The sequence below is a fragment of the Mercenaria mercenaria genome, chromosome 17, assembly GCF_021730395.1.
Source record: "Mercenaria mercenaria strain notata chromosome 17, MADL_Memer_1, whole genome shotgun sequence".
NCBI lineage: Eukaryota > Metazoa > Mollusca > Bivalvia > Venerida > Veneridae > Mercenaria > Mercenaria mercenaria.
Window position 1 is genome coordinate 62,372,673 of NC_069377.1, and position 288,358 is coordinate 62,661,030.

Sequence of the window (288,358 nt, forward strand, 5' to 3'; positions counted from 1 at the left end):
TGCTAAAGGAAAAGTACGATATATTGGAGGATACATAGTGGCTAAACTATGATATCAAACAAATTCAATAGTACGAAGCAGAAGTATCTAAAATTGAACAGTATGAGTTGGCAAAAAGAACATTGAAATTTTTACATTCATTGATGTGTTCTGAGACTTCTACCTCTGAAGGGGCATCCGTGGCCGAGTGGTTAAGGTCAAATCACTTGCTCCTAACCGATGTGGGTTCGAGCCTCACTCGGTGCGTTGAATTCTTCACGTGAGGAAGCCATCCAGCTGGCTTACGGAAGGTCGGTGGTTCTACCCAAGTTCCCGCTCGTGATGAAATAATGCATGGAGGGGCACCTGGGGTCTTCCTCCACCATCAAAGCTGGAAAGTCGCCATATGACCTATAATTGTGTCGGTGCGACGTTAAACCCAACAAAAACAAAAACAAGCAAATCTACCTCTGAATATCCTGAGAGTTCAAAGGAAACAGCAAGAAAACAAACATTAATAGAGGTCTCACAAATATAACTGACAATGCTTACAAGTTTTTTGAAAGTCTAATCAGTACTTTCTTATCTGATTTGATAGTAGAAAATCTCAACAAGTTTGGTGCAAATCTGCACAAGCATATTACAGATTCTATAAACTCAGATTCTAGTTTGCACATATGTTTTCTTCAGGTTATATCTTAAGCTTCTGTTACAGAAGAGGTTTCCTTTGACAGTCAAAATGTTGAAGACAATATTGGATCTAATGTCAGTTCTTGTTTACATGACATTACTTATAATGCTGATGTAATAAACGAACGTTTTGGAAATTTTCTGTCAATGGCCTGTTCAGTTTTGTTTTAACAGTTTTCTAAAGATGTAGTAAACTCTTTTAAAATAAAAAAAAATACAGGTTTATGTTTCAACTTCAAAAACTATAAAAAGGAAAGAAACAGCATCTAATTTACAGGACCAATTCCCATCAACATCAGGAAGTAGGGACCATGTTCCATAATCTTCAGCAATCAAGAACCCACTTCCAGCAACAGCAAGTGTTATCGATACTACTGAACAGTCCAGCCCTATTTTGTCAGAGGAAACAGCATCTTCTGACGATGATGAAACATTTTGTCTAAAGTGCAACAAGTTGTATGTTGAGGGGGCAGACTGGATATGCTGTGATAGTTGTAATAAGTGGTTTGATAGAAAATGTGCAGGCTTATCAAATGGTTTAAAATGGGAGAAGTTCTCCAAAAAGGGTGTCAGTTATTATTGTATAAACTGTCAGTGATTTAAAATTATCTGGAAGGAAGCAGATACAAAATATCGCAAACAATTTATATTGGAAACAAGCTATTTGTTTTTCCCTTAGTCATATTTATACTAACTCGCTTCCCATTGGGAAGAATCACAATTTTTACTTGTTTTTTTTTCAAAAGGCTTGATGCATTACAACATACATGGGATCATTAAATTGGATATACCAATATAATAAAATATTTTTGAATTTTTGTGGCAGTTAGAAACTATACATTGTAGATTTCTTTCTCTACAAGATAGCTTTCTTACCTCTTTTTAGTGACTTCGCACAGTTTTCTTAATCAGCTTTATAAATTATAATATAACAACAATTTCCAGCCTTAATGTTAGGTTTATATATTAGTTTCCAGATCGCTAAAAAATTCGTTTAAAAAATTCTAGAAACTTCGAAATCTAGAAACTCTAAAGTTGAACAAAAACATTTATTATGACATTCAAAAGAATTTTGAAATGTAGAAATTCTGAAATGTATCTTTGGTAGACAATGGTATATTCTTTTTTTATAATACCATGTTTATTAATATGCACCTGGTCTTCTGAAAGAAACAAAGATGGTAATTCTGCTTCCGAAGAAGACAGCACATTTCTATGTTTAGAATCATAATTTCCTGTTCGGGAAAACGCATAGACAGTTTCCCCTACTTAAATAATGATGAAACAAGGTCCTTATTTCCAAATAATGATGGCAAAATGCCTTTTTGAAAACAAAACTGAGAAATTAGTTATGTAGTGTTGTTTAAAAGAAATAAGTTTAGACATTGTTTAAGAAATATTCTAACATGGCTCGATTTGATTTCCATTTAAACAAAGAAGGAAATCAAGTTCTGTATATTCTGCGATAAACAACGGTTGGCGTGCGGACCGGTAAGAGAGCATTATAACGTCAAATTGCCGCATGACGTCCGATATCTATTACTCCTCGGGTAAATGAAGTCCAGCATAATATTTATTGAAATATGTCAATGAGCATGTCAGAATGAAAACAATCAAGGCTTCTTGTGATTTATCGCCTAATTTACCATGGTTCATCGTTCATATGTTTCAGTATTTAACCACTCAGGCTAACATCCTCGTAGTTCTATACCTACGCATCTGAACTTTGAACCTTGGTAAATTAGACGATAAACCAAGCACTCAAAGGCCTTGATTATTTGTTAATTCTAACACAGCCTAATTTATTTCTATATCAATAAAGATTGAAATTGTTTGTTCATGGGCCTTGTGGTTTTCAAAATAATTAATGTCTTTCTTTTCTCTCACCTTACTTTAACTCATTAACTATTAAAATGTCTTTGGGCAGATATTACCCAAATCAATGTAGTCAATGTATGTGTGAACATTCAACTTAGTGGCTCAAGTACATTTAAAGTTATATTGGATTATAATAAATATAGCTAAATTTGTCATCTGTACACACTAAAAATTGTGACATTTTGCATGAAGGCTTGTTTTCAGCTGTACTTTATTTTTTGAAATGTTTTTGATGTAAGTTAAACTCTTTAGGATTAAAACTGAATACTTTTTCATAAATTACATCTTATAAATGTATATTGAATAGTACTTGAAATGGATTTATGCTCTAAAAATAAAAGAATTTACTAACAGACAGTCTTGTTTATATTTCATTTTACATTAAAAGTTAGCATACTTAGCAGTTTTTGACTAATAACAGACATTAGTTTTACTGACATAATGTCTGTCTTCTCATGCCAGAGCTAATCTTGGATCTCAACCCATTTCCACATAAATGCGGCTTGTGTTCAACTTAAAAATTACAGTAACTGCATAATTAATGACCCATTGTATCTATTACCCAGCTAATGTCAGCTAGTGTTTTAATATCCTTGACAGTACTTGAAGGCTTGAGAAGTCTTTTGTATTGCCATTGATCAGATTGAAAAAAACAAGTAAATTTAATCTTTTATACAAAATTAAAATGTCCATCGCATTGCTGTGTATTGTTATCAATAAATCAGAAGAAAGCTGTTCACTTTCCATTCCTGAAAGCCATAATTTTAGGACAATAGTTTTCTTTGTAATTCATTAATACACTTCATAAACATGTGAAAACTTCCCGAAAAATGTCAAATGATACATCTATAGACAGTGCAGCTCATACAACTGCTGTTACATGATTAGCTCTCGTCCAATGGAGAAGCTGCCAATCATCTAAGGGGTAAATTCAAATCCTGAAGCAGAGAAAACATTTTTTTTTCTGGAATGTACACTTCTAGACAATCATTCATAATATTTTTTCCATAACTTATAAAAATGGTGTTTAAGGAAGTAGGTTACCTTAGTATTTGTGTGTACGTATGTCCAACGGAAGCTAACGTGACGTTTTACGACGACTTTTACGACAAACTAAATGTGTTTGTATATCCATTCTTCTGAAAACAAAAACTCATTAACCTGCCTCCGATCTGATGATTAATGGTTTTAATAATGCAGAAATAATGAATAAATTGCCGCAGAAACGCTTCAATACATTGTTGCTTTAAAATGACGTCATTAACGCCATGACGTAACGTGTCAGTTACCGCGCTAAATAAATAGGTTTTACTTAAAAGTATGTAATTCTGTGCATTTCTTTTATTTGAACTGTCTTTAAACAACCATTATTTGCTGAAATGATTTTTATGAGTCTTTCACTCTGAATAATGATCAATATTTTGCTTCTTTTATGTAGTTATATTGAAATGTTATGCGGAATGTAATAAAATTGGTGATGGTAAACTAATGTTATTGGGATTATAGCTGGGCGAAAGGTTGCTTATTACGGCTATTTTCAAATAAGAATTGAGCAGTTTGATTTGTAATACATATTTTCCAGTTTCCGTTGATAATTTGTAACTTATATACTAAAACTAAAACATTTGGACGGCCGCAATACGACACACTGCCTTTCTTTTTGATTGTATGGAACACAAGTTCAAATTCTCCCCAACAAACCAAACACATGTTTAGTTTGCAAGGAAACAATTGTCATAACTTCATTCGCAAACTGTAGTTGTTATTTTTTCTTCTTTTTTTTAAAGATTAACAAACTGATTTCTACGGAATTGCAACGAAAATGTTAATTAATAGATGTTAATTATTCTTGTTTTATTTTCGTCCGAGTAATACGCTAGGGTAAGAGGTTTTCCTGTTTTCCTTGTGCCAGTAAGCAAATACTGATATGGTATTTTCAGTAAGGTTTTTGTTCCCGTGAACCTACGACCATGGAATAAAACGGAAAAACTGAGGGAAGTGTACATATTTAGCACAGTATGAAAACACTGTTTCTTAGTAAAATATAACATACTTCGGTTTTGAAAGTAGAAACTATCCCTTTTTCTAGTGACAACGTCGTTCACTGCGTAAGCAGCTGATCGTCCGACGTGTGGTTTTGTAAATCCTACCAGGACTGAACTGTTTTCTGTCTTCTGACCTGTTTCGTCGGGCCCTTAAGGATGTTTCTCTTGTTGCTCTGTCTTCTGAAAAGGCATTGAGTACAATCGTTTTTGGTTCTTAAGGTTTGCTTTTTATTTATTTATACACGAGCATTTTTGTGTTTTACATGCCATACCTTTTTGTTTCCATTACGTGTGTTAGAGATTTCACCTGGAGGGGATTACTTTTATTTACACTGCCCCGTGTCTTTGGAACATGGTGGGGGCAAGAGTGAGGTAAGGTGCGCACCATAAACCGGTTTAAGTTCCCCAGTAGTGTTTTTGCCACTGACTGTTCCAAGGCGGTGCCCACTGTGTTCCTCTGTTTGTTCGTTTTGTCCTTATGTGTTGGTTTTGTGTGTGCGTGTGTGTGTGTGTGTGAGTTTGTGGTGTGCACGTCTGTATGCTGTGGGTTTCGTTTTGGGGAGGTTGCGTTTTTGGTACGTGGCATTCCCTGTTTGATATTTGTCTGTTTTTTTTTAATAACATCTGTGTTTCGCGACATTTTTATAAGAAATAGGTTGAGTAAGTTTATCATAACCGAGAGTACAGTACACATCAATAAGATGCATAATCAGGTTATAGTGTGTGTTTTTGTAATGCACTCACTCAGACAGGACATGGATTAATAGTTTTTCCACGGGAAGCCATTCAAAACAAAACTGTACAAGACAACACGAATTGCCTCCCTTATTAAAGTACACTAGCTTGTAAATGCTTTTGTTTAATCATTACATATTTTGCGCAAAGAGTGACATGAAACTATATTTTTATGGACGAGACGACATAAACAAAATTTACATTTCAAGAATTACTGGTTTTCAAGAAAGTCAATTTCTGGCTTTTATTCATTGGGATATTGTCAACGGGTATACATGAGGCAATGCAGTAAAGATATATACAACTTACTCAAATTTCCAAACTTATCTATGTGATATTATTTATTAAATGAGACACTAATATAGGCTAATACAGGTTACCAGTATTTCACATCTCATTTATTTTTTGAAATTTCCGAAAAATTGAAGCCATTTTCTCGAGCAAATCGTACGTACCCTTTACTGATTTCTTTAACTAAACAAATCAACCAAAATGAGTTTTACATTTCTCGTCATCAGAAAGGCGATACGATTATTTACCACTGGTATTAGTCAGGTAGAAAGTTCAAGTTAATGCCCTAAGACTTCGTTAGTGTCTAATGAAGATCAGGTCTCTCAGCCTCTACCGGAAACCCCTTCCCCTCAGATGATACCAGATCAAAGGCCGGATCAGGCAAAAATACTGAATTCGGCAAAAACCACCGGAAGCAACCCTCTCAAACTCAAATAAATCCATGTGATTCTCTCCCTTTATTACAAGGTAACAATGATTAAGTGAACAGTCTGTGCAAAATCAGTAACCAATCTAAATTATAATATTTGACCGAAAGCGCTTCAGTAAAAAGCAAAACGCATAAAGGCACTTTGATGCCCACAAAGACCAACAGAAGCGCAATATTAATTTTCAGGTGATTAATAAAGAACTACCAGTTTCAAAAGAAAGTAAACTTCGTGAAGTCTAATTTCATTATAATCGTGGTAATCAGTATGATGACAATATTAATCAAGATGATGAAAATGATGAGACAGACAAGGGGGATTTTGAACAGTACATGTACGTAGTAAAAAGACCAAATCGTTTTTATATCTGTGGCCTTGTTCCAAAAATTACAGAAACAAAGATAACAAATTATATAAGAAGAAAGTTCTTAAGTTACAGAAGTGGCAATTTTCAGAAAAGCATACTGATGCTACTTTATTTGATTTCTTAAGCATTCATACAGAAATAACACCGTGTCATGTTTGGCGGTTAAGTAAATTATGTCGTGATTACTGCTGTACGTGGTCAGTGATACATCAAGCTGTGTTATTTTGTCCTTTAAATAACATGTATAGACATAAATTGTGGAGCAAAATACATGCTATGCTAGGAGGTGAAAAGGTTATAACTTTCTGTTAACTGAATTACAAAGAGCAACTTATAGAAATGCTGTCAGGATTTCCGTCTCCAAATATAGAAAAGACAAAATGTAGGCTGCGCTTTTTAAAATTTAAATCTTTGCCTAGATCTTGCTGTTGCATGCAGAAAGTCAAATATGTCACTGCAGCTTTACACACTAACATAAGCATCGGTGAAGGGGCATTCAAACACACAGAGTTGTGAAACAGAGCATTCAGTTCTACCATCTCTTCAAGTTTTGTTAGGATGAGACCAAATGCAAAAAGAACACACTTTTCCTAAGGGTAATGAAAATAGTCATTTGCATTGCATTGATCAATGTTTTATGCATTGCGGCAAACCACATATGTAGGGAAATCTCTTAACAAAAAATAAATTTTACATTTTGCACAAGACATTTAAATTGTCAAAACAAAGATTTTCACAACTAATGTTCGCTTCAACTAAAAGTACTCTTCCGTTCAGAAAACCAAAGTTTAAGCGAGTTCAAACAACAAGCAGCACTAAAAAAACCAACCAACAACACAAGTCTTCCTCATTGAAAATATAATTGCAACACACCTTCGCTTAAAGTGACGGTGCATAATGAGGGTGTTTTGAACAATTATGCCACAACTTATGTCTTTGGAACATGGTGGGGGTAAGAGAGAGGTTGGGTGCGCACCATAAACCGGTTTAAGCTCCCCTGTGGTGTTTTTGCCACTGACCGTTCCAAGGCGGTGCCCCACTGTGTTCCTTTGTTTGTTCGTTTTGTCCTAATGTGTTGGCTTTGTGTGTGTGTGTGTGTGTGTGTGTGTGTGTGTGTGTGTGTGTGTGCGTGTATATGTATGTGTGTGTGTGTTTGTGGTGTGCGCGTCTGCGTGCTGTGGGTTTCGTTTGGGGAGGCTGCGTTTTTGGTACGTGGCATTCCCTGTTTGATATTTGTCATTTTTTAACCTGCATTCTAGCGATGGAGTGGAAATATCTAATATCCAAGTTACTGGTAGACATTAATATTCATTACGTATGCACTAGTTGCAAGATGATTCTTGGTAATTGAGTTGCTTTGCATAGTTTCAGTTGACACGTAATTTTGACGCTTATTGGCATGTTTAATAAACTGCGTGAATTAGAACTAAACTTGTGCAGTCAAAGTAAATATTATTAAATATAAAAAAGTTTATATGTAAACATCACAACGTCTGCAGAGAGACTATTCCATTTATTTTGAAATATTTGGTATATGCATTGTGAGGAAATAAAAAGCAATATATCGCTTGCAGATGATAGGTAACAACACATTTTTTCTAGAACATTAAATGTTCGCGTGTTCTTAACTTACGCAAATTCTAATCTGAACAATCGAGGCTTATTGTTAATATAATGCATTTGTATCATACAGTTAAGTATGACTAAATCCACAAAACTATATTTAGTATTTCTTTTACACCATCTACATTTTGGACATTAGAAGACAGAAAGCCTGCATGCCATGATACGCTCCTCAAATATCATGTGAGACCTAAGTACAAATATCTAGATTTTCTACTGTTGGGATAAGAAAATGTTATCTCTCAAACAGCAGTCACTTTCATAAATCTCAGAAGAGGTATGAAAACGATCTTTTATTAACTACTTGCCCTCTTGACCACGTTTTCACACAAACTATTACAAGGTTTCTGCGATCTTTTCTCCCAATGGTATTCTGTTGTATCAATAAGAACAATACATATGAAAGAAAACCAGGTCATGTATTCATTTACATCAAATTTAGCTTTATATTGTTCAAACGAGGGTATTTTAGACGTATTATCGGTATTCTAACATGAAAACAGTCTTGAAGTATCGTTATCAGCCGCCTTATTAAGATTGCTTTTAAATTAATATCTTTTACCGCACACTGTACTAAAATAAAAACAAAAAGAAGAAAAGAAAAATTCGCCTCGACGGCATTTTGGTAGAGCGTCTGCTTCGAGTGCGATTCGATTTCTGGCTGTGTCATACCAAAAGACGTGAAAAATGGTACCAGAAACTGCTTGGTTCTCAGCATTAAAAGGAAAACTGTCTTCGCTTCCCTCGTGGCGATGAATTATGGGGTGTCAAGAATGATTAAAATAAGTTGTAGAACTTGCTTCACAATTTACCTTAAATAAATTAGTAGAAAACAAAATAAGAACATCTAATAGTATTAAAATTTATCATACAAGTTACAAAAGCATAAAATTTACCTGTCTCAATCCTAAACTCAGCTAGCTTAAAAGGTAAAACATCAAAAAAACTGTGGTCAAATACTGATTCTTTTTTAGCTCACCTGTCACATAGTGACAAGTTGAGCTTTTGTAATCACCCTTCGTCCGTCCGTCCGTGCGTCCGTCCGTCAACAATTTCTTGTCTGCACGATATTGGTTTCATTTATGATTCTGTTTCAACCAAACTTGCACACAACTTGAATCACCATAGGATCTCGGTTCCTTTCTTGAACTGGCCAGATCCCATTATGGGTTCCAGAGTTATGGCCCCTGAAAGGGCCAAACTTAGCTATTTTGAGCTTGTCTGCATAATAGCAGCTTTATTTATGATTTGATTTTTACCAAACTTGCACACAACTTGTATCACCATAAGATCATGGTTCCTTTATTGAACTAGCCAGATTCCATTACGGGTTCCAGAGTTATGGCCCCTGAAAGGCCCAAAATTAGCTATTTTGACCTTGTCTGCACAAAGGCAGCTTCATTTATGATTTGATTTTAACCAATATTGCACACAACTTGTATCACCATAAGATCTTGGTTCCTTTCTGGATTTGGCAAGATACCATTATGGGTTCCAGAGTTATGGCCCCTAAAGGGGTCAAAATTAGCTATTTTGACGTTGTCTGCACAATAGCAGCTTCATTTATGATTTGAATTTAATCAAACTTGCACAAAACTTGTATCACCAAAAGATCTTGGTTCTACTCTTGATTCGGCCAGATCCCGTAATGGGTTCCAGAGTTATGGCCCCTAAAAATGCCAAAATTGGCTATTTTGACTTTGTCTGCACAATAGCCGCTTCATTTATGATTTGATTTTAACCAAACTTGCACACAACTTGTATCACCATAAGGTTTCGATTCTTTTTTATACGCCCTCAGGGACGTATTATGTTATCGCCTCGGAGTCCGTCTGTCTGTCTGTGTGTTGGTTAGCAATTTCCCTTCTGCTCTGTAACTCTTGAACCCCTTGATGGATTTAAGAGAAACCTGACACAAATGTCCACTCACTGAAAGGATGTGCAGAGCGCATGTTTCGGATGGCTAAATTCAATGTCAAGGTTAGACTTAGGGGTCAAAGGTCATATGACTTTGTTTTATGTGAATATTGCTCTGCATTTGCGTTGCATTGCAGTGCTCTTGATTTTATTTGGCAGATCCTTGAAGACCTTCTTTTGTTCGCTTAAAGTATTTTTTTTTATTACTTCTCTTTTGTGTTACTATAAATAGCTTATTTAGTAACTTTTTTATTATTGGATGTAGGGAAAAACTGAGACCACTTTTCTGTGGTACAACATGGATGGTACCTCCAATTTTTAGGTGTATTTTGACATAACTGTACATTGTAAGAATTTTTCTTTTTGTTTTTGGTTAAAACAGTGGTACTCAGGTGAGCGATATAGGGCCATCATGGCCCTCTTGTTGAAACATTCTATAACCTATAACCATTAATATTTAACTTGAAGACTCTGACCTCAAGATTTTGGCTGAAGCTAAAATGATCTTCCTTTAAAATTGTATTTGGATATATTATGAACATTAGGATATCTGTTTTGTTTCTAATTTTTTTTAAATTGCAAAATCAAACAGAAAAAGATATCCGCGTTGGGAATCGAACACGGGCCACCATGGACTTTTCCGCTGTCTTTACAAATACCGCCACTGTGTTTAATGTGTTAAATATAAATATTACCTGCTAAATTTCTAAAATGGACTGGTCCATTATTCAATTTGGGCAGTACCACTTATTATTCAAAGGGGTGATCACTGAAAATTTACTGACTGAAAAGCGAACTGTACAGACCATGATCAGACTGGTGACTTCAACCTACCTGATATTGACTGGACATCTGAATCCCCTAAGGCCAACTGCAAATACAGAGACCTTTACGACACCTTCCTTGACAATCTTGTTAACTTTAACCTTCAACAAATTGTCACAATCCCCACTAGGAAAGATAACATCCTAGATCCTTTTCTTACAAATTATCCTGCCCAAGTCAACGCCACTAAAATTCTCCCAAGCCGTGGTACCTCAGACCATGACATAGTTTTTCCTGAACTAAATATTAACATAGGAAGACCTGTTGAACCCAAAAGATTAATTAAATGTTATAAGAAAACTAACAGGTCAAATACTTGAGTTTGGTGTTCAATTTTCCTACTCAAACCAGATCCCAACCAGACCTACAGATCCCAGCTCCGCATGGAATGCATTTAAAGAAGAAATAAATAAGCTGAGTGATAAACACATCCCAACAAAACTAAGTAAGACACGTGCGGACCTCCCCTGGTTATCCCACAAAATCCTCAGACTTATACGTAAACGGGACAAAATGTATTCAAACATGAAAAAGAAAGGTAAACAATCAACCATTACCCAAGCATTTAAGGCCCTAAAATGTAGGATCCAAAAGGAAATAAGAACCTCCTATTGGTATTATTTGAAATCGGTCATTTTTACTGGCGACTCCCAACCGGGTAGGAACAAAAAGTTCTACTCGTTTGTTACACATAACAAAACAGAGAGTTGTGGTGTAGCCCCCTTGAAGTATGAGGGCCTAACTCACACCTCCCGGTCACAAAGACAAATATCCTCAGTAAACAGTTTGAATCTGTCTTTTCAAAGCCCCAACCCCTAAGCCTGAAACAACTCAGCAAAAAAACAACCAAACCCTAAATCAGCACCAGAGATACCAACGATCCTCATAACTGTTGAGAGCGTGGACAAGTTACTAATGGGGCTAAATTCAAATAAAGCCTCTGGTCCTGGTCCTGATGAAATTTCCCCAAGATTACTTAAGGAGCTTCACCAAGAGATAGCCCCAATCATTAAAAAGATATTCCAACTATCCCTTGAAACAGGTCAAGTCCCACAGCACTGGAAAATAGCAATCGTTGCACCAGTTTACAAGAAAGTTCTAAAATCTAAGGCTAGTAATTATAGGTCCATATCCCTAACATGTATTGCCTCTAAATTATTGGAACATATTCTTGCCTCAAATATCATGTCCCAATTTGACAGCAATGATCTCCTTAGCCAGTATCAACATGGCTGCAGGTCAAAGCATAGCTGTGAAACACAACTTATAAACTCAGGGCTGTTATATCAGGGCTGTTATATTTCGATCTTCTCAGATCGTTCAGCACGACTTTTATGTCGTGTTATTGGTACTGTTTAGTTTCTCAACATGACCATTTCGGCCTGGGTGGTTCCTATACTCTCACTTTCATAGCCTTGGGTATTGTATAATCACCCCTTGGATATGGTGCCTGCTTTTTAATTTTGTCTTTTGACAGTTCCTGTGATACGCAGGCTCCATAGCCTCAGATCCCCTTCCCAAATTCCAGTTTGTTTAGTTCTGCCCATTGTTTTCTCGTTTGGGGCAAACCCATTATTTTATCTGGGGACCAAACGCCTCTCTTCATGGAATTACACGCCTCAACACGTGTATCATTGAAGGTTCCATGTTCACCGCCGTTTGAATACATCTGCGGATGTCTATAAATTGCTTTTTGTGCTTTTAGCATGTGTAAATGTTGAGTTCTGCTCAACCCGGGGCTAGAGGGCGTGGACGGTAGCATGCATTTCCACTACCGTCCATGAACAGGCTCAATCAAACCGAGTCTGCAACATTTTCGTTTTTGTCTAGTTGGGCGACCTGTGAAGTATCCACTTTTCTCTAAGAGAAATAAGAGGTATTTGACAATCTTGAGAATGGCCAACAGACTGACGTCATCTTCATGGACCTCAGTAAAGCCTTTGACAAGGTTGACCACCATAAATTGATTCATAAGCTCGATACTCCCCTTGGAGTCAACCCATTAGCATCTCAGTAGATGAAGTCATTTCTCAAGGACCGTTTCCAAAGAGTAGTTGTGGATGGCTTCACCTCAGATGAACTTCCTGTTCTTTACGGGGTTCCACAAGGATCAGTCATTGGCCATGTCCCTTTCTAGCCTACATAAATGACCTCCCAGAGTCCACCAAAAGTAAGTCACGACTTTTTGCAGATGACACTATTGTCTATCTGACGGTTAAATCCTCCATTGTTCTCAATCCCTACAAAATGATCTTCATTCCCTAGAAGCCAGGGAAAAGGACTGCTCAATGGAGTTCAATCCGGATAAGTGTGAGGTGTTGATGATTACTCGAAAGAAAAAACCTATCATCTACAATGATGCACTCCATAATATATCACTAAAAACTACAGAAGCTGCTAAATACCTGGGCGTTACACTAAGTAAAGATCTCAGCTGGTCAAAACACATTGATAACATCACATCGAAAGCAAATAATTCACTTAGATTCATCAAAAGAAATGTCAAAACAAACAACAGACAAGTGAAAGAAACAGCTTACAACACCTATGTCAGCCCACAGCTTGAATACTGTTCCACTATATGGCATCAATGGCAAAAATCCCTCAGATACAAAATTGAACGAGTACAACGATCTGCTCGATATGTATGTAACAACTGTGGTCAAACAAGCAGTGTTACCCAATGATCTCAACTGGCAATACCTTGAACAACGCCGCATTAAATTTTCCCTAACACTTATTTTCCATTTTTATTCCAATAATATTTGATGTTGCAATTTTCATCTTATAACATAAATAAGCAATGTGTTTGAAAAAAAACATATTTGAAGTATCAGCAATAACAAGTTTGCATATTTGTACTTCTATGGTTTTCTCAATTATGATTTTCGAATTCTAGATTATTTCCTGAAAAAATATAGATTTTATGTGCATTTGTCAAATTGTCAAATAGCCTGCCACATATTTCTTATAGTGCTAGAAGTGACCACTAAATAACAAATGCCTAGAGAGGTTCCGATTTCATTAATTGTAAGTGAACGCGTACATTATATTAAGCATCTGTGCTTAAACGTCGTGTTTATTTAAAAGGTATAGTTTGAACATATGCAGCTAAATTGTGTGTAGTGGCTTCGGTCTTTTCCTACATTGTATTTGTTTATATTTGATTTATTCCAGTTCGACGAAGAAATATCCACGTTATAATTCAGAATATCTGGATCAAACTCTTCTACCATAACGTAAATTAAAAAGGAAGTTGCTGTCGAAATGTTTTGTCAGCACAGTTAGCATATCTCACTGTATCAGAGGCGTATCTTACTTTGTGCAAATTCTTAAGATGAGCACGGACTATTCTAGAATTGACCTGCGCGATCCGAACTTGCCGGACACTATTGGAATTCCTAAAGCGCACAGGGCAATTCTAGAATGGTCCGTATTCTCATATTGGACATAACATATATAACTTATGCAATATGGAACATATTGATATGTGCGAAGAAAAACTTCTAAATTATCAGCATTTTATTCACGACACATGGCAGAGGAGCTTCCACGTAACTTTTTTTTACATCGTACCAAAGGAAATAATAGTAGGAGAGATGATGTAGTATCATCGTCAGAAAAGAAAAGCATCTCCTCCATATTTTAAAAACACTGCTGTTCATATTAAATTGATGATTTAATGTAAAATCCGATAGTCAGATATTGACATTCCATCCAAAATTCCAAGCAATGTATGTCCTAAGGGAATCGAGACGATTTATGTTCATAGACTGACTTGCACGTCCCCTATGTATTGTAATACATTATTATTTTTATCAGTGAAAACGTTTTTTTTTTTTTTTTGCAAAACCTTCTATCTATACAGGCAAATATATAATCGCATTCCATCTTCTCAATTTTCTCATCTTAGATGTTAAAAGATTGTAAAAATATGAAATTACTCACGTTTTCCATCGTATGGTAACTATTGATGTCAGTTATTTTACCGCGTTTTCGTCTTGCAGTTCACGATTTTCTCGTAATTTCAATGCACTATTTAAGCGATTGTTAACTGACAATGCTTCACTAGAGGTTAAATATTTGACAGCATAACAAGTATTTTGATTATTTATGCATTCCCTGCCACCCGCCTTTATAGGCATGTCCAGCAGTTATTAAGTGGTGAGTGTTTTTCTGATCGTGGATTGAAGGTGTATAAACCACACCATTAAAAGGTGAATAAAGAGGAATTACATATATTTAGTCGATTGTTTTTCTTTACTTTTTACTTTACTAAAAACGAGTAATGAATTATTTTTTAACAAAATAGTAAATTGTGTTTCACACCGTTCGGTTTAGAAAAGAAAGGAAAATCTATTGTACATCATTGTTTATTTTATTGTCAGTAGGTCAAAACAATTTAAATGATAAAAACGTTTGTATCGCGTTTTTGTAGATTTATAGAAAGCGTTTGACTGTATATACAGGAATGTTTTGCGACTGAATTATATAAATTATGTATATAATTTAAAGTTATACCGGTATCATTAGATATTTACTAAAATGTGAAAATCCTATATCAAATATATTAAACCTTATCAAATACATAAATAATTTGTGTATGAATTGTAGTGTAATGCTCAGGTGTTTTGTATTTTATTTCGGGTATTTCTTTCAGAAGTTTAAGATTTTAAAAATTATAGAAGATGAAAACTGTACATTTCATAAATTGACAAGTCAGACGAGATTTGACAATCTTCAGTAGCTTAAGGCTTGTTGAACTTGTAGGTATCCTTAAGTGATCGGGAAATTAGATAATGTGTCTGCTGTGTTTTCCTGTATAATCCTTTATAAACTCAATACACTCAGGGGGAGGCTGCCCAAGTGCGGGCTACGGGACTTGTTCCCGCTCTCATGAGCTAAGCTCAATAAGCATATTGTTAAAAGCTAGTTTGAAATATATTTATAATTAAGAAATGTTGTTAAATAGATCAGTAAACAGAACTGTTTTAAAGGACTTATTGAACATTGATTATATTCATGAAATTAGACTAAACATTTATAAGTTACTGTGCATTGCTCTTCGTAGAAAATAAATGTTAGAACTGTTGTAATGTGTTGTGTTCAAGACAAGCTTCAGGTACACAGACCACGTGCTACGTTACAAGCACTTTTATGGTGCCGTGACCAGGATGTCGGACTTCTACGATGGGTTGTCGCAAGATCAATGTGCAAGTACTACCACTACAATGACACGCCGAGAATGATGTGATGCCGCTAACAGTAAGGCCTTTATTTTCACACATAGTTCTTACAAAATACAAGCTTTTTATGTTTTAAAAACAAGAAATTTAACTTATTCATCATTTGGAGTTTGAGACGAAATTGAATAAGAATGTACTTGGCTAATTTTTATATTCCTTTGAAATTCATACGAAACCATGATAAAATTTTATTAAGGTATGATTATTTAGCTGAAAAATGCGCAAAAAACGCTAAGAGAAACAAATTACTAGAAGATTAAAAGAAACGCAAGGGAACCTCAAATGTATATATTTGTATGATATAACGATACATTTTTGTTGTTTATGCATATATCATTCTGTAAATAGTCATTTTATTGATACCCAATGGTGCATTCTTATATTGTAATTGTAAAGGAAAAGCTATGGAAGCTTAAATTCCTTGAAACCATTTTAATAGTATTAAATGGTGTATCCTCTATAATGTGTCCATTTTCGATATGGATACTAGTAATTAAAACTATAGAGATGCTGTGCTTTCGCACGGATTGAATGTTTAAGTACACGTTTATTTAAGACACTTTTGGGAGCAATTTTATTGACTATTTATTTCTTGTATATAGATTCATCGGAGTACAGTTATAATGATTTAAGTGTTTAAAATTAATTAAGCTGAATTGATATATTTGTTTCGTAGCCTCAAGGCAGGCTTGTCAACCGCGTCTAGAGAAGACGATGTGTTGTGATATAATATAAAAATCCCTTTAGGTGTAGAGCTGATTTAATACAAATAGACTCAGGGGTTTGTTGTTAATGTTAAAATCGCCACTATACTAGGTTCAGTATGTAGACTGTTTTTATTGAAAATAACAGTTTGTGGTCATTCATGGGTATAAATATTCAGCTGTTCGTGAAGTAAAAGAGATGTTGTACTCCACCATTGTTATGCATGTAGAAGCATAACTGATTATTGTCATTAATGTGTGTAATAATTGATTTCAGTATGTGTTTTGTTTGCTTGCATATTTGTTTATTTCTATGTAAGGTGTCATACGGTATAATATTTGACGTTTTGCTAGCGTTTCTTCTCTTTCCTATTTTAGACTATAGACTTTAAAGAAATTGATACAAGCTTGTACTTAATATTAAGAACTATGAAGATTAAAAAGGCTTGATAGCTTACGATGCTCACATGTTAATTTGAATATTCCGGTAAAGGATTTAGAAATAAAGACAGTTCTAACAACATTCGTTAACAGTGACTTTCTACGAAATAATAAGAACTTGGTAATTCAGATTAAACAGTGATATTTAAAACGAAACATTCACATTAAAAATTGATAGAAAAGAAGAGACATTTCACTGAATTTCTTACTACGAAGTTATTTTATTCAAATTAATAATCAATGAATGGACTTAGCATGCACAATAGCATAATTATTAAATCAAATGCATATTATCGAATGGCAAGCTAAAACAACAGAAAGTTAACATGACATTCAATCGCAGATCTTTAGAAAATTTTATTACACAGAGGAATGAAACCACCACTTTCGAGCTGGATATGGTACGATGAAGTTTTGGCGATTCAACGATCATGATAACATCTTCTTGGTGGATATCGTTTGACAAAACGATTAACGATGGCAGTGGACATTCTTAAGAAGCTGACGGATCGAGAACTACCGACTGCTGATACCATGGTCGTGTAACGTTATACTACGGTCGAATCAATGGTTATGTGCAGTAGATGTCAATCCCACCTGGCAACTTGGAACACCAACGGAAAATTTCTCATTGCATTTGTTTAACTTTATTTCTTTTATCACTTATTTTTTTAAACAAGTTGTTATATCTTATCAACTGATTTATTTTTCATCCTAGTCTAGTACATTGCTGATTAAGAAATCACATATTCTTAATATAATATTCAAGAATGTTTATTTTAATAGTAAAGAAACTAAAATATGTTATCGTGCAGAAAAATGGGTTAACATACAAACTAATGAACATTCGTATATCTGAGTTTCATGCAATGTTAAACAGAATTTTAATTGTGCTTTCTAATTTCAGAATTTGATGTATTTGTACCTACTGATTCAGAATATCCGTGAACACACAGACTTTGAATAGAATCCCTATGCAAAGTGGCACTTTCTAAATATGAAGAATGGAAATGACTTTCATTACGTACAAATGTGTGACTGCGAATAGGACTATATCGAATAATGAATGTTACATACACATATGAAATGATGTTTACTGTGTAACTTTTATGATGAATTCTGTGTTCAAGTTATAACTTATTTGTATGTTTAAGCTATGTTAATCTATCATATGACTTAATTTCTGAAACCTAAACAAGTAGGGATTCCTGTTTATTTGATTTCATTGATGTATGCAAGGGAACGAACAATTAAAGGAACATCTCCTGTCTCCTTGATTGGCGTGCCCTGTTATATTGACACATTATTCAATTCCCCAATATATAACTTAATAGTCCATTTTAGTTGGATTTCTTAGACTTCTATAATTTTACTGTTTATTTTGATCATTCAGACATTTCAACCTTTTTTTTTTAAATTTTTTTAGTGTAATGCTCAGGTGTTTTGTATTTTATTTCGGGTATTTCTTTCAGAAGTTTAAGATTTTAAAAATTATAGAAGATGAAAACTGTACATTTCATAAATTGACAAGTCAGACAAGATTTGACAATCTTCAGTAGCTTAAGGCTTGTTGAACTTGTAGGTATCCTTAAGTGATCGGGAAATTAGATAATGTGTCTGCTGTGTTTTCCTGTATAATCCTTTATAAACTCAATACACTCTGTGATCAGGGGGAGGCTGCCCAAGTGCGGGCTACGGGACTTGTTCCCGCTCTCATGAGCTAAAACTCAATAAGCATATTGTTAAAAGCTAGTTTGAAATATATTTTTAATTAAGAAATGTTGTTAAATAGATCAGTAAACAGAACTGTTTTAAAGGACTTATTGAACATTGATTATATTCATGAAATTAGACTGAACATTTATAAGTTACTGTGCATTGCTCTTCGTAGAAAATAAATGTTAGAACTGTTGTAATGTGTTGTGTTCAAGACAAGCTTCAGGTACACAGACCACGTGCTACGTTACAGAATAAGCAAGGGTAAACTATCAAACATGGGATGCCACGTTCCAAAAACGAATGTAGAGCTGCATTCAAGCTTGAAAGACATCATTGATTAACAGCAGCAGACATTTCTAATACTGTTCAAGCTTGCTGATGTAATTTCATCTGCATTTGGTTAGTTTTCGTTTAATGTATCAATTGCTTTCATATCATCTAATATAAGTTTTGCAGCTGTTACAATGATAACATTTTTCTCACTATCACAAGTTTCGTTTCTGTTGTGTTCATAGAAGGTATGTAGAACTGAGAAGGCCTTGGTTTTAAATGTTACAACATTACGTTTGCCATTAAGTTCTACAATCACTATAGCTTCCCCAAAATGTTCTTGTATCTTCTTTTTCATGTATGTACAACTATATGTTTCATCACAACAAAAATTGATAAAAGACATCGTGTCTGAAATCATTCGTCCTCCACCGCTGATAATTCATGTGGGGAAGTTGGCAGCTACTTGCGGAGAACAGGTTTGTACTGGTACAGAATCCAGGAACACTGGTTAGGTTAACTGCCCTCCGTTACATGACTGTAATACTGTTGAAAAACGGCGTTAAACCCAAAACAAACAAACAACAAAATTCTTTCATTGTATTCACTTGTTACACTTTCTAAGTACCTTATTACTTCAATGAAAGCACCTTCCGCACTGCTATTGGAGGGTAGCCTTGACAATTTCTTACTTCCAGGCGATGAGTGGAACTGCTTTGGAATATCAACGCCTGTTCTACGGTTTCTGCTACATGACTGATTACACATTACAATTTGAATAATTTAAACACAAAAGGAAGTTTATGACATTATCTATTTTTATTTTGCATCGTATTTAACTACAGTGAATTTAAACTGTGACATGTTTACAAAGCATAGTAATGATGTAACTGTACACTACTTATGTGTTTATGTTCACGATTGAAAATATATATTTGAGCCGCACAATAAGAAAACCAACATAGTGCATTTGCGACCAGCATGGATCCAGACCATCCATGCTGTTCGCTTTCAAAGCCTATTGTAATTAGAGAAACCGTTAAGCCCTCTACAGACGGTAGGTTTTTGTTGTACAACACTAATTAAATTCCAGATGTACAGCCACATATTATCGTGTGTATGATGCTATTCCTAGATTTCGTAAATCTTAAGTCTTGACTTACAGATTAGGATATGTTCTATTTCGTAAGTTTTGCCTTACGTACAACCCACGTTGACAAGCAACAAATTGGTAAATAATTAGTTGATAAGAGGCAAGTGAATGAAATTCCAGAAACAATTGCCCAAAAAATAAACACAAATCTGAATATAAAATGGCTTCTAATGCATAATGGGAAAAGGATGACACTGAAAAGTTAAATGATTTGAGCCGCGCCATGAGAAAACCAACATAGTGCGTTTCCGACCAGCATTCTGGTCCATGCTGTTCGCTTACGGTTTCTCAAATTGCAATAGACTTTGAAAGCAAACATCATTGATCCTGACCAGACTGCGCGGATGCACAGACTGGTCTGCATCCATGCTGGTCGCAAAGCCACTATGTTGGTTTTCTCATGGCATGGCTCATTTGTGTCATGCGTAATCAAATTCATGGGACATAAAAAGGTGAATATTATTTTTTATTATTAATGGTTAAATTCTTTTCAGTATCTGATGCACTATGATTACTAGGTAAATCTCTGTGATTTATATGGGAATGGAATATTGTCTGTATGTGAAAAATGTACAATTTCAAAATTGTACATCTTTGAGATAATTAGTGTTGTACAACAAAAACCTACCGTCTGTAGAGGGCTTTAGCGAACATCATGGATCCTGACCAGACTGTGCGGATGCGCAGGCTGGTCTGGATCCATGCTGGTCGCAAATGCACGATGTTGGTTTTCTCATGATGCGGCTCATTTGTAAATTGTACCAATTATAATTATATAATTACTTCAGAGCACAGACACGATACTGAATAATGTTCCAAAAACTGGTTTACCACCCTTTACCAATGCCTTATTATGGCTACCGTCCATGAACAGGCTCAATCAAACCGAGCCTGCAACATTTTCGTTTTTGTCGTGTTTAGCGACCTGTGAAGTTTCCACTTTTCTCTATTATACCATGAAGCTAATACGCGATTTTTGCAATCGTGTATATCCTTATTCGAGTCTTTATGCTATGGCTGATTTTTGGTCTTCTTAACAATTACACATCAAAGAAGTGTAATTACGACAAATGCATGCATTTATTTGCGCAATTGTTCACTTACTGTCAAAAAATTGAGCACGATCATGGGCATTCGGCGCATTTGTTTGGTCAATAATGATGCTATATATTATAAAGAGTTTTGCAGACAGTCCAGGACCCAAAAATAAATCAAGTACCCAATTACTATATATAGATTAATCTTAATTTATAAAGTAATCGGGTGCTGGATTTATTTTTGGGTACTGGGATGTCTATAAGTTTTTGTTATAATATATATAGCATCATTATTTAACAAACAAATGCGCCGAATGCCTATGAGCACGGTGACCTCTAACGTTATGGTAAACTTGTAAAATCAAGTGAAATTCACGTTAGTTTTAGATAAATAAACACTTGTTTATTCTAATTTAATACAATCTTATGGTTAAAACATTTTTCTTCTCGAATGACAGCCCGTAAGTCTTTTGGTGCATGTCTTTCCTGTGCTATGTAACGATCGTTCACATGTGGTTGTTTACGTCTGTAAAGGTGTTTACACCAGAATAAAGAAATCAGAAACAAATATTAACTATTACCTACCATATCAAAGAATGTTCCATGCTAAGTCCTAGAATATAATAAAATTTATTATACAATTATAATGTACAAGATTCTGTAGACTAATTCTTAGATTTCTTTTACCTCAACACCGGTGGTAGTATGGTGAAGGTCACAATATTATAAATAGTATTCCCTAAATATTCTATATAAAACAGACATTTTTAATGAGCTATCAAGCATAGCTAGACCCATTTTAGAGAACAAATCCTTACTTCATTCTAAAGAGTAATGATAAAACTGACATAAAATGAAGAGAAAAGTAGGGGTCATGCATCTTCTAAGAGAGATTTCTCTTGTCACATTTGATTACTGTAAAATCACATCAAAATCACACTGCTGTGACCTGGAATTACTACACGTACTAAAATTGAGTTTCACTTTACCAAATGCAACCTCATATCCCAATTTTTCTACCAAAATGTCAAAAATACACCCACAATGAAATTTAAACAGAAACCAGCTTTAATTTAGACCTCTCTGGCCATGCCAAGTGAACAATTAGTGTTCAAATACCTGGCAGCCATTACGCGATTAGACCAGATGGCTCCCACGCTGGTTCCTTTACTATAGTTAGGCCTGAACAATAGGATACATAATTTATTTTAGAAGTTCGTCAAATTTTTATATTATTTTTTCTAGATGTAGAATGCAAATTTCTTTGAGGACGTTGTATGTTGTACCTATATGCATATACTTATGGTTGGTGTAGACAGAGTTTTTGTTGGATTTAGTTGAACGTTATAACCTATTCCTCATAGCATAATACATTAACAGTTTATTGCTAAAACAATTTCCAGTTTTTAGCATATATTATATTATATTGCATTTATTAAGTATGTATAGCTTTAAACATAATGCATAATACCGATTATACACATAAACTTATTAATTTTGCGTTAACACAAACTATATGTTGTAAATGTTCAAATATGAAATTTGGGTCTAATATGCATGCACCTCTCAATATATGTTGTCTACATATGATTTGATAATGTCTGGCAGAATTCAGATTGTTTTATGGTAAATAATTTTACTTGGAGTTTAAAAAAAGTAAATAATCGTTTGTTTTTTTACAAAACTGGTATGCAGTTATACGAATCAGTTCTGTTTAAATTTGTAAATTAAATACATTCATAAATGAAACACCTATGTTGCTCTGATCTATTGCTCTCTCAGAACAGAGCAATACTCTCAGAACAGAGCAAAATAAAATGAGGTCATCACAAACAATGGGCTTGATAATAATTTCAATCAGATATTTGGACCTACGACAAATATAATAAGAGAAAATTAGTATCGAAAATGGTTTGTTACAGAAATGTGTTACATCTTATGTTCATAGCAAAAATTTGGCACCATATTATACACAAAGACATTATGACCCTTTAATTTATTTTATTATATTCAAGAAGTATTTTCTTATACAACTTCTGTTACTAAACGTTAATTTTGGTTAATCCTCTATGTAATACTGTGTCATCTTAAAATGGCAATTTGATTTGTAGATCTTGTATAATATTTTGATCCATGCTTAGTCAAAACATATATGTCTACATGTTTACTAAATACAAATATCGAATGACTGAAATAAAATGTACTATGTACAAATGTATATCTGTTCTTTACAAACTATTAAGATAATATATATTTATATTTGGCATGGAATATCTGCTTCAGAAAATGATATTATAAAACAATAGCAGCGGTATGTACTAGCAGAATAAATGTGTTCAATACTTGTAGTTGTAATATTGATCGTAACCGGGTAAGAAACTGGGAGAACCTGTTGTTCTAAGTTAATGCCCTTGTCATATATATCATCAACTGTGGTCATGTAAGCGGATATGAGCCAGTACGTGCAAACTGCTTTATGGCAATTGTATCAAGGCTGTTAACCCCAATGTGTCTCCGTGCTCTTTTCAAATAGGCTAATGTTAAGTTAGTGTGTCTGATTCTTAATTACAGCTGTATATTGTATGACTATTTAAATAATTAAAATCTTTCGTTTCTTTCGTGTTTGGTGACTGAATGAATAGTTTGTAGTTATTTCTTCTATGAGTGAATTCTTCTATTGCATTTGACTTCCCTTTATATATTCCTCATCCATAACTGTAGAAAAATGTTTACTTCAGTTTCAACGATTACAATTTGGCATATACATGTATGTACCAAGAATATAACAACAAAGCATTATATATGACGCAGCATATTGCTTACATTTCGGCCCCTCAAAATATTCACCCTTAACGGAAACGCTTTTCTCCACCCAGGCTATCCGTAATAGTCTGCCCTGTGTATACAATGCATACACTGATACACTGCATTACTAAAGGCGCTCGCTCCACACCCAGCTAGCATTTTGTTGTCATCAAAGGATACACTGATACACTGTATTACTAAAGGCGCTCCACGCCCAGCTAGCAGTTTGTCGTCACCAAAGGAAAGAGAAAACAGTCACAGGGACTTAGGTTCGGTGAACATGGAGGGTGCGGTAATTGCTTGACCTGCTGGTTCTGTAAATACTGCTGTACAATATTGCTCTTGTTTACAGATGCATTGTTATGAATAAGGCAGATGCTCCGTAAAGCAGTCTGTGGATGACGTGTAACGAAATGTTTTCTAACTGATTTTAGAACCTTATTCCTATAAAACTTTCCATTAATATATCTGAGGAGTGTTTGCACAACAGGATCCTTTGAATAGAAGAACATTTTGTAAAGAACCCGCTTGGAACTTTGAAATCTTTTTGCGATAACTGGTCGTTCTTGCCTATGACTGTATAGTTAAGATAGCTATTTAGAAGAGTTTTGTTTAATTTAATCTATTTTCTAAACTTGACATGTTATTCATTCTTTTTAAATTAGCTGGACTATAGTAACGGCGTGACTAACATGTATGGTTCAGCAACTTTAGATGAAGTATATATTTCGCGTACTGATATTCATCATAATTATAACATGTAACTGGATAGTTTGCCTTAAATATACCTTATTAGAATATGTTATATACTAACTCCGCAAAATTGACATGAGAAATTGTCAGCAGGTGACACATCATACTGCATGGCTTTGCTATTTAACCATGGTTTCTGCGACAGATAGAGGAGCAGCTTAGCTAGGCAGCTCTTTAACTGCAGAGAGCCTTCGCTTCAGGACAGACATGGGTGTCTCTATGTTGGCATTTACGATTCTAAATTATTACTGAAATTATTTCATTTTTGAAAGACTGTTTCTGAGCTATGAATCAATTAATTTAAGAAAGGTAGATTATTCTTTTATTCTTTTCTTTTAACTAGAGAGAGAGAGAGATTTTATGTATTAATTAATTCTGGATAATTTCGGACTTTGGAATAAAAAGATATTCAAAAACAATGTACCTTATGATTTTATGTACTAAAGAAAACCCACTTTACGATCAGTTAATGAAGTTATAAACGGCTGATAGGGGCACATAAGCCATTCTTTGTTGTTTATCCATCTTTGAGGTTCAAAATAATATGCCCATGTCTCATCACATGTGAGAAGCTCTATCAAATAAGAAGGTGGAAACTCCATAGGTCGCTAAACACGACAAAAAAAAGAACATGTTGCAGGTTCGGTTTGACAGAGCCTGTTAATGGACGCTAATGGAAATGCAACCTCTCTTCACCTGTATTTGTATAGAAATTTAGAAGTTATTTTGCAACACTGCATCATTTGGACTTTTTGCTCTTTGGTTACCCATCTTGCAAACACCTTCGATAACTTTAAATGTGTAGTCGGAATTTCATGAACACTTCCCGATGAAGTGCCCACTGATGCAGCTATTTAGGAAACTGTATATCTCGAGACATTTACTACAATGGCTGCTACATCGGCAATGTTATGAAATGGTGTTGACATTTTAAGGTGCTCTGAGCGAGATAGATCTTGGATTGTAGATTCTCCTTTATTACATATATAAAAAGTGGCTTTAGGGGAGACTCACTGTAAACAGTTCTAAATTTTTGAAAATATGTTTGACTGGTATATTCAGAGAGCAACGTACCTTTATGTAGGACCTAATTTCCTTCCTACCTAGAGCCTCCGTGCTTACGTTAAAATAACACCCAGTGAAAATCAATGTAGTGTGTTAAAACGTTTGTAACTCAGCTATAACAAAACCAATTAAAATTAAATGTTCAATTTACATGGCTATTGAACATGAAAACACGTTCTTGTACCTGTAATAGTTTGTATGAAAGCGCACCAGTCTAATCATTTCCTGAATTCGCCTCGTATTTCTCACTTTTTCCAAAATCAACAGATAATGAAATGGGCTACATGTAATTACATTTTCATTATTTCAATGCAAATCTATATTTTATCTTTTTATTAATACAAATGTTATTTTAATCAATTTGAGGCAAAGCAACAATCTCTGTATGAACTGAATATTTTGGAAAATCCGGTAGTCTTGTAAGCACCTCATGCTCATGTTTTAATGAAAGTAATCTACACAAAATGTTGTGGACAAAAATCAATCAGCATTTTATTCACGACAAAAGGCATACTTAGATGTACAGTTAAACATTTCAATTTTGTCACTGATCTTTATTCCAAAAGTCTGAAATATACTTAATCTATGTTTAAAATGACTATGCTATGCAATCTAAATTGCCGATTTTATGTTACTTTGAAATCCAATAGACAAACATTAGCATTTCATCTCAAATCTTTCGTAAACTATGTTCTTACAAAAATAAAAAACGAATAAGAGTCATAGATAGTTCTGCATGTCTCCTTTGCTTATATTAATATTATTATTGTCGTCGTCAGTATTACAGTATTTCGTGCAAACGTCTATTTGAAAATAACAGTAACTTCATTCTAAGAGTTACTTATCCCGCAGCGTATTAGACTGTTCCCATTCTGGAATGCATGCAAGCCTATTATAATCGCTTTTGCTTCTGATCAATTGCCTCCATCAGAAGAAACTATTTAGACTATGTTTATATTTGGCATGGAATATATACCCAGGGGATTTCTGTTTCAAAAGAAACAATATCAGCAGAAAGTAATTGTGGAATAATTTTGGTTTGGTTTGTGTTAAGCGCCGTTTTTCAACTGTATTTCAGTTTTGTAAAGACTGTCATTAAACGTAACAAGTGTTTCTGGATTCTGCAACGTTACTAACCTGTCATCCAAAAGTAATTACCCACTTTTGTGCTTGAATCAGGCACTGGAAATGCTCTTGAGTGTCTCCCACCTAACTAAGAGGCTTGTACTGGTTCTTCCCAGGAAAAGACGGCTTCGTGAGTAACTGTGCTATACACCGAGCACGTTAAAGAACCAGACTGTTTATTTACAAAGAGCTAGACTAAGTTAGCTAGACAGGCCTGTATCTAAAAAAAGCATTTCTTTCTCTATCTGCTCAGGGGACTCTCGCTCTGTCCCTCTGGTCAGGATGAATTTCGCGCCCTGAATTTCGCTGCGTTTGCTATATGTAAAACGCCTTTGAACGCGATTATCATGAAAAGGGCGCTAAATTAAATCGGGTAAAATAATAAAAATAATAATAATATGGAGGACGAATGCTTACAGAAACAATAACTTTTGTGAATCGTCACGGAAAACACACGTCTAGCCTAGGGATCGAACTCAAAACCCCACCATTTCCTTATGGACAATTGTGGAATAAATGTAATCAATACCAGTGTATCAAATACGTCGAAAGATAAGTGATGACATTCTGTACAATTTATCCTTCTGAACATTTAGTATGAAAAACGCAATACCGGTAAATTTTTGAGAAAAGGGAAATTTTACATGCATACAATAAATGGAGCTATTTCACTTCAACCCCCCCCCCCCCCCCCCCCCCATTTTACCATGATTTTCGTTTGTTGTTAGCAGTTTGTTTTAATGTATTATCGTGTTTTATATTCAAATTATAATTAATAAATATTTTTGCATGCTTTGTCAAGTCCCTAATGTAATACATTGAACAGAATAAAACAAAATAATAAAATGAATCTGGTCACGAGAAGTAATTAAATGTCCAAGTACGGAGCGTCGCAAGATATGCCCTAAGGGTATAAATAAAGTTTATTCATAACTTTCTATGCATATCAGTTATTGTATATCTATTTGAAAATCTCAATCTAAGCGTTATTACTTTCTTATTCCGTTGTGTATTTACTTATTTCCATCTCAAAGTGTAATTCTGGAATGCAAGCCAATTATCTAACAGTTTTATTGATTTTGATCAGTTGCTGAACAAACAGTTTCGACAATGTTTATATTTGACATGGAATGTAAACCCAGGAAATGTCTGTTTCAAAGAAACATAAACGGTGGACCATAATTGCAGAAAATATATGTACGTCAAATCGAGCGATAAAAGCCAAAGCGGCTTATCTGCTTTATTTATTTCATTACTTTCACAACTGTCACGTGGTGGCCAACGTGTGTCCCTCTACTTTCACCCAGTGTTGTTATATAGTTTCATGGAAACGTTTCAAAGTAGTTATATAAATGAGTTAAGTTGCGCTTTAGCCAGTGCTAGTGGGGTGGGAGGGGTAGGGGAGTGGTGAGTTGGTTTGTACATTTTATAATTCCATTCTAGCATAAAACTGCTGTTATTGTCACTTTTCGGGGATGTTTTAACAGGAGAGAAAACGTGTGTTAACAGGGAGATTCTTGCGCTCACGTGCTGTTATAACACCTTTTTATATATGCGCGTCCCGTGGCAAAGCGTAAACGTCATACGGTCCCAAAACGGATAATTCAAAAGGAAATGACGTCAACATGAAAAAAACAGCATAGACTTTACCGCGCATTTCATGGAAATTTAATGACCTTATGAGATAATATATTATTTTACTTGTTTTTTTACGCGTTTTATGCTAGAATAGCGTTAGCGCATGTTCTTTTCGTGTTATAACATCTTCTGAATCCCTCGGGAATCGTTCGCCCTAACGGGCTCGGGTACCAATCAATCCCTCGGGATTCTGCAGATGTTATAACACGAAAAAACGTGTGTTATCCGTACAATCAAATTAGGTCTGATGTAGTTTTGCCTAGTGGCATTCTATGTTTTCTACTTATACGCATTTACACCTCTTTCGCTCTCGGCCAGCATGCAATATATTAAGTGTTGTCACTTTTTGATTTTGAAATTTCCGAACCATTATTTACACACTAGCTAAAACGCTTTGAGATTACAGACGTATTTTAGTTTATAACCCTCCAATGGAAATGCGTATTCCTTTTCAAGACTTATCGATAGCAAAATTATTAAAATTCTCAATGAATTGAGTGTCTGTATTGTACATAATTATAAATACCATGTTTTGTCTTCTAAGTACGAAACTGTTCATCTTGTTGGCTACGTTTTGAGGCAAATCAAATATACCTTCATTTGGCAAATAATTATTATCGTTTGTTTTTTTTTTTAAAGAAATCATTTTAAGAAATATGACACTGGTATCAATACCTTCATGTCCCGGTAGGCTAAACCATCCGGTCATATCTTTTTCAGACTTAACAACTGTTAGATATTGCCAATAGAATTAAACTTTTTCCTTTTTAGATGAAATTGGTTTGAAAGCGTTCTTTGTATATTTATACATACAAGGTCGTTTTATGTAATCCCTTATCAAAATTGTTCTTTTAAATGTTGTTTGATGAAACACTTAAAACGCGTTTACAAACACGTAGACTTATCCAAGGATAACAATAAAAGAGTAAAACTAAAGCTACATTTGCATAACTGGAAATAATAATGACTTTAAACCCTAAAAGTGAAGGACAAAGATCCAGTGTAAAAAACAGCCACGTTGAAAGAAGGCAACCTTAAGCAGAATATATCCTACTAAAAAGATTTGCGCTCCTAGATTGCTATGCATATTGGTATAGTATATTTTGTTATGTTCTATTTGAAAATCATAATATCATACTTATATTCTAGACATGATTACTTTCTTGTTCCCTTGTGTATTTGACTGTTTTCATATCAAACAGTACTTCTGGAATGCAAGCCAATTCAAATGTTTTCGTATCTGATCAAGTACCTTATCTGAACAAACTATTAAGATATTGTTTGTATTTTGCATGGAATGCATACCCGAGAGATGTCTGCTTTAGAAAATAACGTCAGGTCATAGTTACCATAGTTACAGAATAAATATGATTAGTTCTAGTGTACTTCATACGTTCGTCCGCTTTCGTAAATATCTTACTGTTCTTTGCAAACGGATAAAAATCTAAGAGAAGAGGAACCATCATTTCCATTCCAGCTCTTCCAATAGATACAAAACTTAGATAACATGTATGATATTTTTCAGCAAACTTGCTTTCTAGTAAGTACACGAAGGTATCATCATCCGTTTTGAGACAAGGCACTAACTCCCAAATACTCCATATACTGTGGCGAATGCATCTTGTCTTTGTTGATAGTTTTAAAAGTTTTGCAATTCATATTATCACATGTATAAAAGTTTTCAAAGAACATTTAAGAAAATATGCTAGTCTCGTATATACTCATTCGATCATGGTTTAATGTATTACAGCCAGCAAATCATTTTTGTCATTCTACGAAAGCAAAAACAAATATCCAGTATGAAAATAGCCATAATGAACGAATGCAGCTTTCCAAAAGCGAAACCTTACAGCGGTGTATGTATAGATGTTCAGAAAATTTATATGCAAAAAAAGAAAATAAAGTATAACCAACAGGCAAAAAAGGACGAAAGAAACAAAGAAAGGAACACAGGAATCGCCTATGAACGGCCAGTGGTATAACACCAAAGAAAGAAAGGACACGCAGTCAGGAATCGCCTATGAACGGCCAGTGGTATAACACCAATGGGGCTTTAATCAGGTTTTAATGCACAGTCTATCATAAGACTGCTGTTCTTCTCCCTTTTTGGGGGAAGATTGTTTACTCTTCTCACGGACATCAACCAATCCCTCGGGATTCTGCAGATGCTATGACACGAAAAAATCATGTTTCATCCCTGCAAAATGTCACTCTGTTCCAAAGTTACAGATAGTATAAATACAAGAATTACTTATACATTAACTATTTCACTTACATGTAAACAGTAATATGCACATGTAAATTATATAAAATGAAAAAAAGGTAAGGGAAGATTGCCCGGAAGCACATAATACACCAAACATAGACACAGAGCAATGCATTGCAAAGTAGGCCTGCAACAAAAAGAAACTGTAATGTAAAAATACAGCAGGCGGGTTACTTCAAAATCCCACAAAAGGTACGTTTTAAAACAAAATACAAAAATTGGTTTAAGTAGGAAAGTCGCATTCACTAAATATACTTGTACTAAATGCCCGTCCTTTGCAGATGGTACAACATCAAAGGAAATACGGTATCCCGACGATACAAAGGACAAAAGTCATGTTTTGTTGGATTTTGGATTTAGCACCACAGTGAATTCAGGTCATGCGGCGACTTTTCCAGCTTTTGATGGTGGAGGAAGACGCCATCTTCGGACATTACTTACGGACACTCGGGTAGAACTACCGACCGTACGTTGGCCAGCTGGATGTCTTCTTCACATAGAGAATTCTTTGCCCAAAAGATGTGTATCAAACAACTCTGTCACAGTTGTCTTTACATAATGCTTTTCGCTGACTCTACTTCCTGTCAGGCCAAACGCAACCAAGCAGAATATTGTTGTGTAAATGGAAATTTAATTTTGATGTCAATCAATAAAACTCTAATTGAATGGCTTACCGGTCGATACTCAAAACTATTGCTCGAGGTTTGAAAATCTAAAAAACAAGGATAAATATCATGAATAAAAACAGTTAATATGGCACGTATACAAGCAGTGGATTTATTCTAATACCATTATTTCCCTTTGTCCAAGTTATGTCTCAAGCGCGTTACAGTACCAATTATATTTGCATTTAAAACTGGATACAGTCTATTATGTAAATAACGCTTTGGACTGACTTTTTGAGTTGGAACATACTTTCCCATAAAGATTAATTTTGCTGATTCGACTTTCCCGCACGGCGTTCGAATTTTTATTGAATATTTATTTTATAACTTATCTTTATGAGTAATGTAGAATTATAAGGTTATGAAGCGGAATATGTAGATATTAACTGATAAAAGTCACGAGAAAAAGAACATAGAAATTAATCAATTTAGCGTAATTAGCTAATGCTTCGCCAAGTTAAGTGTGAACATACACATGAGGATTGAGACAAATATTAACGCATTTTCATAACTACGGTTTTACTAGCATCACATTTGTCATTTTGAGATCACTGAGGACGTTTTTGACAGAATTCCCTGTGATTCGTAACTAAAGACTTCAAACATTTAGTGTTGTTGGTTTTCCGAATGCATGTACCTTTTTATGACAGGTTTTGGTGATCTATCAATACTTGCATTACTTAAGTCAATAATCGAAATAAGTGTATTCAGCATGATATCCCCCATAGGATAATTGTTTAAGTTTCAAGTAGTGGAATATGGTAAATTTGTAAGCAGTGCTTTCTACCTAAACTGAAACCTTTATTTGTTACACATTTTATCCTATCAGTAATGTAAACCCTACGTGATGTAGTTGAAATGTAAATCAGTTAAAATTTGGCTCAGATAAAATGTTAGCGGCGGTAGAAATTGTTCCACACAGAAGCTTATTAACATCGTAACAGAATTTGATTAAATCCAAGACCAAGGGAGGCGAGTCAATTCTTTTATCCATTGTGAGAGGTTTTGTAGTTTCGTTGTCAGAAAAGCATTAGTTTTAAGCCGTAGGTCAAGTTTTGGTATTCCATTTAAAATATCATACCCGATGTTCCACCAATGATCTCTCAAAAATATCTCATTATAAGTATATTTTACTTTCGTTTACTATGGCGTATTTTGTATCAACTTCTATTTGAAAATAATGCAAGGTAATTACGGATGTGACAGTGTTTGTGTCAGTTTTACACACCTCTTAAAGAATGGTTAAATTTGTCATGGAATGTATACGCAGGAAAGGAAACAGTAATGACATACCATAAATGCTGAAGAAGTATTGTCAGTATAAGTGTATTATACTTTGCAAAGTGCTAATTCCTCGTTGGTTTATCTTGAATTCTCCAGAAAGTTAATATCTTGTACATTTACGCACAAGCGCTAATATGTATGGAAACAAAAAGCCTCATGATAATGGCTGGAATTGAAAACTTATTGTTGGATTTGTTCAGTTTAATATTCTAAATGATTATCACGGGGACAAAGGCTTCTGATATGATTTGTTCTCCTGATAAATTCAGGATTAAGAAATTTTCTTATTGTGGACCATAGTCGACAAGTGGCTATTCTGTAACCCTGTATCACAGTTGTTTTGTTCAAATGGGTGTTTACGAAGTTTTGGTTGGGGGATTGTGTTCCACAATCTGTGGCGTAATTTTGGGACCCAACCTTTGATAATTTTTATGTTTTGGGTGATATAGTATTATATTGCCCTTTAGTAGTCATAGGTATATGCTTTACTAGTTTATGTAGATTTTTGTATAACTGGTTTTGTTGCATTTTGGAAAATGTTGTTTACATGTTTTCGTCATTTAATATTAAATGGCCAAGTCAATTTTCAGAGTGCATTTGTTGTTTCTTCAAATTATCAAACTTAGAAAACTTCATATATACAAGAGCATTTTTGTGTTTTACATTTCATGCCTTCTATTGCCTTGACGTATGTTAGGGTTTCACCTGGCGGGGATAACTTTTATTTACACTGTCTTGTGATTTTGGAACATGGTGGGGGCAAGAGTGAGGTTAGGTGCACTATAAACCGGTTTAAACTTCCCAGTGGTGGTTTTGCCACTGACTGTTCCAAGGCGGTGCCCCACTGTGTTCCTGTATTTGTTTTGTCTTTGTGTGTTTTTTTTGTGTGTGTGTAGTGTGCGTTTTTGGAAAGTGGCTTTCCCTGTTGGATATTCTTTCGTGTTTCTATTATACATTACATTTGAATATAATGGTCAATTTGAAATGTAGACATAAATGTTTTATACATGTGATTGTTTCCTTATCATCCGTTTAGATTTGGTAACTGTCTAGTAAGGCATAACACGACCTCTTTGGTTTTGTAACAAGAGAGTATGATTTACATGATAGACGCACATGTGCTTAGAGCAGATGCATTTTCGCTCCTTCGACACATGCTTTCATTTTAAAATACTTATTTCAAGATTTGATACAAACCAAATACTGACGGCAATAGCACTCTTGTATGTAAAGATGTGCGACGTGGCTGATAAGGTCTGCAACTCAAAATAGCACAAGTCTCAAATGTGTGGACAAACAATCATTGTTTTTACTGTATCAATGATAGAATAAATCGTTGATTTTGCACTTATTTTTTGAGAATGTGTTTAGATTTTAAATTTCGGTAACTCTTTCCGGCGAAGTGGATACATTTATTTATCTTTTTTGACATACAAAACGATTTTATAAACAAAACTGAAGGGGAAATAATTGCAATTGTTTTATGTATCTCAAAGATATTATTTCTGTTTTATTATTATTTAGTAGGTCTGCAGAATTGTACAAAACAAGTGTAACGTGTTTGTATGATGTATGTCATAAAAGAGAAAAAATAAATTATAAAAAAAAAACTCTTTCCGGCGAGGTTAAGTACAGATTTAACAAATCTTCTAACGCAAATCCACATGCACTGCCTATTCTTTCAAACATTTCATGCCGCAACGTATAAATAAATTCATATAAAAATTTATTTCATCAATATCGAATTATGTCATCCTGTGTAAAAGATAAATGTTATATTCATTGACCGGACGGAGTTTTTATGTCGAGTCTTTATTTACGTATCAGAAAATATAATTCTATAAATAGTTACTCCTAGTTAGGGCCGGATATATATGTACTCTATAGTATCATTCTACTTTTGTGATAAATTTCGTGCCTAGTAATGAAATTCGCTTGTATGTAAATGCATACAGTTGTCATGCCCACTTAAAAAAACTATTTGATTTTGATAAAATTTTGAAACATCATCACTTTTTTCATTTCTAGTTTCATCTAGTGTAGTGTGAAAGAAATAAAGTCATGGTTTGTATATGTATGCTTTGGATCAAATTTATTTTTACTAGATACTTTTACCGCATGTGCTGTTTATTTCAGCATGTCCGAATCCGAGAATATTATCATTCATCACCAAGTCTCCTGATGCTAAATTTCATTATATTTTTTGCAGACTATCAGTTTATTTTTGTCCTACACTTTTTTGAATGACCTGCTGAGCAACTCGAGTTAAAGTAATGTTTGAATGTTTTTTTACATTCATTCCAATGTCAGTATCATGTATATTTAAGTATAATTTTCTCTTTCCTGTCTTTTATTTGCTTTCAAATTTACTGAAATGTTAATTATAATGCGTATAAGTCTTATATACATAAAATAACACCATGAAAATATTTTTTAAAGATTTTTTTGACAATTTCTATAAGATATATATTTAAATGTTTTCCTTTTCTGTTACAATAGTAAATACATTTCACAGATTTTAAGGTAAATGTTTAAGGTTTCATTGCCCCAAACTAATCTACTCATGAATTTGGGACATGACACAGAAAACAATTCAAATCTTGAGCAAACTATGCTTTAGAGGATGAAATACGATTAATGGTCATAACATTCTTTTCACACCTTACTGCAGCTATCTGCAATATTTCTAAAACAAAGTCTACTTCAGAAAAAAATAACAGAAAAGCAAATCATCAAAACTTTATTTAAAGCAATATTACTTTTCAATCCCCGTGTGTATTTGTTTGTTTTCATATAAAATAGATATTTTGGAATGTTAGCCAAATATTACCACTTTTGTTTCTGATAAATTGCCTCATCTAAACAAACTATTGAGATAATGTTTATATTTGGCATGGAATGTATACCCAAGTGACTTCTGTTCCAGAAGATAAAGAGGTTATGGAAACAATAACGGCGAAACATATTTGCAGAATAAATATTATCGGTGCTGTTTTACTACAGATGTAGTCTACACAATCTTATGTTGAAATACATGTATATCGGATTTGAAAAATTCTAAATTTATTTTGGTTACCTGTTAAGACTCTGAGAAGATACAGAATGACCCTGAAATGGTTATCAAACATAGAAAAAGAAACCTAACATTACACAGAACAGAAAAATTACATACTAGTAATTACGCAATATGTTATATCTTAGTAATTGTGTTATATCCATTAATTAGTCCGTGTTGGTTTCCTCACCAACTTTGCTAACATTTCAGAAAAAGCAGTATTGTACCGATGTAACACATGTATATCTTGCTATACTGTATAATTACAGGTACTAAAGTTAAAGTTAGAATTTTAAGAAATATGCTAGTTTTGCCTGGAACCCACGTACTGTGACAAGTATGTTTTAATGTGTTACAGGCATGTGGTTATTCTTTCCTGGCTTTGAAACTATTAATTGTAGAATATTATAAAAGATAATATAAGGATTCACGTCATTAAAAGACAAGAACATACAAGGATATTGTTTTGTTAAAAAATACGTAAAAAGTACTGTATCAAAATATACGTCAGCTGATTGACAATTACCTGTGAGAGAAGCTTATCCATCAGAACTTTGGGCCTAAGTTACTCAAAATGTTAATGTATGATGCAATACTGCAATCTCTTTTACATAGTTGTCGTTTCTTGAACTCGCTTTTATCTCTATAAACTTTTACAAAATAGTATGTCCGCGTTGAGTAATGAGCAACGCTTGTCCGACGGTCATGATTCAAACGGCACACGGCATTACGTAAAAACATTGTAATATGCTGTGAAAGTGTGCCGATTCCTTGAAGGATTAGGTACACGACAAAAGTAGCAATACTGTCCCCCTGCTATTTGTTTAAGATGACCAATACAACACCCCTCATGCCCAATAGCACCGGCGTGTTCTCCCTGACCCTAAAAGGACCACAAAAATATAACAACACTGACTATAGCAATGTTTTATTTCCAAGATGAGTATCTCATATTTCCATGTTTTGGTTCAACGAAAGTGAAAGATGTGGGAGATTGACAGTACTGAATAACTAGCGAAACAAGCAAAAAATTGCCATAGAAGCAATGTAATACTTCACATACACAACAGATGGAAACATTCTAATATCAGTATTTCCCTTTGGTCAAAATATTTAGAGCGCTTGACAATACCACTTTCACATTTATATTTCTGGCTATAAAGTTAGTTAACACCCACGTGCGTTTTGCAACAAGGTGTTTCAAATCAGATGGTTGATTACATAACAGATACACAAGCCTTTAGAAAGGCGGTTAGAGCTGCAATGGATTTCGGACAAATAGTTTTGCTATTTCGGCATTCGTTTTTTAGACTAATTCCGGGATTTAATGTTGAAATTATTCGAGGATTTAATGTTGATGCTTAAATAATCCCATACATTTAATGAAATTTTTACATGAAATCATTGGAAGCTTCTAAATCTGAGGATAGCAGATGGGGCGGGGGAGTGGGGTTGGGGGATGAGTGGTAAGAATCTGAGGATGTACACCTAACTCCTATAATGGAAATCAAGCTTAGGTAATTTGTATATCTTTCCACAGGTATTGATAATCAAACAGGAAAGAAACAGCAATGAACAATTTATATTATTACAATTTTATTATGTCTAGTCAAAAATGATATGTTCATCTACTTGGCTATTAATGACCAATGTATTGTGTCACTGAGACTTGCAAAAGTCCTATTGTTTATTTAGTAATTAAAATCAAAGACTTTTGGTAAAGAGACTTGTCTCGTAAACAACTACGTGTCACGACAACCATAATTGTAATGTAAAAGAGGTTCAGGTTATCCTTTTACATGCTATTAAAACTATAATAAAAGCATAGAATGCAACCAAGCAAAACGATAACAGACTCGGTTTGATTAAGTCTGTTCATGAGAGGTCATGAAATATGTAGCGTTTCTCACGCTTATTATCAGCTATAGCCGCATTCTGTAATAGTAGAATTGAATGTACTCTACAATCGCCACACGGCATTTAAAGACTGATTTCATGATAATTAATAAATGTATAAGAAAATCATTCGGGAATATAGGAGTCAACCAAGTAATGGCAGACTTAGTTTGATTGAATTTGTTAATGAGATATACTGAAAAAGCAACATCCTTCCTCCCCATAGTACCGGCTAAAGCTGAATTCTATTAAAGTAAAATGGAATATACTCGATAACCCTCAAATGGCAAGAAAATATAACACAGTTCAAGTACGGGGAGACTTTTTCAGCTCTACAAACAATATAAAAAAGACATAAACACGGGCGTAGTACGCGGCTTTCAATAAACAAAACCATATAACAGTGTGTGTATGGATGGATGTGTATAAAATTGACCTCTTTACAAAAATGAAAAGACAAAGTAAAATAGATAATGACGAAGAAAAAACAAAATGCTCGTGAAAGTATGTGTCAAACAGAACGAGGCCAATTTTACGTTGCGTGGTACAAATTTACTTCCTTCTTTATTTGATACAAAAGATAACATCTACAGACATCATTGTCAGCACTTTATAGCAAAACAACTTTGCCAGATAGTATAACATGTCAACTTACCAAAACTGTAGAAATATTGAGATGTTAATTTTATTTAGGTAAGAGTATGATGTCACGAATCGAAATGCGTTTGCTTATCTAACAATCAATTGAATAGGATCTAGACTTCCTTTATTTCTTATAAATGAAATGCTACACGAAATACATATGAGCCGCGCCATGGGAAAACCAACATAGTGGCTTTGCGACCAGCATGGATCCACATCCGCGCAGTCTGGTCAGGATCCATGCTGTTCGCTAACAGTTTCTCTGATTACAATAGGCTTTGAAAGCGAACAGCATGGATCCTGACCAGACTGCGCGGATGCAAAACCACTATGTTGGTTTTCTCATGGCACGACTCATATGTAAGAACACTTTTGATTAAACTTGTGAAGCACAGAACGCAAAAAAAAGCGTAACAGCAAACTTGGTTTGAGTCTTTTCATGAGAGGTAATAAAATGGTCAACATCCCTCACGCCCCAGCACCGGCTAAGTGGAATTCTGTTGCAGTAAACAATAGGTACAGTTGTATTTTACGTGCTCGTAAAACATACTACAGTACCGATCACGAAAATAATCCAGTACACTTAAATATCAGTTGGTCCTTATTTCTATCAAGCTTCCTTATTGCATAGTTTTATTCAAGTTTGAATACTGACGATTCTTCATTTTGATATAGATTTTAGTGGTTTTAACACTTATTATGCTGTACACAATTGATCCTGCCTTTGCGACCAGACTGTAGATTATGATCAGCCTGCACATCCGTACAGTCTGATCAAAATATGCAATGTTCGCCATTCAGTCAATAATTCATTGGTAAAAAAACCTTTTAACAGTTAATGGTATTGTCCAAATTGAAAGATAGACAAATTCATTACAGAAATTAAGCAGGGTAAGGGTTAAAGAGAAGAGAGAAATCATGCAATTCCAAATCAACATGTTCATCACAATTCTACTTGTTTCCCTTTGTTCAAGTTGTGTTGTATGTTTATATCTGAGTTCTGATACAAAGTCAACGAACAGGATCTTTCAATAAGAGAAGACCAATATAAAAACATTACGAATAAACAACATACAATCAATTATCGTAATATGCAAACACGTTGCAAAGTTAATTGTAATTGTTAGCAATTAGGTTATTGATTGGTAAAGTAATTTCTCTATACACATGAGGATTGATAAAATATGAGCGCTTTCAACATAAGTTCTTTCTACAACCACGATATTGCATGTTAATATCATATCCGTCATTGGAAACATGTAAGTTTTGTGTATGGAGAGTATGATTTATACAAAAGCTGCTTTCTTTTACAGAAAATGCTCATATTTTACATTTCTACCAGAAGTTGGTCCGTGGTTATTGTTTACAAGAACTAAAACACTGCCAAATACTTTTGTCAAGTACCAACTGAAGCAATCATATTTAATACAAGGAAATGCCATATTTTACGTTATTAAATATTCATAGAGCATGCAATATCCTTAATGAATGTCCGACCACTTCGTTGGAATGCGAATGGTATGGGTTTATGAAGATTTCAAAGCGAAATACTAATCGATTTATAACCACAAATTAGGCACTCTATTTTTTGGTTTGATTTGGTAGCCAAGGACATAAAACAAAACGTTGTCCCCTACAATTTTCGGTGATCCCTAATAATTTGAATTTAATTTATAACCGGTATTCATTTAAAATTACACTGTTTTAAATAAAATGATACAAAGAGATAATCTGTTATTTTCAGATATAAAAAAGCAAATCTTAGGTTTTTTCCCCGCAAAATGTTTCAGTAGAATACAATGAAAAATCGTCACTTTTTCTTTATCTTTATACCCGATTTAAGAAATATATCTTTGTGAATAATTTAGTGCAGAAAACCATGTAAGAAAGCATTCGCTATTTTTTCTCGGTAAAATATACTTGCTTACAGAAATAGTATCTGGATTAACCCATTGTCCACACCTTTGTACTGTCATATTTGCATGTTTCATCAATCAGGGGATATAAAAAAAAATATCATAAAATGTTTTCCAGATAGAATGCGGTTCGAACATACTTTTATAACAAGTACACTGATCAGCATATTAGTTTTAATGGTGACATCAATTTAATACTTCAAAAAGTCAGTGTTAATCAATGGAGCAATGTCTATATAAGGTTTGTACTAGTGTAAATGATGTTTTCATTTATTCTCTGTGAACTCCATTGACTGTTTTGTCGACTCTGCTATCATCTGAGCTCAAAGCCGGCATTGTTTCAGGAAATTCAATTTCCTAATGGTCTCCAGAGAGCCGTGGTAAATACAAAGCAATCCTCGCACTACTTTAAGCGCGCAGGAATAAATTATTTACTAGTTGCATGGTGGTGACGTGAACATGCGTAATTGTTTATGACTTTGGACTTGGGAGCTATTCCTACGCGGTTATCATCCTAGATTTGGATATTCCTTGACTATTTTCGTCTACTTGATGAAAGAGTGGAATAAAAGCTGTGAAAGTAAGTTTTCCCGTGGTGCATATTAAAAGCATTAAACATCATTGACATTTGCTGAGTTGTGCAATCAAGATATTTTCTTCGGAATAAATCATTTATTTCACGGCTCCAGGTGGGTTTATATTCTTTACATTTATATTTTCTTCATTCAAACCTTTTCCTTGCATAAATGGGTATGGATTTACAGAAGAAATTAACAAGAGCAATGTATAAAACTAACTTAAATCATGACTGATTGGTCAAAATTAAAAAAAAGCAAGCGTAATTATTAGAATCAAAAGCAACTCCGATGAAACGTCTTCAAACATCTTACTGGAGGTTTTCCTGTTTTGACATGCAGACAACTCGTACAAGTATGTCTTTAAAGTTTGCCCAAACATGGTATAAAACATATAATATAAGAAACGCAGTTGTTAAATTGACAAATTTAAATGTTGCACGACAAACGCAAATGATTTGATTATTTAATCAAGTAAATGATATTGTTTTCAAGTATGATAATATTGTTCACATGTAAAAAATATTGTTCACAAGTAAATATACAAAGTTTTACTCACACATTATTAAAGACGTACAGTTTATTAAGCCTTTGTAAAACTATAGGAAACTATTAATAATAGATATAACATGTAGAATTGATATCGATATGAAAAGAAATATTTATTTGAGAAGTAAACTTATACTTTAAAATAGAAACCAGTTGTTAACAGTTTAAAACTATGAGTTTAAAAATATACCAAGATCAAGTATATTAAAAGCGTTTGAGAGTTTATAAAAGGGACTGACAAAACAATCAATATTTTTTCTAAACGTGTTCTACATAACGATTTAGCACGCAAGTCATCTCTACGAATCAACAGTATAAACTTTGAGCAGAATTGAATGATGTAGCTTAATTAAGACCACAAAGCCTGACTGGCAATGTGAGCGTGCCAAAGTAACATTATAGTTTCATGACTTTAAAAACGATAGCAGTAAAATGGGTTGTGGTTAAATTGAAATTAAATGCCTTCGATATTGCATCAATATTTTAAATGCCTTCAAACATGTTTTAAAAAGCCAACCCTGAATGACATGTATATAACTAAAACTAACTTTTAAATAACGCAATATTCTCCTACCATTTAGCCATAGTCAATTTACATGTTTTAAAATGCCATCAAAAATGTGTTAACATTTACAAATTTGGAGCAAATAATACCACGAATTGTGCGATCATCAGATTCGATTATTTTAATTTCATGTTAGAAGGCATTTAAGAAATAAATCTTTAGAATTGAATTCCAATTTATTTCAGAAAGTATCTTCAAATCATATAGCTTTAATTAAAAATTGTACACCCTTAGATCTCATCCAAAGTCATGTACATCGTTTTCACTTCATATAAACGCAATGAATATTTTAAAAGCTTGTCACTGTTAACATTTTATAAAATCATAGTATAGTTCATGCAAATTCACCTGTCTTTGGATAATAAAATATTCATAAATTAAACTCAGCGGTTAAAATTTTGGTCAGTTAAGACAAAACACATGTTTTAGTTTCAAGTATAAGCATAATTGCCGTAATTAATTATTACCTAATTGCATTTATGTTTCTCAAACTTAACCATTTTAATGAATAATTGTTTGTCCGGGTAAAACACAGGACATCAAGTCATTTAGTGTCTGGTTTGCAAGAGGTCTGTGGTTTTACTCAGTTGCAAGGTAACAGAAAGTGATGTAAACAAAATGTCTGTAGGGCGCTAAGGTCTGCCTAAATATGTACTGTGTTAAACTTTATGTAATGTGAAACTGGTGAAAAAAAAAGAAACAGAGGAAAACTTTTTTGTTTTCTTATTTCTAGTGATGTAACTAAACAATATTGTTCTTGCAGCGTGAAGGACAAAATAACGGATTCATTGCCACGGCATAAATGATGCATAAATGATGAATAAAAGGCTTTCCTTGGTACCCAGTCTGTATATTTATCAATACATGTAACGAGTTCATTCTTAGATTAAAATTATAAATCATTCAGAAGCTTCTAAAGCAGTCTAATGTGATGATATTTGATACTTTGCAACAAGTTTGAAAATTAACTGGAAAACAATGCATTATCTCTTTTCTATGACGGTGAAGTTAACATTATTGAACAAGCCATTAAAGGTCCAATGTATGACGTAAAGGTGACACCTAATTTATAGTCATTACAATTTATTGAAACTAAAACAGGTATAAAGTGATGCGTCATTCCCAACATTTTATTTGTCGTTTTGAACTGGAAGCGTTAGGTAGTTTTAAAACTATGTGCAAGTTATATTAAATATGGTTTGACTGATGTGATCAAATTGTTTAGACATAATTTGGTATTTGTCGATTTTGCGTTATTTTGCAAGGGGCTTTTTACTTAACCGTGCCTCACAGGGCAGTTCAATATAGCACCATGTTGTAAATATCCATTGACTTTATGCATTATATTTGTGAATTGTTTTATAAATATAAAAAACTTAACAATACAAAACCTTTATTTTAACTCAGGCCTCCGTCCGAGCCACCAGCGTTTATATGAATATTTATAAAAAGACATAAAACATTTACAGCCAGCATCTGTTATAGAAATATCAATTTAAATCTTATGTATATATCATTCATTAGTTATAAAGAGTGGTAGACTAGTATTTATCTTTCAATTTTTTATACAATACATGTCTTTCGTTGTATCTTGCCGAAACAAAATAATAGAGACAAAAATACATGTGTAGAGTTTGATACTAACATCCCACGAATGAAATGTGATTTATACATGTATTAAATGCTTACGCTGTTCACGACAGCACATGCAAGACATTTTACAATCATTTACTAAAACAGCGGACACATTGTGGCACCGATTTACAGAAGCACTACTTTGTGGTGCACGACATTGAAACATTTGTCTGTCGTAATACCAGGAAACAAACATCAGTTTGCCACTACATAAATTAGGCGATCCTTGGTGATTTCCCTACTCATGTTACCTGAACCATCATCAAGTACGTTTTTCTTAAAAATGAATACAGCAGAATCGACATACAAGAATAAGAGTTGCCTTTATAAATAGGAGAAAAGAAACGTCGGCCTTGCTCTCACTGGTACAAGCGCAATTTACTGATGTGCAAACCCATGCAGATTTCGAGTGACTGAGGAAAATCGCTATCGGAAATTTTATTTTGAAATAAATAAGGTTTTGGAACATTTAATAACTTAAGAGAAAGAGAAGACAATTCACTTATCATCCATGGATAAAACATTATAATTTTACTTTGTAGTTGCAGTTTTGTTCTTTGTGGTTTAGTCAAAGTTTATAACTTTTGATGCATTCGAACATTTTAGTACATTAACGTTCACTACACAATTCCATTACCGTATTAAGGGCATGCCCTTATTACTTGCGTTTTGTTCTTTGTGCTTTAGCCAAACAACCTTTCTATGCACCAAAACATTTAAGTACGCTAGAGAAAAACTGAAATCTGAAAAAGTCGCACAATAACTGATTGTTACGTAAATGAAAGTTCATTACACAATTCCATTATCGTATTAAATACTTGTCCATCTTGCTTACTCAGAGACGCGGAGAGCAGTTCTACAAAATAATCAACAGATACCGTGTCACGCCAGAATGTTTCCTGCAAATGTCTGTGTTAGCTAAACTACGATGTATTCGCTTCATTTACTTTATTCAGAAAAGCGATTTTAGCATCAAAACTCAATTACCGGTTGTGTCTAGGCTTGGAGCTAATGACGAGTTTTGTTTATTGAATTTCAAGCTATTCGAGAGGTGCTGAGAACAGTCGTTGTAATATATTTATACCATACCATTATCCTCTGGACAAATACGACAGCACAGAGATTCAGTTAAAATTATTAATGCCAAATAGAAAAATAAATATCACCAATATTAAGTTATTATAGCCTGATGTTTTTCGATTGAATTTTGTCTTAGAAAAGCTGGTGACACTACAGTCAAGTTTTATTGAATGGGAGATTTGATCTTGAGTGCCCGGACTAAATGTGCGGGAATTTCACTGCCGCATCCCCTCTGTAATTGTTCAATGAACGAATTTAATTTTAGACCGTGTTGACATTAATGAATATACATCGCCTTCCTCTTACCATATACTGCAAACATTATACGATCCATTAAATGGGTAAACAAAAAACATAAGCATAAGAGCCATATACATGTGTAAGAGAGTTTAGCTCAAGCAGGTTCTAGGGGGCGTGATGGTTGTTGCACTTTGCATTTCCTCTGATGAAACCGGGATTTGCTATAAGTTTGCTTTGTTGTATTCTCTATGCTTCAAAAGGATCTTATTAACTATTACAAAAGCAATTTTTAAGTGCCGTGTGGCAGCTGTAAAAAAGTTTTCTTATATTTTCTTATCCATTGTGATAATTGAGCCCTTGTAATACCTGTGCCATAAAATTCTGCGTAATCTGATGCTAAGGGGTTTGAGGGTTGTTGCACTTTATTTTACCGCTCATGAACAGACTCAGTCAAGTCTGCTTTTATTTTGCATGGTTACATTCTATAGAGAATAACAGGCTACTGTCTTTTGATATCAATGTTCCCTCACCCCTTCCAGCCCATATCAACCTCGACCTGATAACATTGATATCAAAAGACAGTAGCCTGTTATTCTATTTATCATGAAACTCACACAAACTGCTTAGAACAACATATGTCTTCATTTCTTATTTAGTAAAAAATGTCTACTAGAGCAAAAAGTTAAATTTATATTTTACGGTTTTGAAATTCATCCGCCCCTGAAACATCTGAACGAAACAATACGGCAGCCATATTGAATTCAACTCCGACAAAGTTTATTGACTTTCTGATATTCTTTAAAACAAAATAACAATGAAATAAACTCTTACCTGCATAAAAAATAAAAAATCATCCTCTTGAATAAACCAGAACATGCTCTATTTCCATATTATGAAACACTTGACTCAGACAACTACATGTCCAAAGCGCTGAAAATTTCACTTCCATTTCCAGACTCAGGTCAGAGTCTCTGAGATCTACTTTAAAGTTTTTAAAATCACTAAATTTACACTGATCCAAGAATTATAATTAACTGATACAAGAATAATAATTAACACAAATACTTTTGCTAACACTTAATAAAATATGCATACCTTAATTAAGGTATAAATCAAAAATAAGTATATCATACATTGTCAAATGTAAACCTTTCCATGTAAACATTGTGATGTCATGATGAACGTTTCACAAGAACGTCATTCAGTGCTATTGTCTGTGTGATAAAATTAGAGACAACCATATTCGAGGAAATTTGTTGAGATTACAGAATCTATTTAGAAAAAATGTTGTGCAACATCTAATCGAAACTGGGCTCTGTAATAAAATTCAATCTGGAATGATGTAAAAACTAGTCCGTCAATATGGGAGGGGGTTAATTTTGATATCATGTCAATGATCTGATAACAAAATAAAATATCAGGCAAGTGATATCAGGCACTTTGCATAGTAGTTGCATGATAAATGCTTCTAAAGGATCTTCTTACAAATTTTATCATGTTATAGTTGTTTGCTTTGTGATTAAACAAACGAAAAGCTGGAAAACAAATCATTGTGCTTTAAATGGCTTCTCATGAACTAAATAATAAAATGTAACTGATTTTTGCTGCACTGAAATTATCCTTAGGAAGCAGAAAATCATGAATTAATGTTTCTAACCATGTTTCGGAGAAAGGGCTTTGCCTAATGAGAAATTCGTCAATGTCTGGGTCTTTTAACTTACAGCAGTTACTAGCCATAGTTTTCTTGGAACTATCAGAGATGCATTTGATGTAAAATGTTTTAATCGAATTTGGCAGTACAATTTCTGTTTGTTTCTCTGTTAAATTATAATTTTTTTGTCTGTAGCTTATAAAATAAAGACTGTGATACAACTGTTAAGAATTGGGTTTTTTTCATATCTGAAATAAAGCTCTTCTATTAATAAGTAACGTTCCATCACATCAGTTTCAATGCACATAATTTTGCTTTCTTGTTTTGGAAGAGTTATTTGCATTTACTTAAATGTGCACTTGCGGCTGGACTGCAACTTGATCTTAGCTGGCAGCGACATCTTACATCACAAAAAGTCATATAATACAAGTTTAATCTGATCGAGATTTTCTACTTTTGATGTATTGATTATTATAAATAAAATTTAATACACTTTAATAAAGTGAAACATATCTTTCTGTTTACTTGTTTGGTTCGCTTCACTTTTTTTTAAAATAAAAGACGTTTAAGATTCTTTAAGAAATATTATCAAGTTATTAAAGGAAATTTATATAAATTACGTAATTTCAAATAAGTTTGAACAGTGGTATTGGCCGATTAAATAACAAAGCTAAAACAATGTATAACCTTATAATAATACTCGAAACAGTCAATATTGTTTAGAAAAATAGCATAAAACGAAACTTGATTTTTTTTCTTGCATGCTTTTGATTGTCGACAAGTGTTCATTATATTGAAAATGTTCACATTTTTAAACACTTTGATGAAGGCGAGTGTTAAGACGAGGTATCCAGTTTATACAGACTGTAAACAGAAGTGTCCTTGTTTGCTATCACATGAGTTTGAAAACTTACCTTTCATTTTAGATAACATCAGTTTACTTTGAATTAATTACGATACAATAACGTCGCTCGTAGAGTTGTTTGATCTGGACTCTGTATTGTTTTAGTTTTAAGGACTTTGAATCAATGAACGCGGACAATACTCATACTAAATGAAAAAGGCATGAAGGTAGAAGCAAGCTGTTTTAACAAAGCATAAAAACCCACAAATTGAACCTGGAAAAAACACATACCAGTTTTTGATTTCCCCTGTGAGTATTTAGCATACTTTTAAGACAGAATGTAAAGTGTGCCAATGCTTGTTCCCTCCCTTTATCATAAAACAGATAAATCAAATAGTTCTGATGTTCTTCAGCTGTCTAAGAACACATATGGGAATTAGGCTTTCTGAGAAATTATATAACATAATAGACAGTAAGACATTCGTAAATGGTATTACATAATCTTCTTATAAACACAATGTAAGTTTATTCTAAGTTCATTTTTCTCGCACATATACTTAAATCATAACAGTTTATTGTCAGTAATTCACATCGTTTTATGTGTAAAATGCAAATGCTACAACTGAAATTTAGAGAAGAAATCCATTATCGCATTGCATAATATTCTTATAACAGACAATGTTAGTTTTCATTGCATCCATTTCTATTGACCTCAGTCGCTGCGTTGGTTTTGGTTCATGACTCTCTTACGTACACTTACGAACGTATGGTTTGTGTTCAGTCAGAATTTAAATACTTCATTGCATCTTCAAAACGTATTCATCATAATATTGCTTGTAGACTGTACGTCAGACGGTTTTTTCATCCATGGATGAAGAGAAAAAAACTCTAGTCTTAACTCAGGTCGTGGACCTATTCACAGTTATTAGATACTAAAGTATACAAGTATATTGAGGCAAGTGGATGTTTTTCGGTTAAGGTTTTAGATACATAATAGAAATGTTTTTAAAAAGGCATTCGCTTGGTAAATTCTTAAAGTTGACCTTGTTTTGCAATGTGTTGCAATTTTTAAACAACTTTCACCGTGTCGTTTTTTTTTTATATATAAAATTAGTATAATATTTGATATTTTCTCAAGCTAGCTCAAGTAGAGACAATTTTTAAATTGATGGCCATTGTCCAACGTGTTTTCAGAGAGTTCATTATACCAGCTACCAATTTTGATGAAAGAAACATCAAACTATTGGTAAACAATTATAAAACACAAAATAAAACTGTCAGTATCATATTTCTACGGTGCCTCAAGTAAAAGGATTTAATGAGGCAGAATTCTAATTCCAACATTGAAAAAATAAAGGTCGAGTCCTGTGGGACCGTTTACGATTTTGTCACTTCATTCAAAAATAAGTTTGGGACAGAAGTAAAACCTACCTACATTTCTTCCACAATATGTAGTCTAAAGAGTAAAGGCAACATAGAGAACTTTTACCGTATGTAACTCAGTATTTTAAAGACATCTAACTCTGCCCCCTTCTGTTTCAGAGTTAAATGCACTTTGAACACCAATAAATCTTTTATCAAATAAAAAAATCCAATTTTGTACAATAAATCAACAATAAGTCTTGAAAAAGTAAAAACTTACTAGAAAAAAGGAATATAAGGGGGAAAATGGTCCAAGTTGGGCTTGAATTTTTCCCCCTTGAAACAATTAAGTAAAAAAAAAAGTAGGTGTAGAATATTCTTCAAAAGGAAGTACACTGTTAGGTATCTAATACCTTAAAAGGCAAACATGATCAAATATATGGCTTGATTACTTACGGTCTGACTAACGTATACGGTAACATGCCACTGAGACGGAAAGTCAACTGGAATTATTGTATGTATACTTTTATAAATTTTGTGCAATAAAAACCTGTTGTATCTTTCATAAGAAGTTATATATGCAAATTACTTTTCCGAAAACGAATGTTATCTCATACCTACGTCCATAGGCATGGCCCTCAGGTTTAAGCCGAGATACTCGACATGTGTTTTAATTTCAGTGACTTTGCTGTTGGTATTTGGTACATTTTCAGCTGTTGCTTTAGTTGCACTCAAATCAAAATGTTGGTAGTTCGAGAAAACGTCTAAAGTGACGTGTCATCAGCAATATACAATTCTCTCATAACGATGAAAACTACGGAATTGATATTGATATTTCATAGAGATTTATGGCCAAAAACTAAAAAGCAGTAATTAAGAATGAACAAAGCGTCACGTGTTGTTGTTTTTTTGTTTTTTTTTTTTTTTTTTTTTTGCTTGTTTGTTATCGTCTGCTACGGTCACATGCATATGGGATATATTTTACATCTGTTGACTAAAAATCAATATGATATCTATACTCCAATCATGGATCAACTCATAACTTACTAATTACTTTGCATTATTCCCCCGCAAACGGGGAATTATTAATAACAGTGAAACAAATATAGTGGAAAATAAATTCTTGTTGATCCAAAATGTAATTCTGTTGGTTTCATGTCGGATTTATGGGTCTATTCGGTCATCCTCACGCTTTTGTGACGAGAATATGTTTGTTTGCTTGATGAAATAATAGGTCTATTTATGGTAAAGTCGTTGGTTGTTGTTTACGGGTATGAAAAAATCGGGAAATCCGAAAATGAAAAATAATAACCAAAGATAACTTTATATTATAAATATTTCCTCTATCTCATCAACAGCACATAGCTGAAGTTAAAGATCGCATTGAAATCAGAAATGAACGATCAGAAATCATAAGAGCCAAAATGTGATAGATATATTGTAACACCTCTAAGTCTGGGAGAAGAAGTAATACTTGTTTCTAAGAGATACGTAAGTTACTCGATCAGTTAGTTCAAACCATTCTAACGTTCATCAACAGCCCGTTAGGTACGCTGATTTACCTAATAGAAGTTTAAGAGAATAAAGTTATTGTCATTTACGTTGAAACATAATTTGAAGTATGTCGAATATATTTAAGATAAAGAGTGTAAAATGAAATTGAAAATGGGCATGGAACATTTCTAATTTCTAAATAATTACGCTATATTGGCTGCAGTTGGTGAGCTCCAACTATACAGTAATATGTTCCAGGATAATTTTCAAACTGGTATTGTTCAAATCAATACAACTTGCGTGACATACCCCTGTAAAATTGCTCAGGTGCAGGCGAATCATCCATTCAGACGGATAAACATCCAGAACATTGCTCGCGAGTAATAGGGTTTCCGGTTATCAGATTGCAGTTCCATATAAAGATAAGAACTTAAGAATAGTTCTTTTAATATTGATTTACCTTTAGTATCTGCTGTATTCTATTTATTTCAGATTTTGTTTTATATTGTTTTTATAAGGAAAATAGTAAGTTTGATTAACATAACGTATATATTATATTCATACAAAAAGCCGACTTGCAAATCAGCGTATTTTGCTATACAGTCTTTGATTAGATTACTTAAAAAGTCTGCTTAGTTTAAAAGACAACTGAAGCGTAACTGTCATGTTATTGGGTTTTGTTTATTCAAACAGACTAAATTTCACAACAAAAAGAACATCTTCTGGTATACAGATTTTAAACGATTGTCGCAACAAACAAGTCGTTTCTACATGCTGATACATTAATGGTAAGACGCGAATCTGACAGAAACATAACATGCAAATTATTCAGCTGCCTGTCGAGCATTTTGTGAGGCATTATTACTCACATAAGAAGATGGAGTGGTCGTTTAATCCCTGGAAAGGTGTTTCCTTATCTCCATTGTAGAATCTCTCAGGAAATCGTTCGAGGAAGTCTAGTTAGACATAAGCGAAATAGATTACAGTTATATAATGTATCTAAAATACCCAACTGAGTTCCACTAAGATAAAACAATGCAGAATCATCGAAGTAATACACCTAAGTATTGTTCTTCCATAGAATGTACAATAAAATTTAATGCGAAAGAAACTGAAAAACTGAAACTGCTTTATTTGATTAAACGCCTAATTTTACACATAGTATATTCACCGGCGTTGTACATTGAATTATACCAGATTTATATAGCGCCAAAGGCGCTTTACATAGTTCAAATGCAGCCACACAGGGCGCATAATTCATCCTCTACTAGTACAGACACAGAGCGATCTGACCAGAGGGACAGAGTGAGACAAAGCCCCCTAGACAGAGAGATCAGAAATCAGATACAGGCTTATCCGGCTAACTTAGCCTAGCTCGTTTCGAATAGACAGCCTGGTTCTTTAACGTGCCCAGTGTATAGCACTGATACACGCAAGGATTGCCTGGGTGCCTGACCAGTACACCTCTAGTTGGGTGGGAAACACTGAAAAGCGTTTCTGAAAATTCCCGAGTAGCTGCCGGGGATCGAACCCCGACCTCAGGATTGGAAGGCCAGTGTGCAAACCACTGAGCTATCCGTCCACCCAAAGGTGCTTTAATAATAAATCTGTTTTCAAAGGTTATTTTGAAATTACAGTTTCTTCCGACTTGAGGCTTATGTGCAACCGCCACTGCCTCAAAATAAAGTGTGCATGGAAATCACTATAAAACTTCATTTAGTTAGTATGTAGACTTCAGTAAAGACAAATTCGACAAACAGCGGAACAGTAGGTCAATGGAAACTGCATTCAAACATGTAAGTTGTCTACGATGTTTGTACACAGTGTATAGCTTCTGCCTTCAAAAATGCAAAACATACAATTGTTCTTTCTGTTTGAGAATATATCTTGGTATTAGGCTTTCTATTAGGCTTTCTAGAAGGCATATCCATGACTTTTACACGGTATTGTGGTTGCTTAAGAAATCCTTTATAGACAAAACAAATTTAATTGTTTGCCAATTAACCTATTTTTACACACGTTAATTAAATTAAAATACATTTAGAAGGTCGAAATGTCACTAGTACCGTGGTCTTAAGGATATCCCAGATATGTTTTTTTTTTCTTACAATTACAACTAAAATGACAATCTAATCTGTCAAAGTTTTTGACTTTGAACAGAAAAAAAGACATGGACGGAAAGAACATTTTGTGTGTATGCAGTTGAAACTTTTAATTTCGTTTAGGGCATGTGTTACTAAACAGGCAATCAATGTCATTTTATTATTTTCAATATTATAAATTATTCGTGTACACCCACATGATTTTACTGCGATTCCAGAGAAGAAGGCATTGGCTTTGTTGCAAGTCAAATGTTAGTACAAAGTCAATGAACTTGCATTTCAATTCCTGAAAGAGACACCAGGTTAATGGAAGTCCGTGATGAAAATATTTGAAGAAATACTAAGACATTAATTAACTGAATTGAAAATTGCAAATTATGCACGTGTTATCTGTTTGCAATATTTCACAAACTTGGAAAATATTTTGGTAATTTTATCTGATATTTGTTAGGTAAAGCATTCCACATTTAACACTGGCACTGTGTTAAGAATATTACACGGTGTATAAAATAATTAGTATGTTGCGTAGAAGCATGGGTTTCTGAAAGTAACACAGGTAAGGCAAAATAAAGATGCTGGTTATACAGAAAATATTTTGTTACATTAATGATACCCCTTATGCTGAAGTACAGGATTGTTATAAAAGACCCTGTCATCAATCACAATGTCTGCCTGTAAGTTTAATCGTTCTGAAACCAGTAAACATATCTACAATTGCAACATACTTTTATATTTTTTGTTTGTCTTTTCTTGTCATTTTGAAATATTATGTTCCATACTCGATGGTTATAATTATCTGCTTATTTTGTAGTTATTATGCTTGTCTCTGTTAAAACACGCTTACGCTAGAATGACGTCACGTTAACGTACGGTGACGTCAAAGTTTTTGTTACGACCAAGAAAGAGCGCTACTATATTTTATCTACTGTTTTAGATTAAAGGCATATTAGAATTGAAATAAGTTATAGCAAAGCCGTGTTTTAACACTATTTATACACTCGGGCGGTAATACGTCGTACAAATAATTTCACTCGGGCTGCCTTCTTGAAATTATTACGCCCGACGTATAACCACCCATCGTGCATAAATTGTGTTAAAGCCCTATTTTGCTATAAATTATTTCTTAATTAGATTGAATGTTATCATCATATTTTTAAAAAACTTATACGCTAAAAATTCAATAACATGTGCTACTTTGTTTCACTGTCAATATAATACTGTAATAAAACATTTTATAATTCACACCACACGGCTTTTACGTTACACAATGCTTACAATTTCCACAGAAATAGAAAAATGCACACGAACATGTTAGCCATAGTATCACTTCAATATTTCTTTTCTTTGACATCAGCTTAAACACTGAACGCCTTAAGAGAGGTAATCAAGGACAATGGGTTCTATAATAATTTTCATTACTTTAATCAAATATTCAAACCGAGAAATTCTGAGGTATTAATTACCGAAAAAAAGAAAATAACAAAATACAAATATATTTTATGCTCTTTATAAATGAAAAGCAGACATATCATCAACAAAGCCATTATCTTTCTTTAAGCTGTCTAAGCATGTCTGAGAATTAAACTTTTCAAGAAATTGTATAACATAATACATAAACAGTAAGGCAGTCTTAAATGATATGTACTGCATAATCTTCTTATAAAAGACAATGTTAGTTTAATATAAAAATGGGTCAAAGTTCGTCCTTATGAAACATACAGCTAGATACTCGCACTCACATGAAAGGTAGAAATAGAAATATTGACAATCTTTTCAATATAATATTACATAGTGTTATGGCAATTGTGCGGCTCTTCAAAATGAATGTGGAAGTATGGACGAAAGCTGGCATTTTGCTTGCGAAAAGGTTCACTTAAATACATAGGACATAGTCCACATGTAATCTCTAGATACTGGTATGTTATACAGTATTCAGAAATTAGCTGTTCCTACAAAACATCAGTTAAAAATTTTACTACACATGCACAATGTGTCTGACATGCATTGTTTACAATATGATCAATAAATGAAGTGATGTTCATTAAACGCTGAACTTGTTTATACTGTAATTATATTAAAACGGTCTGTATCGTAGGCAATTGTAATGTTCCGCAAGGAATGAAGAATACCAGTTTGTGTGAGTTTTACGCACAGTTACTGATGCTACAGATACACACTTACTGTCTCCTGTAGAATTTAAAGGTGTATGTTTGACTATTTATTGCCCTTAAAAAACCTACGCACTACGTTTATGGTTTGTGTTAAATTTTGTAGAAATTGTAATTAGTTTGGAACATAACAGTGTCGGACTAATATAAAGTTATTGCCATATTGCAATTAAGGTCTTGAGATGATGAATTCGTATATATTACGAGTCATCATCAATTTACAATTCTCTTAGAAAGAGAGAGAAACTACATAACTGATATTCAAATTCCGTAGAGATTTATGGTCGAAAAATAACAAGACAGTAATTATGAAAGAACAAAGCGTCACGTGTAGTCCCCGTAGAGGCATATATCCGTTATCGTCTGCTACGCTCGCATGCACATGGGATATATTTTATGTCTGTGGACTGAAAAAATCAATATAGTATCTATACTCCAATCATGGATCTACTCATAACTGACTAATTACTTCACATTATTTCTTCCCGCATGGGGAATTATTAATAACATTGAAACTAATATGGTGTAAAATAATTTCTTGTTGATCCGCGATGTAATTCAGTCTGTTTCATGCTGGTTTTTATGAGTTTATTTGGTCATCAGCACGCTCCTAGGAAGTTTATACACATACTTTAATTAAACGCGGTAGCGAAATGTCTGTTTGCTTCCTGAAGTAATAACTAATAAATAATTACAATTTTTCGCAACTACATGTACTGATAAACTATATTGCTTTTGCGGACATGTTATAAATCGGGAAATCAAAACACGACCAAAAATTACCTAGCTATTATCATTTCTTCGAATAAGTTTCCACGCTGCCGTACTAGATTATGCCAATCATTTTTACAGGAGCAGATAGTTCAAACTATATACCGTCTGCAAACAAACATTCGGTCATATGATTGCCCAAGACAACAACAATTGGTAGCAAAATGTTAACTTGATCATATATAGATTTAAAACAATAATGTGATTTTATCCCGGTATGTGCTATATTCTTATAAAAACATTGTTGCATGTTTACGATAAAATCATTTTTCCATGTAAAAACATTATTTGTTTGTTTGTTTTGGGTTTAACGCTGTTTATCAACGGTATTTCAGTCGGGCAGTTAACCTAACCAGTGTTCCTGGATTCTGTACCAGTAAAAACCTGTTCTCCGCAAGTAACTGCCAACTTCCCCACATGAATCAGAGGTGGAGGACTAATGATTTCAGACACAATGTCGTTTATCAAATAGTCACGGAGTACATACGCCCAGCCCGAGGATCGAACTCACCCCGCGATCCGTAGACCGACGCTCTACCTACTGAGCTAAACGGGCGGGTATGTAAAAACATGTACATACAATGTACATACAATGCTGAGCTAAGATCACTTTCGCTTGTATAACCTTCATCATTATCATGCTATCGACGGTTTTACTATACCTCGTGGCAAAGGAGATAAATCATGGAAGTAATCACTAAATATATTTGTAATTAAAAGAATAAAATCAGCTGAATGTGAAAAAGAAGAATGTTCCTATGTCGCTGTCTAGGGTCTTGAATTCAAATCGTAGCAAGACCTAGATTGGTAGTGAACTATCACAGAACGAGATGTGAATATATGTGCTAGTGATCGCTCAAATCAATATAATTTGCGTGATATACCCCTATAAAATTGCTCAGGTGTAGGCAAAGCCTCCATTGAGACGGATCAAACGTTTGGCGGAAGCACGTTGCTCGCTTGTAATAATGTTTCCAGTTATCAGATTTCAGTCCTATATAGAGATAAGGAGTAAAAAACGTTCTTGAAATATTGATTTTCGTAACGCTACGTTATGTGTTTAAATATTTCATAAGATTTTCATTGCTTTTTTCTAATCAGTAAACATGTTTGTTCGCATCAAGTAATATAGATTTTCTACAAAAAGAGCATGTCTCGTTAATTGTGTGTGATTGTACAGACTTTTTTCTGTACTACATGGTCTTATACCATTAGTACCTTGTACCCCATTTAAACGATACAATACATTTAAAAGCAGCTAAGAGATAATATCAGCACCACTGACTGTCATGTTATTACTGTTTTTATTTTGTCAAACACGATTGAACACACTGATTTAGAACCATTTACATTGCAAACAATATTTTCTACCTGCATATGCGTTGATGATAGGGCGCATAATGCCGCATATCTTGCCAAACTTGACATCACATTATTCAGCTGCCTGTCTAGCATCTTGCCAGGCAATATTATTCTCATTAGAAGATTGAGCGGTCATTTAATCCCTGGAAAGGTGTTTCATTTTCTCCAGTACGTTGTCCCTTAGGAAATCACTTGCGAAAGTCTAGTTTTGCAAAATGGAAATAGATTACATTTGTATAATGTATACAAGATAACCAACAGAGTTCTCTTTAGGACATGTGATACACATTCTGGAGGGAGAACGAATACACTTTGGACCTAAGTACCGTTTCCTCATGGTCAATATATTTTAGTATGCAAACTGATATTCATTCTTGATGAAATGATTCTTGACGAAATAAGTTTGGTTTAAAATTGGACCGCGAGCTATCGCCATTATATTTATTTTCGGATTTGAGAACTAATATGAAGTATTTACACAAGTGTGTCAAAACAAAATATTTACGTGTCGATGGCCTCGAAGTGCCATGTACACCGAAAAAACTTAAATTTATATTAAAATGTCTGTTAAATACCATTCTATAAATATGTAATTTTACGGTGTTAAACAGCAACATTTCACTGCTCCACCTGTGCCGAGGGAAAATTGCTTAGGATTATGTAATTTTATTTCACTCAAGAAACATTCAAAATTCCTCCACCCCATGTGTCAAAGAAAACTGCCTTCGTATGATGCATGTTGGAGTCTCTTCTGAATAAAGCAGATGGTGGTATTTCTTACAAATATTGTGCCAAGTTAGAATGTGAACTCCCTTTGAAGAAATGTCATTGGTAATATTATTAAAATAGTTTCTCGACCGTTCACCACTATATCGACAAACTAAAATTCAACTAATGGATTTAATTGAATCTGTTAGACAGTCTCTAAGAAGTACATAAGGCAACAAGGTAAATTAATAGCAGAATTGGTTTGTCGCGAGTTTGTTCATGTGAGAAATGAAATGTGTAACCACCACCCACCCCACACACCCGCTTGGACTGGTTTCAAGGGAATTCTTTTATTTTTAACAAAAAAATAAAGAAGAAAAAAACCAGTGATCCTAAAGGACAAGAAATATAACATCACAGATTCTAAATATTGAGAATGTTCATGCATGTAAAGCCACTGACCTGGATTTCCAGTACTGATAGGTGAATATCAGTGCAGTGTCAGTGAACCTGTATTTGTATTCCTAAACAGAGACCCCAGGCTAATAGAGGTTCGTGATGAGAATATTTGCAAAATTGCCATAACAATTAATTGATCTTAGCATTACAAATGTATGTATGTTTCAACTGTTTGTAACATTACACTTCCAATTAATATTTTCGCTGACTTCTTTTAAATGATAATAAAACATTCAACATTTAAATAAACGTCAGCAGCGAAAATATTATGTAACTGTGTGTATCTATGAAAACAAAATGTAGAGATAATTTGAAACTGACCAACATACAAGAGAAAAAAGATTCAATTTTTATATATTTTGCCTATGTTTTATTTTGAAATATGAACAATTACTGAATATAATCCGCTGTAAACATAAAGTAGTCATTTTAACTGTATAAAAAGTACTTATGTTTGGTTTAAAATACTACACATGTATTACAGAAAAAAGAGTATGAATATGCAATGCTATTAAAACACTGCAAGTGTTTTGTAACAAGCAAGAGGACAGATATCAAAAAGCTCGGACCCGGTGGGATTTAAAACCTGCCTTTCACATAACGTCCTTGACATGTTCCGACAGACACAATAAGGAAAGCGTAGCGTCCACCAATGTAAAAGTGATGAATACTAAACATGCCAGACCCGTCTTAACGTCATTAACTTTAACGTAGCCTTTCGGAATATCACAATTTTGATGACATTTTAGCGTGTAGATTTTAATTTACAAAGAAACAAATTTTGTATTAAATAATTAACAAAATGAATAGCTCCGTATACTTAATTTTGAGATTTTTGCCTATAACGAAAGAGATCCGAAAATTTCAAGATCTTAAGACAATGTAATTATTAGAAGCATAAAACGCAAATATATATGTAAATGGCCTGTTTAGGTAAGTATTTGATAATATTTACATCCATGTTGCATATCTAAATTCCACAAATTTAACGGCAGAAAAACATATAAAAATAGATGTTCTGTTTGAGTATTTTTTCGCATGAATGATATGGACCCCTGTTTAGACTATTCGCATAGCGTTGGTCTACGGATCACGGGGTCGCGAGTTCGATCCCCGGGCCGGGCGTATGTTCTCCGTGGCGATTTGATAAAAGACATTGTGTCTGACATCATTCGTCCTCCACTCTGGTAATTCATGTGGGGAAGTTGGCAGTTACTTGCGGAGAATAGGTTTCTACTGGTACAGAATCCAGGAACACTGGTTAGGTTAACTGCCCGCCGTTACATGACTGAAATACTGTTGAAAACAGCGTTAAACCCAAAACAAAAATCGATTGATGAAACGCTTTTTAATACACATAAAAATAAGCAAATATTGTCAAAAATTATAACAAAACTATAAACGCAGCAACAGGGTCAAATTTTGAATTTGGTCTGTGTACATTCCTGACCAATCAGAATATACTAAACATTACTTTATTCTCAGGAATACGATTACTTTACTCTTAGTGTTTTGAATTGATGGTCTCTGTCCTTTAATCCAGTAAGGCGGCGTCTCTCTAACAATTTGTCCTCTGTTGCTGTAGATTGCCTAACTAATACAAACTGGACTGTAACACAAAATATAATATTCAGAATTTGTCTTTCTTTTCTCTGTAAACTCTTAAATACATGCACCATTAGAATTTTTGTGATGACAAATATATTTCTTTTATATTTCAAAAGAATTACACGAACCACTAATAACTTGCAAATAATTGTTCGACTTTTTCTGTTTCCTCTGCATGTATGTAGCACACTTGAGAGACAATGACCCTATGTACAAGAAGGATTCATTAGTCCTCATTTTGTCATTAAATAGAAAAATCAAATTGTTCTGATGTTCTTAAGCTGTCTAAGAACACATATGGGAATTAGGCTTTCTAAGAAATTGTATAACTTAATATACAGTGAGACATTCGTAAAAGGTATTACATAATCTTCTAAGTTTATTAGAAAACATTCCTTCCTCACAAACACTTTTTAACACACTAAAAAGAATAAAGAAGAACATAAAAACTAGTTTACTGCAACCCAGATATTCCTATGGTTTATGTATTACAATGAGCCTTTGAAAATTACCCGTTAGTGTGTTACATGCAATGTGAGATTGTTAAACTTGTAAGTTTCGCTCCCACAAACAGTTATGAAGATGCTACTACACAAAAGTAGTGTTGTTTTTTTTTTCAGATCAGTCACATGGTTTGTTTTCAGAATTCAGATACTCAAATAAAGCTTAAAATTGTTTATTCTTTTTGTCCAAATAGAAAGATAAGCCCTAGAAATTGTATTTTCAAGGTCTTTACACTAGTCATTGGCCTATCTACCATTGCAAAGTTTAAAAACATATATTGAAAATCTTGCGAGTAATTACTTCTATTATTTTCTATTACGTTAAGATATTCCTACATTTACTTTGAGAAATAGTCTTGCTTAATACCAAATTATACCAATACCAAGCCATTATACCATTAAACAGTTTCCTGTTTCGTATCTTAACGTGGGTCATCATCGTATCATATTGGTAAAATTGACGACATCTCTAGCATGATTTCTTGTACAAAGAATATTACATTACGGGTTTACTTATTTATTCTGTATCTTGTAATTGTATCGCAACAATATATATCTGAGAAAGAGTTGTGATGTTCCTCTTATTATAATATATATATATGTATCCATTATACATCAACAAACTTATTTTATCGTTTATTTAGTTTTCAGTTGTATGTGTTTCGTCAGTGTCAATTACTTTTTTGAATTCAAACATACGTCCTTTGTAATAGGCTAAACGTTATACGCACGGCGGTTTGGCTAATGAAGTCGAGTTGCGTTTTACTTTTCTGATGCTCTGCTCGGTAACTAAATTATTTTTGATTTGCTGTTGACAGAGTTGTTTTTTTGTTTGGTAAATAAGTATATGTCGTAAGTCAGTTTCGCGTTATTTATGCTCTAATCAAACTGTTGATAGCTATAGTTGACGAAAATGTCTTTGATACCGTGTTATCGGCATTTTACAATACCCTCAAAAAGATGAAAAACTACATAACTGAATTTATAGTTCATAGCGATTAATGACTAAAAACTAACAAGACAACGATAAAGAAGTAACCAAGCGTTACATGTTTTCCGCACAAAGACATATTTTTCGGCGACTTCGTCTAAATTCGTTTTCGTTACCTACGCCACGTGACTTCAGTTTGCAAATCAAACTACTTGATAACGCATTATAGATAATTTATCAAAATGGAAGATTTATGCAACACTCTGCCTGATTGGACGAGAGTGTCAATTTCTTTCACTCTGTTGATTGTGCTACGCTGAGTGAAATGTAGACAAAGCGTTTATCCTAAACGACGCTGTTCACAGTTTTAAAGCTAACTTTGGCTCAGTATATTTAGCAAGAATATTGATATATCTCAAAATGATAAGTAAGTTTAATAAATATGATAAAAACCTGTTCAAATACCAACATATATCAAATTAAAGAAAGAGCCGAATACGGTCTGCGTATCACATGAATAAGGGTGTGATAGGAGTCTTTTATGTAGAGAAGTGCTTTTTAAAAGATTTTCCTTGTTACAATTGTCGTCTGTATATGAACATGTTTCTTGCCTTTGTGACTTATTCAGATTGCATATTAAAATGAGTACTTGTTTGCTTTGATATATTTGTTATAAATTATTCAACTGATTTATTATATATGAATATTTTTCTTTAGTATGGTATGCAAATATTGAACTCAGTTGAAACCTGTTTTATTATATATATGCTATATAATGACTGAATCTCATTACACTGAAAAGAAGGTACGCTGCATACAGTTTATCTATGTGATATGACTACGGTCAAACTTTGCTTATGAAACAGAAATATTGAAATAATTACAATTGTATGTTTTGCTTGACCTTCACTTTTTTATAGGTGTGACGTCATTGTCCAAAGATTCATGAATAGCGAATATGCATTTGTTAAAGCGGGATCAGTTGGCCTATTTTAGAAATAAATAAAAATGATAAATAAAAACATCCTTTAATTGATTTTTTCACATGTATTCTAATCAAACTTGATTTGTAGCATCTTTATTAGGCCCGCAGCCAACTTTGTTCAGCTGGGACATTTAACCCCTTTTAGGGGCTGCTAGAGCTAAAACTAGAAATGCTTTTATATAGCGTCTCATGAACAGCTTGGTGGATCTTTGTCATACTTGGTCTGGAGCATCATTATAAGGTCCTCTTCCAAATTTATTTATATAGGAACTTGGGCCTTATTAGGGACCACTATAGCTAAAAGTAGATATGCCTTTCTTCGCATTAACCACTAAAATGTAATGGATTTTTATCAAACTCGATGTGTACCAATATCCTAAGGTCTCCTGCTATTTTGTTACAAATGGGGATAGGGACCAATTTAGCTAACAATATTTACACGTTTAATGACCTCTTCTCATGAACCGCTTCTTGAATCTTCATCAAACTACTGCTGTTATTATTCGTCTAAGGATAAACGAAACAAAATTGCAACCCTACGAAACCTTTGCGAAAAATTAAAAGAGAACCATTTAAATTGTTAAAGTGCGGTGTTTAGTTTTGCAATTTGAAAAATGTTAGATGAAAGATGAATGTTAGATGAAAAATTCATAAACTTCTTTCCTTATAACAATTCGCCGACCATCATTTTTAAAGATATGTCTTGTTTTCGTTTACATCTGCTACTCTACGACTGGCTACGCTCGTATGCACATTGGATATATTTAACCGCTGTGGACCGAGGAATCAATAATGATATCTTTAATCCAATCATAGATCTACTCATAAGTGACTAATTATCTCATATTATTCCTCCGCTTACAGGGAATTATTAATAACAGTGAAATTTACATGGTAGAAAATAATTTCTTGTTGATCCTCAGTCTAACTCATTGGTTTCGTTCTTGTTTTATGGGTTTATCTTGTCATTAGCTCGCTCCAGTGATGTTTATGTACAAGACTTAATTAAACGAGGATGTAAAATGTTTGTTTGCCTGATGAAATAATAAATTGCAAATATGGGAAGTGTGTCCCTCATACAGATACATAATAATTCGAGGGAAATAAAAGCTAACTTCATTGCGTTCCGATACTTGCTTAGGGGGCACTTTAAATCATATATTTATGCACCATTTGCAAACCACTTGATCTTTTCCTTGCAATAAAGGAAATGTTTTCAACCAAGAACGATTGGAGGTAATCTGTTCAACGACAATGACAATACCACATGACCTAGGAAGCTCTAATAATAATATACATTTGCACAGGATTTCTAAAACTGGTTATGGTAGTTGTAATTTCTTCCATGAAAATAGAAAACAAAATGAACATTTTATTGGGTAACTAAATTAGTAATGTCAAAGCTCGTTGATATTTCATTTGTTTGAAAATTTAAGATAATATGACGATTGTATTTGTCTTGAAGTTAACATTTGTATGAAGTAATAAGTAATCTACTTAAAATAAAGATAATATAAAATCAATAGCAAGTAAAATCTTTATTCCAATGCATTTTTTGGTCATCTATCGATAAACAAAAAAATGAAGGACCTTATATTGGTTATAAGCAATCAAGAAAGGAGATCTGGTATCTGTCAATGAACTTAAACTTTAGAATAATATATTCCAGGATATGATAGGTTTGATGGTAATTGTTTAAATCAATACAACTTGCGTGGCATATCTCTATAAAATCACTCAGATGTAGGCAAAACCTTCAATGAGACGGATCAAACGTCTGGCAGAATAACGTTGCTCCCGGGCGATAGGCTATACATTTATCAGATTGCAAGCCCATATAAAGATAACATGATAAAAATAGTTCTTTTAATATTGATCTATCTATATTTTCTCTGTGTGTTGTAATATTTTAGATTTTTTATTAGTTTGTTTTTTTACAGCTTACCTGAGCACAAGGTGTTGTAAGTGAGCTATTTTATACCAGTACCGGCCTTCTTCGTTCTGTGCCGTCCGTCGTCATCACTTTTAACTGACTGAATTGCAATTTAATACTATACTAGCACTATTCAATGTTCATGATTTGAATTTTGAAGACTGTTTTGTTAGTGCAAAGGAGCTTTTAAGGAAAAAGAGAGATATGACAAAATATCATTGATAATAATAAATAATAATTAATATTATTATAGCTGTAACAGATTTGGTTTAACATAATTAGAATGAAGAAGTCCTTGTCAAACGTAAAATATACAAAAAAATTAAATATAAGAAGGAATATTTTGAAATTTGAAATAGGCATCATATAGATGGAACACAACAGTGGCACACAGATTTGAATAAATCAGCATTATGATATATCTTTAGACTACTGCTGTTATCCCTTATTAGATGAAATAAATGAAACAAACACTAAACATACAACTTACAAGCATTTATAAACACTACTGGAAATATAAAATTGTAAGTGCATGGACAGCTAGCCAGTACCACCAGTGCCGTAACATGAAATGACCTCTGTATTTACATCGTCCTGATAATTGTTTTTCTTAATCAGATGACCATTGTCCAGGGTTCAGAATTCAAATGTTCAATATTTTTCTATTTTGCTATCAAACTAACTCCTTTGAGAAATTTTCGTATAACTTTATATAAATATATGATTCTAGGTTAAATCTTTGAGTATTGCCAAAGAAAATTATTATTTCTGATTTTAAATATCATTTGACTTATTTTGAAAAAAAAAAAGTTCAACTCTGAAAGGTGTCTGAATGTGTTTTGTCTATTCCATGCTTGACATTTTGCAGATAGAGCCTGTTGTTTTATACCAAGTCCTTCAGTTTAATAAAATTTCAGACGGGCTTATACTGGGTTATCTGATGGTCAAATATTAGAAAAACTATGTGCACACAATTTAGGTAATATTGTCTACTTTATTTTCATCAAAAATTGTCAGAATGTTTGCATTGAAAAAGTCTAAGTCAGCTGATGTTTCCCTTAACTTAACATAATTCACCATCATGCAAATATTAGCAAATATAATCAAATGGAATACAACAAAACTTTCGACCTTTTACATCTAACGTGAAATACTCTTAGCTTAGCAATTAAAGTTTTCGTTCAGCGTCCAGCGATTCACGTACAGCCCACATTTCTAACAGACAAGGCCATTGACGGAATGAACAAGTGCATTTGAATGTTTAAATCCCGTCTTAATCTTCCGTTATTATCCATGCAGATAAGCATCTTTGATGGTACAGCTTTTTATTTTTATTGTCATGTTAGTAAACATGTATCCGATTTTTAGAAGAGATGGCATTGCCAGTATGCTGCAAGTCGAATGTCTGTGCAATATCGTGGAATTTGTATTGCATTTCCCAAATGAGTTTTAGCTAAAGACATCAGGTTAATGAAGGTTCGTGATGAGAATTGTTGCAGAAATCCTACTACAATTAATTGATGTGAACATTGCAAACGTCTGCACGTGTCGTCAGTTTGAAACACTACAATTATACGGACTACTTTAAGATACTTCTCTCGTTAAGTGGTCAATTAAAACACTTTAAAAATTACGTTTTAAAAGACTGAAACATACAAAAGTCATTGCTACTTTCTAATGGATCTAAAAGGAAATACAATATGCTCTAACAACACCTAAATCGCCATGGAATTTACAGATATCTATCGCAGTTTGAATGCATTACGCGAACATAGTTTGCCTTGAACAGCTTGCTTCCATATTATTATACTTTGTAAATATTCATTTATATGTTATTTAGCAATCACAAAAGTATCTATGTCCATTTTATATCAATTGCGTTTACCATAATATTATACCACAGAGTACCGACGTATAATAATGACTGCATCTTGTAATTTATAAATGGTTGTACATTTTAAAACACTTGACTGATATTTTTGTTACATATCGTATACATATAAGCTTTTTATTTTGACATATTATTTTTCTCGCATACCGTATTTTACAAATAATAGAATAAATAAAATAAATAAAAATACTTTCAACGTAGCACTCTTTCTTATAGTAGAGTATGTACATAAAGCGCGGGAATTTAACGTCCGTAAGCGACGAAGGAAGTGACGTCATGACGTTTCACTGACGCACAATAACAAAGTTCCATTTGTCATATTGCTGACTGTTTGATGTCAAAGCAGTCACATTTGCTGCCATTGCAATCGAATATATTCTCCATATTGCCATCTATGCATGTAACAAGTTTCATGAATAATACTTATAATCTTGGAATGAACAACTACAATATACATGAAGATTTATTTACTTTTTTTATGAAAAATAGCTTGCACTGTATGAATTATTGCAGAATACATTTTCAACATATATGTTGATTATTTGTTGGTATAACAACGAAAAGAAACAAAAACATGCATATTCTCATGTTACCATCCTTCCATGTACCAAGCTTCATAAAGATATTTTATACTTTTAAAGGTACCTCTGGATCTCACATTTTATGACGAACGAACGGACGGACGGGGAGCAAACCATATATACCTGCTGTTGAAACCCCGGAAGGGGACTAAAATGTTACGTATGATTAAGGTAGAAAAGATGGCAACATAAAAAGTCATAAAAGTCGCAGAAGATTTACTCTCCGGGGGGTGAATAACAATGTGAACAATAACAAAATAAGACATGTCTGACGCACATAACACGAAAAAGGTCTTAAGATAACGCTTTAATCAAATTACAGTTAACACATACCCCTTGCCTTTCAAATATGGCTGGTAAATTACATTGTAAAACCAGGGAAAATGTTCTCCATATTGAATTACGAGTCAGAAATCGTTCAATACCATACAGCATATTTCATCTGTAGACAATTATTTACAGTGTAGCTAGATTATATGATGTGGAAGAATTCTTGAATAAATCAGTTTCAATGACAGGTTGTCGAAACTACAATTTGCTTCATATAATACTCGACAATAAATGAATTAAAGATTCCTATTTCCAGTGCACAAGTTCTGTTTAGTAGAGGTCATAGTTGGGACACAGCAAGGCCAATAATAAAAGTATGATTTAACTTATAAAAATTAATCAATGTAAAATTTATAAATATGTGACATTTCTAGTTTATTGAGTAAACTACCTATGATAGGATAATAATGGCGTCAAATTTTGATATGTTTATTTATTTATTTTGTTGGGTTTAATGTCGCACCGACACAATTATAGATCATATGGCGACTTTCCAGCTTTGATGGTGGAGGAAGACACCAGGTGCCCCTCCGTGCATTATTTCATCACGAGCGGGCACCTGGGTAGAACCACCGACCTTTCGTAAGCCAGCTGGATGGCTTCCTCACATGAAGAATTCAACACCCTGAGTGAGGCTCGAACCCATACCGATGAGGGGCAAGTGATTTGAAGTCAGCGACCTTAACCACTCGGCCACGGAGGCCCCTAATTTTGATATGAGTAGGATTTTTTATATTAGAATCTTCAATAACAAACTCTAGTTAACAGAGGAGAAACGTTAAACACTTTAATCACTCCGTACTACTAAAAGATAAAAGGTAAGGGTGTATTTCCCGGAAGCACAGAACTTACTTACAGCAGCTTTGATGCTAAGAAATATCAAAAGAATATGTTAGTAAATACAGCACATAGTCTGGGCTCTCTTTGGTATTAAAACACGTAAGGTTTACTGTCTGTTTGGATACAATCACATTGGCAATACAATACTCGACCTTTTTATGTTAACCATGCTGTAAGAAACTATCACGATTTTGTTTTGCGTGTAAAAATGTCTTCTTTACGTCTGAAAGATGAATATAAAGCGTCGTGACTGTCTTAGATAAGGCATTTTATTGCCCGGATATAACAGCATTATCTAAAATAAGATTGTACATAATATATATATATCACAATACTGCGTGTTCGCACTTTACTGTCAATCGTTTGAGTCTTAATGTTTTATGTTCTTGTTCATTTCTTACTATGTAACCAATTTTCCGAATGTAAACTTCTTCTGTTGACGTATCATAACAGTACGATATTTTGCACCGTTTCTGTCCTCTTATCTTCAGTATCAAGTTCATTAAACGTTTCAATAGTCTCTTATATATTCTTTACTGTCCATTGTATGTAGATGACTTTATTTCAATTTGGCATATGTAGTCAATTTTGTTTGCACTACGCTGTTTAGTCCCTATATATTAAAGGCCAGACGGGTTAAAAGGATCTAAACTATATCGCCGTAACGTTTTTACTATTTTTAACGTTTTTAGTTATTATTATCATTATTTAAATGTGAAAAAATATTTATGAAATCAGTGGTGTTCAGCGCATTGTTTCTGCCTTTCACCTTTACAATAAAAATTACGACAAATATATTGATCTTAAATATTCGTATTAATTGTAACTTGCCACATTTACGTCATACAAACTGCCCTGTTGTAGTTATTATATTTTTAACACATTTTCTGACTTTGTTTCAATTTTGCTCAATATTTCTAAAAGCATTAAAATATTCACTCTCAATCACATAACGTGTATGGTACTATTCCCTGTGTAGTTTTTGGACAATGATGGTATTGTAAGACAGTAAGGTTGTAAAGGTATCTCTTTACTCTTTGAAATATATTTGTCACAGTATTGCGCTGTAAAAATCCCAAAGGCTATCATTATCAATAGTATAGTCGTTGGTCTGGTCACAATTGTATTAATTTGCCATTATTACGATTTCTATAAAAACAATCGCCTTCATAACAAGTACAGAATGAAAACCATTTGAAGCCGGCAGTGACCGCCGAGTATCATATTCTAGATTAAAGGAATAATGAATAACATTTTGTTATTTACTAAGCTATAAAATCTCTTGTTGCGGGGAACGGAACATAAATCAGCACGAGATGAATGTTTCTCCGTCATTGTACGATCATATGTTTAGTTATTACATTAATGTCTTCAACCCTATTTGTAAAGGTGGTCAGTCGCATTTAAACCATATTTAACGACAATTTCTAGATTCTATTTATTTATTTTGTTGTGTTTAACGTCGCACCGAAACAGTTATAGGTCATATGGTGACTTTCCAGCTTTGATGGTGGAGGAAGACACCAGGTGCCCCTCCGTGCATTATTTCATCACGAGCGGGCACCTGGGTAGAACCACCGACCTTCCATAAGCCAGCTGGATGGCTTCCTCACATGAAGAATTCAACGCCCCGAGCGGGGCTCGAACCCACATTGACGAGGGGCAAGTGATGTGAAGTCAGCGACCTTAACCACACGGTCACGGAGGCCCCTTCTAATTACTAGGACATGATTCTCGTCAGAAATATTTTTGTATTCATTTTTTTATAAATCGCTTTTCAGATGACACAATTTATAGCTTTATTTGAACTTGTTTGGTTCACATTTCAATTTTATAGCTGTTGGGGTGTTTCTACATTTGGAAGCAATAGACAATGGTTTGTAAGCAAAAAGGCGAGTGAATATTAAATCTAATATGTGAATGAATATTTGATTGTGCTGTTATACAAACAGTATAATTTTCAATACAAATGTATACAGCTGCATTTCTTTTCTATCTCTCATACTGTGTTATAGCTTAACAAACTTTAATTATATGTTTAACATTTCTATCTTAAATGAAGAACTAGGATTGAAAATTCCAATTTTCAAAATACATACATTGATTACCTTACAGATGTAAGTGCTCACTAAATATGTAAATAAACATATATAAATCATCAGTCCAAACACTTGCATGACCAAAATCAGATAAACTATCTTCAATAAGAAAACTATACGGGTTTAACGTTTATATGTACTGGTTTTTCATTTCGCAAATTTACCCTACTAGACTCTCCTTAGAAATGCTTCTAAAATTCATCTGTCGCGTCAAGACTTAATTTAAATCCCAGAAAGCCCTCCAGTAAAACACATTCTTCTACGCCGTGACGGGAATGAATGTGCGATGAATCTATTCGCTTTAATTAAGAGTGATGAATCGGAATTAATTTCAAATTGAATAAATATGTTATAGCGAGAATATCTGCCGTCATCTATCAAATTCTCCGGAATAAAAGGCAGCCAGATCAATCTCGCTTTCTCCGAGGGCTGACACAGGCTTTAGCTGTATTGCCTACGTGATTTATTTTATTCTTTGCCAATATCTCTAATTCTGTGAGATATTTATTCGAAAATAGGAGAAAATTATATGTTGAAATATCAACAGTAATAGAAAAGGGCAAATTAATGAAATTGAAGCTGATCATGATAGACGATTCCGATCTGATTGCATGCTGCGACAGGCTTTTTGCTCTTTTGGGTTTCGTGTTCGCTGTTTGCTTTTGGTGTGGCAAGAATATACGTATACAATGCGTTCAAATCAAAAATCTTTAAAAGTATCAACGCGATAAAATTTAAATGTATTTAGAAATAATGAATATACGACAAGTGACCTGCTAAAGCCAAAAGAAAATAGCAAGAAATATACTATTCCATATCTTTCTCTTTCTCGATGTTATCAAAAATGTCCATTTTATATTGAAATGTACTGCATGTAATATTAATGGAACTTATTTTAATTATCAAGTTAAATACGATTAATTAGTGTTCATGAATATTAAGGAGAAAACCCTTTTTATATACTGATTTCCTGTAGAAAACAACAGTAACAACTACAGAAACAAAAAGTATCCCATTAACGAAACAAATTCTCCCATAGAGCATATATAGAAGAAGTCTCTTTCATGTGCTTTGGAATGGAACTATCTTTTTACCATACGTTGCATAAATCTCTGCAATAAATAGATGCATCAGCCTTATCCAACCCAGATCTGTCTCCGGAACTATCCATCCTTTTCAATATTCAATCAATCATAATTGATTTCCGGAAAAAGGATAATTTAATATTAATTACGATAGTATCAGCAGTCTGTGCTTCATTTTTCAATCGATATACCTCATTAGAATTCAATCTTCCATAAAAGCGCAACACGGCGACAACAGAGCTAAGATTATTTGAAAACATGCCACTGGAGAGCGCCATTGATCAGAACTTCTGTAAGAATCTATTATTTTAGGACTTTGTTTTAAGCAAGACTTATAAGTGGATAAAGATGATAGCATCACTTAATCTGTATTGGGAGACAACAAATTCTAATTCATTGTTTTGTTTCGGGTATACATACTTTCAAAAACCAGGCAGTGTTTCTCCGAATAAGACTGTTCTCAAATAATTTGCAAAATGTAGAACTTGCCTATCTGAATCATACTAAAAGCACAGATGCATCTGATAATGCATCGAAAACAATTAATTTCGCTTTGAATAAAGTTCGTCTTGAGTAAGAAGTTTAAAATATAGATCCCGTAAGTTTAAATCACGTTCCAAATACGTAAAAGATAACATTACAGATGGTATATCGCTCTGTTTGGTTTCACGTTGAAAGCACACAGATCATTTTCCAGCTGAAAATGTTGGAGGAAAACCCAGAATGACTCTTCAGATATTTAAGGCAAAGGCTAGCACTTTTGAAGACCCGCCGACCTTTCGCAAGGCAACATATATGACTTTAATATGAAAGTTATAATGCATCTATTAACCCTTGTCATACTGGACACGATTGGTTCTGTCTTTGCGACTAGTGTAGATCTAGATCAGCCTGCACTTCTATGCAGTCTGATCAAGATCTGCACTGTTCGCCATTCAGTCGGTATCTTTTTGGTAAGCACCCCTTTTAACAGTCAGTGGTACTGTCCAAATTGAAAGATGGACAAGTTCATTATAGAAATTTAGCAGGGTAAGGGTTAAACCCGCACCCACGCCACCAGGAAAATTATTGCGTAGCTTTTCTTTGAGGACATCATTTTCAAAGTAAATTGTTTAATGTAATTTAGTTTCTCTAAGTTTGCACGTTTGCAAAAGGTCATATATTTCTTTAATATCAGCGGGATGCTTTGTATTTAATGTCATTGCGTATTTTCACCTGTAGATGCTTTGATCATATGTAATTACTATACACATGTTATCTTCACGAACACCGGAAAACGATTATTTGGAATTAATTGGTTTTTATCGATTTCTGGTTCTTGGACTCGGTAACTTTACAAGCAGTTCGATGATTTAATTAATTTTCAATGTAACATTGATAGATAATGGACTGTCTCATCTTTCTGTTTATTTTACGAGGTTATACTTGGTTTTACTGTTAATATTTTTGTGGAAATGCTGTTTGGTATCCAAAACAATTGTTTTATCCAGATTGCAGGTATATTGTTATCATCACATTATAGGTGATAATGATGTAAATCCTTTGCACATCCATACATACACTGTACAGTTGCGTTCCTGGGAGAAAGCGTTCTTGTAGAATGTCGCTGTTTTTGTTGGATCCATTACCTTGGATCTTGTTTACTCGTCTTAAGCAGAGGCACGACTGATTACCCCACTGGCGGGCACCTGCTTGGGTGATCTACACACCCGCTGTTCTTCTGCTGTAAACAAAGCTTAACGTTTTAACGGGTAAATATACGTAAAAATCTAAACCAGTCATTAAAACGATGGAGCCAATGTATTACCACAACTGTCACTAAATAGTGAATAGATCGATTTTTGTATTTAATGTTGTAATTGAACATTTTGACTTTAAACTCCTACTTAATATTGTATTGATATATGGTAGAAACATTTTTCCTGTGATGACGAATGAGATTATGATTATGTCTGCGAGACAATACCGTCATTGCTAAAATATCAAAAAGGGAATTTTGTCATACACGTTATGCAATTCATTTATATACTAACTAAATATAGAGTAAACAAATAATACAAAACAAGGACAACGGTCAAATCGAATCAGCAGCCCCGTCAAACAAAGTTCATACAAATAATAAACAAAGTTTAATAAATAGAAATCGAGGACAAAATATTTAGATAAAGTATCACATTTGTACACCCCAAAGAAAGGTCAATGGAAAATTACCACTGGGGAGTTATAACTGGATATCTACAGATCTGTTTAAAAATACTACTACGAAGGCACATGTCTCATACCCGTATATTGGCTATATCATATCACATTGAAGGGCATATATGCTTTTGCAACAGAAACACAATTTTGATCTAAGGTTTCTTTTACATGAGTTAAATCATTTTCAAATGACCAATATTTGGCACGATTTATTAATACAATTGAGGATCAATTATTCATGTCAAATACTAGTCATTTTACAACGATTAGACACTGTACGTCATCTCATAAAATCACTGTAGCGAAAACGTATTAAATTTGCAAAAAGGGTTTATGTCTTTTAGAGTAATGATAATTCCGCCAATAAAGAGGTATGCGAACAATTATGAGACATTTGCCTATGTAGTTAAATTTCGAAAATGACCTGAATGCAGAAAATCTCCGTTTTCTTCACCAACACTCTTTCCCACAATTATTCTTACCTAACATGTATACTGAGAAATTCCCATCCTTCAGAAAGATTTGAATGAGTATTTTGAACTAAAAACAATAATTCATTTATCATAGCATTTTATCATCTCGTTTTCGTTTCCAGTAAAAATGTCATGAGAACTTTATAATTCATTTCATATGCATAAAAATGGAAAAAATATATGAATAATGTAGCATTCAAAATATCAAACTAATATCAATGCAGATTATTTTGCCATATGCCCCTATAACTTACTGCTTGACGTCATCTGACATGTTTTCATAGGTGAAAATAGCATCAATTTTGAAATTAGCCCAATCCAGTAAAAGCAAGCAGTCGTATCTTTAAGATATAATGGTATTCGCTATTTAATTATTTATGTAGGAGAAAAAAGACATGAAAAAGAAAAGTGGCAATTACAGATGCGTGTGAGTTTAATCTCAATCTGCTGCTAACTCTGACTGATAGATTCGCAGCTTTTTGTTTTATGACGATAGAAAAATTAGTAAAATCTTTTTGTTACCAACATACATTTGCGAAACGACCGACTTTCGTTTTTTAATTTGATTACTATTTCCTTTTTCTTTTTTATTGTATTTACTTGTAAGTCTTTCCTCACTGATATGTATCATTTACCATAGAGTAACGTGCAATTTGCAATTTGCATTTTTATACTGTTGAAGATATCAACGTGGTACGTAATCTTAGATGTTTATATTTATCATGGTTTAAAACCAAAAACTTTGAACTATATATGAACCGTCAAATATACAAATATTACCGTTTTAATTGATGTTGTTCTTTCTTCACATAATTTAGTGCTTTCTAAATTTGAATGTTTTATGTTAACTTGAAATATTATGTCACCTGGTTTACTGTCTTCGTCAATGACCTAATGTATCTTTCAGATGACAGTGTCTTTATAGACTTCATTTGACACAATATTAGGATAAACATTTTATAGAAAAGGCAGTATATATTACAAATCCGTAACAATGTAGGACGAATGTTAAACTTAGATTAAAGTAGACAATTTCCAAATGCCCAACTTAGTGATTGACGTCATCTGACATTTACAGGTGAAAAAAAATTCAGTCCGTAGAAAAACCCAATCCCTTAATAGCGAGTAACCGTTCAATGAAGAAATAATGATAGTCATTATTTAATTATTTATACAGAAAAAAAACAGTTTAAAGTAAAACGAAAAGGTACTCAGGCGAATATAGATCAATGACTAATACATGCGGGTTAAAAAAACTGATGCTATCTTCCAGAGATACTAAACATTGTTTTTACTCCATTATTGACAGTGGATGCTTAATGGTCTGGCTTGAGAACAGAAACATTTTCTTTTGTTAGCTGTATACATCAAAGAAACGACTGATTAAACGCTTTATTTATAATTTTTAAATGTTTATATTGGCTTGATCCAAGAATTTATGATTTACACAAAAGGGTACACAAAATCGGCATCTTTATACTAGCAATGAAAACTTTGCCTACGTAAGTCTTAGGGGATAAGAATATTTTTATGGAACGCCGCATCCAGTTTAAATATATAAATGTATGTACGAGGACTGTTCAAAAATAACGTAGACTTTGTATCTAGTTTTAATATACTTTAATATACTTTGATAAAGCAAAGAAAGATATATACCTTCATGATCCGCAATCTTTCTACTAACTGCACTGCAAATTTGACGCGATTATGACTAATATACAGTCAGGAGTTATGCTTCCTCCAAAACAGTCACTTACAGGAACTCGGTGCATGGTGATAACATTTCAACGACGTTAAGGATACTATTAGTGCGAACATTAGGAATCGAAAACAGATCAATGGCAGACGAAAAATATGACTGCGCCGGTTATGGCTAGCTATGGTAATTAAACATTCTACGCACTTCGCCTATTAGCAAAAATGTTACAAAAATACAGAAGGATTGCGAATTACAATGATTTATTTCACATTGCTCTTTACAGAATATGCGGCTTTTGACAGCAAAAGTCTACGTTAGTTTTGAATAGCCCTTGTAGTGTCCGTTTAATTTCACTGTTATCTTTTTCCATATAATATCCTAGTTTGTGAAATAACTTTGTACTGTTCAAACTTTAAATGATATATCAATTGTAAATATTATCATGTTTAATAACAGACTAATTTCTTCAGATAAGATGCTGTCATCTAAATTAAAATGTTATTATGTTCAGTTAAAATAATGTTTCATTCGGTTCACTATCGTTGTATGTTTTTTCCTTTCTTCTTACTGAAATGCTTTTTTTACAACTAAATTCAGTTGGTTTATATGTAAACGTCTTCATATGTATATTTTGCTTCGTCCACCGGTGGTAATACACCCGTGTATTATTTTGTTATTATTATGCTGTCTTGTTCAAATTTTATACGTTTAAATGCTGTTGTGTGCACTCACAGTGATATCATTTCAGATGTGGAATCTCCTTCTGAGACAGTCCTATCTCTTAATCAATGAGTTGTTGTTTTTATTTAATAGACATTTCAAGGTATTTCAACCATCTAAATCAAAAGGCAAGTTTTAAAACTGCATGTTTCTTCTGATACTTATTCATTTCAAATCTGTTTTTGGTTGTGAACCAAGCCAGGCCAAATTGCAGCTAAATATATAATCATCAATGCAAATCTTTAACAAATTTTACGCAATTGGTCTTATATTTATTTCATTCCATTGACAAAATATGCTTATCATTTTTATACTAATGATAAATCTTTGTTTGACAACGAAGATAAAAAAATCAAATCATAGAAGTACTTCCAGTGAAAATCTAGCTTGTATAAAGCGTTAAATGAAGACATGTAAGTGCAAAATATAAGATTTAATAGTTTAAATTGAACAAAGTCAAAACTTGACCTAAATCTGATGAATCACCTACAATGATGGCGAATATTTTTCTGTAAAAATAAGATTTCAATTAAATAGCAATACCATATTGCACATAATACAAGTAGAAGGGTGACAGATAATCAATGGACAAAACATATATCGATTTACATTGTACAAGTCAAAACGATAGTGTCATATATTAACAAAATAATTAATCAGTTAAATTTTGGCATGCTGTCATTTCTATTACGCATAGGAAAATGCATCAGAGAAAAAGATTGTACTGTCGTACAACCGTTTGACATTGCAAAGTTGAGATAAAATATAATAGATCTAAATTAAAAATCTAAACTAAAAAAGAAACATCATTTCTAACAGATGAATACAGCACATTTAAATGAACAATGACCAGGATGCCATTCATTCCATATCAATAGTCGCAGCGTTCCGTATCATTTCTGCATAATTAATATTTTGAAGTTGTCATGTTTCTATGTCCCTTCCGTAGAAGAAAATTGAAATTTGGTGTTAAACTATCAAAATGCATATTCAACGGATTGCAATCGAATTAAGTAGTTTTTCTTAACTGTGTGTTACCATGGTAACCAAATTATTTCACATTAAAATATGCAGCAGTAAAATTCTGCATACAATCTGTCGACGATGCATAAGAATCAATGCTAATAAACGACCCAAAAATTGAGAACTCTTGTTAGAAAATGCAATAATTACAGGTTAACACCGCTTAAAAACACAGTTTAATTTCCTAATGGTTATTGTTTAAAGGAGCGTAACAAGCATTGACTTGTTAATTGAATGCGAATGTCAGGGAAACAATTTAATTTTTCTTACAAACTCAACCTTGGACACATCACTCTTTCCTCATTCCAAGCTTCCAGGATTATTAGGTTAAATTGAATTGTTGATCTAGAAAACAATTCATAAATACGTTTATTGTGCCACATATATGACCTGTGTTAACATTTCATTGCAGAAAGAAGCATCGCGTTTCTTTTGCCCAATAAACTGTAATAAACCATGTAGTTTTTGGTTCTGGAATTGAAGACTGTTTAAGATTTCAAAACATTTGTTAAAATACAAATGTTGAGACACATTGTCTTTGTTGATGACAATTGAACACAGAGCTGAGGTCTGATATTATCTACTAGATTTGAAAATTTAAGTATCTATAGGTTAATTGTAAAAAATAAATATGAATTTATGAACTAGAAGACGTACTAGGTACAGACAGGTTAGTAATAAAACAAGTCTAGAACCATTATCCAAGATAACTAAATTTCAGTTTACTCGTATTCTTTCAAAACGTCTTCCAGAAATCCTTATTTAGATATTTTTTAATTAATGCCTATTCTAAACTGAACTACGATATTGAAACTTAAGTCATATTTTTTTTAACATTGTGGTCTTTTAAAAAAACTTCCAAATAAAATTATTCTTATCAATACCCAATAGTTATAATAGTTACTGTAGTGGAACATGAAACGCAGAGAGTGTAACTGATATGAAACGAAAGAGTTTAACTGATATGAAACGGAATGATAGAGAGATTGAACCTTAATACGTTATACAATATTATGATAATAAAACTGAGATAAGAATAATATTGCTTTTATTAACATTGTTTATGCATTTACTATAAAAAATCTCAGACGTTCATATATTGTGTTTGTTTCCTTAGTTACATTGTATTTATTGTATTATGTGTTTTATGAATGTTGAAATAGATTGAAAAGATATCAAAAAGGGTAAGTCTGAATTTGTTTGCTGATTTTTATCTATTGGTACCAAGATTTTATTCTAAAAAGATATTATCTCGCGAATAAAATAGGCCTATAGATATTGAGCCAGTTTACGCGAATGGAGTATTAACTAACATACTGTTGCATGCTCCTTTTCCAGTAACATGAAGAAAGCTTCAAGACATTGTCATTAGTTTTTAGAAAAGAACTAAATTATTCATACATATGAACAGTACAATTTGTTGAATTCATTGATTTACATACATCATGAAATCGCACCTCGAGCAAATGTACATTTGAGCCTTATATAATAAAACAACTCACAAATACACCAATCATAGTAACTTGAATTTCAAGTACATACATTGGATACATACATTGGACACATACATATAAAAAAAATCTAACACAACACTTGCGTCATAATGTCGTTTTGAAATTTGGCTTACATCTAGAAAAATATATTGTTAAAGACGTGTCAGTTTTTAAAATAAATCAAAATTTGGATCCGTGTTACCAAAATTTCCCCAAAAATACACATCCATATACAACATTTATTAACCGAGTGAATCGAAATCACGACTTGATGTAGAATTATGGTAGTTGCAGCATAATGCAGCAGCGGCCTGAAAACAAAGTTTTTGTTAACAGCAATAACACAAATAATAATGGTTGTTACATAAACTGCTGGGTGCCATTAGAATTAAAATCCGTCATGGCCGGGTGGAAAAAAAGATTTTAAAGAAAATGTATTCGCTGTATTACACTAATATTTCACTTATTGATGGTAGCTACGTATATTTACATTTATTAATTTGTAAATCACTTACTGAAATTAAAGAATTGAAATGTGCACGATTTTCTCGTGCATTATATACGTTTCTCATGCACGTATCGGATCACGAAATACATGTACATGATGATCCATTGAGATAATTGTACATTTTATTCACGTATCGAACGCTCGAATGCTTTCGTTGAAAAAAAATGAATTATCATTGAATTTTAGTAAGATTTCTTAGAAAATGAAACAGTTACAACATCACTTTCAAAACCCGCGTAAAAAAAAGTTTTATTTCCGGTTAATTATTGTTTAATGGAGCAAAACTAGCCTTATAATTAACTTCCTGTTTCTATCAAAAATATTTTGCGAATTTTAAGCACTACGCGAATAATATCATTGTTGAATCCAAACTCCAATGTTGTGTTTTTGCCATCGACCGTCAATCATTTACACAAGTGTACATGAAGTCCTGTAGGATTCACACAACTATTCATGCACTTATTTAGGATTTTCGTTTTGGGAAGGCTGCATTCTTGGAACGCGGTTGTTACTTTTGGATCTCTGTATATTTAATCGAGGTATAAATACAATGTATATGCACACGTATAATGAAACCTTCTTTCTGTTATACCATTATATGGAGGTAAAAGCCAGTTGTTATGCTGGAAAACAGACTTATTATCTAATTATTTCCTTGTTTTGCATTGTGAATGCAAATTTGTTTGCTGGAAACGAGTTCCAATACACACTGTCGGTCTAAATTAGAGAAAAACTGAATGCAATCAGCTAGTACGTTCCATTTATTTAATTAGCCATCTTGGGGACGTGGATACTCTTAAAGAAAGAAGGTTTAAATGGAACTGGTGACTGTAGTCTAGGGCTTAAGTAACTTCGATCTGGGCCCGCATATTGTCTGAAATTAAGTGTTAGACTTGGATTCAGTGTTGTTATGTTTTCTGGGCCCATGGGAGTATTGAGTCTATTCAATATCTGTGCAATAGAATACCGCTTAATCCCGGTATTAAGGAGCGAGCGAGTGTTTCGCTTTCCATTTCTTCCCATGAACAGACTGAATCAAACCAAGTCTGCTAAGTTTAGCTAGGATGCATTCTATGATTCAACGGATCGTCTTATATATTTCACTAAGATCGCCAAATATTTAATTTATCTTTGATGTTTAATTTATACTGATGAATTCTATTGAGGCACATGAAGCTGTACGATATAAGTCTACATTCAGGCTCATAAACATTTATGAATGTTCAAGAAGATATAATAGTTTGAAGTCTAAACTCATATTTCTGACTTACATTGCGGATCCAGGATCACTTATCCATTGAGTGGGCGTACTTTTCATGACCGTCCGTCTACCTTCAGAATTTTCCATTATGTTTTATTCATTACTTTGTATCAATGAAATACACTGTTTCCTAAATATTGTTCAGTGATATTTATATATAAAATCTATCTACTAACAGCATTCTTTGCCAGTGCTGTTGACATCGTATTGTTCAATTAGTCTTTGTGGAATATAAAATTTAAAGAAAAAGAGAATAATTTCAAACGGAAAATGGCGAAATTAAGATTCTCAAAAGGATCGGCAATTTGAGAGCATTTATACAAAATAATGGTATAATTGCGAGAACTTTCTCTAGCCTAGTTCTGTATTGGATAATTACATTCTACAGCAGTAAACTTTAATGTGAAAATATGACAACACGTGGATGTCATATATATACAGAAAGTTTTCAGAATGTAATCGTATTTTACATGTTCCAAAATAGCAGACCAAATAACGTTAGAAGTATACAAAAATATTATGACATTTTCTAAGTCAGTTAAGTAGGGGATTGAGGAAAAAACAACAACAATTCTCTGAATAACGTCGGTAAAAAGACAACAGATATGACTGAAACATGTAGACAACCAGTATGACGATAGGATATATCTCAGTATGTAAATCATTTTTTAATCCCCCGCCGTGGCGGAGGGATTATAGGAATGGTCTGCGTCCGTCCTTCCGTCCGTCTGTCCGTCCTTTCGTCCGTCCTTCCGTCCGTAAGAAATTCGTGTCCGGTCCATATCTCCTAAACCCCTAGAAGGATTTTCATGAAACTTGGGTCAAATGATCATCTCATCAAGACGATGTGGAGAACCCATGAGTCAGCCTTGTCGGTTCAATGTCAAGGTCACAACTCAAGGTCAAAGGTTTGAGCCTGCCATTTTGTGTCCGCTCTATATCTCCTAAACCCCTTGAAGGAATTTTATAAAACTTGGGTCAAATGATCACCTCATCAAGACGATGTGCAGAACCCATGAGTCAGCCATGCCGGCTCAAGGTCAAGGTCACAACTGAAGGTCAAATGTTTGAGCCTTCCATTTTGTGTCCACTCTATATCTCTTAAACCCCTTGAAGGAATTTTATAAAACTTGGGTCAAATGATCACCTCATCATGACGATGTGCAGAACCCATGAGTCAGTCATGCCGGCTCAAGGTCTAGGTCAAAACTTAGGGTCAAAGGTTTGCACCTTCCATTTTGTGTCCGCTCTATCTCTCCTAAACCCCTTGAAGGATTTTCATCAAACTTTGGTCAAACGATCACCTCATCAAGGCGATGTGCAGAACTTATGAGTCAGCCATGTCGGCTCAAGGTCAAGGTCAAAACTTAGGGTCAAAGGTTTGCACCTTCCATTTTGTGTCCGCTCTATATCTCCTAAACCCCTTGAAGGATTTTCATTAAACTTTGGTCAAACGATCACCTCATCAAGGCGATGTGCAGAACTTATGAGTCAGCCATGTCGGCTCAAGGTCAAGGTCACAACTGGGTCAAATGTTTGAGCCTTCCATTTCGTGTCCGCTCTATATCTCCTAAATCCCTTGAAGGAATTTTATAAAACTTTGGTCAAATGATTACCTCATCAGAACGATGTGCAGAAATTATGAGTCAACCATGCCAGCTCAAGGTCAAGGTCACAACTAAGGCTCGAAGGTTTGAGCCTTCCATTTGGTGTCCACTCTGTATCTCCTTAACCCCTTGGAGGATTTACATCAAACTTGGGTCAAATGATCACCTCATCAAGAACTCATGAGTCAGCCATGTCAACTGAAGGGCAAGGTCACAACTGAAGGTCAAAGGTTTCAGCTCTGTATCTCCTAAACCCCTTGAAGGATTTTCATGAAACTTTAGTCAAATGATCACCTCATCAAGACGTTGTGCAGAATTTATGAGTCAGCCATGTCAGTTCTAGTTCAAGGTCACAGCTAAAATCAAAGGTTTTACCCTTTCACTATCCGTAGCAGTGGCGGGGGATTTAGCTGTCTTTCAGACTGCCTTGTTATTTAATTTTGGTATTAGTATGCAAATTTTCTTTGCATCATTTACATACATTTCCAAATCTCTAGTGGCGCAAAGTAGTTTGGATTTTACATGGAATATGTTATGCATTGCAGTTTTGTTTTGTTTTCTTATCTACATTCATTACCATCTGTATAAAATGAAAGCAAAATATTGATTCGGCTCCGTACAACAATCCATAACACATCCATGTCTATGAGCTCGACTTCTATATTAAGAGTTTCATTTCCAGGATATCAGTTAGAAACTTAAAAAAAAGGCTGTCAGTTTTCGCAAAGGATCGTGCATATACACAAGATGTTGTCTGATATATAAATGGGATTAAAGCCCCTTCCCCCGACCCCCACAACCACTGAAGGTTGTATGTTTGCATTCCCCATGTGCGCTGTATGTGAACCGATAAGTAAAGAACTTCGGCCTGCAGAAAGCGTTAATGTTCGATCTAAACTTAACCTGTCCGAGACAGTGTGGTATAGACATACCAGCTCTGTTAGTTAGGGCATTAAGTTTACCGCCGATTTTACTTAACATTTTAAGAAATGAAATGACTGATAAACAGTAGACTTTCTATCTGTCGACGGAATTCTATTGAAAAAAAATGCACGCCGTCATACTACAATAAATTTTGAAAGAATGGTGCAGAAGTAAATGTATTTTTAGCATCCTTTACCCATAATTTAATATTTACAATTGCTAGATAGGGATATTGCACGGATTTTAAGGGTTTTGCTTCTCTTGTTGTGTTCTATTCTTTCAGAGAATATCCTTGTAGGTTGTATTATGTTATAAATATCTTCACCTACGGCATCTTTATGACATAAAGACATAATTGCAACATATCAGTCCAAACCATTGAAATCATTAGAAACTGTAATAATTTATTCACTTTCAGTTTTGAATCTTTCCATATTATGACCAACTTTCCATCTTAAATAATGTTGTTGTGTTTTTTTCAGATACAATATCTGGCAATTATTTTTTCAAAGATAGCAAACTTTCCAGATATTGTTATGCCTTCAGCTTTAAAATGTTTCGTTTATTTTACTGCATTTATGTAGCTTTCGTATTTAGACTTTGGCCTCGATGTATTCATTTTTCCTGTGCTCCTCTTACTATAATGTAATAGCAGATCTACGCAAATCTGCAAATAGAGGTAGAAGTTTCAAGAATACTTTAAATAGAACACACTAAAGATAACATTATGATGGGGATTCTGTCTTAAATTGCGTCCGTATACCGATAAAATGTATTTGGCAATACAAACTAATTTTGTTTACCATAGCTGTAGCAGCATTAAATTGTCTACGAACCATTTTCCTCCGAATATCATATCAAGTAGCATAATATTTAAAATCTTCTGTTTCCAGTCAAAAGTAAGAAATAATAATTTGCTACTACTTTTTTTAAGTGAACTAGTAACTTCTCCGTAATTTGTTTTATTGTTTCATCAGTCATTGCATTTTCATGATATTGCAAGTGTTAATCAACATCGATTTATCTGTTTAGGGAAATAACAGAATCTTAAAATAATATTTGTTTACAATGCAATACGTAATTCAAGGTCGTCGAACATTACATCAGACACAAACATTACGTATCTTATTTATTCTTTATCACTTATTTTCATTTCATTCTTATGTATTCCTGCAACTATCTTGGTATACGGTTATAAACACTATGTAATCGCAGTTAGAACAAATCATTGTTTAACCTAGGATAAAGCATGGCAGTTCTTATGTTTCAAAACTGCGTACTGTTTAACGTTATATTGCACTGGCTAGTTAAAAATTAGCAAATATCCAGTATGGCTTAATGACTTAATATCGAACAACCATGAATGGACGACAGACGGAAAATCAATGTTGTATTATTTATGTAGGAAATGTAGGACCATTAAGTCGGACAAAGGGTATAAAGAGGAGGAGTTACTACTGCATTGCTTTCAAGTAACCTGATTTGAAATTGGTTACTAATTGGTAATACCGCAACTTATCTGTATGGTCAGTATTCTATGCTGTTACCAATAACTGTATTGACTACCACGGGCGATATGTACAAAAAGGTATTGCCCTAATTTATTTTGGAAGTAACATGATATCTTATACTGTGTATATTTAAAATTGCAGAAAACCAGTCAATATTGCCAACCTGTTCCTGAAGTATTACTAGTATTAACAATAAATTATATTTTCTTGCAAATTAATTGCTGTTGTGATTTTGTAATATGAAAATAGAAGTACAATGTTATATCTTTCTAAAGAAAACAAACTTGATTTTGTAAGTTATTCAATCATTTGTTGATTATTAATTATGTCAAGCAACACTAATGAATACCAGCTACAGAATGCATACCAAAGTGAATCCAAACTGATATTTATGGCAGATTTTCAAATGTGTGCCAAATCGTATTGGTAACAGCAAATGTATGCAAAAATATTCGTTATTTGCCAATAAAGTTTTAAAATGTTTCTGGTCATCTATACACGAACTAGAATATTTCAGTTGGCTCTATTCCACAAAGGTAGGCGTGTCACCTATGTTTTTCTACGGGTAGAAGGAAGTGTTTTAGTAAACAAATGCGGACCTCATTCTCGGAATGTTTCCATCTATTTCTGAACGCTCAGAGATCAGTGATACATCTGCATTTTAAAAATAATCTCGAAGACGTACTTATTGTATTACTGAATCTGTTCTTGTAACACAAACGTTGGTGGTAGAAACAATCCTGTAAACACATGTTGTCGGTCGATGTTGGGGTCAGTTGAGAATAAAAATTTGACATCTGTCATGTGGATTTAATTAGTCACATTGAAGACAAGAATTCTCTTAAAGGAGAAAACTTTGAAGACTAGGAAAATAAAACTGATGATTGTAATCTAGGGGTCCAGACATATCGATCAGGGTACCTTACTTATTGAATCAACTTTGCATTACTCCCTGAGATATTCTACGTTAATATAATTTGTGAGATAAAAGTTAGAAACAGTTTTTACGTACTCTTACCACACACATTTAAGGCTCGGTATCATGACGGAAAGTGCTGTTTTGGATTTCTTGTCTATATAGTTGGGAAGAAAAAGCTAAATGTGTGCATTACGACAGAACTACTCAGTTACATCAAACCTTTAACTCAGACCAGATTTTTAATAGTGTGTACCGTACAAGAAATGAAAGCAATGTTCTCTGCTAACTTTCATAATAACATCATATGCAAAGTTTAAGGCATCTGTTATATTCACCCAACTAAATTAAACTTGCAAGCCGGCTGTCAATGTTTTTGATTAAACGTTTGTACTTACAGATGGTAGTATAAGACAATATACTTAACGCCATTGGAATGCGAATTTGGTACAGGTGGAAAACATTCTTTGGGGGCGTATCAAAGAGAAATGAAATTCACTGTCCGGCAGTTGACTTCTCACATAAATGTATTACATACTTGAAAGGAAGTATTATATAAAACTAACCCTGAAAACTTTTCTGTAACTTTTTGTAGTTTAGAACAGTTTTTGCGCTTAATATATTTTGCGTATCACAGTTGCAATGTTTTCATAAAGATTTCTGTCTAGTAATATGTTTTGGGATTAAACTTTCATATTATATGTTAATGTATTCAACGGATTCATCGGATTGAATTTAAATTTTGTGAATTTCAAATGCAGCTTTGTATTAGCATGGAAACCAATTTGTTTCATATTAAAATACGCAGCAAAAAACGACGATGCGTTAAAGACTATGCCAATAAACAAAAGAATATAGAGAAACTCTTTCTAGAAAATAAAATAATAACAAGTTAATATCGATTTGAAAACACGCTTTAATTTCCTGGTAGTTATTGTTTAACGGAGCGTAACACTAGTTTGTAAATTAAACGCAAACGTCAAAGAAACATTTTAATTTTTCTAGAAACTTAAATCTTGACAACATCAGTCCAGAAACGTTAAGGGTCACAATTTGTAATTTACCAGTATGAATAGTTATAGTACAGTTTGTGAGATCACTTGGTGCCATTCCCTTTTATCTCGCACTTCAAAATAGTTTCACATCCGTACTTGTAATATATGGACTTCGATATGAAAGAACATAATAACACAGGTACAAGAATCAATATATACCTTTTCAGGTATCAAAATCTCATTCGGTAGTGACTCACCACAACATAATGACCTCCTTTATTCACCGTTTGAATGTCATGAAATTTTTTCTGGTATTGCTGTACTAGAAGATGACAGGTGGAAAATTTAAGTCCCTTCCTGAGGTTACTAGTTTTCACAACTTTATTTCTAGTTATTTTATTCAATCTCTTTTAAATATATCTTGCATAATTAAAAACAAAGCCAAATATTTTCCTTATACTGTATAAACAAAGTGTAGTCTAAACTGAATTGATTGCATCAAGTATTGTTCATACTGCTACATTAATTCAAAATACTTATAGACATTAAACATATTGTATTGGTCTCATTTATGTCACTGTTACTTTGTAACTGTAAAAACAAGACAAGTACTTGTTTTATCCTTTTTTTCGATGCAAATCATGTATTATAATTACTGTCATGGAAACACACAATAATACAGTTATTCTGTATTGGGTCTTTAAAGTCATTATTCTATCACGCTTCGATAATCAAACAAAAACAAAACAAACAAACAAAACGGATAAAAAAAACCCAAAATCATAACAATTCATCTGATTCACAGAAAGATAATATAGCATAAAGATTAAGGCTTAATTTCTGTGAGTTTTGTATTGGTGAGGGTGCGTTTTGGAACGAGGCATACCCTGTTTAATATTCATCTTTGTTTTTTAACTTCTCAAATTGATTTACAATTTTACGTCATTTATTCAAACTAATAATGCAAATGTGAGAAAAAATGTCATGTAAAGCAGTCATAAAATTTGGGTGTCATACACATTACATAAAGTTTTCTAAATTTAATCGCACTTTGAACATTTCGTGTGTTGTAGGTTTAGTTTATTTTAGACATAAACGAAAGTGCTTTGATGAGTTTTAATAGGAATCGAAACAAAATATTTGGAGAAGATAAAATATATAAATTACGCTAATTCAAAGGCAATTGATATGTCTTAAACAATGAGACAGTATGACTAAGTTGTATATCTTATTAGTATGTAAATCAATTTATTTACTCATGTTAATAGGATGCAGATCCACTTTGCCTTATTTACATCCACTTCCAAATCTCCAGTGGTGCATACTTTTTTCTTGCTTTTTTCTTATGTGTAAGAAATTGCATTCATTTCCACCGGTAAATCGTAAATTGTTGACTCGGCAGCCGACAACCAATTCAAACCGCCATATACCAAGAAACTCACTTCTATATTTGGAAATCAAAACCACAGCCAAGATTCAGTTTAACTTAGTCTGTTCATATAGTGCAATGAAAAGTGCATCACCACCATCCACTTCCCTAGCAGCGGTTGATTAATTAAACTTGAGTTGAAATCAATTTTCATGTCCAGTAAAAAAAGTTGCAGACGATGGTTGTCATTAGTACACTAGGGTATCTGTGATCGATTCTAAGTCCTCCCCTGACGAACTTATCAATTACGTGAGTTTGAACCTTGCTCTGTTTTGTATCAAATAATGAATACGTACTTGCGGTGTGTATATTCGTTATATACAACAATTTCTTGCACAAGGGACTGGCGTTTCCGGTGATTTTACCCATGCCGGCAAAACCCATCTGGCACCCCCATGCCAGATGACTCTCGTGCTGTTAATGACAACTAGTTGTTCATGCATGATAAAATATTGTTTATGTAAACAACACGAAAACAGCAGGTACCTTGATAGTTTCTCTCCGTTCCTTATAGTATATTTCTCGATTCAAAATACGTTAGTTTACCGTAAGAACATAACGTTACGCTACAAACGATAAAACTAAAGTGAAACTTTGTTATTGTGCGTAACGCAAAACATCATGACGTCACTTCTGCTTACGGACATTAATTTCCCGCGCTCTGCTATAAGAAAGAGTGCTATTTCTATCTGTTATTTGTAAATTACGGTATGCAAGAAAAATAATCTGCCAGAATAAAATGCTAAACATGTATACGATATGAAAGAAAAAATATCAGTCATGTGTTTACGAATCGGATGGAAATATCCGTCCCTCGGCCAACTGTGCATGGGCGGTAATTCGGCAAGCCTCATTACCGCCCAATGCGCAGGTGCGCAGGTGCTCTTGGGACGGATATTTCTATCCGATTCGTAAACGCATGACATATATTATAAGTCTTATATCTTAACTGTCAAAACTATTGAAACAGTGAGGTATTGAAGAAAACTCGCTCCTTTACTAAAGCAATCAATTTAATCCCACCCATTTACTTTAGATTTAAATAGATGGAAGTACAAAAGATGTGTACACAAAATTCATATGCATGTAAAATGTAAAACATACAGGCAACGCTAATAAAAAAACGACAAAAACATGACTTACACCATTGTCGATTTTAAACTGTTAACTGCAGAAAACCTCAATCTTTATCTCCACCTTTTTCAAAATTTAAATAACAGCGTTTAAATTTCTGCATTAAATGTAGTATTCGTTGTATTCAGTTTGCGATATTTTTCTCTTCCTTCCTGTCTTTTGACTGAATGTCATGTATTAATACTTCAACACAGAATGCTTTATATCTAACTGGATTTACAATGCTTCTGACTACAGACAGATATTCTAGCTACATGATTTGTTATTGTAGTCTTTGTATTCGTTGGAAACGGACACTACCGTATTATTTTGTCGAATTTTGCCGATCTTTGTCTCTGTGAAACCTTGATAACTTCACAGTGTTTGTTAAATGAAAATACTTCAACACACAATGCTTTATATCTGTCTGGATTTACAATGCTTCCGACTACAGACAGGTATTCTAGCTACATGATTTGTTATTTTAGTCTTTGTATTCGTTGGAACGGACACTATTATTTTGTCGAATTTTGCAGATCTTTGTCTCTGTGAAACCTTGATAACATCACAGTGTTTGTTAAAATGAAAACAATTGTTCATACTATACTATATTGTTTCAATAAAATTCAAGTACCCTGTAGGATATATGAAATGCTTAGCATTACATCATTCTGATAATGATAGAATATGAATTTCTGTTAAGATGATATTTTCCTCTTTTTTTTCTTGCGGGAACAGGTAAGGATTTCCTTGTATAAGATCAGCTTATCTTTTCCCAGGCTAATGCTCGCATCGTGAAGTCATAAATTGGAGTCATAAACTACATGCGCGAACTTAAATTTTATAATGTCATAGATTTTTGCAAATGCAGACAAGAAAAATGATTTTACATTTCTGTCTTTGTAAGAACCCTCGGGATAGCGGACAAAAAAATGCATTGCTCTTTTCTGATCTTAAATGTTGTCAATACTGACACATGGAAGTAGTAAGATACTATATTCCGTTTACGAATTGAGCATCACGGAAGTATCATTAGTACTTGCGTGCATTTATATGACAGTTAATATCTTTTTTGGCATCGTTCTTTATACCGACCAATGTCCGTGAACTAAGCAATTGCTCGATATAAGCAATATAGCAGGATACTGTGAAAAATTGCAATTGCCAGGATGAACATATTAGAACATCAGTTATTCTATATCAATGTAAATGAGGAGGCATCCATTAGTTAGTCTAATCGCGGATTGCAATAAAAGCCCTTAATAAAAAAATAAACAGTGTTTCCTTTGATATGTATTAATGAGCATACTTTCTGTTTTTATTAAGTCAGAAACTTCATTTGTCAGTTTTTCTCCCTAAATCTTAATTTAGTATATTCTCTATCATGTAACTATATTGATGTATTGTACACAGGTTTTGCCAATTATTGGTAAACTGAAGGCAAAGCAGGTCAATTACCATGTTCCAAAACTGCGTACATGTAACATCTGTCATAACTGCCAATTTGGAAAGGTCAAATTTACCTTTTGCTAAAAAAAGCAATGTTCCATGTTTTCTTGTTGTATTTGTTAGTTTATTCCATTGCATGTTGTCTGTGGGCAGTATATGCACATTTTATCAATGTACATACATTTGTATGTGCTAATTCGCAGAAGTTACATATTTTGCAGTATATTTTAACCAAAAGAGAGTGCACCCAATTTTATGAATAAAGTATCATACTTTTAAAAATTAAGGAAACAGGTTTGATAAGAAAGGTGCTTAACATGAACTTGCAAACTCTATTTAATCTCTTATAAACGTATTAAGGTGTTGTACGAATACTTGAAACTATTTTCGAAAATATTGTTGGTATCAAACTATTATTTCAGTTTCCTGGAGCGTAGTCAGGTACGTCAATTAAATTGTCATCTATACATGAACGACGCCATTTCACAGAATGTTTTAACAAAGGAATTATTTGTCCATAAGTGTATTTGCAAGGTGTAAACATATATCTTATGAGTAAGTTGGCATTTTTTTTTTGTCCTTTAAGATCACAGAGTTCATTCAATATATTTTTATAACAGGTTTAATCTTAGCCCAGTGTCAATACATCCTAGTCTGCTATCATTTTGTTTGGTGGTGCTCCATGCTTCCAAATGAACTTCTAATACACTTATTTAAACAACAAATCTGAATTTTCATCACATATTTTCGGGTAGACGTACTCAGCATGTTATCTGTTTTTACTGTCTCTTTTTACATTGAAAACATATAATTATATTTGTTTTTGTTCGAAACAAATCAAACACAGTTTGTCGGACCATGTTGGGGTAAATTGAATGAGGATGGGATATCTATCTTTGGAATTTAATTAGTCACTCTGAAGACAAGAATAGTCTAAAAGGAGAACATTTGGAAGTCTTGAAAACATTACTTGTGATTGTAATCTAGGGGTTCAGACATATCGTTCAGGGCACCTTACACATTAAATCAATTTTGCAGTTCTCTCTTTGGCATCCTGAGATAATATAATTTGCCCGGTAACTTATCCTACATTTTAAGAAAAGTCATCTATATTGCTATCCGTTTGGTGTGGTTATTCGACACTTGTACAGCTTTCTAGGTACCTATGACATACGATATTCTGTAAAGAATCTGGTGGAAGAGAAGAGACAACTGCTTGGGATATTAGTAGTACCATGTACTTTTAACGCTCACACTTTATTTCAAAATTTACAGTATGTTTGGTGTTTTGTATTTTACATTCTGTCAGTCATATTGAAACGAAGAACATTATAAAAAGTATCAACAATAGTTTAGACAGACTTTTAGTACTTGACATTTCTGAGCGTGGAGACGCACAGATCTACCAAAACGACAAAATGTAAATGTTGACGTTTCGGTTTGATTGAGTCTGCTCGCGGAAGGTGATCAAATTGCATGCTCCCGTCCAAGTCTAACATTCTAACATCAGGTTGAGCAAAACTCAGTGACATCCAAAGTTGGATGTGTTCCTATGGCGATGTACATGGAATCTTCAATTGTATAAAGGATTGAAATCTCAAGAAAAGCGGAGTATGGTCCCAGGTTAAAGCCATGGGATTGTTATTTACTAGATAACAAAAGGCAAAACTCAACAAATTAGAATTAAGAGAAGGGTCCGAGGTTACGAAACCTGTATATCAAAGAAATTGTCAAAAGATATATCCAAAGGGTGATTATACAATACCTAAAGCTAAAAGCAATTAGAGTATTGAAACCACCCAATCACAACTACTTAAACTTGAAAATGCATTTCACACTTGACAAAAATAAACATGCTTTAAATGGCCTTAGATTTATTTAGAAGTAAAGTACAAGATATAAACATTAAACAAATTATTATCTATAAAGGTCTAAAGTTAGTAAAAGGTAGCAAATCATTTTTTAGATCTTTACTATTAATATTACAATCATAAAGATTCTCATATTTAATGCCAGTCACTAGTTGCTTGATTTTCAACTTCAAGTCTTCAAAGGTACGAGTTTTCGTTCTTATCTAGCATTTACATTTTTGCCAATTGTCTATGTTGAATTTCGTTCGTATCGATTTAACTCTGAAATGCAATTCAAAATGTTCTGAAACCCGGAAGCTCGATTTCCGACGTTAAATTCATTTACAATTAGTTTGAACGGAAATAATCAATTTTCATTAATGGAAAGGAAATTTCTAAATCATATTTTCTTTTTGAATACTCGCTTTGACACTGACAAAGAGTATGTATATGGTAAATATACTCGAAGTTAATGTGATATAAAAATTGGCATTTGTCATCATGCTTAACTTAAAAGATACTGAAATATACAGATGGATGATATTTATTGTTGAGCACTCAATGCAATTTAATTTGAGATTTTATTGATTACAATTAATGGAAAATTTCTAAAATTATTCTAAAAAAAAAACATAATGCCAGAATACCAAACACTTTCTCTTTATCCTTTAAATAGATGCAATGTTTATATAAATGTTTAATAACACGATTGATTAATACTTATATGATACCAATAACAATAATAAAATGTCTATATTTCAACATATATCATATATGGTTACATCTGATGAATGAATTGATGCGGTATGTCATAAAAATCTGATGCCCAGTCATGTGGTAGAGTTTGAAAAAGGGTCGATGTTACCCGCGCTGACATGATCCGCATGCGGATATCCGGTGATCTCCATTTTCTCGTTTGTTACTTCCGTTGTTCTCCCTTCTAACTTCCGACGTTACCGTCCCACACTGCTATAAATCAGTCTGGTTCTGCAACCGATTCTATTCTTGTAATACATTTATATCTCTGCAAACATATTGTGTTTTGTAACTTCACATTTCATTATGCTTATGGTCGTCTGGGGCTAACATACAATTACCGTGTGCATGTCAAAATACAGTTTATTCCATTTGAATTTATTGTAGTAGATGTTTCATCACTTTACAAAATATTTCATTGCATCTTTTCCTTTTACTGAAACCTATTTATTATATAGTATGACTTGATATAATTTCAGAGTTGCATGTCTGAACTTATAAGTAAGAGGAAATATCGAGCTTAGCAAAAACAGTCAGAGCCAACACATTGCGTGGTAGGCTAACTACAAACACTTTTTTTTATCAAACGAAAACAGACAAATTGCTTGTATTATGTGATTTGTAGGCAGTTTTATGGAAATAAGGTACGATACCCTCTTCTGAATTCCTTAATAGATGCTATTGGCAAAATTAATGTTTAAAACTACGCATATGATATCAATGAAAATATAATTACTTATGTTTTTATTTTGTAAAACACTATACTTATCAACTCTGCTACTGATTACAAATTATAACTGTCGGTATATAAACGATATTTCAAAAGTTTTCTTTCAGATAAAACGCCAGGGATATTTTTTTGAAAAATTAAAGCTAACGTTGCATGACAAAAAGGTACAAATAAAGAATACATATGTTAAAACGTTTCCGCCTTTTATACGTCATCTGACGACATCGGGTAAAAGTAGAAATAGCGATTCCGTGGCAAAGCTAAATCAAAATGTATCGAGCAGCCATAAACCGAAGCCTGTAGGATAGTCATTGTTTAATTATTTATTTCGGTGAGAACTGAAGGAACCATAAAAACTGAGGTTCAGAACGGAATGATACAATTACTTATGCATGTATGTTCAAAAATAACTTTATATGATCTTTCAGAAAGACCTAATTGATTAGACCGCTGTTGGTTTGCTACCTGCTTGAACAATTTATAAAGCCTCAAACTAATCATTTATTCAAAAGAAATAAACCCTGGCTTCAGATATTCCTTCTCCTGTCAATTTTAGCATTTGAATTATGGAAGCGGTTTTATCAAAAAAAATATACAGATTTTGACTGCAAATCAGCACTGAGTTTGTTTATGATGTTCATTGTCATTGGATTACACCTATTACGAGTAGTAAATGAAATTGCCATCCAATTTGCTATCGTGTGTTTCGTAATATGATTATAAGCACTTTGTATGGAAGTGCATTAGCGACTTTTTATAGTTAGTTCCTCGATAGAACAAAGATATTCTAATATATCTACTACTAAGCAACGTAGTTTGCCATAGTTTAATGTTGCGCCTGCTTTATGATTTGTAGATGTACGCAACTCCTTCCAACAGTATAGTTTTCACGGTAAAACGTTAATTGTAAACTTACGTTTTAGACAGAGGCCATCACTCTGAAATTTGTCTCTACTTGAGCTTGAGGAAATATCATGAATTATACAAAATTTGTAAAAATACGACACGGTAAAATTTGTTTAAATTGTGCATACAAGTCTCTCACTGGATACAGTATAATGCTGTAAGATTGTTTTGAACATCTGAAATATTCACCATTAGGTGGGTCATACCTTATGTCTTCGCCATATGTCTTTAACCCTCGGTTATGTTGAACAGTAGCCTAACATAAGAGTCGCAAAAAGCTGACCTTAAAATATTTTCGGTGGAACAATGGTTGATTGAATGTTCTAGCCACACAACTATTTCGTAAAAACATGTGTCATGTATTTAGCTGGGAAAAGTTGCTTAGTAGATACTGTATTTCCCTCCAGTTGACATTAAAGTGTCATAATATAATCAGCAGCCTGCATCTTTTGTAAAACGCAGTAGTAAATTACCATGGAAACTACATTATTTCTTCCTAAAATATGCAACAGCAAAATCCTACAATCAGTCTGTCGACGAGGAGAAGAAAATCAATGCCAATAAAGTAATGAACTGTCTTAAAATTTAAGACACTCCTCGTAGAAAATTAGATAATAACGAGTTAACACCGATTTTAAAGTACTGTTCAATTTCTCTGTGGTTATTGTTAAATGTTGCGCAACAGACCTTGTTTTGTACATTAAACTAGACTGTCAATCAAACAAGTGAACTTTTCCCAGTGATCAACGCATCTGAAATTTTATTCCGTATCAACGTTTGTTCATTATAACGAAGTTTTGTCAGTTAAGTTAAATCACAAATTAGTTGGTATGTGAAAAAAACCAACATATATACTTTGAAATGTATTCATTCAATTTATTCTGTTATGTACCAGCTGTCTCTATGTCTGAGACTGCTTATATTTTGCTTTGTTAAAGTAAAAGTTACATCTTTTTGGCTGGGGAATGTCAATGTGTTTGTGTGTGAGGTTGGGGTGTGTGAGTGTTATGTACATTGCTGCATTCCTTGAATCGTCTCATCACTATTCATCTTAATGCTAAATTTAAAGTTAATACCTTGAATAGTTGTGCTTTGGACACAGTTGACATTTGAACACAATTTACGACCTTGGCCATAGATTTCCGTTAATTCGTTTTTCATGTCGTCTTTTTGCCACCTACCTCAGTCTATAGCTTGAATGGATATTTAGTCATGCTCCAGACAAGAAATAAGACGGACAGAAGGACAAAATGACAGACAAATAGATGGACAGGTGGACAGACGGACAGACTCACTTGCTATTATTTTCCAAAACAGGCGTATAAAAATGAACACATTATGTTGATACAGTCAGTGGTAAAACACAACAGGAATGTTTAAACCGGTCAATGGTGCATCGCTCTTATCCCAAAGTTTCGAAGTTTCAAGGTATTGCAAATTAATATTATCCCCTCCCCGCTAGTTTAATACCTACCCCACGTAATAGCAACAAAAGGCACGATGTAAAATGTAAGCTTTGAAGACAGAGCAACAAGATAAACACCATTAAAAGGCTCAATGAAATAGGCAGTAAGGTAGGTAACAAACTGACGCAGTCCCAGTGGTCTTTAAAAATATATGCTTATCATGGAATCTTCTATACATTCTGTCAGACAAAATAAAAGAGGGAAGCGCAACGTCAAGGTGTGAGGAATTCCAAGCAGGCAATATGTCTTAAAATAGCTTCATAACCTTTTTTAAACTTTTACTAAATGCGTACAATAAAAAAAACGAGTATTTTCTATTTTGCTTGATTTTTTCTAATAAACGTTATCTACTTTTATTGAAAACGACAAGTGATACAGTTTTCTTGTGTTAAAACTCGGCCATTCCTGCCAGAGACAAACACCATTCATTTAAGTCTGTGTCGAGAAGTAATCGAATGTAACTGCGATATAGTAATCAAGACAATATATCATACAAATTTAATTAGCCACCCTGAAGACGAGAACTCTCCAAAATGGAAACATTAAGGCGACTGAAAACACGTTACTGATGATTGTAATCGAAGATATCCAGACAAATAGATCAGGGTGTCCTTTTCATTGATTCTGTTACTTACTGTTTTACGGTTACCTCTATTACTTCTCGTAGGATAACTGTATTTTATTGATATGTGTACACTACGTACGTTTCGTTCAAATCATGTGAACAAGCAGGCTTATCTGACGCTTATATACAGATAAACAATAAATCAACAAAACGAACATTACATAAACACCTCAGCCATCATCGTAATATAGTATAGTTTAGTATAAAATATATTTCGCTGAATTATATCTGAATCATAAACTTAACTTTCAATTCAACTCTCAATTGTTCGAAACATTATATTTGAGCAAATCCATTGTCCTGACAAAACTGACAATTCCATTGTAAATGCTATTAATCAAGTGATGCGGAAATAGTTTAATATTGTCATTATCTAAGACTACTTTTCAAACTAGAATCTTATTTTCATGAATTTAACACAACGTACGATATATAAGTTTATCTAAACATTACAGTTGATTCAAATTGTGTAAAAGCTTCATGTTATTTAAAACAATTAACATTAGCAAAACCAACAACAACTAGCAAAATACAGCACAAGACTCCGCCTTCGATATTGTATGTGACCGCCATTGCCTTTAATAAAATGAAACAAATTGCTGTTCCGTAATAATTATCAAATTCTTTATAAATCTTTGGTCGATCTTTGTCTTTTCAAAAGACAATGTCCTAATGTTTTAAATGGTAGAGTGACTTCATGCAAAAAGTTTGATATCCAATGGCTACAAAAATTAAAACTTGTCTGGATCTGGTAAAACTTGTTCCATACCGCCGTATGAACACATCTGCGGATGTCTCATAATTGATTTTTATACTTGTAGCATGTGTAAATGTTGAGTTCTGTTCAACCTGCGGCTAGAGGGCGCGGACGGTAGCATCCATTTCAATTATAATAAGCCTGGCGGGGGGATTAGCCATGTGTAACATAGCTCTTGTTTAAACTTGTTTATTTTTTTTTCGCTTTTAAACCCACATAGGGTAAGATAAATGTATTTTGGATTAACAATACCACGTTAGTATTTTTTCATGTGCGATCTTTGGCTCAATCCTTTCCAGTATCAAAAAGAAGTCTTAATAATAATCTGATTTCATTATGATGCTCCGCCCATTGTCCATGTGGTTAATACAAAATATTGTTATTATAATCTCGTTTTTTATAATATAAATTAAACGTTGTGTAGTCTGTGATATTTTCGATATCAATTTCTTTTGCCTTAAAAGTTAAGAGATAGACCCTAAAATTTTCAATGATAGTAATACATTAAATAAAGTCTAGAAATCGATTTCCAAGTCCTTGAAATAACCAAAAATTATTTCACAAATGTGAAGTTTATGATAGTTTTGTTAGTATCAATAACAGAAGTTTTGATTTTTAATTTAAAGGTGTGATCCACAAAGAATGACAACTCTTGCCTTGGGCTAGTACTTATAAGCAGAGATATCTTAGTTTACTTCCCTTGCAATTACACAATTGAGTGGAAAATGAAAACTGTTTTAGACACAATATCATTTTTTTTGCACAACAAAAAATATTTAGGATTTATTCATTTGTGTTTGATTTACCCCTCAAAACATGGTTCCTATGATTTTGTCAACTTACATATGGTAAAAAATTAACTTTTAACAAGCCAATAATAAAATGAAGTACCAGTAAGTAATTAATAGTGCAGATAATACAGTTTTGATTGTATCAAAATGTCACAATAGAAGCACTTTTGTAATACAGAGCGCCTGGTAGGATTAGTAAAGGTGCAATTATATTGATCTCTATTCTCTATGCCTAAAAAGTTCAAGTGATATTGTGACAAACTCATCTAAATAACTGGTACAATATGAGGTTAATGTTAATTAAGATGATAATTTAGTACTTCGAACCACGAGAAATTTTGATACAGGAAAAAATGTCATCTAACAGCAAATGTTTAACCTACAATATTTTCAGTATGCCTTTGTAGTGGTGAAACCCTTGAACACTGCTTCAAAGGGCTTCAAAGCTCACATAGATCAAACTATCCTTGAATTAACATTGCAACATGAGAAAGAGCTTGCATGTCATTTGATATACATGTATAGAATGTTAAACTTTACTTCTCAAATGACTATACAACTCTCTTTGAGGTTAATATCGATTTAGTGTCCAGATGTAATATAACAGTTGAAGAAATAATAGTCTTCACTCATATATCAAATGTTTAGTATTTGTGATTGTCACATTAATGTGTATAATAAATACTTCTTGTTTCTTATTTCAGTAGTTACATCCTCCACCACTTGGGGACTTGTTTAGATCTGCCAAAACCCTGGTAAGAATGTGTTGTGTTAGTTATTATAAGTCTTATCACAAACCTTTCAGAATTATCCTGCATTAGACATTCTTATTTTAGAAAAAAAAAATAAACGTCACGTCAGAAATTATAAATTTCTTACCGCATGTTTTTATTATTGTGCTTTGTCTATGGATATCTTCGTATCCAACTATTTGATACAGCTTCATTATTATTCAAATAAGTTGTGTCATTGAAAAACTATTGGTAAATAAGGGTGATCAATCGCCTTAAATAAACTTTTTATGAAAAATTCAGCATATTGTCTAATAAATTAAAAACTTCAACAAACATTTTTCTTTAAATCACATTTTCTATGAAACATGTCCATTTACTTAAAGTGGTCTATTGTAAATACAATATTTAATCTTTAGATATTTACTTTATATGTAGAAAATTCTCATCAAATATATTTAATTCAACTAAGTATATTAATTTATTCTTTAAATCGAGCAATATTCACCATTGGAAGTCATGCCGTAACAGTCGAATTTTGAAAACCTTCCAGTTTTTTTAGTTGTAGTACACATTTATACTTTGGTTAGATATACATGTATAATGTCTGTAATATTTTATCCTAATGCATAGTACTGATAATACACATAAAGGTGTTACTTCAATGTTTCCATATACTAGTAATAAATGTAGTAAGTGTTAATATTTTATGAAATTCGGATTTATCATATCTTTAATTCAGGTTGATTCATTTTTTCTTATCTGTGAAAGGTTTACAAAACAGAATTTAGGTGTGTCCATAATTTTAAAATATTTTATATCGATATCTTCATAAATTTGATATAAACAACTGTAATGTATTTCTGTAGCATTTAGTTATTTGCATACATGTACTCGTATAAGCATAGTATTGCTAAATCTCAAAGATTCCTGGTTAGTTTAATGTACCTGTACAAAGAATTGTCACCTTTAAGCAATCTTTTAGAAAACATCCCTCTTTGTTTAGCCGCACACGACTGAAGCCAATAACACCCCTTATCCATTATTGAATTGTAAATATACTGTTTGTTTGATTCCAATTCTGTAATTATAAATGTTGACTTTCAATATTGTCTTAATAGGACATATTTGTAATATGATAGAAACATATTTCCTGTAGTTGGAAATGAAAGTGGTGCGTAATGGGCGATTACGTCAGTCTGTTTTAATAAAAACAAAATTAGCATGATGTATTTAAGATTCCCATATCAAGTTTTGTATTTTGCTTTGCTGGATGTTAATAAAATCTATAAGATGAAGCTTAGAACGCAACAAAACAAACTACTAGCAAACTTGATTTGAAAATTTCTGTCCATGAGAGGTAATGAAATGGGCAACACCTTTAACTTCCCCAACAATGCTATAATACAGAAACATTCCATGATCCAAAGACTCTGACAGACTCCTTGACTTAGTTCAAGTCATGTGATCACCTTCCAGATTTCAACCGTGCGCATCTTTCTGTTATTATTGTAAAACAGACTTTCTATACAGTGAACTTAAACGTAGAGTGAATAGTCCAGTAGAACTTGGACTGAACCTTGCAATAGGGTATATACAAGGTATTTTTGTAGTTTCATGTTCTTTAGACTTCAGTAAATGAGAATCCACCGGATGACATCTTGTCATCTTTGGGGAATATTTTTTATTTAAGAAAATTAAAAATGGCCACCATCGTCAAAATTCAATGCTGTTCTTCTTGAAAACAAAGTGGGAAACTTTGTAGCGGGGTTTATTCAAGGTTCTATTTGCTTTATGTTATTCATTAGATGGAACATACACAGTATCTCATGACTTTTGCGAGATCCTTTGGCATTTTTCTTTTTATAGAATCCAAAATGGCTGCCATAAGAACCATACGTATTTTTCATATTGTATTTCAGTTGATTGCTTAGTAACTGATAAAGGTGTTGTTGTTATTTGCAATATCATTTTCGTAGAAATAACAATCACTTGAAGCAAAATTACTCAGAGAAAAACAAACACCATTAATACGTTACTAACAGATAGGTACAGGTACAGCAGCAGCAATGACAACAACTTTTCTAAACTTAAAAATGTAAACAAATTGGGAATAGAGAAGCGCAGTTTAAATATGTTAGTAAAATATATCAGAAAACTAAAATTGTTTAAACATTTATACACGTGTTTTTTGACCTGTTGTTACATCCGTAACACATATAAATACGTACGAAAGACCCGTGGTGACATTTCAACTTCATTATTTCACGATTTCTGCTTCATGATTTCACGATTTCCACTTCATGAATTCACGATTTCACGATTTCCGCTTCATGAATTCACGATTTCCACTTCACGAATTCTCGATTTCCACTTCACGAATTCACGATTTCACGATGGTGAAATCGTGAGTTCATGAAGTTGAAATCGTGAAATCGTGAATTCGTGAAGTGGAAATCGTGAATTCGTGAAGCTGAAATCGTGAATTCGTGAAGTTGAAATCGTGAATTCGTGAATTGGAAATCGTGAAATCGTGAATTCATGAAGTTGAAATCGTGAATTCGTGAAGTGGAAATCGTGAATTCATGAAGTTGAAATCGTGAAATCGTGAATTCATGAAGTGGAAATCGTGAAATCGTGAATTCGTGAAGTGGAAATCGTGAATTCGTGAAGTTGAAATCGTGAAATCGTGAATTCGTGAAGTGGAAATCGTGAATTCGTGAAGTGGAAATCGTGAATTCATGAAGTTGAAATCGTGAATTCGTGAAGTTGAAATCGTGAAATCGTGAATTCGTGAACTGGAAATCGTGAAATCGTGAATTCGTGAAGTGGAAATCATGAAGTGGAAATCGTGAATTCATGAAGTTGAAATCGTGAAATCGTGAAGGGGAAATCGTGAATTCATGAATTCAAGAAGTGGAAATCGTGAATTCGTGAAGTGGAAATCGTGAATTCATGAAGTTGAAATCGTGAAATCGTGAATTCGTGAAGTGGAAATCGTGAATTCATGAGGTTGAAATCGTGAAATCGTGAATTCATGAAGTGGAAATCGTGAATTCATGAAGTTGAAATCGTGAATTCATGAAGTTGAAATCGTGAATTCATGAAGTGGAAATCGTGAATTCGTGAAGTGGAAATCGTGAATTCATGAAGTGGAAATCGTGAAATCGTGAATTCATGAAGTGGAAATCGTGAATTCGTGAAGTGGAAATCGTGAATTCGTGAAGTGGAAATCGTGAAATCGTGAAGTGGAAATCGTGAATTCGTGAAGTGGAAATCGTGAATTCATAAAGTTGAAATCGTGAAATCGTGAATTCGTGAAGTGGAAATCGTGAATTCGTGAAGTTGAAATCGTGAAATCGTGAAGTGGAAATCGTGAATTCATGAAGTGGAAATCGTGAAATCATGAATTCAAGAAGTGGAAATTGTGAATTCAGGAAGCAGAAATCGTGAAATAATGAAGTTGAAATGTCACCACGGGTCTTTCGTAAATACGTTACCAAATTCAAATTACTTGCATTACGCAGAATTAAAATTCGCAAATGCCGATTAGTGATGTCATCGATATCATAAAACTACATATAAGGCAAGCAATTATCTCCATATCATTAGAAGAAATGTGAAGAGAAATAATGAGAAAATTGAAATACATTTGAGTCACGCCGTGAGAAGATAACATAGTGCATTTTCGACCAGCATGGATCCAGACCAGCCTGTACATCCACACGGCCTGGTCAGGATCCATGCTGTTCGCTTTCAAAGCATATTGCAATTAGAGAAACCGTTAGTGAACAGTATGGATCCTGATCAGACTGCGCAGATGTGCAAGCTGGTCTGTATCAATTTTGGTCGCAAGTGCACTATGTTGGTTTTCTCATGGGGCGGCTCATTTGTCAGTCCCTAACTTGAATATTGTTTGATTTTTTTCAACTTTATATAAATCCATTAGTTAGTAAAATTGAAATGGTACAAGGTATGTCTGCAACATGAAGGAGTGTTTACCAAATGATAATACTGTATTGAATCATCCCCCTTACTGTATTTTACAAAACCAAATCGAACCTAGTCCATGTATTCCATGTATTAACCGTGAATCTAAAATACCTAATTTAAAATTTAAGCACTCAACAATCTAAATCTGGGAAGTCTTCCTCAGACATGTACAGTTCAGCTCCAGTCTTTCTGCAAACCGAGTGGTCACTGTACCCATTAATGCTACCGGTATCCGTGTCCTATTTCACTGTTCCAGTATACATTTATAATACTGGATACTCAGTGAACCTATAAAGATAACTTTTATTAACTGCCATATACTTGTGCTTTCATAATGTCATCAGTTACGATTATTTCCAAGTATCACATGTGATTGATTTTTGGAAGTGTTATGTCATAGATATATGTTTTAAGAAACATTTCTAAGGAAACTAACACTGAATAATGAAAAGCAGATTGATTTTTCCTATATTCACTTCCTTTTTCGTTTATGGCATCAATGGGTATAAGCAGCCGGACTGCACTGCCATATACATTAGATGCAGTTTGTGCATATGAGATAAACATGATATTATCAATGATACGTAGACAATGATAACAAAACTAAAAGCATATTGTAAACCTAAGATATTGTTATTTTCAATTTTACGCCGATCAAGTCCCTTCTACTGTCACTCGATTTTGAAACATGCTAGATGGATGGAAAGAAACTACCGCAGAAATAAATAATGCTGTGACTTTAAATGAAAGTTACATAGTTATTTTCGGTAAGATACACATAACAAATCTTGTTATGCAATATTTGATATTTTGCAAATATCTTTAAAACTCCCAAAATGCATTTGTTTGTTAAGAAAGAACGGGAAATTAGATCATGGAACGAGTAAAACCTCAATTTTACTAGACTATATATATGTTGAAATGCAGAAAATATTTTAAGTAATAATATATATTACGACATTTTCACCTCATATTGTATCGCATGGGTCTAGAGTTGGTAAATATTTTACTGTCAAACATAAAATTTGTAAGTGGAAAGAACAAATAGCTCTGTATCATGTTATGGACCATAATTGCTGAAATACGATTGAAATAGAGTCCCTGCATTTTAAGGATAAAGGTGTATCTCAAGTTACCGGGGTAAGCTATCTCATATCAAGTTATCATTTTGAAGTAATACAATTACTAATTCACATTTGTATCGTTGTCATATAATAATTTGATGTACAAACTTACTGGAAGTGAATTGTGTGCACATTGTGTATAATGATAATTTAAGTTACCTTTGACTTATACTCATATCTCATCATTTTAATCAATTTAATCAAAGATTGACCATTTAATTCCATACATTTCCCTGTCCTGAAGGAGCAACATGTTGACATAAACTGTTATTGACAAGTTAACAGAATACGATACCTTAGCAATGAATATTAATTTCAACTCCGCATCGTACATTATTAAAACGAATATAGAAATTATATCCTGGAAGTACTTTACCAGTTTCTTGTCATGTAATATTATTCTGCTTATTTCACATTAATAAAATTGGTCTTGTGTAGCAATGAATATTAATTTCAACTCGGCATCGTATATTAAAACTGTTAAAGAAATTATATCCTGGAAGTACTTTACCAGTTTCCTGTCATGTAATATTATCAATGCTTATTTCACATTAAAACATTGGTCTTTTAAGTCGTTTTAAAGCCCGTCCACTTAGCTCAGCAGGTAGAGCGTAGGTCTAAGGATCGCGGGGTCGCGAGGTCGATTCTCGGGCGGGGCGTATGTTCTCCGTGACTATTTGATAAACGACATTGTGTCTGCAATCGTTAGTCTTCCACCTCTGATTCATGTGGGGAAAGTGGAAGTTACTCGCGGAGAACAGGTTTGTACCGGTACAGAACCCAGGAACACTAGTTGGGTTAACTGCCTGCCGTTACATGACTGAAATACTGTTGAAAAACGGCGTTAAACCCCAAACAAACAAACAAACAAAAGTTGTTTTAATGCACAAAATATTCATGTTTTCAGACTTAATAGTGTGCAAATTTTAAGAAACCATATCTACATAGAGGTAAAGAATATGTCGTAGCACAATTCTGGTAAAAAAATATTACGTTACCGTTACGCATGTGACATTTTTAAAGGACACGACACTCGATGATAATATAGAAATGCTTTACTGAAAGAGAAAAGTCTCTTGTAACTATATGTAGGAGAAATCCTACTTATCAAAAGCGCATACACTTAACTATCATGTAAGAAATACATAACTGGTAAGGTTTTGGGATCATTTTCAAACATAGTAATAATCTTTATATCTCTCAATAGTTTAACTAAACATTTAGTTAACATGCATAACTGTAATCACGTTTTAATTAAAAAGAACAACAAAAGATTCTATTACTTGCCTCTTGCCAAAATTATTTTAAAGGAAGGGAAAAGGTAACAAATCGTGTTATGTATGTCACATGGCTAATTATTACGAAAAACATTGACATTTTCAATCTCATTTAAACAGTAAAACACATACTTGCAGGAAATTTAGAAAATGTCACATTGTGTTCAAATTTTTATCATTTTACATTATGATATATTATCTTGAAATGTAATTTAGATTTTAAAAGGTTGTATCTGTAACGTATTTTCAAGGTTTTCAAATAAATGAAACACAACTGAATGTAGTAAAAAGAGTTTTAAACTTAAAAACATTTAAATATTTTGATCAGATTAAGATTGAAACATTCTGTGTTAGATGGAACGTCTTTAGAATTAAAATAATGCAAGGGAAATTATTTTGAAACTACCTTGATGTAAATTCTACAGGTACCTTATTATGAAAGGTTATTCATCATCAGATAAAGAGTTCTAAAGAAATATAACCATACATTCCTTATACTTCTATAGTCAGCTGAATGTTCGTAATTTCATAGTCATGTTAAATGTTTGTTTAGAACAAATTAGCACAGGAAAACATAAAGAAAGTATTCGTTTTATTATTTCTTTAATGAAAATTAGCACTTTTACATGGGGTTAAAGATCTGCTGATAAAAAATTTTCCCCAATGATGACAAGATGTCATCCGGCAGTTTCTTAATCAATATATCCTAAATGACAGGAAACAGCAATAAAACCTTGTATATACCCTACTGCAAGGTTCGGTCACTTTTCTCTGTTATTCTACTGGACTAGAATACACGAAATGGCGAGAATACCTCTGTCAAATTAGCTCGTGACCTTCATGTCATCTTGTCAGTTATAGAAGGTGATGATTATTCAGTTATGAATGACCTTCTCAGCATCCACAAAAACGTAGAGATAGACGGTCTACTATTTCTACACCGTCTGTCACTAATACAGAGAAGTGTCAATGCAAAATGGAAATCCAGTCTCTTATAGAGAAAATTTCATCTCTCCAAGCAGACATTTTGCTTTTGAAACAGAGACATGCTGCTACTGAAAATATTAGGATCTCAGAAACGAAAACTGTAAACACATGTACTGACAAATTGAAACAGGATTTATCCGATATGAAAAAAGAACTGTGTGATGGATTAAAAAATGTTCAAATGAATGTTAAATCTCTAGAAACTTTCGCCTCAGACGAATCAATGAAATGTAAAGATGAGTTAAATTCCAACTTAATGTTAAATCATTGCAACGAAGGGTATACGATGTTGAAGCTATAGCTGTACGTGCAGAAAAATCTGTTAAAGAATGTAACAATACATGCCAACGTAACAGGTTGCACGATTCAGACACGGGAATTAAACAACAAACAAATGCCGTATCACCTGAATTACCGGTGAATCCGCCACCAGGGGCATCAGACTGCGAAATTGTCCATGATGGCCGGTCCACAATACCTCCCCGTGATTCTGAATGTGTAACCTTATCTAAAACTGTTAACTGTCCGAGTATCCAGACTGAACAAAGTGAGCTTTATGCGACCGTATTAACGGCACCAGCCGACCGCGAAAACACCAGCACATGCCTAGCGCAAATACCGTCACATGTGACGTCACGTTCACACAAGAACCCGCGAAACTCACGGATTCAAAAAAGAAAGATAAACTTCGGAATAATTAACAAGGAAATTGCCGCGGCTAAAGACCGTCATGATCACGACTTTGTAAATAACTACAAGTATCGTAACTACTACGAGATACCGCCTGACGATATTGAAAATACAGACCGCGACGACGAAAATTTTGATCAGTATGTAAGGAAACGAACAAAACGCTTTTATGTCGGCGGCTTCAAACCTTCTATAACAGAAACAAAAATAGCGAACTATATTAACAAACGCGGGCCAAAAGTTACACACGTTTCGATCAGAAAACATAAATTTGGAAATGTTACCATTCGAGTGAATGTTGAGGCCGATGAGTATGCTAACGAAATGACAGACGACCCCTATTTTTGGCCAGATGGCGTAACATGTCGTCCATGGCTATCTCGAAAAGCCTATAGATCGCATGTTCAGCATCATGGAGACAGAGATGATTTTTACGAGAACAAGAGAAGTCAGGAGTGGTCTGATGCCTGGCTCGGCTATGGTTACCGTGACTTTAACAGCTACTCGGTATTAGACTACAACGATGACAATTAAATTCATGAGCCAAACCGATTTTAATATAGCTACATGGAATGCGACGGGAATAATGTCGAGCGCCAGCTATCTGAGCGACTTTTTAGAAAATCACAATGTAGATATATGCGGAATAGCCGAACAATGGCTGTACAATCACAACCTAAGATTTCTAGATTCAATTAATACTAAATATATCAGCCATTCTATAGCGGACTCCGACCTCAACATTCCAGGAAATAGACGTGTTGGTAAAGGGGGTATTGCTATTCTTTGGAATCAAAATTTAAACAGTATTGTCGCACCACTATATTTGAATTCAAAATGCATCATAGGTATAGAAGTAAATGTAGCTGAAGGTGAATACCTTTATGTATTTCAAATATACCTTCCATGCAAAAATCATTGGATTGTAATATTTAAAAATAGTCTAGACGATGTAGAGAACACACTTTGTCAATATAAAGATAAGGGTAATGTGTTGGTAATGGGCGATTTTAATGTAGAACTTCCAGCCAGACACGAACTCAGTTTTCAACCTGACCATCGGGGTAATTTGCTTATTGACATTATGATCCGAAATCATTTGATAGCTCTTGACGGCACTAAGTTATGTAATGGGGCGTATTATAGTAACGTGTCTTACAATAGCTCAAGAGAAACTCTAATCGATCATATTCTTCTTTCTCAAAATGATATAGGCTGTGTTAAGGCATGTTTTATTCTTGATGAAAACTGTTTAAATGTTTCAAACCACCGCCCGCTAGTGTGTACATTAGCCATCTCTGTGAATGAAAATAAAGCCACCAAAAACATAAACGCAAATAACAGTATTAATTGGAAAAATGTTAAACCGCAGAATATTGACAAATTTCGCGCATATTTAAACAGCAGTAATGTATTGAGTGAGTGCATATCTAGAGAAATTTCTTCAACAAAAGATATCGACGAACTTTACTCCAAAATCATAAGCACAATACAGGAAGCATCGGATAAGTGCATTCCGAAATCAAAATTTAAACCCTTCATAAAGCCGTACTGGAATAATGATTTAGATCGTTACCATAAAAATATGTCTATCAAACGAACTTTATGGTTAAATGAAAACCGCCCAAGATATGAGAATTGTACAAGTTTTAAAGAATACAAGGATTCTAAACGCATGTTTCGAAATCTACATCGAAAGGTAGTCCAACAGTATGTCGAAAAGGTCGAGAATGAAATTGATACGGCCGCAGAAATAGACAATAATGAATTTTGGAGATTAATTAATAAAGAGAGAAAGAAAAATAGGACTTCTCCAGTGTTCGAAATGAATTTTAACGATAACATTTGTAATAATCCAGTTGATATAAATCGGGGCTGGAGGGACTATTTTACTGAACTATATAAACCTACGAGAAATGCTGACTTTGATGATGAGTATATGAAACTTCGCAAAGAGGAATTGCAATGTTTTGAACGGAATGCAAAAATCAATGATTCTACTAAAGTTAAGATAGAAGAGTCCATGGTCCGTAAACAGTTAGCAACCTGCAAAAATGGTAAAGCCGCTGGGTATGACCGCATCAATTACGAACATATTAAACATGGCGGGGATTTAATTATTATCGTCATAACAAAGTTTTTCCAAAAAATGTCTAATTTCTGTCATATCCCAGACAACCTTAAAAAAGGCTGTTATAACTGTACCTTTTAAAGGCAGTAATAAAAAGAAAAACGATCCAAACAGTTATCGAGCAATATCCTTATGCTCCAATATATTAAAATTATACGAAAAGGTTATCCTGGATATCACTGGCAAGAATAATAGCTTAAAGGTTAACGCTCTACAAGGGGGTTTTCAGAAAAATTACAGTTGCGTAATGTCATCATTCCTGCTGCGCGAGAGTATTTACCTTGCAAAAGAGAATAGGTCAAAACTGTAGGCCTGCTTTCTAGACGTCCGTCAAGCATTTGACAGAGTCTCGCACTCTTTACTCATGCTAAAACTGTCCAAGATAGTCAATTGCCAGCTATACAAAATTATATCCAACATGTTTGTAAACGTTTCAAGTTGTGTTAAGACTCAAGGTCTAACTTCAGATTGGATCAAAAATAGTACAAGGCACGCGCCAAGGTCAATGCCTAAGTCCCTGGCTCTATTTATTATTCATAAATGATTTAATGAATGCCATAGAGTTATCTAAAATATCCTTTAATATACATGAAACGCCTTACGGATGTCCCACCCATGCTGATGATATGGTACTTCTCTCATTAAGTAAACATGGCCTTCAACACATAATGGATACATGTCATTAAAACTCAAAAACTGAAAGGTATTTGTACAATGCAAGCAAAAGCAGTGTTATTGTTTTCAATGAGAAAGAAAAAATGTTAAACTTAAGACAATGGAAATTAGGAGAAACAAACGTAAATGAATCCGAATCGTACATTCATTTAGGTGTCTATTGTGATAAGTACATGACCCTTAACGTGAACATCAATGAAGCTTGTTCTAAAATACGAAAAACCTTCTTCAGTATGGCAAATGTAGGTGTACATAAAAATGGTCTACACCTCTTAACAGTCAAACACCTATACCAGTCAGTAGTTTTATCTAAGGCTTTATTCGGGTGCGAACTGTGGTGTGGTATTACGGACAGTCAATTACAGTCGTTAGAAAGAGTACACCGTCAATGCATCAAATTTATGCAGACAATGCCGCGGTATACACGGACGGATATAGCGCTGGGTTGTGTCGGTGCCCTCACTCTTAAACAAAAGATTGACAAACGAAAGCTTTTGTTTCTAGGCCAACTTTGTAATTTAGATGGGAACAAACAAGTTCAGACACTATTTGCTACCCGTCTCATGCAATTTCTTAACAAACCCAGTAAAATTCTAGGTTATATGCCGGATATTTACCGCATACTCGGCAAATATGATTTATGACACTTTATACCTGATTTTGTTAAAACCGCGAAATTTCCAACTGTTTCGACATGGAAATCAGTAATAAAAAGAAAAGTCAAAGATTACGCAAACTTTCAGTACAGGTCAAATTTAATTAACAATGAATGTTTGCATGCCTTTCTGAGCCTACACGGAGAGTTACTTCCGTGTGCCGTATGGCAATTCTGTCAGCTTTATCGCGATTACTTGCCTTATTGTAGAACTGTAGTCGCAACAATCAGCAAACTATTTGGTAATAGATATGCTTCAATTTGCCCATATTGCAAACTGATTTCTGACTCAATTGCAGAACACCTTCTGCTTTTTTGCAGAGCGAATGATTCCATTCGACAAAATATGTGGTCTACTCTGCATAGAACCCTAGGAAATGAGAATTTCATCACGTTAAGTGACATGCATTATTTAGATCAAATAGTGGAAATGTATTCAGGTTTCACCTCGATGACTATGTGTGACGTACAGAGAATACAATGTTTTAAAGTCATACTGAGATACACACACCACTTGAACAAAAATACTCGGCAAACTTTTTATGTAAGATTTCTTAAATTATCCCTTCCCCATTCCTCCCTATTCCCAGTTTGACTCCCTAATATCTTCCGCTTTCGATAAGGGTCTCGACACCGGGAAAGCTAAAAAAGAATTATACATAACAGACTTACATCGAAGCATCTTTATACATTTATATATAGCCTGTATAAAGGTTGAAACTGAGAAAGTCTGATTCTACCGCTATACTTTTGTATTATAACATAGAATTATCTAGATTGTTTAAATAATATACTTCATCTCAGTTGATAATCAATTTAACCGTGATCTAAAATATGTGCTGTACATAATGTTATATATGCATTATTATATGTCGCGTTTCTTGTTTTGTTAAGCTATAGTACATTATATATATACCTTTACCAATTATTCAAGGGAAGTGCTAAAGCCCATTAATTTGAAGTCTGCTTACATATTAAGCTGTGAGAACATTAGTAATTATATTATTATGTTGTAAATATTAATTATTTAAATAAGTAATGTCATTTCAAACCAGAACGAATTCTGTTATCCGCTCATTATGAAAATATGTAATGCTTAAATTTGTTTGTTTAATTTTTGTTCACTTTCATTCATGTATTTGTTTACTTCATGTATTTGTTTACTCTGTTCATTTTAATATGTGTAACTGTTACCAATTGTCTGTATTACATGTTTCTCATCTTATGGTGAAATAAAAGATATCTATCTATTATTCAAATAATTTGTGTCATTGAAAAATTATTGGTAAACAAAGGTGATCAATCGCCTTAAATAAACTTTTTATGAAACATTCAGCATATCGTCTAATAAATTAAAAACTTCAACAAACATTTTTCTTTAAATCACATGTTCCATGAAACATGTCCAATTACTTAAACTGGTCTATTGTATATGTTTCTCTTAAATATTTAATCTTTAGATATTTACTTTATATGTAGAAAATTCTAATCAAATATATTTAATTCAACTAAGTATATTAATTCATTCTTTAAATCGAGCAACATTCAGCATTACATGTCATGCAGTAACAGTCGAATTTTGAAAACCTTCCAGTTTTTTTCAGTTGTAGTACACATTTATACTTTGGTTAAATATACATGTTTATTTTATCAGTAGGACATGAATATAAGAAGCGACAGACTCGCCCGCACTCTGAGAGACATGTTGTTTTAACCATAACGAGAACTGACCTAGGTTTTAACCATATATAAGTAAGAGCAGCCTGTCGCTTCTGACTATTGACAATAAATAACAAATGCTGATTGAGTAGGATAAGGCCGTGACTTTTATTATTATTATATCATTACAAAAAATTAAATTAATGAAATATCATGGCATATTGTATGAGATAGAAGTATCATGAAATGAAGCATGAAATGATAGATTTCTAGCCAAATTGATAGAAACAAAATAGGCAACGCTATGATGCTGAAGCTCTAAATTTATGATAAGTACACATGTACTAGACAATGGAAGGAGAACGCAAAATTGCAAATTGTGCTAGCAAAATTCAGCTGCCGAAAATCCGAGGCCAAGATGCTCAACAAATTCTCAACATCATGATAATGGATTTAAAGGAAACAAAAATATGAATCCAGTGCAAGTGCAAGGGAATATATAATTAGAATAAAACTGCCAAATAGATACCATATTTTTGCCATGTTTATGCAGCAATATATCAGCCATGATGGGAACAAAAGTCACGACTAACAATTATATATATATATATATATATATATATATATATATATATATATATATATATATATATATATATATATATTTGCTCTTAAGAAGATGATATTTTGCAGCAAAATAAACAAGTCCGCTGCTGCCCGCGTATTTACTTGATATAACATAATTATCATATTCTACAAAATAAAATATTTTCTTTGCTGAATAAAAACAAACAGTTTCTTTTGCTACAAAACCTTAAAGTTTCGCTGAATCTATTTCATTTTGTTAACATGACTATTTCAAAGGGAAGTCGGGAAACTGCGAGCCGGCTGCCTAACCCCTAACTCCTATTTATATATCTTTTTTACCCTCATCTTTTAGTTATGTATTTTAATTTGGAGGGGGAGTGGGGAGGTAGTGATATCCAAATGCTGCAAACAGAAAGGTGTCTCCACCTCCGACTTCCTTGATCTATAACATTCGTTTTTCTGGTATTAAATGAAAATTGGACATGATACAGGTCGTATCATTTAGACAAATTAAATATTCAGATAAATACTTAAATAAACTGAAAAAAACGCTGAATTTCGTAGATGAAACACTTTCATATGCATGAGCAATATCTAAAACAATCCATAATGATGCCTTCATATACAGTGTGGCGAACTTTTGACTTCTTGGAAGAAATAATTGTCTTTATCCATCAAAGACACTGTATACCGGTGTTGCAGTAGGTGGCATGACCTGGTGTACTGGCGCTGAAAAATATATAACACGGCAGCAGATTTTATTTAAAAAAATGTTAGGGTGAGGAGGGTGAGTATTTTTATACACGAAGTGTCGACTTGCCTGCTTAGTTATTTGTGAAGGAATGAACCAATTTTAAATATAAAATTGATCAAAATGACCACGCCCGTGAACTGCTCGTGCGTGAAAGTGATTAATCGAGGCACGTTATATTATATGGACTGGATTAGAGTAACAGAAGCAGAAATTATAGCTCTTGCGTACCTACTGTAAAATAACATAGATTTATTTCTCAAGAGAACATAAATTCCTATAATGTCTGTAATATTTTATCCTAATGCATAGTACTGATAATACAAATAAATGTTTTAATTCTATGTTTCCATATACTAGTAATAAATGTAGTAAGTGTTAATATTTTATGAAATTCGGATTTATCATATCTTTAATTCAGGTTGATTCATTTTTTCTTATCTGTGAAAGGTTTATAAAACAGAATTTAGGTGTGTCCATAACTTTAAAATATTTATATCGATATCTTCATAAATTTGATATAAAAAAACTGTAATGTATTTCTGTAGCATTTAGTTATTTGCATACATGTACTCGTATAAGCATAGTATTGCTAAATCTCAAAGATTCCTGGTTAGTTTAATATACCTGTACAAAGAATTGTCACCTTTAAGCAATCTTTTAGATAAAGCCCTCTTTGTTCAGCCGCACACGACTGGAGCCAATAACACGCCTTATCCATTATTGAATTGTAAATATACTGTTTGTTTGATTCCAATTCTGTAATTATAAATGTTGACTTTCAATATTGTCTTAATAGGACATATTTGTAATATGATAGAAACATATTTCCTGTAGTTGGAAATGAAATTGATGCGTAATGGGCGATTACGTCAGAGTCTGTTTTAATAAAATCAAAATTAGCATGATGTATTTAAGATCCCGATATCAAGTTTTGTATTTTGCTTTGCTGGATGTTAATAAAATCTATAAGATGAAGCTTAGAACGCAACAAAACAAACTACTAGCAAACTTGGTTTGAAAATTTCTGTCCATGAGAGTTAATGAAATGGGCAACACCTTTAACTTCCCCAACAATGCTATAATACAGAAACATTCCATGATCCAAAGACTCTGACAGACTCATTGACTTAGTTCAAGTCATGTGATCACCTTCCAGATTTTAACCGTGCGCATCTTTCTGTTATTGTTGTAATACAGACTTTCTATACATTCACCTTACAGCGGCCTCATAGAGGAGGTGCAGAATAAGTAACTTGGAGGCAATGGCTATAGAATCTCAGCCTCGGGCCATAAAATTGAAGTTTGCATCAATTTAATGCAGAGTAGAAAAAGGCCTTTATAAAAACAACAACATATTTTCCTAGGTATCAAACTATTTCTATTTACGGAGAAAAATATCAACGGTAAAGCCCAGTCACATAATTACAAGTAACGTTTTCAGTTATATATGAAGAAAAAAAAGACAATTACTGCGGGACTGGCAAAATAAATAATTTATATTTGCCAAGAAACCCGAGGACACCAAATATATTTTTTGGAGGTATAGTGCATATTATGGAATTTCTTTCTTTAAGAGTACAGAAAACTAAATTTTGATATATCTTTAGTGTTAATAGTTTATTATGTCCAAATTTCGGATTTAAAATTATTAACAAGTATTACACAATATCTTTATATACATAATTTAGATATGATTATATGCGTAAACAGTGCTTTTTGTGTGAAATACATGTATGAACTATTATATACTTATTACTAGATAAGTAAACACAGTATAAATATGTGATGCAACTGCAGAATAATAAGTACTTCTTGCAAAATTTGGCAAATTATTGTGATTGCAGCTCCATATAGACAGTTAATTTATATATATTATATTGAAGCGGTTTAAAACTCAACATTTAAGCTTCGGATTTGATTCAAATTTTCTTGGAAAATTGCCTTTTATGTAACTCATACATGACAAAAATTATTTTAAAAATACCTATTCGCATAACTGTATACTTCATAGGACTGACACTGCAAAATGAAAATACAAAACGACACACGATTCTTTGCGCCAGACAAACTGATTAAATCAGCGAATGTCTTTCATCATAATGATTTAAGTGTATTCTTTATTGATTACAGTAATGTGTTGTTTCACGTCAAAAGTCACATCAAACCTTTAGCACTGGTACTTGGAAATTAATATTTAAATCGTAAAATCCCACCTTTATATTTTGAGATGGAGAAAATGTCGACATAATTCATGTCTGCATACTTATAGCCCGCCAACTTAGCTAAATAGGGAGAGCGCAGATCTGATCTACGAATGGCGAGGCGTATTCTCCGTGACGATTTGATAAAAGACATTGTGCCTATAAAATCATTCGTTCTCCATCTCTGATTCATATGGAGAAGTTGGTAGTTACTTGCGGAGAACAGGTTTGTACTGGTACAGAATCCAGGAACACTGGTTAGGATAGCTGCCCGCCGTTATATAACAGAAATACTGTTCAAAAACGGCGTAAAACCCAACACAGACAAACAAAAAAGATAAACATGTAATGATGAACTATTCTTGTAATATACGAGCATAACACATCTTCATCTTTTATAACTTATATAAACTCTTGTGAACTGAGATTACAGCAAAGCTTAACAACAGATTGTGTTTGGATGTGTTATGTAATCTGACTCTGACTTTTTGAATAAGTATATTTCTGCTTGAGCAAGAACTGACGCACAGTGTTGGGATAAATTGAATGAAAATGCGATATTCCAATCATCCAATACATCTTGTAAATTTAATTAGTCATGTCGAAAAAGAGAATACTCCAGAAAAGGAAGATTTAGGAAGAAAAAAAAAACCCTGATAACTGTAATCTAAGAAAGCGGTTGTAATCTAGGATTACGTTTGCAATCTAACTGTTCAGACACATCGATCAGACTATCAAGTCATTGACCATTGCATGTTGTTGATAGTTGTCATAAGCTGTGGAAGTGTAACTGGAAATGTTATCTTAACTTTATTATTTCGTACATTCAATATACAGTGATGGCAAAATCTGGCTGTGACATTCTTTTCCTGTTGCTTTCGTATAGCACTGATATTAATAAACACTAGTTTCGAGTGTATGCATTTTTTAATCCCCCGCCACGAGTGGTGGGGGGTTATAGGGATGGTCTCCGTCCGTCCTTAACACTTTCGTGTCCGCTCCGTATCTCCTAAACCCCTAGAAGGATTTTCATGAAACTTGGGTCAAATGATCACCTCATCAAGACGATATGCAGAACTCATGAGTCACCCATGTTGGCTCAAGGTTAAGGTCACAAGTCAAGGTCAAATGTTTGAGCCTTCCATTTTGTGTCCGCTCTGTCTCTCCTAAACCCCTTGAAGGAATTTTAAAAAACTTTGGTCAAATGATCATCTCATTAAGACAATGTGCAGAATTTATGAGTCAGCCATACTGACACAGGGTCAAGGTCACAACTTAGGGTCAAAGGTTTGAGCCTTCCATTTTGTGTCCGCTCTGTATCTCCTAAACCCCTTGAAGAATTTTCATGAAACTTGGGTCAAATGATCACCTCATCAGGACGATGCGCAGAACTTATGAGTCAGCCATATTGGCTCAAGGTCAAGGTCACAACTCAGGGTCAAATGTTTGAGCCTTCTATTTTGTGTCCGCTCTATATCTCCTAAACCCCTTGAAAGAATTTTATAAAACTTAGGTCAAGTGATCCCCTTATCAAGATAATGTGCAGAACTTATGAGTCAACCATGCCCGATCAATGTCAAGGTCACAACTTAGGGTCAAAGTTTTGAGCCTTCCATTTTGTGTCCGCTTTGTATCTCCTAAACCCCATGAAGGATTTTCATGAAACTTGGGTCAAATGATCACCTCATCAAGAAGATGCGCAGAACTTATGAGTCAGCTATGTTGGGTCAAGGGCAAGTTCACAACTCAGTGTCAAAGGTTTGAGTCTTCCATTTTGTGTCCGCTCTGTATCTCCTAATCCCCTTGAAGGATTCATATGAAACCTAGGTCAAGTGATCACCTCATCAAGACAATGTGCAGAACTCATGAGTCAGCCATGCAGGCTTAAGGTCAAGGTCACACCTTAGGGTCTAAGGTTTGAGCCATCAATTTTGTGTCCACTCTGTATCTCCTAAAACCCTTCAAGGATTTTCATCGAACTTTGGTCTCATGATCACCTGCTCAAGAACTCATGAGTCAGTCATGTCACCTCAAGGTCAGTGTCACAATTCAATGTCAAAGGTTTGAGCTCACTATCTTTTAAACTTCTTGAAGGATTTTCATGAAACTTGGGTCAAATAATCACCTCATCAAGACGATGTGCATATTTTATATGTCAGCCATGTCAGTTCAAGGTCAAGGTCACAGCTCAGGGTCAAAGGTTTACCCTTTCACCATCCATTACAGTGGCGGGGGATTTAGCTGTCTTTCAGACTGCCTTGTTCATTTTGTCTAGCCTTACTCATATCTTTTTAATAGGATCTACAATTAAAAACCCCTTAGCAAAGTTTATCAAATACCTGATCACAATCGTTTTAACGGTTATTGTATTAAGTATACTTTAAGTATCTGTGTCATACTTTTTTATACCGATATGATACTATATTGTTTAAGGAAAAGAGCCAAGAAAGAAAGAAAAAAAAACAACATCTATTCTTACATTAATTTCGCATTGCTTTAAGCTTGGCAAATTGGAACACGTATTGCCCTCGGCCAAAACTAATAAATACTGAACAATTATCAAACAATAACAAATGCATAGCTATTGTATGAAAGAAAAGAATAATTAAGTAGTAGTTTTATTTGGCACAAGTGTACATAACATGGCAATTTAAAACAAATGACATATAACATTGGTGAACTTCATCAGGCTAGAAATATGGCATGACATAGATAAATTATATGAAATAAAAGCCATCTGGCATTATCAAACAAAGTGGAGTGGATACTATACGTTTGAAGTATATATTTTCTTGTAAGTCGTAAATAGACGTTTCACATATGATATTAAGAAGCTGGCATATTCGCTAATTATTTATGGATTGTGACAGAGCTTCAGTGATCATACGATAAAGCTGAAATTACAACCGAAGTATTTGCCACAAATATCACCTAAACCTCACATCTAAAGACAATTTAAGTCATTTGATACAAGTATTCCATTACAGAGAAGTACAGAAATTGAATAGAAAGCTTATCATCTCAAAGAATTATTCACAGTTTTCTGTCATTAAAACGGCTTTAAATGTAAAGCCGTGTGAACAATATTGTTTCGAATGATAATGTTCCGCAAAGTCGCAATACATTGTGTGAGAATATCAAACGTTTTTTTAATATGAAAATCTGGTCTAGACCTTTGTAGTGTTATTCTTTGTATATGTACGTGTATTCTTTGTAAATGGCCAAATGCAAATTGTTTTGCTGATTATGCCAATAAACTTTAAACTTGGAACTTTTTTTTTCCTTTTTTGAAAGATTCTTTTCTTTTTTTTTTTGGATAATTTCGATCGCATGGTGTGGGGGTTAACTGGACTTCCAAATGGCATGTTATCCCATAGATGTGACAATTTGTACTTTTACTAATTAAAAGCTTACTTCCAACGATTTGTATTTGATTATTTTCCATGATTATAAACATGAAGCTGCATAGTTTTAAGAATTGTGTTAAAAAAGAAATGCAGCTAAATGTATATCTTTTTGTCGTTGTGATTTCCGCGTGTCAGATTTCACATGTAGCACCAGTATGTATTCGTACATTTAAATATATAGACTAAGTTTACTTTCATTTATCCCATTGGAAAAAAATACCGGTTCAACATATATTATTTATACCAATCATTGCACTAGACCAACCATATTTGAAAAGCGCTTGGTAAAATTGACTGAAATCCGGGCTTATATAAAAAATTGAAATGATTTAAATTTACTTTGGTTAAGTGCTAAATCTATTTATTTTAAATAGGTTACGACCCAAACCTTTTTCATGATCTTACTATTTCATATGATGTACTATGGACACGTGGGATATGTTTAAATACAAATATAATCTGTCAAAAGATCCTTTCGCGGCATAGAACGAAACCAAAGAACATAATAGCAGACTCGGTTTGAGGGGTTATGAAAGGTGCAGCACCCCTCATGTCCCCTAGCACTGGCGTAGCAAAATTTTATTATAGCAGAAATGAATGTACTCCATGATCCAAAAGGACGAGAAAATATAACAGCAATTTGTTCAAGTACTGTGAGACTTTTTTACATCCGTCACACAACACTTGAGTCTGTTTTTGTGATAGTTAATAAAATCTGTGAAAAGATCCCTAAGAAGCATAGGCATAATGCCAGACTCGGTTTAAATGAGTCTGTGACCCGTAATTGTGTTCCTCCTTTTGAAGAGTATTAAAATTCTACTATAATCTACTTTGACTAATTTTTCAGTAGGGCGTAGGTTTAAGCCGCACTAGGACCAAACTTTCTTATTTATTATATATTTAATAATATACTTTTAATACTACATATCGATTATAAAATTCAGTACGTATTGATTCAAATACATAGGAAACACAATACCTTAGAAACGGATTTTTAAACAGAATTTCATTCAAACATTCAAATATATATGTGTAAATGTACGTTATCACAAACAGATGACCATTTTAAACATTAATCCTGAAACGGCGTGCAGACGAATTCTTTTTGACGGTTATATAACCAGCAACGACGATATTATTTCTTCACTGTTATTTATGATAGTTAATAAAAGATAAACAAAGATAATAATAATAAAGTGTAACATAATTTCGCAGAAAATCGTTACGTAATCAAAATGTTACGATATAGAAGGGTTTAACGTAAAGCGATACGTCACGTGATCTTTACATCAATGGTAGTTTGATAGTAAATTCTTTCTCTCTTCATACTGGGTAGTTAGGTCTTTGCAGCAACTTTTCAGATATTTTGAGCAATACTTCATTTTCTCTTGATATACAGAAACGTCATGTCACACTGATCCTTACTATTGATTCTATTGAACGCTGGAAGCTATATGTACCGTCAAAATATTGCAGCCAATTTGGTGCAAGCGTTTCCGAAAGGTCTGGTGAGGGTGTTATTTTGACAGTAACTGAAAGAAATGTACTAATTTCAAATTGTCAGAACTGAATGCTAAATGATTTTCTTCTCGTGTATAAATAGCAAATGAAGCCACTTTGACCAAACATTGCTGTATTCGCATTTTCCGGAATCAATGAGTCTTCTAGACACCATTTGTTCGGTCTAAGCAAATAATTCCATTTGTGCCAAGTCTTTTACAAAGTAGACTTCTAATAGATTTTATTTACCTAAGGCTGTTTGCATTACTGATTTATAACTTCTAGCTTAGCCGTTGATAATATTTGCATTAATTTCAATTTGCAATTCTTGTGAATTTCGAATATCTCGTTACGTTGTTTACCCACGGGTTGTTTTCTGAAAGAACTAATCGTATTATATCTATGCTATAGCAAGTTTTCCAAGTTTCCAAGTTTTCCAAAGTTTACAAGTAAGTTTTCAGTATGCATACTGACAACATTAAAGTATTTGTACCACTACGGTTATTATATGCCAAGAAGTGTTTTGTGAATAGCTTTTAAAAAACTATTGATGTAAACAGATATTTTATCTGATATTCATTTCTAGTGTTGCCCTCATATCTGTGTAGCTTCTTTAAAAATGTATTGAAATGACTTGAAAACAAATACTGATAAAGACCAATATAAAACTTTTTTTTTAAGGAAACGATTTAAAATTAAACAAATTTATACTTAAGCCCGTCTACGTCGTGCTCCAATAAGATAGCACATACCATATCATTACATTACTATATCAAGTTAAGTATCATTGCTCCGGTACTTAAATGACTCGGGACCCAGTCTAAAATTAGAACTTTTAATTACCTTTAATTAACTAGGTATTTTATTGGTCAGTTTATTCATATGCGCTCAGTGTGAGTTGCAATTCATACCGTAAAGGCCTTTGCATGGTAATGTTACACATACGAGTTATTGTGTCGTAATCAATGACCATGTAGTTCTGAGAAAAGCATGTGCCCCACGCACGTGGTCTACCAATTAAATGTAATCATAATTTTGTGCGTTAAACTTTCTTTGCAAATGGTGTATTCATATTCACATATATTATGGAATTAACAACAGCAGTGTAACTTTGTGAAATTTAATGATATCGTATGAATGACATTAACGTTTGAAGTTTTGCAAGAGATTTTCCATCGTCATGCAATATGACTGTCACACGGTAAGTAGCGTACTTATCATTTTGAACTTGAGTTTTTTTACAACCTTACAGTTGTGGTATTAATTTGCAGTGGCATGCTAAGAAAAGTACATTAAGATTTCAAGAATTCACGGCAATCCTAACAGCTAGGGCAAAACCATGGTCTTTAATGATCACAAATTTTGATAGCTTTCCCCCTAGAATCTAGTATATCTGGTAATTCGTAACAGGAATTTCAAAGTGTTTGTTCGTTACAGACGCGATAAGCATTTGACAATTAAGAAAAAACAATAACAATACAAGCATATACAATTTATTTTCTAGTGATCTTTCACTAAAATATTTTATCTTAAGATATTTACTTCAAATGTATAAAATTCTTATCAAATGTATTTAACTTTAACTTTACTGAATATATAAAACAAGTTTGCATATACAGCTACATTCTTAATCAAATGTATTGCAGTAACAGTTGATTGTTAAAAAAATAGCCACTTTTTTCAGTGGTAGTACACAATTATGCTATGTTTATGTATACATGTATACTGTGTATACTATTTTAAAACCTAATGCATAATACTGTTAATACACATAATCTTGTTAATTTTATGTTTACATAAACTGAATAAAGAATTGTTACTGCTTTTAAATATGAACTTTGGATCCGTAATACCTTTAATAAATTTTGCTTGGCCTGAATTTGATTTGATAGAAAGCAGAAATTTTCATGACCTGATCGACTACATAATTTTATTCTTAAAAGTTAGTGGATTACATACATGCGAATATTAAAGAAATTTATGAAAAATGAACATTTGACAAATTTTTTATTTACTACTAAACTTATCTTTTGACGAATTTCTTTTAGTGTAGTCTACCGTAGAGAAAGAAACATTTCATTTTAGAGAAATTGTGCAATAAGTGATTGAATTACTTGCAACAAAACATACGGAACGTTTTAAAATTGCTTTATTTTATACTTGAAAAAGTCCTTGTTACATATTAGAATAAATTAAACTCCAAATATTTGGTGATCTTTAACAATTCCTTACATAAACTGTCGGTCAATATTTTATGTCATGTACTATTCAGTATAGTTTAGCTCTGGGCAAAAGTTAAAACTTAAAATAAAACAATATAAAAATGTATGTCCGATGTCTTAAAACATTTATTGAATGGTTTGCCGGTCAATAGTCGTAAAGTTTGATAACCGGTCACTCAGACCTCGGGCAATAATTTTGACTAACGGGTAAGTGTAAACAGAGTTTAGTATTTTATCTGCAGTTTCCAGTATTCTAAAATTAGTCATATCGAGCTTTATAGTGACTCGTTCACACGTTCTAGGCTGTCTGATTTTCTAAAAAAATCCATAAGATTTGGGCACTGTAAAAGTTGCCAGTGTTACAAACTTACATAGTGAATTTTATCATTATCCTAATTTATTATTTAAAATATTGTGCAGGAAGCAATAACGCTTTTGAAATAATGAAGAAAATTAGCAGTTTGCTATCCTTTTTACCAATATCTAACATTTACTTTCACTCAGTAAATCATTTTTCAGTGTCATACAACTGTCATACATTTTTGTCAAACTTGGAGGAAATAGACATGTTGAAGAAAAATGTCAACCTATCTGTGGGCGAGTAGCTTTGATGCTATAAACATGTCTATCAACAATTTCCAACGTTTGCTATCCAGTATTCATAGAAATTGACAGAATTGTTGAGAAAAACTATGCTGTTTCTGTTGCTGTTCCATCTCTAATAGAGCTTATGCACGACATTCTGCGCCTAAGTCAAATTACATTTTATTATCCTCTATTATATATTCCCTGAACCTAATTAGGTCTGCAGAGGAGGAAAATAAGACAGACTTATCTAAAAGGTGAATGAAAAGAAAATAATCATCGTAGCTTTCATGTTACATGCATTGATAAAGGTAATAAATATTAATGAATTCATCGCGTGTTAAGATCGACTTTCTTTTACAGGAGTGAAAACTATTGAACATTATTAGTTTTTCGTGATTAGATAAGAATGAGTGTTGCCGCCAAGCACGCAATAGTTCTTGTATTGAGTGTCCGACATTTCCTTGTACGCTCTAGAACATATTGAAGACATTTATTTGTTTTAACTTAACGACAATTCGTACAATAAAATAGATTAAAAATTATATTTAATTTATTTAAATAACTTTTATCTCATCAAATATAGAATAGTTAAGCTACTGGTGATGTCATATACATGTATTTAATTCTTGGCCTTAAACACGCCATAATATATAGAGTTTGATTATATTTTAAATTTGGCTTTTCGGCTTATTGTAAAGGAAGAAGACCCTTGGTGACTATTTTGGCATAATTGTTGGCATCTGGTGGCGTTCTTGAAAGAATTCTTACACGGCTGTGGAGCCTTACATCTGTGCAGTGTATTTTTCCTCTCCAAAACAACAGTTTGTACTTTTCATAACTAAGGTTTTTAAAGTCCGTCACGAGGTCAGATGTACATGTATCTACAGGACCACTAGTATTCCCCTTAAGAAACCAGTAATTATCTATAATTGGTGACTACTTATTCTTAAAGTAATAAAAATGAGAAGAATTGTAGTCTCATTTGTATTCCTTTTTTTGGATTGTGAAATATAGTATTATTACTTCCTTAAATGTTTTGTGACTAAATTACTGCATTTTTATAACCTAAAGTTTATGACATTCTTTATCATAAATGCTCGTAAAGTCGCGCAATTTTTCCGCTGCAGAACTCATGCATATTTCTCGATACAAATCTAAAAATCTATAAATATAAGACGTCTGATTTTAAAAATGTAAGCAGACTGTGTAGCATTTTCTATTTGTTGTTGATAAAATCACACATTCATTATAATATTATGCTAACCATGCTACCCGCAAGCCTACTACGTAATGAAATTTGTCGAAAGCTCAGTAGCAGTACTAAATGACAATCCAACACACCAATCTATTCTAATTTGCAAACGCTACAGAGAAAATGACGTTAATTTCGTTTTGGGACTTATTCGAGATTGTTGCGAATTCATCACTATGCTTGTCACCAGATAAAAGACAGAGGAAAACATGCCCATGGGATGGGAAAAGTAATTGACTGTGTGTTGTGTTGTGTTCGCATCGTGCAAACAATATGACTGTGACATCTGATTACGAAAATACATCTATCTTCACCTTGTATTGTGTGTTTCCGAGTTAATTTAGTTCTAGGTACGTCATATCAATAAATATGATATCTTCCTCAATGTAAAATCAGTTTAACTGGCTTTCATTCACTATCGAAAATATGAGAAGATTTTTCAGCATATTCAAAAATAGCAAATAATTTGGTGATGACTAAATATTAATGTGAAAAGTAAGGTATTTGCAAGTTTCTTCAATTTATCATCAAAATTCTATGTCTGATTTAAAGTTGCATACTATGTTGCGTATTTTGCATAAACCCTTCTAAGTAATCAAAGCCTACATGCTATCACTTGAAAATATCTTCAACATTTAAAACCTCTTAAAAACGTTGATGCTAAAACACTAACTCCAAACTGAAAGCGTTGCTAAATTCACTACAGATTATTTCTAAACTTGAAGGAAATCATAGACATAAGCTGATTTAATATAAAGAACTCGTTCTACCATTCAGAGCGCTGAAACACTGAAAGAAATTTCGAAATCGGATATGTTTGAATTTCAAGAAATTGACTATGGAAGCAGCTCTTTTGTTTGAAACCATGCATAACCTTCCATGTAAAGAGCTTGTTCTGTTAAAACTCGGTAAAACAGTAACACATCCTATTGGACCTCAGTTACAAGGGTGCCGATATAAAATCCGTTATTCGCCATAGCTTTCCTGCAATCGTCATATTAAGTAAACAGAGTAACCAAAACATAACGTTTGTGATATGGTTTGAAGCTTTTAATGACTTTTTCCATGCAATCGTTTTTGTTATTTCCGTACTAAATATATCTTTTTGGTTATCTTGTGTCGTGTCATATTATAGTTTCCATTCGAAAGTTTGCGTTTTAGCTAGTTTTCTAGTTTTCAAAGTAAAACTTATCGTAACTCGTCTCGCTTAGGTGAGCCGGCAAAATCAATGCATTATAAATGTTATATGTAATATATATTAACCTTTTAAGGCCAACAATTAATGAAAATCAAAACGTTTTAGCAGAAAAGCATATCTTATGAACAGGCTGTGAATTGATTATAGTTGAAAAAACATACGCTTTATATAACGCTTTTTGTTAAATGTACATATTATAATTTTTTTTTATTAAAAACATATATATCGAGGGCATTCCGGACGAAATTAGCTTCAATTTAGCAACAGCTGGCAGTAAGTCGTATTATGTAATCTGATTCAGTTTCCTTTCACAGATATTTCTGCTGGAACAATCTTCAGTCCGGGCTGTCGCACGGTGAAACGAATTGAAAGAAAATGTGATATTTCCGTCGGTCAGTTAGGCTTGTAAATTTAATTACTAGCCATCTCCCCGAAAGATTAACGTGGCTGAAAATCATTACTGGTAATTGTAGGTTGGAGTTACAGACACATCAATCAGGATATCCCATTCATTGATCATAATTTTATTGATAGGTATTCCTTTTGAAATCTCCATTTGTTTTCACTCCTACACATTACACATGTACTGTCAACTTAGATTGGTAAAAGGCATTATTTGACCAAATACGTTTTGTCTTGCGTTAAAAATGTGCTTTCTTTTGTTAAAGAGTGTTTTAAGAGAAAGCGAAGCTAAAATCGAAAACTAGGGTTGGGCTGATTACTTAATAACAGACAAATATCTACATTACTATTTTAAGTAGTGGCTATAAAACATGCTGAAAGCTGTTGCCAAGCGCAAATTAAAGGAATGAGTGCAAAGTATCTCTTAAAGGAATGAAAGCAAAACATAGTATGCAAGATAAATGTTATAGTAATAGGACAAAACATAAAATAAAAGGTATCTGTTATAGGAATAATGCAAAGCATAGTTTGCAAGATGTCTGTTATCATCATAGTGCAAAACATGGCATAATTTAAAGATGTCTATTATAGGAATAATGAAATACATAGTATGCAAGATATCTGTAATAGAAATAATACAAAACATAATATAGATATATCTCTTATCACGACACAAAAGACGTAGCCCTTGATCGATATCTCACTTTTTCCAGGTCGATAAATTCTCATTAAAATGCAATTATTGAATATTATTTTATCACTGTAAACGAAGTATTCAAATTTTATCATTTACTTTTTGTCGTTGTGTAGTTAATGTTCTTTGAAAATGGCATTGGTTTGGAACTTAGTTCGAAATATTACAAGGGTATTTTAAAAAGCTAACGCAGCTGTATATGCCTGTCTCAGGAACACCATTCATATCAATGTTACATAGATATTAATTTCCAAGAATTAAATTGCATTTCTTTAAAAATATTGTATTTCATATGGTGTAGTTAGATATTTACAGAGACATTTTAGAATATTTGGAACTACGCTTTTATTATCGCTAAAACAACAAGTGGCGTCTAGCGAATACAGTAATTGAATTCCAAACCGTTTTTGTTATAAAATGTGCACTCTTTCTCAAATTAAAGACTGAAAAAACACAGTGCAAATAACCTTTCTTGACAAATTAAAGCACCTTTGATCATGGTAATACTAAACTTGAAATTCCATAATATGACATTGGTTTACATTTTGATGTATATGATATCTATAGTTCTACGTTCTCAAATCTTCACAAAAGTGTTGAAAAACGTCTTGCATTTGACATTTATGGTTATTGTAATCTTATTTTGATATGTATCCTTGCTGTTTACATTTACTACAAACTTCATTCAATGACATTGTATTGATTACAAGTAACATGCAATGTACAACTTCCATAGACCCAACAGGGATTAATTTTGAATACTACATATCGGACACCAACAAGGTGTAATAATATTTTTGAATATCATCCGGCTGGATGTTATTCGTTCCAAAACCTAGCAAGGGCAAAGCGTTCCAGTGATTTCATTTAGTGACTATAAAGATGCTTTTTTATTGTTTTTGGTTGGGGGAATTGTGTCCCACAATTTTGTGGCCTGTTGTTAAGGACCCAACCTTTGATATTACAACAGTATGACTAAGACAGTATATAATTCATATACTGTCAATTTTATTTCTTGTATATTTCAAACAAATTTTGATATTTTGTTACATTGTTGTATGATATCATGTTTATATGTTCCGTCATTTATTATTAAGTGACCTTTTCGATTCACATGGTTTTAGTCTTTTCTCTCTTGTATATCAAACAAAGAAAACTTCGTACATTCAATTTACCTTAAAAGGTAGACATAAAGATGCTTTTTTATTGATATACTCGGTGTAATTTGTTTTCAAAACTGCGTTCCAGAGAGTTGTTCAGGTTTCTAGACGCTTATGTGAACATCCAGCTGAAACTATACGAAGAAAAAAACTAAAGGTTCTTCATGCTAACTTTTTCGCTTAGTAAATATATCAAAATTTGATTTTCGATATAATAAAACAAATAACACAAGCCTGCTCGGGTGATATGGGTCATTGTCAACCTTCGTAAAATAATACCACCTTCGGCTAGCGCTTCGGGTGTAATTACTTTTCTCAGGTACAATATGCCGTATTCCCCTTGTAGGCAAATCTGTCTATTTAATGAGGGTATAAAGCCCCGACGAAAATGTCCAAGACTCAGTGCCAGAGCTATCGCGTGCGCACTTTCATTGCCTCATTCTTCTAATCACGATTAAGTAATATTGTTCAATAGTCTTCGTTTCTGTATAGGAATGCTGATCTAAACACGCAATGTATTCTTTTACCTTTATCTGACAGGTACAGTAGTGGGATGTTCAGCTGATTACATTCTTTTCATTCACCGCCACCGACCTTATTATGCTCAAAGATCATACAATAGAGGATAGAAATGACATGCATTTTGTTGAAGGGGACTTTAAATCAACACCTAATAGTTCTAATGATTGTTTTGGAAATCAGCAATACGTCACACATTATGCAAGCACTAGCACAAATATGTCAAAGCATTTTATTTTATGAGAAATGTGTAAATAACGACTAAAACTGAAACGGGAACACTTTGATACTTCGAGCGCATCGGAAATAATTGTTGCGACGCCCTCAAAATCTATTATATACGTACGAATTTTCAGTCTGATATATAGCCTGTAATTCACCAATGAATATAATACCCTATTTTCAACTCCTATTTGATACAGAAAAATCAAATTGGCGGAACAAATTTATTTAGTTGCGACGTTCCATGTGTCAAACAATCCAACATTTTAAACGAGTTTTCTGCCTTATTTTTTAAAAATTACAGTCCCTTTTGGCTAATATGATACTAGAAATATGTGAATGTATATAATAATGGGTAATTAGAGAAGTACCTTTCAGCTCAAGGTACTGTTAAAATAACCCTATTGTATCGGCACGAAGTGCATCGGGTTTATCAATATCTTAAGGCTGTTAAAACTCCTAAGAATTTTCATCTACGTTAAATTGATTTTTCTCTTTTTTTCGTTGAAATCGACCTTATTTTTAATCTGAAACGAATTTTCACAGTAACGTCCAAGTATTGTTCCATTATATTGCATTTATTATTATTATTATTATTATACCAACTTTATATAGCGTCCTTTTCATGATGAACACGTCCAAAGGCGCTTTACATATGGCAAACGCCGAAATTTATCCTCTACTAGTACAGACACAGAGCGATATGACCAGAGGGACAGAGTGAGATAAAGCCCCCAGAACAGATAGAGAGAAATCCTTTGTAGATACAGGCCTGTCCGTCTAACTTAACCTAGCTCTTTGCGAATAGACCGTCTTATTCTTTAACGTGCCCGGTGAATAGCACCAAAACACGCGAAGCCGTTTTACCTGGGAAGAACCAGTACAGGCCTCATTTATTGGACAAATTTCCCTAAACGTTTCAACTTACTGCAACGTGAGGTTTAGTATTAATTTTGATATTTGTCAATACGAAATGTCAATGCAACAATGTGATGTCATTCCGCAGGAATATTGGGAGACTTGTATAACAAAATATCCAATCAGTGCTCCAGAAGTGTTGATGGTAAAATTTAGACAAATACTCGTATAAGTATATTATTTTCTATAGCGATCTTAAAAACTCTCAGTTGGAGATAGCTTTCGCACGCCACAAAAAGTATGTGCCTTACTTTCTATAATTATTCAGAAAAATAACGTTTAAGTGATAATTAGAACTTCAAGAATTTTTATGCCCCCGAAGGTGGGCATATTAAAATAGCACTGTCCGTCCGTCCGTACATCCGTCCGTGCGTGCGTGACTTCGTGCGTCCGGTAAATTCTTGTCCGGGCTGTAACTCTTCCATCCATAAAGGGATTTTGAAATAACTTGGCATAAATGTTCACCATGAGCAAGACCCAGACTTCTAGCTCCAAGGTCAAGGTCACACTTAGAGGTCAAAGGTTAACATGGTCTGTTTCGTGTCCGGTCCATAACTCTGCCATCCATGAAGGGATTTTGAAACAACTTGGCATCAATGTTTACCATAATGAGACGACGTGTCATGCGCAAGACCCAGACCCCTAGCTCTAAGGTCAAGGTCAAACTTACAAGTCAAAGGTTAACAGGATATGTTTCGTGTCCGGTCCATAACTCTGCCATCCATGAAGGGATTTTGAAACAACCTGGCATCAATGTTTATCATAATAAGACGACGTGTCATGCGCAAGACCCAGACCCCTAGCTCTAAGGTCAAGGTCAAACTTACAAGTCAAAGGTTAACAAGGTATGTTTCGTGTCCGATCCATAACTCTAATATTCATTAAGGGATTTTGAAATTACTTGGCATAAATTATTATTATTATTATACCAGATTTATATAGCGCCCTTTTCACGATCAATTTCACGTTAAAAGGCGCTTTACATAGTTCAAATGCAGCCACACAGGACGCATAATTCATCCTCTACTAGTACAGACACAGAGCGATCTGACCAGAGGAACAGAGTGAGACAAAGCCCCCACGACAGAGGGATCAGAAATCAGATACAGGCTTGTCCGGCTAACTTAGCCTAGCTCGTTGAGAATAGCCAGTCTGGTTCTTTAACATGCCCAGTGTATAGCACTGATACACGCAAGGATTGCTTGGGTTCCTGACCAGTACACCCCTAGTTGGGTGGGAAACACTGAAAAGCGTTTCTGAAAATTCCCGAGTAGCTTCCGGGGATCGAACCCTCGACCTCAGGATTGGAAGGCCAGTGTGCAAACCACTGAGCTATCCGTCCAAATGTTCCTCATAATAAGACGACGTGTCATGAGTAAGACGCAGACCCCTAGCTCCAAGGTCAAGGTCACACTAAGAGGTCAAGGGTTAATATGGTCTGTTTCTTGTCCGGTCCATAACTCTGCCATTGATGAAGGGATTTTGAAATTACTTTGCATAAATGTTCCCTATATTGAGATGAGGTGTCATGTGCAAGACCCAGACCCCTAGCTACAAGGTCAAGGTCACACTTAGAAGTCAAAGGTGTTTCTTGTCTGGTCCATAACTTTGCCATTTATCAAGGAATTTGATAATAATTTGACACAAATATTAACCATATGGTGAAGATGTATCAAGCTTATGACCCAGGCTTCTTAGCTCAAGGTCAAGGTTACAAAATGATATGTGATTGTTTTGCGCATACAACTATGGCATTCTTGGTCCTGCTTCGGGGGCATTTGTCACCAATAGTGACAGCTCTTGTTTATTCACGTTTTGATTATGGTTTCATAGTCATCGTCTGATAAAAGAAGAAAATCTACACAATCATGTCATGAGAAAGACATTACCAACATATATATATATATATATATATATATATATATATATATATATATATATATATATATTTATCAGCGAAGAAAACAGCCTGCAGGTAAACAGCTGCTTGAGAAAATAGACATTCTTCAGAAATACAAATTTGTATCAATGCAAATATTATCAAAGGATTTGATAGATATAAAATCAGAAGAGCAGATAGACTTATGCGCTTTGTAAAAATAATGGCGAAAATAAAATTGCATACTTTTCTGGTATACTTCGGACAATGATTAAGTGTGCTACGCGTCGAAATCAGAAAAAGTACAACAAGTTTTCGTTTGGTCAAATAAAATCGTGTCTTCCATTTATACAATAGGCAATTAATTTATCTAGAAAGCTAGGTATTTAAGTAAACATGGTCAGAAATATTTACAACAAACTAGCAACCTTTTTTCCGACTTATGCTTTTCAGCTTGATTATCAGATATCAGTTTACTTAACATTGTGGAACTCTTGCCTTTGCATATTTAGTGGTAATAAAATAGCTGATCGCTTATACACATATTCATTTAGAACCCCTCTTCTTCGGTCATGTCAAGTATTAATCTCAAGTAAAATTACATTTAAGTTGCATTGAGGAAAGGCAAATTATATAGCAACTGAAATTATAACTGAATGTTTAAATAAAGAAAATATAAATATGACACCTCTATTATTATCTGATATGTTGTTGCTGACGACAATTCGTCTGCACGCAATTTCTGGATATTTCTTAACTACCGTTTACAGAAATAGCACAGGTTTTACAAATGACACAAAATGCACGATATTTAGATTGGAAATAACTATTTATAGAAGGAATATGACGTTTTGGTAACACTTCTAAAATATATTTGGTTTACGAGTAGGCACATTTGCAAAACAACTTAGGTCAATTAATGTTGTTCATTCTCTGATAACAATTTCATTTGTCATAATTTATGCACGGCATGACATTGTGCTCACGTCCAATGCACAGCCATACAGTCCTTGATCCGGATTGACATTTCCACTAATTTTGCAACAGCTGTGAACTAGTACTAAAAGACAATCAATCTCTCAATATGGCGTACCTAAAACAATTACATCACAATTAAACCCAGCTTTTCGTAATGAACTGTTACAGTAACATTGTTGCCTTGTGCAAGGACAACAAATCGTAGTCAATTACCTTATATATTGAGGGTTCCCTCTGCAAGCCTTGTTTAAAATCAAGGATGTTTAAGGCATTTTATTCTCTGCAGTGACCTTTTATATACTTGATAGATACAAACATTCTAATGTTCCAGTAAATCAAATTCCATTCAGCGTGTGTCTATCTTATACGCTTACCAAATACAAGTGTTGCAGCATTTTGTCACTTACCTAGATTTATTCTTCATTATGTCGATGTAAAATCTATTCGAGGCTTCAAGTTGTTTGACGAAGACATGCATCAGAGAACCTACCTCGTATTCATCAACGTTTTAAATTAGACTTTGAAACTTCAAAATTCCAAGTTGCTATACCTTCCTTTGCGATAAATCTATATTGCTGAAGCTTTGCATAGCTTTCTGTTGCATTATATGCCATTTTGTACCAAACTGAAATTCTGTAATTTCATAGTCATAAGTTTCAGACTTAAAACGTAGATGAATACGGGCCCACGAACCATAAAGCATATCTCTTGTATGAAAACATTGTTTTTTGTATAGAGATTAATCAGCCTAAATTAGAATTTATCCACTTTCACACCAAACCATTAAGTAAAAATTACATGCAATGGCAACATTCACTTTATTGCTTCAGAATATTCGGTAATAATTCTTAATCAAATGTAAAATTCCTGGTGGAGGTATCAGAGTAAACAATTACAATAATAAATTGAAGAGAACTTTTGTTTCAGTTCCCGTTTCCCAAATACAGCAACTAAGGCTGTGTGAAACTAAACGAAATTATATGCAACAGCACCAACTTATTTAACAAGCTACAAGAGGATAGGTGTTATAATCTGTACTCTTGACATTATTTAGTAATCTTGTCCGAATAACTTGTATATAAATATTTGAGAATGTCCTCCTTCGACTAATTGCAGTAGCTATGATTTTTCAGTTACAAGAATTGGAAAAGCAAAATTTAACATTTTCTTTAACTTTGTATTTTTTCCTTGTTATAAAACTGTATGCGAAATATTGTTTTGCCACATTTGCCATAGTGTACTTGGATGGAATAAAGTAGTAGTTCAAATACTGTTAGTCTAAATTATAGCCAAACAAAGTTTAAAATTTAAAACAAAATATAAATTCAATTCATTTCAAGGAAGGAGAAGAAAAAAACAACAACAAGTGGCGGCTATCATTCTCATCAGTGTTAAACAACCCTGTGTTCATTAACGATAAATGTTCCATTAAAGTCATGACCCTATCTAAAATGCATTATATCCTGTCAAGTGCATTTTATTCTATTTTTCCACTTTATTGACTAATTGATATTTTTCTCTATGTAGGGAAGAAACTGACACGTTCACGGCATTTTACTGATACAAATTTTGCATTTGCAATATTGTGTATGTATAAAACTACTAAAATTTTCTTGAAGGTCGATTTATTTTAGTATGTAAGACAGTAAGTACATGTATGTCGAAGAACTTCATCGTGCCTATCTTTTCATAGCTTTTATTTTAAAAAAGATCCGAAGTATTAAGGGAAATGTCAAAGGAAACAAGAACTATTGCGTGCTCATCTTTTCACGTAATTATAAACAACTAATAATATTCAATAATTTTCACTCTTTTAGAAGAAAGGCGATCTCAACACGCGATGAAATCGTTAATATTTATTAAATAAATCTCTGCACGTTTCCGAAAATAGCCGATAGTTTCTTTCTCTTCATTTGTCGTCCTATGCGTATCTTCCACACACCTAAGTACGACCTACGAATGTATTATAAAGGATAATACAATGTAATTTGATTTTGCACATATTTAACTTATACAAGCTTTATTAAAGATGGTATGGCGATACGTAAATCTAGTGATGTAAAAGTCCTTTATGATTATTCTGATTTCAAGCGGTATTAGGCGTATTCATTTGTTAAGTCACCGGAAAAGAACTTATACATTTTTAACCCTGATATAGCAAAGCAAATATACAAATATATTTTAACATTGACTAATAGAAGGAATGATACATTACTTTAAAAGCTGCGTCAAATTAAGCATATATTCCTAAGAACAACTCTATATTCATAGCAAAGTAGGGACAAAATTGTTACCTTTTATTTACGTAGTTTTCAATCAAGAAAAACAAAGTCTTTGTTAGGGACAAGTTTTCAGAAAAGTTCAATTTGAAAACTGTTCATAAATCATCTATTATTCAAAACTTTGGTTTTTCGTCAGGCAATGTTTAAAAATGAGGACAAAGTAAGCTCGTGATATTCTGTAGGAATGGCTTTAAATCTTAGTTTGCAAAATTATTGAAGTTTTGTACACAATTCGTTTAAGAAGACGGGCTAATTCTGGTAATTCTAATACCAGGTTTTATACTTATGTATATCAACTTTTTGAGTGATGTTTTTATTGTAACTGCCCGAAATACGATTCCCGTTAAGATTACATCCTAACGAAAAGATTCCACGCCCGCTTGAAATTTTACCAGTTTTATATCTTCTTTTGGTTACAAATTTATGTATGGTACATCATATATAAAAACCCGTTTCGGGCAATATTGTACTTCAAATGTCATTTTTGAGTCGTTATGGTAACCGAATCTGTTAAGAATTTGATCAACTTTACCTTATTATTTCCAATACGAGAAAGCAATATACAAATATAAATTAATGTAAACACAATGAAAGCATCGCTATGAAGTCACAACGTCGCAACGTTTCAACGTCGCTGAAATATGATGATAATCACGTCAAATTTACAGTGGTTAATAGAAAGATTGCGAATCACGATGGTGTATTTTTTGTTTTGATTCATTAAAGTACATAAAAGCTAGAGACAAAGTCTACGTTATTTTTAAACAGGCCTCGTAAATTTACGTATATTTTGTATGAAAACATTATGTTTGCTCCACTTACTCAGCTGTTTGGCTGAAAAAAAAAATACGGCTCTAAAATCTGTTGTCTACCCCGGGTAAATATTGCAACGACGAAACGAACTTTGTCTAGAATTACAAATTGGGATTAATACACAGACTTTGCTTAAATTAATCAATTAAGCAGACCGCCTTAGGTATAGTACAAATATGTTGTACTACCTGATATAATGGAATTATTAGCATGCTCAGAGAATTTTCGAGAAAAAAATATCACGTACCTTTGATTACAGATGTTGTTATTTCCCATTTATACTATGAGCAGATTACTCCTATTTCAGTTCCGGAAAATACTTAAATACATATAAATAAACTCTAAAAGAAATACATTATACTTCTTCTTTTTTGAAGATTTTTGAAAATTATATGAAGGTTCAAACTTGTAACGACTACATGCACGCGCGCACGCGCATACGCATACACAAACGCACGCGTGCACACACACACACACGCACACAGAGCAAGCACACGAGAACAAGTAAAGGAATGTAGTGGGGAGCTTAATGGTTTATGGTGCGCACCTAACCTCACTCTACTTTCAAAGTCACAGGATAGTGTAAATAAAAGTTATCCATCCAGGTAAATTCCCTAACACAAGCAATGTCATGGAATGTTGTTTCATCAGCATATAGACATATTTTATGCTTTTCCTTTCAAACTGTACAGGAATTGATCAAATTTTCGTTAGTGTTTATAACATTTCCGTAATAACTCCAAAGTGAGTCCTTCTGTTGAAAATAAGTTGATTACTGATCACATCACTGAAGTTTCTAATTTAAAAGTTCGTATAGACGATCACCAAATTAAACTACCGACCATGTATTGGATTCCTAAATTGCATAAACAGCCATATAAAGCTCGCTTCATCGCTAATTCAAGTTCTTGTACAACTACAAATATTTCAAAACTATTAACATCATGTCTAACTGCTGTGAAAGCCCACATGGAAAGATACTGCGATAAAGTATACGAGAACTCTGGTAAACACTTATTTTGGTCGATTAAAAATTCTGGTGAAATCCTGGATAAATTGAAAATTAATAATTACAAGGTATCTACAGTCAGTACATACGATTTTTCTACTTTGTATACCACTTTACCACATAACTTAATAAATTACAAATTAACTGCCCTAATTCAAAAGATTTTTGCCAGAGAGAATGCTACATTTATTGCTTGCAATTTTGATAAAGCTTTTTTTACTAACAATATTATTAAACATTATACAATGTGGACCTGTGACGAAGTTTGTAAAGCCCTTTCCTTTTAATTGAACAACATTTACATCAGGTTTGGGAATGCAGTTTTTAGACAAGTTGTTGGTATTCCCATGGGAACAAACTGTGCACCCCTTGTCGCAGATTTGTTTTTATATTGTTATGAAAGAGACTTTATGTTGAGCCTCTCTCCAGATACGCAGGCAGATATTATAACGGCATTTAATAATACATCACGCTATCTAGATGATATTCTTAATACGGATAATCCGTTTTTTGGTCAATTGGTGGGTACTATTTATCCTAGGGAGCTTCAGTTAATTAAAACTAACAATTCGGATACTGATGCTTCATTTTAAGATTTACATCTCTCTATTTATGACAATTTTATACATACCAAAATTTATGACAAGAGGGATGATTTTAATTTTAGTATTGTAAATTTTCCCCATTTGGATGGGGATGTACCTCAGGCTACATCTTATGGGGTATATATTTCTCAATTAATTCGGTTTGCTTGAGCGTGTAGTCATGTCAAGCATTTCAATGAACGTAATCAATATATTACAAGTAAACTTCTTCAGCAAGGCTACCGTTATTACAAATTGCGTAAATATTTAGCTAAATTTTATTATCGTAATTCTGATTTAGTTTTAAAATTCAATAGTAATTTAAAGACACTTCTGCGAGAAGGTATTTCTACACCCGTTTTTTATGGGGATGTGGTTTACAAGCTTCGTAAGATCTTGGATCACGGTTATTTTCCAAATGTATTTGGAAAGATTATCAAACGTTTTATTAAAAGAGGTTACGACCCAACTGTTTTGAGACATACCGCATGTTAAGTGTTCAACCCGTTTACAGTTGGACACTACGCTTCCCTCTTTGATTGCGTCTGACGGAAGAGGGGGGGGGACTCTATGATAATTAGTTTTTAAATCCTACCAGGACTGAACTGTTTTGATATTTGTCTTTTGGCCTGTTTCGTCGGGCCCTTAAGGGTGTTTCTCTTGTTGCTCTGTCTTCTGAAAAGGCATTGAGTACATACGTTTTTGGTTCTTAAGGTTTGTTTTTTATATATTTATACACGAGCATTTTTGTGTTTTACATGCCATGCCTTTTTGTTTCCATTACGTGTGTAAGCGATTCACCTGGAGGGGATTACTTTTATTTACACTGTCCCATGTCTTTGGAACATGGTGGGGGTAAGAGTCAGGTTAGGTGCACCATAAACCGGTTTAAGCTCCCCAGTGGTGTTTTTGCCACTGACCGTTCCAAGGCGGTGCCCCACTGTGTTCCTTTGTTTGTTCGTTCCGTCTTATGTGTTGGCTTTGAGTGCGTGTGTGTTGTTCGTTTTGTCCTTATGTGTTGGCTTTGTGTGTATGTGTGTGTGTGGTGCACGCGTCTGCGTGCTGGGGGTTTCGTTTTGAGGAGGCTACGTTTTTGGTGCGTGGCATTCCCTGTTTGATATTTTTCTTTGTTTTTTAAATTCATTTAACGTTCCATTGCATTGAATTTAGCCAATGACTAGAAAAGTAAATGTAAGGAATTGGAATAAACTTGAGTTTTAGTGAATTAAACCTAAATGGAACTTTGAAGGATGTTAAAAACAACAATTCGTCGCCTTATTTCCATAATGCCGTAACTTGCTTTTTGATAGTTTTGGGAAACGACGTTTAAAAATGTCAGTGTCAATGACTTTACACTACTTACACAGACTTGTTGAACTAGAATTTAGCCTGTTTATGTTTGTTCTACAAGGCCACAAATTAACCATCCAACAGAACTGATGTCATAGAGATGTACCTAATGGCACTAAAATCTCAATTTTGCCAAAAATGAACTTACTATGGAATTAAGGCGACGAATTATCAACACATAATACAGTCAAAAGGAGGTACTCATGATGATAGGCCGTGTTATTGCTTGCTGCATTTCTAATCTTTATGACTGATAAATGCAATCATTAAGCGAAATAAAGAACCTGCATGTTGAAATATTTAAGAGTCAAAAGTAATTAAAGATATAATAACCACGTTAAACCAACACGAAATAGAAAATTCCGCATGTGCATTCATTATAAATTTAATGCAAGGTTCTGAAGTTCAATATTCTTTTCAAACTTTCACCAAATGATACATATATGACAGACGAAATAATCACCAGAATTTCATCACAACTTATAGAGAAAGGCCATGTTGTTTACATATGTTAAACCATGTAATCCATGTTTGTATAATAGTTCAAGCGATGACATAAACCTTTTATTACATCTGATTTCATTTTTGCGCATTTATTTCTTTCGTATATGGATTATGGAAAATAGAATATAGTAATAACTAATGCAAGTAGGACAAGCAAAATAAAAGTAACTGATTACTTTTAATTTCTCTTTTTATGCTGAAATGTCAAAAACCAAATACAAAAACTCATGCGTGCTTGCTTTAAGCTCATACATTCTTCAGGTATCTTATAAAGTAACAATCTGCAATAGTATTTTCCTGCATTCTAATGAATTCGTTAACATTTATTACCTTTATCTAAGCAAATAAGTAGGAAACTCCGATAATTACTTTCATTTCATTCACCTTTTAGGTAAATAGGACTTCTATATTTATCTCAATAAATCCAATTAGATTCACAGAATATATAATTGAGGATAATAAAATGTTATTTGACTTTGGCACATAAAGTCTTTCATTAGCTTTATCAGCTGATGCTTATATCTTTTACGGTTAGCTATTTTACCGAATTTGTTTTACGAGCTAAGTCTCAAAGCTGATGAAACATTTTTTGTAACACTACACTTATTCAGTAATGTTGCTGAAATCTGCGAGTAATGTAATGAGCTTACTTCTATCGAAAAACAACTTGTGGGTGAATAAAGGAACGGCAATCCAGAATTGCGCATTGACAAACGCGATGATTGAAATTTGAACAGTTATGAAATAACCTTTGATTTGAAATCTTCTGCATTATTATTTAGACTACATCGAACAAGGAGCCAATATGCAATACTCGTTGATTGCAAATACATGCATCACGTATTAAGATCAAAAGCACTTTATATCTTCCATTGTTTTCCTTTTTAACCTTCTTAATGTATACACATCATCGGTTACGGTGAAAAATATATTGTATAAGCCGGAAAACCTTTCCTTTGTACATCAAGTGATAATGAAATTATTGTTAAAATGTTCTGAAAGGCTGCTGTTAAATGTAACTTCTCCGACATTGAAGAAAAATGAAATAATTCATGGAAATAACTATATAATTACCATTGATTTGACTGGCAGTTTAAGACAGAAACCTAAGCGTACATGGATCATGTTACACATGTTCATCTCCCTGACATTTAGAACAACAAATCTGTGAATTTGTTCCATGGTAACGACATTTATATTTTCTGAACAATTTTTTTTATATAAGAAAAGGGTTGAAATGTAAAATTTATGATCATAGTTATATTTGTATTGAGTGAGACTCATATTTAAAGGCGAATAATAAATCAAACACAGTATTTAAAGAAAGAAAAGATATACCCGACACGCTAAACTTTATTATTTGCGTCCGTAATTACATCATTGCTGGTGACAACAACTCGTCTACACGCAATATTCAAAGTGTTTTCAATTCCCTTTACAGAAATTGTTGAAGTATCTATAATGCTGGATGTTGTTCAATGAATAGACCTTGATAATCTTTCATTACATACAGTAGGAAAGAGAACTGGTTATACTTAAATAAAAAAGATACCAGATAACTGTGAGAAACAGGCAGAAACCGAAGGTTCCGTGTGAAGAGCCATGCTGCGTTTCTTTGTAAACGGATCAGATGTCGGTTTATAACAGTTCTTAAGTCCAACATAGCGTAAGAAGACAATATATATCTCGATGTAGCGTACCTAAAGCGATTGCATCACGGAAAAACAACATACACAATGAAGATCAATGTCTTTTCGTAATTGAATGTCACAGTCATATTGTTTTCAAGGTGCAAACACAACAAACAGTCCTTTCTATTACATTAATTTTATTTGGTGACATGCATAGCGACGAATTCGCAAAAATTTCGCATAAGTGCCAACAACGTGTTTAACGTTTAAATTTTTTAGCAGCGTAAGAGGTTTGTACTGAAGAGTTAGTTAAAAAATATTACATGATGCTGTGAAGTTTTCAAAAAAGAACTAGAAATTGTAGGCTTTCAGCGTAAATTTGTTCGAAACGGAATCAGAACGTAACATGTCTATACATATTTCTAAAATCAGAAAATGTACTTGCAACAAATGATTTAGATAAAACAAACAATAAAATTTGGGACTATTATTACAAAATAATTTTCATAAATTATAGAAATTAAACACAAATTGTAGCAAAATAGAAAAAGTGGAAACTTCACAGGTCGCTCAACAAATTCTAAAATGTAAAGTATGTAATGTCCTATCAGGGAGTTATTATAAATGATGTCTTATAGCTCCATGATTCTATGTAAAGAAAAAATCAGTTTTAAATCTTTTAATCAAAGTTGAATTGATTGTGCTAGCATAGAAATCGACTATTTGACCACTTCTGTAGAAAATTTAATTTAGACGTTTTACAGACAAAGGGCCTCATAGCTACTCAGTCAGTCTACCTTTTCTCAAATTTATAAACATATCTGTGCAAAAACATAAACTTGCTGACATTATCTTAATATTATCATGCCCGGTTATTCTTTAAACTCGAAAAATCAAAATCTATACTTTCAATGCAAAAAGTGTTATATATTGTATGTATTTTTTTTAAATAATTCATTTAGACGGAGAAGAATATAAAAAAACCCATAAAACTGACATATGTGTGAGATATTCCGTACATTTGTTAATAAGTCTTAATTAACTACCAAAATACATTTAATGTTTCCAGAAATGTTATTTACAGTTACAATGTAGAATTCAGGTACACGTCAGGTCAAAACCAAATACAGCAATTAAACGTAAAAGAAAATTTAAAGATGTTATGTGTAACAATAACAATCCATTATACAATCCTCAAGAGAAATCTTAGAAAGTTCTTTCTGTTGTTCTAAATTTATAAGTTTCCAAAAACGTAGACATCAAGTAGCAAGCAATAATCATGATCATGTAAAACAAGAATGAAATCCAGGCAAAACAATAGTAGACTTGGGGTTTGACCGAGTCTGGTCATGAGCGGTAATGAATTGTGCAACACCACTCACACCCTAACTAGTATCAGCTTAGGCGTATTCTATTATAAAGTTGAATAGACTCCAAAAACGATAAAAATATAACAATACTGAGTTGAAGTAAGGGGATACTTTTAAAAGCCGCCACACGGCACTTAAACCTGCGGTTCAACAACGGAACTATAAATCTGTTACACTGACTTCCTCAAATATTCTTCTCCATTGCATAAGAGCTGTCGCAAATGAAATCATCTACGCCTGTGAAAATGTATGATCCTTTTATTTTCCATTTACACAATGTTCAAATTATTCAGTATTCAGTCGAAACTACGATGTTGAAAGTTGAAACCACGAAACCATAATGATAAACACGCGAAATGATATGGCGTTTTCATTATCGTGGTTTCATGATTTCGACTTCCACCATCGTAGTTTCGAGTTTTCACCATTGCGGTTTCGACTTTCACTATCGTGATTTCGACTTTCATCATCGTAGTTTCGTGATTTCGACTTTCGAAACTACGATGTTGAAAGTTGAAACTACGATGACGTAAGTCGAAACAACGATAATGAAAACACGAAACCATGATAGATAATGAAAACGCGAAATGATATGGCGTTTTCATTATCGTAGTTTCGTGATTTCGACTTCCACCATTTTAGTTTCGAGCTTTTACCATCGCGGTTTCGACTTTCACTATCGTGTTCTCGACTTTCATCATCGTAGTTTCGTGATTTCGACTTTCGAGATACGTGGTTCAGAAATAAAAATATCCATGGTCCAAACGGAACACCGTAGATAACTGCCTTTCAAAGATATTGTTTCATGGAAGGTCAAACTGGATGTTTGTCAGCATGAAATTTTGCTAATTTAACCAAGAATATATAGGCTGAAACAAGAATAATTTGGTGTCAGGTTTAATTCTTGTTTGTTTGGCATTTGTAAATATTGATCGTCTTTTCCATTTGTAATCGACAGAAGGGTATCCCTACATAGATTCAATCATTTAAATATGCATTACAAAACAACCCTAAAAGCCTGTGTTCTTGTCCTAAAATCGTCAATCAAATTAAGGTTAAAAGATAGTAATTTACTGAAATCAACTGGTTTCTCGCCAGCATTTGAGTAGTGTTTACAGCAACCTTTCAGGATATTTCTGACCAATGATTATATAATCACAAGATTTACAAAGAAAATGATCTGTTGCTATCTTAGTTTCTCTATAGATTGCATTAGAAGATTTACGATATCATATACTTAGTGTTAAGTCGAAATGCAGACAGTTGACAGAACTGGTTTTGTTGCTTGGTTTGTGTATTTCCGAATGGAATATTTTGATAGAAAGATAAAGAATGAAGTCTACAAATTTGTCTGAAACTAAAAGCTGAGTAGTTCGCTTGTGGAACAGAATTCCATTATTCACAAGGAAAGGAAAAGAAAAGGACATCCTACTCGAAATACCCTCATAGCATAAAAGGAATTCCATTATGTCAAATCTCATACATTGTATTAGTATACCCAAGGCTGTCTGCTTAACTGATTTAATTTCTAAGACAGTCTTTGATAATATTTGCATTAATCCCAATTTGTAATTCTGGAGAAAGTTCATTATCTCGTTCCGTTGTTTACCCTGGGGCTGCTTTCTACGAATACAACATAATTCTGTAACACAACTGAATTATATTAAAAAGCTTGAAAACATTAATAAGCAAAACACAGTGACTGCAAACCAGAAAGAATATATGATTAAAGCGAACATTGTGCATATAATATATTACCCTACCCCTGAGTATAATATCGAAAAATAGACGTAAAAGGGATTAAATATTAGACAAATTCAATCGCCTTTTGCTCATTGCAACCGTTCGTATTCACTATAATGTAAACTTTACATGTTGCAGAGGAAATTTGCAAATTTTGTTTTTGTTCTTCTGACAGATCCTATAAAAAGGTACGTGCAAGCAGTAAATATTGTACCGGATCTTTAACTTTATTGTTGGCACTTTGGACAACTTCTTAAATAAAATGCATGCATTAATTTATGAGCTTTGTTTACAAAAATAGATTGATCTTTCTGAGTGTTTTAGTAACTATTTGCAGACAGAGTATTAGCAAATACAACCTGTACATCCATGAATAACGTGCACGTTCCCATTTCTTCCATGCAAAGGAAGAAATTAATTAATCAGTGAAGTGAAACAAATTACAAGAAAACGTTTTTGTTGTCATCCTTGAAAATATTATCACACATTTAAGTAACTGTCATAACATTTATTGCATGTTTAAAGACATTTACTGTCTTTAATGAACACAATTTGTTTTTATAATAAAGATGTGTTGATGAGAATAATATCCGGTTATTCAAATTTCGTAACAAACGTGATAATGTTTTTCCTTGAAATTAATTAATTTTTTGTTCCAAATTATTCACATTTTGTCTGACTGTAATTAAGACTTACAAAAGAACCGAAATCCGTCAGTGTCTTATGGTAAAGTGTTTAACCACTAATCGCCCGAGATGCTTAGTGCTGTTGTAATATTTTTATTTAACAGTTTTCTTGTACCAGAATAAAATTGATTTCGAAAAATTGACAATATCAAGGAAAAGTGTTAATTTTTGTTTAAAATCAATTATTTTGATATATAAAGTATAATCATAGTTACTTTAACTAGTCGTTAGAGAAGTCAGACTCGGTTGCTAAATTCTTTTCAAGATATAAACCTCAGAAATACTATTTTTAGAAAATTATTCTTTTCCGCTTCCTTTTGTAGATTGTGATATTTGTGATATATTGCATACATTTTCTTTTGAGCCTCGAAGCCTTTGAAGGGGAATGGGAGGGGTGCCTTATAGGAAGTCGATTTTATATGACAGTCATCGTTTAGCCATTCATTTTTTAAATCTGGCCGTTAATGAAAAAGGCATGACAGTTAGAAATCTTACAAAGCGGTTAACCATAAAGGCGGCCATTTTGGTGTTACACATTCCTTAATTATTTATTTGGCAAATACTCTTTTATCAAGACTACTTTCTAGCATTTCTTAAATGTCAGATTTAAAGCATTATTATTTCTTTCGTTCTTTTATATTGTTATTTTAGAATTAAGAAAAGAAAACACAATTCGAAAAATATTTTAAGATAAATGAAAACAGTCAATTTATTTTACTTTGCAGTGATCAAATATTCATAACACAATGACTGCAAGCATATTCTTTCAGTTTAACGTCGATTTTAAAAAGCTTTCCATTTAAAACTTGGCAGACAGACAGAGCATGTTAACAAGACCGCATTTGCCTTTAGTTGCTTATTTGTTAAAGGATTTGTTTTTCGAAAACTTAAACTAATGTTCTCCTCGATGCCATATTGTAATTATTCAGTGTTAAACCTCTACCGGGAAATATTAAATGCATGTTTAGATAAGATTAAGAATTATTACCAAATGTGTTTAAAACCCTAAGGAAAGATTAAACATGAAACAGTTTGCTCAGTGACTTCTTAAAATAAGGAATAAATTCCTGTCAAGGCTGATGTATACCGCTATCAGAAACACAATACGTTCACATATGAGATCTGCTTTAACATAAGATATGTTCATTTTCTTTATTGTTTCAATACTTCTCTTTTAAATGGAGAAAAGAATAAGTTTCCTTCATGAAATATATCGTGCCAATTGTTTTGCCTTGACATGCAAAATATAAGGCTACCTAGAAATGCTAGGATATCATGACAAATATAGCTTTGCTTGGACAAATAAGAAAATATTGCATTACCCTGACATGCTAGAAAATCATACAAAATATGCCAATATTTAAACAGAAAAAGATACATTTGCTTGTCAGGGAAATTACACCTAATCATGTAAGATATATCTGCATTGACACAATACAATATCAGGTAAACGTACCTATTTCAGGAAACTATATGCATCGAGATTCTTTGATATTTTGCAAATAAGAAAAATCAACAACAACACGTGTAGCGTTTGTTCATAGATAATTATCAACTTCCAACGTTTCGGCGTTAAGCCTTCCTCAGGAAAGAATAACAATAAAAACAACGGACGTGACGTCGTTAAACAACGTCGCGTAAAAAGGCGGTAAAATGTATACAAAGTTTAGATCTACATTATTTACAATGTTAGATAAATTAAAAATAACGTTGCTTTAAACGGATTTAACAAACATACAGAGTAAATTGTCGGATAGTGTTTATACAAAATTTCCTATACTTATATATATAAAAAACAGAAATAGGAAAAAACAACGATATACTTGGTCAATTAATATCAAATAAAACTTTAGAATTTAAACCATCTGGATAGAGCGTTTTCAGTTTATGTATCCACACTGTTTCTTTGCAGAGACGATCAATGTCATTTCTTACAACATCATTTTTTTTTTGATATTTTGCAAAATATAAGAATGTTACAAGTAAAATAGCCTACCAGATATGCTACAGCTGTACTCTTTGTCTTTGGCAAGCTTTTAGGTGTAACATTAACAACATTGTTTCTGTATCTAATCTACTGTGTTCGGTATGCCTGTCTCCTTTTGAATGAAAGAGGAAAACGTGCCTTTAGCAAATAATTGCCTATACAGTTCATTGTATTTGCACGGAGAAAACATTGCGTCTGTGACATTTAATTCGGGCATGACATTCATCTTCACTGTGTAAGTTGTATTTTCGTGATGTTATTGTTTTCGGTAGGTCACAGTAAGAGATTTATTTTCTCTTTGCAACAGTCTGGACATTAGCACTGTTATAGAACTCCTGCTTTTACCTAATACAAAAATGAACATTTAGAATAATGTCAGTTCAACGCAGGGCAATGCAAAGTAATTTTAGCTTCTTAGTTTGTCTTGGTGTGCATCTCCTTTTGACAGAATTGTTGTGCATGTGCATTGGGTCAAAGTGTCTATTCAATACTGTTGATGATTCAGTATACGAAAGATTGCAAATGCTTGCCCGCCGTCGTCATGTATGAACAGTGACAAATGAAGTGGTAGTCAAAGAATGAGCAGAACTGATTAGCTGTTATTTGATATATATCAAAGTATTCATGTGGGGAAGTTGGCAGTTACTTGCGGAGAACAGGTTTGTACTGGTACAGAATCCAGGAACACTGGTTTGGTTAACTGCACGCCGTTACATGACTGAAATACTGTTGAAAAACGGCGTTTAACCCAAAACAAACAAACAAACAAAATCTATGATTGCAAATTTCATATGTCTTACATGTACATATGTTTGAAATGTGACCACATATCGCCAGTATGAGTAGATACAATGTTTCTGAAAAGGAAAACAAGATTAATCCGAATATTGCGTGCAGACGAATTGTTACCAGAAACGATGTTATTACGTATCCAATGATAATAAAGCAGAGTTTCAGGTTTATATGGTCTTTAATCAAACATTTCAGTTGTATTTTAGGTGATGTATATTATGTATCTTTTATCACTGTCACTAAATGCAAACTAGTATACGATTGAAATAGAGGAGTTCGGAGTGAATATAAACAAAGGAGCAGATATTCTCTCGCTTTAATCCCACATTACAAATGTAAAATGTAAAAACATTTAAGATATAATATATACTTTTTGACTATTCAAAAATTGCAGAAATAACCATTATGAAAAAAACAACAGTTATATTCTTAGTAGCACAAGTCAGATATTGCAATAGTATGTCACATGATCCGTACGCGTCTGTGTTTCTGTCTAAAGCCGCCAATCAAACCAATAGTAATTAAACAGTAATTTTCTGGAATCAATTTATTTCTTGTCAGCGCTAGAGTAGTTACATTTTTACAAGAACCTTTCAGAACATTTCTGAACAATTATTTTATGATCAATATAGAATACAAAGGAAAGGGTTTGAATTAACAAATTTCTATTGATTCGTCTGAAAATTTGGACATCAGATACAATGTAATCAGCTTTAATTGAAAAAATATCAGTCAGCAAAAGAAAGCTGCTGTCAATTTCTTGTATGAAGTTTCGTACCGTAACTATGGTAAAGAATAAAATCTTAGTTATATGTCAGACTTTACAACCATTTATTGATAAAGACATAAATGACTTTGACCGAACAAAAACATAATCCAGTTTAGTGCATCTTAGTCTGAAGAGTTCTAGGCAAATACGCGAACCGTTTTATTTACGTAAAGTTTTATACAAAGTAGTAACGTACCTAAGGCGGTCTGCTTAAGAGATATAATTTCTTTCAAAGTCTTTAATAATATCTGCATTATTCCCAGTTTTTAATTCTGGAGAAAGTCCATTATCTTTCATTTATTGTTACAAGAATAATGGTGCACATACATTATGAATCTGCCAAGGCGCATAGCGTAGCCGTTACTTTTTTCAAAGTACAATGATTGTAAACGTTTGATGGTATCCTCGTCTGAAATTGTTTTAAAGCTTGGGCGGCTAGTGGATCTTTTTCTTGTATATTTGAATATACATGTACCAGACCAGCATATTGTGGCGATGTCTGTACAGGGTAGACACTTTAATGTAACTATGACGTTACGACATGTTTTCAAATAACAGACGACGTATTTATATTTTAGCATTTTTTAACAAAAAAGGAATTTCTGCATGGAGATCCCTACGAAGCAAAGAACACAACCTAGCAAAATGATAGCAGAATTTGGTTTGATTGTGTCTGTTGGTTAGAGATAATGATTTGTGCAACACCACTCATGCCCCCTATTATTTCGTACGAAAGAATATAGAATATAGGCTCCTTAACGTAACCCAGTAGGTGTGCAATGTGTTGGAAAAAGCAAACAAAAGCCCTTCAATGAGTAATTTCATGAGAGGTAATGAAAAGTAAAACAACCCTTACGCCCGATGCACTGCCTTGAGCATGTAACAAGGATGGTTGATTGTCCTTCCTGAATCAAAACGGTCAAAAGTTAATGTTTCAAATGAAGATGTTATCAAATGATATTTCCTCTGCTAGTGTAGACTTTGAAAAATTATTTTACTCGATCATTCAACATTAAGTTTTGTCTCTAATATCGATAATATCACTTTTTATGTATACTTCCTTCTAGTGTAACTATATATTAATGTAACTATATATATTATTATAAAGATGCACTAGTGTGTCACCAATTCAGAACGATTTATATGTTAAATTTATTATCCCCCTTTTATATATCCTTTGAGAATAATTAGGTCTGAGGAAGAGAAAATAAGAGAGAAAAAAGTGAATGAAAAGAAAATATATCAACGAAACGCTATACCTGCTCAGATAAGTGTAATACATATTAATGATTCGATGAGTGTTCAGATCAGCTCTCTTAGACAGGAAAGAAAACTGTTCAATGATATTACTTTATCTTGATTAGAAGAAAATATGTAATGACAACAGGCACGCAATAGTTCTAGTATTCTAGATTTTGACATTTCTTTCAGCGTTTTAGACTCTGTTTAAATAGAAAGGCATAAAAAGATAGATACGCGTTGGTCAATAAATTGTATTTTGTTTGTTCTTTAAAACATCTGTTAGAATATCCCGGGCAATCATACAACGCAACCAAGTAATATATAGTAGACTCGGTTTGATAGAGACTGTTTCAGAGTTACACGTATCTTCCGTAGTATCACATTAAAAGTCAATGAAATATTTTTAAATACGTGTGGATTTATTCTAATGTTGGAAAATGAAATCAGTATGAAGATCCGATCCTAGAAAGCATCCAAGTAAATTTTAGAACGAATTCCGTTTTACTTAGTATCTTCAGGAAAGGTAGCGGAAAGTACATCATTGTGCTTGATTTTTCTAGTATTTTCTGATGTAGCTATTTTGCATAATATTTAATTTAAGCATGTCTAATATAGCTATAATCCGCATATTAGCATGTCCAGGCATAGCTGTGTTTTTTTTTTTGATATTCTTTTATGTTCATGAATTGGTATATTTTGCATGCTGTTCTAGCATTTTTGTTCTTGAAACTCCTGCATTTCCATGTATAGCATTGTTTTGCATAATATTCTAAAATGTCAAGGTAAAATTATGGAAAGTGTTACCACTCAGACAAAATTTGAGAACATTTTATAGACTCCCAATAGTTCATTCTCCTTAAACCCGAGATATTAGAGAACAGAAGATATTAATCTCAATATCAAAGCATATCTCTTTTGCATAACAGCGTTGTATTTTCTTTCAGCGGTATTCAACAGCCTTGACAAATTCTGAACAAAGCGTTAAGTTAAACTATTCCATGTTCACATCAAAGGCAATGGCAACATCTAATTACTTCTTCCATAAGATTTTCAGATTATGGCAATAATTCTTAATCAAATCTAAAAAATATATTTAATACTTTCCTGGAAGCGCTCACTTACAATAAGACATTGAGGCAAACCAATAAAAACAAATTTATTGCATTATTTGTTTTTATTTGTTTGCATCGATGTCCTATTGTCACTGAACGCTTCCAGGAAAGTATTAAATGTATTTTTAGATTTGATGACTAATAACTACGGGAACATTTAACTGAAATACAACAGTATCAATACATTACACAAACCACCAGAGGAATCAAAATAAAACTTTTGCCTTCTTAAGCTTATGACTTGCAAGACTGCATTAATTGAATCAAAATATTGAATATATTTTATGTTTCTTATTTATTATTAAATTCTTGTTTTCTAAAATACTTCCCTTTTCTGAATCTAAATTCAAATTACATGTATATGTTGATAAATGTGTACAAAGCATTGTACATTTGAACACAGTGGTAAGTTGAACGAATTCGTATATGTTGAAAGCAACATTTAAACTTACGGTGTTCCAGTTATCAAGGCCAGATAAGTAGAACGGAACGCTTATCAGCGTTTCTTTATCACAATAAAAGAATTGTACTGTGGAAATTAAAGAAATCATGTTATTATATTTATGACGTTTTATGCTGCTAAACGATGACATTAGGTATATTTTCACTGTAATAGTTTCCATGTTTAGTGATTGTTTGATTCTGTTTTACCAAATAGGCATTTAAAAGTAAAAGTAAAAGTTTATACGCCAATACAGATAAAGACGCATAACTTAACGCTTCTTTATTACGTAGGAATGTGGAAAGGATATTTATAGTTGTTGTTACACATAACATACTCGGTAAAACAAGGTAAGTATCATCAATAAATGCGCATTTATCTTAATCAAAGGAGGACCTAATTGTTAAAGTAAATGTGTTAAAGTAAATGTCAAGGACTCAATATATTGACTACTATGTGCTTATTTGCTCATCTCACAATTTAACCTTTAAGTGATTCTGTCTTTGTGACCAGTGCAGACCAAGATCAGCCTGCATATCCGTGCAGTCTGATCTTGGTCTATACTGTTCGCTTTTCAGTCATAAAACACGCCTTCGAAAAATAAATGGTACTACCCAAACTGAATGACGGACTAGTCATTTTAGAAATTTAGCATGTTAAGGGTATATTAACTTCTGGATCAGCATGTATATATGTTGTAGCTTGAAAGTTATCCCTGTAACACAGATTTTATCACTTAAAAATGCTTTACAAAAATACACGTCATGAAACTGGTGTAATAACATACATTTTTGCCGGAGAATCGTTATTTAGTTGAACCTGTTATAGGACTGTCTGCGTTAAATAATGCTTTGACACGTCATATCATGTATAGGCGCCTGTGTTTCTTTCCCAGGACCTGCAATCAAATCAATGGTAATTAGATAGTTATTTCCTGAAATCAATTTGTTTCTCTTCGGCGTTCGAGTAGTTAGATGTTTACAGCAACCTTTCAGAATATTTCTGAGCAATAATTTTATTATCACTAGATTTACAAAGAAAAGGGTCTCTAGCTAACACAATTTCTATAGATCGCATTAGAAGATTCCCGATATCAGATTCTAAGTTTCCAGTTAAAAGGCGATTACTTAGCAAAACACAGTTGCGGGCAAGTGTGCTTATTTCAGACAGAATGAAGAATGAAATTAACTCATTTTGCTGAACTGATAATTTGTTTATTGTATAAATGGAACAAAAACCCCTCACGCAATAAATTCTTTAAACATGTGCATATTTCCATTTTGTAGTAGCATACCTAAGGCGGTCTGTTTAACTGATTTAATTTGTAACACAACCTTTGATAATATTTTTATTAACCCCAGTTTGTAATTGCATTATCTTGCTTCGTTCCTTACCCCGGAGTAGTTTTCTAAAGGAAGAGACAATACTCAGCGCTACATTTCGGTAACATAAGTGAATGAGCGTAGCAATCAAATTTTAGATTTCTCAAGAAATTATGACGAATTCACGTTAAATATCTGTAATGTAGCTTGTTGAAATCGTATTAATCCTTTTTGTATGATAAAATGTTTATGATCACAGTGGAAGACTGATCTTAAATTATAACTTGGCGCAGGACAGATTTTCATACACATTTTGTCCAAATGAAAATATAAATAAAACAGTGGTAAAATATCAACTTCCCTTCACTGACTATGTTGTATCAGTGATGAAATAGAGAATAATTGTTTGTTTCAGAGTAAGACTGTAGATCATGCCGTCACAATGTTAATACTGGAAGATAGAATAAATAAAGTTTTGAGTTTTTAAGATTTCTTGGATTTAAGATTTAAGAAAAATAAAAGATTTTGTTTGTTTAGGTGTGTACTTGGTCCTTTATCGTAACTTGTGTATTTTAAAGAATTTCCAACGATGTATTATTTTCTTAAGTATATTCTTTAGTCAATACCTATTAATGATATTATTTTAAAGAATAAATATATTTGATGTAACTGTTAGCCTTATTTTACTAGTAACTGTTGTTCTTTTTTTCGTTTGAAAAAGTAACAGTTTTTTCACCTGGATCTGTATGCCACTATTTCCGCTGTCCTGAACAGAGCAAATCAGAATGACCCAAAATAAGCTAATACAAAAGCTATATATATCACCAACAGTCTCTAATAGAGCTTATGTATGAGTAAACTGAAAAAAAAGATTGTATTATGTATTATATAATTGTAGATGGCAATTATGTTAACTGATGGAATATTCTTAAAGGTAAATGGAAATAAGTTAATCATCGAAAGTTTCAAGTACCTTGCAGTGATAGATAATTTATATTAATGAATTCATCGCGTGTTCTGATCGACTGTCTTCTGCAGGAGTGAAAGCTATTGAACATTATTTGTATTTCGTGATTACATTTAAATAGGCTGACAGAAGCCGGCACGCACTAGTTCTTGTATTGAGACGTCTCTGACATTTACCCATAACTGAACGCTTCAAATATAACTTCCTGAGAGGTAAGCGGGAAAATATCAAAAATGTATGCATTGTTGTGTTTTCAGTATAACAATATCTTGCAGATACATGTACATGTCTTTGTTTTTTCCAGTAATAAGAGAGCATAGTGGTTGGGCTTTTGAATGTCATATAAGAGTATCATAAATGTTGTGAATGAGCTAGAAAATAACACTTAACTAAGCTTATTACTAAATGTGCGTCATGATATTTGGTCACAGTGCAAAAGAAATATTATCAGTGTAATTTAGGAAACATATAAAATCGCCCTTCTCCGGCATATGCTAAAACAACAAAAATAAATTTAAGAACTCACGGGGAATGGCCTTTATGGTCTATATAAGCAGCTCCAATCATATTTGGTATATCAGGACTCCTAAGAGACGACTGAAAAAGCGCAGTATAGAATTTCTACAATGATTTAAAATTTATCTCAATGACAAATGGAAGAAACTGAACGAATAAACTATTAATACAAGTTTAACATCTGCAGAATGATTAATTATTTTTACGAAACTCAAATCGAACATTTGTTGCAATGCATACATATAATTGAACAAAATATTGTGTTTGTAAAGTGTTAAAATATAAATTGAACTTTCGTTTCACTTTCTGCGACGTTCAAATCATTATATAGATGTACATCGCTTTGAACAAATGTAACAATACAATATTTAACATCCAATAAATGTTAATTCCGAAAATGGCAATAGTTTTGAAAATTATCTAATTCTATTTTGCCTAAAGGATTAAATAACCGATACACGACATTTTGCAAAACTATATTCAATACTCGTTTGTTTGTTTGTTTTTTCTACAAAAACATTTTTGCTAGTATTATACTTTAGAAATGCAATAATAAAGCAATTGTTTTGTTGCAATTCCTCTTGTGGATTGTGTAATATGTTGATATGGTTGCATATAACTTCATTTAAAATTCTTCACAGCCATAATTGCTTTATTTGTCTTTTGAGAATTTAATCTAGTTCTTTTCGGTGTCTTCTACCAGGAAAACGTTAGATCTAGATCTGCTCAATATTTGAAATCCTTAAGAAGAACGTAATTAAATTGTGCCATTGAATTTAGTTTGAAACTGCAACACTGTGTTTACTGGTTTGTTGAGAATGATAGCTGAGGTATGTGTTTTAAAGAAAGACGGTGAACAAATGATTTTAGTAGTTTAATTGATATAATCTTTTCTTTAATGTGTAAAGACTGTTGTTCATAAGGAAACAATAATATAAAGTTTCGAAAAGGTTTTGAAATTTTGACTGCTTATAAGTTATAACAAGAAATATCTTTAAAAATGGTGGTCGGCGAATTGTAATAAGGAAAGAAGTTTATGAATTTTTCATCTAACATTCATCTTTCATCTAACATTTTTCAAATTGCAAAACTAAACACCGCACTTTAACAATTTAAATGGTTCTCTTTTAATTTTTCGCAAAGGCTTCGTAGGGTTGCAATTTTGTTTCGTTTATCCTTAGACGAATAATTACAGCAGTAGTTTGATGAAGATTTATGAAGCGGTTCATGAGAAGAGGTCATTAAACGTGTTTATATTTTTAGCTAAATTGGTCCCTATCCCCATTTGTAACAAAATAGCAGGAGACCTTACGATATTGTTACACATCGAGTTTGATAAAAACCCATTACATTTTAGTGGTTAATGCGAAGAAAGGCATATCTACTTTTAGCTATAGTGGTCCTTAATAGGGCCCAAGTTCCTATATAAATAAATTTGGAAGAGGACCTTATAATGATGCTCCAGACCAAGTATGACAAAGATCCACCAAGCTGTTCATGAGACGCTGTATAAAGGCATTTCTAGTTTTAGCTGTAGCAGCCCCTAAAAGTAAAAGGGGTTAAATGTCCCAGCTGAACAAAGTTGGCTGCGGGCCTAATAAAGACGCTACAAATCAAGTTTGATTAGAATACATGAGAAAAAATCAATTAAAGGATTTTTTTTATTTATTATTTTTATTTATTTCTAAAATAGGCCAACTGATCCCGCTTTAACAAATGCATATTCGCTATTCATGAATCTTTGGACAATGACCTCACACCTATAAAAAAGTGAAGTTCAAGCAAAACATACAATTGTAATTATTTCAATACTTCTGTTTCATAAGCAAAGTTTGACCGTAGTCATATCACATAGATAAACTGTATGCAGCGTACCTTCATTTCAGTATAATGAGATTCAGTCATTATATAGCATATATATAATAAAACAGATTTCAACTTAGTTCAATATTTGCATACCATACTAAAGAAAAATATTCATATATAATAAATCAGTTAAATAATTTATAACAAATAAATCAAAGCAAACAAGTACTCATTTTAATATGCAATCTGAATAAGTCACAAAAGCAAGAAACCTTTTCATATACAGACGACAATTGTAACAAAGAAAATCTTTTAAAAAGCACTTCTCTACATAAAAGACTCTTATCACACCCTTATTCATGTGATACGCAGACCGTATTCAGCTCTTTCTTTAATTTGATATATGTTGGTATTTGAACAGGTTTTTATCATATTTATTAAACTTACTTATCATTTTGAGATATATCAATATTCTTGCTGAATATACTGAGCCAAAGTTAGATTTAAAACTGAGTGAAAGAAATTGACACTCTCGTCCAATCAGGCAGAGTGTTGCATAAATCTTCCATTTTGATAAATTATCCGTAATGCGTTATCAAGTAGTTTGATTTGCAAACTGAAGTCACGTGGCATAGGTAACGAAAACGAATTTAGACGGCGTCGCCGAAAAACAATGGATTCAATAAATCTTTCTATTATATTAACCAAATTCAAATCAAACAAGAAATTAAAACATTCTATGTTCATACCAAAAAATAAGGCAGACACATAATGAACAAAGGCTTTACGAGCGCCTTTATGCAATGGCTTAAGGTAGTTCTGCACGTTTGATAAACCGGAAGTGATGGCGTAACGTCACTTATCCAGAAAACGTAGAATAATGCATGGAATCGGCGTACGGAAACGCAAATCAGTTTATGAGTTAAGGACAACCCGTGAGTAAATTATTAAAATGGCACTGCTGCTATCTCTCTTAAATTAAAATGATATATTAAAACATCTTACACGTTAAATAATGCAAAATAGTGTCTTAAAATTAGCTTAAAATAGGAGGTTCGCTTTACTCATAGCCAGATATCTCAAAAATAAGCACACGGACCCATACATTTTATTTCACCATATTATAGGCCACATGTTTATTTACGACTGTGAGAAGTTTCATTAAAATCTACATTGTAGAAAAATTTCTATTGGCAAAAATGTTAAGAAAATTGCGTTTTTCCCATAGACTCCCATTATAAAAAATTGCGTGAGGTCGAAACTTTTCAAATCAGTCTAGCAAAAAATCAAGCACACGACCCTATCTTTTTTATTTGCTGAATTTTCTTAGTATATTCGAAAGTTTTGAAAAATCAGAGTTTGATAAAATTCTACATTGTAGAAAAAAATTCGATCCTGACGTGCAGAACGACCTTAAGACTTAACCCTAAATTTCTATAATGAACTTGTCCATCTTTCTGTTTGGATTTGGAGAGTACCATTAACTGTTAAAAGGGGTGTTTACCAAAAGATACTGACTGAATGGCGAACAGTGCAGATCATGATCAGACTGATCATGATCTACACTGGTCGCGAAGGCAGAATCAGTCATGTTCAGCATAATAAGGGTTAATTGCGACAAAGTTATATTTACTTGACGTTAAATATAAATCACTTCTATATAACTTTAGGAGCTTGTATGTTTGTCGTCTTGTTGCCAATAAATGTATAATAATGAAACAATTATACTTTTACATTTTATTTGGACTATTTTTGCCATGACGTCCTATCGTCACAGTGAACGAAGTGGCGATAACTTTATTAGCAATAGCTTACTACCTCAAGGTGATTGTTGAAAACTTTGTAGTACAGAAGAACACTTCAGAACAGTTCTTCATTCCAATTTGCGAGCGCTGCTGAGAAACTGAGTTGGACTTGCGCAAAATTGTTGTGAATTCATCTCTCCGGTAGAATCAAAATGCGGAAACAGGGGGAACATGCCCATTGGGATTGAGATAGTAATTATCAAAGCCGTTTCTTCTGTTTGCACAAGACAAACAGTAAGTCTGTGACATTTAATTACGAAAAGACATTTATCTTCACAGTGTATGGTGTGTTTCCGTGACGTTATTGTTTTAGATACGCTACATTGGGAAATGAATTGTCTTCTTACACTGTATTAGACTTTAAAAACATATCATTCCTCTTCTGTTAGAATGTAAAATTGTCTAACATGTGTTTCTTTAAGACCAAAAGATAATTACGAATGATATAAATCTTGTAGGGTCTCAATAATGTTAAGGTACATGCAGATCAGTATCAACACAGCTTTTCCGCTCTAAAATACATTTATCGTAATATGAAATAAAGTATATCCAATACGGCGCTTTTAATTCACTGTTACATGATTATATTTGACCGGAGTATTAAACCAGTCAATTATCGGTTTCCGAAAATAGTTAAACCCGGTGTGTTTTGAACTAGTTCCAAACAACAACATTTTTTCAACTCAGTAGGGATAGCCTCAATGTAAGTGTACAAATACAATTTGTAGGTGTATACCGTAAGACTATCATAACGTATAAAAATAATGCAATATAGTCATGGTAAAAATACGGAAATGTATGATTTTTGGAATTGTATGCATTTACCATTCGAAGAAAGCACTCACTTTGTACGCAAAATTCTTTGGTGACCTGCAGGCCGCCATGAAATTAAATCTTTATTCCAGTTTGTGCATGGGGATATTTTTTATCAAGTTGTCGATGTTTTCATCAACAAGTCCGGAAATATTTGTATGTCACCCTAGGGTGCCAATGAATTCCATTACAATTCAGTCAACCCTTAATCACATTACCAAATGATTGAATGAAATCAGCCCTGAAGCCGGAAATGATAGGAAAGTATTAATCTAATTCCTATTGAGCACTTAATTCTGATTAAGCTATATTTTTGTCTGAAAACCATCAGTCAATTTGTAAGGGCACGATATTCAATTTAGGGCCACACAAACGAAGCTCTTTCGTCTGATTTGAGGAAAGGTTAGGAATTTTTTTTCGGCGATGCCGTCTAAATTCGTTTTCGTGACTTCAGTTTGCAAATCAAACTGCTTGATAACGCATTAGAGATAATTTATCAAAATGGAAGATTTATGCAACGCTCTGTCTGATTGGACGAGAGTGTCAATTTCTTTCACTCTGTTGATTGTGCTACGCTGAGTGAAATGTAGCCAAAGCGTTTATCCTAAACGACGCTGTTCACAGTTTTAAAGCTATCTTTGGCTCAGTATATTTAGCAAGAATATTGATATATCTCAAAATGATAAGTAAGTTTAATAAATATGATAAAAACCTGTTCAAATACCAACATATATCAAATTAAAGAAAGAGCTGAATACGGTCTGCGTATCACATGAATAAGGGTGTGATAAGTGTCTTTTATGTAGAGAAGTGCTTTTTAAAATATTTTCCTTGTTACAATTGTCGTCTGTATATGAAAAGGTTTCTTGCTTTTGTGACTTATTCAGATTGCATATTAAAATAAATACTTGTTTGCTTTGATATATTTGTTATAAATTATTTAACTGATTTATTATATATGAATATTTTTCTTTAGTATGGTATGCAAATATTGAACTCAGTTGAAATCTGTTTTATTATATATATGCTATATAATGACTGAATCTCATTACATTGAAATGAAGGTACGCTGCATACAGTGCATCTATGTGATATGACTACGGTCAAACTTTGCTTATGAAACAGACATATTGAAATAAAAACAATTGTATGTTTTGCTTGACCTTCACATTTTTATAGGTGTGAGGTCATTGTCCAAAGATTCATGAATAGCGAATATGCATTTGTTAAAGCGGGATCAGTTGGCCTATTTTAGAAATAAATAAAAATAATAAATAAAAAAATCCTTTAATTGATTTTTTCTCATGTATTCTAATCAAACTTGATTTGTATCATCTTTATTAGGCCCGCAGCTAACTTTGTTCAGCTAGGACATTTAACCCCTTTTAGGGGCTGCTAGAGCTAAAACTAGAAATGCCTTTGTACAGCGTCTCATGAACAGCTTGGTGGATCTTTGTCATACTTGGTCGGGAGCATCATTATAAGGTCCTCTTCCAAATTTATTTATATAGGAACTTGGGCCCTATTAGGGACCACTATAGCTAAAAGTAGATATGCCTTTCTTCGCATTAACCACTAAAATGTAATGGATTTTTATCAAACTCGATGTGTAACAATATCGTAAGGTCTCCTGCTATTTTGTTACAAATGGAAATAGGGACCAATTTAGCTAAAAATATAAACACGTTTAATGACCTCTTCCCATGAACCGCTTCATGAATCTTCATCAAACTACTGCTGTAATTATTCGTCTAAGGATAAACGAAACAAAATTGCAACCCTACGAAACCTTTGCGAAAAATTAAAACAGAACCATTTAAATTGTTAAAGTGCGGTGTTTAGTTTTGCAATTTGAAAAATGTTTGATGAAAGATGAATGTTAGATGAAAAATTCATAAACTTCTTTCCTTATTACAATTCGCCGACCATCATTTTTAAAGATATTTCTTGTTTGCTTTTATTGATCGATGAGTTAAGTAAATTAGACAATGGTATTGGATGAGTTAAATGCGTACACATGAACTTGTTATGGCTCGTGAAAACCATTTCTTTGCCATTTAAGGTTTGATGGACAGAAAATAAAACATGTTAGAACACGTATACATTTCAGTATTTCAGAATGTTTTGAGTTGTTTAAGTTAGTATGGTTCTTCTGTAAATAAGGAGGAAGCATTAGAAATAAATGAACATATCTTTTCGTTTGCGCCATGTTCATATATGGTAAATTATTTTATCAACGGAAAATGGTGATAAGGCTGTTGTAAAACAACTATAGTGTGAGAAACTTAAAAGGAAGGTGGGCGTTTATGTGCAAAATAGATAGATGGGACTAGAAAATAGGCTAGCACCTCGATCTGTTCACACAGCAACTCCTTTCAGAACACTTTTATAAAACGTATTTTTTATTTTCATCTCTTAAATGACTATATACATATAATCAATTTCAGAGAAGGATGGCCACTTATACTGTAGTTATTTTCATGCAGATATAGTATAATACTGTAACCCGACTCTTTCCTGTACTCTTCCTATATAGGAGTTCTTAGAGCTTTGGTATATTTCAAATAACATTTAATATGTAAACACTATTAACATTTGGTGTTGGCTAGACATTAAATTCCTTTCATACTACTACATACTATTACTGCAATTAAAATAATTCGTTATTTTAATTCATGTCCTATGTTATATACTAAAAGTAGAATTGTTAAAACACTATGTTATATGACATATGTAGGACTATGTTATGCTCGTTAAATTTTGATACTTTAAAATACGTGTTTCATTTCAGTTTTGAATTCTTAAGTAAAACATAAGATTATCTTTTTCGTCGTATGTTAAATATACAACTATTATATAGCATATAGCTTATATATATATTCCATTTAAATAAGTCTTATAAGCATGTTCAAAAAACAAGGACAAGCTCCAAGACATCATCCAGATGATATACTTACCTTATAAGCTGTGAGCCTTCTAACTCAAGACGAGGCTGGTTGCGGAGCACATACAAAAGTGTTGCAAAATTATCTCTTTTGTTGAACGCAATGCGAAAATGAAAAACACGCCATTGGGACTGGAAAGTAATTAACAGTGCTGTATCTAGTGTTTGCACAAGGGAAAACAATGTGGCTATGGTATTTAATTACGAAAAGATATTGGTGGTTTTCGTGAATTTATTAGTTTAGATACCCTTTATTGAAAAAGTTATCGTCTGTGCAAAGTATACCACATATCTCTATATTTTACATTAAAGCATGATCATTTTCACTTGTGCGCGTGGAGTATTAAATTGTTAAATAAAGTAGAGATTGGTTATATTGTTTTTTAATTGGAACTTCTATATTTAACGATGTCACGACTTTCATGGATATTCGATTTTTTTTTCGGCGATAATATATCTGTATCGCTAAATAAAACTTATCCAAATACGAGTTACATGAGCGTTAGTCACGTTTCAAAATGGCACAGAAAAAAAAAGACAAATGATACCCGTATTTAACGAATATTTTAAAAGGCTAGGTAAAGCGGGGTTTGTTTTAGTTGATGTGGTGTTTTAATGTCCATATATAAGTAGCAATTTCAATGTCGTAAAATTATAATTATCAGTAGTATTCTTACAGGAATTTCAGGATTTCAGGAAATGAATTAATTTTATTATTGTAACTAGCAGAAATATAGTCTTTAATTCAATGGCCCGCCTGATAAGCGACTAAAAGTGTGAGCAAACCGGCCATACATAATACATCATAGAACTAAATTGTCTTTTCTTTCTTATAATCATTTAACTTTTGTTTATCGTTCATATCATGCATGCCAAGTTTGCTGTTGTTCCATTCACAAATCCAAACACAATGTTTTCGTTGCACTACGGTACCAATAGTTCTATTACATTTTGCACGACCCTTAATCATAATACAAAGTGATTGAATAAACTCAGTACTGAAGCCGGAAATGAAAGGAAAGTATTAATCTAATTCCTATTGAGTACTTAATTCTGATTAAGCTATATTTTTGTCTGAAAACCATCAGTCAATTTGTAAGGACATGATATTCAATTTAGTGCCATACATAACAAGTTCTTTCTCTCGATTCGAGGAAAGTTAAAGGAGAAGAGTTCTGTTTTTATTGATTTATGATTCTAGTAAATTAGTCAATGGTATTAGATGAGCTGAAAGGGAACACAGATTACAGGAAAGTTTTGTTCCATTGAATTGTGTCAGTTATAAGGTGGTGAACAGATGAGCAGAAATGGCAGTAGAACATATGCATAAGTATATATCAGTATTGTAAGATATTTACTACAACGGTATATTTAAATATTGCTTCTGTTAATCCTCTGAGAACTGAGTTCGTTATTACTTATAGGGTGATATATAATGCGCTTAGTAAGGTAGATTCTACTGCTAAAAATACAATATAACTCTTGTAAAAAGTTTTATTCGGAACGACACGAAACAAAATGTGGAAGTTTATAGTATGAAAATAGTGTTTTATATTTTCTTTTTTATATATATAATTAGCCTTGGCAGTTTAATTACTTTTATTTGATAATGAAAATATGACAAACATTGATACAAAGTGATAAGACTGATCGATTTGAACTATAACCCTTTATTTAATTATTTGCTTATTTCAGGTTTGCGTGTCTGAATAAAGTTCAGTACGAATGTCATTTTAAATCTCAGTCAGCATTCAAGCAGTGATCAATATAATGTAAACACAACAAAGTCTACATATTGCCATTCCATGTATAATTATAAAACACGATATATGTGTTAAACCACAGGATACTAATCATTTTCCAAAATATATAACATGCATCCTAACGAACTGTTGCTAATCGCGTTGTGAGAGATTACACAAATTAAATTAGAAATATCAAAAAGGAATTTCAAAGTATTACGAATGTTCAAAACATTCTCCGCTCAGATCGTAGGCGAACTGATTTGCAGCTTCATGTTTTAACAGATAACTATAGAATAGAAAGCTATGATTAAAGAAAAAACATAGCATTATTTATCAGAAATAGGACAGGCATTATTTATTAGAAATATGACAGAACATAACAAAATAAAATTGATATTTGATTGTAAAACACGGATTAGAAAACATACATTTTGTAATAATATGTGGCTCAGTGTTGTTGAGGGGATATATTATATATATACATGCTCTGTATTTCCACATTTGAGTGATTTACATATCTATGAAAACTTTTAATATAACATCATAGAAAGAGTGGCATATATACAGAATTATAGACTTTTAAATCTTAGTAAATATGAAATAAGCGTATTTACGTACAGTCAGTCTGAGTGTGAATAAGCGTATTTACGTACAGTCAGTCTGAGTGTGGAAAAGGGCTTGCTAGTTTAGCGTAAAACTATATCAGATAGAAGAAAAAGGCAACATTGGACAGACAAAACAAATTGGGCTTTTAAATACGTTTTATAATTACAGTTCCTGCGTATTTTAGTGTAATAAGAGTCTACAGCTGTACATTATACATTAATAATACATATGTACGCAGTGATATGATATGTAATAAACTGCAAGTTGTGTGGAGGATTGGCACATCAAATTACGAGTACATGTTGTTTTAGATATTTATGAATTCACAAATTAAAACATAACAATTAAATATACATGGAACTTAGATTAAATCTATAGGTAATTATGCGAATATTCACGAAATCTGATAAATATTATATGGCTGCGATCTGCTGCAGTAACAATAATATAATGGCATACCGTAGTTCGATCAGAATACGTTAATGAATAAAACAGAAACCGATGTTGAACTGCTGAAGTATTATTTAAATAGTTTCATAAAATCCCCGTCACCCATCTGATGTCAGACACCTGGAGACCTGGAATCAGTTTTCTTTAAGGCATAGTCATCTTGATACATTTTTTACATGTATGACTACTTATGTTTGCTTCGTAAACTTTGAATCTACCCCGAGAAATTCGTTCTCGAGCTTACTCTTAAGGAACTGATTTTATCACCTCATCTCGTGAACAGACAGTTCAGTGCGGGGACAAAAATAACAATACAGAGGCTGAAGATGGGATCCTTTCTAAAATAATAGAGAGCGAATATAGGTTGCAAATGAGTACAAGCTTGTTATTGTTGGTCAGTACAATATGCTACAAATAAACAATATAAGATATAAATAGTAAACTTTACATACAAGTAACCTTTTTAAACGTGATACTATGCATGGAAAACAATTTAGTGTTATGGCATTATTGTTAAATTTCGATAACTGTTGCAACATAACAAAACTTATGACATTATTATTCATAGTTTAGCGTTTTCGACGTTTTAAACGTTTACTGCATATTTCGCAGCTCAGTTCATTCACGAGGATTTAATGATTTTAGTTTAGAAAGCAAACAAACCATAGCCTATTACCTAACAATGTTTATGTCGTTGCTATAACCATAAACTATTCTGCCAATAGGCGAGTTCGCACTTATATACCTTTAGAAAATAAACGAAGCTTTTTAACTCTTTAAGTCGCGTAGTAATATTAGTTTTTATTTATGTATTATATGGACAAATAAATCGATCGACAGCCAAGATTTGGTAAATAAGTGACGATTAATTGAGATAAAGATGACTGACGTGAGTCTTAAAGCTTCTCGTGGATTGTTTCCGAAGTTGGCATGTCTAACAGTATGGCTTCCCACACACATGCGTATAATCTCGTTATTTTCAGTCGGATAGTATCACTTTCTTTTTCGTGTTATTTGTTTATTGAAAAATGGAAAGGGTATAGCGTAATTAAATGATCCTAGGTCTGACGAATCCCATCAACAAAATGGGGTAACTCATGTGTAAGTACTTTTGTCACGGTCAACCTAAGCATCCTTTCCTCAGAAAAGTACATACGTACCAACTGACATTTCATATTAGATTTGTATGGTGGCTGATTTAGGACATTTCTGTGTTGGTTGACTTGGGACATTTCGTAATATTTGCGTTGGCATGCGCGCGGCTTTCGTATCGTCCTGGCGCGCGCGGCAACGTGCCATAACGAAATTTTGGAAGTTTTGTGTGTTGACCGTTTTGGTGAACGCGTGCCAATGCGACAAAAAGAAAGTAACAACGCGACATAACGAAACATAGAGCGCGGCAGAACGAAACACGAGCGCGCAATCAATCCGATTCTTTCAATTTAACAGTAGTTGAATTTTTGATGAAAAGAAAGCAAAGAAAGAAAACTATTCCCGAGAAAATTTACACACAATAGTTCGATCTTCCCAGAAGGACAACTCAAAACCAGACGTATCTCAGATTAATTGACTAAACACAGACGATTTACAGGTTAATTCAACAAACACAGCTTATAGTTTCGATGAACTTTGTTTTTATTATTACTATATGGCTTCGATTGAAACTTGAAAAGAGTGTTCAACATTTCAACATAATTATCCATATTATACTCTAATGATAGGGGATTTATCACCGGCGCAAGGCGAGTGGTAGAAAATCCCCCGAGTGGGTACGTCCGTATATAGATATTCGTCTTTGCTGTTTGCATATACTGAGGCAATTTTTTCGATGTTTTCCGGTTCCGGTTTATGTAAAATCCGCTGACTGGTTGTCTTTATGAACATCCGAGCACCCCGAATCAGTCATAGAAACTCGTAAACCGCGCTAACATGATTATTTTACTTCTTTTTCGTAATGAAAACTGTACATGCAACTGAAAAACACTTTTAAAACAGTAAGGAAGTGTAAAGACCGTCAAGTTTCTGCGTGGAGTGCAAACAAACAAAACAAAATTCTAAAAGCTAGTGCGAGAACGCTGAATGACGTCACCGGCATGGCTTCCGTAAATTTTGCAAAGTATGATATTCGCTGTAAGAGGTATGATGACACTAAATGTAAACTACAGTTTAGAGCAAAGTTTCAATTTCTTGAGCGTTGAATATTTCTTTCTAAGCGGATATATAAAAGATAAATCCCCAATGCTAGGCGGTGCCTTAATTCATATTAGCCTTATAATCCACATATTTGTCATATAAGGTCTCCATGGCGAGTGGTCAAATTACTTGCCCCTCACCGATGTGGGTTCAAGCCTCACTTTAGACGTAGGATTCTTCATGGGCGTAAGCCATCCAGACGGTTTACGGTAGGTCTGTGGTTCTATTAAGGTGCCCGCCCATGATAAAATAATGGCGGAGGTGCATCTTGTCTTCATCCGCCTTTAAAATCTGAAAAGTCACCATATAACATATAATTGAGTCGTAGTGACGTAAAACCCAACCATCGAAATAATATAACGCGCTGTCTGCTGTTGTAAAAATGTTACTTGATAAAGTTTCTTATGGTATTGTAAAACATATCTAATGTAAGAAACCATCAGGAAAGAGGGAAGTAATGCGCAAAATATGAAACAGGACAAGAGAATCGATTATCAACTCAATCAAATCGTAGGCGAACTGATTAACAGCTACTCTATATTACAGATGACTATAAAACAGAAATCTATAATTAAAGAAAACATATCATAGCATTCTGAACTAGAAATTATACCAGAAACAGAACAGAAAATAACAGACCTTTTATTCCCAGACACTGATTACTTAACATGCATTTTGTAATAAAATGTGATAAATATACGGATAATATACGATATGGACATGCATCAATGTTATTTGTGATACAATATTGTGCACATTTAGTCTTCAAGGATTAAACGGCTTTGGTACTTTAATGTAAATCAGGCGTCCTGGAAGCTTTACCTCTGGGCAAAAGGAAAACACCAACATCAGTTAAAACAAGAGAACACGGGGTACAGTAAATATTTAACATCGGGTTTTGAAGCTATCAGGCTAATATTGCTATTATTTAATTTAGTACATCTATAATATATATTTGTTCATTCGTTTCATGATGTGTACATGGAGTTAACTACGAATATGCAATGCAACATTTTCAAAAATTATAACGAAACAAAATTTACAGTCTGATGCTATATATATAATATAAATCCATCAGGGAAAAGTCGACATAAGTGTTATCAGACATATGTGGGCGAAAGGTTCTCGATTTTTTTTTTTTGACATTAAATAGAAATAAAATGATTTAATCTACTGGAGGTTTAAATCAATCTATATGCAATTATCCAGGAAATATTAAAACTGTTACTGCGTATGCTGCAACGATTGCACGAGTTCACATGTTACTATAGAAACTAAAGACATAAAAAATCAAATATTAAAAGTTAAATTTAAAAGCTGAGAGGATAATCTTAGAAGTTAAATAAAACCAGCAAATATAACCGTGATTTAAAGGTGTGTTAACTTCGTTGTACAAAACCTTTTACTATAACAGGCACATATAAATTGTTGTGTTTTTTTTCTTTTTATAGAGAGCTTTTCAGTTTGATTATTATTACCTGATTTTTTTTTCAAGTTGAAGTTTACTTTTAATTACATCGTTTAAGGTAAACACAAATACCATGCTTAACCCTTATCATGCTGGACACAACTGATTCTGCCTTTGCGACCAGTGTAGATCATGATCAGACTGCACTCTTTGGCATTCAGTCAGTATCGTTTTGTTAAACACCTGTTTTAAAAGTTAATGGTACTGTCCAAACCGAAAGATAAACAGGATGATTATAGAAATTTAGCAGGGTAATGGATAAGGAACAAATCGTTACGAGGTTAGTATTATGGAATATAAAATGATGGTATGTTGCTTGTCATTCATTTACCTACCTAGCACAAACATGTTGTGGTAATTAGGAAGAAAAAACGTAAATATTTATTTCATCTGTGTTTATCAATCAAGCACAGCGTTCTTATTTAGATATCATAATTTTACGCTACATTAATAATTTTGATGTAAGGTCTAAAACGTCAGTCAGAATATATCAATGAATAGAACAAGAATATGATTTATTGCTTACTTATTATTAATATTGTATCCCACACATCACACACCAGACATCTGGATGATACAGAGAAACAATCAACTTTAAGTCCCTATTGTCTTAAGGTAAGGCCGCTTGCTCTTTGGTGACATAAGCGTATTCAGTTGAAAATCATTTCTAGCACGCATGTCAAATCTTGTTCCAGTTTGTAAGCTTTGACTCTGCCCAAGAGAAATTACAGATCGTGATTGCTCACGAGGAACTGACATATTTACAGCATTTTGTGTTCAAAAATTCAGCGCAGGGAGACAAAATTAAAGTTAAAGCAAATGTTATTTAAATTTTATGATTCTGAAGGTGAAATAAATGTAAGTTGTTTTTTTTTTCTTGTGGAACACGTGCTTCTTATACTCTTCAAATACGTACCAATATTTTCAGGCGCTTACATTGTTTTGCTGTTCTGATATTTCTATTGCTATGACCGATTCATTTACATTTTCATCCTACTTATATGAGTTAGGTTAACACAAGAAATAGTTGTGCATTTATTTAGCAGCATTCATTTTCGTTATTCTTGTCATACCTTTCTGTGCATTTACATAATCTATTAGCTTCTAAACGTCCTCTAAAAATTGAAGTTCAGGTAATTTGTAATAAATAATAAATCCTTACTTTGAATATTCGAATATCTAGCCTTCATCAGGAATTTAATGTAGGGATAACGCATGTGTTTTTCGTGTTATAACATATGCTGAAACCCGAGGCATTGGTTGGAACCCGAGCCCGGTAGGGCGAGGGTACGATTTTCGAGGTATTCAGAAGATGTTATAACACGAAAAGAACATGCGCTAACGCTATTCTAGCATGAAACGCTCAAAAACCAAGTAAATAAATATATTGTCCCTCAATGAAATGCGCGATAAAGTCTACGTTGTTTTTTCACGTTGACGTCATTTCGTTTTGAATTATCCCTTTTGTGGGCGAATGACGTTTAAGCTTTGCCACGGAACGCGCATATATAATAAGGTGTTATAACAGCACGCGAGCGCAAGAATCTCTGTTAACACACGTTAAAACAGCCCCGAAAAGTGACAAAAACAGCAGTTTTATGCTAGAATACCTTTCAAAAGAACGTTACATCTGTTTTTATATAAACTGTTATAATGATATATGAACACATCCTGTAACGTCATTTCCCGTTAGACGTAAAAGTATCACCGGACGGCATCGCACTCGTTCCCGGACAAACAATCATACATTCTTAAGAGGTTAATTTACGGCTTTGTTGTGTCTTCTTGTCATTATGGCACACCTAGTTGCCCAAGGGTGTATGAAACTAGGTGTGCCATTATGGCTAGAAGGCACACACCTCCCGTTTATTGATCTACCTATAATTTACTTCGCTTCATATTTATCTTGGTGTTAGCATCATTTGTATTGCCTTTTTCATTAATAATGCCATTATTATTTGACAATCGATCTGAAATCGATTCAGTACTCTTCCATCCGCCATAATGACGTTGCTTTAGGACCTCAACGTCAGAACGCGCTGACGTCCCGGTTACCCGGGGCCATTATGGTTATGGCGCGTGAGGCGCATTCCGCCAATATGGATCCGTCAATGGCGGTCGTAATGGCCGTTATTTTTTGTTTCTTTTTATAGTAAGGTATATCCTTTCCGCAGCTTTAACGTACTAAAACGTATTAGCGTCTGATGGCCCTTTCACGCTTCCGTAGAAACAACATTTGTTACACGAAACTTATTTTGAAATATTTCTGAAATGTCTAGGTCTGCAGCTCTCAAATACGGTTATATCTTACATATGAGGCATATACTGACACTCTCAGACAACATCAAAAATGACATTTTGAGCGATTTGATGAAGTTCCAAAATTATCAATGCACCCTTGGTCCGTTACGGACCCCTGTGGGATTTCTGTTTATCCAGAGCTCAAAATTTTTTTCATAGATTAAAAGCTGACATGCTGTACTAAAGCCCAGGTAATTTCAATTCGTAATAAAGTGCTGAAAATTGGCTCCCCAATAGCAAAAAAAAAAAAAATAAAAAAAAAATAAGAAGTCCACGCGCATACATTTAGACGGGGTGACCCCTGCGCGTGACCCCTGACTATCTACGAATCAAAATGCGACTTTCGTTTTCAAGTTTAGCATTTCTACTTTCATTTTATTTACTTCCGGGAATAGCTGAAGGTCGAGTGACGTCATTTTCTGTGTTGTCAAAAACATGCATATGCCTGGCGAGATTGCATAAATATGTGCTGGCCGTCCTAAAGTTATAATAAAAATATGTCATAAAATACTTTTAAAACGTAAAAACATCGTAATTTGTTTATCAACTGTAGCAAGACCCAGGGAAAAGTATGCTGTCTGTCTTTTTCTTATATTATTATCAGTATGGAAATCGTTTTATCTGTTGTTGTTTTTTATATCTCCTTCAGGACTATTGTATTCCGACGATCTTCGTTGTGATGTTGATTAAAGATTGATAGGGTAAAAAGTTTACTGGCGTGCATATCCGTAAATATCAACACTTCTCTAGTATTCATATTGTCTCTGAAATTGACGTCCGACATTTTTGCTTCCTAAATAAATACTTGTGTAATCTGGTTTTTCGGTTGAATAGTATCGTTGTCTCCTCGTGGAAACAAAGAAAGGATATTGCGCAGAGGGATTAACGAGAGATATTAAATGCCGTATCTAGTATAAATAAATTAAAGTACATTTATGATAGCCATACATGCGGGCAAACATGAAAATGTCCTATAGTAAAGTCTTTATTCCATTAAAAGCGTAACACAGTATATTGTAAGCAACGTCTATTTAGGCTAATTATCAGTCATTTATGTACTGTCTTTCTGTTGTTTTGAACTGCGTGAGCATATAATAGATAGTGGAACATATGAACGTTTGTTTTGTATGCGAGTTTAACTTCAACGACTGGAATAGAAATACTTTTTGTAGTTTCCGACTTGAAATGGATTTTGTTTGGTCATGTAGAAGTAACAAAATGAATTGAATTTTCTTATTTTCTTAAAAGGTGGCTAATTGTGTTGAATGGTATCAGATTTGAATGTTACAACTACTGGCTTAAAACCAGATCAACTGATTATGAAAATTTTGTTTTTCCAAGGAGAATACAAGTGACAGCAGAAAATGTTTATTTCGTTTTGTTTTCTTTAAATAAAACATTATACACCAACCAAACAGAAATGGATAAGCAATTTTGGAATTATTTTTTCCTGGTCCGTTTTTATGTACATTTAATAGTATATCCGCGTAATTCATTCTTGTATCCATCAAAATATTTATCGTTTTTAATGTAAATAAGAGCAATTTTTTGTTTCTGTTTTACACTTTCATTTTCTTTAAAACAAACTAATCCAGTTTCTTACCTCATGTAGAAGTAATAAGATAGTTTGGGAAATTTCGTTTATATTCAGCAATCTCACTACAGCTTCATTAATTTGTTAACATTAGACGTACATTGCTTTCCTTTCATGTTAAATATATACATTGGAATACTTCATATCATTGATTTCGAGTCGTGCAAATTGTATATAGCCATACATAAGCAGGCAATAATAGTGGATATTGCCCCCTCGGGACTACGGCCTTACTGCCAAGTTATTATTGATAATGCATTAGCGCTTCTTTGTTTCCAATCATATAAACTAAAGGAGAGATGAGCACGTCTGAAGAAGTGGCAACTTATGAATAATTTTGTAAAGGCACAGGGTTGTTGCTAGTTATAGAAATGTATACATGTTAAACGCCAAATTTTCTCTTAAACGTCCAGCTAAAAAGCCGAAGAAGCGAAATCTATACATAACTAGCAGTAGTGTTCAGTTAGCAGAAATATGCAGAGGAGGTAACGTGTCCTGCATATTCAATATAAATTAAATTCTCAGTTATAGATAAATAAATGGATATTTTATATAAGATACGTAATGTACGAAATCATTAACAACATAATAATTCAACACTACGCAACTATTGATCAAACATCGGTCGGGAAATAACGCAGTATTGTGTAATAATGCTGCAATAAAGTCGCAAGTACATATATATTATAACAATGGGTCAATCTGCTAATGAACTGTATCAAATTGTGCCACATACCCGAGAATACCCAAGGGTCATCTGCCTTCTGTTGCATAATAAATACGAATTGATAGGTGGTGACTTTCATACGAATTGATAGCTGACTTGAATAATCACTGATAGAGGCCTTTCTTGACGTCTGCAGGGACAGCCAATAAACATAAATGTACAGCACATGGTAGTTTCTAAATGTTTTAGTTATAAAGCCTAGTTTTAGACGCTTATTAAAAAGAAAATACAATTTTGAAATTTAGGACTAATTTATTTGAATCCCAACGAAAATTGAACTCTTCTTACGTACTTTAAGTTAATGTGCTCTGTGTAATCGATATTGAAATCATTTTCGAATAATATATTTGGATTTTTAGTTTATTCTTGTCACATTTACAAATACACAATACAATTTAGAAATATACATAATACAAGCAGGTTTGATTAGAATGTGAATCCCCATCCTTGAGTTTTGGTCCCAAACATAATCGATTTAGATAAATGTCTAACACTCGCATTGAAATAACCACAAGTTGGTACAGTCTCGTCATCGGATGTTGGTTCTCGTTGTTGGTGTTTCAAACAAATATCTGATATACAAAAGCATTGTTAGGTTCACTGTAAAGCCATTTTCCTGTGTAGTATAGATTTTCCGAGCGCACAAAATTGTTTTATAGAATTTACTACTATGAACTATAATGATTGACATGGGAAAGTCATTATAAGATTTCCATTTCGAAAAGGTATAGAAAGCATACTCCCCCACAACCTGATCAAATATTTATCTAAACCTCGGTCATATTTTAAAATGGACGTCATAGAATTAAAATGTATGGCTTTCCAGTCAATTAGTTTCAAAATCGTTATTTGATTTACGTTGAAGTTTGTATCTCACAACACTTATGTAAATGATGAACGTGAACTATGAATAAAAAAAGTTCAAGGACACTTCTCCGAATATGTGACTACTTGAGACATATGACATTTATAATTTTAACAGAATATTACTTTTTGTTCGGGTGTCATAGTTGGAACTTTTCGCCTTCGACCGTAAATATCTCCTGTTGAAAAATGTACATGATTTAGTTAACATTTTTCATATATGTATCTCACAACTTAATAGAGACGTGCATGTCCTTAGAAATGAGTTAAAGTTATAACAAGGAACGTCCGGGAATTTCTAGAATTTCCAGGAATCATAAAATATCGCTGTTTAATAAAGGTAAGAATATGGTAAGCAAAGAAACCTCACGTTTTTTAAATTTTTAAATGGAACCCTGTCGAACAATTTCTATCGATGTATATGATACCTATATGGTTGTAAAAAATAACTTGAAAATGGAAAAAAAAACGTTTTGACTGGTGATCAATATGTCCCTTTAAAAATCTGCAATTTTGTGCAGAAATGCTTCTCTCATTGAATGTCAAACAGATATTCCCAGTCAAATAAATTACCTTTTCATCGTACTATATTTTCTGCTCATGAAGATATCGACAAATCACTCATACTTTGTATGTTTACACTGAGTAAACAAAATCAAGCATCGTCTCCATTATCAACTGCTCTATTGTAACGCATTCTAACGGAACAATCGACCGGCAGACTGCCAGAGATGTTGACACACCACTTCGTATTGTTACGAGTCGCCGAGATTTTAAAGTGATACCATTAGATATTGTTTAAACGAATGTGCACTACAAAGGCCAGGCATTTTATTTTCTGTTATATCTTATTTCTAGACTGCCTCATTAATGGCATTAATGGTGTAATGTCTTTGTTAGGTTTATGGCGATGATTCCATACATTTGACATTAACAATTAGAAACAGTTGACACACACGCTAGTCATTACTTACCTTTAGAAAAAATACAAGTCAACACATTTTCTCAAAGCACTGATGTTATCGAACTCGTATTTTATTCACTAGGGGTTTTAATGAACACTAGTTGCAGAAATGTTGATATTTACTGGGGTTTTATTTGGTAGTACTTGAATCTGAAAAACAAAATAAGCGGTTGTAAATGAATCCATTCTTGCGTATGACAATAACGCAACATTTACATAGTGGATATAAAAACTTACAGGTATGTTTTTATAACGTTACTATGCAATTTTTCTTTTTAAAACATGACACATATTATGAAGATTAGACGTCCATTTGCCAGACCAACATGAGCGAATCTTCATATATGTTTGATATAATATTTTACTAATTATATAAGTTTATTTGCAATATTTTAATACAATAATTGTGTTTCAAGTATAAAGTTTAAAATCTATATTTTAAACAGTTTACATCGTACTACATACTGTTTATGCCACTAAGTATTAATTTGTTAATAATACGTACGTTATTTCAATTTATGTCTTTCACCTCACTGTCTATGTTACATATTATAGGATGATTTTTTACATTATTATGTTAGAGGACCATATGTTAGACTGGCTATAACCAAATATGTTATCCTCTTTGAATACAGTAATTATCATTTCTAATATCATTATTATCTGCTTAAACCAAAACGTTTCCTATTTATGATAAAATGACGTTACACCAGGCACTTACACAAAAACGGCTTGTAGTTATGTACAAGAAGTTTTAATGTTCAAATAACTTTATGTTCTCACTCTTCCTAACTGTGCATGGAATATGTTTAAAAGCACTAAAATGGGTAGTTGGCAGTTTATTTATTAAAATTTAATGTTTTTCAGCGAATTATCGAATTATTAAAGTATTTTAACAGTGAAAAATATTTTTCTACTAGTAAGAAACTATAAAATGGGTAAATTCAGTCAAAACATAATAAATTGTTTGTTTTATATGTAAGATCAAAATATCTTTCGCTCGTGAGCGCTCTATCTTATATTTTCACTTGTGGCTCTGCAGATCTTGAAAATATTGAATCTGGTATTCACTCAAGAAAGATATTTCAATCTTACCCCGAAGCAAACAAATATCCTGTATATATTGCCAAAAAAAAAAAAAAAAAACAGTGACTTTTTTTTGCATTCATTTTAACATTTTTCACGGTTCTGTTTAAATATCAAAAATATTGTTTGACAGTTTTGATGAAAATATTTGTATTCCCGAAATGACGAGCCAGATCCTGATAGTAATTTGAAAACAAATGTGTAGGTTGTTTCATTAACTATTGTTCAGAGAAACGCAAAAATGCTGGAATAGATATCGTCCTCGTTCAGCGTTTGAAATGCGATGACATTGAATCAGGTGCACAATACTCCTAAGCAATTAAGTATTTCATTAAAATCACCTAGACAGTGTCACATCTTATTGAAATCTGAGATATATTAGTTCACAGAAAATATTTAGGTTTTGCGTAGAACAAAAAGTGACATATATATTCAGTTTTTATGTATACCTGGATACCGTTTAGTTTTGTCCTTTACTGCAAGTTTGTTTTCATTCATAAATGTATTTCAGACCGATTAATAATTCATCTGCCACATGTATAATTATATTAATAAAAGTACGGAATAAGATTTATATTCTCCCCCAACAAACGCCAAATGTTGTCAAATATATATATGTCGATAGTTTTAATAATCATTGCGCAAAGGTGTAATGAAATAAATCATTTTAAATGTGGATATACTAATGTCAAATTATTCGATGCCTACTTCAGAAAAGGTCATTTACCTGTTAGTAAGGATTTTCTTTTAACAAAACTTAGGAGTGCATGATGTTCCTTAAACGGCTAATGCGACACAACCTTAGTCGCAGGACATTAAAATGTAGATATACTGGTGGGCAAAAAACAAAAATGAAAACTTTGTTGCTTCATTAGAAATATTTTGATAATTGTTTGAGCTCGACTAACTGGGAATCTACCATGTTGTTTGGTCTAAATTGACATCTGTATTTAATAAAATAAGAAGCTGATTTTCTAAAAACTACCTTTACACACTGCAGTTGTAGTTTTAAGAAATATTACTCTCTGATTTAATATTAACATTTTTTGTTTGTTTCAAATGTACAATTGCCGTAAATTGTTTATGTAAACTACAGATGTCAGAAACGATGTTTTGAAATTACATATGAACGATTCCGTAATTTGAATATGGGGCCTTGCATACAAAACAGATGTGTTTTCGAACATGATAGGAACAAATGCATTTGCAAAAATCGTGGGAAGTTTCGATTAGTGTATATTCTATAGTCAAATTACATATTCAGTTTTATGTCTGTAGATCGATTCATAACAATAGCAGCATCTGATTGAAAGCACTTTTATACCAAAATAATGTGAACGAGGAACAATTGGTTCATTAAATATTGAAAGAACGTAGCACACCCTCTATTGACCAGTTCTCTACGACTTCCCGATATGTATCCCCGTCCCTTGGGACTTTTCTAAAGCGTTTACCATCGTCTCGTATACTCTATCCGATAAAAGCTCATTCCACATCGTTAACATTTTGGAAATGTTGGATTGATATTCTGCAGGAGTAAGACATTTTAGGGTAGGTTTTCTTTTAAATCGGTTACGTGTTTAGAAGAAAATGTCAAGCTAAATTGTAACGGCAGTTCAAGTTTTTAATGTAAGGTATATTTATAAAGTTTTGTTTGATAATGGACAAATATGGACGGCGATTATGTTATTTTCAATTTAGATATTCTAATGAAAGCAGTATATAACTGATTCATTATTTTACCCAGAGCAGGTGTTACAAAAGTTGAGCACACAGATTGTTTATAGAAAAAACGAGAAACAAGTTACCATAAGCTAAAAATTTCATTGATTATGAGAATATATTAACTAGTTAAGTTATTGTTATGTTTTATAATAACAAAGTTGTTTGCGTTTTTAGGCAAGGTCCTGTTTTCCCCTTATAGTCCACGTTTTATGTAACGCATTCATTGAGTTTTAAGGAAATGGCGCCTATTTGAAACAATATGCATACTTTTGTGATAGGCACCAATGTTACAATTGCGAGGTATTGTTTATATTTCAAATAGTGGCGTAAATACCCTTGCTATTTTCGTATTTTGAAAATTACCCGCACCCCCTCTGGTTTGTAGACACTGACTATCAAAGTATCGAATTAATCTATTGTCAGTCATTTCTCAGCCTTATGCAGATATCGCTGTAGCATGCTCATCAGGTTCAGAAGTAAAGCAGAAGCGTTTCTTAAAGAAATTGATGTAACTTTCCAGAAATCGCTGCAAAATACAGTTTGCTTCTTTTCGTGATGTACGATTGTTTTAATTAAACAAATACGATTTGTAACTGACATGACAAAACATCATTCATTTTATCATTGCCAGTGTATAGTCAGTCAACGCTTTTATCAGTTATCAAACTGTATTAACTTTACTCCAAACTATTTCAATTTCAGGAAAAAGAAGTTGTTCACACTATCTTCTACATAATATGGTGACAAGCATGTGAGATTGGAAAGCTTTATTTAATCAAAAGTTTCCTGTTCTGCGGCAGACGACACATTTCTAACTTTCGAAAATTCCCGAGAGGATCCGAAAACGCAACAAGGCAACATAGCACGTTCGAAGTTTCAGAGACGTTTCCTGTCAGCGGAATTTAGCTGAAAAATGTATCGTTTTCTATTTGTGATAGAAATATAGTGTATAGATCGTGGAGAATATCTTCTCTGATATAGATATAAAGTTATACAATCGAGCAGAAATTTTGCTAAAGCCACGGAGAGTTTTATTTTTGTGTCAGCACGAGTTTGGTATATCGTTGTGTAAAAACATCTAAAACTACCATAATGAAGGATTTACAAAGAAAGATTGTGGAATTAAAAGACGTCAAGGATGAAAAAATGATGAAACTAAAAAATTTTAGGCCTACTAAGTAAGTGTTAAAATAGATATTGTGGTGTAATGTAAAGTGGACAGTTTTGCTTTTTGTATCATTTAAGTCTTCTAAACTGTTCTTGTTTGCTGTTTACTTTCATTCCTTATTATCATTTTCATTTAAAGGATTAAATCTTGGTCCTATACATTATTAAAAAAAAAACACGACGCAAGATCCTTAGGAAAGTTTCTGATTCTATTTTCCTTATTTTTGTTAGAAATATACGTTGAAGTACGTTTTCAGAAATGTTTTTTTTTAAAAGGCAATAGCGGTTAATATGTTTGAAATATTAATAATTGAGCAAGTCGTACGTATGTGATTCAGTGTACGAACAAAATTCAGTTGGTTTGAACCATACTGCAGGTGTCCACAACTAACTGGTCTTCTTTTATTGTTGCGAGCGACGGTTTTTTTCACCACCATTTTAGTAGTAAGGTGGTGTTTAAGTACCGTACTGGCAGCTTGCAACATCAGCAGTACTAATGGTACGAACGGAGGGGTTTTGAAAAACTTCTTGCATACACAGTTGTCCCCCTTTTCAAAGCGTGATGCACCGTTTTGCGGAAATGAAACTCAGAAACGAGGTCAATGTTCATCTCTTAAGCGGATTAAACAAGCTTGGTGTAAAATTGATAACCAATTATTTCATAATATTATGATATATTCAGCATTTCATTAAGTAATTAACATAGCAAATGAGAATAAATGACTGATAATATTACCTTAATTTCTAAACTGTTTTCGATTTATGCTAACAGATATTTTCAAATTGGTCTCACTAATCTAAATATCGGATGTCACGATATCAGATTGAAAAAGAATCTTAAAGGAATAAAATCTGAAAAGTAGATCCCTCGGAAACACCGAGAACAAGGCAAACAGTGAAAATTGCAGACTCGGTTTGATTGAGTCTGTTCATGAGCAGTAATGGAAAATGCAACACTGCCCACGCCCCCTAGCACCGGCTTAAGCAGTATTCAATCTTCAAATCTAAATGAGTTGAAATCAATGTTCCCGAAGGACCAGAAAATGTAACAACACTGAGATGAAGTCGGGGCGACTTTTTACGGCCGCCACACAGCACTTAACACCCGCTGTTGTGAAGTAAATAAAATCTGAAAAGTAGATCCCTCGGAAGCACCGAGAACAAGGCAAACAGTGAAAATTGCAGACTCGGTTTGATTGAGTCTGTTCATGAGCAGTAATGGAAAATGCAACACTGCCCACGCCCCCTAGCACCGGCTTAAGCAGTATTCAATCTTCAAATCTAAATGAGTTGAAATCAATGCTCCCGAAGGACCAGAAAATATAACAACACTGAGATGAAGTCGGGGCGACTTTTTACGGCCGCCACACAGCACTTAACACCCGCTGTTGTGAAGTCAAGTTCAGATAAAATGAACTAATTGAGAAGCACTTGTGAACAAGATAACATATATGAAAATTGCTGTATTGAATTTAGATAATGTCAGAGTGAAGTGAAAACATTTATAGCGCAACGTGATATAAGAAGTATTTAGTAATAATACGTACGTTGGAATCAAGAAAAGGCCATTCAAAGTACACCAGATGTCTTTGTTGATTTTCAATTTCGTTGCTTATTGCTTTGCTACAGAATGAAATACAATATATAGATATCATTATACTTGTTTTAAAAGCAAATGTATAAGATTGCCAGTGTATTAAACTAGACAGCTTTAGTGCTCTGCAATATCACATCAATTCTAAAGACAGAAAAATAGTCGAAGAAAACAAATTACAGTCACCAATGTAAAACTCAATAGGGGCCGCTGTTAGAGGTATATTTCGGCCCCTTGTAGAACATACTCGCGCAACAGATTTATACCTTATGATCCATACCTTTCATAAGAATATTTTCGTACACCAGATACCCCCTCGGTTCCCTGGTGAACAATTCATGCGCTTCAGTGTTAACATTGCCACACATTCTTCCACACCTGATGTCTCACTCTGTACCTCTTAAGAGGTCTTCCGTTTCCGGTCACAGTTGCACACTGTAGGAGAAGTATACCTTTGTTCTTATTGCGAAGTCAGTACTGGTTCACTTTAGATCAATCTCGCGCACCAGAGATCTCGCCCTTTTGATATCAACATTAGTCCTCTACAAGAAGATCCTCGCGTACCAGCGGTCTACCATGGCTCATTGTGAACCAGAATCCTGAATGTCTCCTGTTGGACTGCACTGATGAACCACAGACATATTACTCTCTTAGTCCCCGTTAGAACATACAAGTACGCAAAAAGTCTGTCGTCGTCCCCTGTTCAGGAAATACAATGGTACATGGATCTATTTCATGGAAACCCGTCTCTCTTTCTCCTTTATCCATTACCTTGCTAAATTTCTATAATGAACTCGCCCATCTTTCAATTTCGAAAGTACCATTAACTGTAAATAGGGTTGTTTACCGAACGATACTGACTGAATGGCGAATAGTGCAGACCTTGACCAGACTGCACGATCATGATATACACTGGTCGCAAAGGCAGAATCAGTTGTGTCCAGCATGATAAGGGTTATGAACAAAATAATTTATTTCTGCGTAGTGCAGTATCAACAATTGTTTCCATTCGGATTGTTTGTTTTCTAGCTACTTTAACTGCCCGGAAAAGATGCATCTGTTTTCTTTCAAAAAAAGAATCGAAGAAATAAGAGCTGTGAAGAAACCATTAACAATAAGCTGTGAATGTCTGGCTTCCATTCTACAAATGTCAGTTCAGTACATGCTGAGAAATTAACGTTCAACATATGTCTCATTCATTATACCATGCGTTGTGTGTCAATTAAAAAAAGTTTATAATACAATGTTAATGTATTACCGATTGGGATGTAAAATTTGCAGTAATCAGCGAGTTTATTATATACATTTTGTATCTTATTATGGTAATTATAATCTCGGATAAGGAATAATTTAAAGATATCGAACGGGCACATTTCACTAAGTATTTATCTTTAGATATTTACTGTGAATGTATAAAATCCTCATCAATTATATTTAGCTTTATCAAATATATGAATTATGTTTGCATATAGAGCTACATTTATAATTATATGCCATGCATAACAGTTGATTGTTTGAAAAACATGTAGCCAGTAATTTTAGTGGTATTACACATTTATACTGTGATTATCTATACATGTATACAGTGTGTACTATTTTAAACCTAAAGCATAGTACTGTTGATGCAAATAAACTTGTTAATTTTATGTTTACATGAACTATATGATCGATGTATTTGTTCATGTGTTTAAATATGAAATTTAGGTCTAATACTTTTAAATAAATATATATAACAAAAATCTATGTCTAGAAATTTTAACTCAAATTACCGGGATGGATTGTGCCTTTATGAGTGCAAATAAACCTTGATACTTGGGTTTGTGCGGTATTCTTTTTCTAGAGAAATCCGGCCATATTATGTAACGTCTGTTGTTTAGTACATGACGAGACAGACATAGAACTAAAGCGCAAAGATACGCTGAAAGAGGACTCAGTCATCAAAAGCAAGATACTAGAAACCATAGACTTTAGACTACACGGGGAAAAATACTCAAAAAACATAGAAAAGATGTAGAAACATAATAAAAATGTGGTGGAATGTCGGGGAAACACACTCAACAATCAAAGAAACATTCTCAAAACTTATAGAAAAGGCAAGGAAACATTCTCAAATATCAGATAGACATATAAAGAAAACAAAAGAATATACTCGAAAAGAAAAAAAAGAGACATACTCAAAAAATAGAAAAAGACCATGTTCAAAAATCAAAGAAAAGATAAAAATATAAACAGATATTTTTTGCTTGTATTTGGAAGAAAAAATAATTTTAGACATGTTATAAATACATGTGTAATAGATATAACATTTCGGAGGCTGTGTATGTGAACAATTGAGAAAAATATTACAACAACCTGCTGATATAAAACGATGTACTATATATTCCAAGACCAGGAAAAGCTACACGTTAAACATAGCGTAATACAAAATGTAAATGAGTCTTCGTAATAGTACAAAGTAATAAAAAGGGTAAAGTATTTCTTCAATAAAGCAGTTGAAATAAACAGATTCAAATTTTAATCTGAGAAAGATTTCTTGCGAAGTCTTCACCTTAATAGTGATATAGCTAAAGGGAAACAAAACCTTGAAAAGGCACAGAATTAAATTTTCGTAGATATTTCTTATAAGTAAAACAGTTCTGTAAGTAATTTACCAGCTGGCTACTAACAGCTTTAACATCAGGTGAAGAGCGTACATGTCCAAGCATTATGAAATTGTGCAGCGATTGTGTAACCATTTAAAAATCTTAATATCTTCTGGATTTTAATAAGCTAGTATTATACATTTGCATGAAGGTGTGTGTGTACTTTAGATCTTTTTCGATGCTTTAAGTTTTGTCTAGACTCTGCCGTTTTAAAATTTTTTCTCAGAAAGGAGAGTCGGGTCGGTAGGACTCCAGACATTGTCATTCTTGCAAAACGGTTTTTATTCATTTAACTCCTTGGGTTTGTAATGTTTATTTGGATGTTAAAAAACTTTTAAATTTGTTAATCCTCAAATACTCATCCATAAATAAAAACTGCAACGTTTTCGGAAAGTGCAATCAGCATATGTACCTCTGTCTATACAGGGGATGGATATGGTTTAAATTTCTAACGCGAGACTGTTGTAGATCGTTTACTTTTTAAATATAACCTAACGAATATGACCAAGTCAGAAGTACTGAAAAAAGACAGTTATCCATATGACACAACACTACATAATGTTGACAGATTCTTTTTATAGAACCCGGTCATAACTTCAGAATGACTAATCGTTTATCCGGAAACCGTGTCAGTAAATCATATGCCTGTAAACCATAATTAAATTACATGTATGATACTAAATATAATCTAATGAAAAATAGCAAAGAACCTGAAATTCATGACAAAAAAGCTATATACCTCTCAAGAATTATTACAAATTCATACACCTTTCTGGCTTACTTGGAAGTTGCACTTACAGTGGGGCCTTCGTGGCCGAGTGGTTGACGCGGGTCATACATGTAAGAAAGCCATCCATCTGGCGTACGGAAGGTCGGTGATTCCGCCCAGTGCCTGCCGGTGCCTGAAATAACGCCTGAGTAGAGGAATGCCTCCACCATTAAAAGCTGGAAAAGTCGCAAGATAACGACCTAAATTGTGTCGGTCTGACGCTGTACTCAACAAAACCTCATCACAACTTTCTTATGTCGTAACTTTATGTATTCATAGCTAAGACCGTTGGTAATACATGTATGTGCTTCACTTGGCACTATTGTAATAAGTTAGATATTGTTGCAATTAACGCATAGCTAGACAAATTCTAAATTTTCAGAACACTTGGATGGTTCTCTTTTACAAGTAGATATATTATGCACCTTACGGTGATTTGGTTCACAAAACAATCCCAAAATCAACAACTACATATATAAGTGAAAATCCGTTGTCTTAACAGGTATTGCTTTAAGATCTCTCAGAATAAAAATATAATACATAAAATATTCAGTTTTACTAAGCAGACTTTTGGTTTCTCTGGTTCCTGAAATTTATATTTAAAATCAAAAACAAAAACTTTTCTGAAGACTAATGATTTGTAATTTTGATATAAAACACGCGTTAAACAACTATGTTTTGCTGTTTTATTTCAAAACTTTTTTTGTGTCTATCTATGTAAAATTTTATTTGCAATAAATAGATAAGCTTTTTTTTTCTTTAAACAGTTAAAGAAACATTTTAAGACTGGTTTTCATTGTGTTTACAGACATCCTTGTAAATGATATCATATTATTTATTTGTGGCTGTCTCAATGAGTTACTTACATTTAAATAAACAGTTTAAAATTATTATTATTTATTTCATTATTATCATCATTATGATAATAATAATAATTATTATTATTATCATCATTATTATAAGTTGTGGTGGTAGTAGTAATAGTGGTAATAGTAGTAGTTTGTTTGTTTGTTTGTTTTGGGTTAAACGCCGTTTTCAAAAGTATTTCTGTTTTGTAACGGCGGGCAGTAACTTAACCAGTGTTCCTGGATTCGTTACCAGTACAAACCTTTTCTCCGCAAGTAAGTGCCAATTTCCCCACATGAATCAGAGGTAAAGGACGAATGATTTCAGACGCAATGTCTTTTATCAAATCGTGACGAGAACATACGTCCCGCCCGGGGATCGATCTGCGCTCTCCCTGTTGAGCTAAGTGTAGTAGTAGTAATGGTAGTATGAAGTTGTTTTATTGTTGTCTGAGTACGTGTGTTATTATTTTTATTATTATTATCATCATCATTATTATCAAGAAATAAATGTAAAAAGTATATACGAACATAAAGCAGTTATCAGATAAATTGTGTAGAGCTCATTACCCCAAAACTTATCATCTAAAATGTTGAAAAGCGTTCACAAAATGCCAACATTTTCATTTCTGTCACTTTCATTTCATTGTTGCGTAATAGTAAATGAATACAGATCGTTTTCAGACTTTGCATGGTCCTGTAGTTCAAAATCTGTAACTTCCTTACGTAGTAATATCAGTTATATCTACAAAAATGTATCTTGCCATACGTATGTTGCCTTTACTGGTTTTAACACTATCGGAATAGGTTTGAGTTTGTTTTTGCAAGAGCTCCATAACTTGTTGCTTTTCAGAAATGCCAACATCGAGAGATTTGGCTTTTCACATAAGGTGACAGCTGGAAGCGCCTTATGCATAATAAATAAGAATTAAACCATTAGCTGTCTTGACATCGCTGAAAAGAACAAACATAACAGAGAATGGTTCAAACAAAACATGTTATCACTGTGGCAAAAGGCTTTCATGTAAATGTGTATTGTGAAGATCAGGGTGTTAAGTCGTAATTATCTCAGTGTTAAAAGCAATAAGATCTAGAGTAATGCTAGAATGGTTGTTGGTGATATACGAGAATAATTCTTATGCCAAAAAACGCATTTATGTGACATTTATTTCTGCAGAAAAAGCTAGAATTGCTCCAATGACTTACAGAAGCAGTAATATAAACAGAACAAAACAGAAAATTATTTCACGACATAAGAGTTCACTGGAGTAAAGTATAAAATGAATGGCATGGTCATATTTTTAAAGAAAAATGAATAAGAAATCCTTGTAACGGTAAAAGGCGGATTAAACTACATAATTATAGTGTTTTATGCAGGTCTGAAAGTTTTTCTCTCATCCTCGCTTATTCCATCCTATTGTTATTTACATATGTTTGTTTACATTTCTTGATACTATTTCACTACATTTCAGCGGACAGGAAGTGTTGGCGTATGTATCAGGTTTTGCAATGTCACTGTTTTTTTTTCTAAAGAATGGACTCTGCTCTATTATATATTTTATTTATATACTGTATATATAAATATTCATGTCGTTTCTTTTTAAAGTTCTTACATCACCGGAGAGAAAATCATCAAAAACACATATCTGATAGCAGTCTATTTAGTTTTCTTTAATATAACTTTCTATTCATAACATAATTTCCTTTGTTTAAAATTGGACGAATTGAACTTCTCTAGATACACGTACTCATACACAATACTTTATATTGGCCAACAGTCATGCATGGCCTGTTGTACACACTGGCGCCAGATCAGAAAGAAAATGCCTCTGTACATGTTATACCCTACCCCTAGGTATTCTATAAGAACCATGGTCATGAACGGGAAAGTGCACTAACCCGTTTCAATCGTACATTTCTCAACTTAAACGCGCAGTTCGGTGAATGGGTACCTAGTATATTGAACAAGCGATAATTTATCTTCCATCGTGCACCAGTCACATTGTCTCAATATTCCATATTACTGAGATTATCCACATATTGTATGCTTTCGTCAACGTTACAGAAAAAACTTGCTTGAACTTCCCTAATGAACATCCGGTCTAGAGGTCACGGCAGTGCGCACATGTTTGGCGAAACGTAAACAAACAAAAACAGATTTTAAAAAAATCACAATTTTACACTAAAACTCGAAATGATGAATGAAATTCATCTTGTATATGATCTTTAATTTGAAATCGTACATTGGTCTGCATCTGTTCTGTATATTTTATTCATTTTGCACATTTTGCTGCATTTTCACATTTTAGCGAACACGTGTAGTAAAATGACGATTGACATACATTTTTACAACAGCCAATCAGAATGGTTTTGTAATCTAGAACGGAACTTCACCAGGGAAGTTCAAGCAAGTTTTTTGTGTAATGTTGAAATTACTATAAACTACGCGTTGTTTTTCTAAGATAAGAGGTATTCAAAAAAGTGACCGGTACACAATGGAAGATAAATTACCACTTGTTTGATATCCATAGTACACATTTACCCCACTGCGTGTTTTAGGTATGAAATGCGCGATTGAAACGGGTTAGTATATTTTCCCGTTCACGACCATGGTTCTTATAGAATACCTAGGGGTAGGGTATAACAATGTACAGAGGCATTTTCTTTCTGATCTGGCGCCAGTGGTTGTACACAAGGCAGTATTAACTTCACTATATTGTAACTAAAATTTGTCAAGTCCTATTAAATTTTTATGACACAAGTCTCGCTATGATTTTATAAACTATAGGGTCTGCACAAAAATGTTCCTTTCGGGAAAGTACTCCGGTCTGCTTACAAAAATTGAAAAGTCGAATATATATCATTCAATATAAGTACATGAATTAAAGAATTTTGATATAGTGCTGATACAGAAGTTTGGTTAACTGAGTAGATATACGTTATTTTTGTATACTATTGAGAGCCTTTAAACTTTAGACAATAAGTGAACGTACCTTTCGTTCGTTGATCATTACCCTAACATATATTTGCCGTACCCTCAATAAATATAGGCCCCTAAACTGATATGCCTTAAAACATAATGACTTTTTTTCAAAATTTCTTGCAATATATCTTCGTTGCCAAGTTTTTCTTCAGGTGGCCTAAGTGCATATACCTTTGTAGGAGAAAGACATCATTGACCTTTATTTTTCTCTCTTACATTCTCCGTACGATGATACAATTAATTGTTTGTTTAAGAAACGAACTTTCCACAGTTCACTTTGTAAGGATGCAATTGTACCATTTGTTAAAGTTTGAAGAATAACAGTAAAATTCCAGGTATATTTAATTGAATGGGCGACCAATCATACTTAAAGGAAAGTACAAGTTGGATAGACTATTTTATTCCTTCTGAATAAAAAAAAAATCTTATACCTTTTTTCTCATTGCTAAACGAATCTAAAAAGATGGAATTTCAGGTTTCATAGACGGAACTCGTACGTCGACACATACCCATAAGATACCAAACAAACTTCAATTATTGACATACATATATGATGTTCATATTCTATGCGATAGTCCCACGTTAGACATATGTAGATTACTCCCAGCGATGCTTTTGAAATGTCATGTAATACGCAATCAATCAAAATAGGGGAGCTGATAAACTGTATGCCAAGCGTATCGAACGGTTTTAGTATCTATATTGAAAAAATCCACGAGTAGTTACCGAAATTAGTACTATTTTGAAGGGAAACTTTTATTATGCAGAACAAATATAGGAGAAAAGCGGTATGAAACTATTCGTCGATAATGTCGTGTATACTTGCATGCCAAACAAAATTCCCCAAAGACTTCTTCTCCATTGAATATATGTAAAATTGATATTCCGTATGCAAGAATTCATTATTTGGTTTTTGTGGCAATTAATTTTGGTTACTACAGTCTCTAGATAAGTTATGTTTTAGGCAGAACATAGTATGATTGATAATATATATTGCGTTTTTATATCCCATATAAAACAAGGTTGAAATTTGTTTAACCCTTAGCTTGCTGGCGGCAAGTGATTCTGCCTTTGCGGCCAGTGCAGACCAAGATCAGCCTGCACATCAGTGCAGTCTGATCATATTCTACACTGTTCGCTATTCAGTTTGTATCTCTTTGGTAAGCTACTTTTTTAACAGTTAATGGTACTGTCCAAATTGAAAGATGGACAAGTTTATTATAGAAATTTAGCAGGGTAAGGATTAAGTGAAAAATAAATGTAAGCATTGCAGTTTTATCAGTTTTCAAGTCATACAATTGTGTATAGATTCTATGCCAAACATTGCGGAAATGAACATAATGAAACATTCATCATGCACCTACTGTTCTCTGAAATTCTGCGTATGCGTATTATTAAATGACTACATAAGATCGTTTTATTACATTTCAGAAAATCGCTAATGAATAACGGATACCGCTTTAAATCAAATTTAAAGACTTTTAACATCAACTAGGTTTGGTGTGTATTTTTTTTTATTTGATGCGTTAGCAAATAAAGCGTGGTGTTAATCGATTAAACATTTTCTTTCTGTTTGTTTAATTAAGTGGGTGAGGTAATATTTAGCATGGATTTATTTTATGAAAAGAATCCCTGAATATTCCTTAAGTCTATGACAGTGTTGATTCCTTTGATCGTAATGTTATATTTTTTTCAAACGCTTCACTTTGATAAATGGTATCATTACCAAAACAAAATGTTCCTATTAAATTTCTCATATATCATAGAGTTTCTATGGATTCAGATTTTCATCAGCGTGTCCAGTAACACCATTATAGCATGCTTTTTTTTCTAGCAAATATATTATCTAAGCACATTTCACAAATGGTACACAAATGTATAAAATAGAAAATATATTGATAGTATATTATTCGAACTATTGAAACTGATTGCGGAATGTTCTTTTATGTTTAAAAACGTACTAGGCTGCGTTTTTAATATCGTTTTAGAGTTAATGCTTTCTAGTTAATTCATTTTTATATGTATGAATCGATCTTAGTTATCATAAATAAGAAGTACCTGTGTATAAAAAATCTGTTTTCAATCATATTTTTTTTTCACTTTATATCTGTATGTTTATCAATGTTTATCAATATCTATACATTTTTATCATCATTAAAACACCAGTATATTAAACGATCTGTTTATTTTCATTTGTTTATAATTTATATCTCCCAATATATATATTGATTCTTAATCTCACCTGTCATCAACTTAAATTGTAAAGTTACTTCTTTTAAAGGAAACATTAAATACCAAACTTCTTACTAAGACATCGATAAACAACTCGCTACCATACCATCTATCGTGGCAAATGGTCTCATAGTCCAATTTCATTACGTTATTAACGAATGCCAGAAGCTCGGCTTTCAGTCTATTAATTTTAGACAGGCCGCCAAAATCGCTATACAAATCTTCTTACAGGCTATTATCCGAAATCAATTTTGTTGAAGAAGTCTTAGTAGAGATATTTTGTCATCTCGAGTATTTATCCCATGATTGATATGAAATAAAATAATTGTAATGGACAATGACCGGCCATTTTGTATGTACTTAATAATAGGTCTAAAGAGATGACTAAAATAGTCTGAATGAATTTGCATTTAAATGAATTGTCTTGTTATCAGTAACAAGTATTTCAGTTTCTGTTAGATGAAATATACTTTTTATAGCACATGATACAAATAATGTAATTTAAAATCACCCCATCTTTCCTCTTTTCGGAAATGACTTTCATATTTCAAATATAATATTATCTGTAAGAAGGCTCTTTGGAAGCATTCTAACGCAAGCGTGCAAATGATAGCAGCCTCGGTTCGATTTTAGTACGTTTAACTAGAGGTGACGAAAGATGCAAGAACCGTTTATACAAAAAACGACCAACAAATACAACAGTATTGAGTCCAACTACTTGAACAAACATTTGGAAATACATGTAAACAATTGTAGTGGCTCCCAAATTGATTCAAGAATAAGGGCTTTCTTTAAAACCACGAAACTCTTTTCACAAAAACATTCAGATATGAAATACATCTTGACAATTGCGATTATATTCACAGTTAAAATTAGCGCACGGAATTCATTTGCAATCTGCTTACGAGTAATTTGACATTAACCATGCCTTACAGTCTGTTCCAACTTCCTGAACATAAACTATGATTGTCATTACAGAGGGATTGTGTTTAAGAATCTTAGACGACAGGAGAATGCGTGGCGCTGCAATTTCTAATCGGTTTAGCAGCAAATAGCGGGCGACAAAAGTTATATAACAAGGAGTATTACAATTCTAAATTGGTTTCTGAGGATAGAGAATAAAACCTATTACAGAAAATATTGAAAATGCTTCTTACATGCTTTCTCAGCACGTGCATCATGCATAGGGGTCATCATACTTTTAATTCTATAAATTAATTTCTAGTTTTCCAATCATTAAATTGTTTACAGACCTTGTGCAGTTAGAGTTTTAACCATTTTAAACACAAATTTTGTTTTATGTTTATGTTAACTTTTAATATCATAGTATAATATGTTTCTATGTAAATGCTTAACGATAGAAAACTCGCTCAAAATAACATGTTCCTATTAACATAAAATACGTCAAAAGATTACTGTCTAGCTAACTTTACAAACAGTTTATCTTAAAATAACTTAACACCAAACCATATGCGATATTAAATGCGTCACACTACAAATTTTTTTCTCCATATAGAAATAGTTATATATAAAGCAATTTTAACTTTGGGAGGAATAGAATAAATATAAAACTTGAAGTAAACGCCAACTGTATGGAATTATACTGACACTTTCCTTGAATATTTTCAGTCCATTCAAGAAAGGCTTTGAAGAAAAAGGATTTGCAAAGTACGATGAATTGGACGAGGTGTACGGAGAAGTGGACGAGGAAGAGATCAGAGATGATAAGCCACGTGGAAACTGCCCTAAATGGTGCGCGAGGTGTCCATTCGATAATGTACGTATAGTCGTAAATGGCCCTAAATGGTGTCCACCAGATTATGCACAAAGTGCCCTTCTGATAATGTTGTGTATTATTAAACTGCCCTAAATAGTACACAACGTATCTGTTTCACATTCCTAACCTGTCCTAAATGGTGTACAAGATATCCATTCGATTTTGCACGTTTATTCCTAAACTGAAAAATGTGCCAATTCGATAATGTACGAATATACCTAAACTGTCTTAAATGCACCAGGTGACTACATGATAACGTGCGTATAGTCTTAACCTGTCCATTTGATAATGTAAAATTAAAAACGTTACAGATAGTTTACAAGGTTTTCTTATTTGATGATGCACGTATAGTCCTCAACCATCCTAGATTCTTTTGATAATATACGTACAGACCAAGACTACCCTAAATTTTACACAAAAGGTCCGTTTGATATTGTGTAATAGTCCTAACCTGTCTCAACCGGTGCACAAAATACCCATTTGATTTTGTACGTATAGTCCTAAACTGTTCTTAATTGTTCGCAGCGGGTTTTAAATGCAACTAAGATGACAGCGGGTTTGAATTGTGATTTTCTTTCTTAAAATAACCAAATGAGAAGTGAAAATATGGAATTTAATGATGACCTTAAAATTTGATGTTGCAAGCTGATCCGAGAGTCATTCAAATATAATGTGGCATTTAATTCTTTGCAGTACTTTTAGCTCTTAATTAAAAAACAATGTCCACATTTATGACCCATATAACACTTGGCATTGCAAATGTTGCGACTCCAAAACATAAATGTATCACATAATATAACGTTTTGCTTTACCATTTCTTTTAAACATGAAAAAAAAAAAAACGTTTTTTTTCATAGCAGGATCTTGGATATGTAACGGTTAAGATCTGGCCCCGTGTTCACAAAACATTTTCAGTCTCAGCTGAGTTTGATAATGAAACTTTATTTGTCATTTTTATCTAAATAGCATGATCAAAACTAAAGTTTATGTTATTAACGATTTTCAAATGATTTTTCAGTAATGATGGTCAGTCTCATTTAGAATTTAACCTTGAAGTTTTAGTAAAATTGATATTAAAATTTCAAACTCAAACTCAGCTGAGACCGAAAATCGTTTTGTGAACGCGGGGCTGTATGAATTAAAATTTGGTGTGCTGAGTTAATGAGAACGGACACAGCTTTAGATCGATCTCTTAATGCCAATTTTATTTCAGGTTAATACCATGCTATTATACAAACATGGAAATAGAATGAAATGTGCAATTGTTTAGCAATGGTATTAGTTTGCAGTTGTTTCATGGCACAGGTTATAATGCATTACATTTAGTTATATACATTTGTAAAGTATACTCTAAAAGTAAAGTATACGCTAAAATCTTAAGGGGCCTCCATGGCCAAGTAGTTAAGGTCGTTGACTTCGATTTCTTGCCCCTCACCGATGTAGGTTCGAGCCTCACTCGGGGCCTTGAAATCTTCATGTGAGGAATCCATCGAGCTGGCTTACGGAAGGTTGGTGGTTCTACCCAGGTGCCCGCCCGTGATGAAATAATGCACGGTGGGCCACCTGGGGTCTTCCTCCACCATTAGAAGCTGGAAAGACGCCATATGACCTGTAATTGTGTCGGTGCGACGTTAAACCCAACAAAACAATCTAAAATATTAAAGCAGCTGTATTATCTATTGACTGACCTTCGTATATATCCAAGCGACTTTAAAGTTATAACTAGTGTAATATGTTAAAATAACAGAGACTTAATTTGAATATTTCGGTCACATATCTTTTACCGAAATATGCAAGATCTTTGTCTTTGTAGATGAATGGCACGTGTAAAAAGAACAAATATTTTTATTTTGTGTGACAGTATACAATTGTTTACTGTGTTCCTTTGTTTGTTCGTTTTGCCCTAATGTGTTGGCTTTGTGTGTGTGCGCGCGCGCGCGTGTGTGTGTGTTTGTGGTGTACGCGTCTGCGTGCTGTGGGTTTCGTTTTGGGGAGGCTGCGTTTTTGGTACGTGGCATTCCCTGTTTGATATTTGTCTTTGTTTTTTAAACTACCTTACAAATTTTGCGTTTCCATACCAGTGAAAAATATATTCAAGGAAAACTTTTTTTAATATATAGAGGATATTTGTTTGTTTCAGTGAAATATCAATTTTATTTCACAAGTGAGCATCAAAAACTGATATTTTCACGAGTGGCGAAGCCACGAGTGAAAATGACTATTTTGGTGCTCACGAGTGAAATAAAATTTATATTTCACTGAAACAAACAAATTTTCTTTTTATTTCATGTGTAAAACTCTACTTTTGTTGCGTAATGCATTAATGTCGAAAATCGCGGGAAAGGTCAGCAGAAAGCATAACACAAATGACGTCATTTTAACGACGTCATCGTCATTATGGTCCCCGGTATTCATAATGCTCGGTATATAATTTGACTTCAATCGCGACGGAGGACCGGAACTAGTTCGGCAAAAACAGTGGAAAATAAAAATGATAATCTACTGTTTCAAAACAGTGGATTATCAATTTTATTTCACTGAGAAAACTCTATAATTCACTGGAATACATAAAATAAATTTCAATGTAAATTTGTTTGTTTGTTTTGGGTTTAACATCATTTTTCAACAGTATTTCAGTTATGTAACGGCGGGCAGTTAATCTAACTAACCAGTATTCCTAGATTCTGTACCAGTACAAACCTGTTCTCCGCAAGTAACTGCCAACTTCCCCACATGAATCAGAGGTGGAGGACAAATGATATCAGACACAATATTTTTTTTATCAAATCATGACGGAGAACATACGCCTCGCCCGGGGATCTAACTCACGACCCCGCGATCCGTAGATCTGCGCTCTCCCTATTGAGCTAAGCTTGCGGGCATTTCAATTTAAAAATTACCAAAACAATGTACGCAACTGTAGTACATTTCAGTTTTCGTCGACCCATGTAAAGACGAGTGTTCTCTCTATAGAATCATAAAGTTCGCATTAATAAGGAAAAATCCATTTAGGCAAGTAGGTATAATGTTGTATAATTAATGGTTTAATTTTAAAATTTACAATACATTTCTTTCAGTTGACTCGACAATACATGGCTATCGTATGTAACGTAACTAACGATGCTTGTTGGGTGTTGGTTAGCTTTGTTTTGTTCTCAAGCGATATGAAAAACTTATTAATTATACCTAAACTTATATATTAAGGTTTTTGGAAAAGTATCAGTAATATGAACATGCATGCTAGTTTCTGGTAAAGGGAAATGTACAAAAAATAGGGAACGAAAATTCTAATCAGTTTAGTTATTAATGAATGATCAGGCTTACTGTTTAGATTATCAGGCCGTTTAAATCGGAAATGAGATTTTTTTTTTTTAATTGTGTCAGACATTATGATTTCTAGCTTGTCACTAGATAGTAGTCCCGAATGTACAAGGATGACCTATGGTACTAGGGTTAAGAGAATTTTATTATAATGTATGAAAATCACTATCGAATTAACGTATCATTTATTGAGTTCATACATACCCTGTTACGTACTTTTAGAAATAAGAAAATTATCTTTGTTAGTCGAGTGATATTTCTGTCTGACTAGGCCATGAAGCAACGCTGAAATTATAAATGACATAATAACACTGACTTCTTGGCTGAATCAGTCGGCCAACTTTAATTGAAAAATATTGCAATCTTACATACATTATTTTCTCATTCAAACAATTCACTGAAAAATGCACTGACAAATACAGCATGGGCAGTTAAAACCACTAAACTTTGACTCTGTTTGTAAGCCAGAAGCAAAAATTAGATTTGGAACAGTGTTTAAAATGTAGTGAGACACCCAGTAATAATCAAACTGTTTGCATTTCTAACTATTTGAACATTTTGGGATTACTTTAAGCGTGGGCTTAAAATAAATGAAGTGATGTCTGAGAATCTAAACCATTCATCACATATAACATACATATGTTACTTTCATCTTTGGAATGTGTGTCTATATGTAACAAACTCAGTTATACCTAGTCTGGTTTAACTCACCTGTTACGTAGTGACAAGGTGAGCATTTGTGATCACCGTCGTCCGTCCACAATTTCTTGTGAACACGATAGAGACCACATTTTGCAATCGATTGTAATCAAACTTGCACACAACTTGTATTGGCCTAATATATCGGTTCCTATCGAAAACTGGCCAGATCCCGTCATTGGTTCCAGAGTTATGGCCCCTTAAAGGGCCAATATTTGCTATTTTGGCTTTTGCAGTCATATAGAGACTTCATTTATGGTTTGATTTTTTACAAACTTTCAAAATATCTTTAACAACAATAGATTGTGGATTCCATGATGAATCCGTCGGATCCAGTCATAGGTTCCCTGATTGACCCCTGAATGAGCCAAATTTGTTACTTTTTACTTTGTGAACGCGATAGAAGTGAATTTTACATTCGATTTTAACCACAGTTACATACAACGTAAGTCACAATGAGATCACGGTTCCTAGATTTCATCATGGGTTCTATAGTTACTGCCAAAGAAGCAAAATTTTCTATTTTGGCCCTTTCAGCCATATAGAGGTTTCATTTATGCTTTGATTTGATACAAACTTGCACAGAATATTATCATGATGATCTCTAAGCCCAGTCAAAAACTGGGTTATGTGGGATCAAAAACTAGGTCACCAGGTCAAATAAAAAGAAACGCTTGTTAACACCATGGAGGCCACATTTATGAACTATCTTCATGAAACTTGGTCAGATTGTTTATCTTGATAATTACTATGCCAAGTTCAAAACTGGGTCATATGGGGTCAAAAACTAGGTCACCCAGTGAAATCAAAGAAAAGCTTGTTAACACTCTTGAGGCCACATTTATGACCCTATCTTCACGAAACTAGGTCAGAATATTTTTCTTGATAATTCATAGGCCAAGTTCGAAACTGGGTCATGTGGGGTCAAAAACTAGGTCACCCGCTCAAATCAAAGGAAATGTATATGATTTTTTTGGTAAGCAACTATTTAGAAATTTTTTTTTATATAAGAATAAAGATGTTCATGTGCATGTATTCTAAACATTACTCATAACACATGCTGTTTCATACATGTATTTTTTTAATTAACTATTTTTCGGTGCTAGCCACAGAACATCATTTGTCTTGGTTTGATTTCCATTATTTTCATAGATATAAAATTCTGAAAGAACTTTGTGTTCCAGTGCTTTAGTAGTTGATGACAGATACTTTAGTTTTCTAGTTGTGTGTCAGTGCTAAACTCTTGTGAATAAATAAAGATATATAAAACTGTGCCATAGAGTTTGACATCTAAGATGGTGTTTACCATAACAGAAACCAACCTACTTCGGCGACAAAAAAAAAAACGCCGTAGCAGTGTAAGGTGAGGGCGACTGCAGTCGCCGGTAGTATGCTAAAGGTAACTGCATCTGTCTGAAGTGTGCAAATGACGAATACATGAAAACAAACGTCATAAATTTCCAGTTATGTATCCAATGATGTATGAAGAATACACTAAAAATATTTTAAAATGGGTCATGTTACATCAAATATCATTAACATAACTTACAAGGAATTACATAAGTGCAGATCTTCAAATTCACATTCATAGTTTACGTTTCTAACTAATTTGACCCGGGTTAGCTTTTACGCAACAAGCTGGACACTCAGTTGTTGAAAACCTACTTCTAAGTTAAGAATTAATTAGTGTACTATTCTCCGTTATATAAGTACCACTTATCAAATTTGAGCAATGTTAGGGGCAAGTCGAATTCATACAGCTTGACAATTTAACATTGTATATTGCAGGTGTCATGGCTATGTAGGTGCGATTTCTGTGCCAGGAGATACCAGATGGCCATACTCAGCAGCATCGGTTTCATGATCTCATTTGGTATTCGCTGCAATATGGGCGTGGCTATTGTCAGAATGACTAAGAACGAAACGTACGACGAGAACGGTGATGGACTGCTAAATGTAAGAATTATACAATAATTACGTTGAACGTATGTATGATATACTGAATCGCTTTAAAAACGCAACACTTTTTGATGTTCAGCTAAAACTGTGAATAATTGAATCAACGTTTCTGATACCAAACTAAACATAAACTTCTAATGTTTTAATTTTGAAATCATTCATGCATGAAAACGGACTAAAAAATTTAGGGTTTATATCACGATTTTCGGTCTTCAAAAGGTTCGCTGTGATAAAGAGGTAAATAGTAATCAATCCATGCTCTATTCGTTGTCATTGTCGGTCCTAAAAGCAGTTTCTTTTTAGAAGATTAAGATATGGGTATTGTCGACCTTTTTCAATCTAAAGGCAGATAGGGATCATTTATGACAATAAAAGAGATTTCGAAGAAACTCGTTCTAAAGGGTTGATTTCAATACACATTCTGAAGTTTAACAGGAAACAATATATTGTTTTGGTGAAATGTTTCAAAAAGGTTAATTTTCGAATTTGTTATTGGGACAGCCTTTAGGAGAGCTTTTTGGTTAATCAGCACACGCATAGGCTATTTTGATCTTAAACATTTTCAGTGCAACAAAACCAGTTTGATGAAAATGATTCCCTGTTTGAACGAATGTCGTGCCATTTTTGAATTTCATCTTTGGAATATGTGTTTTATGAATCATAGAGTTCTGCGAGTACGCAATGCTTCGTCAAATGTTAGCTACATATATTGCAGGAAAAGGTTTAAAATATGAAGCCCACAATCAGAAGATATGTAGAACTATTGAAGCATTGCGTTTTATAAAGCAGTTCACTGTATTTTGACACATGGTATTCAGATTTACCGTTTATTAATACAACACTATATACATGGTAACATATTAGGTGGGACAAAGCATTGCCTTGCTGATATGTTCTAGAATATCTAAGTGTTTCTCACGAAGCAGGTATTGTCGTATTCATCATTTTTGTATGAACGTTGTGTCTAATTACTGACACAGGATGTCGACTAATGGGTCTTACATCGCGTATTCTTAAATCCTTTGCACGATTTTTTTTGCATTGCATTAGCCCGATGTTGGTGAAACATTATTTCAACATCACAATGTCAACGACAATTAAAATTTATATTTTGAAAAATGATTCTTTACAAATGTTTGCAGTAAATCGTTCACTGAGAAATTCTAAGAGAACATAATTATGTACTGGTGTAAACGCATAAAATGAAACATCTCCCTTTTCTGAATAGGTGATATATAACATGAAATCATTTGTTGGCTGATACTTTTATATTAAATGCCAAGTTAAACCACCTAAATCATAGAACAGATGAAGTAATACGAAGAAGTCTATGATTTATATCATAAGACGGAAAAGAATTGAATTTATAAAATACTTCGTGCTATAAGATCTGTTAGGCATGTCGTAATATGCATTTAATACTTGTTTCTTAGAAATGTATTGACTTTTATTGGACCTGGGTACAATAACGCTAAGCGGACTATACGTCAATGTCGGCGTCTATGGGTTTATCGTTGCTTCGGGAATTATAATTTCGAGAGAGAAACAATTGTTTGTTTAAAAGGACGATTAGTTATGCAATGAATGTTTTCTGCTGATATAAAAATATCACGGCACGAAAGGTCACACTGACCTTTCTCCTAAACTGTGTAAAATATTTACGGGACTATGCAGAAAGCTTCGGTGCGCTTAATCAGCTTTTGGCAGAATTAAGATGATTAACGTCATAATATGAACTCAAGTTATACATACCTTAAAATATACGTCTAAACAGTTGAACGTAAAACTGAATAGTTTGGAACGGATTAACACCCTTTGATTCAACTATGTAACGGCGGTCAATTCACCAGGAATGACAGTCATGTTCTCCGCAAGTAAATTTGCAAATTCAATATATATTTTGGAATCGGGGATAAATATCTTCTGGCCACATCGTCGTGGAGAATATAAGCCTCGTCTGTGACCTGTCGATTCAAAGTTTTATTCGCTACCTAGTTAGCTAACGTGGCGGGCGCGAAATAGTTTCCAAAAGGTCATGTAGAATATACTAGTAGATCTATCACATTTATAATTCTTTTTAAAAAATGTATAGTTTGTATAATTTCCGGAGCCAAACTGACTCTAAATATTGCTTTTCTGCTTGTTTTGAAATGTACATTGTCTGTTTTGCTTTATTATTTCTATAGCAACCGGAGTTTACTTGGACTCCCGAGACAATAGGCGTAGTGGACAGTTCCTTTTTCTGGGGTTATATAATAACACAAGTTCCAGGTGGATATCTAGCATCTAGGCTGCCAGCTTCGAGGTAATTTTCAATTCTGCCAGATCTCATAACTCTAAATTGCTAACCCAAATTTTAAAATGGTTTGAGTTCACAAATACATACGAATATATTATTATTGATAGAATTATGTCAATGATAAATTGTAATCACCTTATTGCTCCAACTAACTGCGAGTATTTAAATACCCTCAATCCCCCTACCCCAGTAGGTTTTAGTTTAGACTGTTTTGTCAATTACATGTCTTTCTCTTATACCTTCTCTCTTTAATGATTTGCCATGATATAGGATAGACAAAGAAAGGTTAATATCAGGTAGGCCTATCTGATATATTTTCGGGGGAGGGGGTGCCACGCCGCCTCCGGATCAATACGATCCCATCGTGTTCTCCTAATTCATCGTTAATAAATCTGGATCATGTTACGTTACACATATATTTCCTGACATGTAAATCGAGAATCATTTTAAAAATCATTATTTGAAGTCTAGAATAAACATTTAATTTCAAGTAGCTTTAAACAAAAATATTGGTTCACTTTTAGCAAAAAAGATACAGACATATTTACAAAGAGCATCTTGTATACTTTATGACTGATAAAAAATCAATTTGCTATAAAATAACACATTTTGAAGAATCGCTATGTTGACTATCATTCAGTCTGGAAAATAATGATAGTGTATTAACACAGTCTGCATTAATGTAAAGGACATGTCTAAATCGTTTAATGACAATTTCCTGGAGGTTTTGTTAAGATTTATTTGGAATGACATATTTCAGATACTAGCTTCTGTTTATCAGTTTACGTTGAGCATGATGCTTTCAGATGTTTCCAGGATGAAAGACAAATCGTGAGAAATCCATTTATTGCAGAATTAAGCTGTTGATGGGAGTGTCAAACACATTAAGCCTCATCGGTCTTTGATATTCTGCATTTCTATCACGGCGTGCTGGTTTTAGGAAACATATCAAGAAACTGCAAGATACATTTTACATTACTTGAAAACAGAAATTTTCCGGTAGAAATGTTTTAGTAAACTCTTTCATGTCTTATGTTTCAGAATTTTTGGGTTAGCCATAGGCATTTCGGCGTTCCTAAATCTGTTCGTGCCCGGGGCTGCCCAGGTGCATTATGGTTTAGTCATGGCTGTAAGAATTCTTCAAGGTTTAGTTGAGGTAAGTTCAACCGAAACGAATAGTTCTGGTATCATGTGCATTCCTAACCATTCTTAAATAATAGTTGTTCAAATCTATATTTGGTGTTAAGTAATATCTCTGTTACTTAAAATGACAGATTAGCCCAGAACAGCATCTTTGGTCTTTCTCCACCTCTAATATGATTCCAGATTGTGTCAGTGTGACGTTAAAGTCAACAAGATCAAAAACAAAATAATGTGTAATTTTAACATACAATATAAAAGGAAACTTTTTTCTATTTATTTTTGAAAGTACAATAAGTATAAGATGACTGTATCGTATTCAGGTGCAAAAAACCAACATTTTTAAAATTTCTTTTAAATCGAAACTTTCTTTTCTTACATTCATTTTGTATACGTTTAGACTGAACCACTTACTCCACTCAGAAAGGTTATTGTTCTATCTATCATATACATTATTTAATACATATATGAGTATGAACATTTTGGGAACGTTGTCACAGTCGGATACGATAAAGTTTATTCCAGCAGTGGTTTGAAAAAAAAAAGCCTGTTAAAAATGTTGTATATTAAACTGGTTTTGCTAGGACTATGTAAATAATGTGCTGTCGAATAAAACATAAACGCCAATCTGTATATGCCAAACTGTTAAGTGCTCAATTTCGCTAACAATTATTGTTCAAGATAAATCATTTTATCGTTTTATTTACCACCATATTTTTTTAAAGAAAAAAACTTAATAAAATAAGTTGAAGGAAACCATTTAAAATAAAATGTAAATAACACTAACACATACTCTGAACAGTCCAAATCCATTTGATTTGATTTGATTGAACCCAAATACAGCCGTTGTATTTCTGTTATTAAAGTTTTGACCACATGGAAACCATTTCCAAGGTCACAAATGCAAACAATGTAAAAAGGAGAAAGCATTGGAACTCTTTCAATAATTTAAGGAGCGGTAATCCCCCAATAAAAGTTATTTCATTGATGCAATCCTCCATATAGTTCAAATGCCATAAATAGATAAATATGCAAATTAACCCGATTAGCTGTGTTAATATCACTTTACAACAGATATATTACAATGTGATACATCATAAAAATGTGTTACATTTTATTGAATGAATATAAAAGTCAGCGAGACGGAGGGAGTACAACCGGCAAAACGGTGCTATCAAATACCCCTGGTTGGACTAGACAATATAAGTAAATGAATAAGCTTTAACACAAGTGACAAAACAGTTATGCTAGAAATAACAAGGGTCAATCCGAAATAGAATTTAAATAGTGTTCCTATATCACTGTAAACATTTAAGTTCCTGTTCACTGAAGGAAAATATCTTGTAGCAAATAAGATATTATTGCATATAAATTGTGTGTTGTACTTTCGTTTTATTTATTTTAGGGTGTTACATATCCAGCTTGCCATGGCATTTGGAGTCACTGGGCCCCACCCTTAGAGCGATCCAAACTGGCTACGACAGCATTTTGTGGTACATTTACTTCTAGCTTCATAAAGTTAGGTCATTTAGCTCTAAAATAAGTCTACATCTTTTATGTATCAACAACTTCATTTGATAGACACATTCCGTTTTCCTGGCACACCCTCAATACAGCGGCACTTATGAATCATTCAGTAGTTTCGATTACTTTTGAGTCTCAGTCTTTGATCAATAGTCTTCCAAATTAGTATTCAGCATCACAGGCATCATGAGACATCAAGTATACTTTATTTATAATACCAGAAAGGTCACTGTTTGATATCTTTGGCTATGATATACGAATTTCAGTATGATTTTATTATTCTGATCACAAGCAAACTAATTTGACGAAACATTGCAAACTGCTGTAGTGATATCTAAAAGATAGCTAGGGGAGAACAGAATTGTTTTACGTGATTAGCGTGAACAAAATTTAATTACCATAATAACATTAAAACAAAAATATCACTTTTCAATAACAGTGTAATAAGTGTAACATACCTTTGAGAATATAAACACTTTATTCGGGATTGCATAAAATACTCTCCGGAGTTCATTTTGCATTTAAATTACAACTGCCATTACATTTAAACATTTTAACTCTGTTATTAAATTCTCAGAAGATTTTTTTTTTCATTTTAATTATGGGTTATGTTAAATAAACAGAAATGTGGTGAGCATTTATGTGTTTTATGCTTATACAAAACTGAGAGAGATAGTTTTCCTTTGTAATCTGTTCTTACTTTCCTTTAAGACATATTGTATCATGCGACCTCCGTAATCGACTAGGTAATTAGGAACAAGGTACAAGCCAGTGCCTGAAGTAATGTTGAAGGGTCACCTAACAGAAATAAAATCGCCATCTGCTTTTCTACAACATATACTTCATCGCATGTAAACAGCAATTGCATTCAATGTTCCTGAAGGACATTGTTAAGATTGTGTTAATGATAACGATATAGGTCTTTAAGTATGTGTGAAGACAGTTAAAAGTTTCCCCCTACTTTGACTCACTGTGCTTCTATTTTATTTCATCATTTGGATCCTGGATTCCATTCCATGTTCTGTAAAAGGGGTTCCAGTTAAATCGGTGCCGAGGAGTGTGTTAAGTGTTGGGAAGGGGATGGGGTGAGGGTAAGGAAAGCTGACGTATTTGCAAATCTCATTACTTCTCATGAATAGACTTATTCAAAGGGGCCTCCGTGGCCGAGTGGTTGAGATCGCTGACTTTAAATCACTTGCCCCTCATCGATGTGGGTTCGAGCCTCACTCGGGGCGTTGAATTTTTCATGTGAGGAAGCCATCCAGCTGGCTTACGGAAGGTCGGTGGTTCTACCCAGGTGCCCGCTCGTGATGAAATAATGCACGGAGGGGCACCTGGGGTCTTCCTCCACCATTAAAGCTGGAAAGTCGCCATATGACCTATCATATGTCGGTGCGACGTTAAATAAAAAAAAAATATTCAAACAATTATTTTGAGTGGTTTCCAACGGATTTGATACAGATTTTATCAACTGTCACAACAGTACTATTTAAAAGCTGTGAGGCGATCCGCACTAAGATTCTTCAATGTTGTTGTATTTTCTAGACCTTGGTTATCATCGATTCCATTCGTTATATTAGAAAAGTATAGTTCATCTGAAGATGGTGCTTGGTGATGTTAGAGGCGATGTATTTCATTACCTGTTATGAACTGACTCTAACCGAACACTTTTCTTAGTTGCTTTCTATGCTTCCAAAAGATTTTCAAACAGATTTTGTGATAAAATCTTACAGAGGCTTTCTCTAATTTGCTTAAACTGAAAGGTTGTATATAGCTTATACATGTTTGCCTCTACTTTAAGGATCCTATGCCGGTGCTGTGATAGGTATGCCATTGTCCGGTATTCTCACCAAAAGTTTTGGATGGCAGTCGGGATTCTATGTCTTTGGTAAGGTGTACAATTCTTACACCGCTTTTACTTCTAAATATTTTCAATTGATTCGTATAAAATTATGAAAATAGATTTAACACACACTTTGAAAATGAAACATATTCATATAAGTTATGTGAAAAGCAAGAATACGCCTTTACTGTATCCACACAAGGTTCAAGCCGTCTGTGTATTCTTCACAGGAACATTATATAAAATAGAACGGCGGTTGTTAATAGATAGTAAAATAGTTGCTGGCCTCAACGCAGCAAATTAATTTGCATAGAAAATTAATTACTTGTTGCCAGTTTAGTTCACAGATTTCAAACCGTTTTATTTGGAACAAAAAGGACTACAAACAAATATTTATCAGGCCTGGCGGCATTGCACGATGCCACTTGTTAGTTTCAATTATGCCAAGAGAACATTGTCTCGAGAAATTGATGAATACCATTGTTTTCAATAATCTTCTTCACGCTGTCTCTTTCTTCCAATATTTTAGGCACCTTCTGTCTAATAAAACTCCTATAAAATAATAAACAATATCTCTGCTTCTATCAAATGTCAATAAAAGAGCGATATTAAGGCTGTCCAGACTGTTATGTCAAAAATTGTTTTCATTTACATTATGAATGTAATGATCGTTTTATATTTTATATTTGATAATAGGACATTTGCCAGTAAAGTATCACAAATTGTAATTGTAGTTAAAGGGGTCATAATGCATTTGTTTTATAATGTGACTGCCACATTTATGTTATGAACATAACATAATATATCAGTATCATGTGTTTTCCTTTTTGCTTTATCAAATATTTTTGTTAAATGTTTAAATATTGATTGACATAAATATTTTGTTTCTGACTATCTCTGTTTATCGCTAACTTTAAACGTTCAGGTGCAGTAACAAACGTAAAGCTATTCTAGCCATGCTGTCAGGTTTATCAGGTTTTACAGAATATTTCAAACCTTATGGAACTTTAGAAATAATATTTGGCATTATTTTCACAGGTGCTATGGGTATAACATGGGCAATTGTTTGGTGGTTTTTAGCATTTGATACACCAGGCCATCATCCTTACATAACAGAACACGAACGTGTTTATATTGAAACATGCATTGGAGAAAACACATCAGTCCTCAGTAAGGTAAGTGACAAAGAAAAAGACGGCGTGTAATGTAGATATAGTTCCCAAGACATTCAAAGTAAGAATAACATAACAAATCCAAGAAAAATTGTTTTCTAAGTCTTTCAAATAATAACACATCTTTACAGATTTGTATTTTGGTAAACTTGTTAATTTGTGAGGTAATTTGGGTAGGTTTAAAACCTGCGCTCTTGCCTCAGGTAGATGTATATATGCTACCTGTATAACAATGCATATATATTCTAGCATACAGTCAAAGGGAAACAACACTTCTGAAAATAAATGTAAAAAGAATTCCTAATATTATTAGTTAATTGTCACAAGTGAGACCATTAGGCTTTATTCTTCTGACTGCGAATTTCCTTTGCCTCACGACCTGACGCAGTTAAATTGAGAGCTTATTTACTGAATAATTATATCTTTTAAAACTACGATAATAAAGTGACTAGCACATTATTGGTTGATTTAAACGTTATATTTATGAACAAGTGTAGTAGTACTTCCCAGGAACGATTAGTAAAGGTGTAATGATTTTGATGTTTATAATTACGCCGTTATTAAATTTTGTATTCTGTTCTTTAAACAGAAGCAATTATAAATCTTAATAGCCAGAGAAAATTTACAAATAACTTATTTTGAAGCTCTGTTTTATGTATTACTATATGAAGAAAGACATTTTCAAATTGAATTCAACAACGTAAACCACAAGAGTTGCCATAAAATGAGGATTGATTAAGATGCGTAATTATGCTAAATATAAAGGCATGCAATATGCAAATATTTAGCTTTCACTCAGTGCAAATTGATTAGCAGGTTAGAAGTGAACTAAAATATTAACAACATTATAAAATGATACAACTTCTTATTTTCAGGACATGAAGACTCCATGGACAAAATTTTGTAGATCTATGCCCGTCATTGCCATCATGGTGGCAAATTTCTGTAGAAGTTGGACGTTCTATCTCCTAATCATAGAGCAGCCAACTTATTTCAATGAAGTGTTCGACTTTGATCTGTCAAAGGTAAATATATGTAACAACACTATGAAATAAACGTTATTTTATCGAACGACCCGTACATGTGTTACATGTACATTTACCACTGTAAGACCCATCTCTACAAAGTTAGTATGTTGGTTAGAACTATTTCGTCATATAACAATATAATATTGCTTGTCCAGGCTATATTCATTGTCAGGCATATACATTGATATCTATTGATTTTAGTTCGAATCCGTAGGTTGTTTTACTTTGTACTCGGAGAAAAGTTGCCCATAGTTTATTTCCTTTACTCTGTATATATCATGTAATATCTTTTTTGTAGGCGGCAAACACTCCAATATACAGTGTATGTATCAATTTTGTAGGCGGCAAACACTCCAATATACAGTGTATGTATCAATTTTTATCTCTTGTAGAGTGGTATTCTGTCCGCCCTGCCACATCTGATAATGGCGATAATAGTTCCTATAGGAGGATTTATTGCTGACTTTCTGCGTCGCCGAGGTATCCTTTCCACAACGGTTGTACGGAAGATCTTCAATTGCGGAGGTGTGCATATAAACAATCTTGTTTTGGAGCTACTTATTTCGATTTTTTATAACCTGCTTTTCCATTTAAGTCTAAAATACACGTTACAGTACCCCCAATGAACATGATCCTACAGAGGATACTAATAGTTTGAGTGGATCATCTTATATTTTCCTTTATATTTACTTTCCACCGACTGAAATAATCTTTTTCACCCACTTAAATGTAACACCGAATCTTACGGACATGACATTCACCCTGTCCGAGTAAAAAGTGAGATGTTATTTATTGCCGTTGTAGAATAAGTAAATTGTATTTCTGTCAGCATGTTATCTATCAACATCGCTTTTTGATTTGATTATTTCTTCCAGCATTCATGTGTTGTTTGTAACCTCGTTGTTACGTTTTGCCCATTAGCAACACTATATGACCTATTGTTAGCGCATTGAATTTATAGTATGATCAATGTTTGATTTCTGCTTTCCAGTATAAAGATGTACACTATATTGAAACTGATGCCGTAATTGTACAATATAAAACTTCGTAGTTTGCATATTTTGCAGGATTCGGAATGGAGGCTATATTTCTTCTGGGTGTTGGCTTTACACGAAACACGACTACAGCCATTGTGTGTCTCACATTGGCCGTCGGCTTCAGTGGTTTCGCCATTTCAGGTACCGGTACAATTTATAAAGATATAAATATTATTAAAGCTGATTAACCATACGTATTCTCATCATCTTTAAAGTATGCCGACTGTTTGAAAGAAAATGCTAAATGAAAAGACAAACTAATTTTCCATTTTTATTAGCTCACCTGTCACATAGTGACAAGGTGAGCTTTTGTGATCACCCTTCGTCCGTCGTCAGTCCGTCCGTCCGTCCGTGCGTCAACAATTCCTTGTCTGCACGATAGTGGTTTCATTTATGATTTTATTTTAACCAAACTTGCACACAACTTGTATCACCATAAGGTCACGGTTCCTTTCTTGAACTGGCCAGATTCCATCATGGGTTCTAGAGTTATGGCCCCTTAAAGGTCCAAAATTAGCTATTTTGGCTTTTGCAGCCATATAGAGACTCCATTTATGGTTTTATTTGATACAAACTTCCAAAATATCTTCAACAACAATAAATCTTGGATTCCATGACAAATCAGATCCAATCGTAGGTTCCAGAGTTATTTTATATCTGATTACCTCGCCTGATTGTAATCAAAATGGATTCATATCAGTAAGTACTTATAGGACTTATTTGAAATTTCATTATTGTTATTAGTTGGACAGAGACAATCACCTTGTAATCTACAAGGGTAGATTACTATGGACTGGTTTTATGTCAAATTACTTCCTTTTATTTCAAATTGAAATGGGTATATCTCCATAACTAATGAAGATACTGATCTGAAATTTCATTTATGTCAACAGATTTATTTGGCAGATCCTTTTTTTGTTCACTTACAATATTTATTTTTTTAATTACTTCCCTTTTACGTTACTATAAATAGCTTATTTTTAGTAACTTTTTTTATTATTGGTCGTAGGGAAAAGCCGAGACCACTTTTCTGTGGTACAACATGGATGGTACCTCCAATTTTTAGGTGTATTTTGAGATATCTATACCTTGTAAGATTTTTTTTTTCTTTTTGGTTAAATTTCTTCCCTTTGTTGTTCCTGTCCTTTGGACTTTGATATTTTACTGAGGACCTTCTTGTCCTCAAGTGCAATGATAACAGGTGAGCGATATAGGGCCATAATGGCCCTCTTGTTAATATTGCTATTTCCGTTTTCGATGGAATTTTACAGTTTAGACTTAGTGTACACTTTCAGTTTCATTTCCATTTCTGATGTATTGCAGGGTTCAATGTTAACCATTTAGATATTGCCCCACGTTATGCCAGTATATTGATGGGGTTCAGTAACGGGTTTGGAACAATAGCCGGAATGCTCTGTCCAATTGTCACGGAATCGTTGACAAAGAAAGGGGTTTGTATTTAATTTTTTACTACTATTAGAAATTACGTGGGTAGCAAGAAGAATGGCAATCGCCAATATTACAATTCGTACAAGAAATTGCGATTCATTTGGGAATACTGTAGATGGGCTTTAGTATTTGAACAATTTTATACAACGCGAGTACATAACTTGAGAACATGAAATCACTAATGTTATCAAAAACTTGCATAATTTGAGGGAAGTTTCCACTTTTTTTGCCAGTATTGGAAAACTCAATCTTGGTTACACCGGTGGTGTGGAATGAATCTCATATTGAAAACAACGTCTAACGAACAACATTTAAAGTAGTAGTTTCGTGTATTGTACTTTGTAGACTCCAAATGGTTGAAAATAAGTTTCGGGGACTATAGGATTGCGCTTTTCCGTCCGTCCGTCTGCAATTTCGTGTCCGGTTAATAATTCTGTCATTTCATAGAGGGATTAATATTACTTTGTACATATATTTCCCATGATGAGACAACATGCCATGCGCAAGACATGGACCCATTGGTCAAAGGTCAAGGTCACACTTGGAGGTCAGATATCAATAATGTTTTTTTTTCCTGTCCGATCTGTAACTCAATAATCCATGAAGGGATTTTAATATTACTTGTCGCAAATGTTTCCCATAATCAGACAATGCGTCGTGCACAACTTTCAGACACATAGCATTAAGGTAAAGGTCATACTTGGAGGTCAAATGTTAACAAGGCATTGCCAGGGTCTGATTCACGTTCGGTCTAGAACTTTGCCATTCATTAAGGGATTACATTTTTACTTGATATAACTGTTCTCAATAATCAGACAACGTGTCATGCGCAACACCCTGACCTCTTGCTCAAAGGTCAAGGTCACGCTTGGAGGTTGTGGGTCAATATGGTCTTTTTCCTGTCCCGTCAATAACTCTGTCATCCTTTAAGGATTTTGATATTACTTGGCACAAACGTTCCATATCACAAGACGACTTGTCGTGTGCAAAACCCGGACCCCTAGCTTAAAGGTCAAGGTCACTTTTGAAGGTAAAAGGTCAACAGTCTGTAAAATATTTGTTGTCCTGTCAGGTCTGTAACAACCCATAAAGGAATTTTGATATTACTTGGAAAAATGTTCCCTATAATAAGGCGACCTGTCATGCCAAACACCTAGACTCCTGTCGCAAACGTCAAGGTTAGACTCGGAAGTCAAAGGGCAATTAGTTTGTTTTCCTTTCCGGGCAATAACTCTGTCATCCATTTAGGGATTTCAATATTACTGTGCACAAATTTTCCCCATAATGAAACCCCTTGTCATGCGCAATACCCAGACCCCTAGCTCAAGGTCAAGGCTACACTTGAAGGTTAAAAGTGAACATTGATCTTTTCCTGTCCAGTCTGTAAAATATTTTAATACAAATTTATATAACATGGACCCATTTAAAATCGTTCATTTTTCTTAATTATTCCGTTTAATATGACTAGTTCGAACCTTTTTCATATTTTCCTACCAATTTCAAAATGAAATGCTATCAAAATTGAAACTGTAGATTTTTATATATGCAAATTTTAATCAAAACGTTATATGTAATAAAATATTTTATATATTGAAAAATATATTGTTTAAAGATTATTTATAGATATCAGAATAAGTTTTAGAATACTGTGTGAAAAAAAAATATACAGAGAAACTTTTGGCGGTAATGAGCCTGATATTCCCGTAAACTGACAAAATATTCTAAATATGATGTTTTTATGTTGATACTCATTGGATAATGATACATTTTGCAGACTGCGGACGACTGGGAGCGCGTGTTTATTATTGCAAGCTGTGTCCATTTTGCTGGTGTCGCTTTTTATGCTGTTTTTGCTTCTGGTGAAAAGCAGGAATGGGCTGATCCGCCGGAAGATAACACATGGAAACCCGAAGACACGCTCAAAGGAGACGACAAATTAAATTCATACGGAAGCTTAAATAAAGAAAGCTTTTCCAAACAAAACGGCACCATACGCGGCAAAAATGACGAGTACGGATATGACAGTTATGATAACCAGTATGGTTATGGAAACCAAAACGGGACAGTGCAACCAAATGGTAGCGTAGTAAATGACAGCGGGTACGGTTATGATGCTCCTGTCAGTTTCAACACAGACTACTTTACACAATATGCACAACCGACCTATGAAACAAAAGAAGAGTTTGTCCAGAAACAGGCACGTGAACACGTGTACTACTCCGACGATGAAAAAGATATATGATGAAGATTACTTAGTCTAGACAACAGTTAACTCATTTGTAAACATCGGCATAATATTGGAATATAAAAAAATAAGTACTTTAATGTTAACAACATTTAGATTCTTCTTTTGTATCTTTAAAGGATGCTGGGTATTATTTGTGTAAGTGTAGAGTCGGCTTCTTGTCGACAAAGGAAGATAGATACTAGTGGATAAAATTCTAAAACGTAAATATTATTTTGCACTATCAGGCTAGTTTCATTACAGCCGTGACAAGTCTGTCGTCCATTAAATATCGCTTATATTCCAGTGATCCTCATTTAGTCTGTGTTATTTTCGAACTGTATCTCTGCTGTAATAAGGTTGTGTGTATCTATTTAATTTTGTAGGGAATAGTCTTAATGCCGTTTTCACATATGATTTCAAAATGAGGTTTACTCTTATTTTATTTCACGACTAATGCAAAAAGGACGTGTACGTTTAGATGCTAAATCATGTCATCAACATGCTGAGCAAGAGAAATGTAGCAGATTCAATCTGTGTACATATCGTTTGTCTTGAATGCGGAGGAACATCGATATGACTTTGTTTCTAGTGCTTTTGACGAGATTCAACTGGTATTGGACTCTATTTTCCTGAAAATTAAATAATCAACAGTTTCCGATTTTATTAATCATGACATAAATGCCGTTTTGACATGTTTAAAGACTATTCCCAGTATCTTTAAAAAAGTTAAATGAAGTATAATAAGTGTTAAATGAAAATTTTTTATTCGTGTAAAGTTGAAATAATCTTTACGGGGTCTCTACTGGTTCAAAACGTTTCGGGGACTCTAGGATTTTGCTTTTTTGACCGCACTTCCGTGTCCGAGCCATGATTTGTCATTAAGGGACTTTAATATTAATTGGCACAAAAGCGCAAAACCCAGATCTCTAGCTTAAAGGTGAAGGTCACACATGGAGGTCAAAGTTCTCCCATCCTTTCTGTAACACGGCCATCCATCAAGGGGTTTTACTATTACTTGGTTTAAATGTTGCCCATATGAAAACAATGTGTCATGCACAACTTTCAGATCCCTGGCGTAAAGGTCAATGTAACACTTGGAGGTCACAGGTTTACACTGTATTCTAGAAGTCTGCCATCCATTGAGGACTTACAATATTACTTAGCACAAATATTCCCCATAATGAAACAAGGTATCATGCACACATGTGCAACACCAAAACGCTTATGACAAAGGTCAAGGTCAATGCAGATGTCAAAGGTCAATAGTATTGTTTAGCTCAACCTTTCGAAGAAATGGTAGAGCTATTAGACTCGCTCATTCGTCGGCGTCCCGATTTAATCAAGTTTTTTGTATGCTGGTATCTCAATACCCGCTAATGGGAATGGATTGAAACTTCAAACACATGTTCACTGACATGTCGCCACAGGCTTCGAAACTACACTTTTCGTTTATACAGAATTATGAACCTTTTTCGTATTCGTATCTCAGTACCGACTGATAGAAACAGATTTAAACTTTACACTCTTATCCACTGCAATTAGCTGACATGTCCATACCTCTGTTTTACATTTTTACAAAATTATGTCTCTTTTTCTTTTACTTTTATTTCATTCAGCTATTTTGCTGGTCAAGGTTGTAGAATACTTTGAGCGTTGCTGTTTACCGACAGCTCTTGTTTATTTTTTTGTTGTACGGTTCAAAACGTCATTAAGGGATTTTAATATTATTTTCGCACATATATTCTCCATAATTAGACGACATGTTATTTGGAACACCCAGAGCCATAACTCAAGGTCACACACGGTCAAATCTCAGTAGGGATTATTCCTGTCCGTCCGTACTTGGCACAAATTTTCCCCATAATGAGATGATGTGTCATGTACAACATGCAGGTCCCTGGCTTAAAACTCAATGTCACACGTGGAGGTCAAAGGTCTACACTGACCTTTTCATGTTTGGTCAGTAAAATATTTTAGGTCACTTTTCTTGTCATGTCTGTAGCTTTTTCATTAATGCATGCATATAGAAATATTCAACATAACAAGCTCGTGTGTCAAAAGTGTTAGTATATTTTCTTCAGTATAACTTCCGATTTTTCTCTTTCCCCACCAATTTATAAACAAAAGATTAAAACATATAAGATATGTTTTATATTTATACATGCTATACGCAGTCAACAACTTTAGATTTACACATGCAAATTTACATACAAAGATGTACGTTATAACATATTGTATATACAGGACAATATTATATATACGTTATTGACAGATATCTGATCATTGGGTTATACTGCAGTTGCGATAGTTAGTCATCTTCCAGTAGGTTACTTTGTATTCATGACAATATTTCTTTCACTTGTTTATCAACCAATTGTGCATGTTTTTGTCTTCAATGGGTTTTAGCCTATTGAAAATGAATGCAAAAACATTGAGACCTATTTAAGCGTGTGTACAAATTGTCTCAATACGAGAAATTATATATTCATACAAATATGTAAACGATACACATCCAAAATGGACATATATTTCAAAACAATAAATAAATTTGAAGCTACGCGTCTTAATTAACTTGATCATTTTACTGATAAGAAAACATAATGATATAAAATTAAAGGAACAATCATCGTGCAATTATTTATTTTAATAGGATATTTCATAATGCTGTTAACACAAGTGACATGAGTAAGATGCATGTTTACATTTTTATCAAATGAAGAATGTAATTAGCATAAACGTTTTTGTTTTACATGTATACACAACAAGGTAGGTTATATTAGCTTCTAATGTCGCCAAGTTCTTAAATTTGAAACTATTTTCAAGATGTTCATGCACTTATGTTGCAGTGCTCTATATATCAGCATGCATACGTCATATTGTTAGCATATAGATAATATATATGGTTGTGCACTGAATCGTGCTCAAATGTTAAAATATTTCCATTGTTATTTTTGTGATTTATCTGTTAGAATTAGATCCTGAATGCTGAAACATGTGTATTCTTTTAACTAAGCCAACATATTTTAAAGACAATTCGTTTACTTTTCAAATTTGGGTAAGTAGGCAGAAATATGCATTCAACGTAATCAGAATTATGAAAAAAGTGAATTTTATGTTTCGAGGAACATATCAAAACCAGTTAACACATCACCAGGCGACAAGAAAAAATATACATGTTTTAGTTAAAATATATACATGTGTAAATAGGTAGAATATCAAACTGTTTCATGGCGTAATGGACATTTCGAAAAATAAAGAACATACTAGTATTTTGATAGCTGACAGGTTTACTGTAAGTAATGCTGACGGAAATGTTATATTTATTTTTCTTATAGAACGGTAGGTTTACTTGCTTTCCGCGAATTTAGATATGTAGTTTTACTTCGCCAAAACACAGATACATCTTAACAGGGAAATAGCGTTATTTTTGTACCTGTATAAAATTCAGTATGTATCAGACTCCATTAAAATTGCAGGGTCTGTGCGTATTTCAGCCAATATGCTGAATGAACACGTTTTGTAATTCATTCACTTTGAGATTGATTAAACTAAAAGCAAATAGCATTTAACAGAGCCTTGTAGTTAATGAAGATTGTTCTAATTACACTAACATAATAGTTATTGAAAGATGCTTTTTTAACTTTAACATAAATTATATAATATGAAAGTAGAAAAAATGTACCTCAGATAAATATCAATCATAAAATACAGTTAGGTTACTTTACGTTAGAATACGTTTACAACTGCTTTAAAGTTAATTACATGTATTACAACATTTTAGAATCGATTTCTTCGCTGCCAGGTAAATCATTTAGAGATGGTCGGTGGTTCTACTGGATGCCTGTCCATGTCTGAAATATGATCGGAGAGACATCTCGTGTTTTCCTTCACACTTGAAAATAAGCATGCCTACATTATGATAAACGTATTTTAAGCATCTGGTTAACACGAAATGAAGACCTAGTCAAACCGGGTTTGTCTTAAGGCAAAGCGTAAACAAATGCGATCCTTCTCGTTAAGTAAAACAAATTGTTCATTTGTGATATCCGTTGTTATGATATACTGTTGTAAAATATATTACGTTTACATTGTACAAAAAATAATATTGCTCTTTTGTGAAATTCTGATTTGACTTTATGTTATTTTGTTAAACTTTTGTCGCATTTTTATGTTTGAAAGATTATTTCACATGTTGTTAAATCAAAGTAAATCAATTTTATTCTGTAAAATGTACTTAAATGTGAAGTTAATTGTGACTTTTGTCCGATAATATTACTTTGTGCAGGTAGTTAAATTAGATATAATCGTGGAGGTTTTTTATTTCCTGAACAGATATTAATGATATGCAAGAACAAAATAAAATGTAGCAGTATGCTTGTTGTTTTTATTACATACTCCATTAAAAGTCGGACACGTTTTCAGAGTGCGAGGCTTTCACTTTTTCACTAAGACGTGTTTTTGTATTGTAAAATTACATCTATTGTATTTATCTATGTAGGGTTAGTAGAGAGTGTAAGAAAGGCGAGTTGTAGCAATATTTCTATTTGTTTTTGTAATGAGTTTACGTAGTTAATATTGTCAGTTACTGTGCGTGTGTGTATTTTTCACTTCAGCCGGTCCAAATCAAGTTAAACAAAACGTGGCAAATTTACATTTGTTTAAGGAAATGTTTGCTTTCAATCTTGAGCGATAAGTAAGACATTGCAAATAAATTCATATTTTGAAAACAAACATTGTTTTAACCAAACTACCGCTATGACATTTTAACGTTATGCTTTTTGTGTTGGTTTTCAATCGAGGAATATGCTAAAAGTCATGTTTAGTTATCTATTTTTAATACCCTTCCCTAAAAATACATGAAAAAAATATTACGTAAATATACCAGCCTAACACTTGTAGAACTTTATGCCAGTAAATAGATATTGCAGAAGGCAAGTATCAGTCAAGTTTGCGTAATAAATATAAGTTACTATAGAAATGTGTATTTGAATATAGCAAGATAGCTGCTAACCTTGTGTAAACATTCAAATTTATTATGCAAAAGGAGTTTTTTCCACAACAACTAAACTCACTGTGATGAATTATTGCTGATACAAAAATAGCTTAATCGTACCTATTTTGAAGGTTTTGAGAAATAAATTAACTCTTGTGCCGTTAGTCGCTATAATGAACCAAAATTGAAGTAAAGTAAAATATTTGTGTACAGAATAAAATCTGTAGGATGATCCTTTGGAAGCTCAATATTCAAACAAGCTAAATAATAGTAGACTCGTTTTAACTGAGTCTATTCGTGAAAAGAGCACCACCTCTTACACCGTCTTAAACAGAATTCTATCCAAGTACTGGGAGCTTTTTTACGGCCGCTACAGGGCACATAAAATCTATAAAAAAAAGATCCTTTTGAAGCACATAATACAACCAAGTGCAATCATAGCAGACTCCGTTAGATCGAGCCTATTCAGGAGAAGAAATATAAAAGTGCAACATCCACACGCTCTCTGTAGCATCGGCTAAAGCGGAATTCCAAAGGATCAGAAAATTTGACGGCACCGAGTCCAAATACAAGGAGATGTTTTACGTTACTCCTTTGTTTCAAATATTGATGATTGAAAAGATCTTTCATTTCATATGACCGATGTCTTTGTATGGTCAAGCTCTCTGACCAGTTTTAATTAATCTGTTAAGAAAGGTTAAATCTTAAATGAAAATCAGTAATGAAATATTATTTACATACGGGAAGAGATTCTAGTTGCATCCCTCAGCTTAACAGATCGGTAAAATTGAGTTGTAGATAAACAAACTTCAAGGTATAATTTTTACGTTTATTTTTGTGATATAACTGATGTTTGGATATATCTAGAATGGAAAAAAACACACCCTTTTCTGTGATGTCATTAGGTTGTCTGTCTTGAGCTGTCGGAATTAGTGATTAAATTCAAACTCTCTTCACCGAAAAAAAAATCGTACAATCAGTCATGTATTATTCTAAGGCAAGGTCATTTTCAGCAGTTATTAAAATAATTAAGTGGTTGTTTGCAATGGCTAACATAGTTCTGACAAACACAGCATGTTCAATGTATCGCGTTTTAACAGTTGGTCACCACGCTCTGATTGTACGATGACTGAACAGGTTGGCCGCTCCAAAGCAACTATGTCTTAAGAATGTTTTCTTTGGTACTCTGGCTTCTATCAAGTCATTGAGTACATAAACACTTGAGATAGAGATAGGTCCTTTCATTGTAATCACAGTTTTCAAAGTTATCACTAAACATTTTTTCTCATTTATCTGTATTTGTGATATGGTAAAAATAACATTATATCTAAACTTCGTTGTAAACAGTGGCTTTCAATTTATGTATTAGACTTAAAACATTTTCTGAAGTCAATTTGCATGTGTTTGATAACTTTTTTGTTGCATTGAGACAGGTTCTTCCCGCAATAATCCAGTTGTAATTGGGGATTAAATATTAATCAATGGCTTGATTGGTAGGATTATCCGCAAGAGCTGCTACACGGAAATTAAAACAGAAGTATCTGAAAATATTAAACAACATGCTTCAAAATGATCAAATCAAAATATAATTTTCAGTCAAAGCAAGCAACGATGTTTTCTTAATTGTTTTTGATAACCTAAAGTTTTAGGTACTATCCCTACTGTATTGTAATACAGAATAAAGAAAGGGATAAAGTAATGAGGATTTGTGCAAGTAAATGAATCTGAAATCTCTAGGCTTTGCCACTGACTGTTCAAAGGCGGTGTCCTGCTGTAAAATAGAAAAAGTGGAAACTCCACAGGTCGCTCAACACAACAAAAACGAAAATGTTGCAGGCTCGGTTTGATTGAATCCTTCGTCATGTATGTTTGTGTCTTACTTTTATATAATTATCACATTCATTCGTGTTACACTGTACATATACTCATCCGCTGTATACGTGTATACATTTACACATACCCTTATTTCAGTGTGGAGTTTTGTATGGGCGGTTGCGATATTTTAAAGTTGCTTTTCCTGTTGGACTTTTGATTTTGTTTGGTCCATCATAGCAACAGATGCGACTGCAAAACAAACTATATTGTATGTAAGTGTTACATGATGAAACATGCTTTAATATTAAGTCTCCTTTTGTATTTGATTGGTCGCATTCTGTGCTTCCAAAGGATCCTCTTATAGGTTTATCTATAACTATCAAAACAGCACATCAGTCTGTAAGTAACGTGTGGTGGCAATAAACGATTCCCAGTACTTGGACTTATTACTGTATTATTTTCTGTTTAGGGTCGTTTATAATTCACTCAATGTTTACAGATAATAGATGTCCGCCGGTAATACGCTTTATGAATGACTTTGCACAATTCATTACCTCCTTTAAATGAAATCTGCTATTGCTCGACTTGGTTGCGTTTTTTACTTCCGACGAATCTTTGTATAGATTTTAGAAATATATTAATCCATACAACTAAATATAGAACGACGTCTCAGTGTATATTTGATTTTGCAGCAGGTTATATATATTCAATTTATGGAAATCAGAAAGAATTCTGTCTGGATTTAAAATCCTAATTTAAATAAATTTTAATATCTGGTTCATTCTTCTTCACGAAATGTATATCTCAAATTTGTAGTTGTGAATATATTTTGTGATGCATGTGTCTGTAAACAAATTGCACCACTGCAGATTCCTTTGTTATACTGTATGTTTGACATTGTTGAAGCTTCAGTGATACAGTTAGGTATCTAAATGGTATTTCATACATGAACATGGTTTATTCTCAAAATTAAGTGAAATACTGAGTAAAAGCTAAAACCTTTCTCGACCTATATTTAACAGAAACTTCCACTTTTCCATTGTTTACGCTTAGACAGAGCCGTCAGTTTCCAACAGTTCTGTAACGGCTTGCACCATTAGAAGAAAATAAAAATACAAATAGTAATCTCTGTATTACAAACAGTTTGTAAGCAAGTTACCATTTGTTGTGTTTCAAATGTGTCAGTACGCACATATCCAGTCGATAGTTTCTTTGACTTTAAAACGTTTAGGACATCTATTTGGCCCATAAATTTATACAATATATTTATAATGACATGTCTCCAGGCTATGCTGTTTCGATTATTGTAAGCATGCAATTAATCGCATTGCAAACAATTTGCTCTCAGCCATTCTTGCATTAAAATGGAAACAGTGGAAACTCCACAGGTCGCTCAACACAACAAAAACGAAAATGTTGCAGGCTCGGTTTGATTGAGCCTGTTCATGGACGGTAGTGGAAATGCATGCTACCGTCCACGCCCTCTAGCCCCGGGTTGAGCAGAACTCAACATTTACATTAAACTACTTTTTTTCGCTGGATCCGCCTATGTATTAACGGTAGAAAAAAATGTATGTAAACAATGTAATTCACGTGCTGTTAATACATGATTTTTATTTTTGTTACGCCTGAGCCGGGGCTTAAATGCTTATCATACGTAAACAAACAAAATGGCTGCAAACAAGTACCCGTCATTTTGGCCGAAGTTAGGGGACATACGCAACTATTCGGGAAGGCCTGAAAGTGCGAAATTTGTTGTAACTGACACACATAGGAAAGGCCTTGTGATGCGCTCAGGCACAACTGGTGACACGTTAATAGCATTCAAGTACCAGCTGTGTAGCGATGAAATAAACAAACAAGAGGGTCAGTGACCCTAATGCGCTCAACTGTGTAAAAGGCTTCAAGTGTGTTTGTATAAGTACAGAGTTCGGTTTCTTCTATGTTAGCCTATATTATATACATGTCACAACACGTTTGAACCTAGGGCAATAATTTGGACAATTATGGTACACATTACAAATCTGAAATCACACGCCAAATATCAAGTCTCTAGCTATTATTGATTCAGAGAAGAAAAGTGACCACACCCACTGGCAGCCATGTTTTGTGACGAATCGGAATTATTTGAACAATCTTGGTAGAGGGTCACACAAGGACCATTTGTGTAAAATTATTTTAAAATCGGGCCAGCAGTTTTACACAAGAAGATTTTTAAAGTTTCCACTATATACATATAGGGAAAAATGACCACGCCCTCTAGCGGCCATGTTTTTTGACGAATCAAAATAATTTGAACAATTCGTAGAGGGTCACACAAGGACCATTTGTGTAAAATTATTCTAAAATCGGACAAGCAGTTTCACAGAAGAAGATTTTTAAAGTTTCCACTATATACATATAGAGAAAAGTGACCACGCCCTCTAGCGGCCATGTTTTTTGACAGATCAAAATAATTTGAACATTTAAACACAAACACAAACTTCGTGCTCAGGTGAGCTAAAAATTGGCCATACAACATCTCCAGGTTCTTGCAATTAAGGTATTAAACCTTTTTGTTCGATTGTAATTGAAAAAGTGTAGAAATGCTAACTTACATTATCAATGTAATGAACCCTTATTTTGATCTGAATTGTAAACCTGATAAAAAGGCAGCTTTTGTCACTGAGTTTTCGAGACCTTCCGTCAATTTAGTATAATTAACATACTGTAGCTAGCCAACATGTGTCGCGTACTTTACATGATCTGAAAAGTAGATCCCTCGGAAGCACCGAGAACAATGCAAACAGTGAAAATTGAGCATTAAAATACGAATAACTGTTGTCTTCTCTTACACTTTGACACTTGCCCAATACTTGATGAAATATGACCAGTCACTAGATAATGCACTGCAAACATTCTGGTTTTTGTTATGTTACCTGTTTGCCCGTAGGGGACCTAATGGATTCAGAGAAAGGAACAAATCCACATATGACACAAAAAAAGATATGGGTCTAGAATATTGTGTTATGATCAGCAATGGAATTCCAAAAAAAATGACAAGGAAGTTCCAGTTCAAAAGCACGGGACAACAGTGATGTTAGAGCATAGGCTAGTCATTAATGAAAAGGCTAAGCTTAACATAGCTGAGGTTTACAGGTTTTACAAATCCAGACTAAACCCAGAAAATGATACCAAAGTCTATTGATTGGACAAACAGCAGTTCATGGATCCATAATAGGGTAAAAGGCAAAACAAGCTTGGTGGTCTATTGAAAGTGATCTCAGAGAAAGCTTCACTTTCAAAACCTTACACTAATCACTCTGTTAGAGCTACTTCAATATCAGTTATGTATCAAGGTCGACACTAAGCATAAATGGAAAATTACAAAGCATAAAAATGAAGAAAGTTTAAAGCATTACATAGATGCCCAAACGTCAGCCCAAAAACGCCAGTGTTGTCAAATAGCCTAAAATTAATTGACTTCCAACTCCTAACATGAAGTCTATTTTGATACTGATCCTGTTGAATCGCCTTTGGTTTGTGGCACCAATTCCAAAGTTAATGTATCAACTGTCTTTCATGCACGACACAAAAGTCCAGTGTGATTCCAGTACCAATGGTAATCCACCACAGTCACTATCACCAAGCTTTAGTCACACTAGCCATAGCTTTCGCAGAAGCGGTGGTGGAGGATTCGTCGCAGAAACGGTGGATAAATATGGCCGGCTGACTACATTTACGCTGTCATCGGTAATTTTTCTCTTATTTTTCATGTTTGACTGAAACAACCACAAACGCTTTTGCAGTGCAATTCTTTGTCATTAATGTAAACACTTCGGGTTCAGTTTGACGAGGGACTGCAGTATTTTTTTTAGAATTTCCATCAAAAATGGTAAAATCTTGTACAAAGTGACCCATGAGCACCGTTGCATCAACTCGTATGACACTGTCAGGCAACTACTATTTCGTCGTAATCGGTGAATTTTCATTGCAGGCATATAAAATAATCGATCAAAACCGATTCCAACGCAGTGTGTGTTGGGTAAGATTGCAACGCATTACGTTGTGTCAGATTTCTTGAATGTTTGTTTCAGTTTTCTAAATGAACTTAGCTGCACTTCTAACGAGATTTGACTTTGGTATCACCATTATATCACTCTGACACCAAATCGAGGGTTTAGAGCGAAACTGGTCTATCTGCTTCTATTTCTATATACAGACAGACCAGTTTCGCTCTAAGCCCTCGAAATGGCAATAGTGTTTTAACAGTTAGAAATCATATATATTATTACATGACTCCGTATACATATCGCCGGAAAATTGAAGCCTGGTTTCTAAACTGGCAACAGCAATCATTTTGTGAATGATTTTAACAGTTTTTTCGGGTACATCTATTTCCTTTTAGTAACGTATGAAAACTTATTAATGATTATGAGAATGAATGAATGAGTTGGGTTTTACGGCGAACCGACACAAAAAGGTCATATATTGCCGATAATGATTATGAGAAGTTTTGTAAAAATGACTGACATATTTTGACCACTTTGTATCGCCAAACGCCCAAGCGGTCTCCTTGCTCCGTACATTACTTAGAGAAATGTGTTTGTTACTTCAACAAAAGCAAGACCTTTGATGTTTGACACCTGGAGTTAATCTATAGACAATTTGTTTGTTCATAAACATTGATGCATATTTAAAAATCCAGAAACCGTCAAAAAGCTCTACACTTCTTTGTTAGCTGCATTTCGGATGGAAACGAGACAGCAAGCAATCTCCTAAAGTGTGGCCTTAGTGTGTGCCTTTTAAGTCATGAAGCTTTCTTTTTAGCGTATGTGTGGACTGGAATTCATGCTTGTTTATCATAAAGTAAAAATGACGGGAAGTCATTTAATTCAAGTTTCGTTTTATTGTCATGTTATATGCAAGAGACACTGAATTAATTTGTTTTGTTGTTCAACATTATACTGATACACCGTAAATAGAGATAAAAATTCGCCATATTGTCCGTTATGTAAGAAAATAAAGTTAACAAGTGGATTGCTGTACTGTACTTTCAAATCCAGAGAATAAGATTTTGTCCAGAAAGCTTTTACCAACGATAGATGCAGATTTTTGCTTTACATACTGAATAAAGCAGAAATTACTCAAATTAAATGTTTTATTTATTTCAAATGATAGCTTTTCATCACGTAGTTGTGTTATTCTGGACCATATAAACACATCAACTATAATTGTCTATGTAAAAGTGGGGTATTATGCAACAATCTGCTTCATATTTAATGTTCTTGCTAGTTCAGTTTCGGTCATTGTCTTACTATATTGTCAAGTTGATATCTTGTTTATATTTAGGGAAAATGAAGTTAAAGAAACCTTTCATGCGTTCATATAAACAATCAAAACTGAGGTGTATTTGGTACGAAAGAACATGGTGCTATTTCTTGGCAGTAGATTAGTAACATAATTATGGTTCAAAACATTAAGCTTACTTTTCGTGTATGTATACAACAGAACGTAAGTGCAAATCAATAGTATATATTATTACTAAACATTCAGTTTCTATTGCTGTATATATATAAAAAAAAAAACAAATATGTAATATTGTTTTTGCACTTTTTCTGTTTCAAAATTATATCATGATTTTTCTAAGGGATAACAAATGTTTTTTCCTGTGAACGGTGACCGAGCCTGCTACGGCAAGGGTACCAACGCATCCCGCATCCTGAGGGATTCTGAAGATGTTATAACACGAAATGAGCAAATGAGCATGCAAAATGTGTTATAACTAATAAATGAATAATGTCAAATCTTTTCCATATAGGAAAATAAATCTTGATAATAATATCATATGCTATTAACACAGTTTGCTATAAAATGGAAAAATATTTTAGTAGACAAAAAGTGAAAATGAATCATGGTTCAAATTGCTATGTAAAATGTCGTATTTTCCAAAAAGAAAAGGAAATGTCATAACTGTGTTTATGTACCCAAGCAAATTTGTACAGTCATGAAAGATCTAGATACAAAAAAATATTGAAATGGTTTTAAATGCTGTCATTTTATTGATCTTATTGTTCCTTCTCAAGGGAAGGAACACTTATGGTGAACATGTCACACTTGACTAACAGGTAATGGATACAAGGGTATCATCAAAGGCATCCGAATTCCAGTAGGGCGCCGCCATCTTGGACTTATGCATATTTATTATTAAATAGCCTCTTTGCCAATGTGTGTTTACGCACCTTTAAGTCAATCTTTAGTGAACTACGTTATAGCAGACCTACAAGAAACAATAATATAGTTTAAATCATATAACTCCTAATTAGAGAAAAGTGGAAACTTCACAGGTCGCTCAACACAACAAAAACGAAAATGTTGCAGGCTCGGTTTGATTGAGCCTGTTCATGGACGGTAGTGTAAATGCATGCTACCGGACTGCATTATTATAAGTTAAATAAGTTTGTGTGAAATAACTTTAAATATTTTTAAAAGATAAGAATGCATGTAAACAAAACACATTTTTCATAATTGTTTTATTAAACATCTGTAACAGGATGCTAAAAACAGATCCCTTAAAAAGAATATTTAATTTGTGCTAGAAGGAACCTTTTGGTAAGCTAAATCTTGTGTAAGTCCTTCGTCAATCTTAGCATTTTAAACATCCTAAATCTAACATGTCATAATGTAGAATTGAGATTATTATTTTTTTTTTTTTGATTTTTTAACGTCGCAACGACACATGATACATATTAATTAAATGAATATGCATCATCTAAAAATAGACTCCCGCTTGTTTGCATTCTTTGCTTCCAGAGGATCTTTTTACAGATTTTATTTCATATCAACTATATTATTTTGACGTTAAGTATTACCATCAAAACATACTGTACTTATAAAGTAATTCGATCTGTTAATGCTATTTTGCACGCTACGCACCGTCACCGTATTACAACATTTCAATTGCTTCCCTTACTTCCCAAGCTGTGAACGTTTTGTACGCATTTTTTCAAACCCATTAGATTGTTGGTGCCGACTTATATATAAGCCCTTTTTCTTCTGGCTTAACTTTTATGCGTCTATACTCTACGTGGCGTCTTTATTTTAAGCGCGGATGGACCGTTATTAAACTTAAACACTGATTGACTGCTCAACTTTTACGGGGTCTATACTCTACATAGCTAAAAATGCTATACTATGTCCGAAAGGGCGGATGGACCCTTATTAAACTTAAATAGAAAAAGTTTAATTCGCTTAGCGCAGATCTACGGATCTCGGGGTCTGAGTTCGAGCCCTAGACGAGGCGTATGTTCTCCGTGACGATTTGATAAAAGACATTGTGTCTGAAATCATTCGTCCTCAACCTCTGATTCATGTGGGGAAGTTGGCAGTTACTTGCGGAGAACAGGTCTGTACTGGTACAGAATCCAGGAACACTGGTGAGGTTAACAGCCCGCCGTTACATAACTGAAATACTGTTGAAAAACGGCGTTAAAAACAAGGAAGAATATCCAACAGGGAAAGCCACGTTCAAAAAACGCAGCCTCCCCAAACACACACACGAACAACTCTTGCACACCATACACAAACATGAACACCAAAGGACAAAACAAACAAATACAGGAACACAGTTAAACCCAAAACGAACAAAAAAGCTTAACTGACGGCCATATTTCGTTCTGGAGCTGGAAGTATTAATCATGCGATGCAATTTGCGTTTGGCAGCCATTTTCTGTCCATGTATTGCTATGTGAAACTTTAAATTTACAAAGAGACAAACATGCGGCCAAATTCCGAGCTGTGCTACTAGGGAAGGTTTCGACAGTGCATTCTCGAAATTTTGATAGAATGATGGTCTTTATTAATTATTGTCCGCTGATAATATTTAGGTAGAATCGTTTATCTAAAGGTGTTTGATTATAATTAGAAGTTAAATAAGTTTGTGTGAAATAACTTTAAATATTTTTAAAAGATAAGAATGCATGTAAACAAAACTCATTTTTCATAATTGTTTTATTAAACATCTGTAACAGGATGCTAAAAACAGATCCCTTAAAAAGAATATTTAATATGTGCTAGAAGGAACCTTTTGGTAAGCTAAATCTTGTGTAAGTCCTTCGTCAATCTTACTAAAGTACTTGATGTGAGAATGACGTATTCACATTCATCTTTCTATATATTTGGATTTTCCAATATTGCTATTTTTGTTTTCGCAAATCTATTTTTATTTGAACCAATCAGACGACTCGTTTCAACAAGCATTTGGCTGAACCATCAAAATAGCGTCGAATGTCACAGGGTGAGAAAAATTTGCAGTCAGTCCGGAGCTCGAGCCCGGGACCTCTCGCTTACAGGGCGAGTGCTCTACCGACTGAGCTAACTGGCTGCCTGACACATATTCTCCCCTTATGTGACCAAGTCCGTACCGTGACATGATACCTCTCAAAACACGATGCCGCAGTCATGAAGTGGATGTCATAATAAACATGAACAAGAGCTGTCGGAGGACAGCAACGCTCGACTATTCAACAGCCTTGTCAATAGAATTAATACGAAAGTCGAAAAAGGGGCATAATTTTGTACAAATGGGGAAAAGGGTTATGGAACCTTCGCAGTGCTTATCAGCTCATAAAGTGAACAAGTGCGGGAAGTTTCAATCCTTTCCCATAGGTGGATACTGAAATAACAGCTTACATACAAAATCTTAACCAAAAACTGATAAGTCGAAAAAGGGGCATAATTTTGAAAAAAAATGCAAAGTAGAGTTATGGGACCTACACAGTGCATGTCAGATCATGACAGTGAACAAGTGTGTGAAGTTTCAATCCATTCCCATTAGTGGGTACTGAGATACCAGCTTACATACAAAACCTTAACCAAGAATTTCTAAGTCGAAAAAGGGGCATAATTTTGTAAAAAAGCAAAATAGAGTTATGGAACCTGTGCAATGTAGGTCAGTTTATCACAGTGAATAAGTGTGTGAAGTTTCAATCCATTCCCACAAGTGGTTACTGAGATACCAGCTTACATACAAAACCTTAACCAACAATTTCAAAAAGTCGAAAAAGGGACATAATTTTGTAAAAAAGCAAAATAGAGTTATGGAACCTTTGCAATGTAGGTCAGTTTATCACAGTGAATAAGTGTGTCAAGTTTCAATCCATTCCCACAAGTGGTTACTGAGATATCAGCTTACATACAAAACCTTAACCAAATCGGGACGCCGACGCGGACGCCGACGCATGGGTGAGTCCAATAGCTCTACTATTCTTTGAATAGTCGAGCTAAAACCCCAGGCTAAGTATAGATTTTTTAAACTTCTACTTTCACTTTCAAAAGTTGTAAGCAAGGCTGTGATTGGCTAGCGGAAGGGTCGTCAGAACGAGTCTATCAATAGCACGTCTTCAGATCCAAAGCGTAGCGTTTATTGGAGATGTACTTTAGTCAGATTGGTCCTTCGTTTTCAGTTTAGCCCCTAAAATATTTGTTTTCGTGTATATTTTATTCTAAAGGTAAGAAAAGCAATTAATGCCTTCAGTGCACTATTTCTGTAGAAAACCGCGTATAATTTGAAATTGTTAAAATTTGGGAGAGATTTTATTTTCTTGGATCTTGTGATTTAGAGGTTCATCAATCAACATAAACAATCAGGTCCCACTCAATTGACGCTGAAATCATCAAATTCTATCCCCAACGAATTAGTCCAAAGGATCTTTTTACAGATTTTACAATTACATACGTTCATAATGGCTTCATAATTTATGTTGCATTTTAATCCCAATTCCATCAGTGTCTTAGACACAGTATAGGTTATATGGCGCCAAACAGGACTACAAATTTTGGTTCCACATTTAATTGGACTAGCCAGGCATAATTTTCATTTTTGACCTTCCGCTTATCGATGTACTATGACTACCAACCCGTGGCTGTGTTTACCTCTACTTGCGGTTCGAGATGTGTTGAGAATTTTGAAAACATCCGCTCGACAGAACTGATACATCTGGGATTTAGACTGCTCTCGGCGTTCAGATGAAAAAAACTTTATTATTATTTGATCTTCCTCAACAAGGCATGATTTAAAATTTGATACTTCAGCTCGTTAATACGTTATTCTGTCTCGTGGATTCGCAAAACATCCATTTCATTGCATTATTGCACGGCCCATCAGGGGTGGTTTTAGAATGTGCAATGGGTTTGGATTAAACAATTTTTTCCCTTCGAGTCATATTTGTGTTAATTTTTCGTTTGACACTCAGAAAGTGAATATTCTAACGTGTAATCGCAACAATAATGGAATTTAATATTATTTAATTTTGTTCCTTCTGGTTTATATTTTGCAATATTTGCAGAATTTGCATTATATTGAAACGGATTTGATCAATTTCATCCTTTCAAGTTATTCGCGCAGGGCCATTCGCGCATGCGCAGTAAAATTATGTCTTTCATGCTGTACATAAAGTGTAGTCAGTGTAACGTCTTTTTTTATTAAAATATTTTGTAGTGGATTTTGTCAAGAACAAGGTAAGTTGTTACCAACAATATTGTTTTTGATAACAATGCATTTTGAGTGCCAATTCACATGCGTTGATCTGAATTTTAGAATAAATCAAACTCTTAGCGAGTCACCCTAAGTGACTACTCTTGAAATGATACATTTCTTTAGTTACTATCTTTAACACTGATTGTATGTAAGATATCATGCATTATTTCTAGTTTTCACTTATCGTTTCTGTATTGTGAAACAGACCTATGATTCGATACGCGTATCGCCAAACTGATGTATCATGATAAAATGAATTTCGAAATAACAGGCCTATGATACGATATGCGTATCGCCAAACTGATGTTTCATGATAAAATGAATTCCGATGTATCGTTACACCCTTAGCCCCTGCTGATTTTTCCTTGAGTAAGTTGATTTTTAACATTGTGGCAACGTTAAATGTCGCAACGCCGCTAAATGTCGCAACCACCGTTAAATGTCGCAAGGTTGACGTTAAACGTCGCAACCACCGCTAAATGTCGCAAAATCGTCTGCCGCTAAATGTCGCACCTTTAACGTTAAATCTCGCAAAAATTTGCCCACCGTTATATGTCGCAACACCAACGCTAAATGTCGCACTTCCAATTTGACACTATGATTATCAATTCTTTGTGTATATTTACTTTTTTGAGGGAAGAAAAATTAACAGGTTCATGTAATACAAATATAGTGTTGTTTGTTTGTGGGGGTTGGGTATGGGTGGCAAATTTTTGCGAGATTTAACGTTAAAGGTGCGACATTTAGCGGCAGACGATTTTGCGACATTTAGCGGTGGTTGCGACATTTAACGTCAACCTTGCGACATTTAACGGTGGTTGCGACATTTAGCGGCGTTGCGACATTTAACGTTGCCACAAACATCACTTACTATGTTTAAAACATAAAAAGTGCAGTTTTTCAACTTTTTGTTAAAACATTAAATTAAAAAAAAACTTCTCCGAGGCAATGAAAAAGAATTAGGGTCCGGAATTAAGGGTAGGTCGGGATACCGGAAACAAACTTTTTTTTCCAACCTAATTTGTATTTATTTGTGACAATGCTTGTTTTAAATATTAAAAGAGGATTTTAATTAATATTTTTGAGAGAATTTCAGCAGGCTCAATAGAAAAAAAGGTGGCAAATCAGCTTATATACAGAGTTGACTTGGTAGAAAACTTGAATGATTACTAATATCCCCATTACCATTTTTTTCACATTTTCATACTCCCTTTCAGCTTTAAAAACCGCAAATCGAACATTTATCTTAAGTAATATTGCTAGGATATTGCAGTTCCACTGGTCAGATAGCTCAGTTGGCAGAGCAACCCAAAATTGAGGAAATTACATAGGGTAATTTGTGTTTTGTGGAGGTTCCAGGTTCGAATCCTGGTCTGGCTGTGCAAACTGTCGCGTTGTGAAGTTAACTTTTTCCATTTTTTTTATAGAAGATCTACAGGTAAAATATAAAAATGCATTTTATTTACTTATACTGCTATAATACTGTATTTACCTTGAAATAAATTTATTCCCTACTATTTTGTTTACTCTTGGGGGCATATTTGTACTCTTTGGTTTTTTTAGCTCTTGTGATCACTCAATGTCCGGCGTCTGTCGTCTGTTAACATTTAGCTTGTGTATGCGATAGAGGCTTTATTTTTCAACTGATCTTCATGAAATTGTGTCAGAATGATTATCTTGATGAAATCTAGGCCAAGTTTGAAAATGGTTTTTCTTGGGTCAAAAACTAGGACACTATGTCAAATAAAAAAAAAGCCTTGTGTATGCAATAGAGGCTGTATTTTTCAACTGATCTTCATAAAATTATGTCAGAATGATTGCATTGATGAAATCTAGGTCGAGTTTGAATATGGGTCATCTGGGGCCAAAATGTAGTCATAGGTCAAATCAAAGAAAAACCTTATGTATGCGATAGAGACAGTATTTTTCAATTGATCTTCATGAAATTTGGTCAGAATTATTGCCTTGATAAAATCTAGGTCAAGTTTGAATATGGGTCAAACACTTTGTTGGTTTTTTTTGGGCCGTGCGATCATCTATTTGCTGCATCTTGCAGCAATTTTTTACTTGTATACTTAAGAAAAGACCTAGTTAAAAGTGCCTAGTTAAATCATACACGTCAATTTAAAGTGCATCAGAACCATTTTGACACTGATCTCATAATGACCAAGATATGTCCGTTGTTTAAACAAATTATCAATGGAGAAAATTTCCATTTCCTTCCCAATATGGCTGCGTCACCACCGCTCAGAGCAGCCCTTCCGTCTCGGAGCGGATATCTAAAACGACGCTAAATGCGACTGCACTGCACTGTACCGGAATTACGAAACCATCTATTTCAACGACAAATTTAACTTCTGTAGGGATTTTATGCAAGAATAGCGACAGTACATACTCACGTTAATTCTCAGAAAAACGTGTATTATCTCTACATTAACTAGACATTAATCAGAGGTGTTATATTTCGATCGCGTCAGATCGTTCAGCACGACATTCATTTTGTGTTAGTGTACTGTTGATCATTTCGGCTTGGGTGATTCCAATACTGCCGCTTTAATAGCTTTGGATATTGTTTAATCATGATTTGGATATGGTGCCTGCTTTTTAGTTCTTTTTGGGTGTTTCTATGCAGGGTCCATAACCTCAGATCCTCTCTCTAAATTCCAGTTTGTTTAGTTCTGTCCACTGTTTTTTTTTCGTTTACGACAAAACCATTATTTCAACTGTGGACAATACGCACTGAAATACTTCATGAATTTTGCACCCTGATGATAGGTAAAAAGCAAGGATGAATATCAAACAGGGAATACCACGTTAAAAACAAGAGGGCCATTGACCCTAAAGCGCTCACCTGTGTACAAGGCTTCAAGTGTGTTTTTATAAGTATTCTGTTTGTTTGTTTTGGGTTTAACGCCGTTTTTCAACAGTATTTCAGTCATGTAACGGCGGGCAGTTAACCTAACCAGTGTTTCTGGATTCTGTACCAGTACAAACCTGTTCTCCGCAAGTAACTGCCAACTTCCCAACATGAATCAGAGGTGGAGGACTAATGATTTCAGACACAATGTCGTTTATCAAATAGTCACGAAGAACATACGCCCAGCCCGAGGATCGAACTACTGAGCAAAGCGGGCGGGTGTTTACAGAGTTAGGTTTCTTCTATGTTAGCCTATATTATATACATGTCACACACACTTTTGAACCTAGGGCAATAATTTGAACAATTATGGTAGACATTACAAATCTAATATCACACGCCAAATATCAAGTCTCTAGCTATTATTGATTCAGAGAAGAAAAGTGACCACGCCCCCTGGCAGTCATGTTTTTTAACGAATCGGAATAATTTGAACAAAAAAAAAAAACAAGGAAGAATATCCAACAGGGAAAGCCACGTTCAAAAAACGCAGCCTCCCCAAAGACACACACGAACAACTATATTATCCTGATAGAGGGTCACACAAGAACCATTTGTGTAAAATTATTTTAAAATCGGGCTTGCAGTTTCAAACAATTTTTTTTAAGTTTCCACTACATACATATAGGGAAAAGTGACCACGCCCTCTGACGGCCATGTTTTTTGACGAATCAAAATAATTTGAAAAATCTTGGTAGAGGGTCACACAAGGACCATTTGTGTGAAATTATTTCAAAATCGGACCATCGGTTAACGAAGGAGATGTCGTTTGAAGTTTTTTTTTTATATTTTTAGTTCTTGCAGCAACTATGTGCAATCAAGCGGAACCGTTTGAACAACTTTGGTAGATGACCACCCAAGGAACATCATGGCCAAGTGTCCTCAAAATCCATTCATTGCTTTTGGAGGAGAGGTCGTTTAAACACAAATGTTGACGACGGACGGACGACTTGACGGACACAGCCTGATCACAATAGCTCACCACGAGCATTTTGTGCTCAGGTGAGCTAAAAACGTAGCCTCTGCAAAAGGAAACTCACAGCACGCAAATGTGCACACTGCCAACACAAATTCACATACAAAGCAAACAAGAGGACAAAACGAACAAAAAAAAAACAACACAAAGACAAATATCAAGCAGAGAACAAAATAAAGGAACACAGTGGGGCACCGCCTTGGGACGGTTAGTCGTAAAAACACCACTGGGGAGCTTAAACCGGTTTGTGGTGCACATCCAACCTCACTCTTACCCACCTTGTTCCAAAATCACGGGACAAATTCAATGTAAATTTAAGTAATCACCACCAGGTAAATCTCTAACACACGCAATCGAAACAAAAGGCATGGCATGTAAAACACAAAAATGCTCCTGTATAATTATATATAAAAAAGCAGACCCTAACAACCAAGAACGTATGTACTCATTGCCCTTGCAGAAGACAGAACATCAAGAGAAACACCCTTAAAATGCAAGTAATTGTTTTGTACCTAATGCAATTAGCTTTGAAAAGTATAATTATAAAGAAAGATGTTCTGCCTAGCGTATACGATTATTGATCCAATGTATGAATTAAAACACCCAAAATGCGCCAATTTGAATGAAACGGTGAAGGAATAGCACATTCTTTGGTCGACAAATAATCTCTCCGATACATTGTTCCCTCAGTATTACTTTAATTGCTTAAACGTTTCGAACCGAAGTACCAGGCAGTCCTCCAATATACAGGTTCTTGAAGATTTATTAAAACTGTTTATGAGTGCGTTTTTGGTGCGTGGCATTCCCTGTTTGATGTTTTTCTTTGTTTTTTTATATGTACCACTCACAGGATAATGGTTCATCAATGATGATATATTTTCTAAAGAAAGATATTTGCATTGTATTTATTTTTCACAACAATGAAAGATACATCCGCTGTCTTGCAAAAGTCAACATACAGCATTTACAATGACGGAAACAAGCCTGTATATACGAGTGTAAGACATATAACACATACATCGGTGAACTTGTACTTTCAACACGAGACGCCAGAAAATAAAACATCAATGATGACGGTTTCATACATTTGAGAACATTATAAACATTCTAAAACAGATAATTCAAGCTTTTATCATGCATACGATTTTCATGTTCATTTTATATTTTTATGTAATACGCCTCTTGAAAATATTATTACCCGATATGAACGTTTAACATCGATATTGAATACAACTGGAGATTAACCAGACACATAATGAATTCACTCGTGGCATCAATAGCGAAATTCTGAAACCGGATGTTTGCGCCAAACAATAGGTACTACTAGTATATCATTTTCGGCCCGGGCTCTCATGCACTACCGAGTGTATTTCAGAAGCAGTATCTAAACATTACTCTTATCAATGGCATTATAAAGGAAATCGTTTTCGCATGTTTAAAATATAATATATAATATAATTTGTTAAGACATTAATTTACTTATTTTTTCTCTGTCAACATGAGAAAATTGTCACCGTCTTCGGCTGTTGATTGTTTTCTGTTTCAAGATACTTTATATCAGAACTTAATGAAGACAATTGCATTTACTGATGTTCATCCATCTGATATCAGTATAACGTTAGCTTTTTAAAAAGCTAGAATGCGACTGGTTTGTTTCTTGGTATGATATCGGACAGAAAAGAAAGCCGCATTGCTCGCTAGGATCACGAAATTTTACAGGGAGGTTGATCATGACCAGCAAATGACTCCTATTGATTTAAAGGTCAAAGGTCAAGGTCACAGTGACCCAGAACAGTAAAAAAAAACAGGGAATGCCACGTACCAAAAACGCAGCCTCCCCAAAACGAAACTAACAGCAAGCAAACGTGCACACCACAAACACACAAAGTGGGGCACCGCCTTGGAACGGCCAGTGGCAAAAACACCACTGGGGGCTTAAACCGTTTCTGGGTGATAACTCAAGAACGCTTTGGTCTATGATCATGAAATTTGACAGGGATGTTGATCATGGCCAGCAAATGACCCTCATAAATTTTGAGTTCAGTAGGTTAAAGGTCAAGGTTACAGTGACCCGGAACAGTTAAACTAATTCTGAACGATAACATGAGAACGTTTTTGCCTATGATCACAAAACTGGATAGGGAGGTTGGTCATGACCAGCAGATGATCCCTTTTCATTTTGAGGTCAAAGGTCAAGGCCACATTGACCCAGAACAGTAGAACTTTTGTGTACAGTGACCAAATAATTTCTGTTCCTTGTGCAATTACTGAATGCATCAATGGGGACATTTCGTGTTCTACGAATTCTTGTTTGTTTGTTATGTCCTTCTGTGTTTGCTTTGTGTGTGTGGTGCGTGTGTTGATCGTGTGCGCGTTCGTGTGCTGGGTTTGCGTTTGGGGACGCTGCGTTTTTAGAACGTGGCTTTCCCTGTTGGATATTCTTTCTTGTTTTTATTCTACGTTTTCCGGGACCGTCCGCTTAGCTCAATAGGGAGAGCATTGGTCTACGGATCGCGAGTTCGATCCCCGGGCGGGGCGTATGTTCTCCGTGACGATTTTATAAAGGACATTGTGTCTGATATCATTCGTCCTCTACCTCTAATAATTCATGTGGGGATGTTGGCAGGTACTTGCGGAGAACAGGTTTGTACTGGTACAGAATCCAGGAACACTGGTTAGGTTAATGCCCGCCGTTCCATGACTGAAATACTGTTCAAAAACGGCGTTAAACCAAAAAAAATAAAACCAACAAAAAACGTTTTCAGGATAAATGACGTTACGCCATGCCATCACTTCTGGTTTATCAAACGTGTAGAACTACCTAAAGGTTCCGACAAAACAGGCCAGAAGACAGATATCAAAACAGTTCAGTCCTGGTGGGATTTAAAAACTGCGTCCCTACCGCCCTCTTCCGTCAGACACAATCAAAGAGGGAAGCGTAGTGTCCAACTGTAAACGGGTTGAACATTAACATGCGGTATGTCTCAACACAGTTGGGTCGTAACCTCTTTTAATAAAACGTAAAGTTTTACCAAGTACAGTTGGAAAATTACCATGACCTAAGAATTTACAAACTTTGTATCAAAACGAGCCTGCAACATTTTTATTTTTGTCGTGTTGAGCGGCCTGTGAAGTTTTCACTTATCGCTATTTTATTATCACAGCAGCGTTGTTTGTGCCGTGTGGCGGCCGTAAAAAGTCTCCCCATACATTCAATCAGGGCTGTTATATTTCGATCTTCTCAGATCTTTTATATCGTGTTATTGGTACTGTTTAGTTTCTCAACATGACCATTTCGGCCTTGGTGGTTCCAATACTCCCGCTTTCTTAGCCTTGGGTATTGTTTAATCACCCCTTGGATTTGGTGCCTGCTTTTGAGCTCACCTGTCTCATAGTGACAGGGTGAGCTTTTGTGATCGCCCTTCGTCTGTCCACAATTTCGTGTCTGCACGATAGTGGTTTCATTTATGATTTTATTTTAACCAAACTTGCACACAACTTGTATCACCATAAGATCTTGGTTCCTTTCTTGAACTGGCCAGATCCCATTATGGGTTCCAGAGGTATGGCCCCTGAAAGGGCCAAATTTAGCTATTTTGACCTTGTCTGCACAATAGCAGCTTCATTGATCTGATTTTAACCAAACTTGTATAAAACTTGTGTCACCATGAGATCTCGGTTTCTTTCTTGAACCGACCAGATCCCATAATTGGTTCCAGAGTTATGGCCCCTGAAAGGACCAAAATTAGCTGTTTTGACCTTGTCTGCACAATAGCAGCTCCATTTATGATTTGATTTTAACCAAACTTGAACACAATTTGTATCACCACAAGGTCTTGGTTCCTTTCTTGAACTGGCCAGATTCCATTATGGGTTCCAGAGTTTTGGCCCCTGATAGGACCAGAATTAGCTATTTTACCTTGTCTGCACAATAGCAGCTTCACTTATGATTTGATTTTAACCAAACTTGCACACAGCTTGTATCACCATAAGATCTCGATTCCTTTTTATACGCCCAAAGGGGCGTATTATGTTATCGCCTCGGTGTCCGTCTGTCTGTCTGTCTGTTGGTTAACAATTTCCCTTCCGCTCTGAAACTCTTGAACCCCTTGAAGGATTTCAAAGAAACCTGACACAAATGTTCACCTCATCGAAACGACGTGCAGAGCGCATGTTTCGGATGGCTCACTTCAAGGTCAAGGTCTTACTTAGAGGTCAAAGGTCATATGACTTTGTTTTGTGTGTATATTGCTCTGCATTTTCGTTGCATTGCAGTGCTCTTGTTTTTTATGGCATATCCTTCTTTTGTTCGCTTACAATAATTGTTTTTTTAATTACTTCCCTTTTATGTTACTATAAATAGCTTATTTAGTAACTGTTTTATTATTGGCCGTAGGGAAAAACTGAGACCACTTTTCTGTGGTACAACATGGATGGTACCTCCAATATTTAGGTGTATTTTATCATATATGTACCTTGTAAGAATTTTTTTCTTTTTGGTTAAATTTCTTCCCTTTGTTGTTCCTCTCCTTTGGACTTATGGCTATGTAGAAAACTGATTTCAAAACAATTTTACACAAGTCTAGTGTTCCTTGGGTGATCTTCTACTATATTTCTTCAAAAAACTTTGATTCATTGAAAAAGTGGCCGCCTGGGGGAGGGGCTCATTTTCCCATATGGCTATACAGAAAAAAAAACAAAGACAAATATCAAACAGGGAATGCCACGTACCAAAAACGCAGCCTCCCCAAAACGAAACCCACAGCACGCAGACGCGTACACCACAAACACACACACACACATACACGCGCACACACACAAAGCCAACACATTAGGACAAAACGAACAAACAAAGGAACAAAGTGGGGCACCGCCTTGGAACGGTCAGTGGCAAAAACACCACTGGGAAACTTAAACCGGTTCATGGTGCGCACCCAACCTCACTCTTACCCCCACCATGTTCCAAAGACACGGGACAGTGTAAATAAAAGTTATCCCCTCCGGGTGAATCTCTAACACACGTGATGGAAACAAAAAGGCATGGCATGTAAAACACAAAAATGCTCCTGTATAAATAAATAAAAAGCAAGCCTTAAGAACCAGAAACGTATGTACTCAATGCCTTTTCAGAAGACAGAGCAACAAGAGAAACACCCTTAAGGGCCAGAAGAAACAGGCCAGAAGACAACCTTGTATGAAACTACCGGCCTGATTTGAAAATAATGTTATTTGAAGTAACTTTAAGGAAATTTCAACTATATTTTCTCATAATTCTTTTGATTGATCTTGATTATGATATTTTGACCTTCTTGTTTTTAAGTGCAATGATAACAGGTGAGCGATATAGGGACATTATGGCCCTCTTGTTACTTTTGTCTTTTGACAGTTCCTGTGAATTGTTACAGTACCAGTTCGTTGGAAGAGTTCAAATAAAAACATGGAAAAAAAGGGGGAAAAGCGTTCTAAAAGCGCAGCCTCCAAAAACGCGCACACGAGATTCATTGTTTAAGCTTCTCAGGCGGTGCCCCACTGTGTTCCTTATTTGTTATTGTCCCTGTGTGTGTGGTGTGCGTGTGTGTTTTGATCGTGTGCGCGTTTTGTGAGGCTGTGCTTTTAGAAGATGGCTTTCCCTGTTTTCTTCCTTGTTTTTATTTGAACTCTTCCAACGAACTGGTTATGTAACAATTCCTATTCATTTTTCGTCAAATGGTGAAATCTGTAAATTCATATCCCCACGAAATAGTCATTTTGGCCCAAACCACGTAATTGCGTGCCCTCAAATTTAAAATGTTTTTCACATAAAACAACTTTTTGGGAAATGTTTCAACTTAATTGCAGATTGGGGCCATTCGAGTGAAAAATTTCCTTTCTTTCTCAACATTAAACCAATTGTTCAAAAAAAATAAGAGCAAATCGACTTGATCACAAAAGAATACAGTTATTTTTGGGGAAGTTTTTAAAACTCATTTTCCCCTGTGACAATGTGTGAAAATTTCGGGAAAAATTGTCTTCCCTGTTTTTAAAATGAAAAAAAAAAAAAAAAAAAAAAACACCATCAAATCAAAATTTTAAATGAAACAATTTTTGACTAACATCTGGACTGCCTTAATAACGCTCTTTTATTGCTTTGATAAAAGCAGAGATTTGTTTATTATTTTATAGAATTTTAACAAATGTGCCTAAAAAGGGGAATAACAGACACGTAAAGAAGTTACAGAAAAAAATAACATACATCTTTCCCGGAGCAGTGCTCCGTGACAAAATTGAAACTAACTGGTGCCATCGAGTTAGGCCGGGCCTGATAATTGCTTTGTTGTTAAAACTTAATCTGAATTAAACGACACGAAACATTAGTAGTTAGATACATGGGGTTTTTGGCATTTTAACCTCTCCCCCCACTTGACCTTTTGACCACTTCTAAAAAACTGACCAATGCCGGAAAATTTTAAAATCCACTTTTTTTAAAAAACCCAACATTAACCCAACCCTAAACTTTAAATAACCGCGAATGAAACCTTCGGGTCTTTAACCCCAGTCAGACCTACGGGTTTTTGGTTCCCTGGGTACACTTGTACCCTCAAAATCTAACGAAAAACCGGGCGTTTTTTTTTTAAACAAGTTTTTCAATAAAATTTCTTTTGAAAAGCGCCCCGGGTGTCTTTCTATTTTATTTATTTTCTTCATAAAACCCGATATTTTAATTTGTAGTACAATTCGAAAAAATTTTCCTTGTGATCGATTTGTTTTACAGTGATTAATAAAAGGCAAAGGAAAATTTAAGTACATTTTTTAAAAATGATATGGGGGAAACCCACAATTAAACCCAATAAAAGCCGCCATTTTTCTGCCAATTGGGCAGCACTGCCACTTTCCTGCCCCTTGGCAGAACTTGGAAAAATTTTGGGATTTTTTTTTTATTAAAAAAAGTAATTTTTGATCTTATTTTAAAATTGTAATTATTATTGGGGTACACATGTAATTAAACTTTAATTAAAACTTTAATTAATTTTTAATCCAAAGTCTGTTTCTATCATGGGGATACGGTTCTTTTCCGATATGTAAATTGATGACATTTATCAAAGCATAAATTTTACTTTGTAGATCCGAATCGTAAAAGGGATAATATCAAATTGTTCCTTTTTTAGATAAATTTTAAATTTTTTTCTTATACTAATTTTAAACTTATCATGTCAAAGCCCTAGCGCCTCAGTGTTTATTTACATATCAAATTATCAAAAAATAAAAACATCCCCTAGCCTATAATTTCGCCACCTAAATAAAAATTTTAATTGGGCTTTTTAGTCGGTTTATCCGTTCACCTATAGAATTTGAAACCCTTTAATAAAATTTAATATCTTTTATTAATTTCCCGGTTTTTTTTGCTATAAACACACCACTCAAAAGCATATCTAGTAACTTTTTTATATTTTTTGGTCTAAAATATAAAATCTTTATAAAAAAGAAAAATTCCAGGTTTATTTCAAATATATTTAAATTTTCAATCCCCATTTTTTAAAAGTTAATTACCGGGGCCCACGAGGCAAATATTTTTTCTTTGTATGTAATCAAAAGGAGATTTAAATAGTATCAAAGAAAAACATTTCACGTCCCCTTCCTCCCCTTTTTTCTTTTTTTCCTTTTTATTTTAAGTTTAAAGAATTTTTTCAGCTAAATCTCAAGTCGTTTTTTGTACAACTCAAAGAGAAAATTGTCAACTATTCTTTTTTCCGAATTGTTTTCTTTTTTTAAAAAAAAAACATTTTTTTATTTTTGTAATTTTTTTGGGTATTAGTGTAATTTCTTCAAATTAGTGGTTATTGTTTTTAGTATTACATAATTACTTGGGTATTAGCAGTGTTTGTTTCCCTTTTTTATCTGATTTTTTAACTAAAAGGGGTCTAAATAATATTTTTTAATTGACATTAAATTATTCTTAATTGCTTCATTTTTTACCCTTTAATTAATCCCCTTTGTTAACTGTTTTTTCAACTAAAAAGTTCGTTCATTTTTATGTTCTTCAACTTTACTTTAAATTCATTAATATCCTTGAAATTTTTTTTGTAAATTACTTAAGTCTGCATACTTTAAATTGGACGGTTGTCAAAAAAACAATCCAATTTCAAATTTTTTTTTTAAATCATCTATTTTAGAATTGAGCCTTTTTTTAAAGCCCCTCAAATGCTATCATATCATCACCTTTTTGCGAAGTCCCCTTTTCCAAATCAATTTATATTCGAAGTTTTTTGAAAAAAATTCTTAAATCTTTATCTTTTTTTTCAGTTTCGTATTTAGTTATTTTTCTGTTTTTTTTTCAAATGATACATATTTTGTAACTTTTTCTCAGCTTAAATAATCTTTTTTTTAGTTCTTCTTTTTTAAAACATACATTTTTAATTCTTCATTTGGGTGAATAAAATTTTTAAAATTAACTCAAAAAATATTTTCTTTTATTTTATCTCTGTTAAATCAATTTCTCTTCAAGTTCTTTAATAAACAACCAAGTTTCATTTCTTCTTAAATTTTTACCTTGTAATTGTTAATTAATAATGAATTCTTTTTAAAATTTTTTTGTAATTCTTCAATATTCTTTCTTCTTCTTCTAATTCTGTTTTATAGATTTGATTCTTCGTTTTTAAAGTCATCTATACACTTTGAACTTTTTAAAATAAATCGCTTGAAAACTACATCGGGGGATTTACTGGATTTCCTAAGTTGATTATTTTTTACCTCCCATACTAATGCTCTGCATTGTGTTATCAAGTTCCTTATTTCTGTGAAGATTGATTCCATGTCCTTTCAAAGCTTTTGTATTGTTTTTTAGTGCATAATCACAAAATAAATTAAAAATTTTAACTTACTTTCTTTCATTTTCCTTTTTTTCTTTATTTTTAAAAACCCCCATTAATAATTTTTATATATTACCAGTAAGTTTTTTTTTAAAAAACTTCCTTTTTTCAATAAAAAAAAATCTACTTCGTTTTTGTTGCATTACAAAAAAATCCGATCATATTTTGTTCAGTACAAATCCTATTATTTTCCATTTTACCGGGACTTTCAAATAAAATAAATGTGAACATTTAAATTCAATTTTTTTGGTTTTTATAGAAACTGACTTAAATAAATAACAAACAGTTTTTTGTGAGCCCTTAATAAAGTATTTTGTTTTTTTCTTTTTTGAATTTTTTTATTTTCACATCAAAATCATAAAATTTACTACTTTTTTTTTTTTCTGATCAAGTTCTCAAAATTTAAATTTTGGTTGGGATCAGCAAAAAATTTTTCAAGTTTTTCATTGGTTTACTTTAATTTTTTTTGAAATTTTGGTTTAAATGTTAATTAAATCCGATATTTAGATTTTCTGGGTTTTTGCAATAAAAAAATTTTCAAAAATAAAAAGGGGTTTTCGAATAATGAAAAATGATTTTTTTTCAATCCAGATGATCCCTTTTTAACATTCTAAAACATGAATCGGATAAAAGGATAAATTGTTTAAAGTTATTGGATTTACATTTTTTACATAAAATGGAAATTTCCATTTAATAATTTTACATTATTTTACATACTTACATTTTATAAAAAGCAATCAAAATTTAAAATGAAATAAGAATAAAAAAAACTTTAGTGGGGCAAAGATAGAATTTTAGAGAAAAATAATAGAGAAAAAAAAAGAAAAGCTACAAACGGATAGTATACAATTTTTATAACCAATTACTGAAAAAAATAAAAAAGTCAAAAAGAACTTTTATCAAGTAATTAAAAGCATTACCGGGAAATCAAACAAAAAATTTTAGCGTTATTGGGGTGATGAAAGAAAACATACAAACATATCGGGGTTTTACCACAGCTTTTCCCAAGAACCACCCCCTTTAAATTACCATAAAAAACCGGCTCCCTACACCCCAAAGTTTGGGGAATAAACCTGTTGGAGGGGTTCCTCAAGAAAAATTTAAAAAGATTAAAGTTACGGAGAGAAAAAGGGGAAAACGAAAAATCAGAAATTTCCTGAAGAATTAAAAATTGGGGCAAATTTAGATAAAAATATCGATAAAGATGTATTGTCAAGGGGACTTACCTTATTATCAGAGTAGCAATAAACAAAGATAAAGTGATTGGAAAAAAACAAGAAAAAGGTTACCAAAGTTTAAAAGAAATTATGTGAAAAATGAACACAAAAAAAACCCAGTGAAATGTTGAATTAAAGATGCAACCTAGGGCTAGGGGTTTTTTTCGGATTTAAAAAAACAGACAAAGAAAATCAAAAAGATAGGGTAAAACGCTTATCAAAAATGATTAATGACTCAGGGGTTTTTTGGGAAAAGGAAAAGATATCAAAACCCCATATAAATTTTCACCAAATGGACAATAGGAATTTAATTTTAACTTAAATAAACTTTAGGTCAAAAAATTTAATTTAAGGATAGAATAACAAAAAGGGAATTTTTAAACCTAAAGTAATGATGATTTAATTATAAAATTAATAAAAATATAACAATAAAAAAAAACTTTTAAATTTTCATTCAAGAAAATTTTTAAAAAATTTAACAAAAAGTCAGGATTCCCTTCAATAAAAGATCTATGAAATTAAAAAAGTAATTAGGGGACGGTTATGCGTTTTCCATGTAACAATAAAATTTGGGTTGAGACTGGAGTTAATTTGGGGTTTAAATTGATGCGAAATAAAATAAAGAACAAAAAAATAAAGGGATTAGAAAAATTGATGAACTTTTAAAAATAATTCACTCTTACCAGAAAACTAAAATTTTTTAAAAAATTTTTTTTCTTAATATATAATGGAACAAAAAATATTTTAAGTTCGAAAATTAAAGATAAAAAAAAAAACCGAGTGATTTTACAATCAATTTGTCTTCTTTAATTTTAGTAAAAAAAAAAACTTTGTTGGGGTTTTGGATAGTATTAACACTATGACCATTTTTGGCATAATATTATGAGAATATAAAAAAGAATTCGTTTTTAATAAGGTAAGGTTTGGGAAAGATTCATATTTTACAAAGGGTTTCTTACGTTACAAGATTTTAAATAATTATTTTAGGAAAATTAATAGAAGGGTGATTGAATTTGTAAATCAAAAATTGCTCCAATAATTTAAAATTTTGTTTTAAAGTATTTTAAGATTTTGATTTAAATTTACGATTTTTTTAATTTGGGTTTTTTGAATGCCCAAATTTTCTACATTGTTTGGATTGAAAAAAATTTTGTAAACAAAACTGAATGGGGAACTACAAAACCAAATATAACAAACTTTTGGATACAATTTACTTCATTGTGTCTTTTTGATAATTCACTTGTTGAGGGAAAAACTTTGATATTATCTTGCTTTAAGTCCCAAATTTTAACAAGAGTTATCCATTTACAAAAGAACCACAAAAGTTGGGATATTCTGAAATTAATAAATATATTTAAATTCAATTAGAATATATATTACGATGTATTTGGTAAAAAATTTAAATTTTAAATGGGGTTGAAACAATTTTACACTAATTTTAAAAAAAATTTAAATTAAAAAAATTAATTAAATTTTATTAATTTTGTTTTATATAAGTACAAAAAGTTTTGACAAAAATAAAGGAAATTATTTATGTTGAGCTCACCAGGAAGAAAATATACAAGGCTCAGGTATTTTTGCCTTTAACAAAATTGTTTTAAAGCGGATTGCATTTTCAATTAGCACAGCGGGAAAAAAATTTTGGAAACAGCAGAAAAGAGCACTTGAAAGGGGAAAAAAAAAGGGTTGGAACAGAATTGGAAAATTTGCTCAGCAAAAATTGTTGAAAAACTTAAAAAGAAACCTGTCCGGCAGTTGGTAATTTAATTGCAAAGGAATTACAAGAAAAGAAAATAAAAAAAATAAAAAAAATGGGAGGATTTTCTATGAGAAAAAAGAATATTGTGGGGATCTGGACATAATCTCGTGCGGGAACTCCGCCCAACAAAAACGTTTTACAGATTGATTTAAAAAAACAAAAATAAAAATAAAATAAAAAAAAAAAAATATATAATTATACATGTTTAAAAAAAAAATATTGTAAAAAGATATGATTAACTTATTAAATTAATACACTTTAATATGCCCTGGAAATAATTTAAAAAACAAAAAAAGGGTATCCTTTACAATTAATGATAGAATTTCAATTTTGTTTGGGGTTTAAGGGTTATTTTGAATAAGTTTTAAATTTTAAATTTTTTTTTTTGATGGTGCTGGTAAAAAATGGAGCTCAAATTGCTTTAATTAATAATGCACTTTTTAAATTTGTCGTTAGGGTTAAACAAAGGGAAAAAATTGTTTTATGTTTATAATTTAATAAGGTAAAAAATTTAAAAAAGAGTTTGGTTTGAACTATCTGAAGATATGCAAAAAAACGGGAACAAATAAATTTACTATTTAGATATTGCACGCTGCTGCTGATAAATTTTTTCGGGTTTGCTATTAAAAGGTTTTAATCAAGAAAAATAATAGGTTAAGCAAAAATTTCCCTTAAATAATTATTTTTTTTTTTGGGGTTTTGAACTAATTTTAAAAACCTCCAAGTCAATTCAAAAAAACACGCAGGACAGAGATGATGAAAAAAATTTTTAGAGCTAAGGCGATGCGAGAGAAATTGAACTAAATTAAATTCATGGTTCCCTTTGGTTTTTTAAATAAATTTGGAAAACTTAATTAATTTCTGAAAGTTTACAAAAGCAAGATGGCAACCCTTTGGGGAAATATGACGCAAAAATGATACACAACAGTTTTAATAAAAATTTTTTAGAATAACGGCTGGTGTAAAAAAAACACAACAATTTGTTTTTTAAACGCCCTGAAAAAATTTAAAAAAAGAAAAACCCACATTTATTGATACTTTTAATTTTAATGCAGCAGGGATGTTTGTACTTTGAGTTCTTGTCGTTTTAAAGTTGGTAATGGTGTTTTTTTATCCAGAAACAAATATACAATTATCAAGAAATATGATATGTAATTAATTATTATTATAAACAAAAAAAAAGACTCTGGAAGCTGCTAAATAGATAAATCTTTAAATTTTGGATGGATTTGTTCATTTTAACTTGGAATAAAAAAAGGGAAAGTAATACAGAAGATCCTAAGCGTTACTAAAAAATTTAAAGTTAACTACCTTCCCGCTGAAAAATTCGATTTACGCAATTGATTGATGAAAAAACATTGAAATAAATATTTGGGGAAAATGAATTTGTTATTTTTTAAAAAAAAATAAATAAAATTTTATATAAAGATTTTTTTAAAACCGGGGGTTTGTAAACAACCACACATCAAATTATATTGAAATAAAGTTAACCTAACAATGACAAAAAAAAAATTTAGCACAAGCTTTTAAAAAATAAAATTTCACATATTTTTTGATTAAAACTGAACAATTACATGGAAACTTCCCTTTTCTTTTAACAAAAACACAAATTTAAACAAATTAAAAAAAACTGTTGCAAAAAGAAGGGGTTAAAATTACAATTTAAAAAAACAAATGTCCAGCAAGGGCAAAAAAGGTGGATTTTTAGGACTTTAGCTGGTTTGTTAGGAAAAACAAATTTTTCCCATGGCAGCAAAATAGCTCCAAAAATATAGCCCCTCAGGATTGGGGCTTTGCTGGGGTAAACCAGTACGGTGTTAGTAAAAAAACTTGAATGGTTGATTTCAGTATAAAGAAAGAGAAATATAATCACCCTATCTTACACCTAATCAAAAAAGCTATAGGGTTCTGGAGTGATTAAAATTTAACACAAAAAACAAAAAAAGCGGGGGGTTTTTTGGGATGTTGGCGCTAGTCTAGGAAAACCTTTTATTACATCTTTTTAGTGAAAGGGACTACAGATTTATTTCCCGAAAAAAACCTTACAGACAATTCCTATAGTAAAAAAAAAATAAAATTTATAAACGAACCCAAATTTTTTATTTTAAATTGAAAAAATGGTAAAAAATTAAAAATTAAAAAATTTTGGGGGGGATTTTGAGAAATAATTTACCAAAAAAAAAAGTAAAGAAAGAGGTGGAATTATAAATTAGATGCCTGTTGGGCCTGGAACCATTGGGTTTTTTATTTAAAAAATATTATTTTCATTTTTTATTTCCCCACCCAAAAAAAAGTAATTTAAATAATACCCAAAAGAAAATACAACAATGTTCAATACAAGACAAAAAAAGAGCTTTTTCGGATATATTGTTTTTTTTTTCTTAAAATGCAAGTAAAGTACCGTTTTTGAAATTTTTTGATAAAATATAAAAAATTAAAAATCAAAGTAAAAAGAACAAACATTATAAATTTTTTTAACTATAGGACTTTATTTAACTGGGAAAAAATTTAAAATAGGAAAAATTCAAAATATAAATGAAAAAATAAATAAAAATAGAAAAACAAATGAAAGGCAATTAATAAGAAAACCTCCATTGTTTTTAACAAGTTATACCCAAGATACTGAGGGGGATTATTTCAAGGAAAATGAAAGCAGTCCTGGGGTTTTGGTTTAGGGGGGGTAAATTGTGGCAATTTAAAAAAAATTGCATCTTTAAATTTTTCTTGTTTTATAAATTTAAAAAAAAAATAAAGGAAAGCAAATTCAAAAAAAAAATAAAAAATGTAATTCTTCAAATTTCATTAAAAAAAAATAGAAAAAAAAGAAACTATTTCTATTAATTATCAAATGAAATTTAAAAAGGTGAGTTTTTTATTAATTTTTAAACGTTACAAAATTATAACAAATTTTTGGGCTATAAATTTAAAGTTTTTTAATTTAAAATAAGCAAAAGTATCATACCTTATCAAAAATAATCTTTTATCGTCATAACATGATAAAGATTTTTATTTATAAAATAATGGAAAGATTGTGTTATCAAAACGAAAACTTTAAAGGTGTGATTACTTTGGGTTTAATAAACAAAGTACTTTTTTATTTTTATGAAATATTGTTTTTTTAACAAAAATTTTTTAATCCTTTACTTTTTTTAAAGTTAACTTCATTTCTAAAAAAAAGAAAACATTTTACTTCTTAATCCGACAAATTAACAATGGGGGAAAGCCAGCACTTTACTTTAAATTTTTTCCCAAATTTTTTTTTTAATTATCAAAAAAATTTTGTTTTATCGTAATCATATTATCAATAAATCTTGTCCTTAAAAAATCCTCATATCATCTTTGGTTTTTTTTCATAACATAATGAATCAGTGTCAGTGAATAAATTTACAATTACCCCCGTACTTTTTTTTTAAGTAATTATAAGAAAAACGTCATTAAATATTTTGATAAAACTAGAATGCACTTCAACAAACAAGGGGCTGTTTAATAACAAACTTTTTTTTATTTTATAATACCAAAAAGGGTTGAGTTAAACACGTTGAAAACAACAAAAAAAGGTTTTCTATGTATTTAATAAAAATTTTCATCTGATTTTAAATTTAATATTTAAACCCCTTTCGTAAATTCTCCATCGTCTTACCAAACAAATTTTTTTAACTTAAAAAAAATCCTTTCAAAAGATTTTTTTGCTTTTAACTTTTTTGAGTATTTAAATCAATATATTTTTTAAAACCCAAGGGCTTTTTGTCAAAAATTAAATTTTAAAAGTATTTTTGTTTCTTTTAACCCTAATTGGTATAAGTTTTAAGATTTTTTAAGAACCTAATTTGTTTTTATTAAAGTTGGAACTAATTTATTACTTACTTTTTTTCCCATTTTAAATTTTTTTTAATATTTTTTCTATAAACAGAAACCATTTTCTGGTATTTTAATTTTTTTTGGGCTAAAGGTAATCATTGGGGTTTTATGTAATTCTTTTTTATTTCAAGATCACATTCAACATAAATTAGTTTTACCTTTTGCAATTTTTTCTTAAATTGTTTTTTTTTGGGTAAATTTAAAGTTTTCCCGAGGGTAAAGGGTTTACACATACCCAACCCTAAAGGTATGGGGCGAGGGACATAAGTTTTGCTTTCTTTTTTGAATTATAAACCTTCATATATTTATTTTTTGCTTTAAATGTATCTGTTTGAAATATAACTTTTCTCCCTCAGTCCCTTTTCAATAAAAAGATAATTCAATATCAGTTATTAAATCTAAATTAATTCCGCTTTTTAACTGCATCCCAAGCTAAACCGGGCTACTAAAAATGACAAGGATCAATTTGTATACTCAAAAAAATATTTTTCTAAAATTTTTGAAAACATCACTAAAATAATCGTCTTTTTAAATATAGATCATGAATTCTCCCATTGTTTTTTAAATTTTTAAATTTTTTCCAAACATTTTTAGCATGTTCAATTTTTGCAGATATATTGTTTTATTTAAAATGAATAAAACCCCTTCTTTAGAATAATTTTTTTCTTTGAATTTTTTAAATGAATCCATGAATATTGGGTAAAACCCTTTTTTTTTAATAAATTAAACTTTTACAATCAAAATTTTGAGTAAAATTTAAATTCGGGAAAATTTTTTTTCTAATTTTTTCCCAAAATTGGGCATAAAATTTGGAAAAGAATCAATAAAACCCAATTTAGAAAAAAAATGCCTATATCTTTTCCCTATTTTAGGGGAAAAACTTAATTTCTTTTTAAAAATTTCCCTATTTGTTGCAAATAAAATGACCGTATAACCTTAAATTATGAAAAATAACAGGAATTTTATTGAAAATTAAAATTAATATTTCATTCTGAGTTAGCACTTCCCCTGAATTTTCCCGTTAATACAATGACACGTACTGCACTTCACCTTCTATATTTTTTTTTTCACAGATATGACAAAACTTTTTTTTTTTTTAAATTCATTTCATCTTTTTTGACATTCTCAAATCTTTTTTTAAAAATGTTCTTTTAAAAATTTTTTTCAATATTCCTCTTCCCAAGCATTTTTTCATAAACTTTTAAACGCATTTGGACTCTATAAAAACGGGGTTTGGTTTAGTATATTTATCGTCATAACAACAAACAAATTTTTACCTAACCCAATCCATTGATTTTGATAGGTTTTAGTAAATGAAGATTTAGCTTGTAAAGCAGTTTAAAATTTTTTAGAACAAACACATAAAATTTCAAAAGGACGCAAACCTTTTTGATAATTTTAAATTTTACTTTACCCCCCTTTTTCATTTTACACCCTTATTCCATTAAGCAAACAGTTTTGGAATAGTTTTTTTAATTTCTTCTTGAGAAAAGTTGTAACAACTTTTTCGAAAATTTTTTTTTTTATGTTTTGGGTTTTGTTTAAACTTTAAACTATTAAAATCTTTTTATCCCAAACAAAAGTTGGACTACAGTTTTGAGGGGTTTCCCCGTCATATCATTATTTTATCTTTTTTTTTATCATTTATTTTTTTCATTATAATTAGTAACATGTCCAGGTTTTTTTTCGTATTGAATTTTGATAGAAATGGTAAACCCGTAGGTTCTTTTTCCAATAAATTTTAAAAGATATTTCATTTAAAATTCTTTTTAGGATTTGATTTTAAAAACAGGAAACTTTTTTCCCTAAATCAAGATCATTTTTTTGTTTTTTATATTTTAAATTTTTTGGGATTTTTTTTAACAGAAATTTTTAACTAAATGACACCCTCTAAACATTCATTATATCATTTTTTTTATTTATTAAACCTTTTATTGGAGTTGTAATGGTTTTGGTAATTCTAAAAAAACTTGAACACCAGTGGATATACTTAACTATTTATATAATGAGATCAACTGACTCTATTCTCCAGCCCTTCCCCAAAAACCCTTTCCAATTCTATTTATTATTTCATCAAAGCTTTATGTAAAATTTTTTTTTTTTTTCGTTTTGTTAAAAATTTTTAAAACCCTTTTATTGAAAAAAGCTTATTTTTTATTTGATCAGTTTTTTCCTTTTTTTCAAAAATTATTTTTAAAAAAACGTTTTTTTTTTTTCCTTTAAAGTTTTAAATTCAGATTTTAAATATTTTATAAATTTTTTATAGTTAAATATAATTGTTTTTTTGGGTCTTGTCTTAGTAATTTAATTCAAATTTCTTATAATATTGTTTTTTTGGGTCTCTCGATTTCCCCTATATATTATTTTAAAAAAAAATCTTCAGGCAAAAAAAAATTAAAAAAAAATTAAAAAAAGATAAAATAAATAAAGTTTAAATTTCTTTAAGAAAAAATAAAATATTTAAATTTATATCTTTTTCCCTTAACTTTTTATTTCCAATTTTACCCTTTGTCCCTCAAAAACAATTTTTTTTAAACCCCGCATTTAAAACCAAATTCTTTAGATGCTTTTTTAATGCTTTTTTTATGTTTTTTTTTTCTTAGTATCACAATCGGTTTCAATAACTTTTTTTAGGATTTTTCGAAATTATTTTTGGGCGGGACCAAACCATAATCTTTCCATTTTTCTTCAGTTAAAGCAACCACATTCCCTTCAAAAAAGTTCTTTTCGAAGTAAGGATCTATAACATTTTGTAATTTATCAATGACATATTTTTATATTCATCGCTAACTATTTGATCAAATTTGATTTAATAAAAATTTCTTTTTTAAAAACTTTTTTATATGAATTTTTGTCTGGATTCATTTTTTTTCTCCCCAAGTGCAATAAATTTTGGGATAATCATTCTATCACCCTTTTTATTAACCATCTATATAAATATACAAAAGAAAAAAATCTTTAAAAACGCACCCAAAGAAATATATTGATTTTAGAAATTTTTTATATTACAATCTTTTGAATAAAATTTAAAGTCATTTTTTTTTTAAATTGTTATCAAATGTTAAAATTTTAATACTTTTTTGAAACATTTTTTTAACCTTCTTTTGTAATTTGTGTATTTTTTTTAAATAATCTAAACCCAAATTGTTTTTTTCCGTTCTGTTTCTTTTTTGGAGTCTTTTAAAAAATATTTCTGGGGCGGTTTTAACATAAACAAATCCATCTATTGGATTTTTTCCTATGGTTTTTTTAAAATGATCAGTTTAAAAAAAGATTGTAACTCCCACTCGGGGTCATTTTTTTCACCTTGCGTGAGTTTTTTTTTGTAAAAACGTTACTGTTAGTTTTAAAAAACAACTTTTAAGGACAGAAAAACCCCATCAACGTTTAGCAGAAGATTAAAATTTTTATATGATTTTAAAGTTGTTAACTGAAAAGGAAAAAAAATTTGGAAGGTTCTTGACACAAGTTCAAAAAGGTTATAGAATTATAACTTGCAAAGCTGGAACCTTCGGGTTCCGTGGATCCTAACATTTTGCTTCGTGAATTGGTTTGGGGAAATTTTATTTAAAATTTGGGTTTTATTCTTTTAATAATATCAAAAACGTATTTTTCCTGATGCAATATTAGCTTCAACTGATAAATTTTTTTCCTAAATTTTTATAAAATACTTATAGAAAAAAACTTTAATTAAAATTAAAACAGCTCTTCTTTTTTTTTTACTTTTATACCATTAAGTTTAAATTCCTTCATGTGCATTAAGAGGGGTTTTTAAAAATTTTTTTTCTTTTGCATTTCTAATAGTATTTTTAAAAAAATCCGAATAACTTTTTTTGGATTTTCTTTATTTACTTTTCCCAAACCGTCTTTTGTTTTTAAGTTGTTTTTTTTGTGATTGTGTTTTTTAAAATAAAATTTTTTTTGTCGTCAAGTTTTTTCTGTTAGTAAATATGGAATTTACTGATGGAACAGCACCAGCAACTGCTAAAAAACGGGAAAAGCGGAACAAGTTAATGCACGAACAACCAAAGAACCCGCTGTAAAAATATAATCCGGGACTTATCCCCACAAAATTTAAACTTTTTTTGTAAGCAGCAGCAGTTAGTTAAATGAATAATTAAAATTTATCTTTTTTCTATTCCCTTATTATTAGAAATAAGATTTTTTTACTCATTTTTATAAAAAAACTTTTTATTTTTTTAAATTAAATTTTTTCAAGATCGCTAAAGGAACCCCAAATATTAAATTTTTCATTGTAACCTTTCCCTTTTTACTAAACTTGTTTTTTTCTTATATCTCGTCTAATAAATTTTTCTTTCAAAAACTTCTTTTGTAGAGGTAAAAGTTCTTGTTCATAAAATTAACCTTGAATTATTTCATATTTAAATCTTTTAAAAGTGTAGTTTTGGGATTTTATTTTTTAATTTTATAAAAATAAATATTCCCCGTCCAATTTGGTGTATATCCTTTTTCAAAATGTCTTTAAGTTTGCTTAAGCGAACCGTCCCAATTTTTAAAATTTTTTTTACTCTTTGGTACTTTAAATCACCTAAAATTAAAGTAAACAGACCTTATTTAATTTTTTTAAACTTGGTTGGTGTCATTTTTATACTGAATTTTTTTTTTGTTATATTTTCAACCATACCTGCAAATTATTTTAAAAAAGTATAAGTATTTTTTGCTGTAAAATATTTCCCCAAAAATTTTTTTTTTAAATTTTAAATTAAAACTTTCTTACTACAGCCTTTTCCTTTATTAAATGTATATACAATTAATCTTATTTTTATTTAAAAAAGATTCAAACTTTTTTTTATAAAATTCTTTTCCCTTTATCTACCCATAATTTTTTTGGATCTTGGGGGGCTTTTGTCCTGAATTTTTACCCTTTTAAAATTATTTTTTCAAAGCTTTAGTAAAAGATTCTCCAGTTTTTTCTTTAATGGAATAACCCAAGATAATTTACTAAATTATCAATAAAAGGGTTAAAAGTATTTTACCCTTTTTTATTTTTGAAAAAACTTCAGTCAACTAAATCAGCTGACCAAGTATCCAATATCATTAACTATCACTCTCGTTTCCCCAAATTTTTTTTTTAATTGGTTTGTGTAATTCTTCTGCAATTTTATCGCTCCAGCGGTACTTGGTACAGTGATTGGGGGGATCTCTACCCCCTTTTCCCGGTTTTTTGATTTTTGTTTTTTTCCCAAAACCCAATTTGTATTTTGTTTTAATTTTAGGTTTACAAAATAAAGTTTTCAATCTTTTCCCCAAATGTTTTTGATTTATTTTATTTAAATTGGAAGCATTTGCTTTTCCAAAATTTCCCTTTTTTTCACACTGCATAGCAAAAATCATGGGCCATACTATGCATCCATTCGTTACAGGGGTCCCTACAAAGATTTCCTGGTCCCCAAAAGTTATATCCCCGGAAGTTTAAACCTTTCTAGGTAAAAAGGTAAATTTTCTTTGTGAATATCTAAATTACCTGCTTTGATAGTATTTTAACAACTTTTTATTTCGTTTTTTTTTTTCCCCAAGATTTACATTTTTCTTTATCATTAACCCCCTGTTTTTTTTTTTGTAAAAGTGAGGATTTACTTATCTTAAATTTTTCTTTCCAAAAAAAAAAATTTTTTTTTTGTAAAATCACTTATATTATATATGTTTAAAACTTTTAGTCTGTTTAAAACCCCTGGGTTTTAAAAATTTTCCGCTTGGGATTTTTAGAAGTGGTCAAAGGGTCAAGTGGGGGGAGAGGTTAAAATGCCAAAAACCCCATGTATCTAACTACTAACATTGGAATGAAACCGACGAGAGAAATATATTATTTGTGCAAATTAATGTGCTGTATTGAGACCCGCAGCATTATTCAGCTGTTTTGGTTTATTTATATGATGGTTTTGATTGTTTTGTTGTAGCTTGAACATTTCTTGAAAAAATGTTATAGCATTCCCTTGTTTTACTGTATCCACTATATTATCGAGTTCATTTTTTATACGCCCGTTTGGAAAACGGGACGTATTATGGGAACGCCCCTGGCGGGCGAATGGCCGGCGTCCACAGATTTGTCCGGAGCATATCTTCTACATGCATGGAGGGATTTTGATGAAACTTGGCACAATGTTCACCACCATGAGACGGAGTGTCATGCACAAGAACCAGGCCCCTAGGTCTAAGGTCAATGTCACACTTAAGAGGCCAAAGGTCAGATGCAAGAATGACTTTGTCCGGAGCATTTCTTTTTGCATGCATGGAGGGATTTTGATGTAACTTGGCACAATTGTACACCATCATGAGACGGAGTGTCCCTTCTTTAGAAATACTTCTCTTTGTTGTCACTATAAATAGCTTATATTGTAACTTTTTCATTACTAGTCGTAGGGAAAAATCGAGACCACTTTTCTGTAGTACAAATGCATGTTACATCCAATTTCGACGTGTATTTTGACCTATCTCTACCTGGTAAAGGATTTTTGTGTGGACTTAGAATTTTTATACGCCCGAAGGGACGTATTATGTTATGACGCCGGTGTCCGTCTGTCCGTTAGCAATTTCGTGTCCGTTCTGTAACTCTTGAACCCCTTGAAGGATTTCAAAGAAGCTTGACACAAATGTTCACCACACTGAGACGACGTGGAGAGCGCTTGTTTCGGATGACTAGCTTCAAGGTCAAGGTCACACTTAGGGGTCAAAGTTCATATGAGTGTGTTTCGTGTCCGCTCTGTAACTCTTGAACTGCTTGAAGGGTTTCAAAGAAACTTGGCACAAATGTTCACCACACTGAGACGACGTGCAGAGCGCTTGTTTCGGATGACTAGCTTAAAGGTCAAGGTCACACTTAGGAGTGAAATGTCATATATGATTTTGCTGTGTCCGCTCTGTAACTCTTGAACTGCTTGAAGGATTTCAAAGAAACTTGGCACAAACGTTCACAACACTGAGGCAACTGCAGTGCACATGTTTTGGATGACTCGCTTCAAGGTCAAGGTCATACCTCGGGGGTCAAAGGTCATATATGACTTTGCTTTGTGTATATTGCTTTGCATTGCAGTGCTCTTGTTTTTATTTGGCAGATCTCTTTTTAGCTCAGGTGAGTTTTTGTGATCACTCGATGTCCGTCAACATTTAGCTTGTGTATGCGATAGAAGCTGCATTTTCCAACTGATCTTCATGACATTTTGTCAAAATGATTTCTTTGATGAAATCTAGGCAAAGTTCTAAAATCAAAGAAAAAGCTAGTATATGCAATAGAGGCTGTATTTTTCAGTTGAACTTCATGAAATTTTGTCACAATGAATATCTTGATAAAATCTAGACCGAATTTGAAAATGGGTCATTTGGGGTCAAAAACTAGGTCATTAGGTCAAATCAAAGTAAAACCTTGTGTATATGATAGAAGCTGTATTTTTCAATTGATCTTCATGAATTTTGATCAGATGCTTGTCTTGATGTTTGTCTGGATGAAATCTAGGTCGAGTTTGAATGTGGGTCATCTGGGGTCAAAAACTATGTCACCCGGTCAAATTAAAGACAAATCTTGTGTACGCAATAGGGGCTGCATTTTGTATTGGATATTCATAAAATTTAGTCAGAAAGATTGAATCGATGAAATCAAGGAGTTCGAATATTAGTCATCTGGGATCAAAAACTAGGTCACGGGGTCAAATTAAAGAAATATATTTTGTATGCGATAGAGGCTGTATTTTTCAATTGATCTTCATAAAATTTTGTCAGAGTAATTACCTTCATGAAATCTAGGCCAGATGCGAAAATGGCTTATTTAGGGTTAAAAACTAGGTCACTGGGTGAAATCAAAGAAAAACGTTGTGTATGCGATAGAGGCTGTACTTTTCAATTGATCTTCATGAATTTGGTCACAATAATTGCCTTGACAAATTCTAGGTCAAGTTTGAATATGGGTCATCTTAGTTCAAAAACTAGGTCACAATGTCAAATCAAATAAAACCTTGTGTATGCAATAGAGGCTGCATTCTACACTGGATCTTCATGAAATATGATCAGAATGATTGTTTGGATGAAATCAAAGTCGAGTTTGAATATGGGTCATCTAGGTCAAAAACTAGATCACTCGGTCAAATTAAAGAAAAACCTTGTGTACGCAATAGGGACTGCAATTTTACATTGAATAGTCATAAAATTTAGTCAGAATGATTGCCTTGATGAAATCTAGGCCAAGTTCAAATATGGGTCATCTGGGAAACATGTTTACTCTTTAATGATGTGTTTCTCAGGTGAGCGACCTAGGGCCATCTTGACCCTCTTGTTTGTGCTCTCACAATAAATGTTTTTTAGCTCACCTGTCACAAAGTGACAAGGTGAGCTTTTGTGATCGCGCGGCGTCCGTCGTCCGTCCGTGCGTCCGTCCGTCCGTCCGTGCGTGCGTAAACTTTTGCTTGTGACCACTCTAGAGGTCACATTTTTCATGAGATCTTTATGAAAGTTGGTCAGAATGTTCATCTTGATGATGTCTAGGTCAAGTTCGAAACTGGGTCACGTGCGGTCAAAAACTAGGTCAGTAGGTCTAAAAAAAGAAAAACCTTGTGACCTCTCTAGAGGCCAAATTTTTCATGAGATTTTCATGAAAATTGGTCAGAATGTTCACCTTGATGATATCTAGGCAAAGTTTGAAACTGGGTCACGTGGGGTCAAAAACTAGGTCAGTAGGTCTAAAAATAGAGAAACCTTGTGACCTCTCTAGAGGCCAAATTTTTCATGAGATCTTCATGAAAATTGGTCAGAATGTTCACCTTGATGATATCTAGGTCAAGTTCGAAACTGGGTCACGTGGGGTCAAAAACTAGGTCAGTAGGTCTAAAAATAGAAAAACCTTGTGACCTCTCTAGAGGCCATCTTTCTCAATGGATTTTCATGACAATTGGTCAGAATGTTCACCTTGATGATATCTAGGTCAAGTTCGAAACTGGGTCACGTGGGGTCAAAAACTAGGTCAGTAGGTCTAAAAATAGAAAAACCTTGTGACCTCTCTAGAGGCCATATTTTTCAAGAGATCTTCATGAAAATCGGCCAGATTGTTCATCTTGATGATATCTAGGTCAAGTTTGAAACTGGGTCACGTACGGTCAAAAACGAGGTCAGTAAGTCTGAAAATAGAAAAACCTGGTGACCTCTTTAGAGGCCATATTTTTCATGGGATCTTTATGAAAATTAGTCAGAATGTTCACCTTGATGATATCTAGGTCAAGTTCGAAACTGGTTTACGTGCGGTCAATAACTAAGTCAGTAGATCTAAAAATAGAAAAACCTTGTGACCTCTCTAGAGGCCATATTTTTCAAGAGATCTTCATGAAAATTGGTCAGAATGTTCATCTTGATGATATCTAGGTCATGTTTGAAACTGAGTCACGTGCGGTCAAAAACTAGGTCAGTAGGTCTAAAAATAGAAAAACCTTGTGACGTCTCTAGAGGCCATATTTCTCAATGGATCTTCATGAAAGTTGGTGAGAATGTTCAGCTTGATGATACCTAGGTCAAGTTCGTAACTGGGTCATGTGCGGTCAAAAACTAGGTCAGCAGGTCGAAAAATAGAAAAACCTTGTGACTTCTCTAGAGGCCATATTTTTCAATGGATCTTCATGAAAATTGGTCAGAATTTTTTATCTTGATGATATCTAGGTCACATGTGCTCAAAAACTAGGTCACTGTGTCAAATAATAGAAATAACGACGTCATACTCAGTTCAACACTGGTTCATGTGGGGATAGGTGAGCGATTCAGGACCATCATGGTCCTCTTGTTTGTATTACTTCCCTTTTTTGTTACTATAAATAGCTTATTTTGAAACTTCTTTATTATTGGCCGTAGGGAAAAACCAAGACCACTTTTCTGTGGTACAACATGGATGGTACAAACAATTTTTAGATGTATTTTGACATAACTTAACCTGGTAAGATTTTTTTTTGTATTTTTGAATTTCTTCTTTTTGTTGTTCGTGTCCTTTGCGGCTTCAACATTCAATTTCTTTAAACTTTGCTCCCATCCTCTGATGTAATCCTTCGGGTGTATATTGTCCCGCTTGGCGGCGCTCTTGTATTTTTTTTTTTTAAAGATTAACTTCCCTTGGTTGTTACTATAAATAACTTATATTGTAAATTTTTTATAATTGACCGTAGGGAAAAACCAAGACCACTTTTTCTGTGGTACAACATAGATGTATCTTTAAAATTTTAGGTGTATTTTAAGGTATCTCTACCTGGTAAGGAGTTTTTTTTGTGGATTTAGAAAAATAAAAGAATTACAATAATATTTTCAAAAAAATTGGTAAATAAAAGCTAGTTTGTTCATCTCACCAAAAATATGAAAATCGGACTGTCATCCGAAACGTTTGGTGAGAAAACCGGACAGCGGCATAACTGTCACAGCTACGGCGCAGGATCGTTTAAAACGTCGCAATGAGGTGAAACAAAATTCACATCCGCATAGTATAACAAAATAAATAGTGTCTCTATAATATTATACATTTCAGTCTTTAAAAAGATCGCTTAACAAGTATATAATGCAGCGTAAAGAAACTTATAGCCGGCTCGGTTTGAATGTGTCTATTCATAAGAAGTAAGGAAATCTCCAACACCCTTACGCCCCAGCACCGTCTAAATTAATCAGATGTCATAAAGATACACTGGTAGGACTCCGTGATTTCAAAGCACCAGATAGTACAACAACACTGAGTCCTATAACAGCCGTCACATGACACGTAAATACTCTTTTTTTATTAAAGTAAAATCATTCGAAAGTAGAGAATTCAACTGTTTTTCAGTTGCTGTGACATATCTGAAATTAAAATTGCAATTACAAACGATATCGGTTTGTGTCCATTTGTTCTTTTGTTTTAGGTCATCTTATTACCAAGTATATGGTATTACGACATTTAAGCTTTAATGTATTTCACAGATGGTAACTATAACGAGCTCAGCTGTCTCCGCGATGTTTTTGGGTATCTTATCTTTAACCTTTCTCTACAATTAGAGTTCTACCACAGTTTTATTAGCTCACCTGTCACATAGTGACAGGGTGAGCTTTTGTGATCACCGTCGTCCGTCCGTCCACAATTTCTTGTCTGCACGATAGTGGTTTCATTTATGATTTTATTTTAACCAAACTTGCACCATCATAAGATCTTGGTTCCTTTCTTGAACTGGCCAGATCCCCTTATGGGTTCCAGAGTTATGGCCCCTGAAAGGGCCAAAATTAGCTATTTTGATCTTGTCTGCACAATAGCAGCTTTATGTATGATTTGATTTTTACCAAACTTGCACACAACTTGTATCACCATAAGATCTTGGTTCCTTTCTTGAACTAGCCAGTTCCCATTATGGGTTCCAGAGTTATGGCCCCTGAAAGGGCCAAAATTAGCTATTTTGACCTTGTCTGCACAATAGCAGCTTCATTTATGATTAGAATTAAATCCAATTTGCACAAAACTTGTGTCACCATACGATCTCGGTTTCTTTCTTGAACCGGCCAGATCCCGTAATTGGTTTCAGAGTAATGGCCCCTGAAAGGGCCAAAATTAGCTATTTTGACATTGTCTGTGCAATAGCAGCTTCATTTATGATTTGATTTTAACCAAACTTGCACACAACTTGTATCACTACAAGATCTTGATTCCTTTCTTGAGCTGGCCAGATTCCATTATGGGTTCCAGAGTTATGGCCCCTGAAAGGGCCAAAATTAGCTATTTTGACCTTGTCTGCACAATAGCAGCTTTATGTATGATTTGATTTTTACCAAACTTGCACACAACTTGTATCACCATAAGATCTTGGTTCCTTTCTTGAACTAGCCAGTTCCCATTATGGGTTCCAGAGTTATGGCCCCTGAAAGGGCCAAAATTAGCTATTTTGACCTTGTCTGCACAATAGCAGCTTCATTTATGATTAGAATTAAATCCAATTTGCACAAAACTTGTGTCACCATACGATCTCGGTTTCTTTCTTGAACCGGCCAGATCCCGTAATTGGTTTCAGAGTAATGGCCCCTGAAAGGGCCAAAATTAGCTATTTTGACTTTGTCTGCACAATAGCAGCTTCATTTATGATTTGATTTTAACCAAACCTTGCACACAACTTGTATCACCATAAGATCTCGATTCCTTTTTATATGCCCTAAGAGACGTATTATGTTATCGCCTCCGTGTCCGTCTGTCTGTCTGTTGGTTAGCAATCTCCCGTCCACTCTGTGACTCTTGAACCCCTTGAAGGATTTCAACGAAACCTGACACAAATATTCACTTCATCAAAATGATGTGCAGAGCGCATGTTTCGGATTGCTCACTTAAAGGTCAAGATCACACTTAGGGGTCAAAGGTCATTTGACTTTGTTTTGTGTGTATATTGTTCTGCATTTGTGTTGCATTGCAGTGCTCTTGTTTTTATTTGGCAGATCCTTCTTTATTTTTTTTTAATTACTTCCTTTTTATGTTACTATAAATAGCTTATTTAGTAATTTTTTTATTATTGGCCGTAGGGAAAAACCGAGACCACTTTCCTGCGGTACAACATGGATGGTACCTCCAATTTATAGGTGTATTTTGACATATTTGTATCTTTAAGAAAATTTCAACAATATTTTCTCATGATTCTTTTGATCGATCTTCATTATGATTTTTTTACCTTCTTGTCCTTAAGTGCAATGATAACAGGTTAGCGATATAGGGCCATTATGGCCCTCTTGTTTTGAATATGATTTGTTATTTTGAGAAACGGCTTTTATCTTTTTAGAAAATTGGCGTCATTTACTTCTACAACTAACTAAACTTCGCATGTAAACAAGGATTTGGAGTTTTAATCGAGTGACTTTTCTGACATTATATTTGAAAAAAAGAACTGTTTAACGTAAAATGATTATGTATTTGATATCGAGTCTATCGAAGCTAACAACTTACACAAAGCATGAAGATAATGTACAGACAGCACATGTTGGTTCCTACAGTTCAATGTTTACTACAGTTTATATATTAAGAAATTGAAAAGAATTCTTTTTCTGCTTTAAATCTATTATACATGCTCGGTCTCTCCTAATTTCTTGATGTATTTTTCTTAAGTTTGTAAAACAAGGACAAACTAAGATAAAATGTTATTCGTCTTCTAAATCTAGTCTGTTACAGCATAAACAATATATTTCATTTCGTGGGATTCTGTTTCTTGAATATCTACCATTCTGTTATTTTAATGAGTGAGCATTAATTTAGTCAGGAATAATCTTAAATTACCAGGAACATTATCAAGGTACATCTTATAGTCTAATGTTATATAAAAACAGAGACAAGTATCAAACAGGGAATGCCACGCACCAAAAACGCAGCCTCCCCAAAACGAAACCCACAGCACGCAAACGAGCACACCACAAACACACACGCACACACAACGCCAACACATGAGGACAAAACGAACAAACAAAGGAACACAGTGGGGCACCGCCTTGGAACGGTGGCAAAAACACCACTGGGGAGCTTAAACCGGTTAATGGTGCGCACCCAACCTCACAAGTCTAACATACTGCTTCTTTCTTTATCAGCATTACACTCACATATAAATGTATCGATAACTCTTGGCAACTTAGGTGTTAAACCAGCGCGGAACAAATTTCTTTTCTTACTGTCCAATTCGTGTGGGTTCGAGCCTCACTCGGGGCGTCGTTTGATTCTTCATATGAGGAAGCCATAGAGCTGGCTTATGGAAGGTCGGTAGTTCTAACCAGGTGCCCGCTCATGATTAAATAATACACAGAGGTGCAACTGGGGTCTTCCCCCACCATGAAAACTGGAAAGTCGCCATATGACCATATGACCTATATTTGTGTCTGTGCGACGTTAAACCCAACAAGAAAAAAAAACAAACAAAAACATTTATATGTGTATCTACAGGTACAATGTTACAATGCTATGAGAAAAGAACAGGGTCATGATCGTTCCATTCATTAAATGAATTCGAAAACAAAATTAAATTACACAATAGCATGAATTATTTCTCTCTGCTCAACAATAGGTCAATCACGGTGATTGCTAGCATAAGTAAACATACCAGAGTTAAAGACCGCCACAACGCAGTGACCTAATTTTTCTTCCTACATGAAATTTATGTAAATAATTCTGATAATACGACTTTACTGCAAGAAGACACGTGGGCATTAAAGACCTTCCATGTATTATTATGTTTTCACAATTTCATCTGCAAACTTATTCAGTCAGTCAGTCCCTTTTCAGTATAGTTTTCAAAACATAGATTAATAACTATCTTCCACCGTATAAACAGAGTGTGGTCTAAACTCGATTAAATGCATCAAGTACTGTGGATACTGCTTCATAACATGTAATTTAATTAAATGTCTAGACATTAAACACATTGGGCTATATTCGTAGTCGGAAGTTTGAGCTTTTTCTAAATGGTACAAACATACCCGCTGTTGACGAAGCAAAATTACTTGGTGTTATCTTTGATAAAAAGCTTTCTTAATATAAAATATATAAAACACATATAAAATACTTGAAAGCCAAATGCCTTAAGTCATTGAATCTTTTAAAGGTAATTTCAAATACTGATTGAGGAGCCGATCGCAAGGTTTTATTAAGACGTTATAGAGCCTTAATTAGATTTAAGCTAGATTACGGTTGTGTTGTTTATGGTTCAGCAAGACAATCTTATTTACAAATGTTAGATACCATCCATAATCAATGTCTTCGTATTGCTCTCGGTGCGTTCCGAACGTCGCCAGTTGAAAGCTTGTATGCTGAAGCAAACCAACCCTCTTACACACGCCGAGAAAAACTTTCAGTGCAATATGCTTTGAGAATGGTTGCAAACAAATCTAATCCTGCTCATAAAATCATTTTTAAACCCAAGTACTTCCATTCATATGAGAAAAAAACCAAAACAAATCAAACCGTTTGGATTTCGCATAAAATCTTCTATGAATGAAAGTGACTTTGAATTCGATGGTATTAAAAAAAATTCAATTCCAGACACACCACCATGGACCCCTAATTCCCCTACAGTTGTTTTTGATATGAAAACTGCCTTTAGAAAGTCTGAAACAAATCCTGAAATAGTCAAGTCCAAATAAAATGAAATCAAGTCAACTTACAAGGACTATTTTGCAATTTACACAGAGGTTCAATAGATGAATCAAAGGTTGGGTGTACTGCTGTTCAATCAAAATATTACGTTTGTCAGATAATGCAACAATATTTTCAGCCGAGGCAAAAGCTATTGATTTTTCGCGCTACATTTTATATCAAAATATAGTGAAGAAAAATTTATTATCTTTTCTGACTCGAATTCTGTTTTACAGTCAATTCATAACCGAAATATGGAAAATCCTTTCATTAAAAATATTCTTGTCAGGGTTTATGAACTATCTTTAAAAATGCCCATCATATTTTGTTGGATTCCCAGTCATGTTGGTATTCATGGAAACGAGGATGCTGATACTGCAGCAAAGAAATCCCATTCAACTATTGTTGGATTCCTAGTCATACCGATTTTAGGCCAAATATAAACAAATGGGGCGTTCCATGAGATAACCTGTATTAGTGACAAAAATTCAAAATTGAGATAACAAAATATTCATGAAGAACATTCTTTTACCTTTCATATTTGAAAATTTGAAGTGATTATCTTTACTATTTAGAGAGCTACAATGCTTTTAAGTAAGTTAGCGAAGGCATTTTAAGACGTGACGTCGTTGTACATGGTGTGTATTTTTCAAGTCAGTAATGGAACAAATTATGCGTACCACTTACTAAACATCATTTGAATATTTAGGAACAATTTAAGGACGCTCGCTACAGTTTCGTATTTTTTTTCTCAATAATAGATTTTGATGAAATGTTTTGTATGAAAAGATCATGTTATGATGTATTGAAAAATGAAATAAAAATACTAGGTCACCAGCTTTGTTTCAATTTAATTTGCCCCTAGATATGGTGCTATTTTAAACATTTTTCAAAATTTCTGTAATCGTAAAATATATTTCAGTAAAGTACAATAATCTGCATAAATTTGATTATCTAAGCATTTTTATAACGAAAACAATATATCTATTTGAAACATGCCTAGAGAAATCAAAAGAACATGATTTTGTAAAGAAAGGAATAATTGTTCAGCAGACCCAAGGGCTATTTTTGCATATTTTTGTCAGTTTTAAGTTGGTACTTCTGCTATTTTATAGAGTTTCACATAATAGAATTAAATCAAACTCTGCACATACCTTTGGTTATGTCTACCTAATCTAAAACAAAAAGAAAATTGATAGGTCACCATATTAGATTTCGCTTAAATCAAATTACAACGAGGTGGGGTGTGGCGGGCATTTATACAACGCAGGTTGGTACGAAATACTCTTTCAGTGTTTGAGCAAATGACTTAGAAATATATATGGCAGATTTCAGAATAAGGACAGATGTCAGTTACCTGATTTCAGCAAATTCTAAACAGCTTAATATATAGCTAAAGTTTGTTTATATAAATAAGTTAACCTTTTGACAGGAATAATATGTACTCAGTTTATAAATTAACTGACTCGTGATTGAGAAATTGCACTTTTTACAAGACAATAGTCAGAGTGCTAATGTAACACATGTCATTTTTTCCTAATGTATTAAATAAGCCCATGATTTTATATTTGTACAGACTTTGCTGTTTTATTTCAAGTGTGTATCAATACTAAATGTTGGAAATGCGTTATTTCATAAAACTACCAATTTAGGTGTCAAAAGACTTCAAAAACATAAGAAGTGGACATAGGACGGAAATGCCATTATAAATACTGACATTTATTTCATTTACAAACAGCCAGGCATTTTCATTTTGAAAAATAAATAAATAGTTACATACCAGTGTTCAACAAATTAAAAACAAACAAAAATAAATACAGAACTTTTCCATAAAAAATGAGAAAGACTGTTCTGGTGCTAGTGTCACTCGAAGACGGAAAGTGTTACATTAGCATGAAGTAACATTAGCACTACTTTGAGAGAACTCAAGATATAATACAAAAAGGATAATACAGCTCACTGCAAGCTTTTCAGTCAAAAGTCATACTGAAAATTATATAACTGTTTCACTTAGCCATCAAATTGTGCTTTCTGTGCTAGTTAACATTGACTACAATGTAATGTGCTAATGTAACATTAGGACATCATTGTCGAACGCGACGAAAATTTTAGGTAACGAGTTGAGCATCTATTGTGATATCGATGTTTATGAAGCTCACACTTTATATGATAGCTGTTTTAAGCATTCTGAATAAATTTGGTCAAAATAATGTAACTGGGAAGACATTTTTTTAGAGATTTTTCTTTCTTCTGGGGGATTAACAACTGACACAAACCAGAGTTTAATTATGTTTGTTTGTTGTGGTTTTACGCCTGTTTTCAGCAGTAGTACAACTATATATCCTGGCGGTCAGTTAACCTATCCAGTTTTCCTGGGTTTCTTAACCAGTAATAACCTCTCTCTCTGCAAGTAACTGACAACTTCCCCACATGAAGCAGAGGTGGGAGACGAATGACAATTAGACACAATGTCCGAGATCAACTCGTCACAGAGAGAGTGACCGTGCTGAGGATCGAACTGACGACCTCCGGATTGTAAAGCCAGCGACTTATCCACTGCGCTACCGGGCCCGGCCCAGAGTTTTATTACGCTGCTACTTTTATTACGCTGTTCATATATACTCTGTTGTATGCTTTTTGTAGTCGGTGTTTAGTAGTGCATGCCTTTAACCCATTAACAACCTTATCACATGCTATGGTGCTTGTACCATAGTGAAATGGTAGGCAGTGAATAAGCTTTGTGTGTGCATGCATGCATGTTTTAGCCCTTTTATTAATATCACAAAACTTATTCTCACACATGGCTGCATTGGGTTGGGGAAAATCTCAGATTCTTTGAATTAAAACTTGCTCATTGAAGTGCAAATTATTTATTTAGCGAATTTACTGAGATTTCCCCTCACCCCCACCCACCCATTCATCCAAAATCATTTCTCAAGATAATTCTAACATGTCTGTGATTTTGGAAAATGGTTGGTTAACAAGGACACCCTAGTGTGAGGGAACCTTGGGGCTCACCATAGCTGCTCTTATTAAAACTAGTTTGCATGTTGTAGCCCTCTTTGCTTTTTTCTTTTGAGGACCATACCAGAATCCATGCTATCCAACATTTTATATATATATATACATCCCTTTTATAATCCTACCACCGATTCGAGGCACATTTTATACTTTTATGTCAAGTTTTCAGAAATGTAGGACTGATGATGAAAATTTTTATGTCTAATTTGTGTTTAGAAAAATGTTTATGTTGATACAGATATACGCATGCGATGCTAAAACATCGACTTTACCAATAATGCTATCTGTTTACATAGCCATGTATTGTACGCTTACAATTTATCATGAATTACAATGATGAAGTCATTTGACCAACAGGTTCCTTTTCTCTCTCTACACAACATACATGATACACAAACTGACTAACTATCAGGTGCAGTTTCCTTGGGTTTCGATTTCTTTCACAATACGTTTTCATCATTTGTTGTCAATAAATTGAGAAAATAAACTATTAATTGCATCAACATTATGAATTTTAATCTTTGTTGATTCAAATTGTAAACATTAAAATTGATGACATTTTTGTCTTGTTACTTCTTTGTTGTCATCATGGCACATCATGTAAGGGCATCTGCAAAAAGAACAATGAAATAAGAATGCATCAGGAAATGCTACATTCAGAAAACATGGCCTCTCCATGAAAACATCCAGTAGCTAAGATAGGAGGCATAATGATATTATTTAAACTATGAACTACTTAAACAAGAACAAGAGGACCAAATGGTCATGTGTCCCTTTTAACAATATAAATAAATTATTTTTAGGTAACTAATGAAAGGAAGCAAGCTTTTTTTTTTGAAATACAGTTTGAGACAGTTTACACAAAACTGGGCTAAAATATACTTTTATTTTCTTAATTTGACCTAGATTATCCTAGTTTTTTACCTAGAAAGCTTGTTATCAAAAGGAAAGAAACAACAGCATTGGTGTCAACTGTCAAGTACCTTTAAACTTGTAAAACAGTCTGCTGCAACTCAATGTAACATCAGGCGGTTCAATCTTCGCACAAACATCAGAGGCTATGACAGTATGATTGATCTCACTTAAAGACCATACCTTCTTGTTCTTTGTGAAGAATGTGACCCAGGGCCACTCATTAACCTGAAAATAAATTAATGTTTTAACCCTTGCTTAGCCAAATTTCTAAATGGACCACTCCGTCACTAACCTTATCCATTCCAACCCTAGCATCTGATCTGGAATTATGCTACTTACAGAAGAGATGTAAACACTGAAAGAATTAAACACATGTTTCTCAGGATCACTTAAAAATATTTTGTCACTGTCCTGCAAATTTAGTGTGACAAATTTACTTATTAGGAAAATAAACAAGACTTTTGGCAATTGGTAAATTTTCAGTTGGGAATCCATATTTTAATAAAAGGTTGAAACTAGAAGGTGTTTTTTTAAAAAAGCGCATCTCTCGCCCCCCCCCCCCCCCCCCCCATTGCCTAGTCATCGGCGCAAAATCATTAATAAGTGTTGACAGGAGAATGAAGTAATAAGTTTGGGATAGGAGCCAAAACAACTATGACGTTGAACTTTGGCCTAGATCAATCATCCTACAAATTGTGAAATAGTGGCACAAAAGGTTATATCAAAATACTGAGTAGAAACGATTTTAACATTCATGGCCTCTTTGACCTTGACCTCAGACTCAGTGACCTTCAAAACAACAGGGATCATCTACTCAATAAGTGCAGTCATCCTGTGAAATTTGAAGACTGAAAGCAAGGGTCCTATAGATACCCGGCAGAAACAGATTTGACCTTTATGGCCCCTATGACTTTGACCTTTTAACCTAGTAAACTCAAAAACTATAGAGGTCATGTACTGAAAGATGCGAATCATCCTGTAAAGTTTAAAGTCTCTTGGACAAAAGGTTCTGAAGATATTCAATGGAAACAGATTTGACCTTTAAAGCCCTCTGACCTTGACCTTTGACCCAGTGAAACCAACAACAACAGGGATCATCTATTTAAAGAGACCAGTCATCATGTGAAGTTTGAAGCCACTGGGACTAACAGTTCTTAAAATATGAAGCAGAAATGAATTTCACTTTTAAGGCCCCTGTGACCTTGACCTTTGACGCAGTGACCCCAAAAACAATGGGGGTCATCTACATATAGATGCCAATCAACATATTAATTTTGAAGTCGCTGGGACCAACGGTTCTCAAGATACCGAGCGGAAACGAATTTGACCATTACGGCCCCTGTGACCTTGACCTTTGACGCAGTGACCCCCAAAACAATAGGTGTCATCTATGTAAAGAGGCCAATCAACATATGAAATTTGAAGTTGCTGGGACCTACGGTTCTCAAGATATCGAGCGGAAATGAATTTCACCTTTACGGCCCTTGTGACCTTGACCTTTGACGCAGTGACCCCAAAAACAATAGGGGTTGAGATCTTACAGAGACCAATCATAATCTGAAATATGACATCTGTAAGATGAAAGGTTCTTAAGATATTGAACGGAAACGGAAGTGTGACGGCGGACGGACTGACAGGGCAAAAACAATGTCTTCCCAGAGGGGGGAGACATAATTAACAGCAAAAACAGCTTAAAACTGTAATAACAATCACAAACTGAAATTTCTAACAGTTGAAGCAAATACCAGAACATACTGTATTTTGACACTCACAGGTTTCTAAGAGTCAAGAGATTTTGCCCACGACTTTAAAATTAATCCACAAACATTTTTATAAAAAATACACACCTTTCATCTTCTAAGGAACAATCTGTCTGTGTCTCGGGTACAGAGGGCACACTCGTGTTTGGTAACTCTGGATCATGGACCGACGTGCTGCTTTCAAATCTGTAATGATAAAACATGAACATTTTAATTGCACGTTAAAATGATGTACATTGTATTGACTAAAAAATTAATCCACAAACATTTTTATAAAAAATACATACCTTTCATCTTCTAAGGAACAATCTATCTGTGTCTCAGGCACTCGTGTCTGGTAACTCTGGATCATGGAACGACAGGCTGCTTTCAAATCTGTAATGTTAAAACATGATCATTTTAAATGCATGTTTTTTTAAAACCGTAATCAGGCAAGTATATTATATTGACTAGAATTTATATAGTTCCTCGGGCATGGAAAGCAAATATTTTTAATTTTATTGTTAATATTTCACAAAAGTGCTTTTGATTCAGAAATAACTGAAATCTTGTTGTGGCTTATCGAAATGTAGCCACTGAAGTTATAAGCACTGTAGAATAATAATTTATGAGGGCGGAGATGTACTTGGGTTAAGAAATCTTAAAGACATCTAGTGTTAAATAATACTACCTGGATTTACTATGGACTTCTTGTTCATCATCAGTCAACACATCAAAGTCAAGAGTCTCCATTAAAGTATCTATAACTGCCTGGTCAGCTTCGAAATCATTTGTTTCATTATCATCTAGTCCTAAATCTGACTGTGGCTTATACGTGTCTACACAGGTAGGTATAAGGGCAACAAAATGGTTTGGTCGCCAGAGTTATGGTGGGAGTTTATCTCCGTCTATGTTGGTCCACATTATATGTACCGGATCCATATCAGAAATGTTTCCACTGGACGTAGATGGCTTGAATATTCTATGAAGATCTTTCCTAACAGTCATTCCGGATTCCCCCATAGGATATACTGACATAACTAACCTACTCAGTACATTTGCAACTGCTGCTATCTGCCAGACGCCCATATATGAACCTCTCTTACATACTTCTACAACCTCTTCTTCAAACAGAGCTTTCACAGCCTTAACTGTCAGTCTTTCACCATTGTATTGATCTGAATACATTGCATATGTTTTGGCAACATTTTGCTTATACTCTTTATCTGGATTCAAGTATTTGTCAGACAGATATTTGCTTTCATTAACAAGAAGTTCAACGACAATCCTAACCCTCATTTCAGCAAAGTTATTTTCATGCCCATATGCAAACACACTTGCAACTCTGGGCAGACAGTTTCCATCACCATATATTTGGCAGGATACATCCGTTCTCCTCCGAGATCTTCTGGAACAAGGCCGAGAGAAAATTTGTCAATTACCAAACCATGTGTAACAAATGATACTTTTGCGGGTTCCGGTAGCTGTGGCATCGTCACTGCACTTACAATTTTCTTCTTTTCTGCATATGAAGAAGCTTGGGTGAGTTTGTCATTAAGTATTTCAAAAGAATTGTCAGACTGACCTTGTTTTTTTTTCTTTCTCAGACTGACCTTTTTTGTGTTTTTTCTCAGACTGATATTTATTAATTGTTTTTTCAGACTGATCTTTTTGTTTTTTTTTCTCAGACTGATCTTTTCTGTTTTTCTTCTCAGACTGATATTTGCCAGTTTCTTCACCTCTAGCCACTAAAGTTTTGTCTCTTTTACTTCCCTTTTCAGGAGGAGCAACAGTTGCTTGTTTCAACACTCTGTTTTCCAATTGTCCAACATAAGCAGCATTAATACACTGGCCTGTGCCAAAATGACACCCAGTGAAGTAACAAGACAATCTTCGCGAAAGTATTTCAAATGGTTTTCCAGTGTTTTTGACCTGGTGTAGTTGTCGTGTACCAGCCAATGTCTTTACATCACTTTTTTATCTCGATTTATTGGCCCTGCTAGATGGAAGTGTCTTTTAGACCCAGCTTCATCACAGGAAAGATGCTCTGAAGAGTATCTGTATAAATCCTCAACTCCAGTAATGATTGTCCTTCGTCCCAATATAGCTTTGTCAACAGACCTGCTGAGACTACCAAGCTCTCCATCTGCCTCTCCTTTTCCGTGATCGGAACCATACAAAATCCACTCAATAGGGATACTGTATTGAGAAGTGTAGCAAAGGAATATTTTGCTTTGTACTGAGCAGAACACCCATCTGAAAACATAATGCACTTTGAAATACTTGCTTTCATACTTTTAATGTAATTCACAGCAGAGTCTATGAAATGTTTCACGGCGTGATGGTCATGTTGCAAGTCGTCAGTTAAAAAATCATGGCATCTCTGACGGTAAGATCTGGAACTTGGTCGCTTTTGTAAAACATTACAATTGGATGGACAGTCACCTGACTTGCATTAAAGTATGAATTTTTCGCTTCATCCTGGTGTCTTACAGAGTAATTTTTTCCAAAATCAAGAACCATAAGAACTTCGTTTTCCTTAAGTCCCTTCTTGATATTGGTAAATTAGAGCTGTTGCCAGGCTGCTACGAAATAACGTTTAACGAAAGTGCAGCCTTGAATGGGTTGTTTCACGTCTCCAATCAGTTCTTCAATAAGGTCAGTAACCATTTGTTTCTTTGTAAGTAGGTTTTTTTTTTAACTTTTCCATAATTTGTGTCCATGACCCTTTCCCAGTGGTGCCACACAATCGTCATATCACTATGATCTCTTAATACAGTTTCATAATGTGATTTAATTGTCAATTCAAAATTAGCACATTTTTGACAGTTACCAAATACACAGTCAACTTTATGAAATCTTTCACTTGTCCCAATTTTGCACAGAAGCATGTCCATCATTTCACCGATATTGTGTATCTGTAGATGTTTCTTTCCATTTTTGGCCAAAACGGCTTCTAAAGCCTGAATTTTGTAAGTGACGTTTTGACATACAGTACAAACACAAAACGCCCAATGAGATTTAGACAGAAGTCTCACATTTTTAGGTCTTAAAAGTGTAAACTTAGTGAATCCCACCTTAGCTTCTGGACTTTCCAGCTTGAACTGCTTGAATGCAGTTTTTAATGTCATCTGCATGACATAACCAGGACCATGCTTTGTAGCATACCGTTTGTTTGGTAATGGCCGCGAAGTTCTCAAATAAAACTTGTGACTAGATACTTGTATTTCTCAATCATGTATAATTACCATCGTGGAAATACAAAAGAATACAGTTATTCTGTGGCGCGTCTTTAAAATCATGATCAAATCTACTGTTAAGTATCTAGCAATTTAACACCGAACGCATTACATACTTTGTCTTGAGAGGCCCGGCACATATATGAATCCAATGTATAATCATCTCCATCTTTATATTTTTTAGAGAGTCATTTGAATTAAATCTGGCTTAATTCCAATTCTACTGTTCCTGTCACCTATTAGATATATTTTACCAAGGTTTTGGAAATCAAGTATGTCCTTTTGTATAATTTCAAATAAGTCAACATTGGCGATATCATAAGCGGGCGAATCCTCGCCACCAGGTGAAGGATGCACAAATGTAAACATCTTCATCAAATGAATGAATGAGTTGGGTTTTACGGCGAACCGACACAAAAATTGATAACGTTAATTGTAAAGCATATCTAAAACCATTAAAGTAAGAACGTATACATATATGATGTTAAAAATACCAGTTTCAAACATAATAGCATGGGAAAAGATGTGAATAAAAATTATACAAGGCTTAGATTTTATGATAAAAACCTGTGTTTAAAAAAATGTAAAATTTTGTCGACAGAAATTTGCTCAAACAACTCTTAGCGATTGAACATTATTATTTGTATTGCGCGATGGAGCGAAGTCCACACAGCCGACTAAAATATGGTTAATAATATGCGGAGTTTGACATGGTACGCATTCAGGTTAATCTTCATTATTCAGAAGATAAGAATGAGTTAAACGGGTATGACCTATTCGACAACGAAAGAAAAAACTTCCTCCCTGCGAACAGATCTGTTCCCTTGGTGCCATTCACCTAATGTAGGTTTAATATCATGAAAAATTATTGAACGAAGCATTGTTCTTTAGTTAAAATGTATTTGTTTATATTTGACCTAAAATCAGTATATGGTAATTGCAAATTAGATTGTGGTAATTAAAGGGATTTCTTTGCTGCTGTATCAGCATCCTCATTTCCATAGCTAACAATATGACTAGGAATCCAACAAAATATGATGGACATTTTAAAAGATAGTGCATGAACTCTGAGAAAAATATTTTGGATAAAAGAATTTTCCATATTTCGGTTGTAAATTGATTGTAAAACTGAAAGCAAGTCGGAAAAGATAATAAACTTTTCTTCATCATATTTTTAAATACAATTTTAGGGCCAAATCAATAGCTTTTTCCTCGGCTGAAAAAATTGTGGCGTTATTTTGGCAAACGTAATTTTGATTGATGTAGGTGGCTGACGGCAGCACAGCCAATCTTTAAATCATCTTTCGAACCGTTTGTTTAACTTGGGAAATGATCCTTGTAAGTTGACTTGAATTCAATATATTTAGTTTTCATATCAAAAAGACTGTAGGAGAATTAAGGGTCCGCGGTGGTGTATCCGGAACTGAATTTTCTTTTATATCGTCGAATTCAGCCAGTTTCCTTCATAGAATGGTTTATGCGAAATCCAAAAGGTTTTATTTGTTTTGATTTTCTCTCAGGAATCGAAGTAATTCGGTTTAAAAATGATCTTATGAGCAGGATTGGATTTGTTTGAAGCCACCCGCAAAGCATATTGCTATGACTGTTTTTCACGTCGGGTGTAGAGATGGTTTGTTTGCTTCAACATACAAGCTTTCAACAATTGATGTTCTAAATTCGTCAAGAACAATGTGAAGACTTTGATTATGGATGGTATCTAACATTTGTAATACGATGTTCTTGCTGAACCATAAACAACTCAACCGTAATCTAGCTTGGATCTAATCAAAGCTCTATAAAATAGAAAAGTGGAAACTCCACAGGTCGCTCAACACGACAAAAACGAAAATGTTGGAGGCTCAGTTTTTGATTGACCCTGTTCATGGACGGTAGTGGAAATGCATGCTACCGCCCGCGCCCTCTAGCCCCTGGTTGAGTAGAACTCAACATTTACACACGCTACAAGTACAAAACCATTGCAGATGTATTCATACGGCGGTGCACATGGAACCTTCAATGAGACACTAGCGTGTAATTCCATAAAAGCGGTGTATGGTCCCCAGTTAAAATAATGGGTTTGCCTTAATACCCCAGTCACACATACGGCGCGGATAGCTACGTCTAGCTACGGACAGAAACGTAGTAATCCGTATCGATCCGTACCTGAGCCGTACCTCAGAGTAGTCATTCGTATTAATCCGTACCAAAACGTGGTCAAAACGTGTTAAAAACTTATTCCAAACTTGCAAGTTTCTCCAACTTTTGAACATGCACAAACGTTTGAGCGAACCGTAGCCATTTGAGCGTGACTTTAGTCCAACTTGGCTGAAACTTATTCATCCGTAGTTAAACGTACTTAAGCGTAGTTATCCGTGCTGTAACGTACCTCGCCGTAGCCGAACGTAGTTATCCGAGGCTGCTCGTACTTAAGCATAGTTCAACGTAGTTTACCGCAGACCCGTCCGTGCGCTGGGCAAGTTGCAAGGCGCAGTAAAACATAATTCAACTTTGATTGCGTCTGACGGAAGAGGGGGAGGACTCTATGATGAGCAGTTTTTAAATCCTACCAGGACTGAACTGTTTTGATATTTGTCTTCTGGCCTGTTTCGTCGGGCCCTTAAGGGTGTTTCTCTTGTTGCTCTGTCTTCTGAAAAGGCATTGAGTACATACCTTTTTGGTTCTTAAGGTTCGCTTTTTATATATTTATACACGAGCATTTTTGTGTTTTACATGCCATGCCTTTTTGTTTCCATTACGTGTGTTAAGAGATTCACCTGGAGGGGATTACTTTTATTTACACTGTCCCATGTCTTTGGAACATGGTGGGGGTAAGAGTGAGGTTGGGTGCGCACCATAAACCGGTTTAAGCTCCCCAGTGGTGTTTTTGCCACTGACCGTTCCAAGGCGGTGCCCCACTGTGTTCCTTTGTTTGTTCGTTTTGTCCTTGTATGTTGACTTTGTGTGCGCGCGTGTGTATATGCTTATTGTTCGTCTTGTCCTTATGTGTTGGCTTTGAGTGTGTGTGTGTGTTGTTCGTTTTGTTCTGATGTGTAAGCTTTGAGTGTGTGTGTGTGTGTGTGTGTGTGTGTGTGTGTGGTGCACGCGTTTGCGTGCTGGGGGGTTCGTTTTGAGGAGGCTGCGCTTTTGGAGCGTGGCATTCTCTGTTTGATATTTTTCTTTGTTTTGATATGAAAATGAAAGTAAGTATTTCCATACGCAATATTGGCGCTTTCGACAAGTATAACATTCACCGGACATTTTATACTATCACCATATTCATTTATTTCCTATTTGCCTTCAGACTGATATTCGAGACGAGAATAGACTGCCCATGCTGATAAAAACATGTCATACATAGTTACTTTCAGACAAAAAGTAGTTCCTGAAACATCTTTATTACAATCTATATCACCAAAATATGTACTGAAATATGCATTTTCTTTAACAGACATGGACAAGTAACTCTGATATTGTTTATTCTCCACCGAAACAAGAGTGCTTGATTTGTATATGTCAATTTTAACCTTGCATTATATGAAAAACAAAGACAAATATCAAACAGGGAATGCCACGGTCCAAAATCGCAGCCTCCCCAAAACGAAACCTACAGCACGCAGACGCGCATACCACAAACACACACACACACAAAGCCAACACACGAGGACAAAACGAACAAACAAAGGAACACACACACATACACGCGCACACACACAAAGCCTACACAAGAGGACAAAACGAACAAACAAAGGAACACAGTGGGGCACCGCCTTGGAACGGTCAGTGGCAAAAACACCACTGGGGAGCTTAAGCCGCATTCCCTGTTTGATATTTTTCTTTGTTTTTAAACCGGTTTATGGTGCGCACCCAACCTCACTCTTACCCCCACTATGTTCCAAAGACACGGGGCAGTGTAAATAAAAGTAATCCCCTCTAGGTGAATCTCTAACACACCTAATGGAAACAAAAAGGCATGGCATGTAAAACACAAAAATGCTCGTGTATAAAAATATAAAAAGCAAACCTTTAGAACCAAAAACGTATGTACTTAATGCCTTTTCAGAAGACAGAGCAACAAGAGAAACACCCTTAAGGGCCCGACGAAACAGGCCAGAAGACAGAGCCGCACCATGAGAAAACCAACATAGTGCGTTTGCAACTAACATGGATCCAGACCAGTCAGCACATCAGCAGTCTGGTCAGGATCCTTGCTGTTCGCTTTCAAAGCATATGACAATTAGAGAAAATAGAAGCGGACAGCATGGATCCTGACCAGAATGCGCGGATGTGCAGACTGGTCTGGATCCATGCTGGTTGCAAAGGCACTATGTTGGTTATCTCATGTCGCGGGCCATATTTTTTTCATAAACTTACAGAAATTATACCTTAAGGTCAGTCCACTTTCGTTGAACTTCATCCTCTGACCGGGAGTTTCCACCAACAGAATTAATGCTAAAAAACAACAGTGTCACAAGCAAATATTATATTTATGATTAAATGAAAGCACACAATAATACACGGAGGTGCAAAAGGTGTCTTCAACCCGTAATTAAAAGATGGATAATCAACATATGGACACGGTCCGGATCCAGGTGGTCAGTGCTACTCCACCCTACACCTATTTACACCAAACAATTTTGGAAAAGGGCTAATATTTTCAAAAAAAATGTACCAAAGAGAAAAGCACCAGTGGCCTCTAGTTCATGCAAATAATTAAAGAAAAACCAGGAGGAGAGCACTCTGACGGCATGAAATTATGAAAATACTGCCAGTGTCTCAAAATTTAGACCAAGAATACACAAGGGACCAATATTTCATACCAGTATTTCAGTTTTTTCCAGGGCGAGATCCCACCCCCTAAACTGACAGAAATATCACCTCCCATACATTAACATTTAAATAAAAAAAGCACTAGAGCCCACCAATTCGTACCTGTGTAGGGGGTGGGGATGAATCCCCTGAAATGACTGGGATATCACCTCTCACATATATCGAAATTTTGATCCATAAAAATGCACTGCTTAAAGCTAAGTATTACAAATTTCCCCTAAAATGAGAAGACTACCTATCCAGTGCTTTATTAGACGGTCAGCCGTATAATATGTAACATGGAAAGAGATAAGAATGAAAAACAATCTAGATCTATTTTAACAGTCCTAAATCGCAGGAATTAGAAATTCTACCGACAGTAGATCACCTGTTTATAACATATATAACTCCAATATAGGTCTTCATTTATTCTAGGGGTGTTTCAATTTTTAAAAGACACTATATATTTACAAGTAATGAACTTGAATCATTGAGCACTAGATTTTCATACTCCAGTGTTTAAACAAAGGTGATTACATAACAATATAAATCATGTGCTCTAAATTTCACTGTGTTGCTTCCGACTTGACTGTTAGATTTCTAGTTATTTTCTAAAAGAAAAAAAAAAAAATTTAGAATAAGAAAATGAACATCTGAACTTTTTTCCCTTTGGTGAACAAGATATGAAATTGACATAGAGTTGTACAAAGGCATGCCAAACCCTACAAGTACATAGTGTGTTTCCGGCCATCATTCGCGCAGTCTTGTCAGGATCTATGTTGTTTGCTTTAAAAGTCTATTGCATTTAAAGGTGGATAATCAGATTTTGGCCATGTAAAGGATTTGTTCGAAACTTTAGCATCTGATCATTTACACTCATTTATGTTCACTTAACACTTAATACAAATAAGATTTTCACTGGAGGTATTTCTAAAATTTCATTTTCCTATCCTGGTTGCCCAACCAAGATAGAGTTATTTTATCATAAGTATAAATTTGATAAACATACTTTGCCTAAGGAAATGTATAAATATTAGACATATTGTAATATATTTGTAAAATATTTGCATTAAAAATTATTTATTTAGATGGAATTCATTAGAAACGCAAGTTTGAAAAATTATTATTACCTCCCTTTGCCTATCTTGGTTGCGCAACCAAGATAGATTGGAAATAAATGAATTTAGAAGCTACACACAGCTTTTAAACTTGCATTTTGGTTCAGATTGTTCAATAGTTGATATGTCTATCAAATGCAAATGTAAAACTAGACATTGTATCGAAATAAAAAGAAATACCCAGCTTTTTATATACTTTCATATTAAAGGGGAGTAATTACAAAATTTTATAAAAATAATAAAATATACATTTCAAATAGGAATCTAACTCTATGTAATCGGTCTTTTTGTTCCTTAAATAATTCTCTACCAGAATATACAAAAAGTAAAAAATGTCATTAAATGTTGTTTAAATGTGACTGACCACCTTTAAAGAAACAGTTAGCGAACAGCATGACTACGAGTGACCAGGATGGTCTGGATACATGCTGCTTGCAAACACACTTTTGGTTTTCTCATGGCCTGGCTCAATAATTATTACGTCATCAGTCTTGTCAGAAAATTATACGTCATTAGATAAGTATTTGCATTCAAATTTCTAGGCCGACATATATACTCCGTTACTGTTAGTAACGGTATAGATTTATTCATGTTTTGGGATGATGGAACACAGTGGATGTGGAAAAAGTTTTCGGATGTGTTAAATACAGGCTACTTTTGTGTCATGCATACTAGAAATGAAGTTAATATCATCAATAACCATTTCATTTGTATGGCACAATCGGCACCTGAAAGTCTTCGCTGACGATTATTCGTACCAGGAATACGTATAATACAGTGACTAAAACATTCGCGGAATTATAGCGATACCTAAAGGATTTTAAACACAAATTGGTAAGTAAAGTTTACATGATACAATTCTAACCAATAAATTTTATTTGCAGTTACACTAGAATTTTTCAACGGCCTCTTCGTTGATAGTGTATACATCTTGTTTTGTGTAGGAATTCAAAAGTTATCATTGTTAGATCTAGATCTACGTCATTGAAAGCTAGTTTGACATTTTTACAGTAGGTAGAAATAGCTCTATATCAGCAACTGGTTATCGTAAACAAAGTCAATTCCAATATTTGTCAGCTTCACGTACTGTTCCGTGGTCTCCTTCCACCTTATCAACGGTTTTATCGGAAGAAATCAATAGCGAGCCCCTTTCAGCAAGCTTTGAAATCTCGTTCGTAGGCCAGTCCAGTTCGGCCTACGAACGGAGGTTTTTTCAGTTGGTTGACCTTTCGGCATGTCGTCTGTGTCCAAACGTCAAAACTGCCGGTGACCGGAAGTAAATTCTATAGACTGCGTCACTGTGTTTAACCAGTTACGAGAAAGTTACGAGGATTGCGATATGCGGACTTACGAGAACGTTGATAAGACGGTTTGCGAGAATCATAAATATTCTCGTAAATCGGAACTTACGAGAAATGGACCTCGCAATTTTCTCGTAAAGTTACGATTTTAATAAGACGGCCCCATTATCTGGCAAGTGGCAAAATTGCGTGTTATCCAGATAATTAAGTTAACAGGACAAAACTGCCTGTTAGTGCCCATTTCTGCCATCCACATAAATAAGTGGTTATTGTGGAAGTTTTCATGATATCTAGTTAATATTCGTACCCAAATTGGCGATTAACGGTTAAGACTTTTCGTCCCCTCTACGGAATTGTCACGGTATAGAATATTGAAACGTGGAGAAAATGTAAAGGCCGGGTACCTCATTTGGTAGAGGATCGGAACGGTATTCCGAGGCCCCTGGTTCAAGTCCCGGTCTGGCTGCACATTTTTCTCATCCTCTGTATTAGGAGTTGAACGAATCACTATGGCCTATTTTGCGAAATTAAGAATGGGCCATAATTCTAGAAAAAATAACCACAGAAAAAGTCCATTCTTTATAGTAATCTTTGCATGAAGGTCCTTCATATGAGATACTTTCAAGCATAACCTTTGAATAGTGTTTGAGGAGTGGGACACAAAAGATGTTCTTGTAATTTCCATATAGCAAAACTATCAAATGGCTATAACTGCAGAAAAAATAATCACAATTATAAATCATTCCTTTATGGTCATCTGCACATCAAGCTTCTTCATCTATGAAAGTTTGAAGTAAATCAGTAAGTGTGGTTAAAATCAAATGAAAAATGTCTTCTCTTGTTGGACTCCGTGGCGGGTGGGGGCTGCAAGTGACGAATCTTAACAAATTCATCATGGAAAATCAAAATAAAAACAAACGACCGCATACCGAAACAGACTCAGATGGCACGGAAGGTGAGAATCCCTCTCACCGACCATACACATCCAACATGGCATTTCCAAGATTTCTTATAATTCAGTCAACTGATGAAACTTTTAAAATGACAAGTCTTTCTCCATTCGTAATTGAAAAAAACACTTCAAGGTTTAGCTGGTGTTCCGAAGTCCGTCAAAAAGTTACGCACGGGCGATCTGCTCGTTGAAGTAGAAAAAGCAGCACATGCTCAAAATTTACTTAAATTAACATCCTTCTTCAACTGGCCATGTAAGTGCATTGCACACCGCACTCTGAATTCCTCAAGGGGATTCATCCGCTGTCCTCATCTTGCTGGAGTTTCGGAGGCGGAAATTGTGCACGGCCTTACTGATCAACATGACACGGCTGCTAGACGAATCAAAACTAAACGATTAGGAAAAGAATTTAAAACAAACACTATCATTCTTACTTTCGGCATACCTTTCTTTCCTTTAGTCATAAAAGTTGGATACCTCATGACAAAAGTTACAACCTATATCCCTAATCCACTTCAATGCTACTGCTGCTTTAAGTTCGGACACAACGAGAGAAACTGCAAAAGTGATCACATTTGCCAAATGTCAAATTCACACAAGGCATTGGATTTCCAGAAGCCAGGCAAATTGCGAATGCTAGATTTACATCTCCATCACTCGCACAAACTTATTCATCAATCACTAATTTAAAATCTGTCGCTAAAAAAACAACACAGTTTATTGATGCTTTTACTCAAACAGATTCAGTGACCGTTTCTCAAAATCCAGCCCCAACTTCGGAACCCAGTAAACAACAATCAAATGTACAGAAAAATCCTCAAGTTAAAGCTCCAGCTGCAATACAAAACATCCTAATTACAAGCCACAACAACAACAACAACGAACAAGCAAAATATCTAGCACTTCAACAAGTACTTCATCATCGGCAAAGGTGAATAAAACACCAAGACAAAGAATTGAACTAAATACCGGTGGAGCGGGGAAGGGATCTAATGATCCAATTAACCACTACAACCGGTTTGAACATCTAACAGTAGATGTAGATGTAGATATGGAGGATGAGGAGGATGGACGTTCGTCTAAGCTTCCTGCCATAACTCCTAAACCTTTGACGGAGAAAAAGATTACTAAAATCGCTTCTCCCGAGAAGACTGAATAATGTGAATACCATGTTTCCAGATAGAACATATATATGTCGAATAAAATAATCCAGTGGAACTGTCGTGGACTTAAAGCTAATTATAATGAAATTCTCCTTCTATCAAAATATAATCCCTCTTTGATGTGTTTAGGTGAAACCTTTTTGAACGAAAGTGACAACATATTTTTTATATAAAATTAAGTGCTAAATCAATAGCTTAGGCCTCGGCTGAAAATATTGTTGCATTATTTGGCAAACGTAATTTTGATTGATGAAGGAGGCTGACAGCAGCACAGCCAACCTTCGATTCATCTTTTGAAACGTCTGTGTAAATTGCAAAATAGTCCTTGTTAGTTGATTTGATTTGATGGTATTTAAACTTGAATATTTCGGGGTTTGTTTCAGACTTTCTAAAGGCAGTTTTAAATTGAAAAGAACTGTAGCGGCATGAAGGGTCCATGATGGTGTATCTGGAATTGGATTTTCTTTAATACCATCGAATTCAAAGTCAGTTTCATTCATAGAAGATTTTATGTGAAATCCAAACGGTTGTTTTGGTTTTTCCTCATATGAATCGGAGTACTTTGGTTTAAAAATAATTTCATGAGCAGGATTGGATTTGTTGGCAGCCACTCTTAAAGCATATTGCAATGAAAGTTTTTCTCGGCGTGTGTAAAGAGAGGGTTCGTTTGCTTTCGTGTCCTGATTTCATAACCATTCAAGGTATTAACTTCAGTTTTTTGCATCTTTTTGACAGTATCGTTGCTCCTATATTATTGTATATGAAGTATGGGGTATAGAAAATATAGATACAATTGACAAATTTCAGATTTCCAAACTGCATGTTGTTAGGCGATCTCAGTGCTCTACCTCTATCTGTTCATATTAAATGTCGTGTTCTCTGTTATTATCCCCCGACGAAAGTCGGAGGGATATAGTTTTGGCGTTGTCCGTCCGTCCGTCTTTCCGTCCGGAGCCATATCTAGGAAATGGTTGGGAATATTTATATAAAACTTCATATACATGTTCACCACTATGAGTTCTTGCGGCCCGTCAAGTTTCAGTCAGATTGCCCTAGTTATAACAGAGTTATGGCCCTTAGAAGTTTTAAGTGTTAACTATATAGGGTACTATAAATATGGCAATTTCTGCATCATAACTTTGGATATATTTGACCTAAAACTATTAAACTTAAACAGAATTTAGATCACCATAATGTGGTTGTGTACACACAATTTAGTTCGGATTTATTTGTAAATTAAGAGTTATTGCCCTTTAATTGTATAAAAATCCACATATTTGTACATAACAAACTTACCATTTGGTAGAATTTAATTAAATTTCTTTCATTCTTTTCCATGAACATTTATTTTAAACATGTGAAGTTGCGCACCCACACCTGGTCACCCACTTGCCTTGGTCACCCCCCCCCCCCCCCCCCCCCCCCAAATAATTTTTTTTTTCACTCCTTATTTTAGATTTTTTCAAACCTTCCATGAATATTTATCAACAGGCAACAGTTGTACCATTCCCCCACCTCGCACCTCCACCCAGTCATGCCCACCACTGATCATGCATCCTCTGCCCTCAAAGCCCCCACCCCCCACCCACACTCCATTTTTTTCTCTTTTTTACAGTTTTTAATTTTCCATCAATATTTATAATCAACATGTCATGTAAAATTTTGTTTCCTCACCCGTTCCCCCGCAGCCCCACCCCCTAAAAAATAAATATATACATATATATATATAGATATATATGTTTCCATTCCTTTTTTTTTACTGTTCAATCCTTCAACGTGTTATGTTGTGACTGCACAAACCTTGCCACTCAGCCATGTTCAAAATATCTTACTTGATTGTGTTCTCTTAAAGGTGTTCTTTTATGTTGTACATGTTAAACAACAACATCTGGTGCCAAACCACTCAAAGGCAATATTTTGTTCCAGTTAAACTTCAAGCTCACATTTCAATTAACTGCATTTAATTTTAAAAGCTAAGCTTATTACAGTAAGCATATCCCATTTAAAATAAATTCTTTAGTCAGGATCAAAGTATCATGCATTTATTATGTTCTCTTTAATTAAACATTTGTTTTCTGTTAAATTGATTTTGACTAATGAAATTATTTGCTTCTTATCAACATCCTTAACTTTTTGCCGGATATATTTTTTTGCCATTCCTCACCACAAACCCTTTCGGCGGGGGATACCAATTCATCCAATTTGCTTGTTGGAATAAGATTTTGAACAGCAAATCAGGAAAAATTTGTCACCTCATATACGCTTTATTGTGAAAATGATCTTAAACTTCCTTGGCTAAAATGTGTTCATAATTTGTTGGACTCCCTTGGTTTATCAAATTACTGGCTGAATAATACTGCGAACTCTCCTGCAATGTTTTAGGAAATTGTGAAAAATATTTAGACATTTTACCAAATAATTTAGCCCAAACTTTTTTTGTTATAGATGTGTTAATCATAAACTCCCAGTTGAAAAGGGCAGATTTCACAGTATTCCTAGGTAACTAAGAACTTGTAATAATTTCGGCGATTTTTGAGTCGTTGATTTGACTTTGAACATTAAAACATTTTCGGCCTGATTCCTTTCCTTAAGACCTTTTACCAAATAAAGGTTATATTAAGCCGAAAGGATTGGAGTTTGTACTGAATTTTAGTTAGTTGGTTACTTGTCATGTTGACCGCTACCAGGCTGTATACGCTACCTATAACCAGTTGCTCTCTTTATTTAACAAGTGAATGAAGTATTGCCGTGCAATACAAAGTCTCCTACTGGAAGGCACCTTATTGTTTCTACTGCAGTATAACATAATGAGTTGATATATGTCAATGATGTATAAACAATATTGTACTATATATACAGTATGTTAAAACAAAACACGTGGATTAAAATTTGCATACACGAAAAACCTATAGTTGCTTTCATATGTATTTATTTTGACCAATTATGAAAAAGTTATCATATAAGTTATCTATAGTAACAACAAAGGGAAATCAATAAAAAAAAAAAATAAATAAAAATAAAAAAAAATCTATTAGAAAAAATATATTACAAGTCCACACAAAACTTATTACCAGGTAGAAATAGGTCAAAATACATCTAAAAATTCAATGTAACATGCATGTTGTACCACAGAAAAGTGGCCTCGATTTTTCCTTACGGCCAGTAATAAAAAAACTAACAATATAATCTATTTAAAGTAAAAAAAAGGGAGGTAATTCTTAAAAAAGGGTGCCTCATGGCAATGAACATCTGTGCCAAGTTACATCAAAATCTCTCATTGCATGGAGAAGAAATGCTCTGGACAAAGTCATTCTTAAATTTAACCTTTGACCTCTTAAGTATGACCTTGACCTTAAACCTAGAGACCTGGTCCTTGCGCACGACAATCCATCTCATAGTGGTGAACATTTGTGCCAAGTTTCATCAAAATCCCTCCATGCATGAAGAAGAAATGCTCCAGACATAGTCATTTTTGTATCTGACCTTTGGCCTCTGTGCCCTTGACCTCAGACTTAGGGCCCGGGTTTTGCGCATGACATGTTGTCTCATCCAGGGAAATATTTGTGCCAACTGATATTTAAATCATGCCTTGCATGACAAAGTTATAGACCGAACAGGTAAAAAATCCTATTGACCTTTGATCTCAAAATGTGACCTTGACCTTTAAGCCAGGGCTCAACCTGGGGCTAGAGGGCGCGGACGGTAGCATGCATTTCCACTACCGTCCATGAACAAGCTCAATCAAACCGAGCCTGCAACATTTTCGTTTTTGTCGTGTTGAGCGACCTGTGAAGTTTCCACTTCTTGCTATTTTCTATGTGTTGCGCATGACACGTCATCTCATCATGGGAACATTTATGCCAAGTAACATTAAAATCCCTTCATGGATGGCAGAGTTATGGACCGGACAGGAAAAAAGCCCTGTTGACATTTGACCTCCAATTGTGACCTTGACCTTTTAGCTAGGGGTCTGGGTCTTGCAAATGACACGTCGTCTCCTCATGGGGAACATTTGTGCCAAGTGATATTAAAATCCTTTAATGAATGACAGAGTTATAGACCGGACACGAAGCAGACCCTGTTCATGCCATGTTAACATTAGACTGCTAAGTGTGACCTTGACCTTTGAGCTAGTGGTCTGAAAGTTGGTCATGACACATCGTCATATTATGAGGTACAGTTGTGCCAAGTAATATTAAAATCCCTTCATGGATGGGAGAGTTATGGACCGGACAGGAGAAAAGCCCTCTTGACCTTTGTCCTCCAATTGTGACCTTGACCTTTGAGCTAGGGGTCCGGGTCTTGCGCGTGACATGTCGTCTCCTCATGGGGAACATTTGTTTCAAGTGATATTAAAATCCCTTAATGAATGACAGAGTTATGGACCGGACACGGAGCAAACCCTGTTCATGCCATGCTAACATTTGACTGCTGTGACCTTGACCTTCAAGCTAGGGGTCTGAAAGTTGGGCATGACACATCGTCTTACTATGAGGTACATTTGTGCCAAGTAATATCAAAGTCCCTTTTGACCTAGTCAGGGCCAATTTCCATACCAAGTTTGAGGATCCTAGGCTCAAATGCTGCATTTTTGTACTAACATGACTATTCCTTACCCTGGAAGACTTAAATAACGTTTAAAACCAATCTCATTAGATGCTGCTGATATATATTCGTTTACATAAAATAAAGGGAGGTAATTTGTCATAAATTCAGTCAAAAGTTATCTACTCTGATTGTCTGAGTCTATCTGATGGCACAAATGACATTTCAAATCAGTATCTTCATTGGTTACTGAGATACACCCATTTTAATTTGAAACAAAGGGAGGTAATTTGACATAAAATCTGTCCATAGCTATCTACCCTCAGTCCCTGATTGCCTCAGTCCAACTAAAGACTAATGAAATTTCAAATGAGTTCTATAAATATTTACCGAGATAAATCCATTTTTATTAAAATCTGGGGTGATAATCATGCATTGGTATATGCTTGTAGAAGATACAGAGTATACAACAATATATTAGTAAAGTATTCATATCGATAAATGTTCAATCAAGAGTTACATAATATGACTATTTCTTACCATGGAAGACGTAAATAACATTTCAAACCAATCTCACTAGAAGCTGCTAAGGTATATTCATTTAGATAAAAATTAAAGGGAGGTAATTCATCATAAATTCAGTCAATATGTATCTTCACTGATTGTCCAGGTCCATCTGTTGACATAAATGAAATTTCAGATCAGTATCTTCATTAGTTACGGAGATATACCCATTTTAATTTGAAATAAAGGGAGGTATTTGACATAAATCAGTCCATAGTTATCTACCATGATTGTCTCAGTCCAACTATTGACAATAATGAAATTTCAAATAAGTCCTATACTTACTGATATAAATCCATTTTGATTACAATCAGGGGAGGTAATCAGATATAGAATAACTCTGGAACCTATGATTGGATCTGACAGATTCGTCATGGAATCCAAGATTTATTGTTGTCGAAGATATTTTGGAAGTTTGTATCAAACCAAACCATAAATGAAGTCATTGAGGATAATATTCTGACCCGGTTTCCTCACGATTTTGACAAAATTGTGACGTCTAGAGTGCTAACAGTCAAATTGTTCACGACAGACGACAGACACAGGATGATCACAATTGTTCATCTTAAGCACTTTGTGCTCAGGTGAGCTAACATCTTTTTCTCTTCATGAATATACTTGAAAATGTAAGATATAACGGAACTTTTAGCAAACATTAAACCACAGCTGTTTGCAAAACACATATGACCCACATGATGGCCTACTGGAAGAAACTCAGTGTTTTGAGTATCATGTGACACACCCATTCCAAAAACAAAAGAAACTAGAAGATGCTTTTGTAAAAAAGCACATGTCTCCCTCAATGCAAAGTTGTATAGGCAAGAAGTCAATAGGGGTCAGGAGGGAAAGTCAAAGAGACACTGATAGTTTGCTGCAATAGGGATCATCTACTTGGCATGCCCAGTCATCCCACTAAGTTTCAACACTCTTGGCCTAGTGGTTCTCAAGTCACTGTTCAGGCTCCTGTGACCTTGGCCTTTGATCAAGTGACCCCCCCCCCCACCCCCGAAAAAAAGTGGTCATCTACTCCGAATGTCCAATCATCCTATTAAGTTTCAACATTCTAGGTCAAGTGGTTCTCAAGTTATTTTCCAGAAATGGTTTTACATGACCAGGCCCCTGTGACCTTGACCTTTAATAGACAGAGTTATGGACCGGACAGGAGAAAAGCCCAGTTGACCTTTGACCTCCAATTGTGACCTTGACCTTTGAGGTAGGGGTCCGGATCTTGCGCATGACACGTCGTCTCATCATGAGGACCATTTGTACCAATTAATATTAAAATCCCTTCATGGATGACAGAGTTATGGACCGGACAAGAAATTGCGGACGGACGGACAGAATGACGGAAAAGCGCATTCCTATATTCCCCGAAACTGGTTTTCAACCAGTAGGGGACTAATAAAGGACCCCTAAACCCCTTAGCAATCTTTTTAAGCAGATTGCTGCTGTAGGCATTTCAACATCTGCGTATACAGTCATTCACACAGTTAACTTCATCTTCTTAAATGAACATTTTAAACCATGGTTAACAAATATGTGCAATACAGACTTTAAAATAATTCCAGTTTTTAAACTTCAAATACAACTGATACTCAGAAAATAGTGTCTTGTCTTAATTTATCCAGTCAAAAATTGCCCCGGACCGAATGACACACTGGTTGGAGCATTCGCTCGTCAATCGAGCAATCAAAGGTTTGGTGTCCGGTACGGTCACTTTATCCGTGACTAATATTTTTCAAAGGGACAGTTGTAAGTTACAGTTGAAAAAGAGTTATTGACGAAAACCGGCGTAAAAACAAAAAAAAAAAAAATAAAACAACAGTATTTATATTTATTCCCGGCTAATCCTGACTTTTAAGTTGGTCGAAATATGCACAGTCAAAACGACATTATAACACCAGGTGTATTATCAAATATATGTTATGGCTTTATTTCACTAGCGACATAAAAAATTATTCTTCTTCCAGCTGTTTCTTTAAAAGTCTAAACTGCAATGTCAACTTTTCCTCTTTCAGGAGTTCGATCTTCCTGTGGCAGTTGCATCTGCAGCAAACAACTTGAACTGTAAGAGGACTTGAACTGATGAGGAATTTCTTGAACTTGAGCTGGAGTGGAATTTCTGAAATAGAAACACAATACATGTTGATTCAAGAAGATTTAGGGACTGATTTCATTTAATAGAGTTAATGATTCAACCATCTTTGTGAATGAATACCGGCAATCAGACATGAAGTATCACAATCAGACATGAAGTATCCTGCCAGTGAAAAGAAAAATTTATTCATGACAGCATGGTTCTTTCCTGAACCAGTTTTGAAATGAACCAGTACATGTACTTAATATATCAATACATACTGGACAATATATTTTACAATGCCATCATATATTTACCATTGTTCAATGAAAATTAAATCTCAATTAATGATTTGTCAATGAATAAAATCGTTGTCTGGAGTTCAAATGTGAATGTGCACCCTAAGTGATATATTAATATACATCTGAAACACAAACAATGATTATATTCAAGAGGAAATCACTAAATGAGATATATTGCTTCGAAACCAAGATATTACCAAGGATTTTAATGTACATCATTGATGACATCCATCTAATGTTTTGACGATTATTTTGGTTTCTTTTCCAGTGCACCCTTTGGCTCTTGACAATTTTG

The 288,358-nt window shown here is 33.6% G+C and overlaps 2 protein-coding genes across 3 annotated transcripts; both read left to right on the top strand.

Annotated features, from left to right (window-relative positions):
• The first annotated feature begins 40,910 nt into the window (after positions 1-40,910).
• Positions 40,911-214,707, top strand: LOC123536572 (vesicular glutamate transporter 1-like). 2 transcript variants are annotated; one of them, XM_053528375.1, is made up of 15 exons: positions 40,911-41,038; positions 98,715-98,765; positions 177,329-177,804; positions 190,488-190,635; positions 196,444-196,611; positions 198,801-198,919; positions 199,955-200,069; positions 201,459-201,546; positions 203,379-203,465; positions 204,459-204,595; positions 205,468-205,617; positions 206,013-206,145; positions 206,688-206,798; positions 207,981-208,108; positions 209,881-214,707. In XM_053528375.1, exons 3-15 carry the CDS (start codon positions 177,719-177,721, stop codon positions 210,346-210,348), a joined length of 1,938 nt encoding a protein of 645 aa, XP_053384350.1. In that variant the 5' UTR covers positions 40,911-41,038; positions 98,715-98,765; positions 177,329-177,718; the 3' UTR covers positions 210,349-214,707. The 2 variants fall into 2 exon arrangements, with proteins under 2 accessions (XP_053384350.1, XP_045175812.2); XM_045319877.2 differs by having other exon boundaries at positions 40,915-41,147.
• LOC128550029 (uncharacterized) lies at positions 107,399-109,024 on the top strand. The gene has a single exon (XM_053527875.1). It carries the CDS (start codon positions 107,399-107,401, stop codon positions 109,022-109,024), a length of 1,626 nt encoding a protein of 541 aa, XP_053383850.1.
• Positions 214,708-288,358: the final 73,651 nt, after the last annotated feature.

Excerpts from the sequence above, each read along its gene's own strand:
- LOC123536572 (XM_053528375.1), top strand. The coding sequence starts at position 177,719 with ATGAAGGATTTACAAAGAAAGATTGTGGAATTAAAAGACGTCAAGGAT. Across the intron at positions 198,920-199,954 it reads TCTAGGCTGCCAGCTTCGAG|AATTTTTGGGTTAGCCATAG; the intron begins GTAATTTTCAAT and ends CTTATGTTTCAG. Across the intron at positions 204,596-205,467 it reads ACACATCAGTCCTCAGTAAG|GACATGAAGACTCCATGGAC; the intron begins GTAAGTGACAAA and ends TCTTATTTTCAG.
- LOC128550029 (XM_053527875.1), top strand. The coding sequence starts at position 107,399 with ATGTCGAGCGCCAGCTATCTGAGCGACTTTTTAGAAAATCACAATGTA.